Consider the following 261,673-nt stretch of genomic DNA (forward strand, 5'->3'; position numbering starts at 1 on the left):
CAGTGAGGAAAAAATGTGAGGAAGGTATGTGAGTATTTTTAAGTTTTAGAAAAGATATTTCCATTTAATAGGATTGAATATCGTGAGTGTAATTCGATCTTCACATATATTTTGAGAATCATACCAAAAGATTTGCATTGATGAAGCCAGTGAACAATAGGGTGAAATGGGTGAACCATCTCCTTGGAACACAGAGCCCAATTAAAAAAATTTTTTTAGATATTAAGTGGCTGGTCACTTTTTCAGGATTCTCATCCAAACTATGTTTGGACTGACTGTATAAGTCTTACTGCCTTTTCAGAAATCTGCTTTCCTTTTTGTGCTTTTTCTTGTACTGTATAGCACGGTTCATGCACCTCTTTTTAGATGGTGTACTTTAAAAACAAAAGTAATTTTAGAAAACGGTTTTAACACTGCATACCTAAAATTAGTAGTGTGCAACATTGACTGCCTTTGATTTGTAGTAGACAAGTAAAAATGAACACGTTCTTGTAGAACGCTGTCAGAGTCATTCAGGAATGAATACGGTTTCATTACCGTAATCATGAACCTTTTTACATGAATGCACTTCTCTAGAAGTGCTAAACGTGATGCATTTTCAAATTAAAAAAAAAAAAAATTCTTCAGACAATGTATTTGAAATGTCTAAAATAACGCTGTGCTTGAAATATTAGTGTAAAAGAAAAAAATGTGTGTCACTGTGATGTTGGTCCTCCCTGCGTGGACACAAGTAGAAAGTTAAAATCTTTGGTAAGTCACCTATATGTACAATTTGAGGCAGTGGTTATATATAACAAACTGATCTTTGTTATAACCTCCCCTCCCCCAAATTCATGGTGAAAAAATAACAAACATCAAAATATTGAAATCAGACCTTGTGATTTGTATGAATCACACTAGAACATGGGGGAGAGAGGTTGACATGCAGTGCTATTGAAAATTGGGCTTGTCACTAGATCAGATCAACCTCCATGTATGTGGTTAGAACAAATCAATTAATGGAATCCTAGTATTTCTGCAAATTCGGTGATTTTTTTTTCAAACTGGAATAGAAGCATTAATTCAGTGCTTAGTTCTAGTACTAGAAAACCCCTTTGATGTAATGCCTTGTATTAACCCTTTGAGCATTGTAAGATATACAATGGGGGACAAAAGCCTTTCAGATCGTTTATTTAGACTTAGACCGGTAAAATATACTCTATATCCAAATGTCTAATTATGCTGTTTTTTTAAAGGGGGGGTAGGAAGAGAAAGTGTTTCCATGCTGAACACTTGCATTTTATATACAACTCTTAATTTTCTTCAAGAGGGCTTGATATATTTATTCCCAAATATTCACTGCCATCTAAGTAAGTGTACTGTTTACAGAAAAAAAAAAAAAATCAACTTTTCTAGCATCACAGCATGACTCTAGAAAAGGAGGACAATACATAGGCCTGTAGACCTATGTCATAACCGATCTCTGCACATTGAAAGTACCTAGATTGCCTTTAAAAGGTATGATAAAGAAAGGGTTACATTTTTTTTTTCCCAAAACAAAACAAAACAAAACAAAAGATTTCATTTATTTAGCTTTAGAAAGTTCAATGTCAGTGAAGCCTTAGGAAGAAATGAGTTCAAGTGGATAAAGAAAAGCTGAACTCTTTGGGGGCAGGTAAGCTATTTGGAGTTAGATCTCATAACATATTGTTTGGGAATTTCATACAGGGCATAATTTTATCTATGCTCCAAACTTTAATACTTTGTCAAAGAATTATATCTAGATAGAATGGAAAGCAAAGCACTTGATTTTAAGCTCATCTGTCAGGAGATGCTATGACTACTGCTTCTGATATCTGTAAATGCCAGTATGCTTATACAATTTCTGACTTTATTCAAGGGACGCTCTGCGTGCACTGGACCCCTCTGTCCCCTGCGTGATAGAACATGAGAGCAGTGTCGTCTGCAGATGTGCTTGCGCTGCCCTAGCCAGGCGTAAATAAGAGTGTAACCTATTTCAATGTCTGGTGAAAGGACATTCATAAGCCTAGTGCAAGTTTGCCGTAAACATTGCTTTTTGGGCAGTTTAGGAAGTCAAACCATGCAAATTACTCATGTGTTAACATGCAATACTCAAAGGGTTTTAATTTAATTCTCTTCTTTTGAATTCTTCATGATGATTTACTGTAAATGCTTCTCAGTTTGCATGCTCTGATCATTGCTGCTAGTGATTTTATGTGCCAGTAGACCTGAGTTTAGTTTACCAATTTTACTTAAATAGTAAAAGCCACTTACAAAGTGACTGCCTAGGATTTTTTTCTTTTGTTTGAAGTAATTGGTAATAATGTCATTTTCAAAACTGTTTTGTCTCTTCTTTTATTGATTATGGTATTTGATTTTTTTCCCTCTTTCCTTTGTTTTTAAAATAAATTATGATGTTGGGATTGGAAGCCCTGAGTAATGAAATCTTTGGTAAGAATTGTTTATGTAGCTCAATAATGAGGACAATAAATCTTTGTTAGAAGAATTATGATTCTGGGGAGGAAAGAAAAAATAAAAACTCCCATTGACTGTTGAACAAGTAAATTCTTTAAAGAATTAATAGTTTTGAACAAATGATTGCCTTGTTTTAACCTGCTAACCATAATTTCAAATGACTCAATAAAGGAAGTATTGAATTTTATTCATTTAAAAAGCATCTTTTGTACCAAAGCAAATTTTTTTCTCTACTCATCTCCATCATCAATTGGGACCTATGGTGGTGACCAACGTGTTAGTTACAGAAACTTTAAGTGAGTGCCTTGAGAAAACTTGGAAATTTGTGCCTGGGGTGGTAAACTTTTAATTAGGTTAATTGTAGTGCTTACCAATCAGTAATTCTACTATCACTCAGGGCTTTCGTACCTTCTAGGTAAAACTTCTTTCATTGTGTTTTTTTAAAATACTGTATTTTTTTTTAAGTGCCATCATTTAAATTTCACTTAGTAAGTGGCAGATTACATTATTCAGTCCCACAAGCACAGAAACATAGTAACACTAGGAGATATTTGAACATTTATTTTACAATCGACTGAATATATTATGTAAATGAGGTAAGCAACTTTTGTAGAGATTGTATGTGTGAGATAATGTAATGTTCTTTTCCAGTTTTTGGACTACAGTTGAATAAACTTTTTAATTATTTAAAAACATCTTTACCGAATAACATGTGATGGTTTTTTGTATAATGTATTTGATTTTGTAAATACGTATTTCCTGATGTGATTTTTGTGAGAAATGCTAAATCTTTTAGTATATCATGTCCTCTCAAAATTGGCAGGAGCTAAATAATAGTTTGTGGGCAATTTGTATTGTGTACTGTACAATAACTGGGGAACTTTTATAATTATAAAATATATATTAACTTTTAGTGTGTTGTTTAAACAAATGACTGGAACATACTAAAGATAGTAGGATTTTTCTGAATATTTCAGACTTGAACTCAGGCTAGCTTTCTTGTGTTTTTCAAAACAAAATGGTGTCTTGTCTTTTAAAATCAATAAATTTGTTTCCTTGTTACAAATAAATTTGAAATGGCTTCATTATTTTCCCCTCAAATCAGTACCAGGAAGCTTGTATTGCATTACCTCATGTAGAAGGTAGTCTCTTTGTCGTTAACTAGCTTAGAAACAGAATTAAGTTGTTTTTCTTTTTTGTGTCAAATGAATTTGGCAATATTTACACATGAATAGCACAAAAAGAGAAAACAGAATTATAAGCCCAGCAGGATACAAATCTTACCCTCAAAGAAAATTAGTGATTGAGTGCTGTTTAATTTCAGAAGCTGTCAACATTTCCATTGTAAATCCAGATTTTTGGATGTTCATAGTGTGTGTGTTTTTTGTCACTTCACATTGATATTTGGCACTCAAGTTCCTTGCTTACTTAGGTTGAAATAGCTTATTAAAAATTGTTTTAATCCACTTAAAAAGATACCATGCCCAATTTTTTTCCTTCTTTGAATCATATAATTATATACAGGAAAATTCACCCTTTTGAGTGTATATTTCTGTGAGTTTTAACAAACACAATCATATGACGACTACCACAATCAAGCTTAAAACATTTTTTACCTTGCAGACTTTTTTTTTTCAAATTATAGTAGTTGTAAGGCCTCCTCCAAGAATATGGAATAACCAGTTCATTTGGGGTTTCTTTCTTTCTTTTTTTTTATTGACTATATTCCCTGTGCTGTACTCTATATTCCCATGAGTATTTTGTAGCTACTAATTTGTACTTCTTCATCCCTTCACCTTTTTCACTCAGCCCCTCAACTCTGTCCCCTCTGGCAATTTAAAGAGAAATTCAAGACAGAAAAATATCCTTTTGGTAGTCTCCAGCATGGTGCTTTTATATCATAGTATAGAGTTATTTCTGAAACAAAATTATTGACATCTTAGCCCACAGAAACACCAAATTCATTCTAGCTTATGTGAACATTTAATCCAGTAACATAGAAATGTACCAAATAATGTCATTTAATAAATAAAAGGAAGATATACAGAATTATAGCCAGTATTAGAGACAATTCCATAATAGAAAATGAATGACCAATTTATGTATTTTTATGTTGTAGCCATCACCACTTGTGAGATATTTGAAACTTTATACAAAAAAATAGAGTTCCTGGTTTCTATCCTTATTTTTGTACTTGGTTTCTCTTGGAACTCTGAGGTCTTTCAAATATATCTTATAATTAGTGTGTTTATTCTTTGGTTACAATGTTCTTCCCACCATGGGTTCTTAATATTAGTTTCTTCTCCCTTGGAATGTGGACATTTCAAAATTTGAACTTAGCCTGAGAAATGTAGCTGGTTTTCATTAACTGATTCATTTCAATCCACTAAATATTTTTCATTATGGTCTAAAAGTGATGCGTGTAGAAATTTGTCAGTTGGCTGAGACACAGATTGTGTGTGTGTGTGTGTGTGTGTGATCATAATAAGTAGAATGGCTGCCATATCGCTGAGGATAATGTACTTTAAAATTGAGAGAGTGAGCAGGAGGGGTCTCTAGTCTGACCTGTCTGCCCTCTAGCGTAATGTCTGGGCCAGGAGGAGGAGTCACTTATCCTTACAGGAGCTGGGTGGCAAGCAGCCTGGTAACTTTCCCATGCTGATGAGACCTGTTTTGCATCAGTTTATTGCTAGCTTTGAGATTGGCAAATACAGGCATGACTGGGACCTAGAAAGTTGTGTCTGAGTTGTCTCAACACAAATATACAAGTAATTTAAATATAAATGTATGTGTTAAGTTAGGTTTCTGCCTTTCACTCCAACACTTTAATATAAGCAAATGAGCAAAATCTGGGCGCAATCCACTGCTTCTGAGCTGAGCCCTGGGGCAGGTGAGTCAGCGTGGGAGACCTTTAAGGTCATTTTTGTTTTGTTATAGACTTGTAGGCCTGTTGGTTTTTAAATGTCTTATATGTTTTGGGGGCTTGTCTCTTCAGTGCAGGTCTTAAAACTTGGGGTGCCTGCTGTGACGTACAATCTGTTCCTCAGGGAGAAGCGCCAGGCCTTAAGTTCCCTCCTGATTGTGGGTTGCAGTGCCGGGGGTGAAGTTTTTGGTGAAACTGTATCCCAGCCTTTCCTAACCTCTTAGATGTTTTTTTTTTTCCTTTGCCTAACATGTTAGAGCTGCTCAGCCAGGCTTTAGGTTTTTCTCAGAGGAAACTGTTTCGTATGTAGCTGTAGATTCAGTGTGTCAGTGGGAAGAGGTGAGTTCAGGACCTACCTATATCACCATCTTGAACCAGAACCCCAGGGACCTCTCAATCTTGATCACTACAGAATATGCAGTGTGTAGCACAGTACCTGGTATATAATTTAATCAACAAATATTTGTTTATGAATAAAGGAACCAATTCTTTTGTGATTATACCTGAGTATACCATTTTAAGGTTGATTGTTCTGCTATTACTAATAATTCTTAATGACTCCTCTTAAACGTTTTATCTAGGCATTTATCTATTTTTCCCATACACATATATTCTCTGCACACATTTCTAGAAGCCAAATGTTGGGGCCAATACATTGCAAAAATTTTTTGAAACGTTGCTGAATTCTACCTTGAAATCTTGAACCAATTTACAATTTCTTCAATAGCTCAAATCAAATCACTAGAAGCATCTTATATTTATTTAATCTGGTACTGCCATTTTACAGGCAGAGAAATCAATATTTCAAAAAATCCTAAATAATCTGGCAAACTGATTTCTCAGCAAATAATATTTGATTATTTGGAAACATTTCCTCAGCATTTACCATATTAATTATAGATGCACTTTGAGCAAATAAATATTTTATACCTCAAGTGATCATCCTGAAGTTAACCTTGGAATATGGATTACAAATATAACACTAAGCACTTATGTTAACATATCGTTACATCTCTGTTATTTTAACTGTAACCCATAAACATACCTATTCTCAGAACACTTTATTATGTTTATTAAATAGGAAAACTTGTCTTTAAGTTATGAAAAAAATTTTAAGATCCTTCTGAGCTAAAAAATGCCACATAATCCCACCAAGCTGAAAAGAACCCATTTCTTTCAAATGTAGAATGGATAAAGAAATTACAGGCTATTCATATAATGAAATATCATATATTAGTGAATTAAACCAAGTGTAAAAGCAATATAATAAATCTCACAAATATTACATGGAAAAAAGCCAAACATGAAGGAATACATGTTACATTATTCCATTTATAAAGTTCAAAAACATGAAGTAGTATATTGTTTACCAAAATACTTGTAGTTAGAAAAGAGCTGGAGGTTTTGGGATGGTAGCAACATTCTATTTCTTGATCTCTGTAATGGTTATCTGTATATTTGCTTTGAGATAATTTATTGTGCTGATAAAGTTAAAAGTAGTCTGGTTCCAGAATTACCTTTCTAGCAGAGTTTAATGGCTTAAAACCCCAAATCCACTCAACAGATTTCTAAAGCCTGGGAAGCTTTTAACCTATGCATTTCTACTGAAAGGCGTCCCAAATACTGAGTTCCAGCTTTACTTTCAGCACATTAGTTAATGAGGTCTTGAACCAGAAGTAGCCATGAAATGTTTATGCTTCAATAATCAAATGAATGATGCCTACCTGATTTCTTACATCTTATTACAAAGAATATTCTTAGCATTTATTTGTTAAATCAGCTTGACCAAACATATGGTCAAGCTGATTTAACAAATATATGGTCAAGCTGATTTAACAAATAAATGCTAAGAATATTCTTTAAAAAAAATCTCTGGGTGCCTGATAAGAGTAAATGATACAATCTCTAACAGGACATTTTAGAAAGTCTCCCAAATTTACAAGCTGTCTCTCTATTCTGCGGAAGTATTCTGCTCAGTATTTTTCCACTTTGCCCAAATGGCTATTGAGATGATTCACATCAGCAGCTCTGTGGTTTAGAAGAGTCCCGTGATCTTCAGGATACAGAGGCCTCAGTACGACACCTGGCAGCAAACCAAGACCACAGAATGTGTCTAGGGTGAAAACTTAAGAAACAGCAGATACCACAGGCAGGCGATCACACTGTTTGTATTGCAGAAATAGGGCTGTTTATCTGCTTGATAGGTGTGCTATCACTGCAATATGCTCAATCATAGGCAATTAAACTTAGGATGCCATATGGCCATCCTGAATGATTTGCAGAATCCAAAATGCCACACAACTTAGGACCAGTGAAACAGCAAGTTGTGCTCTTGCATAAAAATGCTTTTGCTATGCAGTGTTATACAAATGTAGGAGCCAGAGAGTGGACACTCCCAGGGCTTGCTCACCCCACTTTTCTAGCCACCCTTGTCCTTGCTGGTCCTTAATTTTGAGCCAATGGAAATGTCCACACTCACTGTCCTCCCTCCTCTCTCACTCTATGGCAGCTTTTATTGAACTCTATTTTCTGATACTAGAACATTTCAATATCTTTTTAGAGGCCCAATTTCTTCACAATAGTCTGCAGATAGATGCCTGAGTCCTAACATCTGATTTTACAAGGTGGCTTCTGGGGGAGAACATATCTGTATTGCTATGTTCTGCTGGAAGAACCTAGAATATTCTGCAGTATCACCATCAAACAGCTTCTTTTCCATGAATAACAGTCTATCTGGATCTGGTCCAAAGAGGAATATCATTAGGAGTTAAAAAAACGGAACCCTTTTTCATAAAATAGTACAGTAAAATTGTACGGAAGTATATGTAGTAACAAAAAGTTCCTCCTCCCAATCCAATTCTGTTTCATAAAGGTAACAGCTATTCAGTTTTCTGCTAACCAGAATAATGGGAACTGGAAATAGAGATTAAATTAAAAAAAAAAAAAACTTTTGTAACAGAATTGAGTTTATGGGTTGTGAAATATCCACTAGACTAAATTTCCTGAGTCAGAGCAATGACCCAATGCTCCTGTAAGTGGCATACCATTTCTCCAAAAATTCAGCACATTTCAAAGTTTTTGGTTTTTGTTTATTTGGATGTCTGATTTATTAGGAAGACTGAATGTGTTCAATTTTGTCTGTGGCATCAAGACAAGTATGTGCTGAGGATGCTGGCCCTCTGGTCTTCTTGCTCAGGACTAAAGAGCCAGCAGAAGGTGCTGGTGGGGAAGTGGCCACCGTAACCCTGCCATCCCCATGACCCGATGAGGGGCTTCTCTCTGCTCACCAACAGCAACTACGTAGTCCTGGCTTTGTGAGAAGGCTGGTCTTTTAAATTTGACTTCACAATTTTTTTCTTCCGACCTAAGAATAAATTTGAATACAAAGGTTCAAGAAGACCACGATCTATTTAAAACTCCACAGCACATTCCACTAAGCAAAGATAAAAATAGGAAATGAATGTAATGCATACTCATGATTCCTTAGACTTGGTGTTACACAGCGGACTGATTCACCTAACGAAATCTGATAAAGTACTGAACCTGATACAGCTATAAGAGAGTGAAAGTAATGTGTCTAGATGGCAAATTTATTCCCATACGGAGATGGAAACTCGGCTCACGATGGTGAAAAGCTAAGAGCACTGGGGTAATGGGTATGCTTCATAATTGAATTGATCTGATCGACCTTCAATATTCCTTCAGAATCGATATTTCTTCTCTGAGAGGAACAAAAAATCTCAAAATATGTGTATTCTTTGTTCATGGATGCTCATCAGATTAGAATGTAGTTGCAGCTGGGCAGACACAGTATCCAGAAGAAGAAATGATTTGGCTGGCCATAATGGGAGGTTTAAAGGTGTTTTGTGGTGATGCCTTCTGATTGCTTGCTTCTTGGTGGGTGACATAAAGGTCATATATTAACTCAACTCATTTAGTTATCCCAACAACTCAGTGGGATTATTTCTATTCTTAATCCCTGTTTTATGGAGATAATATTTGTTAAGTGCTATTTTAAACACCGCCCGATGTTGCATGATGGCACAGACTTCATAATGTTGGCATTCTGTAAATAGCTATCCAAAGGTCAATCCTTGGCACCATATGCTTCTTTGAAGTAGTCAGCACTGGTTTACCTTTGCCAAGGAAGGGGAATGTTGTTGTGGGAAAGCAAATATTCCCGATTGACAGCACTGGGAGGCTAAGTGGTACCACTTATGATATAGTTATGGAGGAGAAGCAAAGGGTATGAGTTTTCCAGTCAGTTTGCCTATCTTCCATTTCCAGCCAGGCCATCTGCTAATTATACGGCCATGAAAATCACTTTTCTAAAGTTGAGTTTCATCATCTGTAAAATCAAGATAAGAATAGGACCCACGGCATAGAGGTCGTGTCACGATTAAATGAGTTTGACCAGAGACCCAAAGAGCTCTGTGGGAGGGCTGAATGCTTGTGGGAGGGTCTGCAGCCCCCACCCATGTTCCTCTGGGTGGTTTTAGAAGGGCTTGGTTAGTCATTGCTACAATTACACTAGAGGGGAATGATGGTTTTCTGGGATTCCAGTCTTTTTGACTGCTAATAAAGCTAATTAACCAACTCTTTTTGGAGTGCTTTTAAGTGCGGTCATAAGAACTGATATATTAACTTATGTCTTTCTTCTCTTCTGGATATATCTCTGATATACTTTCTTTTTTTAGTATTTTTTAATTTTTCGAGTTAGTGGACATATAATATTATATTAGTTTCAGGTGTACAGTGTAGTGGTTAGACATTTATATAACTTACGATGTAATCACCCTGATAAATCCTGTACTCATCTGACATGGTACATAGTTATTACAATATTACTGACTGTATTCTTCATGCTATACTTCACATCCCCGTGACTATTTTGCAACCACCAATCTGCACTTCCCATCTAGCAACAATCAAAATGTTTCCTGTATCTGAGTTTGTTTCTGTTGTGTTTGTTTGTCTAGTTTGTTCTTTATATTCCACATAGTATTGCTACCCCAGCTTTTTTTTGTTTGTTTCCCTTTTTATAAAATTTTTTTTTCATCCCTTTACTTTCAATCTGTGTGCGTCTTTTTGAACTGAAGTGTCTCTTATAGGCAGCATGTGTCTTGTTTTCTTATCCATTCAGCTACCCTCCATCTTTATATCGGAGCATAATCCATATACATTTAAAGTAATTGTTGATAGATATATAGTTATTGCCATTTCATTCTTTACATTTTTGATCTTTTGTTTTTCCTTCTTCTTAGAGAAGTCCCTTTAACATTTTTTGCAATACTTGTTTTGTGATGATGAACTCCATTAGCTTTTTCTTGACTGGGAAGCTCTTTATCTGTCCTTTGATTCCAAATGATAGCTTTGTTGGGTAGAGTAATTCTGGTTGTAGGTCTTTGATTTCCATCACTGAATATTTCGTGCCAGTCTCCTGGCCTGCAAAGTTTCTGTTGAGAAATCAGCTGAGAGTCTTATAGGCACTCCCATGTGGGTAACTAATTGCTTTTCTCTTGCAGCTTTTAAGATTCTCTCTTCGTCTTTAACTTTGGCATTTTAATTATAATGTGTCTTGGTGTGGATCTCTTTGGGTTCCTCTTGTTTGGGACTCTCTATGTTTCCTGGATTTGTATATCTATTTCCTTATCCAGTTAGGGAAGTTTTCTGTCATTATTTCTTCAAATAAGTTTTCAATTCCTTGCTCTCTCCCTTCCCCTTTCTGGTACCCCTATGATGCAAACATTGGTACACTTGATGTCCCAGAGGCCCCTTAAACTATCCTCATTTTTTTGGACTCTTTCTTCTTGTTGCTGTTCTGATTGGGTATTTTCTGCTACCTTATCTTCTAAATTGCTGTTTTGATCCTTCATCTATTGTTGATTCTCTCTAACGTATTCTTCATTTCTATTGTATTCTTCATTCCTACCAGTTCTTTTTTTTATGTTTTATAGCTCCATTTTTATGTTCCCTGTATCCTTGTTGAAGTTCTCACTGAGATCATTGAGCATCTTTATAACTAGTGTTTTGAACTCTGCATCTGGTAGATTGCTTATTCCCATTTTGTTTAGGTCTTTTTCTGGAGATTTGTTCTTTTCTTTCATTCTGGAGATTTGTTTCTTTGTCTCCCCGTTTTGGCCACCCCCACTCCCCGAGTTTGTTTCTGTGTGTTAGGTAGGGCTGTTATGTATCCTGGTCTTAGTAGAGTGGCCTTATATGTAGCAGGTATTCTGCAGAGCCCAGTGGTGCAGTCTCCCTGATCACCTGAGCTGGGTGCACCAGATGTGTCCCTTGTGTGGGTTGTGTATGCCCTCCTGTTGTAGTTGAGTCTTAGTTGCTCTTTGCACATCAGTGAGAGGGCTTGACCCTAGGGATGATTGGTTGTGAGGACTGGCCATGACTACAGTGAAGGAGCTATTGCACAGAGGCTGACCCTATGGAGCAAGATTCACTTTAGCAGAGTTCTAGTGCCTGCCCAGTTTGCCCTCTGACTGTGTTATCCTCAGAGGCAGCCAGGTGGTGCCCCGGCTCTGTCTAAAGCCAGCCACTGAGCTTTCCAGCCCCAGACCTCATGCAAGAAGCCCCGCCACAGGCCAAGTTCAGCCGCAGCCTGTGCCTTGCTCAGGTCCACATGGCATGAGCCACAAAGCAAGCCACAGATAGCCACCTCTTGCACTGGGCTTGCAAGTGCCTGGGAGAGTCCAAGTCGTGAACTGAGGCTGGCTGCTGCTAGTGCCAGCTTGGAGCTGCTCAGTAAGATGTACAGGGCACACCAAGGCCAGACGCTACTCGTTTGGGATTTGTGAACCTTTGAGAGATTTTAGGAAAGTCTGTAGCATCAGCCAAGACAGGCCATTTTATTGAAAAGCCACTGGAAGCAGCTTGGGTGGGCCTGCAAGTTGGATGGGGTGAGGTCTCAGGATCACCAGGGCTCAGTAACCAGTGTTAGCCAGGCTGATGGAGACTCAGTTATAGTGGCTGCCTTCATCTTCATGCTGGGAGCAAAGAAACAATGGATTCTGCCAGCACTTCTGTCTGTGAGAAAGCTGCCTTCCAGCCCTTGCTCTGAATCCAGAAAACTCATTTCCTCCCTATATGTTCCTGGCGTCTTGTGCACTGCCGCCCCAGTGATGGAGCTTAAAATGAGTGAGTCCTGATTCTGTCAGCGAGTAAGTCTATGAGCAGGCCCTTGAAGAGGAATGCCTGGAACTTTAGCCACAATCTGTCTCACTCAGCCAGTTTCTGCTGGTTTTCACAGACAGATTTGTTGTGGTGACTTCTCTTCCTGGCACTGGGACCCTGGGTTGGGGAGCCTGGTATGGGGCTGGGACCCTTTGCTCCCCCGGGGGAACCTCTATAGCCGAGATATCCTTCTTGATTTGTATCTGCTGCACACAAGTGTAGGACCAGCCAATTCTGCATCTCTACCTGTCTTGAGGTGGCTTCTTCTATACGTTCTCAGTTGTAGGACTTCTGTTAAGTTAGACTTCAGGTGACTGTCAATAATGGTTGTTCTGTAGTTTAGTTAGTTATAATGTTGATGTAGTCATGAGAGGAGGCAAGTACAGCATTTACCTCCTCCATCATCTTAACCAGAAATCCAATATGCTTTCTTTTAATAATGTTTCGCTACCATTCCTCCTATCTTGTTTATTCGTTGAATATTTATTTGATGGACTTCATCGGTGTAGCCACTTGGACCTAGAGTTTCCTTTTTGGGAAGATTTTAAATGACCGATTCAATTTCTTTGATGGTTATGTTATAACATAGGTTTTAAATTCCTTCATAAGTCAGTTTTATGAAATTATGTTGTTTTAGAAAAATTTCCATTTTTCTTATTCATTGAATCTAGCATCATTTTGATATGCGTTTGTAATCACTCTTTTCTAAACATTGTCTAATTTACATTTTCATTTCCTGTTTAACCCACGGACAACTTGAAAGTCTTTGTCTTACTTTCCCAACAGTGAGGATTTTCTAGTTATCTTGTTGTGATTGATTTGTCGCTTAATTACATTGCTGTCAGAGAGTAAATTCTGTATGATTTCAATCTTTTGAGACTTGTATAGGTTTATTTTATGACAGTATAGAATCGGTTTCCTTGAATATTATGTGTACCATAAAAGAACGTGTATTATTCAGTACTGCATGCAGATTTTAAGTACATTCATTTGCTCAAATTTGTAATTATGTTGTTTATATTTTCAGTATTCATATTGGCATATTTTGTCTATTCTATAATTTACTCAGAGAGGTGAGTTTTAAACTCTAATTCTGATTATAGGTTTGTTTACTTCTTTTTGTAATTCTATGGTTATTTATTTATTTATTATATCGTTAGGAGAACAGCAACTTAAAATTATTTCATATTCTTGGAACATTGAGTCTTATACCACCATGACCAACGACAAAAATTCACCATCATTGGGCACCCAACCACAGAAAATGGGTGTAATCAGATACTAAAAGATTGCTACTTACAGTAGTATGAAATGTTGACTAATGAAAAGTGGTAAACCAAATGTCTAGTATTTGCTGAAATCCATAAATGGAGAATGCTTTGCAATGATTAGGAACAAAATTATGAAATACATTTAATATTCATAATATATTATTGAATTCCAGTGCAGATTAAAAAACAATTTGAAATGTCTATCAATGTGTGGAGAAAAATAGCTGGAGGATTCTACATCAGAATGTTAGCTATAATTGTCCCTAGATGCAGAAATGATAACTTGCATTTGCTTCATTTTACTTGTATGTAGTTTCAACTTTTCACAGTGCACATGGAGTACCTGTGTAATTGTTGAAAGTTAAATAAAAATAAATCTACCTACTTAATCCACCCTGCCACAGCTAAGAGAACAAACATACAGTACAGTGGTGTGAATATTTTGTTCTCATAGCACCTTCAGCCATGTTCTTCTGCTGGTTTGTATCCCTTTCTCACTCCGCTTGCCACTCCTCCAAGTGCCAACTCAAGCAGCCCCAGAAATTTAGTCATTCTGACAGGATTCTGTTTCTGCTCTTTATTTTGTGTTAATGAGTTCTCTTCTCACTGTAGTAGTAATTGCAGTGGAGTTCTCTAGAGACTGCACCACTGGTTGTGTTTAGTTCTGAGCCTCTCAATTGCATGCAAGAGGCTGGAAAGATTTGAGAGAAGATTGCTGAAAGTACTTCAAGGGCCCTGGAGGCACTGATTTAGGAGGTGGTTGAAAGACATACATAGAATATGTCAACTCTGCACTGACTAAATAAGGAATGTGGATGAAACAGGCTTCTGGTTTATGAAGGCTGTAAACACCAGGAGCATTCCAAAGAGTAAGTGAGCGAGACTGCCTTGGGAGGTGTGGAGCAGGGAGTGGGCTGGGAAAGTGTATGATACAGAGCTCTCTGAGCAGCACAGTTCTGCCTCAGGAGGATCTCTAAGAAGGATGTTCACCCCAGGTGTGCCAAACTTTGAGAAAATATTCAACAAAGCGAATGGAGATGAATAAGAAGAGAGGAATTTTAGCTAATGGTGTTATGTGATAAGTTTTTAAAGACCATTTTACAGAGTGTGTTGGAGGTACTCTTATGCAAATCTGTCTGGAACATCGACCTGAAAAATCACATAAAATAGAGGAGCTTGGCAGGGTGGTGTGGAAAGAGAACGAAACTTGGAATCTAAGATTTCTGTATTTTGAATGCTGACTTTCTAATGAAAGGTTCTCTTCTACTTTCCCCACTGAAAGACTCCCAGTTCCTCTCTCTTAAGGTAAATACATTTTATCAGTTTCTTTTTTATCTTTCCAGAGCGTTCTGTTATAGATAAGAACTTGTTCCGCACCTAGCTTTTTTCACGCACCACTACCTCATGGAAATTGTTCTATATCAATACATCTAGCTTCCTTCCTCATAAAAAGTGTTATTGTATGCCATAGTATGGAGTTACCAAATTATTTAAATACCTCGTTTAAATTCTTTGCAACCTCTTTAGGCAGTGAATTTCCTTGACTGCTCATCTCCTGCACTGTGTGATTATGAAGTGGAGTTGTATCAAAAGACATTTGAGTGAGCTCGACTAGCGAGAATGAAGAAATTTCCCACAAATATCTGAAATGATGGATTTTTCTGTAGCCATGATAACAAGGAGCTACCAGAACTCCTTATAAACCAACAATGTGAACAGACTTTTCACAAGCCAATCAATCAATGTCAACTCTACCCTTCCGAAACCAACCAATCAGAAATGAGATTCACGTCAATGAATATGCCTTAATTCCAACCAATCAACAGTCTCACTCAAGTAACCAGTCTTCTGCAGATGATGCCAATCTACTTACACTTCTGAAAAGCCATAACCCTTCAATTTCATGCTCTAAAACAAAACAAACAAACAAAAAACAAATGAAAAATTATGTATGCTCATCAGTTTGCTCTCTGCAGAGACAGTATGCCTGGTCATAACTCCCTTTTATTATAATCATCAATAAACTCAGCTTTATCTTTTTATTTTAGATATTAAGTGATGGTCTCATTATCCTTTGTTGCTAGAAATACTGTTCAAGTTATATTTTGTATATGTGTCTTTATATATTTATATACTTATGTGTAGATTGCATTACAACTCTATAGGGTATGTTGTACTTTGAGGTGGATTGAAAGGATTTCAGGATGAATTTGTAATTTTTACTTAGATTTTGACCTTAAAATCTGTCCTCCTCATAAGCTTTGACTCCAGTCCATTTGCAGTCTATTTTTCGAAGCGGACTTCCTGAGTAATAAGAGATAGGTATTTTGAAATTTGATAGATACTATGGTCCAAGGAGATATACCTACTTTCATAGCCATCATCAAAGAGCCAGGATGCTTATTTCTCTGTCCCTTAACCAATACAATTAAAACTTTTTTTTGATTCTATGCAGTAAAAAAAGATTTTCTTCATATTTTTATTTCACATTTTTCAAATTGAATGAGCTTGAACATTTGATCTTACATATGAAAGAAAAATTGTATTTCTTTTTTTGTGTGTGTGGCGGTTCATAGCCTGTGGACTAAATGTTTTTGAAAATTATCCTCAAGGCTGATTATTTTTCTCAATTGTAATGATACACATAAAGAAACTAGAAAAGTCATAGTCATTCATTTTTGTGCATAGTTAGTTAGTCACTAAATGTTCTAGTTCACCAGTTCATTTCTAATTTCCAGAAAAACAATTCATTATTTGAAGACAAACAGTATTTTAAGATACAAAGCAGGAGAAAACTTTGAGTGGACTAAGGTTGAGGTAGTTCTTTGCCCCCACTTGTGTTAAGCCTACACAGGTTGACATGATTTTCTATTTTAAAGAGAGGGGTTGCTGCTGTTCTAGAGTGCAGCCCCTCTTAGCAGGTACCTGGGGAAGATAATTGGCAGGTACCACTGAAGGTCAGTGTGAAGTACTGAGTGCTGCCCACTCTGAAAGGCCTAAGGAGGCGTGGGCTCAGTAAAACTGCAGAGGCTCGGCTCACAAGGGACCATGTGAGGCTGTTTCTGTCAAAGGCCAGCAGCTATGTTCCTTTTTTTTACTTGAGAAGGTATGTAAAATAACATAATAAAATTCTTTGCATGGGTCTTAGCATCACTAAGCATTTTTGCATGTATTATTCCTATTACCATACTCTATAGAACTAGGCCTGTTTGGGGAATAGAAACAAATCTTAACTAACCCGAATAAGTAAAAATTAATAAGATAGCCCTGGTCATTACTCTGTGAGGTTAGCTTAATTATTATCCTCATCCTTATAAAAAAGGGGGGATACTTGAGGCACAGAGAGGTTAAGAAAGGGTACCAGCTTGTGAGAATGAGATAAAAGCACAGATCTACTTACTTGAAATCCCGTCTCTTTGCACCACAATAAACTGAAAACGATATACATAAATATCTAAAAATATTATCTCTTCAGCCTATGCATACTAGGAATCCTTTCCTTCATAGAGACATAAACTCCAAGTATAAAAATTAGTAGCAGAAGAGAGTAGACCCTCAATGCAAAACTACAGAATATTTTAACTTATTTTGAAAACTTTCCAAGCTAATGCTGCATTTCACTAAAGGCACAAGTACTGCATGTTTAGTTCTGATTTGAAAGCTAAGGAAAGCTGTCTAAAATGGCCTACTTTGCATTAATGTATATATAAAAACTGTTATAAGATTTATTTTTATTGTCTGCAATTAGTTTGTATATGTTGTCTCTTTATGCAACTTCTGCCTCAGGAAGTGAGCTGTTTGTTTCTCCTTCTTCCAAGAAAACACACATTGTCAGTGTACCTCAACTAAGAGCTCAACGATATAGTGTCTTTGTCCTATTAGGCAATTTCTATTTTTAACTCGTACAGTAAAACTGTCATACTAATAATGTCCTCATATCAAAAATTAATGTTGATCCTTGAAAAGTAAAAATGTACGTGCTCTGTGTGTATCTTGGCAATCTAATTGAGCATTTTTTCCCCCAGACCATCATTATAAACTTGACAAATTTAGCAGACCTATAGGAGCTATTGAGATGCAAATCTGCACTGTGCTTGTAAATTCTAAGATTCTTTGCTTATCACTGATAAATTTTCTATTAGGAGGGAGAACTCAGAAAGAACAAGCAATACATTTGAAGGAATCAGAGACATAGTAGATTCTTAAACAAAAAAGGGGACCCAAGAGATCAGTGGCTCAGCCTTCTTTTTATTCTAGTAGGTAATGACCCAACTCTTAAATGCAAGAGTTGTCAGTGTTTGCTTTGCAGTTGCAGCTAGAAACGTCAGCAGTTCCCTGCAAATGCTGTTAGCTTTGGAGCCAGTTCTAGTGAATCATTTTCATATTCTTAATTATTAAGAATGCCTTCCTTCTCTAAATTTTTCATTGTGATTGCACTTAATATTTTGTATCTATCCATTTTAAAATTGACATTTACTGAGTTTTTACCATGGGCCGAATACTGTCATTCATTCAATAAATATTTTCTGATTGCATGCTATGAACCAGGAATTGGGTTAAGTGGTGTGGTTTCAACAGTGAGAGGAAGGGAAGAGGTTGACCCAAATACTTTCGAGAATATGAGTGAGACATTTGAAGCATATTTTCCACTTAGGAACCATAAAGGCATAAAGAATAATGAGCTGTAGCCAGGTCAGGTGAAAGGACTATTCGAGCTATGCATATTCTGAATTTTTTAGTAGTGAAATTGAGTTCCTAGTCAGTCTCTTTGCACGCACACACATACACACATACATACCCCACCTATATAGTTAGTATCCAGGATGAGTGCTCTGAAAGAACACAATAAGGTGCCCTGAGAGAATGGGGAGTCAAGGACCATTTCCCTGGGTAGTGCTGTTGCTTTCATATGCATTATTCATTTAATCTTCACAGCAAGTCTTTGATATAGAAGTTACCACCCTCACTTTGAAGATGAGGACATGGAAACACAGGAGAGGTTAAAGTGCTCTTTGTATTATACCTCAGATGCTCCTGCAGCAATTAGATACGAATGAAAGAGAAATGCTGATTGGTAGATTTATAAGCATAAAGTTAGAGCTCTTTAAAACAATTCAACTCTCTTTCATTTGCCCCTTCTGAAAATTTTGTGTCAACATGTCCCTGAAAAGATAAACAAGCTATTATTATAGTTTCAAAATGATGTGGAAATAGTTCAAAATGTTTGTGGCAATACCAACTACTTACAAATACTACACACTTGTAGTTGAATGATATAGTTATCCTCCATTATCTGTGTGCAATTCATCAGCTTCCTGGATCGGCTGCTGCCTGTTTTACCACACAGCCTGACTTCCCATGCAGCTCCTCTCTAGGTTGGAACAGAGCTACATTAAGTGTGGGCCACAGGAGGCAGACCGGCAGCACTGACATCACCTAAAATCTTGTTAGAATTAAAAATAAAAGTTCTTGGGCACGAACTAGGCCTGCTAAATCAGAACCGCTAGGGGCGGGGCTCAGCAATCTACATTTCAACCACCTCCCATGATAATTCTTGTGCATGATAAAATTTGACCTGCATTACCCTTTGAAATGTGGACTAGTGCTAATACTAGCCTAAAGGTAAATCTACGATCATGTGAAATTTACAAATGAAGAGTGCATGTAGAACAATGAATAAATATCAGCTATTGCTCTACCTATGTAGGATATTAGAACTGGAAGGAAGCATTAGAATTAACTGGCAAAGCAACTTTCTTTTATGTGCGAAGAAGTTGAAAAGAATATGGGTGGATTAGTGAAATATATGCTAATGAATTTTTCGGTATCCATTTTATTCTTTCTATTATGTTCTCTAATAAATCTGATAATCAAATGTATTCTGTTTACGGTGAGTTGCTGAGAGAATAAGAAGTGGGTCGGTAAGTTTGTCAGTCTTGTAATTCCTGCTTGGAGATCAAGAACCTCATGAGAAATCACACATAGATCTCATACAAACACATCATTTCTCTGGGAAGAACTATAGGCAGATGCTCAGCAGCCATTTCTTTGTAACTGACTATTGCAGGGGGTCCAACTCTGGATCGAAACATGAATTGGCAGATTAATATTAACCCCGTTAGTTTTTAAAAATGCCCCTCCCACCTTCCAACCCTTCTTGCAGTTTTACAGCTTGTTTTCCCTAATCTATTTTTTATGTTTACTTTCACCTCCGTACAAATGAATTTGGAAATATAGCTGCTGCCTATTTATTTGGTAGTTTACAAAACATGCCAATGTGCCTGTGGGCATGAGTACAATATAAATCACAAGCCATAAATAAGTGACAGAACAGCAAAAACAAAAATAAGTAAAAGCTGATAAGTCTTTTTTCTCTTATCTGGGGAAAATAGTCAATTCTATATACATCTCTTATACCTGTATTCACACTATTTTTTTCTTTCAATAAAAAAAGCAGACTCGATCCCAAGATTAGCTGACTAATAGAAGAAAAATGGTAGAAGTAACTCTTCTAAAATAACTCTAATGGTTGCCGTCAGGTAAGGGAATATGGTTGATTTAAGCTTTTGTCTTTTTACTTTTCCATATTTTCTTCAGTGAGTAATAATACTGATGATAGCCATTATATATTTAGTGCTGGCTGTACAGTGTCATTTAATGTTCACCACAAGCTTATAGACTCATGTAGGTTTACTGTAAAAAATTTCATAAATTCAAAGCATCTGAGTAATTTACCTGGGTTACGCAGGTTATAAGGAGTGGGGCTGGGATCGGACCCCGAATCTGCCTCCTCCCAGGCCTCTTCGTATACTTTTCAGTATGGCTTGCTCCTTCCTTGCACTCTCAACCCTGTGGGGCTCCCTTTTCACTTCTTGCTAGTAACATCCTATATAAGTAAAAAAGCTGAAACAAGAAGGCAAGTGTTATGGCGCGAACGATTCTGAGACCCACGGAGCCAATTAAGATTAATTATGAGCCTTTACTAGCCGGCCGGCGACTGACTCTCTCTACCACGCAGGGCTAGAGGAGATCAGCCCCAAGCTTTCAGAGCAGGCAGCTGATAAAGCTCAAGACCATATCCTGGTGGTCCCCTGAACAAGCCAGCAGATTACAGAAGTGGAAGTTGGCTTTTAGCATATCTTTGCCCGGAACAACACCCTTAATTAACAAGTAAATGGATTACAGAAGCAGACATTGGCCATCTACATATTCTATACAATACACTTCCTAAACCACACACAAGCTAGTAGGACAACTTCTGATATCTAAAGATATTTCTTCCCTGTAGCTGACTTAGCTAGTTTGCTCACTTGAAAATTGTCCACCCTTAACACAAGGAGTCACCTTGCTCAATCTCAGCTGGGAATGTACACATCGAACAACTCAAACTTTTCACTACCCTGCAGATATCTGCAAATGATCACCGAAACATTGCTAATATTGATTTGAAGGTTACAAATAAATTTTAGTGAGTAGGTGGATTCACAAATGTGGAATCTGTAAATAATGAGTCTTGACTCCATTAAATGGGTTAGCTCACATGCAGATGATTACATTCTGTTTTGATTACTTGTGACATCAAAAGCTTCATGATGTGTAGAAATTCATCATGTGGCGAGGCACAGATCTTATTTTGTGGAACACCACAATAAGTAGTGCGTCCACCATATTTTTGAGGGAGGCAGAGGTCTGAGTGTCTCTGAAGCAACAGCTGGACCAGGAGGTGGGATCTGCCATCAGGTACAAGAAAGAGGTCCTCGAGTGTTGAAGAGCCTAGTCTAGACTTTAAACTATTGAGTTGCAGTCTAGTAACAGATTGGGCTGTTCCCTGCGGAAAGCAGAAGATAGACAAAGGTGCATATGCCCACTCAGGTATGCACCCAATTCTGAACCTCCTTTCTCTCAGCTTGGCACTGGTCTGATGATGTCCCTTTGGATGCCAAAGCTGAGCTGCGCTTGCTGCCACAGACCCCGGCAAATGATGCTGGCCAGGTCTTTTTCCATGTTGGAGAAAGAAGAGAGTAGAAGGAATCTCTTTAAAATTTGGACACAGATAACATGCATGAAAAAAGTCAATGTTTTTGATGCTATACTGACAACAGAGTCAATCAGGAGATGGAAATGGTGGGGTATCTGAAAGAAATCATGTACCAGGGGTCCTCCCCTCACTTTCGAGAGGACTTATTCTTCCTAGAGAATATGCAAGAAGAAGAGCATAGCTTGGTTTCCCTAGTTGGAGTCTCTGCCCTTCATTCAAGCTCTGCAAATAGCTGGTGAAACACAGCTTCCCTCTGGCACATGCTGAGGCTGGCAGACCAGAGACAGGAATTCAGCAGGTAAGTCTGCACTGGTGCTCTCCATCAACATTCCATCACAGGCTGAAGCTTCTCTTTCTTCTCAGTAACGATCTTGAATTGATAAAAAAAAAAAAAAAAAAAGTTTGGTTGTCCTGAAAAGAAAGTGATGGTAACTAAAAAATAAAGAGGTGGAAGAGAGTGACGGCTATTAGGAGATAGAAGTTTGAAAGTCCAATTCAGTGGTGGTTCAAACTAATGATGAAATGAATCTTATACTCAATTCAGAACTAAGAAGACATGATTCATGGAAATTTCTTCATCTAAGGCTCATACCAGGGCAAAAACTGCTCAAGTGCAAAACAACCACTGGAAGGTGAAACACTCAAGGGAAAGTCTAAGCAATTTTTAACCTTCTGTGTGAGAGTGGGAAGATGAGAGGAAAGAAAGTGGGAACCTTTTAAATATTTCTGTGCTCACAATTCTGGGGACTCATAATGGTCTTGAACCATATCCATTTGGAATAGTAAGAAATTAGTCTACTAGCTTCTAACTTTGAGAAGCGATAGTAAAAGCTATTCATAGACTCACTCTTGTGTCTGAATCGTTGTAGAGGACTTATGCCATATCTAAGCTGTGACTTGGGCAAGTTAGTTAATCTTTGTGCCTTAGTTGTCCTCATCAGTGAAAATGAGAGTAATAATAGTCTCTCTCACAGGGAGTGGGGAGGAGCAAATGAATTAACGTGTGTAATATGCTTAAAACAGTGCCAGGCATGTAGTTAGCACTCGGTGTTAGATGTCATGATTGTTACTTGCTTTGTTATCCCAGCTACCTCCTCCCTTTGGTAATCTGCTCATCCCACATTCAGAGGATGAGACCTTGGTAAGGCTTCGAGTCTCTCTGGTTCAAGTCACAAACTGGGTAGACTTGCTGTCAAGCCAGTCATTTTCAGATGACACAAGCTGCCTTGGAGTTAGAGGAGGGAAAGGCGTGCAGAAAGATTGTAAATAAGTGACTACTTCCAGCATGTAACTAAGGCCTCTCTGTAAGATGGAGTCAAGGCCATCTGGTCAACCTTAATTGAGTTCCTAAATCTAGTCATAACCAAAGCTTAGACTTCCTAACTTTGTAGTGAATCATATTTCGATTTTTTGCTCATTGGCTTAAGTTGGCTTTCTGTCCCCTGCATTAATGTGAAGGAAAGACCGCCACTCCTTTTTTTTTTTTTTTTTTTTTTTAAGTAACAGAATTCCAGGATTCTTGGGAATATGGTGGGAATTCTAAGGTCAAGATAGTGCCTTTTTAGAGGTGCATTATGAGTCATTTTTCATCCATCATTTACATTTTAGTATAAAGCAGTCTGACTTCCCAGATTTACTTTCCAAGTTAATAGCTGACAACATTCGAAGGATGAGCAAGCTTTCTTACAGGAGGATAAAGAGGTCCAAGAGCTACTTTGGACGGTCTTGGGTAGCATAAAAGTACTCAGCGCCATCAAGGCAGGACTGGAGAATGGGGAAGGTTGGAAAATGTTCTGAGGAGGCTGGAAGCAGGGGAGGCAGAATGCTGTGAAGGGTGGGATGGGACAGGATGCAGGTGTTCTGTGGTCCTCACACCAGAACTCTTTCCACGACTTCAACTTTCTAAAAGATATCTGCTTTCCAGGGGCTCCCAGGGCACAAATCAAAGTCAAGAGGCAGTAGGAAGTGATAATAATCTAAGGAGGAGGAGAAGATTACTTAGTTGGGAGAAGAAACAGGAGGGATGAGAAAGCCTTGGGAAGGAATAAGGGGAGGAGCCAGAGAGGCCACCGAAAGAACTAGGACGCGTGGAAGGTGGGATTGGAGGGAGGAGGTAAATGAGATTTTTCATAAAACCTGACTGGGTTTAGCAGCCCCAATTGGAACTCTGAAGTTACAGACCCCAAGGCCTCCAGGGAAGCTCGTTCTTGTAAAGTCAGCCTGCTTAGTTAAGGACATTGTCTTCATGGAATCCCAACGTATTTACAATCCTTGTTTCCTCTGTGCAATCCATTCTGTCAGGAGGTCACAGACGGAGGGCACACAGAAGTAGGTTCAGAATTTGAAAAAAGTTCCCTTTATGGCGCATGAGTCTATGACTGTGGGGGACTCTCGTCAAAAGGAGGACTGCTTCCTTTTCTTAACCCCGTGCGGCAGAATTTCTCTGCTCAGAAGGCTAACAACATGTGATTTGGTTCCCTAGGGTTTGCAATCTTCATCCTTTGACGCTGGAACCAACTGTCTACGGGAGGTAGCTGTTGGAGTCAAGTGTCAACTTGGGGACAACAGTTCCTGGCCTTTCCGACCCACATCTTGGGAAATGGATCACAATCCAGCAGCAAGTTTTCAATTCTGAGTTAAGAGTTAGGTGACGGGAGGCCAAAGTGATCTTTCGGGCCCAGCCAGTCGCACGAAGCCACGAGCTTCCCCCCTGTCTCGCTGCTGTCAGGATCCTGCCAACCAGGCGAGAGCTCGGTTGCTCCCACGTGGACGCCGGTAACTCCAGAACCGCGGGGAGACCGAGTACCCACCAAGCAGAGAGCAGAGGCCAAGGCCGGGTCCAAACCGAGCCCACGTCCGCAGAGCGGTCCGGGCGAACAGCAGGTGTCACCCTTCTGCTTCCAAACCCCAACTGCTTCCAGGTGCGTCGCACGTTCTCCAAACTTGAGTGTTCTCAGCTGCGGCCCCCGCTATGCGGTTGCGCCCACTTACGCGTCCGCTGCGCGGTCCCGCGAGGTGGGGGGTTCTGGGTGCCCGTGCGCCCGGGGGAGGGAGGGGTGCGGAGGGGCCGGCAGGTGTCCGAGAAGGCAGCGGGCGTCTCCGAGAGAGCGAAGACTGAACTTGCAGCGGAGGTGAGGAAAGTGGCTAGCGCTGCCAAGTTCCTCCCCTTTCCCCGGCGGTTTCTCCAGGCGTCCAGGGCGCGGAGAAGGCGCCGCCAGGGCTCCGGCCGAGGCGCTCGCACCATGGCCGCGGCCCCCGTTGCAGCGCGGGTCCCCGTGCGCCTGCACTACCGCGTGCAGCTGCGCTTCGTGACAGAGGAGCAGCTTTTCGCGGCTGGGCCGCTCTCGTCCCCCAACCCGAAATCTCTGTGGCTGGAGGTGCACCCGGCAGGGGAGGAGGCGGACGCGACGGTGACTGACGGTGAAGTACTGGCGCGACCCACGCGCGCGAGTCCCGCTTGGAAGTTGCGGCCCTTGTGCGCGCGGGTGGAGGGTGCGGTGGTGTGGAAAGGACGTGCGAGGGCAGTGTGGGCTAGGGGCGCGCGTACAGGGGGGCGGGCGCGCACTCTCCGGGGCCCCGCGCACGTGTGCACCCCGACAGCTAGCTGAAGGGAACTACGGAGCCACCTTCCCGTCCCGAAAAGGCCCAAATCCATCCCCTTGGGTTTTTATTGCTTTCGTTGAACTCGGAAGCCGAGGGCAGACAGGCCCAGAAAACTAGGTTTGGCTATAACTTAAAGATGTCCGAAGTGAGGTCAGGAGAAGAGAGGGAACCTTTTCAGGCTCAGAGCACGACAGAAACTTATGTCCCCTTACTTCCAGGCATGCGGGTTGCTCGTCCCCTCTCTATGGAAGTGGGCCGCCTTACAACCGCACCTGGAGCTTCCTGGGAGCGAAGTTGGGAGTGTGGGAAAGACTGAGTGGGGTGTGTACCGGCCCGAGCGGCTGTCTAGGCCAGTGTGGCGTCTACTAGGCATTACTTTTTGGTTCAGTGACTTTTACCAAGGATGTGCAAATGCAATCCCCTGGGTACCTCCAGCTGACGATATGTTAAGAGACTGTTTTAATCTTCGTGAGATCTGTATCTTTTGAAAATTCAAGGAAATCTATAGAACCTGCCTCCTTAAAATGCGCACACTTGCATGCCAGCTCTGCATATAAATATGAGGGGTTCACACCTCCTTGCAGCTCATATGAAAGACCCCTTTCTAGTAAGTGTAAGCAACAGAGCCAGAGGCAGCTGCAAGGCTCCAGACTCCAGGGGTTTCTTCCCACCCTAACTTCTAAGATTCTGAGTGGAATTTAGAGCCCTGAGCTGTGGCTTGGTTCCAATGGGAATTTCAGATAACTCACAAGTACTGCCTAATGCTCCTTAGCGATAAATAGGATACAAATTCTCCTCCAAGGCCTTAGAACAGACTCAGGCACATAGTAGGCACTCAGTGCTTATTGTGGAATGAAAGAAAGCCTATTGTAAAAGCATATGTCTTCTCCCTTTACACTAGGCGGGGATGGGGAAGTTTGCATCTTTAAAAAAGAATTATCGATACCATTTTACTAGTGTCTTAGGAAGCTTGAGGCTTGGCAAGGGATCAAAAGCCTTACTCAGCAACTCATTAGTTTCTCTTTTGGATGCAAGAGGGAAAAGAAGAGTAGCTTTCAGTGTTTCTCCAGGGAATTCTGAAACTCAGGGTGCCAGAAAGAGTTCAGTTTGCGTGTTTCGGTAATTTTGTTTAATCTGTAGCCATACAAAGGGAAACAAAGAGCAGATTTGAGATTTACACATTACCTGGTATCTTATGATTTTCTTTCCCACGAATGTGCATTAAGAAGTATCAGAGGTTCAAGGGGATCGAATTTGTAGACTCTGCAATGCTTTCCCCAATGGCTCGACTATAAAGATATAATTATCTTATGGAGAAGTACAAGCTTTCCCTCAATGCAGTAAATGGAGTCTAGAGATGACCTCTATGGTATGTATTAAACCAGACTAATGGAAATAGAAAGAATAATCAAAGCTAAGGCAGTCGGTCATTGCCACCAGATTTTAACTGAATTCCTCGGGAAAGATTTACTAACAAGGAAGCAGAGAACTCTCTTAACAGCTTGAGTCCTAAAATGCATTCTATATATGATTACAGTTATTAAAGCTTACTACTCTTCTATGGAGAGTTTTTTTTTTTTTTTTTTAAATAATAGCTCATTTTATTCTATGACCAACTAGACCCCTGTGGATGATGGCCAGGCAGAGCAAGCTTAAAAACAAATTCTAATAAACTATTAGAAGATTCTACTGTACTCAAATATCGTAGATTTCATAACAGAATTTTGAATGGATAGGATAGCTCCTGAAATGATTGGCCCTAATTCTTTGATGTTCTTTAAGAATGGGCCTAAGCGATGTACCTTTAGAAAACTAGTTCTTATCTAGAATTAGTTGATAAACAAGTATATACTGGAGTATCAGTGTCTGGATCGAAATCCTGGTGCTCTTTTTTATTAGCTTTGTTGCATTTAGCAAATTATTCACCATATTTAAGTTTCAGTTTTTTCATCTGTTAAATAAGCATGATAATACACATGTCATATTAGATAAAATAATGCATACACCATGCTTAGTACAGTACCTGGCGTATAAGAGCTTAATAAGTGTTCACGGTTGTTAATAATAATATATTTATGTTCTAGTCCCCAAAATCAGTGTCCTCAGGGTGTTTTGAGGAATAGGTGGGATTTATTTCTGTGAAGATGTTCCAAAAATGACTTAATTAAATCTGGTAAAAATTTCAAAAAATTGAACAATCTTTCAGATTCCTAATTACAATAGTTCGTGTGGAACAGAACAACACAAATCAGTTTATTCTGTTTTCAAGGCCTCCAATGCTGACAATGATTTTATGAAGGGAACATACCTGGTGATTCAGCAAGTAATGGGCTCCAGCCTATGAACTCTGGGGAGACATTCATTCATTCTTTTCTTAAATATTTCTTGAGTCTTTATCCTACCAGGCACCTACCTGAGAGCACGTTTAATTCATCCTTCTATCCCTAGAGCCTTCCACGATACCTAGTACATACAAGGCATTGATAAATCTTTCTTGAGTGAATCAGTGATTTAAATCAATAATTTAAAAATATTGCTAAGATAAAACTTAAAATACAGAATGTGAGTTGCCCCCGATGATTAAGACACTGACTTATAGTCTAGAAGGATGTTGTAAAATACAGCGTATCAATACAAATTTTGAGGTACGGTATGGTCCATACAGATCAGGAGATGATTTGCCATTGAAAAGTTAGTTTGTTCCCGAGTGGAGGGAGCACACCACACTGTGTGTGAGGGGCACATGGAGAAGCACCAGAGTTGGTCAGGAGGCAGTGGAGGAGAGGGGAACTGTGGACAGGAGCCTTCACTGTGCTTTCTATGAGAAGGAATGGGTAAGGCAGGGTAAGCAGGCTTAGATTAGGTAGCTTGAATAATTTCAGACATTGCCTGGGGTATAGGGGCTGTCTGCAGTTGTTTGGGACTGGGTCATGGGGCGATTAGGGCTATGGGTAGTGGCCCCAGAGTATGAGAGCCCAGTAAAGTTGGTAGTTGGGTGTGGGCTCTGGATTGGTTGGTATTTGAAAAGTGTCCTTGCAGGTGAGTTGTTTGCTATCTAGGAATCGGTTAACCTGGAAGGAGTGGCCTCTCCAGGGTCAGCAAGGTCCCAAATATCAAAGCATCAGAATGTAGAAAATAAAAGATGTGGTTTATACAAAGAAGAATCAGCTATAGGTAGGAAGGACTTGAGTTCAGGTGATGGGAAAATATATATATTGTTTTCATACCACAAGTATGAAAATGGAGGGGAAACAAAAATTTGGTGATGAATAGGCCTGCTTCTTCACCCCTTCTTTCAAGCTCCCTGAAAGCCCTGTGCTAGGGGGCTGGAGGAGAAAGAGATTAAGGAGCTGAGACTGTATCACACACAGGCTAAGGGTAGAGTGGGTCTCCAGGAGAGAAGAGGGAACATTTCTTCCTTTTCTCAGTTTAAACTGATCTTCTAATTAATCTGGAAGAGTTAGGAAAAGATATAAATAAGCCACATAGATAGCCAGGTACAAAAATGTAGTGGTTTTGTCTCTGAGGTATTGTAAAAAGATTCCAGGTTTTTCGTTACCTAGTTCATCTCATTAGAGGAGGAACAAAAGCAGAGGAAAAGTCAGAGAAAAACATCCTTTGTATCATATAGGAGTTTTAATCTTCCTTTATTAAATTCTGTGAAAACAGAGTAAGTTGAGGCCTATGGACAGAATCCTGAAGTCATACAACATAAGCATTCATAACTTTTTATTCAACAAATATTTAATGAACACATGCTCTGTGCTAATCACTGTGCTGGATAAAGACTCATCTTTATCAAGCTGATATTTTAATTGGAGGACAATAGCAAAAGACACAGTAAGATAATTTCAGGTTGAGATAAATGTTTTGAAGAAAATGAACAGAATGAAAAATGATTGAGACAGAGAGAGAGGGGGCCAGTTTAGAGAGTGTGGTCAGGGAAGGCCTCTCTGAGGAAGTAATAGTTGATTTAAGGCAGGAAGAATGGAAGGACCAGCTAAGCAAAGAGCTGGAGGAAAAATATTACTGGCAGAAAGAACGACAGGTAAAAAGGCTCAGAGGCTAGAAGGAGTTGCTGTGTTTGAGATGGCCAAGGTAGATGATGCTTGTTAAGAGGGATGGAGAGGAATGTGAGTTAAAGTTAGCATTCCAGTTATCTGAGTGTAAAAAGCTACCTCTAAACTCAACGACTTAAAATAATATTTTATAATGTTCTCAGACTCTGTGGGTTAGGAAACAGGCAGGGCTTGGCTGAAGGATTCTCTCGTGCCTTGTGGCATCAACTGAGGGCATTTGTCACCACCCAGCCAGTGGCCAGCTTGGTCTGGGAGAGCCAACAAGGCTTCACTCAGCTGGGCTGCCATCTGGACAGGTATGATGGCTGATTTTTTTGTGTCGGTTTGGGTGGACCATGTGCCCAGATATTTAGTTAAATATTATTCTGTATGTTTCTAAGGTGGTTTTAAATGAGATTAATATTTAAACTAATGACTTTGAGTAAAGTAGATTACCCTTCAAAATGTGGGTGGGCCTCATCTAATTAATTGAAGGCACTAATAGAACACAGACTGATCTTCCCTGAGCAAGAAAGAATTTTACCAGCAGATGGCCTCAGTACTTGAACTGCAACACTGGCTCTTCCTGAGCCTTCACTCTGCCAGCCTACCCCGCAGATTTTGAACTTGCCAGCCTCCATAATTGTGTGAGCCCAGTCCTCAAAATAAATCACTTTCTATATAGATACACATCCTGTGGGTTCTGTTTTTCTGGAGAGCCTTGACATACAGTGGAGATGACTCAAAGACTAGGACTGTCAATAGGGAGCCTACATGTGGCCTCTCCATGCGGCATGGCTTCCTCCTGCATGGTTTCCTCATACCATGGACTTCTTCCATGGAGACTCATGGTTCCAAGCAGGAATTCTCCAGCAGACAAAGCAGAAGCTGCACTACTTTTTATGACCCACACAGGGAAATCAATTGATATTGCCTGTGTCATACTCTGTTGGTCAAAGCAGTTACAAGTCTACCCAGGTTCAAGGGGAGAGGATGTAGACCCCACCTCATTATGGGAGGAGTGTCAAAGAATTTGGGAACAATGTTTTAAAACTGCCAGTTAGACCAACCAAGTCACATAGGATGTAATTCATTTTCTCTCTCTCTCCCTCTTTCTCTCCCCTTCCCCCTGGGAGTTTTGGAGGGGCTGTTATAACAGCCCCCTTCATCACAATTACTGGAGAAGCTCATTAGAGAGCATGGGTTTTGATGTGTACTACAATAAACTTTCTAATTCTTCCCTTCTTAATTGAACTTGCCCCTACCCCAAAAGAAAAAAACCATGCAGGCCTACCACTTTGGATGAGCAGCCCAGAAAACACCTGCTCAGCAGCCAGGCAGACCAGGAAGCAAGAGGGGAGATGGCTGGGTAGGTTCCTGTCCTTCTCCCAAAGGCATCGATCAGAGAATTCTAGGGGAGTGAGTGAGGTGGGGAGAGAGGCTAGAATTGTTACTGGGGCACAGTATTTCTCAATGGGGCGTGAATAGCATTTGTGCTGGGACATTCTTCATCATAAGAGACATTGCAGAGGAGCTAGTAGCCTGGTCCTTTTGCAATATATGCCAGCACCCTCCACTCTCATGCCCCAGTTACTGTGACAAGAACAACCTTTGTGCATTCTAGCAAAATTCCTTTCACATGGACACAGGAGGAAGGAAAAATGCAGAATCTCCTTCCTTGTCCCCTTTCCCCACTAATAATCACAAACTTGGATTATTCAAAGACTTCTCCATCCAAACTCTCTGAAAAACAAATGCATAGATCTTTGGCACAGTTGTTTTTCTCCCAAATAGTGGACTATTCCTTAGAACCACAGTGAAAACTCACCATGCTACCATTTAATCCCAGCAACTATTTAGATATTATTGTTTCACTGAAGAGTCATTAAAGCATGTGAAGTACAGTCAGAATCTTGCCCAGTAACTTCTTTTATTGTTATTTCACCAAGAGCAATGTTTTCATGATTTCATTATAGCTTTTCAAGAAAAGGTATCTAATGCAACTAAACTGAGGCTTTCAGCTAGACCTGATTTTGTGTTCCAGCATTATGGGACACATCAGTGAAGAGAAAGTGTTTCCTTCCTTTGTCAGGCAGTAATGGCACCTCGAATGGATGACAAACGGAAAACCATCCAAGGCCCTTGTATATCTGAGTCTAAAGACACCAGGAGTGAAAATAGATGAAAAGGCTTGTTTTCCTGGTCAAATAAAGACTCTTTAAGATCCCTTTCTTCCCCCGTTTTCAATAGTTGTACTAAGATGTGGTCTGTATTCAGCGCCGATGAATAAATCAGTTCAAAGACAAGGCAATCCACTGATTAATATTTACAGTCAGTGCCACTGAGAAGAGAAAAGAGGCATGGAGATCTTGTGAGGAAACTGTAGGTAGCATAGATGCCCTCTCATTTTAAGATTTAGTTCTCAAAACACGTATTGAGGCAAGAAAATGAAATATCACTGAGATCAATCATATTTGTGCTTTGTGTTGTGTACTGGCCACCAGATATTTGAAGTAATTGCTTTAAAGACAAGGCTTATGACAATGCACCATATTAGAACCATCCTTATGATGAAAATCTTTTTTTAACCCTTCCTCCCTCTCCTGAGGTCACGTGATGGGCACTTTTACTCTTGGCGGTTTGAAGCAGAAGTGTGGAGTGAGTACATTCTGTTATCAGTAAACCCTCCTTCCCAGGATTTTCCTCCCTTATAAGTGCCTGGTGCTTGGGGCCTTTTCCTACACCCCTCAATTCCCTCTCCTTCTAGCCAGGGTTTCATATAAAACGTTTTCCCAGTTAGCATTTTAATAGGAGACAAATCCTTCTCTTAGAGGAACGACTTTACATTCTTAAATAGGGTCTTTTTTTCAGGTCTGAGAGATTATTGGGTATCCCAGATCACTTTCTGATTATTATATTTACCTGCATTTAGCTAAGCTACTCCTGCGTGGCAGGTGCTAGACATGTTATCTCCAGCCTTACAGTAACCTGAAGGGTAGATAATTTTAAGGATATTTTATTTGTCTATTTTGTCTCACATATATTGTGCTCAAAACCTGACTACTTCCCCCTTTCCATGATACCATCTAGTGTTTAGTTATCCATGGTGAAGCTGGACTTCTAGCCACAAACCCAAAGTTGGATTTGCCTATAGAATAAGGAAACATTTGCTCAGTTTGGAGGGATCTGGATCCTTCAGTGAGCTTAGAAGCCTTAGTGAGAGGGTGGAGTGACTGACTGACAGTATCGCATTTGGCATATTTTAGACAGAATTGAGGTTTTTCTAAACTCCAGCCCAGCCATCTAGATAAAATTGTGTGTCCTTTTTTTTGTTATTTGCTTCTCACCATTTTAATCTCTGTTTTATGATTAGACTGGTGACGTGATTGAGTCAACCAGATCAGATTACCCCATTTACTAGCTTTTGTGACCTTGGGCAGGTTTACTGAATCTGCCTGAACCTTAGTTTGCTCTCCTGGAAGCTGACATAATTTTTACCTTATAAAGTTACAGAAAAAATAAACAATGATGAAACAAACAAACAAAAATTCAAAATGTCTTCTATTACTTTTCAAAGTAAATGCTGTCAAAACGTTCAAATACAAATAATACAGATATTTTACAAGCAGTTGTAAAGCAGAGCTGCCACTTTCATGGAGCGGACATTCTAGTGTCATTTAGAAAGCATCAAGATACTTTGTCTATGCTGGGCTTCGCACAGGACTGTGTGAGAAAAATATATTTTGTGATTTTAACAGATGCAATATGTACAGTTGTCTTTCCTGTTCTAGATATGTAATATCAACCTTCTTCTGAGGAACCTTTTCTCTAGGCCTTTTAATATGCTGTCCCTTGTGCTCGACATTCCATACCCACATCCCCATCTCAGTCCATTGTATATGTAGGTCCTTCTCATCCTTTAAACTTTGAAAGTCACATTTTCGGAAAGGACTTTTCCTCAGGCTAAGCACCCACAATTCCTACTGCATCTACTGCCATTTATCTCACCTTCCTTGCTTTCATAGCAATTATTACAACTTGTAATGAGAAATTAAAAACATTATTTACTCTTGGTTAAAATCCAAGGTGGAATCACAGACTACAAATTACAAGAGTGGTTAATGAGAAACCTTGAGAGGAAAGGAAGAGGTTGACCCAAGTGCTTTTGAGAATGAATGTGAAGGTTGAAGCATGTTTTCCAATTAGGAACCATAAAGGTATAAAGAATAGTGAGCTCTAGCCAGGTCAGGTGAAAGAACTATTTGACCTATGCATATTCTGAATTTTGTCATAGTAAAATTGAGTTCCTGGTCAGTCTCTTTGCTAAGAAAGATTAAAAAAGGTCTCTAGTAGTATTTTGTTTTTCACTACAGAAAGCTTATTATTATCTCTTGGGAAATTTAAGTCAACCTTGAGGCTATTATGATGACTGAAAAGCTTGTTTAACATGTTTGTTATTGGAAATTGTATTTACTTACTATATATTTATTTTAGAAAATTGCATTTGGTCGCATGTTTATTGTAGAAAATTGAGTTTATTCACCTCGTTGTGTCGTGTACAGCAGCAGTGTGATGAATAGCTTACTAAGTTTCTTTAGTAACACTCCCCATATCAGTGACAGGAATTAATTTCACTTATTGATTCATGCAATTCATATTTATTACACACCTACTATGAGCCAAGCACTGTTCAAGGCACAGGAGAAATAGCAGTGTATTTGTTATCTATTGCATAGTGTAACAACCACCAGCTTAGTGGCTTAAACAACACTCACTGATTATCTCACTGCTTCTATGGTCAAGAATCTGGGCATGATTGGGTAGGTCCTCTGCTCAGGGTCTCTCATAAGCTATTAGCAGGACTCTGGCTAGCGATAAGGTTTCATGTAAAGATTTGACTGGATAAAGAACCTCTTCAAAGCCCACTTGTATGGTTGGTTGGTGGCTCAATTCAATTCATCAAGAATTGTTCACTGAGGACTTCAGTTCCTGGCTGCCAGTTCACTGGAGGTCATGTTCAGTTTATTGGCATATAGGACTGCCCAACAAGGCAAATTGTTTTGTCAAAGCCAGCAAGAGAGAGAGTAATAGCAAAATGAAAGTCCCAATCTTACGTAGTCTAATCTTAGATGTAACATCCATGACTTTTGTTGTAGTCATTGGTCAGTAGGCCAGTCCATATTGAGGAGAGAGGATTACATCATGGCATGAATACTTGGAGACAGGGGTCATTGAGGGCCATATTAGAGTCTGCCCGCCACAAGGAGTGAACAAAATGAAGTCACTTTTACAGAGCATACATTCCAGTAGTATACACTCTAGTATCATTCAGAAATCATAAGGGTCTTTGTGCTGGACTTCCTCTAGGCCTGTTTGAGAAAAATATATTTGTGCTTCTAACACAAATTGCTAAATACCATGTGAAGAATCTTTTTCAAATTAGTTATTAGGTATAGTCCTGTCATGAAATCTCAGGGAGTTCGCATTTAAATTGCAGAACTAAAGCAGCTATATAAACATATATGACATCTCTTTACAGAGCAGCACTGGTCAATGAAATAGAAAATAAGCTCCAGTGTGCTCTTGACTTCTAGATTCTTTACTGTACTTTCGATAGCTGGATGGAAGAGGCCCTTATTTATGAAGACAAATCTCATTGTGGTAACTTCTGTTTAACTTTTAGGCAGCTTTACTTAATCGTGACTTTATTCCTTTGCCTGGAGTCATCATAATAGCCTCAAGGTTGACTTACATTTCCCAGGAGATAATAATAAGCTTTCTATAGTAAAAAACAAAACACTACTAGAGACCTTTTTAATTCTTCTTTGCAGGGAAGAGATGTATTAAAGATAAGTTTTGCCTTGTGTTTATGTTTAGACACCAAAGTACTTTTATTAAGTCACTCACAGGGGAGCCAGAGTCAGTTGTTGTTTCAAATACTAGAAATTAAAGTGATGCTTTGTAGAGTGAAACAAAGAAGATAGCACAAGATGGGAAAGGAAAAAGAAGAGGAAGGAAGAGAGGAGAGAGTGAGGGAGGAAGGAGGGAGGGAAAGGAAGGGAACGAAGGAGGTAAAGAAGAAAGGAAAGTGAAAGGAAAATAGACCCTTTACTATGGATTTGTTGCATCTTACAGGATGAACAACTGGTATACCCTATGGATATTGCTATTTTCTGTACTAGCCATGTTTTATGGCTTTAAGTCATTATCTAAAACATGTCTTAGAAACTTTGACATTTACACAGTCATGGGTTTAGAATTTATTTTTTTAAAAGGTTTAGAGATAGATTCTTGACAGGCTTGAGAGAATACCCATGCCTGGGATCTTGGTTATCAGAAAAATCAAAGATTAAAGAAAATCCATAGATTAGAAAAGGGGAAGAGGAAAATGAACCTGAATTGTGTGCATTGCTCTTAGCTTAACCAAGTCTGGCTAGTGACAGGCAGATCCTAAGGTATTTGTAAATATTGCAAATTAATGTGAGACACCCTGCAGCACGTGGAAAAAGACTGAGGCAGAGTTCAGGAACTGGCCTAAGACATTCAGAGGAAAGAGCAGAGCTGAGATGTAAACCCAGCAGTCAGAGGGCCAGAGTCTGAGCCTTCATAATGCTTCTCTGTTCTTGGAAAACGAAAGGTCTGTGTAATTGCTTCATGTGTTTCCTTTGAATAAAGCTTATTTTTTTCCTTACAGGGATACTCATTTCAGATTTTATAATTTTTCTTCGGAGAAAGAAGTTTTTTTATCCTGTTTTCACAGACGACAAATCCTTAAGGTTAGGAATTCTGTTTCCTTAGATTTTTAGGAATATCAGATCAGAAGAGCAGAGAACATGTCAGCTATAGGTGATGAATGTTAATTTTCTAATCTGTTTAATAAGAGCTTTAGAAGAGACTACAGTTCAGAGTGGTGTTATGAATCTACAGGCTCACCAGACTAGTACATAAGAGAGCCAGGGCAGAAGCTCGCCTCTCTATGCCCAGTTCAGCTCTTCTGCAGTCTCCATAGAGGCTATTTAGAATGCCTTCTCTTAGCTGACTTATATGAATTTTAGCTCTTGACTTCCAGGAATAGTTGTGATTTTTCTTTTTCATTTACAAGAAGGCTTTTTTGTTTGTTTCATAAAGCATTTGGTTCCTTGATGTTGTATTTAGAATGGAGGTACATTATCAGTCGTCCTATTTCTTTGCATTTCCCCAAATTCTGACATGGCCTTTCACTTTTAGCTTCGTGAGGTCAGGGTGTGTGTCTTACTCATTTCTGTGTTTCTAGAAAGTTGTTTGATACAGTCTGGCTCTAGTGGGTATAGTTATGCAGCTTCTGGACAGAAAGTGTAGTTTTTCCTTGGAATCTATGAACCTAGAATCCATATCAGCTTTACTCAGCCATTATTGCAGTGAGATTATTTTTCTTTATCCTTTCTTGTAAATTAATCACATTTCTCTTTGCTTTGAGCTAATTTGCCATGTCTGTTTCAAAAAAGCATTGTGTTTTGGATATCGTCTCCAAGTTTTCCCACTCTTTTTTCCATTTCTTTCTTAAATGTGTTGTTATGCTTTTAATTCAGTTCACGTGGGGCCAAGCATATTTGCAATCTGTGGATAGCACCCACCTTTTAAAAAGGTCCTGAAATTTCTAACAAATCAAGTTCCTTACAAGGGTAGAGAAGACACTTTTCTCCATGCACCTTAGATCCCAGGAAATAGGAATTTCATATCATTTGAAGCAGGATAGTAGCCTTTCAATAAACATTTTCCAAAGCAGTATATTCTGTCATTGGCAAGTACAAGATTATGAATTATTATGGTCATTTTCATTATTTCTGATAATTGTTCATTTATAGTTATTTATGGAGTATCTTTATGTGCTTGCACCGTTATACCACCTTACTAGTAATCAGAAATAACCAGTTATTTTGTATGATTCTTACTCTTCATGATTTGACCTAAGAGAAACAGAGATTGTCATCAGAAGTTGGTGGACTCAGTCTCTGAACTTCTGAAAAGGTGCATTTTTGCCTTTACTCTTCTTGACTTGGTCCTCCCAATTATCTCTATGGAGACCACCAGCTTTTAAATTTATAGAGTGAAATTTCTATTAAAGATATCAGTAACACAATAGTTACAGAATAAGAGACAAGAAACATAACAGAGGAACTGAGACATGAGAAATAGAGTAGTAAAGGCTAGAAAGAAGCATGAAGCCATGTCCATCTTTTTATAATTAGACTTCAGCAAACGTCTGTTCCTGGATGCCTATGTACCATGTAACTGCTTCCCAGCATTCGACTTTTCCTTTTTGTCTCACATTTTTCACCTGCAACTAGTTAACTACTGGGAGGTGGGGTGGGAGGGTCCATCATTTTGGACAGAACTTCAAATACATGTAAGTCCTCTGTGATTTTGAGATACCCAGTCTTCCTGTATCATTTCAGGTATAACAGTATACACCAACCATGTACTACAGAATTAGAGAATTAGTAAACCTGTTTTGGGGTAGGTATTATGACAAGGGTGGAAACCTAGGGCTCTCACAGCTGACAGTCATTAGAAATGTTTTATGTGGTAGCACAATATTATTAAATATTTAATTTGCTTGGTAGTTGAGTTAATAGTGATGATATAAATCTTACTCTCCCAACATATCCTCTCCCTCAAACAAAAAATAAAATGAACTAAAACTCATGGTCTCAGCATAACAAGAAGACCAATACTGTTTAAACTTTAAAATACCTGAACTACAGAAATAAACATGGAATCCCAGTGAGTTATCTCCATCCTCCTGCTGTACGTCTTTGTGGCTTACAAGGGCAGTCTCTGAAAAATTGCATAGAATAGAGAAGGAAGAACTAGCAGCAGGTATGATACCGATCTAAAACTATCACCATGAAGAGAAAGTCTACCATAAGAGTGAGTATACTGGAAAAAGAAAAAGGAAAAAAAAAAAGGTGACCCTGTAGATCAGAAAACTGACAACAGGAAAGAAACTTACATTTGCAAACCGTGTATCAAGACGCAGTTTTGGAAATGTAACACTTCAGGCGGGTAGTGAAGGCTAGAAAGTTTAAAATGGAGACAAGTTTAAAATGAAAAGGCACACTTTGACAACCACATGTTGAAGAGAAATAGAAAGCACATTTGTGACCATACAAGGCAAAAGAAAAAAGCAAAGAACAAACAGTCCCACCCTTATAGTTCTGATTCCACAAAAGGAGCCATCTAATAAATTGACCTCATTTCAACACCGGGATAGATGAGTATACTCTTGAACCAGCATCTCTTAAATCACTCCAAACCACCAGTCCTGTACAGAAATGCAGAGGCACAGTTTTCATTTATAAATAACCGCTATAAAAATATAGCAGGAAATGAGAATCAAATTAATTCAGCTGATGAAAATTCCACTCACTAAGTGAAAAGGAATGAAATATTCTCAAGTAAGCATTTGGGGATTTGAAAAGCAAACCACTTTGAAACAAATTTAAAAAACCAAGAACAGAAATGGACATAAAATAAAAAAGACTAAAATAAAGGTTGATTAAGTTCAGGAAAAACAGAAGAAATAGTCTACGTTATATAAGAAATGAAAACTAAGAATTTCCTAAGGAATAAGTATTTAAACAACTTAATGAGAGCATTGAAGAAAATCAGGGGAATACTAAGAGAATAAAAAATTAGATTAAAAAAGAAATAAGAGTAAAAGACAATATTTGAAACAAATAAGCAAAGATGATCCAGTTAGGTATAATTGGAGTTCCTGGAAAAAAAATGTATAAAACAATGGAGGAGAATTAATATTTAAAACTATGATTTTAACATAGCATTATTTTCTGTAAATAAAAGGTCAGAATCTACATATTGAAAAGGTTTATTAGTTACTGGGGAATATTGGCCAATAACAACTAACTCTGAGACCTATCTTAGTTGAAGCTATTAAACTTTATAAAAATAGTTTTAAATTATAAGAATTTAATTGTACATCTTACACTAAGTAAAAAATGGAGACGAGTATAGAAAAAATGTTACATGATATATGTTATGTTAAAATAGTGATTAGAGTAAAAGTTATAGCCTTAAACACTTTTATCAATGAAAATGAATGAAAATGAACAAATTCCAAACTCAAAAGTCTAGGAAATTGCCCCCCCCCCAAAAAAAGAAAAAGAGTGGAAATAAAAGTAAATATAATTAAAAAATCAAAACCATGTTTTTAAAAAATCTTAATAAAATATACAAACCATTAATCTGAAGAATAAAAGAGAAAAATATTCAAAATAGAAATTGAAAGTGGGAAATAATAATTGAAACAGAAGCATTAGAAAAAAATCATTAGACATTTCTTTGCCCATAATTGTGCAAAAAAATTTGAAAACCTATATGGAATGGACATTTTCTAAAGAAATTGGCTGTTAGAAAAGAAGTTTAAATGAAATAATTTCCATCATAGAAATAGAAAAAGTTATAAGAGAGTTGTTGCTCTACAAAGAAGCACTAAATCTACATGATTTCATGGGGAAATTCTACCAAACCTTCAAAGATCAAATAGACTTAGTGCTCCGTAACTTATTCCAGAGTATTAAATTCTTTTCAGGAAGTAATTAATCTAATGACAATATAATTAGAAAATTATTACCAATACAATTTATGAATATTGATGCAAAAGTACTTAATAAAACATTAGCAAACAGAAGCAATATCACAATAAAAAGTTGATAAAACTTGTTTAAGTGACATTTATTTCAGGAGTGCAAAAGCTTGGGTCACTATTAGGAAACCCAGGAAAATAATATACTATATTAACAGATCTAAAGAGCAAAAGAATGATATGAATATCCCCAGAGGTGCTAAAAAATCTTGGACAAAAATCAACTTAATAAAAACGATTAACTCATTCTTAAAGCAAGCATCTTAATGGGAAAACACTAGACGTACTTCCACTAAGAGTAAGAACAAGGAAAATATGCCTACTATTCACTACTATTCAGCCTTGACCGGGAAGTAATTGCCAAGAGAATTAGAGGGATAAGGATTGGAAAAAGAAAGAAAACAATTTCTGTTTACAGATAATATCATGTACCTAGAAAACCCTAGAGAAACAGCAGTAAAACTTTCTCAAATAATAAAAAGAATTCAACATAGTAGCAGAATGTAAACATAAGGAAATTGAAAATTGCTAGTCTTCAGATACAGAAACAACCAGTTCATGGATATAGTAGAGAAACCCCATTTAAATAGCAACAAAGGAGATTAGGCTCTTAAAGTTAATTTCGACACTAAATTTGCAAAAGCTAAATAAGGCAATCTTTAAAACACTCCTCAAAAACACAAAAGTGTATAAGTAAATTAAAGACTTCCCAATTTTTGTAAAGGATGACTCATCATAAAGATGTTACTCTCCCTAATTTATAAATTTAACACAATCCCAATAAAATATCAAAAGCCTTTTGTTCAAATGGGATTGGGTGATTTAATATAAGAATTTATATAGAACAATAAATAGCCAGGAAAACACTAAAGAAATACTATGCAGGAAGAGTAGCCTTACCACACAGTAAAAAACACCGCAAAGCCCCTATAATTAAAACATGAAGAGAAAGATCAATGGAATAGAATAAAAAGTCTAGAAATAGACCAAATAATATCTGGAACTATAACATATTATAAAGATGTCATCTCAAATCATCAGAGCAAAGATGGACTTTTTAATAAGTGATTCTGGGACAACTGGCTAGCCATTTTGAAAAACATAAAATTAGATCCATAACTCACATCATACACAAGAATAAACTCCAGATAGATCAGCAATTTAAATATAAAAAAAAAAAATGCCAGAAGAAAATGTACATGATTCTTTTTTTACTTGCTTGAAAAAATTGGTGATTGGGACTCAAAATACTGATACAATAAAATAAATGATTAATAAAATGTAATGAGGAAAAACAAACATTTGCAATTCAAAACATAACTGATAAAAATTTTACAATATACATTACGAAGTGTTAATATCCTTAATATATAAGGAAATTTTAAGAAATGAGGGAAATAGACTAAAATCCAATAGAAAAATGTGCAAAAGACACAGAGATAATTCACAGAAAAAGATACAAAATGGCCCTTTAACATATGAAAAATTATTCAGCCTCACTTTAATAAGGAAGAAGAAAAAAGTACTCCGGTATCATTTCCTATCAGATGGCAAAAATTAAAAAGTATCACACCACTGCATTGTTTTTGCTTCTGTGAGGAAACAGGCACTCTTACACACTGGGGGTTGAAATGCAAATTGGTATAGTCTTCTGGAGGGGAATTTGACACTTAAAAAAAAAAGCAAAACAGAAAGAGTACATATGTATTTGATTTTTGATCCAGCGATTCCATTTTTAAGAATTTACCCTGAAGGTAATGCAGGATTGGGCAAATTCCTCCCCCTACCCCAGGTGGGGACTCAGGCCCAACGCCTCGTCAAGAGTCCTTGACTGTGCAAGAAAGAATTCTAGAACAAGCCAGTTGGAGACAAAAGTTTCTTAGAGAAGGGAAAACTCTGCCTAGACAGAGTATAGTCTCCTCTCAGAGTCAGGGAGGTAGACCCTGAGTGTTTGAGGAATTGGGTTTATATCTGTTTCTTAGTTTCTATGAAAAATTACTGATGACAGGGAATAAAGAATGGAGGGGATGGTTGGGGTTATCTTTGTACAAGGTACAGCTTTTGTTTTCCTTTTATGGTATCGGTAAACGTTAATGGTATGGATAAATAGTTGTTAGTAATCTCTGCAGGAATCTTCATTTGTTCTATAGGTTCCCCTGCCTGGCTGTATGGGCCGATCAGCCAGGTTCCCAAGTCCAGCAGCACACAGCAGGCTCTGAATTCTACTTGGTTTAATATTTGATCAGTCTGTGTGATTCTCGTGCCTCTTCCCTATATCAAAGGTACCCCTTTAACAATATGTCAAGTACATATGTCAGGTTTTTTCATTGCAGTATAATCTATAATTACACAATATTGGAAATTACCTAAATGCTGAAACATTGGAGATTGAGTAAATAAACTGTTACATACCTGAGTGCAGACTTGTGCAGGTGTGAAACAAACAATGAGGAAGATCTCTATGAGGTACTGTGGAGTGATTTTCAGGATAAGTGAAAAAGGCAAAGTGGAAAAGAATATAAATTATTAACTTTTGCATGAGAAGGAAGAGGAAATAAGAAAATATGTGCATCTGAAATGTATACCAACAAGAAGGAAAGAAATGATAAATGAGCGACTAATTATATTGGTTACCTAAAGGGGTTGGATGAGAATGGGGTGGAAATGGTAGAAACGATTGGGGAAGGGGATTGACACTTCTTAAAATACGTGTTTTTGCATAGTTCTGAATTTTAGAACTATGCTAACGTTTTATATACTTAATAAAAATAAAATAAAACCAACATATGGGGGAAAACTTGAAATTCTAATACAGATATAGAAATAAACTGAACTGTATTCAAATGAATAACGTAACCATACTAAAGTTCTTTGAGAGAGACAAATGGAGAAAACAAAAATTCTATGATCGAGCACCGTAAGCTTGAAAAGTACTTAACTTACCCTAACTCTTGTTTTGGTCACCTTGTTGTTAGAAAGGAATTTGTGTTAAAGGAGAAAGCTACAGTGGTTTCAGGAGGAGAAAAAAGCCCTTATGTACTCCAAACCAAAAGTGTGGGGTCAGTGATAAAATGACAGGCAAGTGATGAAAATAGCATTCTAAAATTACTGTAAGGTCAGGCGAATTTGGCTGATTCAAACATTTTGATTTTGTGTAGACGATCAATTCAGTACCTTAGATTATCACTCTGTTATTTATTCTCTTTATTCTGTTTTAAAAACAGCAGTAAATAAGTAAAACAATAACCATAGTAGCACTGGATAAACATGTAGCTGTTAAGAGTTTTAAAGTTATAAATGATATAGCTTCATATATCATTTCTTTAGACTGGAGCAGAATATTTGCCAATAAAAATTCAGAGTGTGTGAAAGAGGAAATTATAAAAAATCATAAAACTGTTTTTTACTACTTTATGAAAAAAATTGAAGGAGTAAATACCATAATAATTTTTTAAATGTAGCTTACAAAATCGATCCTATTAGAAGCAGAAGCTCTAAACAGAAAAATTATCATAGAGGAAAATGGAAGAAGTATTTAAAGAGCTCCCCAATAAAAGCACAAGGCCAAGATAGCGTCACAGGAGATGTCTACCAAAATTTTTAAAGGTCAAAATAGTAAAAATACTTAAACTATTTCAAAGCAGAATGAGTAACATCTTTTAAATTTGTTTTACGAAACACATTTATCATTAATCTCCAAACTGATAAAGATTGCATAAAAATGTATTAGTTATAAAAAGTTATAACCGTTCAGTTATGACTATTGATGCAAAAATATTAAATAAAAGTTGGTAAATGGATTCCAACAGAATATTTTAAAAATAACCAATAAAGTTTCATTTTAAGAATATTAGAAAATACACTATTAATAGCGCTATGGAGGAAAATAATTGTATGATTTCCATAGATGTGGTGAAGACCTTTGACTTCTCTAGGTTGTCCTGCTCCACTCCCATACCTTGTAGTGCTCTCAGATTTCCTGCCCTGCTTTCAGTCTTCCTCATAAGTGCCTGATGGAGGCCCATAGAAAGGAGTTGGTGAGTGGGTAAGGACTCCACTCGTGCCTGGGACTCCCAGGGATTCTAAACTGTCATGCTAGTCCATCCTTAGTCTTTAAAAATGCATTCATCTCTCAGTTGATTTCCCTCCCTACTTGTAAGTTTGCCACCTCTTTCTCCCCTAGTCAGCCAAGAGTGGAACAATTTGTGAATCCCATCTCTCTTCAGAGGGGTTTGTCACCCTTTTGAATTCAGTTTGTCTGGTTGCTTTGTAACCTCAACTTTAGTCAGGGTTCTCTAGAGAAACTGTGTGTGTGTGTGTGTGTGTCTGTGTGTGTGTGTGTGTGTGTGTGTGTGTGTGTATGAGAGACACATACATATACACACCTATATATAGAAAGGAAGAATTTATTAAAAGGAATTGGCTCATGCAGTTATGGAGGCTGAGGAGTCCCATGATCTGCTACCTGCAAGCTGGAGATACAGGAATCCAGTGCGAAGGTCGGGAGAAGATCAATGTCCCAGCTCAAACAATCAGGTGGGAAGGGCTGAATTCTTCCTTCCTTTGCCTTTTTGTTTTATTTCGGATTTCAGAGGATTGGATGATGCTAACCCACTGTGGAGAGGACAAACTGCTTCACTGATCCTACTGACTCAAATGCTAATTTCATCCAGACACACCCAGAAATAATATTTGGCCAAATGTCTGGGCACTCTATGAGTCAGTCAATTTGGCACATAAATTAACCATTATATATATATATAAAATTTGAGTTAGAGTGATGTTCTTTTGTGGTTTTCTATATGCTAACCTCAGGAATTGTGGCTTATTTATCAATATAACCCAATCATTAAACACGTATAACTCTCCTATTAACAATTTCATCATTGGTTTAAACTAGACATGTTAAATGACATTAATTGGAATATTTTCTATTTTTTCCCCTTCTATCTATAAAGAATCGCAGTATTTACTTTTGTTAACTCCCTAATGGTAGTATTTTTAAAACAACTGACAGTATTTATTAGAAAATTATCCGACAGTATTTTAGGAATGAAAGAGAAGCTGTAACTAATAAGCCTGTATACAGAAGAACAGAAACAAATTCCTTTGGAGACCAATAAATATTGCTATATTAAAGAAAAATGAAGAAATAATCACCAAGCTTCTCTTAAACAGAATACATTTCTGAGAATAGTTACCAATCTCAGATTTTTCAGAGACTTTCGAAGGACAACCAAGGCTTTCTTTTATGTTGTCAGAGTTCCCACCTCAAATGAATATTGAGTTTAGGGAGAAGAACACAAACACAAACCAAATAGATGGAAAATTAAATGCCTAGCTGGGAGATTGAAAAGTTTAGTCCTTTAAATCTGCACATACCAGTAATACTGTTAAAATTAATGGGATTTTTTTTTTCCCTCCATCTCTCCTAGCCTCTGTTCTATAATTTGTTTCTCTTGGTTTCTGATTTTTGTCATTTATCCATCTTTTTATTAAAAAATCCCTCCGATTATGATTTTAGTTCCTGTCAGCCATTTTTCTCATGCCCGATTTTGACCTCAGCTTCACTACTTACCTCAGTTCTTGTTTCCCTGAGCGAGTCTAACAGTCAAGTGTGTCTCTAGGTAAACACCCCTGATGTGATCAAGCCCCAATCCATGGCCAATTTTTACAATTAGATTAGAATCTCTACATTTCTACCTTTTCTTCTGATATTTCACATCTCTTTTACATTTTTTTTTTTCTAATGCTTACCCAATAACAACTTTTTTGAGGTTAGTTTACCTTAATCCAGATCAATCTACATCTCATACTTCCTCATTCACTCAAACTGGTTTGTGTGTTAATGTGTCTAAATTATGTATATATATTTTAATATTTTCCTTGTGTCAGTGAAGTCTTAGTTGATTATTTATGGTATCTCTGTCCATTCTGTTTTCTCAGTAGGTTGTAAATTTGGCATAGGCAGGATCGAAACTTAGGCCATTGTTGCAAGAAATGACACCCGACGGAGGAAATTGGACACTCAGACAACTTTGTTAGAGGAAAGAGGATTTATTAGGTCGGCGGAGAACGTGAGGCTTAACAGCCCCAAAGCACGAGCTCCCTTTGGTTAGATTTCTTACAGCTTATATACCCTGGCAGTGTCCATGCAAGGGGCGCGTGATTCCTTTGAGGTTTCATGAGTGCTTCATGACTCAGGATAAAAGGAGGAGCTTCAGGTGGAGGGCCGCAAGAGGAGAGGAATTTCCAGACCACTGGTCTTATCTATTTACAGGTCATTAGCTTTGTAGAACCTGCGACCTTGGCCTTGTCAGCACTGTTGTAGGATTCTCAAATAGAGAGACGGAACGCTGAGGCTATAAGCGGGAAGTAGCACTATTGATGCTGGCACCGGCTCAGCGGATTCCTATCTAAAGGCTGAGCCCTGATATTAACATAACAGGCAGTTTTATACAGTCTTGTTATTCCTACACAGCTCCAGAGATAAGGAAGTATATTAGTTGAATAGCAAGCTATGAATCAACAGATGTGAGCTGGAGAGTCCTTGAGGTGGGGGAGGTAACTATGGGAAAACATGTTAGCTGGAGAGTCCTGGAGTGGGGGAGAGAGCAGTCAGGAATGGATTTTAACCAGCTGAGTTGGTCTGCAAGCCCTTTCTTTTGCATTTTTCAGATGACTCCTCTCCTATCATCACTTTACTTTAAAACAAAGCTCAATCTCATGCTTCTTCAGAGGATGCAATAAAGCCTTTTAGGAATCTGGTGCCCTCATTATAAGCTGTAATTAACATATACCCTTCAGTAGTTGTTTGGAAATGCTTGAGTCTGGACATGTGAGGGATGATAATGGGTTATATAAAAGGCGCTCTTACAGAGTTTTTGGAAAATAACGCATATAGCAAGCATCCATGTTAACTATTTTTATTATATTTTGTGCCATTTTCTTTTGGGTCTTAAAAAAAAGCATGTCTATAATTATTTAACTATGGAGGACTCTTTGATCACCCGCATTTATCAGACAATAAAGGTGACCGATTATTTTTAACTAGAACAAATTAGTTGTGATACTTGACAGACTTTCCAAAATACTACCTCCTCCCTTACTCTCAAATCTATTAGTTTAGGCAGATTGTCTTCTGTGTGGGTAATATCTAATAGAATATACATATTACCTCGATTTTACTTCTTTTTCTTTCTAAGCTAACTCTCCTCACTCCCTTTTTTTGAAAATTTTCTCTTTTTCTCAAATTTATTGAATGAGTGTCTTAGTCAGTTTGGATTGCTATAACAAAATACCTTAGAGGGGATGGCTTATAAACAATAGAAATTTATTCATCACAGTTTTAGAGGCTGGAAGTCAAGATCTGGGTGACAGCATGGTCAGGTTCTGTTGAGAGCCCACTTCCAGGTTGCAGATGGCCAACTTCTTGTATCCTCACTTGGTTGAAAGAGGAGAGAGAGAGCTCTGCTGAGGGCGGCGGGGGTGTTCTTAATTATAAGCCACCAGTTCTACTTATGAGAGCTCCACCCCCATTCCCTAAGCACCTCCCAAAAGCCCTACCTCCTAACTCCATCACTGGGGGGGTTAGGATTTCAACATATGGATTTGGGGGGGACACAAACATTCATAAATGGTGATGTTATATTTTGAAACAATTAGATCTTAGGTAAAATATTTGGCTATATTGAACATATGAGACTTCAAATATCTTTGAAGAAAAAATTGCTTTAAAATCAATTTTGGCCAGCTAACACCAGGTCCATTTTCGTAGCATAATCTTATTTTTTAATACCCTAGTGTTTTGTTTCTGTCAATCATGTCATACCAATTTATACCTTAAAAAGTTTTCTGTGTGAATTAAGAACAGTGTTATTTAGCAAAGGTAATTATTTGATTACCTCCCCAGTGCTAGTCACAGCCTGGCATTTAATCTGGCTGAGGCCTACAGACCGCAATTTGAACAATCAGGATAGTTTTCTGTAATTGCAATAAATCATATCATTAACCATGACAGACTTTTCCTCCCACAGATTTTTTTTCAGTAACGGTTAACTCCTGAACTCCTCATGTACGCCAGATTTTACTGTACTCAAGTGAATTTCATAGTCAGCTGGCAGAATATAAAGACAGAGTCTGTGTGGGAAAAACACTGATATCCCAAGAGTGAAGCCTAAAGAGGTCACTCTAACTTGAAGAGATGTAAGGCTCAAATGAATATGCCACACACAGAGGTCATCAGAAAGAATAATTGTAAAAGGATTATATGCCACAAGGCTGTTTAATTTTCTACCAGGGAAACAGATGGAGATCAAGATGTGAGGCATACTTACATTGTTGCATTTTGGTCATTTACATTTTGGTCATTTATATATCTGCCATTGTATTGAGGCTTCCTGAGATGTATAAGCTAAAAAGAAAATATTTTTAAGGGAACATTTATTGCCACCTATGTAAGCTCATTTTACATGTCTCTTTTATATAGGAATTTTAAAAGTTAAAAATGTTCGAGGCTTTACCATGTTTATCTTAACATTTGCTCTAATATCTGATATGTAGCCATGTTTAATAGTTTATGATTTCACATGACATACTTTTCTTATCCAGTTGGTGTTCATACTGTTGGCTCTCGATATAGAAGATATTAAATTTTCAGTATTTTTTTACTCTAAGCTTATTGATTTTGTTAAGCATATATTTTTTTCTCATTATTTTTGACCATTTATACTCTGTTCTATAACTCTAAGTCTCCTCTGCTTTGTTTCTAAGTTCAATAAAATAGCATAATATTATGATTATCTGTACTTATAAAACAGTACTAAACATTGATTAGGACTTATAAAGAAATTAATTCCATGTCATTAAACCCTTGCTAATAAAAGAAGAATGTCACAATGTAAAGGATTCATTGCTTCTCTTTAATTTCTTTTGAGATTTCTTTCTATTTCTGAGTTATTTTTGGCTGCCATTGTGTGCTGTATTGAGTGCATGAGAGGTAAATTATCTAAGTCTTGCATGCTTCAAACTGTTTTTATTTTGTCCTCAAATTAATTTCTATTTAATGGCTATACAATTCTAGCTTCAAGATTATTTTCCTTCAGATATTTGAAGGCATTTCCACAGACTTCTGGTATTCAGTATTGTGTTGAGAAGTCTGTTCTCAGTTCGATCTAGTTTTTTTTATAGTTAATCTATTTTTTTTCTCTGTAGTAGTGTTGTTTTTCTCTGTATACTTGGTGTTCTGAAACCTCACAATAATAAATTTGACTTTAAAAAAATTATTCTTTTAGAATTATCTTTCTAGCATTTGGTAACCTTTTACCTTTTTGGTTTTTAGACCTATTAATTCTGTTTATCACCTACTAATTCTGTTTATTTCAGAAATCTATCTTATTTTTCATTCCTCAATTATAGTAGCTTGTTTTTGTCTTTGTTTTAGCAATACAATTTCCTTTTGCCTGTTAACTTAAAAACAACAACAACAACAACAACAACAAAAAACCTTTAAAAACTTCTGAACCAAAGAAATACTGAAAAGGGTATAAAATGAATACCTAATACCCTCCAACTATATTCAACCATTGGTAACATTTGATGCAATAACCTTTAGAATCTCTGCGTGGATATCAAACCTAAAACATCCTCTTCTGTTTACTAAATTATTTCTATTTCTTCTGGTATCAGTTGTTCTGATAATTGCCCTTGGTTATTCTCTTTTGTACCATTGGTTTTCCTTATTTGTTTAAGTTTTATTTTAGTTGTGTACATTTTTTTAAAGACTAAATTGATTAGTGGATAGGATTGGCAGAAATTCCCTATGCAGTTGTATATTGATTATTCTTATGCTGGCATGGGTTTTCACTGGCATTGCGCTTGTGAATGTCTTTTTCCTTATTTCCCATTTTGCTCTTCAATGAGAAGCCTGACAGTAGGTGCTGCGTAAGAGGGCAGAGCGTGTTGGCTGGCAGCCTACATACCAAGGTGTGGATGTGGAGCAGGTAACCAGCGTGGAGACCTCTGCTCCAATTGCCAAAGGTACAAACGACTTCAGGACTTCAGTGTATTTGTTACTGGGCAGAGTGATCTTTCCTCTATTTCCTCCTACAGATCTGTTGTGTGAGTCCAGAGTTATCTTCAACTTTGTTTGCATGTGTGTATGTAGAAGTCCTCCCTCTGCACAAATAAAACAAAGACATTGTTAACAAGAGTGTGGCCTGGATTCAGCCCGTTAAAGCCCCTGCTGGGAACCCACGTGCACTGTTCAATCTGCACGCCTGTATACGGTGGCTTTATCTACAATGAAGACCTGAGAGTCTTCCCCAAAGTGTAGTTCACTCTTAAGAGCTCCATAATGGTGAAGGAAGATAGGTGGAAGACTGCAGTTGCCTTTCTAGTACCTACTGCAGTTCCCACACAAATATAATTTCTACATTGCTACCAGCGAGATTTTTCTAATATTCATAAGCATAATATTTTCACTTGTTCAGCAAAAGAAGAAGATGTGAGTCTGAGGTCATGGGAAGTCATGAGGGGGAGCTACTGGAAGGTTGGGACAAGGGAAGGCTGAAACAGAGATGAAATGCCCAGGTGTGCGGTAGGAGGTGTGAGGGTAAAACTCAGGAAAGGGGACAGGGTTAAAGATGGTATCCAGAAAATCACCTCAGTGGAGGTTATTGCTGAAGCCTCAGAGTGAAGGAATCCATGAGGGGCCAAATTCAAGGAGTGCAGAGAGCCTTGCCAAACACATTAAGGGTGGGAAAGGCAAGAAGAATTTGTGAGGTTAAGAAAGGAAAAAAACTGTTTTATTCTTGGAACCACAACCTATGCCATTTTATATCACGTTTGTCCTGCATTTGTAATATCTCCATTGGCCATAGGACAAAGTCAGAAGTATTGTGTGTGGCATACAGTTTCCTCCAGGATCTGCCCACTGCTTAGCCTCCACCTCTTCCAGTAACCCCCACCTTCACGCTGCACTCCTGTGTTTCCAGACCTTTTGTGGCACCTTGAACAATGTGCCTAGAACTTGGAACATAAGATTTTGTCTAATCGTTTTCCATCAAATTGAAACACCCATTTGCTTCCTCCCAACCTTAGTTAAAGATTACTTTGGCATTTAAACCATTCCTAACTGTGGCCCATGTTGAATTGATTCATTCCCCCATCCTCCTCCCTTTGTATGTTGCCCTTAAATTGTATTGCATTTGTTTAATTACTTGTAGCAGAATTACTTCCTTCCAGAACTGTCTTTATCGTGACATCCGCATTACTTGATATTTAACAGAGAGGTGATTAGTGATTGTCAGCCAAATGGATAAATGAGGTCCATGTCCCATCCCTCTCTAACCCTTCATTCTCTGACACATGCTCTCTCCTTTCCAGCCTCTTTTATACGTTAACAACTTTCATTCTTCAAAATCAGAAAATCCTGTCTGAAAGACTTATCTGCTCAGAGGATAGAATAGCAGTCTATTTATTCCTCTGTACATTCATTCAGTGCACACTATGTCCAGGGTACTGGCAGAAACAATGGAGAGAAATAGGAGCACACCCAATTTCTTCCATCTTGGAGCTGTTTAGTGGGAAAAACTGACAGTAATCACATGATTATACAGACAAGTGTAATCTTGTTCTCCAAAGGAGAAATGTATATATGGTGCTTGGGGAACCTCTAATGGGGCAGTAGGTAGTTAGGGAGATCGTGGAAGGCTGCTTCTGGGGAAGTGACTCATGAGCTGAGATTGAAAAGAAGGAGAGGGAAGAGTGATCCAGCAAGAGTGAACAGTGTGTGCAAAGACCCTGCCGCTGGCACAGGGAACAGTATGCACTAAAACAGAGGTCCCCAACCTCTGGGCCATGAACCAGTACCGGTCCACAGCCTATTAGGGCGAGCAAGTGAAGCTTCATCTGTATTTGCAGCCGCTCCCCAGCGCTAGCATCACTGACTCAGCTCCAACTCAGATCATCAGACATTAGATTCTCATAGGAACACTGGTCCCTGGTGCCAAAAAGGTTGGAGACCACTGGCGTAAAGGATTATTTTTTTTCCATTTCTTATCCCAACTTAAGAGCAGGAAGTTCCTGTAGGTAGCATTTTTCTGTAACCTAAGAAACAGCATGCTTCAAGCACCTAAATACATTGATTCAGCACCTCTTGACCCCTTAAGTCAAAGTAAACATGCAGTAGCAGAAATCTTGCTGATAAGAACTCTCTTTTTCAAATCACTAACTACTACTAAGACATACTTGCATAAAGGGTATAAAGGGGTTTCATTTCAAGCATCATTGAGTTGTGAAGGTAAGAATTATGCATAATTCGTTTCACTGGAAGTCTTATTTAAGAGGCCTTATTGATTTTCATTGGTTACCACATATAACTTGTAACATTTCTTTCAATTTTGATTGCAATTGTGTTAAAATAGCATTCAAAGCACAAATAGGAGAAAATGAGAGATTTCATTTAGAACTCCTTTTTTATCAAGTGCCTGCTTTGTGCTATTTGGAGAAAGTGGAGCCTGCTCTGTGTGTGTGTGTGTGTGTGTGTGTGTGTGTGTGTGTGTGTGTGTATGTTTTCCACAAGTATCACTAACAGTAGTGTCTCTTAGAAGATATTAGCTTCTGAATACATTTGGACCATGAAACAATATTTCTCTTTGTCTCCCTTTGTCGTTGTTAATTAGGAAAAATTGCCAGACTCCCTAGTGGTAGCATGTCTAATTTAATAACCTGAGAATCTGATGCTTGAAAATATAATAAAATGTACTAAGTATCATGGCCATTTTATAATTACTGATACAAAACATATTGTAACTAATTTTTACTGATTAGAAAAGACTTTTATAAAGCACAAAATACAGCTCTATCTGCATAATTTAATATAATTATCAGTTAGGAAATTGTTTTTGAGCATGGGCTGATGAGCCAAAATTTTTTTGAAGATGAAGCATATCAGTCAGCAAACTCCCTGCTAGATTATTTTCTTAATTCTGTAAAAAAAAGATACAGAAATAAATTTAGTGGAAGTCTTTCTTTTTTTTCTTTAGAAAAATTTCTACCATTTGGTTTTCATCAGCACCCTGAATAATCATCCTAACAGAACTGACAATTTTGCTTGATGTTTTGGTATCTTGTATATACTGCCTGAGCCAATATTTTTACATTCTTTAGAAAATCTAGTCTCTTCCAATATTTTCTTTATTTAAAAGTATCGTATAGGTGATATTGTGGAATATGAGGACTTATTTGCACCGAATCTCAGTTTGAGCCTTCCCTAGTCGTATGACCTCAGAGAAAGTTGAAATTTGGCAGGTGACTTGACCTCGGAATCTCAACTTCCTTATCTGAAAACACAGGTATGTTTATTATGGGGATTAAATAAGATTTCGTTATCAAGCACATCATCTGACACATCGTAGGTAATCAAAAATGTTCTCCTTTCTCTTCTCCCTTTTCGTCTTGGGAAAGCAGCCATGATATGGGAGCAGTGACACGTGAAGACTCAGCGTACCATGTGACTGAAACAAAGACACAATTTATTAGTTTATATTTGAGTGCCTTTAATTATGTGAGAGGAGTTTAATCCTGTATGCATGGGAGATGGTTGAGACGTGATTCAGAGCTTGGAGGTGAATGAATTCAAGCACGCATGAGCTTCAGTCTTGGCTGTGTTGCTTATGAGTTCTGTGACTCTGGGGAGATGATTTAATCTCTGGGAACTTTATTTTCCTGATTTGTAAAAATGGGAATAGTTATACTACCACTTCCTAAGAAATTAAATAGTAGAAGTTAAATAAATTGAAGCATACGGAAGTCTCCTACAATCAGGGTCCCATGGATGCTTTCCTGTGTCCTGGTATTTCAGGTATGTCTCATAATTCACACACCTTTTGCTTCACTATTATATGCCTTATTTCTGATGTTGGTATTACATAAGGTTCCCGTAAGGTAAAACATGGGTTTTTATTTCCCATTTAGCAACCAATTTGACTATTCAAATATTGCAAGGATAGTTTAACTAGTTTGAATGGATTTGCGATTGGTGATGGAATCATTTTTTTTCCCTATTAATAGTAAAGAGATTTGAAAGCAGGCAGAAGCTAGTAAAGCAGTTTAATCCAAAAAATAAAAATATCTTTGCATAGTCTTTGCAAATTTGGGGGTAGTTTCAGGGAGTTGAGAAGATAGAAACACCAGCATTTTGCATGTTTCAAAACATTCACATTTTTTCCTTAGCATAGAGCAAATTCTCCGCATATGGTATTTGTTTGTTTCATCCACTTTTTTCAGCGAACATTTATAGAGAACTTAATAAAGATACAAAGGTTAGGTGTGATGCCTGCCCTCAAGATATTCATGGATGGAGGTGTAGAGCAGTGGGATCATGCGCAAATGGATAATGCTATAATACACTGTATTAGGACAGTGCTAGAGAACTGCAAAGGTGTTATGGGAACAGAGAAAGGGGCACCTGACCTAGCCTGGGGAAAATCAGTAATGGTCAAATAGAGGAGGTGATGAATAAGTTTAGGTCTCAGTCAGAGATGATTCTATACTCTTAGTGGGTGTTTAGAATATATAGGGCCATTTTTAGTTGTCACAATGATTGGGGAGTGGCATTATTGGCCTTTAGTGAGTGAAGGCAGTAATGCTAAATGTCTTTCAACGTACAGGACAATCCCATCCTGTAAAAATTGTCCTTTCGCAGTGTCAGTGGTGTCCTGGTTGAGAAATATTGAGTGAAGAAGGAAAATAAAGATGGTGGTATTTATATTGTGTGTATACTGCTGTGGGGTGGGGAAAAAGATTTTGCTTTGAGCTTGTAGCATTCGTGAAAATAAAGGCAGTTAGAAAGTGAGAATAATTTTTTTTCTATTACTTCTGTTGGAATGTCTTAAACTGATTTTACAATTCCACAACTTCTCCAAAGCCTAATGGAATTATGCATGTTGGCTTGAATATGCCTACTGAAGAGACACCCGGGCTTCTCAAGCTCCTGGGCAATGAGTCCACCCAGATTTCTATCAGAGTGATAAAAACTCCGGGAAAGCATATTTTTAGGTTTTTTTTCCTTTTCAACAAACTTTCAAGTTAAGAAGGGGCCAACTATAAAACAGTAGTGACATTCTGAACCAGAAAATCTGTTTTCCTTTGCTTTGATACTTTTTAAAATAAAATAGATTTGCTCAGACATCCAGAGCAGTTAATAAAGTTGTCCATGGCTATGACCTAAAGGAGAGAAGACACAAGGAGAAATAATTAAGTTGCGTACATGTAGCAGTAGGAGGAAGGGAAGAGGAACGGGGACATGAGTGAGTCTCTGTCCCCAGAGTGGACCCTGTGATCACGGAGGATATAGCCTAATAGTGAAGGTGCAGACAAGGAGCCCCAGTATTTCAGTAAAACCAGAAGTCCTGTGATGAGTTATGAGGAGGTTCAGACTCTATTAAATCCCAGGGTTGTACAAAGCTGTTATGAAGGTCAGAGCTGGGGATAGGATAGAAGAGGTAAGACAAATGGGAAAAGTGGTAAGAGGCTGGGTCAGCCAGGTCCTCCCCTAGCCTTTGGCAGACATCCCTGTTTATTATGTATATTGGAGTTCCATGTAAGACTTCATTTTGAAATAATGAAAAAAATTCTTCAGAAACTATTTGAAAACCATGAATAGTGAAAAAAAAAATCAGTGTTCATTCTGTGTCAGCTGATTGTTTAGAAATTAATCTATGGGGCAACTTTGGTCAAGTGCCTGGGCCTCTTGGTGCTGCTTTATTTGTTCTCGTCTGGGTAAGGAAAGGTTCAGACTAGAATTTCTAAGTTTCTTTCAACTTTAATATTCTATGACTTTTCAAATGTATAAATCAATTTACTGCATTATTCTGAAAGAGAATGATTTGGTGGCCTAAGTGAGGACCACATAGACTTAGGAAAGTCTAGGTTTTTGATTTGAAAGTTATAAGAGGTGTGAAATGAAAATGAGGTTATTTATGGAAATTCACAGTTTCCTGTATTAACAGTTCCTAGTGGTTTCATTAAGGCCGAACATCTTGACACACAAAGAACAGGAAGCTCTAATTCATCAATTTACCCAGTGTTCTAATTCAGGTCTTTAACTGGGGCGATTAGTAGGCCAGCTTTCCACTAGGTAGATGTGTTGGTTTTTACGCAGTAACTATTTTTTTTAAAAACAATGGACAATCAGAAAAAGAGTTCTTTCAAGTCATGTTGATAAATTCTTTTTAGTGCATGAGTTACAAATTTACTTTTCTAAGAATCCTTTGCCTAAACAATACTTTATGGCTTAGCTTACAATGCAAGGATTTGAAAGTGTTAGGCAGCCTGTCTTTTCTGACAGTTCATTTCATACATTTGCTTCCCATTTTCCTATTAACATTTTAAGAATTGTGTTACTTATTTGATCTCCATTCATTTTAAGTGTATTATCCCAGCAGAAGGTTCAAGCTGCTTCTTAAAGAGCCGAACCTCTGGGTTCTGCTGTCCTCTCCTCTGTTTGCCTGGGTCCCTTGTCCATTGGCCAGTAATTTAAAATGGTTTTGCAGGATTGCTGGATATAGGCTCACTTTCTGCTTGTTTTGAAATGTACTGGCTAGCATTGTAGAAGTTTGTTCAGAATGATCTCGGCATTAAAGAGAGAAAATGCCCAAGGAGAAGAGCAGAGATTAGCACATCTTATGCAGTGATTACAAATCCACACATTGGTATTTTATTTAAGCCTCACAACAAAGCCATGAGACAGGTCTTCTTATTAATATTATCACCACCATCATTATTATCACATAATTATAGTTGAGGAAATTGAGGCTTAGAGAGGTGAAATAACTTACCCAAAGTCTCATATGCCAATTTCTATTGCTTAGTAAACTTTATTAGCTAACTTCTACTTGGTGGTGGTTTGTAGAAATTATAAAGAGATATGATAATATGTTCTTTTGTTACATATACACTTTTACAGTTTAATATCCCAGCTTTTTGTACTAATTTAAATTGCAATGAGAGCACATGGATTTTATTAGATAAATTCACACTCAGGTCCGATGGAATGTCATGGATACCAGGTAAAGTTTGACTTTTATTTTTAAGAGCTTTTGGTTTGGGCTTGTGTTTTCACGGCTTATTGCTAATGCACCCATCCTCATGGAGTGACAAAGCACAGCCTGGCCCATTGCCCCATAGCTACCAAATGCATGGCCACTGATATCTGTCAGTTATGTTTTGTAATTCTGTGGTAGAGAATTCTCCATCCAGTTCCTGTCCTTTGTTATATCTGAAAGTGGCTTAAAAAACCTGAAGTCTTTATTTCTTTTAGTGAGTGCTCACAGACCAACAGTGAGAGAAAAGTATTCATTAGACATTAATTTTCAGCTTTTCTATTAAGGGAATAAAGCAGATAGGTGGGTTCAAGTGATGTCAAGTATCAATGCTGGTTTGTTTTAATGGCCCAGTACAATTACTCCTTTCAGAATATTGTCAGTCTTTAACATTGCTTTGACTCAGAACTCTGCAGTTCTCAGAGTTGCTAGTATTCACAGGGACACAGTGAAATACACATCATTAAAAGCACTGTGGCTGGTACATGCCAAGTTTACCTGTACTTTCCAAGGAGGTTCGCCACAAGATTTTCCTCTTTTGACCTCATCAAATCTTATAAACAGCCTAAAATCATTATAAGTAGGTAAGGAATGAATAATTTCCACAAACTGTGTACTGTGTTCAGTACCTCCCTCTTGTTGCACGTCTGTGTTTCAATTTATGCTAATTTCTCGCACATTTTTTATGAGTTGCTCAGTCATTAATTTAATTTCACGTATGTGCAAATTGTCTCTTAAAGTTTTTGAGAGCACTGAATTATATACATTTTTCCCCATTAAGGTTGGTGGTGGTGGTGGTGTTTTTTTTTTCTGTATGGAAGTACTGCAAACTCATTGTGTAAAGAAAAAAGGAAACTATAAAAAAGGTAGAAAGCAAGCAAAACCAAAATGTCCTATAAGACAATCATCAGATACCTTGTGTTTCTGAGTCTCTTTATTCTAAATATGTGTGTGTGTGTGTGTGTGTGTGTGTGTGTGTGTGTGTGTAGATATTTTATATATTTGCTTTTACAGTATATGTAAAATTGGTGCCTTGGTCTTTCATTGATCATAACAGTAGTTTTCTATGCTAAAAAACAGAAACCTCTCTAAACATCATTCGAAGTAAATTTATGGTATTGTATTAAGAAATATCCAATATAATTTACTGCTGTTAAAGAATGGAAGGATTCAAAATGTTTTTAAAGTTATACATCTTCACCTAACAGCGTATTTCATAATGATAAGTTATGAGAAGTTTTAACCACTGGTAAACACAGTGCAGGTACCACCAGACAGATTGGCCAGGAGCCCTTGAGCTGGACCAGTCTTTTGAAGACCCTTCTGTATGAAGCATTACCCTTTCTGGGTGGGAGACTGGGAGTTTCCTGGGGGTGTCAAGACAGCTCCTTATCAGCCTGTAAGGCTCACCAATGGACTGGCTGAAAATTAGTTCTGCCTTCGCTTTTAGAGTCAGGACCAGCACATAGAAACCTGCTATAATATAACAATTATTATTCTGGAAAAGTATAACCAATTCAATGACAAGTATCCAAAAGAAAACAAGAAAGAAACATATAGATGATTTAATTGTCTATCTAGAAAAACTAAGGAGAATCAACAGAAAAAATAGAGTTGTCAGGAGTTAAAACGAATATACAAAAATAATATTACCACAGAGTAGCAAAAACATAATAGAACCTATAATGGAATAAATTCTGTTTAGGTAGTTGCCCTAAGTGTAAATCCCTAGGAATAGCGTTAGCAAATGTCTAGAGATCTACATAAAGAAACTTTAAATCTATACTGAGAGTCATGAAAAACTTGTATAAATGAGGAAACATACTGTGCTCCACATTGGAAAAATTCATTATTATTACTCTTGATATTAAAATTTACTCCAAACTACAACCAACAGATTGATCAAAGGGAGAGAACTGATATTCCAGAAATAGATCTAAGTATCTAATTTTACATAATATAGATATAACCATGGGATAGTGTGAGATATTATTTTGGGAGAGAGTATATGTAGAGGTTAAGATAATACACTGTGGCATTAGATATGTATTGAAATCCTGAATCTGCTAATTTCTGTGGTTTTCTTTTGTTTTCCCCATAGTTGTAATGTGGGGATAATTATTCCTATTATCTAAGGTTAAATGGTACACGGTATTAGTAAACGGTAGAGTTAATATGTCATCTTCAAATGTTTGGGAAATTAGGCATCCTGATTTTTTCCTCATATATTATCAAGATTTTAAAATGTATTCTTAAAAAATCTGTATTTAATTATTAAAGATAAAGAAAATATACATTTGACTCCTGAGAAGTATAAGGAAATTCATATAGTATCTTCCCTGTCTTCACAGTTCATTCCATCATTAATTATCATCATGAATTCTATCATTTATACCTGGGTTCTAGGAACATATTAGAAATAAGTCTTATATTTCTATAATTCAATTATATGCAATGTCAAGTCTATGATCTACTGTACTGTTATGTGTAAGTGATCCTTTGTTATAACAGTGAGATTATTATAGCAAGTTTTAAAAACATCAAAAGATATGATGAAGAAATTTATAATTACTCATAATTCCAACACTTGAAGGTAATCATCACTAATATTTTTGTGTCTTCTGGAATTTTTTTCCACTTAGATGTGCATTTGAATTTCAGAATTAATAAATACTTTTAATCCAATTTTGATAAAAATCTGAACTGACCTTGCTGGACGTTCAATTTAACTTAACAAAATGATTTCAAAATTTATATGGATGAATTAATAGTATAAACAATTTGAAAAAATATTTTGAAAAGAAAAATATTTAGGGAAGACTCTCAGATATGAAACTGTGTTATGAAGCTCCAAAAAATTAAAATTCTGTTGTGGTGATTCAAGATTGGACAGATTTGTGGTATCATAGATATCCCAGAAACAGAATCTAGTTTTTGGGAGAATTTAGTGTATTATAAGAATTGCTATTACTATCAGTGAGAGGAAATATATAGTCAGTTTCGCTGGAGTAATAAATTAGATCCTTATCTCCTGTGATAAAGCAAATAAATTTCAAACTACTTTAAGGTTAAATCCATTACAGTTTTTAAGTTAGGTACCATGTTTGTAATTTATTTTTTATTTTTTATATTTTTTGTTTTTCAATTGTGGCATAAATATTATATTAGTTTAAGGTGTACAACATAGTGATTAGACATTTACATAACATATGAGATGATCACCCCAATAAATCTAGTACCCATCTGACACTGTACATATAGGCTTTCTTTATTTTAGCCTATGTCCTTCAGGTAGTAGCCTGCTTTATTTTTAAAAGGCAGCTTCTTCTTTTATCTTATTAAAAACTTGAAGTATATAATTAAATTTTTTTCTTGCACTAAATCTGTTTTATAAAGGTGACTTTTACTTGAGAGCATTACTATTTATCATGACTTTTTTTTGTGTTTCAGAATAATTTTATAGGTCAGGATGATTTCTCTCTCTTTACTTATCCTTACAGAGCAGATATTATTTTGTTGTAGCAGAGTAAGTTTTTCATGCTTTGAAACTGTCTTCTAGGGTCTTTTAAGGAAAATTTAGAAGGCACTTTTCATAGCATATATTCAAATGCCCATTCTGACTTATGTCTGATTTAATATTGTTTCATTTTGTATATTGTAACATGCTCACTGAGTTCCTCTTCATGATTCAATCTATTATGGAGAAGATTCTACTAATTTGGATTTCTATGACTCCCCAAATTAGGATTTTGATTTGTATAACTCATATAATTGTTTCTTCAAATAACAATTGAAAATGCATGCAAAGTTCCTGACACCGTTAGCATTTTAATTTTGAAGGTAGAGGGATTATTCCAAGATACCCCAAAATTCTCTGGCTGAATAATTGGCTCCTCTGGAGTACCCCATCACTTTGACCATAAACTTGCCCAGGATAGGGTAGATCTGTCACGCACCTAGATATTCGTCTCATCACCTAACAATTCTTATTTTTAGTTTGTGATATACTGAGTATGTTCCATGATTTTAGCAGTATTAGACAATTCTAGAAACAATTCTCAAGGTTAAAATTAAGTGTGACTTACTATAAACAAGAATGTCATATGGCTTCCAGGAGAATGATAGAGGAAGTTGATGCAATTAGCATTAAAATAATAAATGAGTGCTCCAATAATAAACACTGATAGTGGAATCCAAAACACTGAAATTTCAAGCTTTTCCAATTATGTGAATGCATTTTTGGTTTTTGTACTCTCATTTCTTTAAAAAAAAAAATTATATATATAAAGCTTGCAATAAAGTTTTTGTTTACTTTTCCTTTTCCTGCAATTGCTTGGAGGTTTCAGTTGCTAGGGAAAATGCCTTTTCCTATTTTTAAACTGTTAGAGTACTTTGGAGAGATGAGTAATTTTTTTTCTCCTTCCAATAGTTTCATAATAATCTTTATTGATGTGCTGATCTTCTGTTTGTCTGATTTCAACTCGTTATAAAAATTGTCATGGTATAAGAATGTTCAACATTACACCATGGGCAAGAAGAGCTATACCATGTCCCTTAAGGCTTTCATAATTAACTATTTGTTGAGAAAATTTGGTGAGTATATTTAACTTAAAAGACTCGGTATATTATTTGAGCAATACTAAGTTTCAAATGAAGATTTTTTTAAGGGAATAAAATGCATCATAGGATTCTATCACCAACGTGCCCAACTGAGTTTTTTAAGATAAAAATTTTAGTCCTTTTGTTAACAAAGATCTGATTTCAGAGTACAATAATATTCCAGATATATTTAGCTCATAAAACCTATAGTAACTCATTCATATATTCTGAAATGGACAATAGGTCAAGGAAATTTTTGTCATACAATATCTAATAAAGAAGAATTAATTAAGGTGGCCATTAGTTTGTTAATCTGTAAGACTGTGAATTTTCATGTCTTTAATTCTAAATTGGGGTGGATGGAACTAGTACTTTTAATAAATATTCTCAAAGTGTGAAGGAACTTTTCAGTATGGCTCTCCAATTTCTGTAAGCTTGTCATGGATACTCAACATCTATAAATTTATATTTGAAAACCTGCCACCAGGCAAAGTTTTCTGAAGTGTTTGATTTTCTTGAAACAATATTGTTAGAATATCTGTGTAGTTTATTTCAAGTTCGTGCGAATTCCACAAGTAGAGAAAACACAAGTCATGTCCTTGTCCTATAGAGAGAAAACTAGTTTTATAGAGATTTGCCTTGCCCAGAGTTGCTCAGGCAAGTGACACAGCTAGGTGTAGGATCTGTTGTACGATTACATGATACAAGTCATGCTTTGTTTCTTCCTATCACTAGTTTCTGTCCCAGTGAGTTAGCTCATGTATGCAATCAATCTAATGTGGTTGAGCTGGATAAAAATTCAAGTGTAATAACCACTTGAATGTTCTGAGCTCTTCTGGTCAATGGACAAGATCTTACAAATAGCATATGGTACAAGTATCACATATTGTGTCAAATATAACCATTCCCATGCCAGTTTTAGCTGATGATTCATCCTATGCATAGAACCACCAATAACACTCCAAAGATAATGTGAGAAAATTTCGAATCGTAGGTTTTCCATGAAAAACAAATCAAAGTGACCCAAAGAGGGTGGGAACTCACAGAGCATTGTGTGATTGGAACTGACCTCAGCTGATTGGAGCTGGCCTCAGCTGATTAGAAAACCTAGGATTCAGAGAGCAAGGCCAGTGATTGGGCTTGCCTCCTGCATGGAACCCTTTTCAGAAAATCTCATTTTCTCTCATGTTTATATTGAATGTTTTTATATTCATGACTGATTTTATCCCCTATCTTGAGATACATAATCAACAAACATAACTGGTTATTTAAAATGACTAGTTGGAAGTGTTACATGATTGATACCTTGGTACTTGCGATGGTTAATTCAGTATGTCAGCTTGATTAGACTATAGGTATCAGGTTCTTTTGGTCAAACAACAGTCTAGATATTGCTATAAATGTGTTTTAGAAATATGATTAACATTTAAAATTAGTTGGTTTTAAGTAAAACAGATTACCTTCTGTGGTGTAGGTGAGCCTCATCCAATCAGTTGAAGGCCTTAAGAGCAAAGACTGAGGTCTCCTGAAAGAAGAATGAATTCTGCCTTCACACTGCCTTTGGACTCAAAACTACAACATCAAATTTCCCCTGGGTCTCCTGTCTGCTGTCCTGTCCTATAGATTTAGGACTTGCTAGCTCTTTCAATTATATGAACTAATTCCTTAACATTAATCAATCTCTCCCTCCTTCTTTCTCTCTCTCTCTATATATATCTATTTCTTTCTCTCTCTATATATACCTATCTATATCTAAATCTCTATATCATCCATCCATTTATCCGTCTGTCCGTCCGTCCGTCCGTCCGTCCGTCCATCCATCCATCCATCCATCCATCCATCCATCCATCTATCCATCCTATCATTGAGAGAGAGAGAGAGAGAGAGAGAATATGTATATATGTATATCTCCTATTGATTCTGTTTCTCTGGGGTAGCATTAATACAGTAATGTGATAACAAGATACATTTTAATTGTATATGCATTACATACTGGACACTATGCTAGAACTTTAGTTGCACAATAACCCTGTGAAGCAAGAGGTGGAGAAACCAAAGCTTAGAGAATCTAACCCACATGCCTAAAGTTTCACATACAGTTAGTTGCCAGCTTGGAAGCCCTTTTAAAATTTAAAATTCAATCCTCTTTGCACAGAGAAATGGCTCCCATTTGGCTGTTTGTCAGGTAATTGCTTAGACAACTCAAAGAGTAACCTCGCTTTTTCTTTCCCAGGTTAATTATGAACAATATGTCTAGTACTGAGGCAGTGTGTGTAATGGAATTCGGGAGCAGCTACATAGGCTGTTATTACATTTAAATCTTATTTCAAACTTCTTGTTCTAAGAGCCTCAAGTAGAACAGTCCTGAAGAAGAACCCAGGCCCAGCAGTGAGAAGCAGTAGTCAGTGTAAATATTGGTTCAGTTTCCTGTGGGATGGATCTCAGGTGTGGGGATTATGGGTGCCCACATTCCATCTGACCCCATGAGACATTAATTAACTTTATAAACCAAGGGTAACTGGTTTATAAAGTTTTTTAGAAGTTAGGCTCCTCTCCTCTTCAGGCACAACTAAAGTCTTCTCTGTGGATAATTAAATTAGCCCATAAAAATGTCCCACCTCCAAAACTCTTCAAATTCGGCTCCGATTTCTTATAATTTATCTGTTTAATTATGTAATTATATAAGTAAAGTGGCAACTAGTTGGGATGAAACCATTGTAGAGTCTGTTAATAATTTTTGCGGTAAAATATAAAATTCACCATTTTAACCATTTTAAATGTACAATTTAGTGGCATTATGTACAGTCACAATGTGTGTAACCATCACCACTATCCATCTTCAGAACTTTGTCATCATCCCAAAAAGAAACTACCCATTAAACAATAACTCCCCATTCTTCCCTCCCCCAGCCCTGGTAACCTCTATTCTACTTTCTGTCTCTATGAATTTGCCTATCCAAGGTATCTCATATAAGTGGAGTAATACAATATTTGTCATTTTGTATTCGGCTTATTTTACTTAATGTTTTCAGGTTTCAGCTATGTTGTAGTATATATCAGAATTTTCCCCCACCCTTAGTTCCACTCCTCTGGCCTCTCCTTTCTGTATGTATCAGAATTTGACTTCCTCCTTTAAACTTTTGGTATATGTCTACAAGAGAATTGCTGAGTCATTCTCTAATTCAATGTTTAACTTTTAGAGGAAGAATCACTAAACTGTTTTCCACAGTGATTGTACCATTTTACATTTTCATTATTTATTATTTTTTGAGGTCTATTATATGCCAGACCTGTACTAGACTCTGGGGACAAATATGAAAAAAGACAAACTCCCAAACTAATAACTATGCTTCTTAACTCACTATATTTCCTATAGACCATTTTTCTAATTTTATCATGCATTTCGAATTCAGTATCATTTATCTAGGTTATTATCTAGCCTATAAAAATCATTTCTGAAAATAACTGTTAGTCTTGTGTTTCAACTCATTGATAAAACTCATTACCAAATCACAGTGCTCTATTTTCAAGCATTGTTTGCAATGAATTCTGGTGAGTACAGTTGTGATATACAGCTGATGGTCATTGACATATCGCCGAGCATCCAGAAATATATCCGAACTTGTGATTTGAAATATATCCGAACTTTAGAACATTTTGTGAATCGGCCCTGCTGAGTCTTTAGATGACAACTAGTTGTCCATTAATTAAGTGGACTCTAACAGGAAACAATGCTTTAGCTGGCTGGTTATTATGTGTATATACACATCTAATGATTGCTAATGTCTGTGTGTAGCATGTGATGGAGAAGGGAAAATGAAAGAGCTTGCTAATGAGTACTGTGTCATCTGGAGTGTGTTTACTTGGCACACACATTTAAACCCATTTACTCCAAACTGGCTAACCTACATTTCTGCTGGCAAGTGTTGTTTTTTTTCTGTGAAAGTGTTGAGGGGTCTCTCTCTACCTTTTGGGAGAACTGCTTCTTAGGGCATGAACTTCCTGGTACTTCTGACCTACTCTGAGCATATTTCTGAGCCACAAGACTTCAGGTAAAGAGACACAGAAGCTCATGGTAAAATGTCATTGGCATGAATGGAAAGTATTTGCCAAGCTGCAGGTGATTGCTGGGTGTGTTAATAGGAGACTAACATGTAGTACAGAAAGTGTTTGATTTTGATACACAATACACACATATTAATAATACACACACACATTAATACTACACATTCAGTAGTGGTGTCCTTTCTGGAATATGTAAAGAACTACAAATCGATAAAAAAAGGACAGATATATCAATAGACAAATGGACACAATCTTAAATAGGTTTTTCACAAAGGAGGACATCCGAAGGACTAATAAACATGAGAAAAAGCCCTCAATTTCCCTACTTACTAGGGGAATGAAAAATAAAACCATAGTAATATATCATTATACAGACACCAGAATGGATAAAATTTAAAAAGCTGATGATACCAAGTATTGGCAAGAATTTAAAGGAATCGAATCGAACCTCTCCTATCTCCTGATGGCAGTATAAATTGTTAGAACCATTTTGGGAAACTTTTCGGGAGTAGTTACTAAAACATACTCATACTCTGTAATGCAGCAATTCTGTCTCCCAGGTATATTACAGAAATGTTTATAGATGTGTATGAAAGATGTACAGAATGTTTGTAGCAGCACTATTTGTAATGGGCCCAAATTGAAAGCAATCCAAATGTCCATTAGCAGACTAGATAACTTAATTATGAACTTCCCCTAAAATGGAATATTTTACAACAGTAAGATGGAGCTAAGCATTGTTACATATAATATGAAAGAATCTCATTATCTAGTTTAAGAAAAAAGACAGATATTCACAGTGTGATTTCATTTATGTGAAATTTTAAGCAGGCAATACTAATTTATGGTGACAACAGTCAAGATAGCAACAAAAGAGAAGTGATTGAGAATGGATATGAATGGGGCACTGGAATATGAATGGAGAACTGGAATGTACCATTTCTTTGTATTGGTGCTAAATACATTTTGAACTTATAAAAATTCTCTGAGCTGTACACTTAAGATTTCACATATTTTGGATTTACTTAGAACATAGTTATAAGATGAAAAAATACATTTTGGGAACTCTCCCTTGATAATGAAATAGTGAATTTTAAAAACGTTCTGGTTGTTGAAAAGTATTTTACTTATCCTTAGTAAACTTGCATGCCTTAATCCAGAAAAACGAAATAAATATATAAACAAGTGTGTAATGAAATTCTGATTAAATTTATTTCGTATTGTGATAACCAGTAATCTTTTAAGTGATTTGGACTTTCTTTTGATTTTAATAACTGGTTTCTTTAAAATTTCATAACTCAAACAGGCACTTAATTTGGTCCAACCAAAAAAAATGGATATGGCCCTCTGATCCCTCCTCTTTCTCTCCTCTTTTCTTTCTCTCTCTCCCTTTCCCTTTCTCACTCCTTCTCTCCCTCCCTCTTCCCCTAGCCTTCTCCCCTTCTCTTTCTTCCAGTCTCTTCCTTCCTTCCTCCCTCCTTTTTTTTTGTTCTTTCCCTCCCTCCCCCTTTTTCTCTCTCCCCCTCCCACCCTCCCACCCTCTCTTTCTTGTGATTGGGAGGCTTGTGATTTTTTAATTGAATAGTAAGGATTTATTGACATATTTTGCAATGAACTTGTTGAAGGAGAAATTTTATGAAAATACATCGGTTGGACTGTGGTTCTAAAGAGGTCATATTTATATATTCCTGGATGGAACAATGATCTTAATGGGTCCTAGACCATAGATAACATTTGTAGTTTTAAGTAACTCCCTTGAAGATGCTGACGTTGGTCTTCAGACACATGAGGGGAAAGGATATTTAGGCCTTAGGGTATATCCAAGGTGATCATATCACACTGAGGCCTGCAATGATATAAATCTTCTGTGAATAAGAATTCATCTTATATAATTAACTATAAAATATTCCCATAGGCATATTTCCTCACCTTTTCGAGCATGCCATTTTGAGTAACTTTAAAGGGACTAACATTGTTAATATATGCATCACTTATATAATGTGTACAATCTATAGAAATAGAAATTCAATTTACTTAAGAGCAAACCCTTATCCAATATATACACCTATCCATTTAAAACTGCATTGCCTTTGAAATGTGCATTGTTATCCTTTTTTTTTCATTTTTTTAAGTTTATTGGGGTAATATTGGTTAATACAATTATATAATTTTCAGGTGTGCATTATAATTTGACATCTATATGTTCTATTGTGTGATTACCACCCAGAGTCCAGTTTCCTTAGCTACCATATATTTGATCCCCTTTACCCACTTCACCTTCCCCCAATGCCCCTATATTTGACCCTCTTTTGTATCTGCCCACCTCCCCCTCCTCCCCACCCCTACCCTTTCTCTGGTAAATCTGGTGTTCAATGGGTTCATGTCCCTGAGTCTCTGTTTGTCCTGTTCATTTGTTGCTTTTAGGTTTATATCCCACATATAAGTGATATCATATGATTTTCAACTTTTTTAGTCTCGCTTATTTTGCTTAGAATGATTATCTTGAGGTCAATCCAGGTTGTCGCAAATGGAAGTATTTTATCTCTTCTTGTGGCTGAGTAATATTCCATTGTATAGATGTACCACATCTTCTTTAGCTAATCATCTATTGTAGGACACTTAGGTTGCTCGCATGTCCTGGCCACTGTGAATAATGCTGCTCTGAATATTGGTGCGCAACTATCTTTTTGGATATGGATTTTCAAGTCTTTGGGATAAATACCCAGTAGAGGGATTGGTGGATCATATGGTAGATCAATTCTTAGTTTTTTGAGGAACCTCCATACTGTTTTCCATAGTGGCTGTACCAATTTGCAGTCCCACCAGCAGTGTATGAGGGTTCCTTTTTCTCCGAATCCTCTCCAACATTTGTTATTACTAGTCCTGTTGATTATAGCTATTCTAACAGGTGTGAGATGATATCTCATTGTGGTTTTGATTTGCATTTCCCTAATAGCTAGCGATGTTGAGCATCTTTTCATATATTTGTTGGCCATTTGTATGTCCTCTGGGGAGAACATTGTTATCCATTCGATCTTAATAAATCTCAGCATATTTTTGTATTGCTTACTAAAACATAATGTGCTTTATGTTCCCCAAACCATTCATCATTAATCCCCTTTATTCTTTCATTGAATTCTTTCTTTTGCTACATTATTTATACCTAGCAGATTACTATCATTCATTCAGTGGCTCATTCATTTGTTCATAGCTAATCAAATATTTATTGAGAGCTTACTCGGTGCTAGTCATAGTACAGGCTTCTGGAGATAAAACTGTAATTATGTCACAGTCTTGGCCTTGCAGAGCTCCCCATCCACTGAGAGAGACTGATAGATAAATACATATTTGAAATGCAATGGGCTTACCGCTGTGTGGTATAGGATTCCACAAAGTGTGATGGTAAGAGAAAGAGTTGTTCAGTTTAGCTCCCCCAGGCCCAGGGAGGTCGGGTGTGGTGGAGGAATTATGATCGATCAATTGATCAGTCGATCTCCTTGCCCTGCCTACTTACCTACCTACCTACCTACGTACCTATCTACCTGCAAAATTTAGATACTTGGATTGAATCTGGCAAAAGAGTTCACCTGCTGGAATAGTGGGCAAAGGCTGAATAGAATGTTGTGGGAATTATTTAATTTAGAGGGAATTAAAACTAATTCTAAGTAGTTTGTTATGAATGGACAGATCACAGTTAATGGAGAAGGAAGACTAATAACAATAGCTAATATACTTTAAGCACTTACTAAATCGTGGAGAAACTGTTCTTAATGTTTTACATATAACAGCTCTTATCACCTTCCCAAGAACCTGTACTACGGTAGTTACTCTTCAACGCCTTTTCATAGATGAGGATCCTGAAGCCAGTGGGCTTAAACCAACTACCAGTATATGGTAACTGGTAAAGCCAGGGTTTGAACTCTTAAACTTTTGAACTCCTATGCCTCTTAAATAAGAAATAAGAGTTTGGAGAAAGAAATCTTGGAGACCCCATACAAATGAATTTGAAATTAGTTCCATATATTATGGAGATCCTTCGGGGGGGCGGGGGCAGTGGCATTATAAAGTGTATATTAGAAAATTCACTCAATATCCATGGGTAGAATAAATATTATCAAAGCAGTTTCAGAGGCAGAGATCTCAGCTATTTATCTATTCCATATTTCACTCCAAAATTAAACTTAGGAGACTTACAAATGTTTGAATAAGACACAGTAAGGAAACTAAATTACCAGTAGAAAAGAAAGAGGGGAAAAAAGGGTAAGGATATGAAATGGTGCCAGTATTAAAGCAAGGGCAGCAAACATCATGTGCTATGCTGTATACTTGCTAAGGGTATACCACAACTTCAGTTCTAAGTCACCATCGTGAAGGTAGAAATATAATCAATTCACGGTCTCCATAAAATATTTGGGGCAAATGGTGAGATGAAGGGGAGAGGTGTATAAGGAAGGATGGATATGTGATACACGTGTTTCCGATAATTTGGCGTAATAGAAGTAGACTTTAGAATGTCAAGGTTGGAAGATAATATTTTATAAATATTATTGTTAGCCCATATTATTTTGATAGATATTGGGTAGTAAAGAGTTCAAAATTGGATTTCTGAATAAGCTCTTTTTACCCAGCTTTTTTTGATGTAGCCAGTTGAATGAAGAGTCATATGCTTTCAGTATCAACTGAGGTGGGCACACGTTTGACATTCTCTTATAATGTTGCATGCCTGAATAGAACTAGTCTGTATGCCTTAACCCTGTTCCATTGCTCACCATGAACTCATGCACACATATTCTGCTTGTAAGTGAACCGCAGAGCAAGAATTGTGAGTAGTGACTCAAATTGTGAGCAGGATCAATATTATCATAAGAAAAAATTTTCCATCTGTGCTGACATAGTATGTGCAGACCAAAACCAAGAGTTCTACTCCATATAGCATGACCATGTAAAGTTTAGTCTGAAAAATTATTAAAGCAGGTGCAACCAAATATCCAATACAGTCACACCTCATTAAAACATCCATAAGTCTAGATTTGAGCAGTACAACCTCCTAGTGTGTCTTCTAAGTTTAATTATTTGTGAAATATAAACCAAAGTGACTAAATTAATGTGTCATATGGAATTATATGACATAAACTAATTAATAGTTTCTCTGAAGCTCTTCACGGCGGCACTGTTTAGACACTAGGATCAATTTCTTCTGAAGGATCACCTGGCTCATAGAAAAGAAACTGTAAAACAATATGTCCATCTGCTTGAAAAGTGGTATTCAATTATTAAAGAACAGGTTTAAAAGAGCATGATATAAGCTAATCAAAAACAAACTCGTAAATATAGTGAACAATTTGGTGACGGACAGAGGGGAGAGGTTTAGGGGTTTGGGAGAATGGGGCGAAGAGTTAAAGAAGTACAAATTAGTAGTTGATAGATGGTCGCGGGGATGGGGAGCACGGCATAGGGAATGCAGTTAGCATTAACAGATCGGCTAGATGGAAAACCAGAGGAGAGAAGGAACAATTAGAGGGATCATTTTGTAAACTATATAAATATCTAACCAATGTACTGTATACTTGAAACTAATTTAAATAAATTAATTAATTTTTTAAAAGCATGATATAACAATTTAAAAAGACATAGGGTAAAAGAAACATTTTTACTTATGGGAAAGTATTAACAGTTAATTCTTCAGAACTCTGATTCTTTCAGTTGCCGAATGATGGAAATTTGACTAACATCAGACACTAGGCGTCTACACTGATAGTAAGTAGCTTTTAATCCATAAACAATCCCTGCCGTAAGACTCAAAGGCCAAGCACAGGGAAACAGCAAAAATCACAGGTCTCTTGTATTTTAAACTTCTCTGGATGTGATAAAGAGTATAAAATAGTTTGAAGTAGAATGACAAAGCAATTACCTTCTCACCTTCCACCCTCTTCTCTGTTTTGGGATAAATTGGCCTGAGAAACCCTTGTCTGCAATTTTATCAAGCAAGAAGCCAACATATAGTTTGGAAAGCATTTCCAAGAGTTAAGAGAGGGTATAATTCTGGAGAATTTTTTTAATACCATTTTTTTCCCCCACTGGATTCAGTTAATCAGGACAACTTTACCAAATCCTTAAGAAACAGATATTTCCAATGTTATTAAAAATGATCCAGAATTAGAGTATTTTGGTCAATTTCCTAAGGCACTGTATTCTTTTGCATGACGTTTGCATGCCACTCATGACCAGATATGGTGAAAAGAGCAAAGCAACTATAGATTAATCTTCCATAGGAGTAAAGATGTAAGAATATTCTAAACTCTTAACAAATTAAGTATAGTAGCTTATTAGAACAATAAATAACAACATGCAACTCAGTTTATCAAAGAAATGCAGAGATAATTTACCATCAAATACATATGAGTAAAATTTTGCTCTTAACACTTTAATAGAATGAGAAGAAAACAAATAGTTGCTAAAAGTTAACTTAATTCAAGTTTCATTTGTGATAAAAATTAGTAAATTTAGTAATATTAGTAAAAATATTAGTAAATGTTAAAAATTCCCTCAATATAATTTGTATCATAAATCCATAATAAACATACTAAATAGTCAAACTATAGCTATATTAACATTAAAGGGTACTGGAAAGGAAATCACAAAATTATCATTGTTTTGAAATGTTAGATTATTTACCTAGAATCAACTGAAAACACTATTAGGTATAATAATAAACTTTGATAAAAGTGGAAAAATGCTCCAAATAAATATTTTAACTGAAAGCTTATACTAATACATAAATAATAAATAAAAATATCATATCATGTTGAAGTTATGTAGAGAATTAAACCAGGGTTAGGTGATAGAGAATCACTGAAAGACTAAGGGTGAATGGTGGAGGGATGTTATTAGGAGGTGCTTTTTGAGGAGGTGATATTTAAACTGATATTCGAATAAGAAAAAGGAGCCAATCATGAAGAAAGGGACTTCTCACATAAAGAACTGTGAGCTAATAAATTTGTGATGATTTAAACTGCTAAGGCTGTGGTAATTTGTTACCAGCAATAGATAACTAATATATAAGGGGTGTTAAAAAGAAAAATAGCCTTGAATCGAGAGGGCTGCAAGAAAAGTGGGGTCATTAAGGGTCTGCCAGTTTTCTGTCATAAAAGATGAGAAAGACTTCAGATACAAAATTAAGGTTATGGAGGGAAAAAACAGCTCCAGTAGAGAAGTTTGAGAGACCAAAGAATTATGGAGTACTAGGTCAGATAAATGAATGACCTCAGAGGCTTGAAATTCTAGTATTACATGAGGTTCATGTAAGTGTGAGGCCTGAGTGTGAGGAATAAGTCCTCAGTGTGAGGAAAGTGGGCAGGAAGGTCTGAGGTCACTGGGTCATTATTCTCTTCTGCAGTTCCTGGTGGTGGGGCAGCAGAGAGGAGGGTAAAGTTTTCTTGGAGAACCATTCTTTTGGTGCCTGGAACTATGAAAATATCTCCTTCTGGAGAGTTTGGTGTAAGGGGGTTGGGAGAGAAGTGATATCATTGGAAACAGGAGACTAGGAGTAGCCTCTTCTTGTAGAGAGTAGAGAGTATAGCAAGACATGGTATACTGTGAAAAATTTAACAGACACTAAATATGATAATGTAATTGGCCTTAGTTTATAAAGCAGAGAAAGTAAGTCTCCTAGATATTAATCTGCACCTCTGTTTCCATGTTGTAACTCTTCAATCTACTGCTTCAAATCCTTGGTGAACACAGCTACCATTTTACTTAATGGTGAAACACTGAAAACTTTGCCCCTTATGATCAAGAACAAGACAAGGTTGTCCATGCTTACCAGTTCTATTCAACATTGTACTGGGAGTTCTATCCAGGGAATTTAGATAAGAAAATCAAAGGCATCCAGATCAAAAAGGAAGAAGTAAAAATATTTGTCTGTATATAAAAAAATCCCAGGGAACCCACACACATTATAAAACTTAGAGTTAATTAGTAGTTCAGCAAGGTTACAGTGTATAAGATTAGCAAACAAAAATCAATTGCATATCTATATACTGAACAGTCTGAAGATAATGTTTAGAAATTTCAAATTTAGTAAAATACTTAGGAAAAAATTCAACAAAAACAAGTACAAAACTTGTGCACTGAAAACTATAAAACATTGTTCAAAGAAATTAAATAAGACTTAAATAAATGGAGTAATATCCTATGTTCATAGACTGGAAGGCTTAGTATTATTAAGATAATATTGGAACACTTGATATTAAGATGACAATATTGGCCACATTGATCTGCATTTTCAATGCAATCTCTGTCAAAAATTCAATGACCTCTTTTGCAAGAACAGACAAGCAGATCCTAAAATTCATATGGAAATGTAAGGGACCAGAATAAATAAAATAATTTTTCAAAAGAAGAACATAGTTTGAGGGCTCATGCTTCCCAATTTCAAAACTTAGTACAGAGCAGTAGTAATCAAGACTGTGTGGTACTGGCTTAAGAGCAGACATTTGGATCAATAGGCTAGAATTGAGCATTCAGAAATAAACCTGTACATCTATAGTCAATTAATTTCTCGACAAAGGTGTCAAGTCAATTAAATAGGGAAAGAAGTTTTTTTCAGCAAATAATGCTGGGGCAAACTGGTTATCTACATACAAAAGAAAAATAAAGAATTTGAATCCCTTCACCGTATACAAAAATTAACTCAAAATGAATAACAGCATATGATTTAAAAGTATAAAACTCTTAGAAGAAAACAGTGGCTTTAATCTTGTGACCTTAGATTAGGCAATGGTTTCTTAGATATAATACTTGAAGTATATGCCACTAAAGAAAAAACAGATAAATTGGACTTGATCAAAATTAAAAACTTCTTTGCATCAAAGGATACTCTCAAGAAAGTGAAACATATAGAGCGGGAGAAAATATGGGCAAAGGATTTACATGGACATTTCTCTAAAGAAGATATAAAATGGTCAATAAACACATGAAAAGATGTTAGCCATCATCAGTCATAAGGGAAAAATGCAAATCAAAATCACAATGAGATACCACTTTACACCCATTAGGATGGCAAAATAATAATAATAATATGATAAAATGGACAATAACGTGTTGGAGAAGATGTGGAGAAATTGGAAGCCTGATACATTGCTGATTGGAATGTAACATGGTGCAACTGTGGTGGTAAACAGTTTGACAGTTCTCAAAGAATTAAAGGTAAAGTTACTGCATGACCTAGCAATTCCACTCCTATGTATATACCTAAGAAAATTGAAAGCATATGTTAAAACAAAAACTTATACAAGAATGCTCATAGTGTTATAGCAAGAAAAAAGAAAACAACCCAGCTGATCAATAGATGAACTGATGACTGGATAAACAAATAGTGGTATATTTATACACTGGCATATTATTTAGACATAAAAAAGGACGAAATATTAATACATACTATAATAGATGAACATACTGTACTAAGTGAAAAAAGCCAGACACAAAGATTACATGCTACATGATTCCATTTATTTGAAATGTTCAGAATAGGCAAATACATAGAGATAGTAAATTAGTGGTTAGCAGGGGCTAGAAAGATGGAAGAATAGAGAGTGACTGCTAACAGGTATAGGGGTTCATTTTATGTTCTGGAATCATATAGTGATGATGGTTGTACAACCTTGTGAATTAAAAATAACACCAAATTGCACATTGTAAAAAGGCGAATTTTATGGTATGTGAATTACATCTTAAAAAAAAATCCCAGACTCATTATCATGGTGTGCCAAAGACAGTTTTGATGACTTGAATCCATTTCAGTTCTTATAGCAAGCTTTAATGAGTGCTAGAGACTGGAAAGTTCCCACTGAAGCACGTGGCCCCAGGAGCATTTTCAAAAGCCAGAAATGATGCAGAGGCTTACTTCTAATCATTCTATTGTGAACACATTTGGTTTTCAAATGTATTATGTTTTTTAGTGGCCGAGGCAGCAGATTTCCCAAGATCTGTTCCTTAGTTTCGTGGGTGTTGAGAGCCAGGATGGAAATACCCAATTTGCTGACTGACCTCAATTGTAGCTGAGGGTTTGTGGCACTGGAGCCAGCAGCTGCAGCAGTAGCTTCTAGATTCTCCAATTTCTGATCATGGCAGACATGATGGCTTCATTGGAGGATCATTTGGTAGGGGTTGCTGTGAGGATCACTCCTTAAAGATCAGCCTGGAAGCTTCTTACAAGGCCTTTTCAATGATTTTCTAAGCTCCTGTTTCTCTGAATCAAATGTCTTTTTGTTTAATTTAGCTCAGATGATTTCCGCCTCTTCAACTAAAGCCTGATGGATGAACATGGTTTGTGAGCCTCCTGCCAACTTCATTCTGCTGTCCTTCCTGGCTCCACACTTTGTGTTCCAGATCCATCAGACTAGTGTCATTTCTGCCACATAGCCAGTTTTTTCATGCCTCTGTGCCTTTGTACCTGCTGTTACTTCTGCTTGGATCATTGCATTCTTACTTCTCTGCCTAGTCATTTTTTAAGCCTCAATTATCATCTGGAAGTGTCATCCGCTGGAGGAATCATCTTCTAGAGGTCTCTTGGAACACTCTCCCTCCTCACCAACTCTGAGCAGGTGCTCTTCCTCTGTACACACTGCCACCATAACACCATGTTATACTGCAACACTACTTATAAGTTGAGACTATGAGTACCTTGAGGGCAGAACTTCTTGCCCTTCTCGGTTACCCTTTTACTTACGTAGCAGAACCTGAAATATTATACCATCTGTCAGTGCTCGCTTTTCAGAATTGAATTTATAATTTTGAACATTCCTACTTTGTGTGTGTGTGTGTTACATTATGTAAGGACTAAAGACTATCTTGAGAAAGTAAGTTAAAATACCAGAATTACATATAAGGGAAAAGATAATAAATTGGGCCTCTAGTTTTAGGTCCATGATGGAGTACAGTTATTTCTTAATTTAAGTTACCTCTCCAGGGTGATTTAAGGGCTCACCCTGTGAATATGGTAAAATTAGGGCATACCTTAATCTACTTATACAAATGGTAATATCTAATATATTAAGGAGACCTAAGTTAAAATATTTATGTGATTTGATGATTGAATGGTAAACACATTCCAAATTACCATTATTTTTTCTCTTTATTGTCAACTAATGCTTTAAACTCACAGATATATATTGTGTAATTTTATGAATATAAATATATGTATGTGTACATATATTTTAGGCAAAGTATTTCAAATGTTGCAGATCTACAGTCTGAAGATCGGTCCTCACCAATGTCACAATAAGGGAAACTTTAGATTAGATGTGGGACTGGAAAGAAAGGAGAGAGATTTTTGGCCTGTAGTATTTCAGAAGGTGGCCTTAGTCTGTGAGTGGCCAAACACTGAGAGTGTCTCATCTGTACACAGGTGTCAGGTTCTGGATTTATCAGAAAGAATTAAATAAAGATCGAGTTAAGAAAAACAGGCAGATGGTCAAGTTAGGAAAGCTCACTACTCAAAATATAGCATGGTATTTTAAAATAATACTGGGGAAGATATGCATAAATTTATGAAATTATTCTCATTTCACTGGAAACCTATGTGAAATTTGAGGGAAATATGGGAAGATAGGCACACTACTCATTCTTTGCGCTGTACTTACTGAGTTCATTGTCAAATGCATTGTAATAATTCCCTAGACTGCAGTTTCAGTGTAGTCTTATACATACATATGATTCATTTTCTGTGCTTTCAATTCAATAAAATACTAAGTGATTATTACTACTTCAAGGCATATGAGATATATGCTATGTTTCTTTTTTTTTTTTTGGTAAAAATAACTTTTACTGTTTTTTCTTATTAAAAGACTCTATGCATATAAATTACTGAGAAATCAAAAAAAAAAAAATGGAGACAAGCAAGAAGATAACCTGTACTACTACCTACCAGAAAAACAACAACAACAACAACAACAAAACTGTTAAAGCTTCAATGCCTATGTTTCCAGATACTTTTCTAAGTGTATAATTTTTTCTTATAAAATTAGAATCATACAAAACATTTTATTCTCTTAGAATACAAGAGGAATAGCTATCCATGTTAACATTACTTTTAGCAATTTCATGGTGTCCCTTGATGTGGATTACCATGATCTATTTAATTAATCCCCTATTGCTTGACATTTTAAATTTTCCAATTTTTCAAAAGTACAAGCAGCACTGTGATGAATAGAAATGTAATTAAATCTTTTCACACAATCTTTATTATATTCTAAGTATAAACTCACCAAACTGAAATTACTGGGTCAGAGGGCATGATTATTTTAAAAGCGTTTTATATATATTACCACATAGCTCTCCCCAAATAGTCTACCATTTATATTCTTATCATATGAGTGTTATTTCTCTACATTTTAACCTACATTCACTAAAAAATTGAAAAATAACTTCACAAATTTGATAGACAAAAAATTTGCTTGTCTCTTTGTGGCTCTTTGAAGATTATCCTTTTGTTATATATTGCAGCATATTTCTAGTTCATAATTTGTCTTAAGTTTGTGAGCTTTTAAAGAATAGATTGTCAAATGTATTTGGTTCTTCCTTCATGGCTCTCTGGTCCTTTTTATCATCCATGGGAAATATATACAAATATTCTGCGACCCAAGTTTATATAGCAGTATGCCTATATTTTCTACTTATGATTTAATTTTTCACCATTACATATTCAATCTATGAATCATTTTTTTGGAGGGGGAAGAGGTGAATATTTAACTATTTTTATTCCTCAAATGTTTATCCAATTCTCTCAACACAACTATTGAACAAACCATTCTGACTACACTTATTTGTGCTCTCTAAAGTTAAAAAGTAATTCAAAAATTATGGTTCGTATAGACAATGGAGTATTACTCAGCCATTAAAAAAAAAATGAAATCCTACCATTTGCAATGACATGGATGACATTCACTCTGTCTGAATGAAATAAGTCAGACAGAGAAAGATAAATACTATATGATTTCACTTATATGTGGAATCTAAGGAACAAAAAGAACAAACTAATCAAAAACAGACTCACAAATATAGTGACCAGTTTGGTGATGAACAGAGGGGAGGCGTAGGGGGCTGGGAGAATGGGGTGAAGGGTTAAGAAGTACAAATTAGTAGTTGATGGATGGTCACGGGAGGGGGGGGGGATGGGGAGCACGGCAGAGGGAATGCAGTTAGCATTAATATGATGGCTAGGTGGAGGGCCAGGGGAGGGAGGGAGCAATTGGGGGGATCGTTTTATGAACTATATAGCTGTCTAACCAATGTACTGTATATTTGAAACTAAGTAAAAAAGTAATTCAGTTATTTAAAACTTTGCATTGTATTCTATACAAACATGCTGATCTGAATATTTAAGAATCCTGTGACTACAGTAAAAATACAAGTGCTGTATTAAAGTCTGTTAAGGTCTTTTATAAAAGAATTCTTGATTTCTTTATAAAGTGAAGGTGTGGAGTAAAATTATCATTTGACTGCCAGTGAGAGCCTTCTTGGTCATCTTGTCATCCTTTCTTTAAACCTAATATTTCTTGGAAAATTCCAAGTCAGGATCTGCTGTATTAAATAGCATTGAAAAAATATTTCCTAGTTTCTTCCTAATTGTAAAAGAATATTTAAAATATTCTATATTTTAAAATTCTGGATGGTCTTCTATTTAGTAACAACTTTGAAAATTAGAACATAACTGCTTTTTTGCATTTAAAAGATTGATACCATTAAGGAAAACTAGAAATACCTCCTACAATCATTGATTATTATGAAAGCTGGTGTAACAGAGCTGAATTCACTCAATAACTAAATTGTTTTCTTGTTTTTACCTCTGCACAATTGTGATTTTAAGATATATGTAAGTGGTCATTCAGATGACCAAAATACATTTCTCATATATATTTGATCTTCATCCACAATTTCTGGCTCACAACTCCCCAAATTTAGAATTCCCTGAATGTTGAGAGTGATAAAGTGCCTTTTGTTGTGTTAACGAGGTGATTTTTGGAATGCATTGAAGAATGAGGGCTGGTTGTCAAAGGAGCCAATAAAGTGATTAGAGGGTTAGAACTTTCAGTCCCACCCCTTAACCTTGGGGGAGGAGCAAGGGGCCTGGAAATTAAATTAATCACCAGTAGTCGAGAATTTAATAAATCATACCTATGTAATGAAGCTCTCCATAAAATCCCAAAAGGATAGGGTTTCGTGATTTGGTGAGCACGTGGAGGTGCTGAGAGAGCAGTATGCTTGTAGAGGGCCTGGAAGCTCCTTGCCCTTTCCCCATACCTTGTCCCTGTGTATCTTCCAGCTGGCTGTTCCTGATATTCTTTTATAGAAAACTAATAATCTAGTAAGTGAAATGTTTCTCTGAGTTCTGTGAGCTGCTCCAACAAAATAATGGAAGCAAAGAGAGGGTTGTGGGAACCTCTGATCTATAGCCAGAAGTACAACCTGGACTTGCTACTGGCATCTGAAGTGGGGGCGGGGGGAATTCTCGTAGGACTGAGCCCTCAACCTGTGGATTCAGGTAGATAGTGTGAAAATTGAGTTGAATTCTTGGGCACGCTGCTGGTGTCTGGAGAATTGTTTGTTGGTGTGGGAACACCCCCTCTCGCCACCCCCACCGCCACTGCATTGGAATTGGTACTAGGAGCATAGTTTAACTTTTATGTACACAAAAGAGGAAATATGTTATCTATTTTTCCAAGGATAATTGAAACCATCATTAAATTAAGCTTAATTAATTTAGTGGTGTTAGAAATTAATTTTGAATGGGATAGAGATTTAGTCAAAAGTCACATGGTTCTGATAGTATTTTGAAGTCTTGTGTTTACTTCTAGGAATTTTATTTTTCAGATACCAAATGTGTTGAAAATATAGGCACATTGCTATAAAGAAATGACTGAATAGAAAGAAAAGGAAATATATAGTGTGACAAAAAATAGGACAGACAGCCATCACTTTGAGGTGGATAGAACAATTCTCGAACTCTCTCATTCAGATGAGTCATTCTGGGATCTTGATAAGATATGTACATACTCTGATTTGGAATCAGGATTAGGCCTGAGTCTACATTTCTAACAAGCTGCAGATGATGCTAAGCCTGCTGGTCCATGGAGCTCACTTTGAGCAGCAATAATTTAGAGGAAATTGAGTTCTTTCCAGCTCTACAATTCTAGGCTTCACTAACAGTAAGAGCGTGCTCATTTACTTGGTAAAGAGATACTCTGGGCTTAATTTTTCCAAGCATATTTCCATTTCAACATGTTAATCATCCACACTAACATCCAGAATCTTGACCTCAAATAAATTACTTAACACTTGAAGTATAATAAGGAAGGTGATAACATGTTCTCAGATTTCTCTAGGCAGAAATAGTAGAACTACAACTGCAACAGAACTTCAGTTGTGCTGAACAATGAAAATACTATTACTGCTCACGCAAGACAGACTTTTGCAGTCTCTTACACTGAATAGAAAAGACCAGTCACCATGGAGTGTCTCTGCAGTACGCTGTACTATACAAGAGCTGCTTCTGATGTGCCAAGAATATTTGATTTGCCTGACCATCCTTTGGTCTGTTCTCTAATGTACGGTAATTATTATTAGTGTGTGCAAGAAAGAGGTTGTGTATGTGTGAATATGTGTGTGTGAATTGGCAGATAATTTAAGGTTTTTTGATCAAGTATATTAAGGCACCTGTAACCACCTACAAAGAAAATTCCAACTTTGCAGATTTCTGCCTACAAGGAGGTTAATGGAAAATGTTCTAGTCCCAGATCTGCTGTTAACAAACTGTATGGTCTTGGATAAATCACTTTACAACCTGGGCTTCATATTCTCATTTATAAAGGAATAAATAGATGAAAGAGCTGGGTAGGATGACCTCTAGTGTCTTTCAAGTCAATAATTTCATAAAAAGAGCTTGGTATAAAACCTATACTTTGGCTTTGAGTCTTGTTTTCATGAAGAACTAATACATTTCACATGTTATGACCGGAGAGCAAGCTTTCTAAATAAAAAAATACTTTTTCTTGATTTCTGATTCTGAAAATCATTTGTAATAGGAGCAACCTCCTTTCTTTTGGCAATAGTCAGTGTAATTTCCATTCCTGCGTAGTTGACTTGTTTTATTCTGGCTGCTTCAGTGATATTCTATTTGATTTGGCATACTGAAGTTTCACCACAATATATCCAAATTTAGAATTTTTCTTTATTCTGGTGGTAACTCCTGCTTCTATTATATGATGATCCACACTTTTCCACAAGTTTTAGCATATTCTCATCCATTATATTTTCAAGTACTATTTCTCCCATGTTCTTTGTGTTTTCTTGCAGAGCCCTTGATAGATGTTTATTAGATCTTATGTTCTTAGTCTCAACTGATTTTATATTTTGTCTCTGTCTTTCCCTGGTGCACTCCGTAAGATTGCCTGAGATGTATTTTCTGTTCCTTAAATCTTCATTCAGCTGTATTTAATCAGTTTTTAAACTCATCTATTGGTTTAGTTTTTTTTTTTAATTTCTAAAAATTTTGTTTCAGTTTCAAATCCACCTATGTTTTCTTTATCTTTCTTGCTCTTTCCTTATTGTGTTTACTTTCTCATGTAACTCTTTCATCATGTAAAAGACGCTTTATCACACAACAACAAATTATCTGAAAAGGAAATAAAGGATCCCATTTAAAAAGTTTAATTCTTACAGTTTTTCTTTACATATTTGCCTTTGCTTGTACACTTAAGCCTTCTCCATTGTAATATTTCAGAAATACTCCTTTAATCTGGCTGATTTTGAAAAAGGTTATTCTTTATTTGAGTGTAAAATGTTAGGTAGGAATCTGTATTAATTAGAATTCTATTCAGGTGCATGTAACAGGAAACTCCAAAATAAGTATCTTAAAAAAGAAAATAGAAGTACACCTTTCTCTCAGATGAAAGAAATCCAGTTATTACCAGTCCAAGCTTAGCTCCGGGAAATCTTTAGGAACCTAGCTTCCTTTCAACTCAGTAGTCTGTCACTCAACACTACTGATATTACACAATAGCTACAAGAGCTCCAGTCATCACATCTGCTTTCCAGGCAGCAGAATAAAGGGAGAAAAGGGGTAAATTTCCTCTCATTTAAGAAAGCTTTCTCTCTGTCAATGACACTAAAGTTTTTAAAATGCTTCTCTGCATCATTTGTTTAAAAAGCAATTTTTTTACACATTGACTTGAAATGCCCCCTTTATCCAATACTGAATTCTTAGATAACTTTATTTGAGATCTTTCCCGTTACATCAATCCATTTGCTTACTGATGTATCAGTACTGTACAGCTTTCACTTTGAACTTTTAAATTATAATAATACTATATCTAGCCATTTTCTCACTACCACGAACCCCACTATTAAAAAAAAATAAATTCATGCCTTTTTTCATCCATTTACTTTCTTGAAAATAATTTAAAATCATGGGTCAATTTACACACACACACACACACACACACACATACATACACACACAGAGAAAATCTTGGAATTATAGGCTACTTCTAGATTTTCCATTTATTTGTTTTTTACACACCCCAACTTTTGTAGTCTGTTCATGTGATGTGATCCTTCATATTTCTTGCCAAGTTTATTTCTAATTGTATAATTTTGTGGCTATTTAAAATAGAATTATACTTTTCATAGTTTGGGAGGGGGGCAGATATATAGAACAATTATTCAGTAACTATATTTTGTAACCAATTTCCTTTCTCAACTCTATAATTAGTGGAAGTTTTAAGTTAATTCTCTTGAATATTTTAGATCTACAATGAAACCACCTCCTTTCTAGTATTTAAACTTCTTCTTTATTTTCATACTTCATTACATTGGCTAGAACTCTTAGAACAATGTCAATTAAGAGATTTGTGCAAACCCTTTGATTGTTCTTATTTGTGACCTTTAAATTAATTTCAAACTTAAGCCCAATATTGACTTTTGGTTCAAAATAAATATTTTTATTGTGATAAATATTTACCCCAGATTGCTAAAAGGTGTGATTTTGTGTGTGTAAAAGCTTTTTTTCCTTGCTCTTTATTTACATCAATTAACTATATTACATGTTTATCTTTAACATGTTAATCTGTTATTAACGTTAATGACTAGAAGAGTTGGTAATAGTATAGAATCTAGAGCCAGACTGCCTGGGTTCAGATCCTATCTCCACTGTATAAATGGTATGTAACTGTGGTACTTTTCTTCTTGCTGTCTCGATTACTCACTTGTAAAGTGAGGATTAGAGTAATACCTGCCTCAGGGTTATTGGGAAGATTAGGCGTTAATTCATATAAAGGTCTTAGAACAGTGCCAGGTAAATGGTAAATGTGAGCATTGTTATCATTATTTTTGTTGAACTTGAACTAACCCTATATTATCATATACTACTATTATGAATAAAAAGCATAGTTATAAAGTTTAAATAATATTCATAAGGAGATAAATCTAGTAATTGCTCTAACCAAGATTCAAACTTAGGTTATCCCCATCTTCCTTCCATATTCATAATGGAATTTAATATTTATTTTAGGAGTAAAGTCAAGTTTTATTATTGTATTATATTGACTTTGTAAGTGATTTAAGTAGTATTTCATCTTTTTCTCTGCTTTGGACCAGTTTAAGTAGCATAGAAACTAACTCTCAAATGTTTGATAAAATAGTGTTTATAGATGATCTGGGCTACATCATAATTCTTTTGGAGGAAATTCTACAGTCTTTAAAATTTTTCTCAGAGCCAGGTCAAAGAGTCTTAATCTACACTTAGGGAACCAATGTTTTGTAAATACGTATTTTGTGTAAATAATTGAGCTGGGTATTGCTGGATAAAAATATAGGAATAAAATACCAATCTGAAGGAGTTTACCAGTTAAGGGTTAAATGAGACTGGTTCAAAAAAGAACATATTAAGAAAGTATGGCAAGAAATTAAGGTAATGAAAGGAGACTATACTTAATTCCTGGGAAGGATGATCCCTGTGGGTTAGAGTGATCTCATACACCGTATGGAGGAGGTGGGGCTTGAAGTAGGCTTTTAAGAGTAGCTAAGATTAAATAGTAAGAGAAGGGGAAGGGGATATATCCACCTGATTTATCTGAAAGCAAGATTTCAGAGCTCATATATTGGGAAATTTTGAAATGCCTTGATCTGCCTTTTACCCTTTTTACTTGTCATAAGGAGCTACGTAGTGCAGAGCAGTGAGAATAGTCTTTGAAGCTACACTGAGGTGAGCTTAAGCAAATCCCTCAGTAACTCTGAACCTCAGGTTTCATATTTATAGAATAAGTATAAGGAACCTCACCTCATGCTGCAGCAGTGTGGGACAAATGGGATAAAAGATGTGAAAGTGCTTAACAAAGGTAGCTAGCATTCTAGTTGTCACATTTCTTTTTGTGTTACTATGGGCAGTGTTGTCAGTCAAAATGGCAATATTAGTTGTGGCAAATCAAAACTTTTTTAAATCCCTTCTGCAATCTCCCAATGTGCATTGACGTATTAACACTCATCACTCTACCTATAAACCATGTGGAACTACTTCTCATTTCCAGATCTGCCATATTCATTCATGATATGTTCATTCACTAACCTTTTACATAGGCTGTTCCCAATGCTTGGAATGACCTTTTCCCCTTCTCTTCTTTTTACTTGGAAAGCTCTTATCTTTATTCCAAGGCTCAAGTCCAGTGTAATGTCTCCTATGAGGGATCTCCTAGACAAAATTTGTGACCTGTTTCTCTGGGGTAAATATTTATCACATGGTATTTGGTTCAAATACCATAGCATTTGAACAGATCTTTTCTTACACTGAGAGGCCTTGGCTACAGCTTATTTAAACTTTGCATCTTCTGCTATTGTCAATTAACAGTACATGGCTTATAGCAGATGCTAATAATGTTAGCTGCATGTACACATATGAATGAATCCCCAAACCAAGGCTTGCAGATATCTGATTCCACCACATCCACTGCAGGGCAAAACCAAAAATGAATCTCTAGAACACCTTTTGACAGCAAAGTTGTTATTTTATACTCTTTCATTGGACACTCCCACTTTTTTGTTGTTATAGCTGGTAAAATCACGTTGAAGCATTTATCCGCTACTGAGTGTATTCAAGAGGATAGTTTATAATCTCTAGAAGCTACAAGGAGAAAGCTGGTGATCTGAGAAAACTCTACCCGGAAAGACTGTAGACACTACAATATTTAGTTACCCAAAAGAGACATTCACAATGAAATTTAAATCTGAGAGGAGTAGCTTATTCAGGGAAAGTAGGAAGACTATATTCTTATGGAGAAATGAGGACGTGAACTATTTTCAATTTCATAGCAACTGGAAAAACAGTTTATAAACCAAAAGATCCAAACCATTTGCCACAGCTGAAAATAAAATCAACTAAAAATAAGTATTTGATTGTCATTTCGATATCTTTAATGCCCTGAGATTTCAATCTCTTAATTTTTACGTAGTTTAGGAAGTGACCGAGATGTCTCTGACTGTATTAATTTCATTGTTTAATAAGTATTATCGGTCATCTATGTGCTGTGCATAGTGCTGGAAACAGTAGACATGTATTTGATAGAAGAGTCAAGATTAAAAAAAGAACAAGATCTACTTCTTCCCCTAAAATTCCTAGTAACCATGGGTTCTCTGGCCCCTAGTCAGTTCTCACCTTGAAAAATTCCTGGGAGAACTGAAGGATTATTCAGACAAGCGTTGCAAATAAATTTGAGGGAGCAGCAGGTTTCTAGAGAAGCTGTTAGAGAAGAGGCATACTCTTTCGTTAAAGGTAGAATGAAATGTTACTTCCTTCTGATTTGATAATATTGGTCACAGAGGTGTTTAAAATTTCATTATGATGTTGGTTTCTGTGTTTATTTTTTCTTCTTTCTGCTGTGATCATGTATGGAGAGAAGAATGAGGAAAAAAGAGAAAATGGTTAAAAAAATTTTAAGCTGATTCAGAGGCTAGAAAAATGAGCCAAGTTTGTCCTTTTACTTTATTTTTAACAATGGATATGGCAAATAGGCCATACGTGTCTGAACTAGAATGATGCTGATGGTGGTTCCAGTCAAATTAACTATTCATGGTCCCTCCTGTGTACCAGGTCCACCAGAGGAATCAAAGATGAGGATGACACAATTCTTGCCCATGGACAGTCTGACATCTTGCAAAATAAATAAGACTGGGATACAAATGGGAAAATCAACTAAGTACTGTAAGAAAGGTGCAAAGTGCTGTTGGGTTAGTAAGTAAGGGGGATAACATATGCCATTTGGGATGATGCAAGAAAGGTGCCATGGAGTTGGTGGCATTTTAAATGGACATTGATAAATTAGGTAATATTTTTGGTGGTAGAAGGGAGCTTTATCACTTCAGAAGTCCCACTCTTATTCCACATCTCTACTGCCACCATAATTATGAACCTTTTTTGGAGAGCAGCTAATAATTTGGCTGGAGTATAGTATATGTTTAGGCGGTTGGTGGTTAGCTGAGCAGAAGCAGGAAAGGTACCAGGGAGATTTATGGTTCCAGGCAGGACAATCTGCATTTTAATATTCAGTGGGAGACTCTTTGAAGTTCTGAGCAGAGTATTGCAATAAATGCACATGAGCTTCGTTGGTTGTAATCTGGCAGCTTAGAACTATGTGAACTCATTTTCAGTTGTAGAGGAGATAGCGGTGGACAGATTGTTGCAGTTGTTCAGTTATGATGTAATGAAACCATAGAATGAGCAAGGTCAAGGGATTCAGGTGAAGAGTTCTTAGACTCAACACCAAAAGATGATCCATGAAATGAAAAATTGATAAATTGGACCTCACTAAATTTTCAAACTTTTGCTCTGTGAAAGATCTGTTAAGAGGATGAAAAGACAAACTACAGAATGAGAGAAAATATTTGCAAACCACATATCTGATAAATGACCAGTATCTAGAATATATGAATAACTTTCAAAACTCAATAGTGAAAAACAAAAGCCATCTAATTTAAAAACATGTAAAAGACATAAACAGGAATTCCCTAAAGAGGATATACAGATGGTAAATAAGCACATTAAAATATGTTCAGCACAATTAGCCATCAAGGAAGTGCAAATTAAACCCACAATGAGATATCACTATACAACTATATCTACAGCAAAAATAATGACAACCCAAAATGTTATCAAGGATGTGGAGAAAACGATTCATCTGTCCATTGTTAATGGGAATATTAAATAGAACAGTCACTCTGGAAAAGAATTTGGTAGTTCCTTGTAAAACTATATGTGCAATTACCATCCTTCTAGAAGTTCAGGAAAATTCACATAAAGGTGAGCAATAGAAAAGTATCGAGGTCAAACCCCAGACAGAGTTACTATTAGAAAAAAGGTAGTAGTGGGCAGAATAACATCCCTACCAATAATGAAAGCATGCTAGAAAGACATGCTCCAAAAATATGTCTGTAAGATCAATTAGCAAAAGAAATTAAGAAAATTATATAGAACGTAAAAAAAATAACCTAAATCGGGATTAGAAAAATTTAGAAATGAAGTGATAGAATTCAAGAAATTAGAAACAAAATAGTTAAAATAATTTTAGAAATGAAGGCTAAACTAGAAGGAACAAGAACATACATCAAATGAAGGAGAAAAGATGGAAAGTTTTAAAAGGTAAAAGGAAGTATAAAAAAGATAAAAAAGATTCAAAAGAAAGTTACAAACATTAAAGATAAAGAAGATCCAACACACACATAATAGTCTCTGAAGGAGATATCGGAGCAAAGAAACAACAAATACTAAAATAATAATCGTGAAAATTTTGCTGAAATAAATTGAAAATACACATTGAAAATATAAACTTTATTCCTGAAAATAGTGACCTACAATGACCAGCATAAGATTTCTGGTAAAAATTATTGGCCTTTAAAGAAAGAGAAAAAAATCTTTTGGATATCTAGACAACAGTAGTTAGTATATTACTTGTAAGAGAAATAAAATTAGAATATTATTAGACTTTTTGACAGTAATGTATGTGCTAGAAGAGAATGGAGTAACATATTAAAGATCCCCGGGGGAGGGGGGAGGAAGATGAGCCAAGAATTTTATATACAGGAAAACTGACCTTCAGAAATAAAAAGACAAAGAGTTATTGGCATGGAAAAATTCGGAGAATATTGTTCCCATGGCCCTTCCTAAGGAATCTACTAAACAATTTGTTTCGATGTGCCCTTCTTAAGATTCTGCTAGAGAATGACTTTAGACAACTGAAATGAGTAGGGAGACATGTCCTCAGGACTGGTGGTGAGCACTAAATAGTTATTAAATGAGAGCCAAAAAGAGACAGTATAACTGTGTAACGACTGTGATTGGGCAGTGTAGACTTAGTATAATTGCAAAACAAAGTTTAGAGGAAGGGGATAGCATTCGAAAAAAAAAAACCCAACAAACTCAAAATCAAACCAAACCAAAACGATAAAATAAGCAGACAACTGTTATTCTAAGACTAATATCTTAAAAGCCCCGTTTCCATCTTTCTCTCACAATATGGCTTCTACCACAATTCTCAACACTAAAACTTCCTCTAATTCCCTTTTGTCCTTTTCCTGCTTATCTTCCCAGTTTCTTCATTTCTCTTGTGCTATTAAATCGGTCCCTTTCAAACTGAATCAATCCATTTTCAGTTTTTCTTCACTACCATTACTCCAGTAAGCAAAAGCCTAGAATCTAATCTTTCAAATAGAAAATTTTCACCAAGTAGAAGAGAGGAAGAAGCTCTGAATGTATCATATATTACTATTTTATCATATCTCATAGGAAATTATGTTATTATGATCAGTATTGATGCCTAATTTTAATATTAGATATCTTAGAGTTCCATAATCTTGTCCTTTTTTCTTCACACTCATTTTCTGTGGTTAAATGTGTCAAAAATAATAACTGTACAGTTGTCTGTATACTTCATTCCATCTATATATGTGCTGCCTAAACAATCATTTTAGTTATTTTTTCCTAGGAAACACATTTCTTTTTTTTTTCATTCTCCAAAAGTTTATTGAGCATCTACTATAAACCAGACAATGTGCTTGAAAGATGCTGTTAATAAGACGAAGTAGCTCCTTAACCCAAGGGACTTAGAAACAAGTGTTAAAGGAAAATATTAAATCAAATAATCCTATAAATAAATCATCACAGACTGTGATTCATGCTGTGAAAGAAAAGTTATGACAAGCTGTGAGAGGGGACTTGATATGTTCTCAGACAGTAGGTGAGCAAACATTTCTTAAGTAGACTAATTTTCTATTTCTAGATAGGAAAATATTAAAAGAGTCACTTAGCAAAGACTTGGCATAAATGCCATATTATTAGGTCATGAGTGCTCTTTTGTCCAGGAATTTGTTCTAGACCAGGCCTGATATATAACATTCTTGGTCAATTAGTGTAGCTTTCCTGTGGAGATTGAATTTCTTTATTTGCATAGGCTGAAAGGAGAGGAATATGTATGTGGAGAAGAAGAGAATTATTTGTTAATAAAGATGAGGACAATTCTCTTGACCTTACCTCGTGGCATTTTCCACGTTTTCTTGTCTGCACTTGTAAAATGGGTAGATTCTGGATTTTCTTTGTGCTTTTGGAAGTTTTGTCAGATGAGGCTGAGTTAGTGAATAGAGCAAGGTATCTGGATTTGACATCATTGTGATTTTACTTGAGAGTCCTCCGGGAGAACGAGTGGCTTTCCCTCAAGGAGGGAATAACAAGGCTCTGGGCTTTCCTAAAGCTGACTAAACTTTGTGCACATGAACTTATTCTGCTTATTTCCCTGCTGCCCTCAGCAGATCTGGCCTTGCTCTTTGAAGAAGTAGCAAGGAGTGTCACTGATGAGAGCCAAGTTCAAAAGCACAATGATAGTAAATACACAGAAGCAGCCAACCTTCTGTGCCACTGCAGAGATGAAATGTTTGGCAGGGGAGTCAGAATGTTCTGGAACTGTATCAAGTTATTATTTCTATAATAATTAGAATAAATAAAACTTTCTATCGTTATTATTACTAGTAATAATAGATAGATAAATGCCCTGCACCTTAGTACAGTGTACATTGGAAATGATCTCTATGCCACCCCTACTTTTCATCAATGTACTAGCATTTCCTGGTCTTGGATTTATATGTGTTCCTTAGCAATTTTTTAAAATCATATTTCTTCATTTTTCTAATATAAGTTCTTTAAATTTAAAAAGACACATTTCTAGGTTGACAATACACTCTCCCCTAAAATAGCGGCACTTTTATCTTGCTCATATTCATTAACAGAAATCATTTAAAGTGTTTTATGTACTAACATAGTCCAAGGACAGGACAGGTAATCACAAGAAGTTATTACATTAGCAAACAAAAGACATAAGAAAACATTCATTTCCATGAATGGTTTAAAATTTGAGAATTAATATAATGATAATATTGAAAGCAGCAATTCCTAAATGAATATTTTTGAATGAATGAAAAACCAATTAATATCTAATAAATGAAAAAACTTAAAGAATAGTAAAACCCACCAAGAATGAGAATGTGGCAAAATATGTAAGTGATGGTAGTATGCTTTTTGTTTGATTGCTTTTTAACCAAATGAATAGCTTTTTTGTTTTTCCTCGTTATAAGAATAAGTAGTCACACAGGAAATTCAAACAAGGCAGAACTTTATAAAGGAAAAAGTAAAAATGACCCCAAATCTCCCTATCCAGAGGAAACCACTGAGAACATTTTGGTGTATATCTTTTTAAACAGCTTTCTACAAAGATAAACATAATATCAAATAGCTACAATAACATACTGCTACTTGAACATGGAGGTATGGTATTTGATTTAACCAACCATATATAAAAGTGATAGACTCTTAGCTTTACATTTTTTTGCCTCTAGTAAACACCTCTAAGATGCATATCCGTGAATATACATCCATTCACACTTGATAAAACACATCCTGAAAGAAATTATTATGAGTAGAATGTCTAGCAAAGTGTACATAGACTTTACATTTTAAACCATATGAACAGAATACGTTCCAGGAATATACAAATTTACATTCCCAATGATAGCCGCTCACTGTTTATTCACATCCGTTCCAATAGTTGATATTGGCAACATATATTTAAAAATTTTTGATGAGAAAAATTTAGATCTCATTTTTATTATATTTTTTTATATTACTGAGATTCATTGTTTTTTCACATTTCTTTTGCTATTGACATTTTTCAAGTCACCAATGGCTTACTGATCTCTCTCTCTCTTTTTTTTTTTTTTTAAGATATAATGTGATACTTTGAATAAGTCCAGATAAAATTTTCATGATTGTCTCTCCATGGACCATATTTAATGATGTTGTCTTACTAACTTTTTAATAAAGATGCTTGTTTCTTTTTATTTTTTAGAGCTAATCGTATATTGGGGATATTGTCCTTGTTATGTATGTTAAAAACATTTTCCTAGCTTACCATTGCTTTTCAATTTTGTTAAAAGTGTTTAAAAATTTTTTTGCCGTAGGTAGATTTTAAACTTTGAAGTAGATACCGTACTGTCTGGATTTTATGACATGCTTAAAAAGACTTTCCTCACCCATGTTTAAACAGAGGATGGCAGGGTGATGAAGAAAAAAGGATGTATACCTGGGTAGGCGTTTTGCAGTTTATGAAAGTAGGAAAAACAGCAACTCAATTTGTACCCTAATTAAATCACACACACACACACACACACACACACACACGCGCGCGCGTGCGCACAAATATCTGAGTTTATCAGGTTAAGGAGAATTGAATCGTAAATTTTGAAGTTTTTTTATCTATTCTGGGATGGTATGCAGTTAGTACACAAATAAATGCCTTCACTGATTCAAAAAATATTAAGTATCAGGTACTGTGTTAAGTTTTAATTTAGAGAAAAAAAGATAATGATCCCCAAAATAAAGTAAAATTGTCCCTGCTCACAGAGAGCTCACAGGATATAATAGTTATGTATGCATAAGGAACCGAAGAAGGCTAGGATCCTTCTTCCTTCTTCATTCTATCTTATTTTGCTTCAAAACCATAAAAGAAACAATTGGTAAAAGCTAAAAATCCTGATTTCTTGAAAAAAAATTTCTTATGATTTTAAGAAAACATATTGTTTAAAAGAGCCCCAAACTTCCTCCTTTTGCATCTAAATTCATGGCTGCCTCCCTGCAAGGAGACATTGATGCCTCCGAGACACTGACTGGGCTGTAATAACTAAACCTGTAATCATGTTTGATGCCAGGAAAATGTTTTCAAAACATCTGCACTGTTTAACTAGCCAAAACATTTTGTGGAAAATATCTGTGAATGCTTCTATCAGAAGATACTCTACTCGTTCATTCGAAGTAAAGGTTGAAAATATTTGATCATCTTATCTCTTTGTGTGTGTTTTGAATGCGTGTGCATGAATGTGCATATGCCCATGTATAAGTGTAATTTTATATACAATTATGTTTTTAGTTTCAATTTAATACACTCACCGTATTTGATTTTGTAAGAGAGACTGGAGGACATTAAAGATAGGTCCTAAGATCTACTTTATAATGAGAGAAAAAATAATAGCCTCTTATTGTTTTAACAGGATTTTAGAAGTCATTTAAACTTTATTCAGTCTTAAAAAAAGCCTGTGCAATAAACATCAATATTTTCATTTTACACCGTGAAAACATGTGACTCTGTGTTGAATAGGTAATTGAAGTTCCTCTGTTAGTATCAAAGATGACAGCAAAACCTAAGTTCATTGCTTTCTCTACCACACTTCAGGTGCCCCAGTGGTAAAGGCCTGTCTATAACCTGTAAAAGGAGGATCAGTGAATTAGTACCCAGCTATGTGTGGATGAATCTAATGAGACCCTAGCCACTTACCATGGGCCCTGCTTATAGAAACGGCTCCCTTTTTAACACGCTTGTCCGCACAGTGTGGTAGGAGCAACTTGAGCTTTGAAGTCAAATTCAGTTCTGGGTTTGAATTCCAGTTCTGCATATTTGGACATATTTGGACCTAGACACTCTGCCTTGTCTTCATCTAGAAACATTGGCAGTGATAATACTTACAATGGAGATTTTTATGATATCTCTGTCACATAGTAGGTACTCAAGAATCACCCATAGGGACATTACCTGGACTCTCCTAGGATGGCATCAAGAATTACAAAATGATTTGGGGACTATAAGTGTTGTGGTCCCTAGACTTAAAGGCAAGAGCCAATAAGTGCCAGTTTTGAGCCTGTTAACCCACCTGCAAAGAACTGATATTTAGACATAGATTCATCTCTTTTTTATCTTTGATCCTCATATTCTCATATGTCCCAGGAGGCATTGTATTAAGAAAAAAGAAATGGGTAGCCTAGAGAACATGAAAAAAACGTAGGAATGGTTCTTTTTACAATGCTCAGAATGGATTTTTCTAATCCTTTTTTTTTTCACCCTTTATAGCTGATGGCGTCTGTATCTTTAAATGCTTACTTAACAGAGACACTGAATGTTGCCGTGTGGGGAAGGAGTCCATCTTGATTACTCTGGGGTACAACAGTGCTCTGCTGAAGTTCGAGTCTTACGCGGGTAAGTTTTGTGGTTGTCATGACTCTCTGTCTTTTCCAATGATGGATCTCCTGATTAGTGGACTTTTTACTGTTACTGATTGGTTGGCTTTCAGCAGCATGTTTCCTGATGTGAATTTCTGTCGATTAATAAAATGATTTAAAACTGGTTCTTGTGCTAGAGAACAATCAGCCTTTTCCTAGACTACGAGGGCATTTTAATTCTTAGCCCTTCGCTTCTCAGGAGAGGTCACCAAGGATTGTCCAGATCTCCACCACTGTTACTGATTCTCCTTGAAGATTAGGTTCTTGGCAGAAATGTGATTTTAGGTTTCAGTGTCAGTTAGAATGATTTCATTCTGTTTCTGTTTTTGAATCATTTGTCAAACATTTTTAGACTCTGGCAACAGATGTCAAGCAGTAGGGAGGTAAACTAACGTGTCAGTTAAAAGTATTTTAAGAAAGGACTAAAAAGCACGCAGGAAGATTTCCAGCCCGATAAAGAAAATTAGGGCTAACAGTATCCTGGGTCTTCCTTTGATGGTTGATCATCATTTCTTTAACTTCGATATAAATTGTTCTATCTTACTTATGGTATTAATCTAGACAATGCAAAGTATTAGCAATGGTACAGATTCTCTTCTGGGTAGCCAAAATGTCTAAAGTTGTTTTTTTATTGGTAACTTTTTGGGATAAAGAAGTTAACTTGATTTCTTGTTTCTAAACTTACTCGGAGTGAGGAAGTTGTTTTTATCATATACCTGTTCATCTATTCTTCCTTCTATTTATCTTTCAGTCCATCTTATTTTTATGATGCACTTCAGAGTAAATTATAATAACTAGCACATTTCACCCCTACATACTTCTGTCTGCATTTCATTAACTAAAACTCAAAATTTGTTTATGTTTCTCAGTTTTTCTTTTGTGGTTAAATTTACATACATTAAAATGCACAAGTCTTCAAGAATACCAGCATTCCTAAGAGTTACCTTTTGCCCTTCACAGTCACTCCTGTCTCCCATCCTTCCAGAAATAATCAGTTTTTATTTTTGCCCTATAGATTAGCTTTGTTTTTTCTAGGACTTTCTACAAATAAAATCATTCAGTATATAATCTCTTTAATAAGGTCACTCAGCATGTTTCAAGGTTCATCCATGTTGTTACAGGTATTAGAAGTTTGTTCTTTTTTATTACTAACTAATAGTCACAATTCGTTTATCCATTCTCATTTTGATGGACACGGAAACTATTTCCAGGTTTTGGCTATGGTCAAGAAGATGGCTATAAATATTCTCCTACCAGCTGTTTTGTATACATATATTGTTTTTGCTTTTTTGATGCATACCTAAGAGTAAAACTTGTGGGTCATAGAATAAGTGTATGCTTAGTTTTATAAGAAATAGCCAGATTTTTTTCCAAAGTCACTGTACCATTTTATATTCCCATCAATAATAGATGAGAGTTCTGGTTATACCACATCTTTGCCAACATTTGGTCTTTCAGTCTTTTCATTTTCTGCCATCTGGTGGTCTCATAGTGGTTTTAGTTTACATTTTATGATGACTAATGATGTTAAGCACTTTTTTATGTATTTATGAATTCAAACTGTTTGCCTGTAACTAATTGATTGTTTATCTATGGGGTCATTATTCTTTATGTAGGATTCCAGGCATGTATCAGATATGTAAGTTATGGATGTTATCACCTAGTTTGTAGCTTTTTTATTCATTCCATAATTATATCTTATGTTAAGCAAAAATTTTTAAATTTGATAAAATCTAGTTTATAATTTTTTTTCTTTTTCTGTTTATTGCATTCTGTGTCCTGCCCTCGAATAGCGAATAATTTATCCTGGATTTCCTTCTAGAAGTTTTATAGCTTATATTTTTGGTATACAGTCCATCTTAATTATTTTTATATAGTGTGAGGTATGAGGCCAAAGATTATATTTAGACCATATGGATAGACAGTTATTCTAACCCTGTTTGTTGAAAAGACTTTTGCAAGTCAAATGACTCTATATAGACTTGTTCTATTTTGGAGCTCTCTTTTCTGTTCGATTGATTATCCTTATGACAGTGTCTATTACATTGTCTGAATTACCTTTAAAGTAATGTTTAAGTCTGATAGTTTAAATCTTCCAACTTTGTTTTTTATCAAGATTGTTTTAGATGGTCTTCATGCTTTCCTTTTATAATTGTTAGTTTCTACAAAAGTACTTAGTCAAATTGTGATTGGGATTGACCAATTCAAGGAGAATTGCAATTTAACAATATTAAGTCTTTCAGTCATTGAAGATAGCTCATACTATATCACAAGGGACCATTATTAAAATTTCAGAAATTTGAAAGCTTGAAATTAGTGAAGATGGGAGAATTTACGCCCCAGAAATCGATGAACTCCACAGGCACCTCTTTAGTGGGGAATCAGCTGTTAAATATTTATGAACATGCCATTGCTTCCAGTCCAGGAATAGGGTATTTCTCTCCATTTATTTAGGCCTTTAATTTTCCCCAGAAATGTTTTATTATTTTTAATGTAGAGGTCCTATACAACTTTTGACAAATTTGTCTCTAATTTTGTTTTTCAATCTATTATAAATAAAAATTTGAAAACACAAATTCTTAATATTCATCTTGGATACTGTCACCTTTTAAATTCATATAATAGTTCTGGTAGTGTAATGTGTCATTTAAGGATGTTATTTCCTTATTGATTTTCTGTTTGGATGATCTGTCCATATCCGATAGTGGGGTATTTAGGTCCTCTACTACAATAGTGTTTTGGTCTGTTTCTCCCTTTAGTTCTGTTAGTAATTGCTTTACATATTTCAGGGCTCCCTGAATGGGAGCATAGATATTAATAAATGTTATGTCTTCCTGGTGCATGATTCCCTTTATCATTATGAAGTGTCCCTCAGTATCTTTCTTTACCTTTTTATTTTGAAGTCTATTTGTACCGCTACTCCTGCTTTTCTCAGAATGCCATTCGCTTGAAATATCATTTTCTCCCCTTTCAATTTGAGTCTATATTTGTATTTGGAGCTGAAATGTGTCTCCTGGAGGCAGCATGTGATTGGGTTTTGGTTTTTGATCCATTCTGCAACTCTGCGCCTTTTTATTGGTGAGTTCAGTCCATTTACATTTAGGGCGATTATTGAAATATGAGGTCTTCTTATAGCCATTTTATCTTTTACTTTCTGGTAGCTCTGTGTTTCCATTGCTTCCTTATCCTTGTGTTTCTGTTTTCTTTATTTTGGTTGGCTTTTTGTGAGTTTTTGCCTCTGATTCTTGTTTTATGTTACATACTTCAGTTCTGAATCTTCTGTGTGTGGTTACCATTATGAATATGTAAAGGATAGTTATATATATACAGTCATCCATTTTCTTCTGCACATGCCTTATCTCCATTCCCCTTTGCGAATTTAGATCTTTGAATCTCCCCTTTTCTGTCATTGTTATCTCAATTTGTCCCTATGTATGCTGAATGTTCATTACTATCTTGTTATAACAATCCTCTTATTATTTAAGCTTATAATGCTCTGTTCTTAGTAAGGGTTGCACTTCTCTGCTTCTATTTGCCTAATAATTACTTCACTCCTAATTATGTTTTTTTGTTTGTTTGTTTTGTTTTGTTTTGCTATTTTGTTTTAGGTGAGCTGATCCCTTTCAGTATTTCCTGTAGTGTAGACCTCATAGTGGAGAATTTCCTCAATTTTTGTATGTCTGGAGAGGTCTTAATTTCTTCTTCATATCTAAAGGAGAGTTTAGCAGGATACATTTTTCTAGGCTGGTAGTTCCTTTCACTTAATAGTTTAAATATTCAATTTCATTCCTTTCTGGCTTATAAGGTTTATGCTGAGAAGTCCGAGGATAATCTAATGGGTTTTCTTTTATAAGTTACCATTTTCTTCGCCCTGAGAATTCTATCTTTGTCATTGATTTTAAATAACTTTAATACAATGTGTCTTGGTGAAAGCCTTTTTGGGTTGAGATAATTGGGTGTTCTGTTGACTTCTTGAATTCCAAGCTCCAGCTCATTCCTTAGATTTGGGAAATTCTAATCAATTATTTGTCTGAAAATGCTTTCTAGTCCCTGCTCCTTTTCCTCACCTTCGATAATACCCATTATTCTTGTGTTTCCTCTCCTGGTGGTATCAGCTAGTTCTTGAATTTCTCTTTCATTATTTATCATTCTTCAGTTTCTCTCTTCTTCCTTCTGATTTATTTCTAGATTTCTGTCTTCAATATCACTGATCTTTTCCTCCATTTGGTTGACTCTATTTCCCAATCTTGTTATTTCATTTTTCAACTCTTGCAATGTGTGTGTGTTTTTTTTAATCTCCAGAAGACCTATTCTGTTCTTTTGAGGGTTGCAGCCTCCTTATTCTGCTCATCTAGTTGGTTTTTCAATTCCTGAAATTATTGATATGACTCATCTCAGAATTCACCGAGTTTTTTCAGAAGTACCAATTTGAATTCTCTGTCATTGAAATTGCATATTTCTATGGATGCAAACTTATTTTCTAGAGATTTTTCTCTTTCTTTCTGAGATGCCTTGTCACCTTGGCTGTTCGTTGTGTTTAATGGAATATTTCTCTGCCTGGGCGTTAATGGAAATGTATTCTGCTTTTTTTCCAGAAAGATTTATCATATAAAGTTCTCTCTTTAGCCTGTTTCAAAGAAAGCACTTTTCTTTTGGTTTCCAGTAGGTGGCGTTTAAGCCTCTTGGATCACTGCTTTATATAAAGCCTTAAAAATGCCTTTTTATTTTCTGATAGATATTTAATCATGCTCTCATACTCTCAGTTTCATACCCTCAGTTTTAGTCCCTGTCAGTGTAAGCAACAGTTTCAGTAGTGTTTGCTCAGATTCCCCTGGGGCTCCGTGATGATTGGTCTTGGAGGGTATGGGGAAGGGGCCCTCTGGGTTGGGGGTTAGGAGTTGCGGCTCAGCCTCGGTTTTGCAAGCACGGCCAGTAAAAATCAACTGTTGTTTTTCTGCTGACCTGCTTCTCTACCTTCTGCCCTGATGACTGGGCCCCGCTGCCAGCCGTGTGGAGCTCCCAGCACTCCCAGGCAAGGCTGCTCAGGGAAGTCACCTCACCTTCTCCCCTTCCCCTCCTCCTACAGGGAGCTCTGGCTGCGGGAGGCAGCTTCTTTATTTCTCCCAGTCCACCACTCGACACCCAGGGTTCTGACCTGTGGTAGCTCTTATGTGCAGATCCCACGATCAGAAGTGCTGGTGTGCAGTTTGGGTATTTTGTTGAGTTTTAGATGTTCAGCTTATTGTTGTTTCAATGGAAGAAATCTGGGGATATCTCTCACTCCGCCATGTTTCCAAAGCTAACTCATTTTTACCTTTTAGTATAGTCATTTAACCTGTTGCTCATCTAATATACCATCGGGAAAATTTAACTGGATCATCTTACTGATAAGGGAACTGAGATTCCAAGAAAATCAGTCACTTTCTCAAGGTATATAACTGATAATTAAATGACCAAGGATTCCAATCCAGAGCTGCTTGACTCCAAAGCTCACATACTCTTTCCAAACCACCACACAAACTCCCTGGTGACATGCATTTAGTTTTAAGAAAGAAAGAAGCCAGTGAAAGAACAAGGAAGTATTGTGCAGTTAGAAGATTGAATGGAAAACCTTTTTTCTAATGTGTTCACACTTAGTGCTCAAGGAAGCCATACTGGCTAACTCTGCATAGAGTGCATATTTCCACGATATCCATGTTTCAAGCTAGAGGATACTATTAAGAGTTGGTAACAAAAGCCTGAACAGACCTGGTAATTTTATGTTATATAGGGCTCTCAAATTGGGCCGCATTCATTTTGTGGGAAAAAACTTTTCTTTGAGTCTTTAAGTTGTAGTGAAATAGAAATTTTGAGATTCTAATTAGCAAAGACCAAAGATATTGGAATGCATTTCACTCCTTATCACATCCAGTGGCCAGACAGTTTTAATGTACTACCTGCACTGCTTCCAGCCTTCTACATGAAGGAGAGAATATTAAATTGCTTGGATAGTCTATTAAATCCAGAACCAACATGGCTCGGTGTTGGGGGCCAATGACAGGAGTCTATTGATCCTACACAAAGTAATATCGGTTGACTTATCTGACAAGGAGAGAGAGTGAACTGACCCTTTTTATTACATTCCTTGATACAGAGATTTTGGGCTCAGTAATCAAATCTGGAATCAATTCTAAATTGCCTAATTTAGAATACAAATGACTAATAGTCTCTTTCACTTATTTATACTAATCAAAAAAGCAAGAAGGCAAATTTCTAAATAGGAAGCCCAGAGGTGAGACTAATTCTGATTTCATGAATTCTTCATTGGTTCAGTGTATAACCTGTATTTCAGGAATGGGCAGAAAGACTTTGGCCCACCTCCCTTTAACATACTGGCTATAATTGATTAGTTTCATTTATTCTGTAAGAAGGAAAAATAATTGATACTAAGTGTTTCAGACTTTGCTTGAGAATTGTCTCAAGGATGCCTCTTAACACCTTCCCTTTTTGGAGTTTGTGTGGCTCTTGATTTCTGCTCAGAGTAAATCCCAGCACCAAACAATTTGCAAGATGTTTGCAAATCGATGGTCCTCCTTGGTTTAATTTAATAATAGCTTTCAAATATCAATGAATGTCCCTGGAGAGTCGGTTGCCTGTCTGGTTTTCCTGGCCCTGGAAGCTAAACAAGCCAAGAAGCTGATCTCTCATTCTGGAGCTGTCAGGCAGGTTGTGATGCGAAGGACCGGAGTCCACAGCTGCAGGAAGGTAGTGGCAAGTCAGTAACAAGCTGTCTGTGACTCGGTGGGTCCCAGATGACCCAGATCCCAGGTGGCAGTGGGATCTTGATTGTCATTTGGCAGCCTGAATGTTGGCAGAAAGCTGTCTACTGGTGTCACTGTCCATTAGATGAGATTGCTGAATTTTTGAGATGTGCTCTGCTTTTTTGGTGTAAGAGGATGTGGCATTTGAAATGTGAGGCTGCTATTTTAGATTTAGAAGTGAGTGAGTGAAAAGCTGCCAATTATCTGTAACTTAGTAAGAAAGAAAATCCAACTTTATCGGGAAGTTGACCTGTATTGATAATTAGGTGGCATCACTGGGAAAGAAATGATCAAATATCCAAATATATCTATGAGGAGTTTTTCTTTCTCCCTCCTTTCCTTCTTCAGAAATGTGACTCACTGATCTCCAAGCCTGATCTGATTGTATGTCAGATAATCTCCAGTGACCTATAAGATCTCCATTTAATTTCATTGTACTTAGAAACAGTGGGGATATTTAATAATGACAGATGTCAACAGAGGAAAAAAGTTTTATTTAAATGGACTTAAATGATGATATCTATGACATACTGACTATGTATGTTCTAGATAAATACAAAGTTTACTTCCTATTCATTCAACAGACCTTTATTGAGAGTCTATTATGTGCCAAGCACTTACTTAGATACAGTACTGAATAGATAGACGTCCTTACAATGTAGCTAACGTTTTAAGAGGACGCTGACAATAATAAGTAAATTAAGGTATATAGTGAGTTGTGTGTGATAAGTGCTGAAAAGAAAACAAGAGAAAGACAGAGAATGCCTGGGGATTAAGTGTGTGTACTTTTTGCAGGTAATTCTTGAGGGAAAGCCTCAATGATAAAGTGATACTTGACTATAGAACTGTGGTGGAGGAGGGAAGGAGCCGTGTGCGTGTCTGGGCTAAGGGTGGTCCCGACGGGGGAACAGAACTACCAAGTCCCTTAGGCAAGATGTGTTTGAAGAATGGCGTTAAGAACAGAGGGCCTAGATGAAATGAGGGAGAAAGGGAATGGTGAGATCAGAGAACTGGAGGCCAGCTGAGGTGAGACATTGGAGTCTGTGGTGAGAATCTTGATTTTATTCTGAAGGAGATTGAAAGTGTCTGAGGGCTTGAAGCAGAGGCCCAGCATTGTCTGAGCATTACTGATTTAATTTTATATACTTTTTAAAGGTATGTACTTATACTTTCTCTTGTAATTCTTACAGCAGCCCTGTCAGGTTGGTGTATTATTATTGTTTATTCCCATTTTTAAACAAAGACACTATGGCTCATAGATATGAAGGAAATTGCCCAAGTGACAAAAAGAAAATGCAAGGCCTATATACTTTCAATGGCTTCCAGACTTCCCCTTCACTCTCCAATGGTTGACATTTAATGTAGAAAACTCATATCTTTAATTGGGATAACACAGACAGGGGAAAGCCAATTTTTATCAATGTTTCATTAATGAAGAAAAATAAATATAGACACTGGTGGACCTTACTTTGAGTGTTTATGAATCAAGGGAAAGTTTCTTCATCTTTTTCTATTTTGAAAAAAATTCCAATTTACAGAGAAATTTCAAAAACATAACAGAGAAGTTGCGAATATCCTTTAACCATTTTCATTAATTTACAATATTTTGTTACATCTATCTATCTGTGTATGTGTGTACATATAGCAACACACACAATCATTTTATTTCTGAACCATGTAAGAGTAATTTCGATATGTCCTTTACTCTTTAGTACTTCACAAAGTATAGCTCATGAACAAGAATATTCTCTTACGTAACCACAATAGAGTTACCAAATTCAGGAATGTAACATCTATATAATATTCATATTTTTTCTATAGTTCATAATCCAGTCTGAATTGTCCCAATGATGTTCTTTATAGCATTTTTTTTTCTCTAGTATTACACTGATCTAGGATCACATATTGTGTTCAGCTGTCATGTCTCTTTAGACTCCTTTAATTTGAAACAGTTCCCCATCCCTTTTTTTTCTTTTGTGACATTGAGATATTCGGAGAATAAGGATCAGTTATTTTATAGAATATGCCGATTTGGGTTTTCTAATGTTTCCTCATGAAAAGATTCATGTTATGTATCCCCAGTCAGAAAATTACCTGACTGATACTATATCTTTCTCAGGATATTGCAATCAGGGAGCCCTGAGATGTACCTACTCCTTTTTGGCAATATGAATTTTGATCACCAGGTCAAGCTGTTTTCCCTTTTCTCCAATTTAAAGTTACTATGCTTTCCCTTTCGGTGTAACTAATAAGGAATCTGGGTAAAGGCACTTTGCTTTGATATTATGCCAATATCCTATTCCTAATGAAACAGCCCAAATTTAGTATACATTTATTATCCATTGCTTAGGAAATGCGGTTGGTATTTTTGGTATGTTAGCCTTATATCCTGCAGTCTTACTAAGTCACTTAGTTCTTGTAGGTTTCTTTTATAGATTCCTAGGATTTTCTACACAAATGATTAAATCATCTGTGATTAGAGGCAGTTTTACTTTTTCCTTTTCTATCTGTATGCTTTTTACTTCTTTTTTTCTTGCTTATTGAACAGCCAGACCCTCTAGTACAATGTTGCAGAAGAGAAATTAGAGTGATCATCCTTACTTGTTCATGATCTCAGAGAAAGCCTGCAGTTTTCACCATTAGTTGTAGGTTTTTTTATATTCCATTATATTCCTAATTCGCTAATAGCTTCTATCTTGAATTGTGTTTCAATTATATCTGAATCTATGAAGATGGTCGCATCATTTTTATTTTTTGCTCGTTAATATGGTGCATTAAATTTATTGATTTTTGAATGTTAAAACAACCTTTTTTCCCCGAGTTAAACCTCCTCATCATGATATATGATCCCTTTATGTAGTGCTTAATTAGATGGCTAGAATTTTTAAATTATTTTAGTTTCTTAGGTATTGCTTTGTAGTTTTCTTAGTGTCTTTGTCTGATTTGAGTATCAGAGTGATGCTGGTCTTATAAAATTGGAGCACGTTCCCTAATCTATTTTTGCATACTCTTCGTATAGAATTTGGCATCATTTCTTCATTATCAGAATTAACAACCAAATCCAAATGAACCTTGAGTTTTCTTTATGAGAGGATTTTAACCACAGTCAATTTATTTAATACATGTAGATCTAGTTAATGTATTTACTCTTTTTTTGAATGAACTTTAATTGTTTATGTCATGAAATTTGTCCATTTCATCCAGATCGTCAAATTAGTTACCATTTAGTTGTTCATAATATTCCTTTATATCAGCATGATATGTAATGATGTCCTATTTCTCATTTCTTATACTGATAATAGATCTTTTTTTTAAAATTAATCTAACTAGAGACTTATCAACTTTGTTGATACTTTCAATGAAATATCTTTTTGTTTTATTCATTTTTTCAATTTTGTCCATTTTCTATCTTATTTATTCTTGCTCTTTTATTATTTTCTTCCTTCTGATTACTTTGATTCTCTAACTCTTTTCCATTTAACTTCTCAAAGTAGATGCTTACTTAGATCATTAATTTGAATCTTTTTTTTTTCAATACATGCATCTATTGCTATACATTTCTTTCTGTACACTGTTCTATAAACTTTTGTCCCATAAATTTTGGTATGTTTTCCTTGCCATGCAATTCAAAATAATTTGTATTGTTATTTGTTTTTTGGCCAATGGATTTCCTTTTGATCCATGGACTATTTTAAAGTATACTGTTTAATTTCCAAACATTTGGAGATTTTCCAGATATCTTTCTGTATTCTGATTGAACTCTTTTGTGATATGAGAATGTCATTTGTATGTCAGTAGTTTCAAATTTTTTTGGAGTTTATTTAAAGCCCACAATATGGTACATCTTGTTGAATGTTCTATGTGCACTTGAAAAGAATATGTATTTTGTTATTGTTGGGTGGACTGTTTTCTAAATACCGGTTAGGTCAAGTTGATTGATCTTTATTGATTTTTAGTCTGCTCGTGTATCAGTTATTCAGGGAGGAGAGTCGAAATTATCCCCTATAACTGGATTTGTCTATGTTGTAGTCGTTTATGCCCTTTTGCTATATGAAAGTTGATATTCTATTGAGTATAAGTGAGGTTGTATTTCAGATAGTGACTCAAGAAAGCAAAAAGTAAAGATTTAAGTTTCTAGTAGCTGTTTTTCATTTTTTTTTCTTTTATGGAGAAAACTCATACTTCATTTAAATCCAGCTGGAACATGACTGCTCCATGCTTCCCTGACTCAGTATTTATTAGAGTAACCATTTTCTCTGGTCCCTGTTTCTTGCAGAACATGTGCACAAAATATCTGCATACTACCAAAATATTTATGAATGAAATGACATTATGTCTGGCATTTACTTTATAATGTCCAGTGAAAGAAACAAAAAATACTTGGCAGTAGAAATGACTGAAGATCGACAAAATCTTAGCAAGTTTTGAATCTTGAGGATAGAAATCTTTATATCAATCTATGTACTTCACATGGGACAATCTTCTTTATAATAAAAGTAAAAGAAAAGCATAGATGAAAAAGTTCATAAAAATATGTTTTGGGGGTATCAAATACTACAGACATTTCTCCAAGAAACAAATCTCATTTAAGTGTAAGTTAATCTACCTGCTGGTCATTTGAGGTGTATTGATCAAGAGTTTTAGATCTGCATTGAAATGCGTCTTACAATACAGTAGCCAATAGCAGGAAGCTGATGAGAATCTTTATAATTTGAGTTTTACTGCATTTGGCTAAAAACTCCTAAAAAGGCAGAACAAAGTTATTTAATAGGACAGTTTGTGCTCAGCATTACTATTTGCATTCTGTCCTATTCCTTCTATTCTTTTAAAAAGTGCTTAACAAATGCTTTGGCTCTCTTGGGAGTGTTAAAGAGATGTATGTCATATAGTAGGTTAACACAAAATAAAATATTTAAGTATTTTAAAATATTTAAAAATTTTTCATTAATAAAAATTGTTAATAGACTGTATTGGTAATGATGTGGGGAAATCGGCATTGTCATACATCCCTGTAGAGTATAAATTATAACTATCTACATAGAGGGCAATTTGGCAATATATTTCAAAAGTTAAATGCACCCGTCTTTTGATCTCACTTCTAGGAACATAACCTACAAGTATACTCAAACGGGAGAAATAAAATTTAAGAAAATATTAACATTAACTCATTGTTTGTAAGCAAAATACTGCAGACAACCAAAATGTCTATCATAAAGCTATTGATGGTTTGGAATACCATGCAGCTATTTAAAAAAAAATCTCTGCATATTTATTAAAAGAACTTCTAGAAATATTATTGTTAATTTACGAGTTTTTAAGTGAGAAGCATTATTTATACCATCTATCATTTAGTTAAAAAATATTTATTTGGTGTTCAGAACCCTCAGCCAGTCACTGTGCTAGGTGTTAGGAATATAATTTCTTTCGCTAGTTTTTTATTTTTTGAGCACTTGTTATCAGGCAATAGCTTCCCCCAATCTTCCCACTTTATCTTTAATAAGAGAAGACTCTCTACAGTTCTCAGGTAAGGTGGTGATGCCCCCTCCTCAAAAAAAATTTGGTTCATTTTACCTTAGGATATGTCAGTGTATTCTTATGGATTCATGGACCATATACGGAGAAGCAGTATGCTATATTAAACCCATCTCAGGGAAAGGAACTCTTTGTAAAGGAGTTTCTGCTTCTCCTATTTATACAACCTGTCTGATCCATGATTTGAGTGTGCCGCCTCTTTCTAGAGTAGACCATGAAGGAAAAGGCAAGGACTGATATATATTCTCATTGAGCATACTTCAGAGACATTAAAGACCGCATAACACTTTGTCCAAACTAGAAAAAAAATTCTTAAGACAGTTTTCTTTCATCTTCAAGGAAGTTATCATGATACTGATTCTGTTAGAAAATAAGACAGTTTGCTGCTATTTTCTAAAGAATTGTAATAAATAAGCTCATGATACTTTTGATAAATAATCTAGCCCCAGGGTTTTGCAATCCACATCTTGTGCAATCATACATGGCAGTCTTGCGTATTTAAATTATTAAGGTTTGTATTTCATAGGGAAACCTAGATTTAGGCTTTCCTGGGAATTTCATTAAATTATCTGAATTTAGAGCAGATCATTAAGAGAACAGGGCAGATCACAGAGTGACAGTAGGATCACCACTATTTTATATTCCTTGTATTTGAAGAAAAATACCTACTTTTTCAAACAGGGGTTACAACACAGACCTTTTCCTGGACCAGTCTTGGGGAGGGGAGGAGTAAAACTCAAGGAGAGGCGATTGACAGAGGAAGGTGGGGAGGGAACCAGGATGGTGTGGTGGAGAGAAGGAAATAAATGCAGAGGAGACTTCTAGGTGGTGGTGACATCAAGAAAGAAATGAGAGTTTCTGTGGCTGCCAGAACCATCTTGCCCACACAGAACTGGTCCTGGGAGGCTGTTCTTTCTAAGCCTGAAACTTTCTCCCGTTACTGACTGTTATGTAGCCAAGGTTTTTAAGAGAGAGGATCCCTTTGTTTTTATGTTCTCAGTCAACATTCATTTATTGATGTTTTTCTTTTCTTCATCTTTTAAAATTTATTTATTATGTTTTTGAGCACCTACTATGAGCTTGCACTATTATAAATCCCTCTTCTTATGGAAAGACCACCTTTTAAATGTAATGACTATGTAAGGTGCCAGATGAGTGCAAGATTTATTGTGGTGATCACTTCATAAGATTTATAAATGTTAAATCAAAATCGAAACTGATGTAATATTGTGTGTCAACTATAATTTAAAAAAAAAAAAAACATGTTCTGGTTTATGATGACTCCAGCAGTGTTTGAGTATATTATTTCGCTGAAACCTTAACAAAATTAGATGTTGTCGGTTTTACCGATTCAGTTTTAAAAAGTAGTATATCATTTTAATTTGCATTTTATTGCTTTCTATTGATGTGAAATTGAGGGAGATTTTGTTGAAGTCCCAGAATATGATTTTGGGATGTTGCGTGGCATCATATTTCTGCCATTATAATACCATCCACACTGGCAGTGACTGTCTTCAGAGCTGTTCATGGATGTTCACTCTGCTTTTTGATCTAGGCATATAATAGGATTCCACTTCCCTTATACCTTGGTGTTATGTATGGACATATGAGTTGCTCTGGGCAATGAATGTGAGTGAGAGGGATGTGTCATTTCTGCCTGTTTTCTTATAGCCACAATCCTGGGCACTTTCTAGCCATGGTCCTTTGGTGAGAAGAACATGAAGCAAAGGCCCTAGTCTGACCTGTAGTAGACATGGAGCATCAATGAGAAGTAAATGTTCTAAGCCACTGAGACTTGGAGACAGTGTGTTAAGAAGCATAATCTGCCTGTTCCATCTGATTCGGCTGGTGCGGCCGGTCCACCTGCCTGCAGTGCTGTGCCTTCACGCCAGTGTGCAGGGCCACTTCAGCACCACAAAACACACAACAGATCTCAGAGCCAGGTGCTTTTCCAAACAAGGAAAAAGTGTGGTGGTATTTATATATAATCCATTCAATTCCAAACAACAAAGTGGGTGACAGCACTATGCCATCTGCCAGCTCAAATTATTTTTGTCATCTCAGATTAAAAATTGTTCTAATATTCAGCAGGGAAATGACTTAATATGGGTTGGCTTCGGGCAACTTTTTAAAAATTGCTTTTCCTTCACGAGAGGCTCGTAAAACCTAATAAAAAAAAAACCTAACATTTATTGATCATTCATTATGCTTCGGGGACTGCGCCAACAGAATCTCCTTTATTTCTCCTTGCAACATGATGAGCTTGGTGCGATAATCATCCCTGGTTTACAGATAAAGAAACTGAGGCTCAGGGTGAGTGTCACTTGTCAAGGCCATTTGCTGGTTAATAGCAGTACTAGGATTTGAACCAAGTTCTGTGGGGCTGCACATCAGCCACCACATGACAGGGGGGCCACATTGGGTTCTTCCTGACTTTCTCAAGGCCCCCAATTGGGCTCATTTTGGTTCTGCCAGGCCCTTGTTCTTTACTGCTATCATCTTTCCCTCTCACATGCTTTTACAATATTGTGTTCAAGATTTTATCCCATGTATAATATTGTCCAACCAATATTTAGCAAACAGGCACCTTGCAGGCTTGAAACACAGAAATTAGTGAGACATAGTTGCTTCCCTCCAGGAGCTTTTACTCCAGAGGAGTGCCCACCAATAGAAATACAAAATATTATAATTTAAACATGAAACAAGTATAGGAACTATTAATGAGATATTTTACATTTTTTTTTTTTTTTTGGTACTATGTTTGAAAGATCTGAATTTGGACTAACCACAGATCAAGGATCCCATTGCCATATGTGGCAGGTGGCTATTATATTGCACAGTGCAGTCTGTAGGGAAACATAAAAGCTTAGATAGATTGTTTCAAGGTAACAAGCAGAATGATGGAATGGAATGTCCCTGGGGCACTGTGGGAGCACAGCATTGACACTAAGCTCAACCTGGAGTTCTGGGGAGGCTTCTAGGAGAAGGAGATACCTGGGCAAAGAAGAGCGAAAAAGATGAGATACAAGGCACGGAGGCAAGGAACTGCCAGAAGTTCACTATGGTGAGCACAAATTGCAAGGCAGTGGGAAGTGGGAGGAGATGTGGCTTATCAGGCACAATGCGGTCCAATCATGAAGGGCCTTGTATGGGAAGCCAAAAAGTGCGGATTTTATTTGCATGACTCTGCGGCTTTGCAATGTCCATTGAGTCATTTGGGAACAACACTGGCCCTTGAGGTAAGCATTTGTGGCCAAGACTGCTAATTGCCTCCTCATTCTAGTCTCTTCTTCCACACTATCAGAAATCCTATATTATTTGGCAATAAGTGTAGCTAAAATATGCATCTCCCAGCTAGCTTTGCAAATAAAGATAATAGCTGAAGTTGTTGGATAGGATTTCTGGGAAATCTCCTTAACGGGGACTGATTTGGATAAGAAGTATGCCACTAATTCATTGTCCCTTTTAGCTTCTTGCCGCCTGGACTGTAGATAGGATTGCTGGAGCTACAGCAGTCACTTTGTGACTATGAGGCACCCTGTGGATGGAATGTATGCTCTAAGCACATCAAAGGAGAGGAATACATGGTGCCCATGTCCATATGATTGTGTAACTGCCACGCCAATCCTGAACTGCCTAATAATTCTAGACTTGCTTTAGAGTGTGTGTGAGAGAAAAGTCATTCTCTTATTTAAGTTATTATTATTTGTGTTTTTGTTAAATGCAAACAAACCTAATCCTGACTCATACAGAATACATAACCCATAAATTAACTCCTTAAGTTCATTTTGCAAAGGAGTTTACTAAGGCTCTGAAAAACTAAGTGACCTGATAACAATCACACTGAGAAAAGCAGTGTCAAAGACCAAACTGAAGCCTGGGAATTCTGGCCTTAAGGCCTATGCTTTATTTATTGTACTACTTTGTTTTTCAAGAATGTGGTTTCTCCTTCCTCCTCCTTCCTGTCGCTGCATATTTTCAGGATAGCTGTCTTACAGAATAGTGACTATAGAATACCAGGTCACAGATAGTGACAACCTGTATGGAATATTTACTAAGAACTAATGTGGCGATCACTTTGCCCCAGTCTCTACTTGGGCACTGGTGTCTTGTGCCTTGACCGTCTGGAAGGAGGCCCATAAAACAGAGAAGCAAGCGGTGGCTGTCTCCCCGCTTCCCCGCCATTTAAACTCTCCCCCGCATCCCAGGGCTCACTTCTTGCCTTTAGGGCTCCCTATAGCTGCTTACACTGGGTTTTTCTGGCTGTTCAGAGAGAAGGCTTAACTAGGCCCTTTTCATCCTACACATACAGGATTGTACAGGCATCTGGCTTGGCCCTCTCCCTTCCTGCTGTGTGCCTCCTGGCTATGTCACTGTTCAATTAGCATCCCTAGCTGAGGTTGGTGATACTCAAATCTGTCAGTTCTGCAACTTGTTGGCATCTCTACAGAGAGCTCAGCGGGAAAGGAGGTTGCTGACTCAAGGCTAAATGTGATTTTCATATCATCCACAGAGCTCAGTCATCTGCAAGATTCTTATTACTTGCAACTTGGCCAAATCAATCAATGATTTATTGAGCATCCTCATTGACCTTCAGAACTACCATCAGCAATACCTCCTCTGCCAGCAAATGGGCCTGAGCCAAGCACTTTGTACCCGCCTCACTGGTTCCAGGTGTGGCCAGGTTGTAGCCAGGGCCTTCAGATGGAGGTGCTTTTGAGCCGACCTAATACTCATCACTCCATGATTTCTCTGACCTTGTGTGCCAATATGCCTACACAGCTGTGCAGAGAAGCGTGTCTGCTTCTCAGCTATGTATTTAGAAATGAGGTGAGTAAACTTTTTCCATAAAGGTCCAGCTAGTAAAAATCTTAGGTTTCATGAGCCATACGGCCTTTGTCACAACTGCTTCACTCTACCATTGTAGCATGGAAGCAACCATAGACGGTATGTAAAAGAATGAGTGTGGCTGTACGCCAATAAAATTTAATTTATGGGCACTGAAATTTGAATTTCATGTAACTTTCATTTGTCACAAAATATTATTCTTGCTTTGACTTTTTAATGTGAAATGTAATTTATTATGTGAAAATATGAAAAAACTAATCTTAGTTTGTGGGCTATACAAAACAGACTAGAGGCCAGGCTTGGCCTGTAGGTCCTAGTTTGCCAACCCCTGATCTAAAGGCAGGATAATGTGGTAGTTAAAAATATGAGGTTTTTTTTGTTTTGTTTTGTTTTGTTTTTTAAAAGCAAATCCTGGTGCTGTCACCAATCATCTGTGTAACTTAACAGTGGTTACTTTATCTTTCTAAGGTTTGGTTTCCTCATTGCGAAATGGGGATAATTCCAGTACATACTACAGGAGACTGCTGGATGATTAAATGAGATAATGGATGTAATGTTTGTGGCCCAGCACACTGTAAATGTCCACAGTGGGCCCGGTGCTGGGCTAGTCACAGCGGGAGGTCCACAAATGAACCAGATACAGCTGTACTCTCCAGGAGCTAGGAATTTAGCGAGGAGGTGGCCTTGTGCCCCAGTAATTGTCACATGGTAGAGTGATCATAGCTGAAAGAAAGGCACAGCAGGGATAGTTTGTCATCTCGATGTTTGCAGTGCTGCTTCTGGGATTTTGGAATGCTCAGGGTGTTTGCTCAAAGGAAGAGCAGCCCACCAGGGATGGCCTCAGCAAGGCTAATCCATGCACCTCTGTGAATTTCCTGCTGCCCACAGTGGTGCCACAGCATTGGAAGTCTAACTTCCCCATCACCCTTGCCAGCATCTCTGCTCTTTCCCCTGCTCACATCCTGCAGCAACCACGGAGGTAGAGCTTCCACTTTCTGTCTTTGTAATGCAGCCCTGTTGAGCTTATGGCTGATATCACCTGGTCATTGGTGAATTTCTATTGAATGGAAATCATTCTAATGTGCACAGTTTGTCAATAAGTCATTGGCAAGCAAGGCGAGAGATATGGTAATTGATGCTTGTATGTGTTTGCATTATATTAACTTTCACTTAAAAAACCAGTCTTACCTCTTTGTAAAACTACTTGTTCTGCCCAGTCTGGCCACCAATTAGAATCTTAAGTGAGCTTATCACGTGGGGACCTCCTAAAGGAATAGGAATAGACTATATTCCTATCCTTAGTTATGGAATTTCTTTAACTCAGCCCTTAAAGACAAAAGATAACAAAGTGACTCATCATGAATAACTGGAACCTCTATATGGTTCTGATAGCATGCAATTTTCTAAATTGTTTTCTTTTATATAATGTATAAATCACAGACACACATCTAAGACTATAATAATAAATAGCAATATTCAGCTGATCTCACCTCCAGAAAGAACTGGTAAATTCCTTAGCAACAGTCATGATCCTTTTCAGTTTGTTTCCTGAAGTCTTCCTGAATCTAAGTCATCCATAAACCCTGTTCTGTCCCGTGTTGTTCATATCCTGTGCTGTTCCATGCCAAGTTACCTATCATGCTTTTGAATCAGGTATTTTATACCAATTGCAGAGCTTTCTCTGTGTCTTTGCAATTACCTAAGTTCAAGCTTTTAAAGTAGTAATCTTCCCATTCTTCCTTTTTGCAAACTCTTTAGGTGGGTCCTTTTCTTCCAACACACTAAAAAATGCCTGCTGTAGCTTCCAGTTACTTTGGAAATGACTTCTCTCATTTTTGCACTGATCTAGTTTCATTCTGCTCTGTCCACTCTTTGATCTGCCTTCTGCCGTGACAGCAAGATGGGTTTTTGAAGTTATTCTAGAGTTGTGAAGTATGAAAGGAACTTCTGAGTTGGATATGACATGGAAAGCTTGACTGTGTAAGGTTACTTTGCAAAACAAACCTAGACAACACCGTTCTCTTCATCGTCTATGTGAATGTTTTGTGCGGTGAACAACCTGCAGTACTCAGCTACCCTGTCCCAACGGACAGGACTCACTGAGCTATGATGCATTCTCTGCATGATACTGCCTTATTTGTGTTGGCAGTGGTGGAGGAGGAGAAAATAGCAGATAGCAGTACTTTTGTAGAGCTTCTTTTGTGCTAAGCACTCTTCTAAGCACTTTACTTATGTTGATAATTAATTACTAAATAGGAGATTTTTACTTTTTCATTGTAGTAGTGATTTCCTTCTATTATGCTCCAGTCCCCGTCCCTGACAATGGTGAACAGGTCAAAAACAGGCTTCCTTCTCTCGTGCAGGTTGCAACATAATGAATTTTGATGGAACTGATCAGAAAGTCAACTATGATATACATGGCAGGACCGAAGCTCAATGAAAAGAAAATTGCTAAAATTGGCATCAGACCGTCCTCAAAAATCCACACAGACTACCTGTTGCGTGAGATGCCAAGTCCAACTTCACATTTAACATTACATAGCCAAGTGGCCTTTCTGTTCAACTTAAGTTTTCTCTGTAACTCCTTATCTCGGCCCCTCCACACTGGAAAACCAGGCCACTACCCCATCTACATAGAGACTCAAAAATCTCCCTGCTGGGAATTTTTTTTTACTTCAGGCCATTACCCTCCTCCTTCCTCTCTGCCTGTCCAAATTCCTCTTACTTTTGCCCCACCTTTCACTTCTTCTTAGCAGCCTTCCCTGATGGAATGAGTCCATACCATTCTGTCTCCTTGGATTTTGAACACATATTACCTTACATCATTTTGTGTATAATAATGCATTGCTCTGTGTGTGTGTGTGTGTGTGTGTGCGTATGTGTGTAATTACATATTCCTTGAGGATGAGAACCTTATTTCTAATGTTGGTTGTAGTCCCCTTCACTGCCTCCGTCCTGTGCCTAGAACACAACAGGTGATCAATAAGTGCTTTTTAATAAGGAGCTCACCGCCAGCACTCTGGCCCCCGTGGCTCAAGTTTTTCAGAGGCAGCCTTCCAAGAAAAGCTGGCTGTCTTGGCTTCCTTCTGTAGTGCTGGTGTGAATTTCAATGCTAGACCTTCAAAGAGAAAAAGGCCATCAGAAAGGGCCATCCTGCCCTTCAGTAATCGTGAAATAAACAGATCCCCAGTAGAAAGGAGCCTTAGGGACCACTTGAGTTAAATTCACACCTATATCTACTCATTTTCTTTTAACAAAATAAAATAATTTCCTACCAGAGCTAGCACTCAGAACTAGTGTAATATATATTCAACAACAGCCCTAGGGGATAGGTGTTATTATCATTTTCATTTTGCAAAGGACAAAATAGAGGCAGAGAATGGTAAAGTAACCCGTCCAAGGTCTACTAGCTAATAGTAGAGCCAGAATTGAATGCCACTTAGGCTAATTTGAGTCTGAGCTCTTGGCCTCTGCACTGTATGCCTCTACAGTATACCTCTTGGGATTCATTAGAGTCGTGTGTGTGTGTGCATGTGTACCAGTGTGTGTACAAGACCAGAAAAAAAATTATATATTTTTTGTGCAAGATTTTGTAAACTTGATGTTCTGTTTTTGTTTTTGTTTTATTTTATTTTATTTTCCTGGCTTTATCCAGATATAATTCACATATAACATTGTGTAAGTTTAAGATGTACAATGTGTTGATTTGATATGCTTATATATTATGAAATGATTACCTCAATAGGGTTAGTAATACCTCCATCATCTCACATAATTACCATATCTTTTTGCAGTGAGAATCTTTGAGATCTACTCTCTTAGCAATTTCAAGTAGACAATACGATACTGCTAACCATAATAACCATATCGTACTTTGGATCCTGAGCACTGATTCATCTTGTAGCTTTTACCAACATCTCCCCATTTCCACCATCCCCAGTCCCTGGAAACCACCATTCTACTTTCTGTTTCTATGAGTTTAGTTTTTTCAGATCTCACATATAAATGATAGCATGTAATATTTGTCTTTTTCTGTCTAACTTATTTCACTTGGCATTATGCCCTCTAGGTACACCCAGGATTTACTTCTTTGTTATGATTGCATAATATTTCTTGGTATAAATATACCACATATTCTTTATCCATCCATCAATAGATGAATATTTAGGTTGTTTTACATCTTGACTATTGTGAATAATGCTGCAATACACATGGAAATACAGATAACTCTTTGAGATAGTGGTTTTGTTTCCTTTGGCTATATGCCCAGAAGTGGATTGCTGGATCATATGGTAGTTATATTTTTAATATTTTGAAGAATTTTCATTCTATTTTCTATAGTGGCTCTACCGATTTACATTCCTACCAATAATGAATAAGAGTTCCCTTTTCTCCACATCTTCACCTATTATACCGTAGGTTTTTGATGATAGTCATTCTAACAGGTATGAGATGATATCTCATTGCGGTATTTATTTGCCTTTCTCTGATGATTAGTGGTGTTGAGTGTCTTTCCATGTACCTGTTGACCATCTGTATGCCTTCTTGAAAAAATGTCTAGGTCCTCTGCTTTTTTTTAAAATCAGATTGTTTGTAGTTTTTGTTTTGTTTTGTTTTTGTTTTTTGCTATTGTTATATGAGTTCTTTATGTGTTTTAGATATTAAGCCCTTATCAGGTATATGATTTACATGTATTTTCTTCCATTGCATAGGTTGCTTTTTATTTTGTTGATTTTTTTTTAGTGCAGAAGCTTTTTCATGTGGTTCTACTTATTTATTTTTGCTTTGTTGCCTTTGTTTTTGGTGTCAAATTAAAAAAATTATCACCAAGGTCAATGTCAGGAGTTTATTCCCTGTTAATGTTTGGGCGTTTTATGGCTTTGGGTTTTATATTTAAGTCTGTACTCCATTTTGAGTTAATTTTTGGAAGTAGTGTAAGATAGGGGTCCAATTACATTTTTCTGTATGTAGTTATTATTTTCCCAAGACTGTTTATTGAAGAGATTATGCTTTCCCATTGAGTGTTCTTGATTCCCTTGTCAAGTATTAGTTGACCATGTATGTGAGGGTTTAATTTGGGGCTCTTGATTCTATTCCATTGATCTATGTGACTGTTTTCATGCCAGTACCATACTGTTTTGGTTACTACAGCTTTGTAGTATATTTGAAATTAGGGTGTGTGGCGCCTCCAGCTTTGTTCTTCATTCTCAGGATTGTTTTAGCTATTTAGGTCTTTGAGGCTCCATACAAATTTTAGAATTATTCTATTTCTGTGAAATATGCCATTGGAATTTTTATAGAGATTGCATTGAAGCTGTAGATTTCGGATAGTTTCGACATTTTAATACTAATTCTTCTGAATCATTAACATGGATTATATTTCCATCTATTCGTGTTTTTCAATTTCTTTTATCTAAGTGTTATAGTTTTCATTGTATAGATCTTTCACCTCCTTGGTTAAATTTATTCCTAAGTATTGTTTCTGATGCTATTGTAAGTAAATTTGTTTTCTTTATTTCTTTTTCAGATGTTATATTGTTGCTGTATAGAAATGCAACTGCTTTCTGTATATTTTGTATCCTGCAACTTTTTTGAATTCCTTTATTCTAACAGTTTTTGGGTGGGGTCTTTAGGGTGTTCTATGTAATATAATGACATCTGCAAATAGAGACATTTTTGCTTCTTCCTTTTTTTGACTTTGATGCCTTTTATTTCTTTTTATTGCCAAATTGATCTGACTAAGACTTCCCATGCTTTGTTGAATAGAGGTGGCAAGAGTAGACATCCTTGTCTTGTTCCTGATTTTTAGAGAAAAAGTTTTCAGCTTTTCACTGCTGAGTATGATATTAGCTGTGGGCTTGTCATATATGGTCTTTATTATGTCGAGGTACATTTCTTCTATACCTAATTAGTTAAGAGTTTTCAGTATAAAAGGATGTTGTATTTTGTCAAAGATTTTTTTCTGCATCTGAGATGATCATATGATTTTTTATATTTTATTCTATAATGTGGTATATCACATTTATTTATTTGCATATGTTAAACTATCCTTGTGTTCCGGGAATAATCCTTATAATTTGCTATTGAATTCAGTTTGGTAATATTTTGTTGAGAATTTTTGCACCTATATTCATGAAGGATAATGGCCTGTAGTTTTCTTTTTATTCAGTGTCCTTATCTAGCTTTGGTAATGCTGGCCTTGTAAATTGAGTTTGAGAGTGTTTTCTCTTCTTCAATTTTTGTGAGAAGATTGACATTATTTCTTCTTTAAATGTTTGGTAGAATTTACCAGGGTAACCATTTGATCTTGGGCTTTTCTTCATTGGAAGGTTTTTGTTGTTGTTGTTTATTACTGATTCAATATCCTTACTCATAATCGTTCTGTTCATATTTTCTAATTCTTCATGATTCAGCCTTGGTAATTAGTATGTTTCTAGGAATTTATCTATTTCTTCTATTATCCAAATTGTTGGCATATAATTTTCATAATAGTCTCTTATAATCCTGCGTCTTCCTGTGGTATCAGTTGTAAAGTCTCCTCTTTTATTTCTGATGGTACTCATTTGAGTCTTCTTTTTGTTAAGATAGTATAGCTAAAAGTTTGTCAATTTTGTCTTTTGAAAAAATAGCTCTTAGTTTTTTTGATGTATCTATTGTTTTTCTGGGGTCTGTCTTGTGTATATCTGCTCTAACCTTTATTATTTCCTTCCTTCCTGTAATTTTGATTTAGTTTTTTTTCCCTTTTTTAATTCTTTGAGATGGAAAGTTAGGTTGTTTATAGGAGATCCTTTTTCTTTGTTTATATAGTTGTTTATCATTATGAACTTCCCTCTTAGAATTGCTTTTGCTGCATCTCATAGGTTTGGGTTTGTTATGTTTTAATTTTTCTTTGTCTCAATATATTATGTTATTTCTTCTTTGATCTACAGATGTTTCAGGAGTGTGTTGTTTAATTTCCACATATTTGTGAATTTTTCAACTTTCTTCCTATAACTAATTTTTAGTTTCATACATTTGTGGTCAGAAAAGATACTGGTATGATTTCAGTCTTAAATTTGTTAAGACTTTTTCGTGAACTATCATATTATCTATCCTGGAGAATGTTCTGTGTGCATTTAAGAAGAATGTGTATTCTGCTTTTGGATGAACTATTCTATATACATCAATTATGTTCATTTGATATAACATATAGTTCAAGTCCTACATTTTCTTGTCGATTGTCTATTGTTGATAGTGGAGTATTGAAGTGCCCTACTATTATTGTATTGTTTCCTATTTCTTCCTACATATTTGCTAGTATTTGCTTAACGTATTTAGGTGCTCCAATGTTGGGTGCATATATATTTATGATTATTATATTTTTGATTAATGAGCCCTTTATCATTATATAATGACTTTCTTTGTCTGTATTTTACAGTTTTCATTTAAAGTCTATTTTTTTTTTCTGATATAAGTATAGCTACTCCTGCTCTCTTTTGGTTTTCACTTTCATATCTGTCCCTTCACTTTGAGCCTATGTGTGTCCTTAAAGCTGAAGTAAGTCTCTTGTAAGCAGCATACAGTTGGGTCTTGTTTTTATATTTATCCAGCCACTCTATGCCTTTTGATTGGCAAATTTAGTCCATTTACATTTAGAGTAATTATTGATAATTAAGGACTTACTAATGCTATTTTTATTAATTGTTTTCTGGCCATTTTTATTAATTGTTTTGTAGTTATCTTATTTCTTTCTTCTCTTGATGTCCACTGATATTCTAATGAGGGTTCCCTTGCAAGTTGAAAGCTTCTTTTCTCTTCTTTTAAAAAAAATTCTTTGTCTTTGATTTTTGACAATATGTCTTGGCAACAATCTGTTTAAGTGTGATTGCTCAGGGACTTATGAACTTTATGAACTTTGATAGTCAAATCTGTCTCCACATTTGGGAAATTCTCAGCCATTATTCCATTAAGTCATCTTTCTCTCCCTCTCCCTTTTCCTTCTGTAACTCCAGTAATTTGCAAATTGTTTCTTTTTATGGTATTTCATAAATCGGATATGCTTTGTTTACTCTTCTTCATTCTTTTCTCTGTTTTCTTCTGACTGGATTATTTTAAAGTTCTTCTAACTCAGATTTTTTTTTCTTCTGCTGATTCATTCTGCTGTTGACATTCTCTATTGCATTTTCTCATTTCATTTATTGTATTCTTCAGCTCTAGAATTTCTGTTTGATTCTTTTTTATGGTTTCTACCTCTGTTAAACTTCTCATGTTGTACATATATTGTTTTCCTGATTTCACTGTATTATCTTTCTGTGTTTTCATGTAGCTCATCAAGTTTCCTTAAAACAGCTATTTTGAATTATATACTAGGTGATTCACAAATCTCTGTGTTTTTGTATTTGGTTGCTAGAAGATTGTTGTGATCCATTGGTGATGTTATGTTTCCTTGATTTTTCCTTGTTCCTGGACATTTTGCATTGCTATCTTCACATCTGAAGTAGCATTCCTTCCTCCAGTTTTTAGTAACTGGGAGAGAAGTACCTTCTGTCAGCCCTGCTAATGATTCTGAGGCTGTCTCAGAACTATGGATACAACAGCTCCACTTTTCTTGTTCACTCTTATGACAGAATTCTTAAGCTTAAATGCCTTCTCTTGATGCTTCAGTGCACCAGGCTGAGTGCTCACAGTCTCCCATCGTTTTTCCAATGGTGGTACTAAAGCTTTAGTTTGTGATTTCTCCCTGGCCTGCAGATTTGGCCAATTTTTTGTATATGCTCACTAGCTGTCTGCTTTCACTGCCACCTTTAGGAGCTTACATAGAGAGCTGGCCACAGGACGGAGGTGTATGTAAGAGATGTGCAGAGTGCTGGGGATGGGCCTTTTGGGGATATCTGCAGGCAAGGTATTCCCAGCAACTTGTGGGCAGACTTCTGATGGAGTCCATGATGCAGTTATTAAGATCTGTGTCCCTTTAATGCCCTCTAGGAGTCCTATCTGCCACTCTCCTAGTCTCTTCCCACCTGCCAGTCATGCTGCTCATGATTTAGTACTTGAGGTAGAGAAAAATGAGCCACTTCGGTAGTGCCCTGCACAGCTAGGGAAGCCCTGTGCTTACTTACCTGCTCTCACTTTTCCCCATGGTGGAAATCATGGGCTGAGAAGATCTCTCTTGTCCCTAAGCTGTATTGTCATGGGGGAGGGTTAATGCAAGTAAAGTCAAACTGTTCTTATTATCTTCTCTAATGCATCCAGATTTATATCTTTTTTGCTCCAGTGGTGTGCTGGAACTTCTGTGCTGGAAACCTAGACTTCTACAAAGGCTCTGTCATCCAAGGGTTATTTCTAAGACAGCATTTTCCAGGGATGCCCAGGCCATGACTAAGAGGGCCAGAAGCTGGTTCATGGGTCACTGCAGGGTCCTCAGCTGTGGCCAAGATCCGTATGTCTATTATCCTCCTGATTCTCTGGTGTGTGGTGCTAGATCCCACAGCCTTCATAAAAATCCTTTTGTCTGTAGATGGTTACCAAATTGTTATTGTTGGGGAAGGGGAGGATAAGAATGAAGGATGTCTTATTGGGCTGTGATGATGACGTCACTCTAAACTTGATGTTCTTGTTGCTTTACTGTGATAAATCATACATTGTATAGTTGACAGTTACCTGGCTTATACGGACATTGATAAATCAGCTAAAGTAATTTTTAAATAAATTTTTGGCTAAATTTTGCCAGTGTGGAATAATAGATAACTAGTTTTCAAAGAAACATCTCCAAGGAAAGACATTTTGTACTTACATACAGAGAACACTTTGCTGTAAAGATTTTGTAACACTTAAAATCTCTGTCTAGCCAATCTCTCTGGCTGCAGCTGAAGTCATTTCCCTATTAGTTATGTTACATCAATTGTGACTTTGCCCCTTTTTTTCCAAGCCACCCTCGATTAGTACGTAACAGCATCTTCCAATATAGAACGTTCCCCTTCAGGATTTTCCATGTTTTAGAATTTCTTACTTTCTAGAATGCAGAAACTAGTATTGGATGAACATCAGCCTTGCTAATTTGACTCTGAAAACACTGTGTCTGTATGTCTCCTTCATTTGTAAAATGGAGATCATCATACCTCTTGGCAATGGGGATTGAATTTAGTGACACCATAAATGTGAAAATATTATCAAATTGAGCAGTTTGCAAATGCGTGCTCACTTTTTAACCATGGCTGAGTCTGGTAGCAGAAAGTCTCTCTCTTCTCTGCTCCCGATTGCTCTTTTGTGTTTCTCTCTCTTCGTGCTCTTTCCCCCAGCATCCTCCTCTTTATTTTGGTTCCTGGGCAGCTGCTACTGTGAAGACAGTTCAGCTCCCATCTGCTTTCAGCATATGGGACCAACACTCTTGCTTCCAAAGTTCCTGTATTTGCCGTTCATAGCAGAGTGGAAAGTGAGGCAGAAAATTGCAGAAGGATTTAACCAGTCTTTGTTAAATCTTCATACAGTCATGATGGAATCAGTAGATCTATCATACATCCATCTCCTAAGATTTTCTACTGAGAAGTTGAGTTCCCACACACATTTATGTGAGTTCAAGGAAAATATAGAAAGTACAGAAGATAAGTCAAAAGGAAATTAAAATCTGCATATTATAGGACCCACAAATATTACTCCTGACTCATGGTTTTGGCTTTGAGTATCCTAGCAAAAGAGGAAACACTGTTGATTTACAGGATTCCCAATACCCACAAGGGACAGAGCAGAATATGGCAAGTAAGCAGAATATGTCAAACAAAGCTTCTCTTGGCATTGAGATTTGAAGAAAATGTTTAAAGTGGGTTTCTAGTAAGTTTGGGAGTATTCTTCATCCCAGAGTATCAGGGATCTAAACTCACTACTCAATTTAGAGCTGGATTATGGTTAAAGCTTCGGGTAAGCCATACACATAAAGAGAACTGCTGGTTGTAGTTAAGAAAACATTGAATGATAACCAATACCCCTGTATTTAATTCTTCTGACTTTGGGTCCATGTTATCCACCATTCCATATGAGGAAAGTACAGATTGATATCAACCAGGAAGCATTCATTCAACTATTGCTAAATTCACTGTTTGCTTATAATAGAAGTAGATGTTTGGGTCAGTTTGTTACAAGATGATGATAATGCAATGCAGTGCTATGGACATCCTTCCTGTGTGGCACTAGTCTTCAACTATAGATGTCAAACTTCTGAGTCTCCTAGATCAGGGGTCCCTAACCTCTGGGCTATGGTCCGGTACCGGTCCATGGCCTGTTAGGAAATGAGCCACACAGCAAGAGGTGAGCGGCAGGCAAGCAAGTGAAGCTTCATCTGTATTTGCAGCCACTCCCCAGCGCTAGCATCATCACCTCAGCTCCACCTCAAAACATCAGACATTAGATTCTCGTAGAGGCACTGGTCCCTGGTGACAGAAAGGTTGGGGAGCACTGCCCTAGATCATCTGTAATTATAGGGGACATAAGGGGGAGGTGGATGGTCTAATAAAAACTCACCTTCACAGCTGAAATCACACTGTAGGTCAGTCATCAGTTCCATATTCATGTGAAAATAAGTTGGGAATGATAGTGAATGATTCATAGGACTTTATCTAACAGCTCTAGACTTAGAGTTTGAACCTGCCTTCATAAGTGTCTATACAAAAATAGGCAAATGAAGGCATTGCCAAGAAACTCAAGTTATCATACAATCTTAAAATGAAACACATGATTGAAAAGATAGCATGATAAAGTGTGATTGACTCATTTTCCTTAGCTTTTATGATTTCATGGTGCTTACTAATAGAAGGGAAATAGTTGATATTTTAAGTTGCAGTCTTGCTCTCTACTAACTTTTATAATGGATCCTTGGAGATATGGGGGCACAGACTTAAATGCCTACAGGGCCCAGGTAGGTCATGCAAATGCATGAAGTGGACTGGTTGCAAGTAAGAGAGAATGGTGGCAACTCTGGTGTACTGGAAATCTCGTATTTATTCATAAGGTGTCGCCAGCTACTTCCCTCATGTTAATTGTTGCCACAGAGAAATTCAGACCCATGGATATAATACTGTACAATTTTAGCTGGATATTCACATTTCCTGTGAGATTTTTCTGATTTTTAAGACATATGATGGCCAAATTTTAAAATACCTTCCAATACAGAACGTTCCCCTTTGGGCTAGATTCAGCCTCTGGTCAGTCATTTTATACCCAATAAATCAGCTATGTAAATGTGAATGAGAAAACAAGAGCAAAGAGATTGAGATAAGAACATACATGCACATCCGTGCTTTTAATCAATTATAGATTCATGTCATTGAGAAAACTATGGTAGGTCCATTTTGCTTTCTTCAAAATAAAGACAGGATTAATTTCCTGTAAGGCAGCACAACTCTGTAGAATTGTTGTTAAATCCATGTTTGAATCAGAAGAGAGCTAGATCTCAAAGGCTTTATTGCAAAACCAAAAGATGTTACTTGTCATCTGAACTGATCTTTTTATGTGACTTGAAATCTTTTTGCCTTGCAACAGGTACAGAATTTCTCAACTGAGTTTATGGGTATTTTTGTCTTATTCATTTACAGATAATATATAAAGAGAAAGCCCAGAGAGCTTTTTATGTCTACTATTATGTTAAGTTTTTACTTGGCAAGATGAAGTGCCTTGAACATTATGTGCTGAAGGCACAGGCTGCTATTTCAATTAAAAAAATTTTTATGTTAGGTTAACAAAATGAAAATAGACTCATAGATACAGAGAACAAACTGGTGATTGCCAGATGGGAGGGGGAAGTTGGGGGTGGGACTGGGTGAAAAAGGTAAAGGGATTAAGAAGTACAAATTGGTCATTACAAAACAGTCACGAGGATATGAAGTACAGCCCAGGGAATATAGTCAATAATATTGTAATAACTAAGTACTGTGCCAGGTGAGTACTAGACTAATCAGGGGGATCACCTCATAAATTATATAAATGTCTAACCACTACGCTGTACACCTGAGACTAATATAAAATAATATTGAATGTCAACTTTAATTGTAAAATAAAAATTAAAAAAATGTTTTAAATTTATGTCGGGTTACATTAATGCTTACTCAAAGTTAGGGTATGTTTTGAGAATGTAGGGAGTATGGCATAGGCAGCCATAAAAATGTTAATTTAAGTAGTTATACATCATTTTAAAAACTATAAATCTAATCAGATTGGAAATGTGCCTTTATACCACCTGTTTGGGGTTCACCTGTGCTACTTTACTTGCTGGGAGGCATGCAGAGACTTTGGGAAGCCATGAGACCTAATTGAATAATGGCTCATGCTGCCACATAAATAAATTAATCCCTCTGTGAATATATGTTAAATGTTCTAGAAGGTGCATTCTGGCCTCAGTTAACTGAGGTTCCATTTGTATTTCTACAAGTCTAGTGACCTTCAAGTAACCAGGTGGTTTGTGGAATTCAATCTTAATCCTAGATAATGTGACTATGGGAGGGTCTTTGCTGTCATCGGCTAAACCACAATTGTATCAATGAGCCCAAATGCAAATTGACTGATTCATCTCTAGAGTAGAGAAAACCCAAACTGAAAAACTCAGTAAACTGGCAAAAACTCAGGAAAAAAAAAATGTTAAGTGGGGGAATTTCTGTTGTAGTCAAGGCCACCTCTACAAAGTAGCTCAAGTCAAAAAGAGGAAGTTACTATAAGGAAATGTTTCATGGAAGTCGAGGCAGAGGAGCAGAGTGTCCTGGAACCCTCATGTAGACATTGCTTGCATGATCTCCCTCATCTGCATCCTTCTGTCTGATCATCTCTCTTAGTTGCCTCTTCCTCCTGCATTTGACCCAGCATGGTCACCTCCCCCAAGACTACATTACCTTATGGCTAGGATGACTCAATTATTTATCATCCAAACAGGACTCTTTTTGAGTGTGAAAGAGAACACGATCAATCATTTCGCCAGGATAGAAGGCATAAATTGGGCAAAACGAGATGTAGACTCACAACCCCCCTATAGAGCTCAGAGCCAGTCTCTGTTTCTTACAGTGTCTGGGTCTCCTGGTTCAGGCTGAGATACCTTTGGTCAGCAGCTCATTCTTAACTAATCTGCTAGGTGAGATATGGGATCCAACAGTGTAAACAGAACATCAGGAGCCATGAGCAGGGCCAAATACTCTTAGAGAATGTGGACAGGAAAATAAAGCTGGTAATTGTGACAGTGTCCGGGATTCAAAATGTTATAGAACCAGAAATGTTAGATCATTTGCTTTGTAATGATCTTTCGCAATAACAGCCAGATGCTGGGAGCAAAACCTGAGTTTAGGCTAGCCAAAGCTCAAAGATTTTATAAGCCAAGAAGTTGAGTGTCTGTTTTCCATGGCTCACTGTTCTTCAGTTTGCCCCCTGAAGCACATAGATTTTCTCACTCATACTTCCCCTTTTTTAACTTAGTCTATAACGTTTCTACCTCTCTTTCAGTAGTGGTGAGCTGTGGTTAGGCTGCCTTTAATCTACTCACCTTTTCTTTGGGTAACAGAAGCTCAATTTTCCTGTGGGTTTGGATAGAGCTGACTCAAGTCTCGTCAATTGACACTGATCCCTGGGAATAGCAATTGATTCAGAGAGAGTCTTTAACTTGGTTCAATGAGACTCAATCTGGGGCTTTTATTGGAACATTTTGGAAGGACTGGGCTTGCTGATCTTGTAGTTCTGGAGATGCTTATCCTTGTCCTGTGATTCTTGTCTTGTCCTGTGAGGGGGAAGCTTCCCTGAGCATGAAGCTGAAACAGAAAAATAGGGAGCAAGAAAGAGACAGAGAAAGTTAGAGATAAAGATAGAGTGAGGGTGTGTGTGTGTGTGTGTGTGTGTGTGTATGTGTATGTGTGTGTGTGTGTGTGTGTGTGTGTGTGTAGAGGAGAGAGAGAGAGAGCGAGTGAGCCAGATCTAACACTATCATTTGAACTTCTGGATACAGCCGTTCTTGAAAATGAAATTTAATCCAGGGTTTTTCAGTTTTGTGAGCCATAAAGTTCCTATCTCAGTTAAACTTAGCTGAATTTCCACAGCTTACCAACAGGAGTTTTTGCTGATATCCTTTTCTTAGAATCTTGTTCCTGCTCTGGCTTAGTCAGTTATTCCTCTGTCCAGGGCTGACCCCTGATCCTTCTGCTTATTAAAGACCACACACAGTTCTTAGAACTTGGGCTTTCCTTGTCGATGGGTGGAATGTAAGAGCAAGTCCATTAGGATCCCACAGGGACCAGGGACCTGGTTAATATTCAAACAAATGAACAACCTGTTATTACTTTCACAAATGGTGAAGCTCACTATTTTATTAATGTTTAGGTCAATGCTGGTTACCTCAGTGTTTAATTCATTTTAAATATGCATAAAATTGCTTTTGAAATTTGATAAGATCTGTGGCCCAATTGTTTTGCATAGTATTCTTGACATTTAGAGATGTGACAAATACACCCCAATAGTCCTCCCCAGTGCTTTGTAGTATGTTTAGGTTGCACAAAAAGAGTGTTAGGTAAGTGTTAATATAGATTACAAATTATAGATTTGATTGCTAATTGTAAGGCTTTGAAAGAAGAGCAAAGCCGAATAATACATTCTTAGAGCTTATAAGTACCTTTGTTTTAAAAGAGGCTGATTGGGCCATTGCTTTCAAAGACTGTAGACAAATTCTTTTTTAAAAGGAGACAAAGCAATACAAGAGAAATTAGCTTGAAAATTGGAGAAACTGTCCATTTTTCTAGTTTTCTCATATATGCAATAGAAACCTAGTATCTTGTAGTAATGTTATCTATCTATGTTGGACACTCAGATAATCTACTTTATTTCTAAATCTTTTGCTACTTTACTAAGTAAACCTGCTTATATGAGGTTTTTCTTAAGGCCATCCTTTTGTTAAATTTTACTGAGCACCAGAGTCCCCTGCAAGGATTTATGTTTGGATTTTATTCATTTTTCTACCCTGCTTCAACTCTCACCACCTGAGACTGCTATGCCTTTCTCTTGAAATATATACGCGCGCGCACACACACACAGTATATCTGTACAGATAATGACCTAAAATTCAGTTTGCATTTATCTAACTTCAGGAGTTAGGATGAAGAAGATTTGGTAACTTTCTTATGCAAATATTATGCTCCTCTTCATTAAGAGAGAGAGAAGAGAAGAGAATGGTAATGTTGACATTTAGGAGTTCAGACAGTGAATAGATTTTGACTTAAAATTCATCACAGCCCAAAGATAACTTGGTTATAGCAGTGATACCTAACTAAAACAACTGTGTGATTGTTAAGTTCACCTCTGATTCAGGAATAAATGAGTTGGTGAGAAAATAAATTCTAGATTCAAAGGTAATCGCTTTGGGAGAACTGCACCAGTCAGGAGGTGAGAGTGGAAAGGGATACCAAAGGAAAACAAGAGGGAAGACAGAAAGTGGAAGACAGAAGACAGGAAGGGGGAACAAAGAGAACGTGTTCATCCACTCATTCATTCAGTGATATTTATTGGATACTTATTATGTGCCAGGTATAGTAAACACTAGGACTTAATGGTGAATAAATCTTTTTACCATCCTAGATTCTATATTTTATTGGATAAGACAAAGAAAAAATAAGCAACTAGACAAACAAAATAGTACTTATTTTGCCATAGGTAGTGCAGAGAACTAATAAGGGATTGATGGAGAGAAAACCATTACAGCTGTTGGCATTACATTCATTCTGCTTGAATGATGCCCTAAAACACAATCTTCCCTCTCCAGCTCTGACCAGATCATTGCAGTCTATCCTAAGCCATATCCATTCCAAGGGGAAAGTATCTAGACCATGAAACCATGAAACTGACTATAGAAAAATAGATAGTTTTTACTACCTTAGGTATTCAGTAAATAGAGCTTAATTTAGCGAACTTGAGCTGATAGATTAGAGAGAATTAAAATGGGCTGTTAAAATTATTCACGATAGCCCAGAAGCAGTTCTACAACAATGTCTAGAGTTTGATGTATCATTATTTTTAAAAAATCTACACTCTATATTGTCAGTTGTGGATTTTCTGGTATAATTTTGAGACATGTGGCCAGAACAGCTGAGGCATTCAGGCAGGTATTACCCTTTCTTGTCACAGAAAGATGCTAGTATCTAGGTAAATAAACTTTTTATGTAAGGCATCACAGGCAGTATCACTTGTAAATAGCAGCTCTTTAAGAGAAGCAAGCAAACAGAAACAGTTTCCTTCAATCTGTTCTTTTAGGAGTACAGAACAGAAGGGAAACGGTGCACCTCAGTAGTCATTATTGATCTACAAATGTAACTACATGCTAAAATTGCAAAGTAATGGTTTGTCAAGAAGAGACCTAAATCGAGACCGAGAATCAAAAGGAAAATAAGCTATGGCTATAGCATGGAACTACGGTGTCCTTAGTGAATGTCTATATGATACAGAAAATTATGTTTATGTACTTGAGACAAAAAATGACAAAACATGATGCTTTACAGGCATAGTGGTTACAACGGCAGTTCCACCAGGTCATCCCTTTGAGAAACAGTATGGATAAATGTGTTCTTTGAAAGGAGTTCCCATTTTACTCATAATTCCTGCTGTGTCAGACAGACTTGGCTTTTACTAGTAATTGATGTGGTTTACTAGTAATAAGGTGGTTTCCCATCCTTATAGACACTGCCTCAGTGATCAGACTTTTGGGAAATACTTTAGAGAAACCTCTTTATTCCAGAGCAGAGGTTCTGACCCACATCATCCCACCTTTTCTGCCCTTGGCAGCTGAAGAAGTCAGTATGCAAATGTGAACATCCATTTAGACTTGATTATGCTCTAAACAGCTGGCCTTTCTTTCTCTCCTCTGGGAGCCATCTTGGATATACAGAATTAATGGCATCTTACAAACAAATGGCGCCTGCAGACCAAAAGGCTCCTCCATCCCCCCAAAACTGTACTCCTTGCAGAAATGTTCTCCAAAAGCAAAATTACCTGCTGGATTTAAAGATCCCCTCATTTATCTTACCAAAAGTCCCTCCCCATAGTTTGGAGAATTAGAGAGAAGACAGATTATCATTGCTGCATCTCATTTTGCATTCTCCAGTGAACGTTGCCATAGATTGAATGTTTGTGCCCTCCTGCCCAAATTCATATGTTGAAACCTAATCCCCAATGTGATGATATTTAGAGGCCTCTGAAAATGATTAGATCATGAGTAGAGCCCTCATAAATGAGATTAATGTCCTTATAAAAGAGACCCCAGAGAGCTCCCTGCTCCTGTCCATCCCCATGTCAGAACACAGCCTGAAGTCGACAGTCTGCAACTTGGAAGAGAGTTCTTCCTGGACCCCAACCATGCTGGGACCCTTATCTCAGACTTCCAGCCACCAAACTGTGAGAAATAAGTTTCTGTTGTTGATAAGTCACCCCGTCTATTGTTCTTTGTTGTAGCAGCCCGAAAGGTGAAGACAATGCCTTTGTGGCTATTAGAGTCCAGGTCCATCCTGGAGGTGGAGGGGAGGGGAGAGATCAATAATTAAATTTCTTTCCTTTTTAAATTCCGGTGGTTTTATTTTTTATTTTTTGTATCTTTATGCATCATATGGAAACACAGACATTTCCTTTATTCACAGACATTTATTTAACCATTAGAGGTAAGGATGATGTGTGAAGAAAACATTCATTCTCCTGGCAGCCACTGTGACAGAATTCACCACAGGCAGGAGTTAGTGATGCTGATTCCTGGACTTGCCAGGATGCTTCTTATTGCCTAAATTCTATAAATTCATCTCAAACTTCTCAAGGTGGAGACCCTGATTTTTGTTATGTCAAACATGGTCCCTGTGCCAGGATTATAGAGTTATGACTATAGTGTCTATAAGTAATAATATATTTTTTTAAGTAGCAAACACAGTAGAGCTGATACATCCAAATTAGTATTTATTTTGGAAGGCTATTTATGTATTCCATGACTGCTGATTTAATGCAAAACTTCATTGAAGGTTCTCTTTTACATTTTCTTTTGGGGACACAAGGAGATTAGCTGTTACTTTACCTTTTTAACCAAAAGCAATAGTTTTCATCTTGCCACACATCCTAATCACTAAATTAGACAGCCATTATTTCTCACACACAAAAGCTCAAAGTTTCCCCAAAGGATGGAGACTTTCAACTGACTATTTGTTGAACAAATGAATTTACCGTAGACTTTGAAAACCCACATATCTGAGATGCCCAGGACGAAAATAACTCACAGATGGATGACACAAACCACTGCTGGCAATCTCTGAGAACTCAGGGGGAATTTGAGAGGTGCCAGGAGACTGGGGCTGAATAAATATTATCTAATATCTTTTTTATTTTTCAGTATGTCAGAATTTATTTTTTATTTTTTAATTTTTTTTTGGTGAGAATATTTAAATGCTCTCTTAGCAAATTTCAGTTACAATACACTTATCAGCAATTGTAACCAGGTTATATATTAGCACCTCATATCTTATTTATCTTATAGGTGAACATTTGTACCACATTAGCATTCTCTTCCTATTTCCCACAGACCCTTGCTCCTGGCAACTATTTTTCTACTCTCTATTTCTATGAGTTTGGCTTTTTCCTTCTTCAGATTACACATATAAGTAATATTATGCTGTATTTGTCTTTCTTTGTCTGACTTATTTCACTTAACATAATGCCCTCAAGGTTCATGTTGTCACAAAAGATAAGATTTCCTTCTTTCTCATGGCTGTATAATATTCCATTGGGAAAAAAGTGCACGCACACGTGTATGACCTTTATACATTCATCCATTGACAAACACTTAGGTTGTTTCCATGTCTTGGCTATTGTGAATAATGCTGCAATAAACAAGGGAGTGCAGATATCTCTTGGAGATAGTGATTTCATTTCCTTTGGATAAGTACCCAGAAGTGGGATTGCTGGATCATATGGTAGTTCTACTTTTAATTTTTTGAAGAGATTTCATATTGTTTTCCATAACAGTTGTACCAATTTACATTCCCACCAACAATGCACAGGGGTTCCCTTTTCTTCGCACCCTCACTAACACTTATTTATAGTCTTTTTGATGATGGCCATTCTAAGAGGTGTAAGGTGATATCTCATTGTGGTTTTGATTTGCCTTTCCCTGATGAATAGTGATCTTGAACATCTTTTCATGTACCTTTTGGCCATCTGTATGTGCTTTTTGGGAAAATGTCTACTTCGGTCTTCTGCTCATTTTTAAATTAGACTATTGTTTTATTTTTTTGGCTATTGAGTTGTGAGAATTATTTCTATATTTTGGATATTAACCCCTTATTAGATATATTATTTGCAAATATATTCTCTCACATAGTAGGTTGCCTTTTCATTTTGTTGATGGTTTCCTTCACTGTGCAGAAGCTTTTAGTTTGGTGTAGTCCTACTTGTTTATTTTTGCTTTGGCTGCCAAACCTAAAATATCATTGCCAAGATCAATGTTGAGGTTCTTCCTCCGATGTTTTCTTATAGGAATTTTACAGTTTCAGATCTTATGTTCAAATATTTAATCTATTCTGAGTTGACTTTTGTAAAATAGTCCAATTACATTCATTTGCATGTGGCTGTCCAATTTTCCCAACACCATTTATTGAAGAGACTACCTTTTCTTCATTACATAGTCTCTGCTCTTTTGTTGTAAATTGATTGACTATATATGATCAAGTTTATTTGTAGACTCTATTCTGTTTTATAGATCTATATGTTTTTTTTATGCTGATACTATACTGGTGTGATTACTACAGTTTGTAATATGATTTGAAATCAGGAAGTGTGATGCTTCCAGGTTTGTTCTTTCTCACGATTGCTTTGGCTATTCAGGGTCTTTTGTGGTTCCATACAAATTTTAGGATTATTTGTTCCATGTCAGTGAAAAATGCCATTGGAATTTTGATAGGAATTGCATTGATCTATAGCTTGCTTTGAATAGTATGAACATTTTGCCAATATTAATTATTTTAAACCATGGACACAGATATATTTCCATTTATTTATATTATCTTAAATTTTGTTATCAATGCCATAGTTTTCAGTATATATATCTTTTACCTACTTGGTTCAGCTTATTCCTAAGATTTTATTCTTCTTATGCAATTGTAAATGGCATTGTTTTTTAATTTCTCTTTGTGATAGTTCATTGTTGGTATTTAAAACACAACTGAATTTTGTATATTGATTTTGTATCATGCAATGTTACTGAATTTGTTGATTAATTCTGTTTTCGTGGAGTCTCTTTTGTTTTACGTATAATATCATGTCATCTGCAAATAGAGACAGTTTCATGTCTTCCTTTTTAATATGAATGCTTTTTATTTGTTTTACATGACTAATTGATCTGGCTAGGAATTCCAGTATTCTTTTGAATAAGAATGGCAAGAGTGGGCATTCTTGTTTCATTCCTGATCTTAAAGGAAAAGCTTTTTACCGTTGAATATGAGGTTAGCTGTGGGCTTGTCATATATGGTATTTATTATGTTACATAGCTTGTTAAGAGTTTTCATCCAACAAAGTTTTAAAACATTAAAGTTTTTAAATATTATACATTTAAAAACATTAAAGTTTTTTAAATATTTTACTCCTTTAAAAAAGGAGTAAAATTTCCTATACAAATATAGGAAATTCTAGTTTAACAGACTTGGTTGTTTTTGACACCCAGTAGAATTTGATAAGTAAATAACTAGGTCCAGATTTTGAAGGAACATGGTTAAAAACCTTGTTGAAATTAGTATCTACTGAGTCTCTGATGTTGCCCCTGAGAACAAATCGGAGAAACAAGAGCACACAGTAAAAGCTAATGATATATTGCTCAGTGAAAAGTAGGTTGTAAAACAATAGAGTACAATATTATTATTGTAAATATGTAAATAAAATATGTAAATATGTAAATAATTAAGAGATAAAGCAAAACATACAAAGAAAAATTACTGGGAGATTCCATTTCAATATATTAGTGGTTTTATCTGGAAATTATTTTTCCTTCCTGGCTTTCTTTTTTACGTTTCTAAATTTTATGATTAAGTTACATACTTTTTTAATTGCAAGAGAATACCAAAAAAAGTTATGAGAATAGAAATATTCATTAATCTATCGATTTCATGTGTGGGATAATATGAAGGAATGATGTCTCCTTTACTGTATTGTAGCATTCTTATAATATAGATGTTGCTATATTTATTACCTGGAGTTTTCAAAAATATTTTATCACCAGAATCACCAAAGACACAGTTAAAAATGGATACTTGGCCCCACCATTCTGATATAATAAACCTGGGTTGGGGCTGGTAATCCAACCTCAAGGAATTGGTTAAATTATGACATAGTCATGAATTTCCAAAACATATATCCTTTAATAATGAGGTTGAAGAGACTAATTGGGAAGTCATTTGTAATACTTAAATTAAAAAATATGGTTACAAAATAATGATACAATATTGTAAAGAAGAGGAATTTTTACATGCACACACACACACAACTCCTGAAAGAACATATACCAAAATGTTAACAATAATAACTTGTGTAACGGGATTATTATTTTTATTTTCTTCTTTTTGATTTATTGCCTTTTAAAAATTTTTAAAAACTTTTTACATGTTGGTTTTGTAATTATTTTAAAATCATTTGCATCCCTTTTTTTAAGTAAAAGTAGAATTGCAAAAGATGAAGAATTGATATGAAATTTAATAATGGAGATAAATTTTTAACCGAAGAACCATTCTGTTTTCATAAAAGAGAAATACACATGGTAAGATTAGCTAAGTGAGGGTTTATAAATTAGAACAAACATTTAGAAGATAGTGGATCATTAATGTTCAGGATACATTGTAAACCTAATCTTGATTTGTATTTCCAACAAGAATCCCTCCCTTTACCCAACTCCAAATTTCTTGACAGTAGATGACATTCCACTTGAGCAGAATGGGAACTCATTAGGTGTATTTACACATTTATTCCCCAACAAGATTTTTTTCTCAAACTATCTATCCCCACGTGGATTAGCCCTAGGGCTTCACAGCTCTGCCTCACCAATTGAAAATAGTTTCTTCAGTTCATTAGTCATTTCCCCAAATTTACATTTCAGATGTATTTATTGGGTGGCTACTGCATTAACACCATGTTTTGAAGAATAGAGATAAATAAGGCTCAAACCCCTAAACTATGCCCTAAAAGAGTTTGATATAGAGAGATGGGCATTTTAAAAAATTGACAAATTCAGTAAAATACAATGATAGGCTAAAATTGTGAGGTTAGAGTAAAGGTTCCCATCCCTAGCTATATATGAAAACAACTCTGGAGGCTTTTGAAAAAATAGAGATGCTTGTCTCCACTATAGTGTGGAATTACCAGGTGTAGAATGAGAGTCCAGCATCCAGATTTAAAAATTTCTTCCCAAGTGATTCTGATCTATAGCCAATCGTCGAGGCCTACCGTATTACAGTAAATAATTCTGCCTGTGGGTGTTCCAGAACACAGCAATGAGGAAATGTTGGTTGAACTGAATCTTGGAGAATGAATAGGAGTCTGATGTCAAAAGGTAATCTAAACAGAAGAGATGGGAGGTTTCAATGTCAGGAAGCCAGGCCAGGACCAGGATGATCTGGGAATCTGTAAGTGCTTCAACATGGCGGAGTGCCCAGGACATAGTGTAGGTCATGCGTGTGAAAGGATTAGCCCTGAAGGGTACCCAGGCAGGGGTGGAGAGCGTGAAGGGCTAGAGCTCTTGGTGAACAGAAAGTGCTGGGCATTAGGGATCCAACGTGGCCAGAAGGGAAAGACCTGGTCACATGCCAGTGGTGGAGAGGGAAGAGGTCACAGGCAATGAGGACCACTGGGCAAGATTTGAGAGAGATTTCTAAGGCAGAAGTCACCAAACTGGATAACTGTGCATGCTATGTTATCTATTAGTAATATCATTTCTGATATTTTTTGAACCTTTACTTTTGTATTTTTTTCCTCAAATAATAGAAAGCATTCCTTTGTATTTACATATCCCTAGCTATTTTACCTTTTCTCTGTATGTCTAGAGAATACTAACCGGAAAAAAACCTGTCACTATGATAATAGAACGAGACTTTAGATAGACAGACAGACAGACAGACAGACAGACAGATAGATAGATATAAATATATAGATAGAAGTAGATATAACTTTACATACACATATATTTCATATTCATATATATACACACACGCACACACATATACATATGTGTGTGTATATATAATTTTTATCATCAACAATCACCTTCCCTACAGCACATACTGAGAATAAGCCTGGAAGCTTTACGAGGACAGTGCTAAAAAAATTTGATAAGCCCACTTCCCGTCTGTGTTCCATTACGCTCTCTCCTTGATATTTGTGAATGTAAATATGTCTGACAAGTATAAATAAGGATGTCACACCTCAGAGTAGTACCCATTTCCACCTTACCATTTCTTATCATATGTGTGTTCAGAGATGAACGTGCTGTTTTAATCTTCCAATATTTTCTCAGTTTGAATTTTATACAGGACAGTGGTGAGTTCTGTAGTTTCCAAGGTGTAGAAACAGATTTGCTACTTCCTCTTCACAGAATTCAACGCGTTTTCAGATACCTTGAAAAGATGCCGGAATGAGAAAAAAGAATACTCGGTGTTCAGCCAACGGACAGAAGAGGCATCTGCTGCACAGTACTTCCAGGTCAGGGAAGTTGCCCCAAGTGGAATCGACTTGTTTCAAGGTGACACACCTGGGCAAGGTGGTGGGTAGAGAAGAAAATTGATATTGTGCTACAGTGTCTCCAAAAGTGTGGTCCCCTGACCAGCAGCAGCATCACCTAGATTGGAATCCTCACTCTGTCATTTATCAAGTTGTCAGGACTTGAGCAATTTTCTGTATCTTTCTAAGTCTCAGTTTCCTCAGCGGAGGAACATCATTCATCTGATCGTTGTGATGATTTAACTCGATTTGAGGATGTATGTGAAGCACTTAACATGGTGCCTGACACATAGAAAATGCTACCAAATGGTGACAGCTACATTTATGATATTTCTTACTGTCAATGCTCATAGATTTGTATACACTACATCACCTAACTGACTCGCCCCATCGGAATTATCACCATCACTATCTTCTGCCCCACCCCCACCTTTACCCAAGAATCCTGTCCAAGACTTATTTTTCTATCAAGACCACTGAAATTCATTAAGGCCATCCCTTTTGGCCTTGGTCTCTTTTTCTTATTTCTGTTATTCTTGATCTCTGGTCTGTCATAGCCTCTGCTTTAGGAAGGGCTTCTGGGCACTTACCTGCTCAAGATCAAGGCCTGAAACTATTGTAAGGAGCAGCCTAGTCGCTCTATCTCTCAAAGCCTTAGCTAACCTGCGTGTTAAGCTAAGCCTGCTTTGACCAGCGTGGCTCTAAGACCTAGAAGCTCATGAAGGTGCTGCCTCATGGGTTGTTTACTCTCCCTCTCCTTCTCTTTCCCTTACAGTTTTATGGCTGCATTTCCCAGCAGCAGAACATGATGCAAGATTTTGTGAGGACAGCCACTTACCACAGAGCCATCCTCCAGAACCACATTGATTTTAGAGATAAGGTAACACTGGCAGGTGGTTATTAATCTTAAACCAATTTAAAAAGACTGGTTAAAAACTAGAATAAAAATTAAGCTTCGATAGAATTACCATGTGACCCAGAAATTCTACTTCTAATTACATACCTCAAAAGAATTGAAAGCAGGTATTCAAACGACTATTTGTACATGGATGTTAAGTCACACTACTCACAGTATCCCCAAAGTGGAAACAATTCAAATGCTCATCAACTTATGAATAAACAAACTGTAGGATAGCTAATACAATGGACTATTATGAGTATTATTTATATTTCTGTTATCCATAAAAAGGAATGTAATGCTGATACACATTTCAACATGGATGAACCACAAAAACATGCTAAGTGAAAGAAGCCTGTTACAAAAACGCCTATGATTCCATTTATAGGAAACATCCAGAATGAGCAAATCCGTAGAGAGAAAGAAGACTGGTGGTTCTTAGGGCTGCGTGATGGGGAAATGGGGAAGTGGTTACTTAGTGGGTACCAGGTTGCCTTTTGAGGTGATGAAAATATGAAACTTGATAGAAGTGATGGGAATACCAGATAGTGTACCAAATACCACCGAATTGTACACTTTAAAATGATTAACAATTAATTTTATGTTATGGGAATTTACTTCAATAAAGAAATTAAACTTTGAGTGCCAGGAACTCAAGAGACTGAAGGCATAAGTTTTGGTGCAGAGAACAGCTTAGGAGCTTTATTGCTACATAATGAATACCTCTTATTCTGTCACTTCAGTTTTTTTTTCATAGACTCCACAAGTGCCTGCATTTATTTCCTTCACAAAATGTATCTGAATGATGAATGATTGCAAACACATTATACCTTTGTTGTTCTTTATTCTCCTATGAGTTAAACAGCCAACGTGTCAAAATACTATACAGTTCATCTCAGATATAAGAGCAGTGGTCAGTGGAATCAGAGATCATAAGATCTAGTTTCCCATTTTCTCCCTAACTAGCTGTGTGATCTGAAGCAAAACCATAAATTTCTCTGAGTCTCTACTGTCATAATAATTGTAAATTCATTGCCTTTCAGCAAAGTATTTATTCCCCAGGAAGGGTGTGGTAGGACATCGAAATAATGACCCTAATGACTCATGCTTCTCTGTGTTCACACATCTATTTGCAAAGTTGTGTAGCTGCTCCTTTCATCGAGAGATAGTCTTATTTTTTACTCCTTATCTCTATGCTTTCTTTGTGATGTATTTTGATCAGTAGAATGTGACAGAGGGATCATTGAATGAGTTTCAGAGCCTAGGCCTTAGTGAACCTTGCGGCTTCTGGTCTCACCTTCTCGGAACCCTGAGACCACCATACTTTGAGAAAGCCCAATCTTTCCTACTGGATGTTGAGAGGTCACATGGAGGAGAACTGACATACTCTAGTCAACAGCCAGCACCAGTTGTCAGACCTCTGAGAGAGCCTACCTTGGACCTCCCAGTCCAACACCCCTGCCCTCCAAATGCAGAAACATGAGTGAATCCAGGCAAGAACAGCAGAGAAACTGCCCAGCCCTCCCATAGAATTGGGAGAAGTAATAATTGTTTCCATTTTAAGACAGTAAAATTTGATGTGTTTTGTTATGTAGCAACAGTTAATTAAAGCAGAGAAAAGATGCGTGAAAAGTAGTGATAAACAGGCCTCCAGTTAAAAGTCATTTGGCCCATAGCTTTCCTTCCTCTGGCATCTCCATTCTGCTATTAAGCTCATGAGAGAATTTTTGTTTTGGTTATCGTATTTTTCTATTACAAATATCCATTTGGCTCCTCTTTATGTCATCTATTTCTTGACTGAGACTTTTTTTTCCCCCATCAGTTTCAGCACTGTTCAAGATTGCTGGTTGGAGCTTTTTTATAATAGCTACTTGAAAGTTCTTGTCAAATAATTCTAACATCTGTGTTACTGCTGCGTTAGCTTCACTTGATTGATTATCTTTTCCCAGGAAATTGAGATTTTCCTGATTCTTAACGTGCCCCACAATTTTGGATTGTATTTCATACATTCTGAATATTATGTTATGAGACTCTAGGTCTATTTTTTGGGTTGCCTTGCTAAGTTCCTTCCCCTCCATGATCTCTCTAGTACTTTTTGGTTCCCTGGTACCACTTTTCAGTCTCTGAGCCAAAAAAAGTTCACTCTGCTATGCACTTCCATGACTTTGCCTACATATTAGTGAAAGAAAGGACAAAGAGAATAACAGCAATGGGGGTTGACTCCCACCTTTAGGAATGATGGCCCCACTGAATGCAGAGGAAGGTGCCCCTCTCTCATAGTCTTGGCTCCTGTGATACTTATGTGATGCTGTGACTACCACAAGATTGCTGAGGGGTAGAACATAGAAAAGAGGAAAGGGAAGGAAAAGAAAGAAGGGAAGAGGGGTGTGGTGAGAAAGGGATAAGAGGGACTGGGAGCGGCAAAGAGGAAGGAAGAAACCGAATTTTCACACTCTCTCTGAGTATCAGGACTTCCCCTTCCCCACACTGGATCCAGAGCTGGAAGGCATCTCCAAGACCTCTCTTGTTTGCACATTGGGGCCCATTTTTGGTGTGTTGAGTTCAAGTCATGGGTTGAGGCTAAGGGGATGTGGTTTGAGAACATTTCACATTTTAGACTTCTTCCCCAATCTATCTGATACTATGTACTTTTCAAAGTCTTCAACTTCTTCAGGTTTTACAGCTGTACTCAGTGGGAGAGACAGGGTGAAGTGGGCTTTTTCTGACTTACTCAAGACAGGACATGTTCTAAAAGCCAAATCTAGGTATTCAGGCAGGGGTGACGGTGATGTCAGGAGACAAAAGTAAGACCAGAAATGGCTGTGTTTGGCTGAAGAGTCTCATATGTCTTGTCATTTGTCTTGAGGTGCCAGGACACTTGCTTTGCCAGTGAGGCATGCCTGGTTAACAATTATAAAGTAAACATTCCTAATGAGTATTACCTGGTTATGATAGGTAGGCAGAATGAAGATAGAAGAGAAAAAACTTGATTCTTTTGACAACTTATCTACTCTTCAATATTGTGGGTAAGCAGTCTTATTAGCCTAAGGTAGGTTTCTTGCCAATTAAAAAAAAGAAAAAAATCAACTCTCAGCTATTGATTGCTTCTCCATGGGTTGAAAATGTTTTCTGAAGGTAATACTTTTATTTAGGGAAATTTCTCTTCCTCTGAAGTTGATTAATTTGAATCTATAATCTATTTTCTATTATCTATAATGTATTTTCTATACTATCTATAATCTGATTTTAATTCTGGTTACAGATCTAAAGACCACTCCCAAAACAATGAATCATAGTAAGAATTTGAATTAGATGGCTCTTTCACAGAATTTCACATAAACTATGTCACTTGGCCATTTGTATATCTTTTCATCTATAAAAATAAAAATATTGACCAGATCGTCTTTAAGGTCAACCCCAGCTCTAACCTTTGATTCTACAAAATATTCTTTTCTTGCCAGCCTGAAATGGATCTACCAATGAAATAAAATAGGCATCCATCCATCTGTTGGGATTTATGAAGGTGATAATTAATCACATGGTTGATAATTGATTATATCCCTTTCCCCCTCTAAGTTCTGAACTGACATAGAAGTAGACACAGATGTCAGAAAAAAAATCACAATATCAGCTTTATTTTTGGAAATGTTGTTTGGTGAAAAGGGCTTGGACTTGTGTCCAAATGAAGCTTCTTAGTTTTTCTCCAAAACGGAAATTTTTTACCCACTTGTATGCTGAACAACTGGTCTCCCCAGACAAGTCCAGAGCCTGCCCAGCAAGCTTCTACATGGGGACTCAAGAGCACAAGCTTGGCTAGGAAGTGGGTAGGCTGGCCCCTTCCAAGAGCTGGGGCTATGCACGCTCAGTTCTATTTCCCAGTCAGATGGATCACTTCTGTTACGAGGAAAAAGAGAAAAGGTGAATGACCACATAAGGAAGAGGAAGCGAGCTCTGTCCTGTCTCTTCCTATAAGGCTCTAATCCCACTATGAGAGCTCCAACTTTGGTTATCTAATTACCTCCCAAAGGTGAGATAATCAAGTACCATCACACTAGGGACTGGAATTTCAACATATCAGTTTTGGAGGGCACAAACATTCAGTCTATAGCAGTTTTATTTGACTGCTTTAGGAGATTAATACTAATATTTTTACCATTAGGGAGATGAGAGAACTGAGGCCTGAGAATGTTGATCATTTACCTGATTTAGTACAACTAGTAAATGAAAAGGCCAGGATTTGAACCCAATTAGTCCTACTTTATAGCCCACACACATAACCTCTGAAATGTAATGATTCTGTGAAGGTTGGCTAAAATTGCCAAGGGAGACTTTAGTTTTTCTGGATTTAAGGATAGGGTAAAAACATTGTGGTTTCTTAAACATCCTTGCGAATGTTTGAGACGGTATTGAACAATGGTTATGTTCATGAGTTCTGGAGCCATACAGCTGAGTTTAAACACCAGCTTGGCTATTTACCATGCGCCTACCATAGACCTTTGCCCTGTTTGTCTTGAGATCTTGGGCAGGTTATCTACCATCTCTGGGCTTCAATCTCCTTATCTGTAAGAGCAGTAGCTACTTCCTAGAGTCCTTGCAAGGTCAAGATGATACAATGCGTATGAAGCACTCAGTATCTGGCTCATATATGAACTCAGAACATCGTAGCAAGTATTATTATTGACGGTCTTGGGGATGGCGCAGTAGTTTCCATCTCTGCTATAATTTTAAATCTTTCAAATTTTGATTTTTCGTTCTGCCTCCTTCATACTTGGCCAGAGCACTGCAGGCTGAGAGCTCTATTTGGAATCCATTCAGGAAACTGACCCTGCTGGAACCCTCCCCACTCCCCTCCTCAGAGTTTCTGTTAATTGCCATCTGGCTATTTTTAGTTTCTTCAAGTATGTGCTGGGTACAAGCAGAGAAAGTTCATCCTGCTGAGGGTGTGGGGCTGTGTGAGCTGTAGGGTTTTAATTTGGAAATGTTTTGACACTTTGTTTGTCAGGGCACCAGTTGCCGGAAACTTGTGAGAATAAGCAGGAGCCGAGAGCTTATTATTTTTTTTAATCAACGTTTTCAGAAGAGAGAATTCCTAGCCACAACAGCTGCTTACTACATCCAAATGTGAGGTTGGCTTAGACAGAAGGGATTCAGGGATTTGAAATCTTCAGAGAAAACATAAATAACAACAAACATGCAAAGCAACCTGTTCAGATTGTCAGCTGACATTCAGATTTGCACAGCCTAAGCTTCAGGCTCTCCTGATGTGAGTTTTCTTTGGTATGGGCTTATCAGTTCAGTCAGAGCTACTCGAGTTCATCTCAAATCCTGCTGTGAAATTCTCCTCCCACTTTAAAACACTGCACATCCTTGGTTAACCTGGCACATTCATGGGACCTGACCGTGATTGTTGGTGGGAATAAAGGCTACAGCACAGGCCTGCCAAATTGTCCTGTCTGCATGTGATGAAACAGTCTTGCTTCCTTACATTTTTTTTTAACATCTTTAATGAGATATGAATCACATATTAAAAGCTATACATATTTAATGCATACGACTTGTTGGGTTTGGAGATATGTATCTATCTGTGAAATCATCACCACAATCTATGCCATAAACATATCCATCACATCCAAAGATTCTCCTTTCTCTCTATTATTATTATTATTATTATTCCTCCTCCTCCTCTTCCTCCTCCTCCTTCTACTATTTTGTAATAAGAATACTTAACATAAAATCTAACCTCTTAGGAAACTTTTAAGTATGCAATATAGTTTTATTAGCTCTAGGTACTAAGCTTTGCAGTAGATCTCTAGGAATTAAGAATTGAATTATTCATCTTGCATAACTGAAACTTTGTACCTTTTGTCTAATACTTTCCTGTTTCCCTCTCTCCCTTGCCCCTGTCAGCCATCATTCTACTCTCTGCTTCTGTGAGTTTGACTATTTCAAATACTTTATTATAAATGAAATCATCCGGTATATGTCCTTCTATGTCTATCTTATTTTACTCGGCATAATGTTCTCCACGTTCATCCATGTTGTTGCATATGGCAGGATCTCTTTATTTAAGGCAGAATGATATTCTGTTGTATACATGTACCACATTTTCTTTATTCATTCCCCAAATCCTCCATTTCTTGCCCCCTAGGCATTATTATTAATGTGGTGACAGAATTCTTGTTCAGAACTGTGTAGGGAAGTGGGGAAAAAACATAACTTATGATTCCTGCTAGGTGCTTTGTATTTCCTATCTCGTGTAATCTTTGCATATTAGGATTCTTAGCTGCTAGCGTCAGAAACCAACTCTGCTAATTTAATTTAAAAAAAAAAATAGAGGAAAAAGAATTTCCTAAAAGGACATAGGAACATTGGAGAACTAGGCTTAGAAGCTACAAAACCAGAAATGATTTCCAAAACAATGCTGCAGAATTTGACCTTTGAAAGACAGCAGGGCAGCCAGACATGGGCACCGCAACATGCACAGCCTTCATACAGTGCTACCCTGAGTGCTGTCCTTAGAGCCTCTCTGTGATGCGCTAGCATCTGGAGGTAGATGTGACCTGACCTGAGTGGATTCTGTGCTGTCCTTGAGTCTTCCCACTCTGAGCTCCTCCTGCAAAGTGCATCTTACTGGCAGAGCCTCAGTCATGTCTGTGCTTTTGCTGTGAGGATGCTAGAAAAGAGCATCAGACAACTCAGCTTCTCTAGTCAGAAGCTGGTGCTGCCTCTCACAGGTGGGGCATTCCCCAAATAGAGGAAGGGGTCAGAAGCTGAGAGGTACAAAAAAATGGCAAATGCCCACTAATCATACAACAAACATAAATATTGTTAGCCTAATAGTATAGATAAAGGGACAAGAACTACATAAATTTAACTAAATTGCTTTAGGGTTCACAGCTACTAAGTGGTAGAGTTATATGCAAGCCCATACTTTAGGGTGATTTGGGGAGCAACAGAAAGCCATTCTTTCTATGATAATCAAACTGATATTTTATTTATCTGTGTGATTTTTGGAATGTGTATGGGGTGGGATGTGATAGTGAACACATTCTCACATATATACAGTTGACTCTTGAATAATACAAGTTTGAACTGCATAGTTCCTCTTATACACAGATTTTTTTAAATACATATACAGTCGATTCTTCATATCCAAAGGTTTTGCATCCATACATGAGAATCCTTGTATGCAAAAGGCCAACTGTATGCATTGTTCTACATCATTTTATAAAAGAGACTTGAGCATTTGAAGATTTTAGTATCTTCAGGGGGTCCTGGAACAAATCCCCCATGGAGACCAAGAGACAACTGTATATTTATTGAAAAAAATCATATACGTGTGGGTTTTCCCCCCATGGTTTTATTTTTCCTGTAGCTTGAGATTTGGACACTGCTTTAGTTCCCTAAGGCTGCTGTAACAAATTACCACAAACCAGGTAGTTTAGAGCAACAGAAATCTATTGTCTCACATTTCTGGAGGCCAGAAGTCTAAAATCAAGGGTCAGCATGGCCATGCTCCCTTGGAAGGGCCTGGAAAGGATCCTTTCTTGCTTCCTCTTACCTTCTCTGGTCGCTGTCAGTCCTTGGCATTCCTTGATTCGTAGACGTATCGCTCTAGTCTCTGCCTCTGTTGTCACATGGTACTCTCCCCATGTGTCTATGTCTGTGTGTGTAAATTTCTCTCTCCCTATAACACCGGTCACACTGGATATAGAGCCCACCATAATCCAGAATGATTTATCTTAACTCGATATATATGTAAAAGACCCTGTGTCCAAATGAGATCACATTCACAGGTACTGGGCAGACATGAATTTTGGGGGACGATTAAACCCAGTACAGGGGCCAAGGTTCACGTTAGGTCATATATCAGAAGAACCCATCCCTGGGATTGATTCTCTGTAATAGAGGTGAAGAGAGAGATGTATATAATGGACCACAGTTTTAACTGATCTCTTTGGCTTCTTAGCCCTAAGAGGCCTGTGCACGAATTTCCCGATTGTGAGGATGACCAGATGGCCTGTCTGTGCCATGACTTTTCTGAATTTGAATAGAATCTGCTCCTGAAAGGGTACAGGAGAAAGATGCCAGAGTCAGCAGAGGAAAATGCTTTCATTTGGTATGAAAGCAAAGTGCAGCTTTCAAGGAGAGCCAAGAAGACTGAATAAACAGTACTCACAGACTGCTTTTAGAGCATTTGAGAAAGAGGGAGCTGGGGGCTTTAATGCAATAGATGGATTTCTAGTCAAGATATCTGTACTTAAAGCCCATTTCTGCAGCTTTCAAGATGGTGGCATGGGACCTTAATCTTTTCGAGGTTAATTTTAAATTGGGATAAAAACACTTAACACATGGCGACTGGAAGAATTTAGTGAGCTACCATAGCAGTCTTAGCACAGCATCAGAATGTGGCGGACGTAAAACTGGGGAATCTCAATCGGAAATCATTAGTGCTTCAAGGATATGGCTTACTCAGGCTTGTTAGGGTAAACTAGGTTATGCTGCTGTAACAACACCCAAACCTCAGTGGCTTAAACCAACAGAGCTGTATTTCTCCCTCGTGTTCCATGTCCATTATGGGTTAGCAAAGGGCTGTGCTCTGTCTCGTTTTTGCTCCAGGACCCAGGCTGAAGGACTAGTGACACATGACTAGTTCCTGTTACAGAGAGAAGAAGAGAGAAGCAAATCACACCCCTACTTTTTAAATCTTCCTCCTTAAATGACCTGTGTCACTTCTGACCACATTACATGGGCCTAAGCAAGACATGTGTCACTTCCAATTTCAAAAGGGCAAGGGAGTGCAATTCTACCATGTGCCCATAAGGAGAACCAGAAATATTTGGTAAATGGCACTAATGACTATCATACCAGATGGCACTTTTGCAAAATCATTAAAGAAGGGACAGATTGCTAAGGTGATATTCTCAGCACATCATCTGTGCATGGGAGGGAACTAGGAAAAAAAGGGGGGTTTGAAGGATTAATATTTCACTGATATGGTTTCATTGGTTAACTTACTATTCAATTCTGCCTGGTTGATTGCCTACCCATTGAATGCAAGGCATTTTAGAAAGTTCCTAGGGCTGAATTTCTAAAACTTTCACATTCCCTCTAAGACAGTGTCATGGAGGGCCAGTTTGGAGCAACTATGGACTTTGCTAAAGGCTTGAATAGTAGACTATTCCTCCTTCATACTCTGACTGTACCCCTTATGAATTCTAACATTGCCACTGTCACACATTTTCGTACTTCTTTGGTACATGTCTCTTTCTCCTTGCAAGACAGTTATGCTTTATTCATCTTTGCATTACCAGTACCTATCAGTGCTTGGCACAATGGATAATAAGGTGACATTTAGTAGATGTTTGATGAATGATTGAATGCTTCAGGGTTAGAGCTGAGTGAACTAGTTTGAGTCTCATTGGCAGCATATGAAGGGGGTTTATTGAGGGGAGACCAGCTAAGAGTGATCGACATACTTTGTATCTTCCATAAAAATAGAGGAAAATAGTTGGAGAACTGGTGAAAGGTGGCTAAAGGGTTGGCGATGGGTTTATCTCCTGCCAGAAGACCAGACAGAATCAAACAGAGAGGCTCATAAGCATTAATTATGCGTGATTGAAATACAGGTGGCCCTTTGGTTGAAGGCAAGTTTCACTGCACAGCAGATGTAGAATTCTGTTTTATGAGGAGCTATCACTGCAGAATTCTTCTGCCATATTGAAAGTGATAATTACTGGAACATAATTTAAGTCTAAGCTGCAAAGTCCATAAAATGATGTCTTATGCAGCCATTGAGATGATTTAGAATTTTTCTTCTCCGATAAAAGCCAAAGGTAAGAGATATGATGGACAGCAAAGGGCTGTGCATTCTATGTTCATTCTGTTATTGCCTAGAAGTTGTTCAGTCAACATGTCAGTCAATAGTTTGGGCATTGGAAGAAATGAAGTCTGTGGAGGTAGGCAGCCCACAGCAGGAACAATGATGATAAAAGTGCAAGACATTGTGCAAAAGCATGGGGTATGTAATTTTGTGGTACAGCGGGAGTTTCTATCGGTGTGATAAAATAATGGCGAGCAGAAGCAGTGATGACAGTGAAAGTGTGCAGGTAGGTAGGACACAGAATTTAGAAGTATAGGGCATATAAAATGGCAACTGGGGTTTTGTGATTTAGACCAGCCATTGATCTGTTCAAGCAAGTAAAGAAAAAATGAATAAATAATAACTGGCACAACTTGAGGAATTGACTGTGGCATAATCAGGACTTCAGTATTGGAAGACAACTGTAAAAATGCTGGGGTAAAAAAGAAAGCTAAATCTGACCAATATTATTGTAGCCTGAACAGTAAAAGAATAATTTAGAATCAAAGATGAGGGGATTCGCTAAGAGCATCGGGTTTGAGTTAGACACGTTTGTTTTTTTAATCTCATCTCTGCCATTTATTAATTACATGACTGTAACTCCATCTTATTCTTAGCCTCTTTATCTACAACATGGAGGAAATAATAGTATTCGTATTATAGAGTTGTCATCACAAAAATGTAATGCCTACAAACAAAGTAGCACATAATAAGTATAAAACAAATGATACATATTTCCTTTATTTTTTACTCTATTATTCAGTAGTTTTGTTTCACACTTTCATATGGACCTTGATATTCCTCATTAATTTTAACCTAGTAAATCTAAATAAATAGCTTTGAATCCACTTGGAGCTTTTTTAGTCCTTCCAAACATTCTGCAGGATTTCTTCACCCAGGAAACCATAAGAACATGTAATTAAAATCATCTGTACAAATGAAATGATGATCTTATCTTTTTAATACTTATAAAACTTTACTTACAAATAAATTCATAAGACTTTTGACCTATTGAGCAATTGTTGACTTTTCCCTATTAATCCCGTCAGGAATTTCACACCATTTTCTGGTAATCCCCCGCCCCACCCCATGTATGCCCCAAATTAGCCAGGTCTACAGTTATTGCCTGTGTATCCAGGAGCAGAGGATGAATTCTCTCTGTAGGGGAACATTGTGCAGTAGAGTTAACTGGATTGTAATGTAATAATAAATGGCAATGTCAAAGGTAAGTCATCTTTTGAAGAATGTTTAAGATCTCTTGATTGGAGTTGATGTGTTATACTGGTAGAAGGTACTTTCTTGGGAAAGTTACAGATTTGCACCATATTTTCTAGACTGTCACTCTGTTCTCTATATGTGGTACCGAGATACATTATTACTTGTACAGTATTTTCAACAAAGATTTAGCGAATATCTCTACTATGTACCAGACCCCACATTATATCAGGGATTCAGTAGTGAGTGAGAAACAAATGGAGGTCTCTCCTTTAATGAAGCTTACAATCCAGGGGAGGGAGCAGATATTAATCAAATAGTCATTGAATGAAACATCACTGTGGTGAGTGTTATGAAGGAAGGATATGAGGAGGTGATGATAGAAAGCATCACTAGAGGACTTTACTTAGCCTAGGAGGGGAGCAAAGATGAGGAAAGTCTTTCTTGATGGAAAGCTTTTTGGGATTTGGTATATCAGCCAGGGTTACTGCAGGAGAGAGATGGCATGTCTGATGGTGTTTTAGGAGAGTTAAATAATAGGACTAGTTACAAATATGTGGGCAGAGTTAAGGAAACAAACATGGCATGGTTCTAGCAAGAATCCTGGCTCTAGCAAGAGTGGGGACCTGTTACCACCACTACTAACGGGGCAAGGGGTAGGGGTGGTTACTGGATACCTGAGAGAATGGTCATAGCTATAAGAGGCGGAAGTCCCACAAGCGCTGTGACTTTTGGGGGGACACAACCAATCTGTGTAGACTTAGGAAGGAGGAAGCGAGGAGAAAAAAATCATCTGACCTCACCGTCCTCACCCCCTTTGACCTTCTGCTGTCTTTTGTCTTGACTGATCCCAACTAGAGCCCAATGGCAAGGAGCTCATTGGTGCAGTCCATATAGATTAGACTCCTGGCAGAGAACAGGATGGGGAAGAGTGCAGAATAAATCTGGAGGTGCAAATAGAAAAGATCTAGCACAACAGGCATTAAGTAGGTAAAAAAGCATTACCATAGACTGATATCATCGAGTGCAGAGGGGAGCACCCCAGGCAAAAGGAGCAGCATGTACTAAGGCTCTGTGGCAAAAGAGAGCACAGAACATTCTAAGAAGGCCTGTGTCCGGGTTGAAGGTTGCCTCAGCTAGTCAGCAGATGACCCAAAGGACATGTTCAGATTATAGTCAAGGAGGAAAGGCAGAGATCATGAAGAGAGACAGAGTATAAAGTGTCAGATCTGTGAGGTGACTTGGAGACCAAGAAATAAGAAATAAGACCAAGAAATAGGCCAGGAAACAGAAGGCAGGTCAGGATATAAGTGTTGAATGAGGCAAGGGCATCCTGAGTACATCCCCTTTAGATGTGAGCTTTGCAATGCAAGAACACTCCCAGACTCTAAATGGCTGACAAAAGTCATAATCCTTTTCCAGAGATGTTTCAAGGTGACGTTGGAATTAGTAGACTGCCACATTGAGTCATCCCATTCAGTCATTTAGTTAAAAAATATTTATTACTGGTTTTTATGTTTTCCACTGTGCTAGGGGCTGAGAGATAAATGATTTGATTCTTGTCTTTGGGGAACTCATAGGCTAAGCAGGGAAGAAAAACATGTAAAAAATACTCGCAGTATCCTGTAGTAAGTGCTATTCGAGAGCTACGTACCAGGTGCCAGAGAGCCCAGCCTAGACTGGCTCACTGGGGAAGCCAGAGAAAGTGCCCTGGAGAGGTGATACCTGAACTCGGTCTTGAGTTTCCCAGGTAGAAAAATGAGATGAGGGGCTTCACCCAAGGCAAATGTATTGGTCAGTTTGTGCCAACCACTAAAACAATTAATTCCCAAAACTCAGTGTTTTAACATAATAAAATTTATTTCTTGCTCATGACCTTTCTATTGTGGTCTGAGTAGCTCTTCACAAAGCGGTGACCTAGGGATTCAGGCTCTTTTCACGTCTAACAGTTGGTTTCAAATACCACTGCATAAGGAGCAGAAAGTGTGGAGAACCATCTTGACCCAGGAGTGATATCAGTTCCCCTCACATTCCATTGGCCAGAACTAATCACACGGCCATATGTAAATGCAAGGAAGTGGTGACTTATGTAGATGCCAGCCCTAGTTGAGCAGCCGCTTCCCAACAACTCTCCTCTGAGAGAGCATTAACCTTTGGTGAGCTATCAGCTGCTTCTACCACAGGGGATTGTATATGAGGGAGTCTAGAATCAGGCAAAGGGACGCAGTTGAGCCTAGGGCATGTGGGGAAGAAGGAAGAAGAGAATTACAGAAAAAGAGGCTGGAAAAGTCAGTCATTTCTGGATTACTCAGGCCCAGGGATAAGACACCAAAGAGACCAGACCTCCTCTAACTGCATAGAACCATTGGAAATGTTTATTCAGGGTGTGATATGATCAGATTTACATCTCTTCACAGTCCACCCTTTCCTCTCATTTTTTTGCTAAAAAAAAAAAACACAAAAAACATAAGCCATGATGGTGCAGATTGCTGAGCACTGGATTCACATTCCAGCTCTGCCACTTACTAGCCATGTTACCTTGGGCTGGAAACAGTCTCTCCAAGCCTCAGTTTTCTTATCAATAAAATGGCAACAAACTATGTACTCTCCATCCCAGAGAGGCATGAATATCAAATAGATCGTGTCAGCGGAGAAGTCTTCTGTAAACTGGAAACAGCTTTACAGATACAAGGGGATTTTGTTACTCTCTTTTTGCCTCTGTCTGAGGGCAGTTATTTTTCCCTAGGACAAGAAAGTAAAACTTCATGTCTGCCAAGGTCCTCAGACTTACCTAGTCCCGTGATGGTCTACCAATGGTAGAATAAAAAAATGGGCTCAATATGATGTTCTATGAGGACAAGAACATACGATCAGAGGTAGCTCCAGGGCTTCCTGAGGTGCTATGTGAGAAGGTGTAACACAATTATCTGGGCTAATGTCCCTTCTTCTCCCAGTCTTGGAAACTTCAGCTGGAAAGGACTGAGGAAGTATATTTCCTTTAAAGCCTAAATATTTGCTTTGACCATTGGTTTTTCACCAGAGAATTTATTCTAAGCTCTTCCATCATTGCATGACTTATGTAGAGAAGGCGAAATGTCCCTCTCCTTCTTTACCCTCTCCCACTGGCTCCAGGCTGAAAATTCACTTGTCAACTTTTTAAATGTGCACACAAGTGGGAAGTAGATGGCATTATTTGGATAATATTAACAAATATCAGATTCTTTTTCAAGGCCTATGATTTGCTTTGAAATAGATAAATGAATACGATTATTTTGGCTTGAAATTAAGTTTCAACATATGGTATTTGGAAAATTGCCTCAGTTTGTAATTTTTCATCTCTTCTCTGGATACGGTCTGGGTCTATCAAAGCATCTTCTTACCAAAGGGACTAATTTGGCAAAAGTTGAATCACATCAGTCTCTCTCCATCTCTGTCCCTTTTCTCTTTCTCCCCATCCCATTTCTCTTTCTCTCTCCTAGTGGTAAACATTTCTTTAGTTTTCAGTCTGTAGGATCAAGAGAACTGAAAAACACTGCTCGAGGTTGTGCTTCATGACACCCTGATAAAAGACAAAGAGATCCATTCACCGACATCTAGGGCATCTGTCACCAGAGCAAGCAGATTCATTTTCTATTGTCTCTTAATTTTCTATCCGTTTAGTACTGAGTATGGATTCTAAGGTGTTATATTTTTTATTGAAGAAAGCCCGAAAAGGTTTTCTGGATGCAGTGCATTTTTTTGTGTGGGGCAGGGGTATGTCATGGATTTCACTCTCTAATTTAATGGCCTCCAACTCCCTAAATAACAGTCAATGGACCAGGGTCATGTGAAAATGATGTATTTCCTAGGGAGGAAGAAAAGTGAATATTAGTTATTTCTAAAAGTATAGCCAGCCTGACAGCAAATTCTGGAGACAGGGTGACATTTTAAGTTGGTAATGCTCCTAATTACCCAAACCCTAGGAAACCATATGGAATACAGCCACAGATCTAGAATTAATATAAGTGAGCACTGTGAACCCATTAATAACAGCATGTTCTCTTAGAATAATGGCACAGTGTCTGTGTCAGCACAGTGTGATGTTGCAGTTCCCCACACACACATACCACACACACACACACACACACACCTCTTGATATTTCCTGTTTTTTGGAAAAATTTTCCTGCTATCAATGTAAAAAAAAAAACTTGGCTAAGTTTTCCTACAAAAAGTATTTTCATCAAATATTGCCTATTGGTATTGCTATGTTAAAATGTCATATTCATAAAGATGAATTTAGGTAAGCAATGTATGATTTTATGAAGCATGAGCTTGGAAGGCAGAAATGTCCAGATTCAACACTTAGCTCTTGCACTTATACCAGGTGAACTTGAGCTGGTTGTTCCATGTCTCTGATTTTTAGTTTTGTCATCTATAAATATATGTATTCATATATTTATTGTAAAGATTTAGAGCCAAGCAAAATGATTTTCTCAAAGCTAGTTCTAAAAGATGCTAAGAATAAAAGTCACTAATGAGACAGAAATACAATAACCTGAAATTTCAATGATTAAACAAGTTCTCGGCTTCAGCGTTTGTAGAGAGCAGCCCAGTATGTACTATATACCTCTTGCCTATCAGCATGTAGGTCCAAGCGTTGGACCTTTTGTGCCAATGAATGGTGGTTTTCTTAAGTCCCAAGTCTGAACACAGAGAATAGAATAAAAGTTTCTGTAAATTCCATCTGTCTACTGCCTTAACACCCTCCTACCCTCCATGTAAGCTTCCCGAACTTTGTGGAGAGGGCCTGGTAAAAAAAGTATATAACTCACTTTTGGATTTTTAAAGACTTTATCTTCAGTTATTTCTCAACATTATGTATATATTTTTATATCTAACAATATGTATATGTCATATGTTATTATAATATGTATTATATATTATAATTATATATAATAATACATACAATTCTAAAAATTATTTGAGACAGTTTTCATTTCGTTCATGCTGACAGATTTGGTAAGCAAGCTTGTTCACGATACTCAACTTTTCTTGGCCCTAAACATCCTAAAAGCTATCTACGTTACAAAGAAACTATAATAAATATATAACATAATAAATAATAAATATTTATTTTTGAAAAAACACCAGTTATGTGCCAAGTACTTTATGTACACTTCATATTACTTAATGCCTACAGCAAAACTTAAAAAGTGGATGCTAATAACCTTTTTGACATAAGAGAAAAAGGAGTCTCATAGAGATTCATAACTTGGCCAAGGTACGATCACTTATAAATATCAAAGCTAGCTCTTAAATCTGATCTCAGTGCTCAAGGTTGGCGCGGTGCCAACAGCCAAGCGCCTGTTTGTATTTTCATCCATTTTTTTGTCTTCTCCTTTCCCACTAGGTCATTCTAGATGTTGGTTGTGGATCAGGAATACTGTCATTTTTTGCTGTACAGGCTGGAGCTAAAAGAGTTTATGCAGTTGAAGCCAGCTCAGTAGCACAATATGCTGAGGTAAGTGGTTATTTTTACAGCAGCTACAAACTACGTCTTCAGTAAGCTTCAGGAGACTTAGTGATGGACTATTCGAGGTAAGTAATTTAGAAAAAAAAATTTTTTTACCAGTTTGATTTTTTTTTTCTAATAGGGTTGGGATGTTACTGATGAAGGAGCCCAGCTTCACTGTAGTAGTTGATATGAAAACAATTATTTAAAAATCTTTATGATACTGAAATTATAACACAACTTTCTTCCTCCGATCCACTGGGTTACAGGTTGGCCCTTGGAGATGACTGTTTTCTTACTTTTAATGACCTGCCAAGGTGAAGAGTCAGACCTCCTGGAGCTAGGTTAATTTTTTTCTTAAGTGCTATACTGACAGTAGCTGCACCACTCGTTTTAAATTTTACATTTGGTTTAAGGGACTGTTGCTACATCGTTGAGCACAGACAGGTATCTTTCTTTCAAGAAGCTTTTTCAGATTTCAGCTTCTGGTTGGAGGATAGAGAGAGGCTTTGCTTTAAATATAGTGTTCTATTATCGTTATGAAATGTGTAGAAATATTAAAGTCAAGACTCAGGTAATAATAGCTTTCGATAATATTTGGATATAATAATAACACAGTCAAGCTGCAGCGATTGGGTGTGTGTGTGTGTGTGTGTACAGACGTGAACAGGATCATGGTGCTTGTCATTCACACTGGGAGGATGCCTGTATTTTAATCAGGGACACATGATAGAAGAAAGCTTGGCTGCTCCTTTTGATGAACATTATGAAACATTTTTCTAATCCTGGACCATTGGTAGCTCTGAGTGATGGTTGGTTTTGGATTGAGTGAGCAGAGAAGGACTGAGACAGTCATGCTTGGAAGGAAAGACTGCCATGGCCTCAGGGCTGGCATGTTGTTGCAATCTTTTTCTTCTTCCAACAAGTCTTGGATAGAAATTTTTTGGTCATTTGCTTCTTCAACAATTTTTAAAAGTCATTCTTATTAAATATTGGATGCGTACAAAAGAATATTTGTTAGATGCACACAGTGTAAAGAATAACAATATGATGAATATGTGCCCACTACCTCTTTTAAGAAATAGACTATTAGCATTTCCATTAAAGGTCCATGTGTCTTTTCCTGATCATTTCTCCTTTCTGCCCAAAGCAGACGTAACCACTATCTTGAACTTTTGCTTATTATTCTCTTGTTATTCTTTATAGTTTTATCCCATGTTTCTGTCTCTAAAAACAAATCTTTATGAACTTTCCGAAAATGGAATCTCAGTATGTGTGTTCTTCTTCAATTTGGTTTTTTTTTTTTTGACCCAACATTATGTTCCTAAGAGTGATTTTATTGATGCATATAGCTGTTCTTTATTCAGCTTCAGTGCCGGGTAGTATTATTTTGTATGAAATGCCTCAAGCTCTTAGTCCAGTGCACTGTTGGCAGACTTTGGTGGCTTCCATTATAAACGTGTTGTTATGAATATGAATATGCTTGTACACAGTCCCCACTGTATCTTTGCTAGAATTTCTCAGTATATACCCGACAGTAGAATTGTTGGCTTATAAGGCATGCATACCTTCAACTCTGTTCTATAATGCCAAATTGTTTTCCAAAGTGGTTATACCAATTTTTCCTCCTTTCAGAAGTAAATGAGAGTTTCATTGTTCTACAACTTTGTCAGCGCTTGATATTGTCAGGCTTTGGAATTTTTGCCAGTCTTCTCTTTATGACATGATATTTTTGGTTTTGATTTGTATTTCTTCTTGCTGATAACTTTGAGCATCTTTGCAAAGTGTTTTGGCCATTTGTGCTTTCTCTTCTGTGGAATACCTGTTGAAGTTTTCCACAATTTTTATTTCGAATTGTTTTTCTAATTTGAATTCCTTTGCAAAAATGGTTTCTATATTTTGATATTAATTATATTCCATTACTTGTGTGGAAAATATCTTCTCCCAGTTTGTACCTTACCTTTTTCTTTATGGTCATAGTAAACGTTATTTATGGAATTCTAAATAAGAGGAGAGGAGAATATAAACTTATAGAGAACCCCACAGATAAAAATGCCTCTGTTTAGATTTTAATAGATCTTAAAATGTATTCTTAAGGTGTAGGACTTAGAGGTGTAGGACTTTGTCTTAGGTGCTGCTCAGTCGTTTAATCATATCTATTAAATTGTATCCGTGATTCTGTTTGTTGGGGAATAAAGGAGAAACAGTAATGAAAAAAGTCCTTTTATTTAAACAGCTTCTATTTTATTAAAAATTGATCTGTTATCTCTTTTATCAGATACATCCATCCCCACCCTGCAAAAAAGAGTAGCATAAATAATTTAGGGATTTTTTCTGTTTCACATATGGTTTGTTTTCTCACATATTCTAAGGTGGTTTGAGACACCATAGATAGTTATTTTTAAAACCTTAAAAATAAAAATAGTTCAAGGGTTACCCAAATTCTCTTTACCCAGATTCATCTGTTGTTTATATTTCACCCCATTTGCTTTATCATTTACTCTTGCTTCTCTCTCGCCACACACATGCACACACAAACACAAATATATACACCCATGTGTATGTATATTTCCATATTTGTAGGTAGAGATAGACAAACTCTTTTCTGAGTCAGTTATATACATCACAACTGCTTATTCTTAAACATTTCAGTGTGTATTTCCTAAGATTGACGCTATTCTCTTATATAACCAGAGAAGAACCTATTTTAAGGTGAAAAAGAAACTATACAATTACGTGTACATTGAGTCTTTAGATGTTATCGATTAAAAGGTGGTAGAGAGGCCCCAGCATGAGCAGAGTGACTGTCACCACGGGTGCAGAGGTGAGGAGAGTCTATACTTATCTGCCTCTTGTGTAGTATTTCCAGAGGGACTTCATTTTTAAAGCCTTTAAACCTATATTCTAATGAATTCTAAAGCACCGTAGTGTTATTTTACCTTTGGTTTTAGCTTCTGTAGAAGACATTTGGATTGTTTAATCCTTCTTTTCTATATACAGATGGGGTGGGTTGGGGGCAGGGGTAGCTTTCCAAATGCTGTGGGGACTGTGAGGCGACCTTGAAATTATTGCAAGTCCCTTTTGCCCTGGAGGCCTTCCCTGGATGTAGCCCTAAGGACAGGTTAGTTAAAAATGCATTTGGAACCCAGGATGATTAGAATCTTCTCACAGTTTAAATTTAATGACAGCCTGGTCCCCTTTGATGAAAACTGTGTCCTCTATCCTGCCCCTTGCTGCTGCTGTGGGTGTCATGAGATGATCCCGTGGGCTAAGGCCCTTCCCACCCTTGTGCAGGACGATCTGTACCAGCTCTTGATTTCTGCTTCTTACACTGACACTCGTCTGTACAATTTGTGGGTGGCAAAATGCGGGTGTGAACAGCACACAAAAGATATTCACTCTAAGAATAAGCTTTTATAGCAGCTCAGCATACAGTGCATGGTGCTCCTTTCGACCTTTTCATTATTTGGTAATTGAACCATCAGACATTTAATTCTTTCCTCTGGAGTCTTCATTAAATTGCTCAGAAAAAATAAAATTGCAACAAGCAAGAAAAATGTACAAATTTAACTACCGTTGCCTGTCCCTGAATTCTTCTTCTCATGCCAGGCTTCTGGGCTTTAAGTAAACAGAATAGTTTCAAATTGCATTGAATTCAATTTCAGTTGCATTCAAAGGCTCAGCCTGATTTTGTAAGGGCCGATCCTTAGAGGGCAAGATGATGTGAATGGCTCCTTGTCCGGAGGGCATGCACATTCAGTCATTTTTTTGCAGGATGATCATGAAAAACTTGCCCAGGTGCAGCCATGTGCTCTCACCTTGGGCTCCATATGACATTTCTGAGTCAGCAATAAGAGATTATCCTTGTCCAAGGAATAGGACAGAGCTAAAGGTCTTCCATGTGTCCCCAAACTGTGAGCCTGCCCATGTCAAAATGGTTCTATTTCTTACTCTTTTTTTTTCCTTTCTTAAATGTGAAACACAAAGCTAAAGCCCCTAGATCATACAGACCAAATAGAAAAAAAAGTTATTAATCAAATTTATGCACATGTACAGTTAAAGTGGGGTTTTGCTTAATTTAAAATCATGCACCAATAGATGTCCTGTCTCTCCATTTAGATGACAAGCTCCTTGAAGGGCCAGGAGAATGAAAGAGTAAGAGGGTGAGCGATCATGAATAGATTCATATGTTGAAACTAACTTAAACTTATAGCAAAGCTCTCTGGCACTTAGATTTAATGGTGTTTATAATAATTTGGGGGCTACCTAATAAGAAGACTATATTCATACACGGTTCCTATATATGCCTCATTAAGATGACTTTTAAGGAGTCTGACCAAGTACTTCTGGGTTCTGATAGAAGTAAAGGCAGATGGAATTGGATCTATTGTGACACTGCCTTTCTGGACCTGCAGAATTCATAGTCTGGAGTTGCTCTGTCCAATATGATAGCCACTAAACACATGTGGTTATTTATATTTAAATATAAATTATTTTTTAAGTAATCTATTCCTTAGTCACATTAACCACATGTCAAGTTCTCAGTAGCCACAAGTGGCTAATGGCTGTTGTACTATACAGTGCAATTATAGAACATATCCATCATTGTAGAAAGTTTTAGGGGGCAGCACTGATGGAGAGGACACAGGTGGCCAAACTTCACTTTTCTAGTATGTGATGGCCAGGCTAATGGCTGTGTTCACTGCCAGGCACTGGCAGCCACAGCCAGATTGGACTGGCTTGATGTTAGGTGAGGTAGCACTCCTCATTCCCTCTCGCTGTGGTCATTGTTTATCTTTCCTTTATTAATGTGTAAGATCTGTCACAGAACAGGTTCCCTTGGAAACAGGCTCCAATGCAGAGATTTGCATGTAGGAAGTTTATTGCAGAGGGCTTTCAGGAAACTGACTTGTGGAGAAGTGAAGGAAGCAGGATAGGATTGGGCAAAGGAAGGAGTTAAGCTACAATATAGTTGAAATAAAGAACTCAGTCAATCCCACAGGGAGTTCTTGATCTGGGGGAATCCTTCTGAGTTCAACCACCTTCGGATAAAGGTCTTTATATTTCATATTGTTTAACGTATGCTCCCTCAGGAAGGGATATGACTTTGATAAGGTGGCCCTCTTGGGCTGAAGGAAGTTTCTAGAATAAGACTCAGCTGAGAGCCATCATCTGCCAACATTCCCAGCAGCTGGGAGAATGAGTACCTTGGTCCCGCGAAGGAAGGATCTGTATGGTTTGCCACAGCAAATTCTACAAGTTCAAGATTTAGGATCCTAACTTTGAGCTACACACAGGAAGCTGATGGAGAATAAAGATAATAATAGTAAATCAAGGAAGAAAGTTAAAATGTCGGAGCAAAAGGGACGATATTAAAAACTTAGGCAGGCCACAGGATGATTCATTGTGTGTGTTTAAGGTACGAGCAAAAGCTTGCTAGAAACTAGTACATCAGCTGATTTGATGTGCTCTATACTATTCTAAGCTCTGTGAGGATACAGAGCACATATAATATAAGACATGATCTCTTCCTTCAAGTAGTTTGTAATCCACATGGGGTTCAAACAAATGAAATTCTTGACAAGAGACAGTGATTGCCAAGTGCATGTGAATGGCAGGGATGAGAAGTGCCACTGTAGGGAACAGTTCCCTTCGGTTGGGCTGGTTAGGGCAGCTGGCAGAGGAGAGGTGTGGTTTGCATTAAATGCTGAAGGATGATGAGACGTGAAATGCTCCTCTTTTCATTTTTCACAATAAGATTTTTGAAAACCCTTAGGTGCTCATGGGATTCCTCACCTTAAATGTGTTGATAATCTCTACACAAATGCTTTGAAGGCAACTTTTAGAAAGGTACTTGTAATTTTTAATCTTGAACGCTAGAAAGAATATACCTTTGAAGTTTTCTAACATGAACTTAGTCTGTTTTCAACTCTTTGAGCTAGGGTTTTTCTCTAATTTCTTTAGTATCTCCAAAAGCTAACTTCTACTTGCTTCTTATTCTCCTACAGACACCAAAGGCCTGAGTCAGAAAATTCCATCCAGCTCATCAACACTTTTTATTTTTACACTGACAGTGAAGTTAAAAGGTGGCAGTAAGTCCTCTGTTAAGGAAACAATAATACGCATTTTGCATAGTATAGGATGTATTTCCATGTCTATAAACTTAAGAGATCTTTAGTAAGCGTCTATGAGGTGCTTGGAGTAGATAATAACATCTCCATATTACAGATAAGAAAGAACTTTGAAGAAATTAGGTCATGAAGAGAGGACACGGCATGTGAGACACAAGTCCTCACTGCCACCTCCTTCTGGAACATGCAATTAAGCAGAGGCTAGTGGTTCCTTTGGAGGTGAAGAGGTAAAAGTGTTTCACTAGAAGCTGGAGCACCTACTTCTGTAGTACTTCATCCAGGAGCCAGGAGAAACACCATCTTATTCTTCTTAAGAAACCTATTGAAAAGCATTTAAACAGATAGATAGGTCTGCATTATAAGAAGGAAATCTCCCTCCATTGGAAAAATCAGCTAGTAACACACTTAACGGAGGAGCAGTTTAAAGTAGTCCATGTGAAATGCTACAGAACCCCACCCAGGGTAAGAACCCTTCTTGTAGGTTGACTGATGATTGACAAGGCCAGAAGACAACTTGGGAGAGAATATCCACGCCTCCTCTTCTCACTCAACACTCATTTCCCTGTAGGGTAGGCCCTAAATATCTTTGCCAAGATAAGAATTGAGATGTAGGTTCAGACAATGTGGAGTTGTATTTTTGATTCACAGCCCAATGGCCATGTGACCTTGACAAGTGTATTAGTCTCCTATGGCTGCTATAACAAATTAACACAAATTTAGTGGCTTAACACAATTTACACAAACCTTACAGTCTGGAGGTAAGAAATCTAAAATTGGTGTTATGGAATTAAAAATTAAGATGTCACAGAACCGTATCTGTTTGGGAGGCATCATCACAACTCCTCCTCTTACTTTTACCCTCCTGCTTCCCTCTTATAAAGATCCTTGTGACTATATGTGGGCCCGCCAGAATAATCCAGGATAATCTCCCCATCCCAACAGTCTTAATTTAACCATGTCTGCAAAATCCTTTTACTGTGTAAAATAACATATTCATAATCTCCAGGGATTAGGACATGGACATCTTTTTTTTTGGTGGGAAGGGAGCCATCATTCTGTCTATAGTAACAAGTTTCGTGACCTTTCTCTATCTCATTTTCTTCATCTATGAAGTTGCAGATAATAGCCCCTCGTGAAGATATTCTGAGGATTAAATAAGAAAACCCATATAAAAATCGGCACACTGCCTGACATTCTTTAGCTATTGCTATTATTGTCACCGTGGTTATCACCAATATAATTATGGGGCCCCATTTTATCCATGTCTCTGTAGAAATCAACTGAACAGATATCATGAAAGTGGAGGTCATCAGGCAACAATGGGAAGCATGGGGACAGACAGAGCACATATTTCAAGAGCATGTTATTTAAATTACATTTTGAAATTTCCTTTATTACGTCTTTTTTTTTTTTTTAAAAAAAAAGAACATTATAACATTCAGAGACTCTGCATTGTTCTCAGCTCTTGTCAAAGGTTCTGCAGACTAAGCAAAGCAGTGTGTTGAGCAGCTCTCTGATACTCAGTTTGCAGAAATTCATAGCTGTTCTTAAGTCGTTTCCCCAGTATGTACTTCCCTTGCTGACCCAAACCTACTAACTTCTCAAATGGGCTTGGTAATGATGACTGTTCAGAGAGAACACAACTTCTTCAGCATCAGCGAATAACACAGTGGTTCTCAAACAAGGAGGCATCAGGATTCCCTGCAGGGCTTCAGTCACAGAGTTTCTGATTCAGTAGTTATGAGATGTGGACTGCGAATTTGCATTTCTAATAAGCTGTGGTGAGGCTGATGCTTTTGATTAGAGGTCCATATTTAGAGAACCACTGGAATTATATAACATCAGAGATGAGACATCCCTAAGAAGAATTTCCCACAATGTTTTCGGAGGATGCACCAAGGAAACCCCTCAGGGACTGAGTAAGAGAAGGGAGTTTGAACAACAACATTGGGCCTGCCTGCCCTAAAACGTATAAAGTGAGAGCAACACTTACCTTTATTTTAGCTTTATTGAGGTATAATTGATATTTAAAGTTGTAAACAGTTAATGTATACATCTTGAAGAGTTTGGATATATGCATATACTCACGATACCATCCATACAGCCAAGGTACTAAACATATCCATTACCTCCAAAAATTTCCTGGTCTTATGTTTTTATTTGTATGTTTTTTGATAGAATGCTTAGCATGAGATCTATACTCTGAATATATTTTGAAGTACACAATACCATACTGTTTACTATAGATGCTTTGTTGTACAGTTGATCTCTAGAACTTATTCATCTTGTATAATAGAAAATTTATATTCACTGAAAAAATTTTCGATTTCCCACTCTCCTAGCAGTCATCATTCTATTCCCTGCTCCTACGAGTTACTATTTTAGATGCTTCATATATGTGGAACCACACAGTATTTACCCTTCTGTGATTAGCTTATTTCATTTAGCATTAAGTCTTCTAGGTTCATTCATGTCACAAATGGCAGGGTTTCCTTTTTTAAGGTTGAATTATATTCTGTTGTATGTATACACCACATTTTCTTTATTCATCTGTTGATGGACATTTTTCCCCTTATATCTTGGCTAATTGTGAAAAATACTGCAATGAATATGGAAGTACAGATATTTCTTCAAGATCCCGATTTTACTTCTTTTAGATACTCAGAAGTGGGATGATACATGGTAGCTCTATTTTTAATTTTTGGGAACTCCCCACTATTTTCCGTACTGGATGCACCATTCTGTATTCTCACCAATGGTGTATAAGGGTCCCAATAGCTCCACATCTTCACCAACGTGTATCTTTTTAATATTTTTTGGCAACAGCCATCCTAACAGGTGTGAGGTGATATCTCATTCTGTTTTTCATCTGGTTTTCATTTTCCTGATGATTAGGAGAGCAACACCCCTTTTATCTATTTTATTTATTGGAACTCTGGAACAACTTCTATTTGAAGAAGGGTTTGGAGGCCAAAAAAAAAAAAATCCCTTTGAACTGATGTCCAATTTCCTCAGTTTACAGAGGATGTTTAGAGGCATTAAGGGGTTTGCCCAAATCTGAAGTTGTCTTTCTTCTGCTGTGGGAAGTTGTCCTTATTTCCAGCATTGAAGTTTCTGTCATCTGGATATTTAAACTGCAACTGCTTAGCTCACATTGCAGCTTCTGAAATCTACATTCCTTAAGCAAAAGTCCTAACTCATAGCCGCTCACCTTCTTGTTTCTCTTTTTACCCTAGTAGCCCCCATTGTACACAGCTGTTGTCTGTCCTCTCCTGTTTTCAGGGCCAGTTTGATTCTGGGCACTAGAAGACAGAAACAGCACGTTTGCAGAAAGTGCTTGTTGACCTAAAGCATTTTTCTGCCCTGGCAGCTACACGTTTTAGAGAAATTGTGATTAGGCTACACATTTTCTTGGCAAGCAGAGCAGGGAAGTTGAGACAGACTGTAATTTAAATTCGCCCAAATAAGAAAGGCATCATTTGAGCCCTACCAGGGAATGATATGAAAAAGCATTCAGATGGTTGATTACTAATCTTTGCTAAAAATGTGTTGATGTCTTAGAGCTCCCTACAACCCTAGCAGTGAATTTGCTTCACACTCCTCCTCTCCCTACTCCAACTTTACTTTTCCCAGGCAGTTCCAGGTAGCTCAAGAGTTTCAGTCGGTAGGAAGTTACACAAGAGAGAGAAAATAAAACAAGATCAGTGTTCGGCTGTATGAGACTCTTTGAGACCAGACCAACATCTGAAGAGCAAAAAATTCAGTCAAATCAACAGGTTGGCTTACCCATACAATGCTAAGTAATCTTTTTGACTCCTTATTTTCTACGGAGTTGGTGAATCCTCTTTTGCTCTGGGCTGATGTTTTGGCCATCATGGAGCCTCAGATTGGTGTCCAATCTTGCTCTTTTCATCTACTATAGCTAAGGAAATGATAACTGGTTTTGCCACCTGGGTTACTTTTTAATGATCTGAAAGACCACAAGGAGCCAGCATTTCTTTTGTGCAGTTCTTCATTCAGCAACCTAATAGCTATCTGAGAAGAGCTTTCTTGAAAAGCCTGCTCCTCTTAGGCAGAAGCAGTAATACCACACGATTCTCTGATTAAACTGTCACACTGTGCCTATTACTGGGCATCTGATCTGCTTGAAATGGACTTACTGCTGAGGTTTCTTGGTATTTGCACTGTTGCTTTTCTGCCAGCAAGCCGAGAAATGACAGATGAGTATCCGTACACTTTAGAGTTAATAGCAAATAAAGTGCCCAAGAAACTGCTGGGGCCTAGGCGCCTCCTGGGGCAATGCTGGAAGGGGAAATGTGTTTTTCTTCAGGGTCACCCTCTGTGCAAATGAACTTCAAATGAAACCAAAGCTAGCACCATGGGAAATACACTACTGGAGCGAAAACCTGTGGCATAGTCTCCCCTCTGCCTCAGTGGACAGGTAGCCTCCGCTAACAGGTGCCAAACTTAGAACTATAAGCAGAGAAATTGTTTTCTCTCTTCCCTGAATTCTTCTTAAAGTATAACATTTAAAACCTCAAACGTCCACGATGTAATATGTAAATAAGCAACTTCCTAGGCATTGGAGTGGCCAGCACTTAAGGCTGAGACCTGGTCATACTGTGTGTATGCATCTACGAGGTTCTGCTTGTATATTATGACTGATGAGCATTTTTAGCTATCCCATCAACATACATATTTTGATTTATTTTGAAAACTGTATATGTACTATTGTATTCACACATTATATACATTATAAACATACTCTAAAATGAAAATGACGAGATACCATTATGTACCCACAAATAGCTAAAACTTAGAAGACTGACAAGGGTGCCAGTGGGACCCCTGAACATTGTTGGTGGGAATTAAAATGCAAGAGGAACTTTCAAAAACAATTGGGTAGTTTCTCATAAAGTTAAACATGCACTCCCTCTCTGACCTCCCAGCAATTTCATTCCTTGGCATTTATCTAAGAGAAATGAGAATATCCGTTTACACTAAGATTTGTACATAAAAACCTGAGAGCAACCCAAATGCCCATCAATAGGTGAAAGGACAAGCCAGTTGTATTATACCGAAACGATGGAATACTATTAAACAATAGAAATGAATAAACCACTTACGCACATACCTGTGGCTGAATCTCAAAGACATTATGCTGAGTAAAAGAAGCCAGATACAAAAGAGCATATAAATTTTTCAATATGAAATTCTAAAACAGGCAAGACTAATCTATAGTGACAGAAAGCAAATCAAAGGTTGTCTGAGGCTGGGTGGTCAGCAGGGTACAGGGTTGTCAGGACTGACTGCAAAAGTCATGAAGGAAATTTAGGAGTGATGAATATTTTCTAAATCTTGATTGTGCTGGTAGTTACATGGATATATTATATATACATATATATTCATTAAAACACTTTAACCTATACACTTTAAATGAATGTGTTTCATTGTATGTAAAGTAGTCAACAAACATTCAATAAACATGCTTTTTAAAAAAAACAAAACAAAAGTAAACTTCTATTCACTTCTGTCCTGGAAGTCTTAGTCTGTGGAGTAATAAAAATACCAGAAGTAAAATGATTGAAAAGGCAGAAAAGGATAAGGATGAAAATCAACAATATTTTAAAGTATATATATTTCACTAATGGCCCACATAAACCTATAGAGTTATGTAATTTAAAATATTGATTTAATATTTGGTGATAATGTGATTTAAAGGTCCGGTTCTATGTTAAATTTATTTCTGTAATTGGTTATGAGGGCTGTTGCTGCTAGATTGAATACATACAAAAATATGTAAATTCAAATGGAAGAAAGGCAAAATGAGTTGAGCTAAATCACCATACTCATTTTTCAAACAATCTAACATTATACAACATATATGAAATTCAGTTAAAACATTTCCCTTTTTTCTGATGTCAATTAAGTCTTATAAACTAATCAGAAAGCACTGAATTTTGACATTTTTAAGAAATGGGTTTAAACTTACTAACATTTTTATTTTGGAAAGTTTTTGAAAAAATTAAAAAACTATGTTCTCAAGCTTTTAAAATTTTGCAGATATAAGGCTTTTAATGGCATGTTCAGAAACAAAATCATGTAACAATGAAATATCCCAAACAACCATTTTAAAACGTTCTTTCCATAGCATGAGTTTCTTTTGAAAAACAGTTTATTTCTCATTCATTACCAAAAGTCATCTTTACTTTGAAAGGAAAATTAAATTTATTTTTTCAAAACTACTCACTAGCGAGAGTAATTCTGACAGCTACTTGTCATCACAGAAAATTTTAGCAAATTACAGCTCTCGCTTTTAACAAGAAAATTTCATGATTCATCTGTAAGTAAGGCAACTCTTCTAAATACTTTGCTATGAAATAACCAATAAAGGCTTATTGCTGTAAAGATTTTCAAAGACATTCCCAAGTTATTACAAAGTTATAAATAGTCTACTATCACTTAAAGGCCTTTTTAAAAACATATACAGTCATCCACATTGATGACATCCCATAGCGTCGTAGCTTATTAGTGGTTGCACGTACAGGTTTCCCATGAAACCTTGATATTGTTAAAGATCGTGAATCTTCTCCAGAATATCCTTCCTTCAGTTGGCCCTCAGCAAAGCAGTTGTTCTAGGATCTGTTATTCAAACAGAATCTACAGTATAACATAACTTATGCGAGAAACATCTCCGTATAATACAAATATATGCACCAAACCTTCTGCATAGCATGTTTCTTCTGAATTGTTTCTTAAAATCATCAGTAATGTTTTCTCTGCTTTGTCAATAATATTTGCTAACAGACACATGCATTTTAGTGTTTTGCTGTATTGTTTCCATGTTTTATTTCAGTTATTTTTAAATAATTTTTCTTTTTCACTTAACAGTTGATATGCAATATTATATTAGTTTCAGGTGTACAGCATAATAATTAGACATTTATGTAGCTTACAAAATGATCACACTGATAAGTCTAGTACCCACCTGACATCATACATAGTTATTACAATATTATTGACTGTATTCCCTATGCTGTATTTTACATCCCTGCGACTGTTTTTATAATTGGCAATTTGCACATCTTAATCCTTTCTCCCTTTTCACCCCCCTCTTCAACCTCCCATCTGACAACCATCAAAATCTCTGTATCTATGGGCTTATTTCTGTTTCTTTATTTTGTTTTTTTAGATTCTACATAGAAGTGAAATAATATGGCATTTGTCTTTCTCAGTCTGACTTATTTCACTTAGCGTAATACCTTCTAGGTGCATCCATGTTGTCAAAAGGGCAAGATTCATTCTTTTTTATAGCTGAGTAATATTCCATTGTTTATATGTACCACACCTTTTTCCAGTTGTCTGTTGGTGGATACTTAGGTTCCTTCCATAATTTGGCTGTTATAAATAATACTGCAGTGAACATAAAGATGTATATGTCTTTTCAAATTGGTGATTTGGATTTCTTCAGATAAGTACCCAGAAGTGGAATTACTGGGTCATATGGTAGCTCCATTTTTTTTGAGGAACCTCCACAATGTTTTCCATAGTGGCTGCACCATTTTATGATCCCACCAACAGTGCACAAGGATTCCTTTTTCTCCACATCTTCGCCATTATTCGTTAAAATTTGATTTATTGATGATAGCCATTCTGACAGGTGTGAGGTGATATCTCTTATTTTAGTCATTTTTACCACAGCAAAAACAACAGGTATTTCTCATTGACAAGTGGCTTTCATCTTTTGTTATTATGCAAGGAACATCAAAAGTGGCTTAAAAAGGGAGAAATTTGGAGAAATTTTATGCAGAACTGGGTCGAGTAACACATACCTTTATATGGTGCTCAAAAATCTTTTTTTAAAGCTTGCCTTCATATCTCAGATGATAAGCTGTTTAAATGTCTAACAAATCTGGATGATTTTTGCTAGCACAGTATATAACCTTGAAGTATACTTTGTTGTTAATGATATTTGGTGTAAATACATATTTTAAAGTTTTTGTGGTAATTTCGAATTTTTAAAGCTGTCTTGTGAGAATTTAAAATCTGTGATTTTTGTATCCAAATGAAATTGACAAGAGCAGGTAAGTGAGAAGGGTCAGATCTGCCATATTCTTGTCTGCTTGTGTTTGTATAATGACTATATGGGCATGTCTTGGATGTCTTAGAACCTGGAAAAGGGTGACAGGATGTTATGTAGGATGAAAATGGGTGACTGGAGCCTCTCAGTTTGCTCCCCACCCCCACCTATGCTGCCAGGCCTGTGATTGGCAATGTAAAGTGGAGATTAGGAGTGCAGGCTCTGGAATCAGTGTCTGGGTGGAAGCCTGGCTCTACCATTTAGTAGCAATATTGTCTTGCACAGGCTACTTATACTGTCTGCTGTTTGGTTTCCTCATCTGTAAAATGTGTATATTAATAATAGTATATCCCATTATCGACTCCTTTTCCTCTTCTCCGTATTCAACACATCAAATCTAATCAGCTCTTCCTTCAAAATACATTTAGAATCCATCCACTTTTTTTCACTCTCCTCCAGACGAAACTGTCTCTTAACGTGGAATAGCAGAGCAGCCTCCTTAATTCATCTTCTTGCTTTTATCCTGTCCCTTTTATTCTGTTTTCCATGTAACAGCCAGAGTAATTATTTAAAAGTGTAAGTCAGAATCTGGTACTTCTCTGCTGAAACTTTCCAGCGGCTTCCTATGCAACTGAATAAAATCCAGAGTCCTTGCCGTGGCCAGCAAGACCATTCACACTGGCCTCCTGCTCCCTCCGTGACCACCTTCCCTGCCACGCTTCCCCTCACTCACTCCGCTCCAGCCTTTCTGGCCTTATCTCTCCTTAAAAACAGCAAGCACACTTCCACCTCATGGTCCTCGCTCTAACTGTTCCCTTTCATAGGAAAATTCTTCCCCCAGGCAGACACACATCCAGCACTCATCCCATTCAGTTCTCTTCAACGTTAACTTAGAATAGCGGTCTCCCCTGATCACTCAGTCTAAAGCAACACTCCCCTTTGGGTCATTTTCTATTCCTTTACCCAGCTTTCTGTTTACTAATGGCATTTTTATACCTAACATATTTCAAATCAATAGCCTCCTCATCTCTTTTGCTACCACTAGCCCAGGAGTTCTCAGTCTGATTTTGCCTCCCAGGGGACATTTGACAATGTCAAGATATTTATATTTGTCGCACTGGGAGGAAGGGGCAGAGATCAGAGATGCTGCTAAGCACCTAAAACATCTGGGAGAGATACCGTTCCCCACAACAAAAAAATTATCTGGCCCAGAATGTCAATGCATATTGCCCAGGTAAGAAACCCTGCTCTAGACTATAGGTGGTATGAACGTAGGGACCCTGTCTGTTACCCCACGGTCCCCAGTGTTTACAACCATGCCTGGCACAGATGAGATGCACAGCACATTTCTGTTTAGTAAGTGAATACAAATGAGAGTGTAGTAAAGCATAGCATCTGTAAAAAGCAACTATTCCATTTAACATTGTACATATACTTTACAGCGTACCAGGCACTATACTAACTTCTGAGGACATAACAGTGAGCAAGACATCCTAGGTCCTTGCTCCCATTAAGGTTACCTTTTCATGGACATTAATATTTGCTATTCTTATTATTGTCATTGTCATTGGTTTTATCAGTCATCCTGGCACTATCTACGGTTTGCCGTGAGACCATGATTTTTTGTTTTGTTTTGTTTTTTGATTATATGGTTTTTATTTTTGAGAGATGTTCTGGAAAACTTGAAGAGTTTAGATTTACTAGAAGTAGCCCGGTGTAGTGTAAATAAAAACTGTAGAATTTGAAATCAAACAGGCTAGATTGATATTTGAGCTGTAGCATTTAACATAGGTATATCTGTCAGGATAGGCAAAGATTTTAGCAAGGTTCTGCTACAGTAACGAAAGACTCCCAACAAGAAAAGTTTTATTTTTTTTTGCTCACATACATGTCCATGGCTATGGCTTATTTTATTGACTAAAACAAGTCATATGACAAAACCTGATGTGAATGGAACACAGAGAACACGTGTGGGCAGTAGGAAACCAGTTTGGTTTCTTCAGCTTCAAAAATCAGTCTAATTTTGTAAAATCCATTGTTCAGACTTTTGGTTGCAAATCGCAGAAGGATAACTCACATTGGCTTAAGAAAAAAGAGAATTTATTGGCTCACATAACCAGGCACTCCAAAGGAGGAGTGCCATTGGCTTTATACCTGCTCTGGACAGTCCATCCACACGTGGAAGGGAAGGCCACCAGCAGCTCCTACATAACATCTTTTCAGATCCTTGACGAAGAAAATAAGTAACCTTCTCCTCTAGCTCTACGTTGAAAAAATTCCGGGAAAGGATTTTGATTAATCTGTTCATCTTTCTGATCATTGTTGTCTAGGAATGGGAGTGCTGTGATTGCCTGGTGCTGGGTCACATGGCTGCGGTGGGGGAAAACTGGCTGTAATTAGTAGCCTCACCAGCATCACATGATCAGAATAGGGGAATAAGAGTTTCCCAGAATTACCCAGGAAGAGCTGGTCCTGCACAGGTGAAATCAACCCAGGGCTGGAACATATACCTGCCTTACTCTAAATAAGACAAAGCATGTGAAAGTCTTTTGTAAAATATAAAGCATTGTCCAAATGCTAATTGCTGTGATTATTCCTTTCAAGTCGAATGAAAAGCCCCATTATTTACTACGGCAAATTAATGCTGATGGCAGGCCAGTATTGTTCCACACACGTACTTAGGTGAAAATAAAGTTGCAATAAATAGGCAAAAGGTTTCCAACAAATTGAGTAAGTCAGTGACAAAAACCGTTTAGTATTAAACCTAGAAATGATGCTTGTTACTTTGGAATGAGGTCGCAAATGTAAGACAACTATAGGGTGATAATGTGAAGAGTTCTGCATTGTGCATTTTCTGAGTGCTACTATGTCCCTGGCTTGGTGCGAAGGGATGTTCTAGGAGAATAAGACACACCCCCTCTCTTGGAGAAAAGTTTCACTTTGGATCCCAATGGCTCAGAATATGCGGACTGTGTCAAGGAGAGATCAGGACAAATTGACTGAATTTTTCACTTTTCCTCCTGATGCCTTGACAGCCTGTTTCTCATAGTTACTGAATGATGTTTAATTTAATTCATGTGCTTGAGGCAGCACCTCTGCATTGCAGCTGTGCTCAGTTTGTTTGAAAGGGCTTTTGTAGCAAGGCCAAAGGCAGGAAGCACACTGCCGTGACACCTTGATGAATGCATCCCTTGGGAAGGAAGCGCCTTTCTAATGAAGTCACAAAAGAAATCGTCATACATACATTCTTGGAAGCCCAGAGGCGTGCATGTGTGTATGCAGCCAAAATATTTCCAAAATGACCCTGTTAAAGGTAAATAAGGTTGATACTAGGCAGAATTTTTAAAAGTCTGACTGTTATGTTTCTAGGCACCATTCCTATAGCCATCTCCTGGAACACACATGCGTATGCACGTACACACACACACACTGCATCCATCTCTGTTGTCAACCCTACTCCTGCTTTCAGCACCCAATGCCTCCTACCTTTCCAATCAAAACAGGAAAGAAGAAATAATTGTCACTTTCCATTGCTGATTGAGCAGCTGGGTTACTTTTGTGTTACTGAATTTTACCTTCTCAATAGACATTGCCTTTTAGACCTCGAACTCTAACTGTGGTAAATGACAACTTCTGAGGAAATGGTACCTCTTGGTGGGGAGGGCAGGGGAGATTGAGGTGTCTGGAATCACGCTTAACCTTATACTGACAACAGTCCTGATGAGAAATCTGATCTAGTCTTTCTAGCAAGGGTAGGGGACACTGATATGGAGTTCCTGTCTTCACGAGGCTCCCTCTTCCTAGAGTCCTAATTAGCTGGGTGATTTGTCCCATAACTGGCATCCAGAAAGCCTGGTCTTTTGATCTTGACTCCATTCCAGGAGCTAGAGCTGCATCAGAGATAGTGAGGATTCGCTGACAAATGTCTATCTTTGCTTTTTCCTTTATTATCCTTGTATTAGTTTACTAGGGCTACCATAACAAAGTACCACCCACTGGGTAGTTTAAACAACAGAAATTTATTTTCTCACAGTTCCGGAGTCTAGATATTTAAGGTCAAGTTGTCAGCTTGATTGGGTTCTTCTGCGGCCTCTCTCCTTGGCTTGTAGATGGCTGTCTTCTCCCTGTGTCTTCACAGGGTCTTTTCTCTGTATGTGTATGCATACCTCATTTTAACTTAATTACCTCTTTAAAGATATTATCTCCACATTCTGAGGTACTACGGGGTTAGGACTCCAACATATGAACTAGGAGGAGACACAATTAGCCTGTAACAACTCACCTCCTTCCCCTTATCCTGATAGATGGCTTGGCCTTTTCCCCTTCCTCAACTGTCTAATCTAGGAGGCCCGCCTGGCTGACTCAGATCACAAGTTGCCAGATGTGTGTAGCCAGAGAGAACTAAGTGGTTCCCCTCCCCCCGCCCCCGAAAATAAAGCCAGCGGCAAAGCCAAAAAGCCCTAGAAGCAGGACGTGAAAAGCTTGGCATGGTTGAGGTGGTCATCAGAAGCCGAAGTTTAGATCTAAGGAATCAAGCAGCTTGAGAGGACACACAAGAGGAACAATAAATCAAAATGGTGACAAGAGGCCATCTGAGCCAGCACCAGAGTTAGCAGGCTCTATGGCTGTTCTCTAGAAGTTTGTGGCATAAAAAACCTGAGATACAATGAGTGTTAATCCAGCCTTGCACAGTTTATTCAAAATCTGGGCTTTGTCTTCCTTGCCCTGGCATCTCTAAATTTATGATTCTGCAACATTCTACACATTGCTTTCTCTACTCAAAATCCCCTTCCACCACAGTATTAACTTGGTAGCTATTACATGACCTTCCAGATTTTACTAACATGTCACTTCTGATGAAAAACTTCCCTAACTCAGTACCTTTTAACTTAGCTGTTCAGAGATCCAACTAGATAATTAAGTTCCTCCAGAATAGAAACACATCTTGCACTAATATGTCTCTCATTCTGCCTTACACGTAGGGAAGTGTGCAGAGTGTTCAGTGCTTTCAGAAGTATAAGCAGTTTAGTGTAATGGTTAAGAATGCAAACTCTGGCACCGGGCTGCTTGAGTCTGAGTTCACAGTTCATTGGCTTGAGTGACTGTATTAATTTGCTAGGGCTACTGTAACACAGTACTATGAACTGGGGGACTTAAACACATTTGTTGTCTCAGTTCTGGAATCTAGAAGGCTGAGATCAAGGTGTCAGCAGCTTTGGTTCCTTCTGAGGGCTGTGTGGGAGGATCTGTTCCATGCTTCTCTCCTAGCTTCTACTGATTTGCTGGAATCTTTGGTGTTCTTCGGCTTCTGCTCCATCACTCCAGTCTCTGCCCACATCACATGGTGTTTGTTCTCTCTGTATGCATATCTGTGTCCAAATTTTCCCTTTTTTCAAGGAGACCACTCACATTGGATTAGGGGCCCACCCTATTCCAGTATGACTTCAGCCTAATTACATCTGCAACAATTATTTCCAAATAAGTCACATTCTGAGGTACTGGGGATTGGGACTTCAACCATATTGATTTTGGGGGAACACATTCAACCCATAACAGTGACCTTTGGCAAATTACCTAGTTTCGGTACCTACATTAGTAAAATAGAATAAAAATATAGCTGACTTTATATAAAGGGACATTGTGAGATTATATGGGTTAATATATGTAAAGCACTTAAAATAGTACATAACACAAATTAGCTCTTTATCAGCATTAGCCATTATTTTTGGCTGTGTGTATATCTGTCTCCTTTACTAACTTGTGGTGGGGACTCTACTTAGTCATATTTCTCAGGATATCACATCATATATATTGCAACATAGAATGGAGTACTTTGTGTCTGATATATAATCTTTGGACTGAATCGATTAACCCAAACAAAAGGCAGGATGATCTGGGCTAGAATTGAAGTTCCATCTGGATTTGTGAGATAATTCTTTTGGCAGATTACACTTCATCACGCCATTCACATAATTGGGTCCCAAAGTCTTTCCCTGAGAGGAATTTGAAACCCCTCCTCTTTCTTGGTCTTTTCCTGAGGTTTTCTGCTTTCTTAGATACGCTTAGGGAATTTGGTATTATATATACAAATGTTATTTTGTCTCCAGGTATAGAAAGAGCATTCCGCCTGAGTGTCAGTACCTAACTATTGGCATTACTCAATCCTGCAGCTCTGTGGTTCTCTACTCAGTTGTGATATTATCAGTGCAAGGCAGGAAAAAGAAGGGAAGAGCAATGTGATATTTCTTCCTCAGAGGCCTGGGTGGGCCATCTGGCAATCTTTAAATCTGGGTGCCAGATTGAATAACATGCTTTGGGTGACTTTTTAAATGTATTATTCAGGGAAGATGTTGTTTTAACCTCTGTGCTTCACACCATTTCCTAGCTGATGGAAATCTTTTCTCTCTTTTGCTTGAAAATTATGTGGAACACAGCCCCGTAGAGACTAACAAATCAGCATGAGAATTTCTCAGCTGGTCTGAATAGCAGCTAATGATGGAAAAGGTGGTTGAATTATTCTGCATAAAGCCAGGACAAGGTAACAATGTGCAATTGTTGTTCAACAAATATATGAAGCACAGTCTGGATTCTGACTGATGCAGCAACTCAGATCTTGCTCTTTCTTATTGGAACAGTGGCGGTCATCTCCATGTGGGAGTCCAAGTGCTGGAATGAGAAAACACTTGTGTGGGACACAGTGAATTCAGCTTCTCGCCTTCACTGGGTTACTTATTGGTTTCTTGAAATTGACAAATCACATCACTTTTCTGCATCTCAGTTTCCTCTTTTGAACCATGAATTTGTTGAACTATGACTACGATCTTTGAGGTTCCTTCTGTGCTTTCACTTTCTCCATCATTTTATAAACCAAAAGACCTGAGTATCCTGACTGCAGGCTAAATGGTTACAATCACTCCAGTTTCTGACAACCTGCCCTTTAATTACTCTTGTGGTGCTCAGTGCCAATATCTGAATATTCTAAATTACATTATCTCAAACCGAACTCAAGACTTGAATCAGAAGCTGAGCCTGTGTAAGTTAATGACAAGAAATAAGGAACACAGGAAGTCAGTTCTATTTCTTAATACTAATAAATTATCTGAATGACTCAGCAAAGAAGTGTCCCCACATGGAAGATTGAAGACTATTCATCATCATGTGCATGTGTGTTAAAGGAAAACTGTTCTCACAACATTTCTGACACAGAGGGTGTGGGCTTTTTTTGCCCATATCAACCAATTTTCCAACTCTCTGGACCCCAATTAGGCATCATATAATTGAATTCAATTCTGACACTAATTACCTAGAGTTAGTGCCAGAATCTACAGCTTTAAAAGCTCAGTTCCACAAAACTGCCCTCATTTCAGATACCAGTCACAAGTGATAGGTACCCAGGGTACCCATACTTCTATCCATCTTGGCTACTAAATCAGAGGTTCCCACAAACCCACTCAGTTTTAATAATTTGATAGAACAGCTCACAAAACTCAGGGACACATCTACTTACACTTATCGATTTATCATAAAGGATATTATGAAGGATATAGATGAACAGCCAAATGAAGAGATAGATAGAGAGAAGTCCAGATGGGTCCCATATGCAGGAGCTCTGTACCCATGGAGTTGGTGTGTGCTACCCTTCTGGCAGGTACATGCATTCACTAACCTAGAAGCTCTCTGAACCACGTTTAGGGATTTTCATGGATTTGTGGATTTTTATGATCAATTACTAACTCAATCTCCAACCCCTTTTCCCTCCTCGGAGAATGCAGGTGGGACTAAAAGTTCCAAGCTTCTAGTCATGGCTTGAACTTTCTGGTGACTAGCCCCTAACCTGAAGCTATCTAAGAGCCCATCAGGAGTCATCTCATTAGAACAAAAGATGCATCTATCACTCAGAAAATCCCAAGGGATTTAGGAGCAGTATATAAGATGCTCCTATCACCTCTATCACTCGGAAGATTACAAGGGTTTTAGGGGCTCTGTGTCAGAAAGCAGGGGCAAAGACCAAATATGTATATCTCTTATTACAGTGTCTTTGCGAAGTCTTGGATTAAAAACAGAAATCAGAGAGAAGGAAATGTAAAGAGTGAAAAGCATCCCTGGACCTCACCTTTAACTCAGTGCTTCTTAGCAGGAGGATGGAGGTCATATATGACTGACAGGAACAAATGAAGGAGCTGCCAGAAAAAGTCAGCAGGTGACTGGCTCAAAGAGCTTGCTGGAACACTCTGCAGGAGTAACAACTCAGTTAAGGCACCAACTGGCTGAGGATGAAATTTTCTTTGGCAAGCTTACCTTAGGCAATGTGTGGTTTGGGTTATCTTGGAAGAAAGATGCTTGTAAGGGTAGAGTGATCTGGGTCACTCTGCCCAAAATCGTGACTGGATATTTTTCTGAAGCATAGGAGAATGTGGATGTAGAAGAAGTTCTGAAAACTCCCATCTTCCTGAACAATCCCTGTAAGAAGAGAGGTGGGGTGGAGAAGGAGGAAGAGCACACATCAAGACACAGATTCTAAGAGTCTCTGATTTTTAAGAATAAAGTAAATGTGTTTTTATTCAGACCTAGTTTTTTACGAAAGCCCCCAGTGTATTTATTCTTTAAATCTCTAATTGCATTTACTTCGTAATGTAGGTCTGCATGAGCTCACACTTTCCTTTAGGTCTGTTTTGGTTGTCATAAATATTTCCATCCTTTCATAACACTGGCTTACTTGACCTTTCAGAAATGTGATTTTTTTTCTTGAGCAGCTTTCTTAGACTAGGTACTCTTCTTCTTAAAAAGGACCTGGAAAAAAGAAAATTCAGAAGGCCTTGGCTGCATTTGTGCAACATATGCATTTTATCAGCCCTCACTGCACAGGAGCGATTCCATTCACTCATCTGCCGTCTCTTCCAAGCTCTGCAGACCTGGCCGCGGATCAGGCCTCTCGATATTCCCAAGTCACTGGTTGCTCTCAAAGCCAAGGGTGGGCTAATTAGCTGAATTTCACATTTGAGGGAAAACGCTCTGAGAAGATAAAACATTTGAGGTTTTTATACTCACATAACATTTGGTAGAAAATAAAATCCAAATAATCCTAATTACCTTCATGTTTAAATGGTTAAAATGTTGCTTTGTCAGAATTATTTTGTAGACATGTGAAGTTTTTTTCAACAAAGATCCTCACTTTGCTTTGGCCTCTAACCAGTTTACTTGCATTATTTTTCTAACTTCAAAATCAGCAAAATCAAGTATGTAATTTGTCAGTCATTTGTAAAATGGAAAGCTCTAACTTCGAATAGTCCTTCGGTGTAAAATTTAAAATCATTTTTGCTATTAAAAAACCTCAGTGTGCACAAGAATATTTTTACTAACCAGTTGGTATAAAGAAACAGAGTAAATTGAGAGAATTATTTAATCATTTTTTAATCTCAGTTTTTATATCTACAAAGTAGAAATAATAATGCCTCTCTCACAGTGCTGCGGAGTAGATATGAGATAATAAATGGGACATACTTTTTGAGAGGTGAAGGTCTAATATTATTGATTTTACTAAAAGCAAAGACAAGGGGGAGGTAGATGGAGAAAAAAAGGAAAAAAAATAAATCATTTCTTCAATTAAAATAATTAATTAATTAAAAATAAGTAAATAAAAGCAAAGCCACCAAAATATAATCATATAGCTATATAATTATATAGCCTAACTATAACTATAGTTATATAATCCTATAAGTATGTACTATTGATAAATCTGCCCAGAGGAGGCAAATCAAAATCAAATTTGTTATTCGTATAGTAATATTTAGCATTCCTCTAGAGCTCATAATTACATTGGATGCTCACAGCCCTCTATACTAGAAGATAGCTCATGGACGGAAAAAATTCCGCCACAGGGAAATTTTCTCATTTGTGTAAAGGGAGGTGTAGATAGAAGAGGGGACTCTTCACCCTTCCACACAAGTCCTCTATTATTGCATGCTCCTTTGGAGCTCACAGTAACTCAACTATAAATAGCAAAAGGGTAGAAATTGATCAGAGTTCTCAAACTACATGGTTCTATTATGACTCCTATGGTTGACAGACCCCTTGGGCTGAACAAGACACCCAACATTTAGCTGTTAGTTCATCACCATGTAACAGAAAACCCAAATTAACACTGATTTAAACATACAAGAGCTTTTGTACTCTCATGTAAAAGAAATCTGATAGAACCTTATAGGCAGTGCAGCAGCTCCACAAAATTTATGGAGCCCCAAGCTTCCTGTATCTTCTTGCTCCATTATCTTGGTATATGGCCTGTCTCCTAAAAGTCACCCCAATATCCAAGATGGTTGCAAGAGCTTCAGCCAACAAATCCATGTTCTAGACAATAGGATGGAGATAGGGAGGACTCAAAAATATCTTTCTTTAGCTTTTTCTCCCCCTTTTAAGGGACCTTCTGGGAGGTCCCTTCCAAGAATTCATGCTTACATCTCGTATGCCAGAACATAGTCAGTTAGCCACACTTAGCTGCAAGAAAGGCTGGGAAGTATAGTATTTTAGTTTGTACTTTGTTGCCTCCAGTAATACAGGCATTTTATTAGTAAGGTAAAAGGCAAGAATGGATTTGGAGAGGCAGCTAGCAGATGCCATACAAAGTATAAACTTTTAGGGCTTTCTGGGGGAAAGAGTGGAAAGAAAAACCTATGGTCAAGGAGAATTGCTGCCTGGTGACCTGACCAACTCTCTACATCCACAGTCCTACTTCTTCTTAAAACTGATCACTAACAGCCTGGCTCTCCTACCATTGGGGCGTGGGAGGGGTGCGAGGGGAAGAAGAAATAATAGCTAGTATCCGTTATGCACTTGCCATTTTCCAAGCCATGTATAATCACATTGCATGCATTATCTCATTACGTCTCAGAGCAACCCAGAAAGAAGGTGCTAATATTATTCCAATTCTACATATATGGAAACTGAGGTTTAAAATTATTTAATTTGACCAAGATGACTAGAAAGCAAAGATTCGAGCTTAGATCCGTCATCTCAGAAGCAAGTACTCTTAACTTGTTATACCACATCACATCTACAAGAGAAGGAAAAAGGAGAAGGGAAAAAGTCATAAAGAGGTGACAGGATAAATTAAGTCCCAGAACTAAAGTGAAAATAGTATATTAAAATGCTAAAACATAATTTTTTAAAAGGTAAAGTCATGACGGTCATACAAATATTAGATGAACATGTACCAAATATTTTATTTAACTTATTAAATAAAATAAACTAATAAGACGTTAAACCCTTTTGAAGGAGAATTCAAAGAACCACACAAGATAGGCAATGAGGAATGCCGAAAGCATTTACGAGTAGATGCAAAACTAGTCTATCCACAGGGCAATAAACAACCACATTCTACCTGATATGATTTCCTTCCATTTCAAAAGACAAGAATTACTTGGAACATCATCAGTTTTTCTAACGGAGTTGTGAAATAGCTCTAAGACACTGAAAGGAAAAGATAACCTGAAAGGATATGCTAGACAGGATGCTTGGTAACTTTCTTGTCCATTTTAAAGTCCTGGTTATTTTCTCGACATACCTAAATTACTTTCTCATTGCCAGATGTGTCAGCATTTAGCAGGATATAAAGAATGTCACCTAAATTCCTTTCAATCACTTACCCTTCATTTACCTGCTACCAGAGGTCCAGCATAGAGATTGGAAGAGCAAAGAATGATCTTTTCTCTTTGAACTGTCCCTGTACGTTGGTAATAATTTTCCAAACTAAGATGGAAACTGAACTCTAACGGCTGCCGTATCACCTTTGGTGAGGTAATTAACAAATATCTATTGGATGCCTTTGATGTGCCAGGTACTCTGCTAGATGAGAAAGTAGACATGGCACCTGCTGTCAGATACTTACAGTCTAAAAGAGAAAACTTACCGTCCAATAGAAGGCAAATAAACTGGCTAATAGGATGTACAAAAGTGCAACCCCTCTGCCCCCGCCCCCAAAGCTGTGAATTGCTTCTATAGAAATTACGTATTTCTTAGTGCTTAATTTATAATTTGGTCAAAGTATCCTTTCCGAGCCTAGACAGCTTGTCTGTCTCCTTGATGCTCTTCTCCAGTTTTTGAGCATTCTGGAACATCTTTAGAAGGAAACAGCTATGTGTATTAAAGTTGCTAGTGTCCTTTTCTTTTTGGCTTGTGGCATAAAAGCTTCCCTCATAAAAGCTTCATGTGGCTTCCTTCTGTCACCTTTGAGATTCTGCAAGTGATAAAGGAATATATAATTACTCAATACAGAGAAGCTTCTGGACTCCTCCAACTCTGCCCTTAATTCACTCCAAAGAGAAACAGGAGACAAAATCCCTTTCTTTGCCTTGCCTTCCATTCTGTGTCTGTCTCCCTTATCTGTCATTCTCTGTCTTTCTCTCTGTATGTGTTGTCCTTATTGCTCTGCCAACTAGTTCTTGTTTGGAAAGGTTTCTGCGCTCACACCTCTGGCTGGTTCCTCCAGGGGCCCATTTACTCTTTCTCAGCAGCAGATTTCAGAAGGCCCTGTTTTCTACACACTGATAATTAAGCACCAGTGGCCCAAGAGGGGTCATATGCAGTGCGCAGTGCCATAATTACCTTGATTACAGGCAGGAAGCAGGTGCGCGCTGAGGGAAGGAAAGGAGAAAAAGAGAGACAGTAACCATACATATTTCCTCTTCAGTCCCATCTCAGAAAGTAGCCAAGCCATAATGCTACTGTCACCAAACATAGCTATGAACAAAACTTGTTGAAACACATTGATATATATAATCACTTTCGTCTAAATCTGCCACTGTTTTGTGGCATGTCCTTAGGTTGGACACTAACCTCCCTAGGACTCAATTTCTTTATAAAATGATGGGATCAGAACAGGTATTTAGCAAAGAACTTTAGCTTAAATATTTCATTTAAGTAAACTAAAGCCACCTTACTGTTAACCTTTTTAATAGTAAGGTTAATATTGCTTTTTTAAATGTTGAAGCAAATATTCAGAATTGCCTGTTAAAGAATAGGGCTGAAAGAGGATAAAAGAAAGATTGGTTAGGTGTCTTGCTGTTTGGGGGATGACTACTCACTGACTTTTTTTTTCTTTTAAATTAACTGTGCATGAGGAAGGGGAATCAAGCAATATAGGTAGGTCTAAAATAAAAAGTAATCATCTCCTACCCACCCACTCATGCCTGATCACATTTCCCACTGTGAACTACTCTAAATTTCTTTTTTTAAAGTTCTTTAGCTGATTGCTATCATAACTTTATATCATAATACTTATATTTCTGTTTTCCGAATTTTCTACTTTGGATATACTCTTGACTCCCAGTATAATAGAGGAGAAACTTTCCTCTTGGGGTACAATTCCTAATTTTCTTTGGTTAGATTATTTCTAGATTGTCAAGGTTTATAATACTTGACTAAATCTTTAATGCTTTGTCGCATCCGATGATTTAAACCCCCAGAAAAACATTTTAAGTATAAAGAGTATATAAATAGCTTTCCCTCTAAAATCAAATAGTTTCATTTGACCCACAGAAAAGGAAATGTTATGACTTCGAACTCTTGCTACTCCAAGAAAAATGTTCTATATATCAAAAATGGATAAACTTCGAATTTCTTTGCATATTTCTTCACTTCTCATTTATAGTCAGGTTGCCGCTGTTTCTTCTATGGTATCCTTTTTCTTCTATTTTTTCCTCTTGACTGATTCCTTATATATATATTTTCATTTGTGACACACAATTTAAAAGCCTTTGAGGCTTTCTATGTCTGAAAATGTTTTCTATTACCTTACCTTTTTTGGATTTGGGGCTAAAATTCTAGGCTCAAGAGTCATTTTCCCTTCGAACTTGCTAATATCCTATGTCGCTAATATCTTATGTTGCTCTTGAGAATTCTGTATCAGTATAATTTTTGTGCATTTGAAGTGAATGTGATTTTTATAACTTTTAAAGCTTTGGAGATTTTTCTCTTTATTCTTAGGTTTGTCAAATTTTGCCATGTATTTAGATGTGGACTAATTTTTTAAACAGTCCACTTTGCTTCATACTTAGTAGGTTCTTTCAATCTAAAGACTAATCTCTTTCTTGAGTTCTGGGAATATTTTTCTATTATTTATTTAACTATTATGTCTATATCAACTTGACTATTCTTTTATGGTTTCTATCTCTTTGAGTTTGCACTGTGTTCTCAGATTCCCTCAAATTTATCTTACAGATCACAATCTTGGTCTTAAGCTTTGGCACAACACTAACTGAATTTTTTTCCAGTATTCATATTTTTAATTTTACAGTAGCCTATTCTTGTTGTGTGGCTATAAAATCACTCTTATTCTCTACATTTAGTAATTTAAAAAATAATTATCCTTTATTTCCATTGCGGCTACTTGTTCTTCTTACTTGTTAATCTCCAACTTTTTCTTTTAAGTTATTTATTTTCCTCTAATGTCTGGAGATCCTCGTTTACTCTTTCTTAGCTAATGAATAAAGAACTAGATTGCTTAGAATAGTTAGTGGGTCTGTGTTCCCAACAGGTCACTCTTGCAAGAGGCAGAGCAGATCAAAGCCTTTGCTTAAGTGTGGAGGATGTGTTGACAGATAAGCTTTCTTGTAAAAGTATATGGGTGTATATCTCCCTGGTAGCCTAGAAACCTGCACTATTGCCAAAATAAGAGTTTTATCCTAGGAATGAAACTTTAGATGGCACTACCTCATAGTTCTCTTCCCTCAGAGTCTGAAATTGGAACCCAGTTACCCCAAGCTCTTCTCTGCTTCTCTTTCTGCCTTCAGTACCCACAGGAGAATCCCTGCTAAGACATATCACAAAAGCAGTGCTAAGAACTTTAGCTGGGGATAAAACCCAATGATGTCAGCCTAATAGCATCCATATACCTAAGGATGGAGTTGGAGTGGGGGGCGGGGGGGGGGAGTGGTACTAGCCCACAAGACAGTCCCATATGCTGCTTCTGCTCTTAGCATTTGCTGACTCAAAATTTGGATTTTTCTCCAAAACTTCCTTACAGGAAACCTTCCTTTGCTCTGATATTTAGGGGTTCAGAGCAATGTGTTCTTTTTCCTCCATCAATCCAGTCTAATCTACTTTCTGTCTTCTAAAATTTCCTCTAAGGTTTTCCTCCCTTGCTACTTCTTTTTAATGTGCATGCATATTAAGATTTCCTTCTGATTTATATCACTTCCTGTATTTCTGTGGACTCTCAGAAAAAAGAAGAGGCAGATATATTTCCTTAGATCCCTCCTTTTACTAATATTTTTCTTTAGAAAAATTACTGTGCTGTTTTTATAAAAATAGTACCTTGTAATAAAGAATTAAGCAATCCAAAAATTTAACAAAGGAGAAAATCACTATGATAAAAATCATCATTAATATTGGATGAACAGCATTCTGGACATTTTTAATGCAAATATACAAAGAGAAGAATGGCTAGAGAGAAATACTTTAAGGAAAATGAGATTATATGATCTGTAGTATTTTAAATAAAAAGTATTAAATCAAATTTTATTGAATTTAACAGAAAGAAAAGAAACTGAGATAAAGAAATTGCTTAACTTTAAATGAGAACTTCTTCATATATAAATTACTTTGTAAAAAATGCCTTTAAAGTTATAGAAAGAAGTAAGAATTAGAATCGTTCTTTTTTTTTAACCTCGTGATATTCATTCCTTCCTATGAAAGAAATGAAATCATCAACATTCTCATAGCTCCTCCTTTCTCTTTTCTCTTTTGTTAGTTATATATAGTTTTTATATTGTCAAGGTGTAATGTAATTCTCATTGAAATATAAACAAAATTCATTTAATTTTTTAGTATTCTATAATTAAATGGATTCATTTCTAACTGTTAATCTTTTTCTTATAGCTTTATTACCAAGTTTTAAATTTAATACATCTCTTAATTATGTGGATTCTTTTTTCTATTTGGCAAAGAATAGTTTGAAGATGGGCTTAGATATCTACCCCAAATTCTTTCATGTTGAAAATATGAATAACACATTTTCTCTAGATTTAATCTTTTCGTCACAATTTTTTTCCTTCTCAATTTTGTAGACATTGTTCCAGTGCCTTTTAAAATGAATTGTGACTATAGAGGAGTCTAATGCCAGTCTGATTTTCTTTCACTTTTAAGGTGATTTATTTTTCTGCCTGGGTGCCCAAGGAATTCATTCATTTTTTTTTTCTTTAAATCCAAAATCTTGAACAGAATGTATTTCCATGTTACTATTATTGCATACAGTTTCCGCTATGTATTTTTCCTATTAATGGATTCAGTTTTTTATTTCTGGAGAATTTTCTTTCAATAGACCTTTGAGTAATTTACCATTCCACTTTTCTGTACATCCGAGACATTAATTACCTTTATGCTGCTTCGTTTAATGTCTTCCCTTTCTATTAGCTTCTTTCTGATTGCAGAAATCAATTTGTCTTTTTAAATCTGCATTCATTGTGATGATCTTAAATGTTTCTATTAATAGCATAATTTTAAATTTCTTATTAGAAAAATTTTTGTACATACAAAAATCAAGGTGAGTGTAAATATAAGATATAAAAATACTAACCAAATAAACACATATGTACCTACAACCCAGTTTAAGAGCCAGAATAATATAACTATGTATGGAAATTCTGATATGCCTCTCCCAGATTCTAGCCCTCCCTTCACTCTCCAAAGTTACCAATACCTTGAGTTTTATGATTAGTGTAAAAGAGTTCTAAAAAATAATTTAGTGTATCTTAATCACTGCAGTTTACTTTTGAATGCATTTGACTTATTTTTATTAAAAGAATCATACTACGTATTATTCAGCCACCTATTTTTCTCCCTTAAAATCCTGCTTATGAAATTAACTTAAGACATATACCTCTAGTTCTTTTCCACTGTTGAATAATATTCATAGTATGACTCTACCACCATTTATTCATTTCCCTGTTAATAGTTACTTTACTTCATTTTAAAATTTTATTTTATAACTATCAGTATTATTGTAGAAATTTTAGTACAGGTTATCTTGTGTGCCTGTTCAAAAATTTATCTAGAATGTATATTTCTAAGGACTGATATTTTTAAGTTATAGACTAAGTACATCTTTAGCTTTATTGAATTATGCCAAATGATTTTTTAAATGGTTACATATAATTTAAATGTAACATTTTTTCTTGGATATTGGTCATATAGTATTCTGTAATTATGTTGACTTTCTTTTTGATCTGTTTTCTTGGGTCCAAAATCTCCCTTTTGATCTCAGTTTTATTGCTTTATCTTGTCTTTAAACTCTTCTTGTATTTAGTCTATATTCTCTATTCCTTTGTACTTTCACATTTGATTTGATCCTTGAAATAACATAAGGGAATAAGTACTATTAGTATTCTCTTTTTGTAGGTAAAGAAATGGACTTCCAAGAAATTATGTCTTGGCCACAGCCTTACACCTAGCAAGTGGAGGATCCACAACTAGCACCCAAGTATTTCGCCTCCAAAACTCTTACTCTTTCACTATTTCAAGATAGAATATAATTGAGTACTGTATTGTGTAGTACAGCTTCTAAGACTACTTACACTTCTAAACTGAACAGGTATAAATAAACAACACATATTTAACACATGTAACTCAGTGAAAAACCTTCCAAATGAGACAAGACAAGATACCAGGTGAAATTATCCATGATCGATCTATCTTGGAAGTAATCTTGTGATAGTAAGAGGATGAATTCTACTACTTCTGCTGCCACCTAAAGTGTGTGTGCATGCCTGTGTGCCTGTGGGTGTGCTTGTGTGTGTGTTTTTAAGCAACTGATACAAGTGACAGGACTATTGGCACAGGCTTTTGAAATGTAGCAATAAGGAAACAGGATCAAAACAAGGATATGATGTGGGTTTACTTATACCTTGATGGATCTTGGAAGAAGGGCCTTTATTTGGAATCTCTTTCTATCCTGAACTCTTAGAGAAAGACCAGATCATACAGGGAAAACCTGTGCAGCAATGAATATAGTAGCTAATGGAGCTTTCTTCCTTGTCAGGGGCCTTTTCCAGCACTTGGAAGGACATATTGATGTTTATTTTTTTCCTGGAAAAGATAGTTCTACTGAGTTTTGGAAGAATGGTATATAAAGTGACATAAAATTAGTTGTACTGAGAATGTTGTAAACCAGAGATGAAGGAAGGCAGCAAGACTGACTCAAAGAGTAGAATGTGTTTTATATCTGGAATTAGCTGCTCTTATGTCTTAGAGCTATTCTTGGTTGAGTTTTACGTCCTATTTTCAAATATCTTTGTTAAGGAATTTTTTCAAACCTAGGATTATCAAATAACCATTTTCATTGTTTTCTAAAGATTGATCCGTGGGTGATAAATAAATGTTCAGTGGGAAAAAAAATACTGCAAAGTATTCAAATAAGTTTGGATGTCTTTGATTTAACCAAGCCAAACAGTTTCATTTCTGTAGAATTTCCTCAAAGCCATTAATATGCTCATGGCTCTGAATTTGTAAGAAAGATATATATTATAAAGAAGTTCCAAAATTATTTGATCAAGAAGCCCTTATGTTTATAGGTTCCTGTAGTGTACTTTGGGGTAATTTCACTATCTTGTAATCATAAAATGTTAGAACTAGAAGGAGCCTTAGAATAACTCTAGTTTTAAACTCTAATTGTGAAAGGAGAGAACCTAAATTTTAGAGTTTAGGTTATTTTCCCAAGGTCACACAGCTCTTTGGTGCTAAAACCATGACTAGAATCCATATTTTCAGATTCCTGATTTAGTGTTCTTTAAATCTGGTCAAAAATAAATGAAGTCACAAGATAAAGTGACCCTTTGACCAGCCTATTTGCTCACTTCCATGTATATGGTTGTGTCCTTTGCCAGTGAGAATAATGAGACTCAGAATTTTTTCCAGTGAATCTAAAATTGCCCTTTTGACAGCTCAAAAAATCCTCTGTAGCCTTATTATATCTCTGATCTTCATGAGAGTTCAAGTGTCTAGGATTATTCTCTATAAATTCTCTATAAAGAGTATGTATCACGTTTCCTTGGATATTTTATCATATTATTTCCACCAGCAAAAAACAAAAACCAGAAAGGCTCCCCTTCCAACATCCTGTTCCAAGATGATGAGGCAGTTTTATGCACTGAGGTTGTGTGGATGGTCACACCCCACAAGCAGAATTTAGAAAGGGCTTGACATTTAGAAATGGAATCACCTTTCTGGCAGGCAATGGAGCCATGTGAATCAGAAACCCTTAAAAGTTCTGTACCCTTTAACTTTGAAGGAAGTAGTAGAAAGTATGTCTCCAGATTTAATTGTATTATTATTATTTCTCGATACACTATTGTAATAATGAAAACCTTGATATACCCTGAATATCTAACAACACAGTTTTGGTTAAATGAATCAAGGTACATTTATAAAACATTATACAGCTAATAAAAATTGTGTTGTAAACTAATTCATGGAAAGATATCTAAAACAGATATCTAAAACAGATACAGCAAGTATACTAGGCACTGAGTTTTGATGCTCTTTTCCTTCATGGGAGCTGGTCAGGGTCTAGTATGGCCTGAGCCCCCAGCTCAAATGTCTTGAAATGCAAGGAGCCTTTCCTATTCACCCTAGTGTGCCATAAAAATAATTGTTATTTTTTAAAGTGTGCCATGTTGTAAAAAATATTCAGAAAACTGATCTAAAACATATTACATGAATAAAAGATTATGAAATATTACTATAAAATATTATATATTTTTATAAATAGAAATATACTCAAATGTTTTGTTTTCTAGAAAATATACCCTGCCTACATCTGGATGATGGGAATACAAGTGATTTTTAGTTTCATGCTTTTGCTCATTTGCATTTCTCTTTTTTTACTATTTCTTTAATAAAAATAATATGAAAGCAATAATAATTTTAATACTTAGCCCTAAGGCCTTAATATGCTTTATCTTGTTTTGGCCCCAAGCAGGCCTATGAAGTAGGTACTGCTATTATTATTTTCATTATATAAATGCTATTTTTAAATTCCAGATTTGAAGCTATTAGAAACTGGACAAGTTGATACAGGCAGAAAGGGAAAAGTGGAAATGAAACATATCTGAAAGGTAGAAATAACAATAACAGAACTAATTGTCTGTGAGAAGCAACTATGTATGCCTCCAGGATACTGAGGATTATAATATTAGTGATCAAAACAGAATCAAGGAAATACAAGATTATATAAAGATTTTAAGGGAACTTAGAGGAATGTTTAGTTTTCAAGAAGCAGCAGAGGTTGGCTCTTTACTGGTTGACATTGAGGAGATGACAAAGCTCAGGCGAGAGAGTAAACCTACAGGTGTAGTTTGGACAGTCACCACAGTGGACCCATAGTTAGAGCTACGCATTTGAATGGACTCTCCTGAGAAGTGACTATACAGAGAAAAGCAGGGCACTAAAAGCTTTAACCTTGGAAACAGAATCCCATGAACTTGACTTCCATGTGTGGAATGCTGATAGAATGGAATTCTGAGTCTTTGTGCATGCATAAATAATGACAATGGATGACATGTTCTAATAGTTTTTTTCATTGTTTTCCCTTAGATCAAAGATTATTTGATTTCTTTTTTTTTTAAGTTTAAGTAGAAAAGACATTTAATAAACTTATAGGTCACATGTTGATTAACTGCACCTTAGAAGATAGGATTGAGGTGAAAGATACCCTAATCACGTGAAGAAATGGTCAAGAATTCAGAACCGAATCATGATAAATTCATGGTATACTGCATTCAAGATGATGAAAGGGATCAAGTTAACAAAAATACAAAATGGAAGATTTCTGACTATGTATAAATATAATGAGCAAAGATGTAAAAGTCTCAGGGTGTCAGAGAACCACAACTTGAAAAGGAATATGCTGTATATATTTATGCTAGTGTATGTATATTTTTATTAGGAAATATATTTTTTAGACAGTAAAAAGACATAAATGTAATAATACCACTGTTAAAATTGGCCAATTTCCTTAATGTGTCATATTTGGCATTAAGAAGACCTATATTAGAAATAAATATATTTCTCTTCAAGTTCCCTCTTTTAAATGAGTTCAAAGTTATTAAATAGAATACAGAGGACAACAAAGAAAAATGACTACATAACCGTAAAATGTATTTCTAAAGACAGGTTAATGAACAGAGTATTATTTTTGGAATCAAAAGATCAAGAGATAATTTAATAAGGATCAAGATCATTAATTTGTGCAAGATTATTGTATAGAGGCTTTTGGCATCTTTACTGCAGGCAGAACAATGAGAAATAAGCTGAAACTATTGATACAAAACAATCCTTCCAAAAGTGTATGTGCATATATATATATACACACACATAAACGCAGATCACACATACTCACTCATACGCACATATAAGTGTATGTTTGTAAAAAGAGACTGGAAAGGTATACATCAAACTGCTAATAGTTATTTGTATGTGGTACAGTTTTACATATTTTTATTTCATGTTTGTATCTTCTAATTTATCTATATTAAACATGAAATATTTGTGCAGTAAGAAAAATATTTTTAAAGTGTTTATAGAAACAAATATGTTGCTTCCTTCTTATCCCTGCCACACTGTCAAACCCATAACTATAACACTTATTTTTCATAAGATTCTGTATAACAATAATACTGGTACCCTATTTTATCTTTTTCAGATGTTAGTGAAAAATAACCACCTTTCAGACAAGATCATTGTTCTGCCAGGGAAAATTGAAGAAATCTCACTTCCTGAGGCTGTAGATGTGATCATTTCTGAACCAATGGGATACATGCTTTTCAATGAAAGGATGCTGGAGAGTTACCTTCATTCCAAAAAATGGCTTAAAGCAAATGGTGAGTTGGCCAGTCCTAGTTTAAAAATAGGCTAGCTTTTTCATAAAATTTGCCATCTTTTTTCCCCTGCATTTAATTCTTGACAGAAAGAAGGAGAGAGTATTTCTATTACAATGATTCTTTGATTTTCTCATCTTATTTTTCCATAACAAATGAGCTAGTCTTTAACCATGAAGACATTGATGGCAGTGTGCCACAGAGTATGCAATACGGTATAGAAAACTAGTTCAGAGTTATGAATTTTTGTCCCCGTTTTATCACTTTCTTCCTTAGAAACTTGGCCTAGGAACTTGACCTTTTCACTTTGATTTCCTTATCTGTATTATTAAAAATAACATCTAAAGCCCTTTCAAGCTGGCCTTCTATAATGTGATAAACTAGGGTCTATATTTTTTGACACATTCTTTTTCTATTGTATGTCTGTCTCTTTCCCTTTGATCACTGCATATAATCAAGGTGAAAATATAAAGTCCAATATATTTTTGCACTTAGCAAATGTCTGCGTATGCTAATGTGTTTAGTGTATAGGACAGCCCCCAAACATCACAGAGTTACCCAGCCCAAAATCTCAATAGTGCCAAGTTTGAGACCTGGCTTAGTGGGACACACTAGTATGATCCTCACTTTATGAAGAGAACACTGAAGAACACATGAGTGACAGCAGCTTAACAAGGACACACTTCTAATAAGTGACAGAGCAGAGATTTGACCCCAGATCTGTCTGACCCACACTCATAACTCTTGCACACATGCTGACTTTCCACTCTTCACCAGAGAGAGTGGACACGTTCCAAAACACAATTTTTCAATTAAGGGGTAGAAAGTATCTGGCCAATTTTAACAGTTGCATCTCCCATGAGAATTGTAGTTTCTTACCTTAATTTTGTTTACTTTAAATTACCAAATATTATGGCTCTCCACCTTGATATCCAATGAAAACAAAATAGCAAATAAAAGTGCAACTTGTACTCACCAGGTTACACATTATATACGTATAAAGATTGAGGCTCATCTGTAATTTCCTACATGTTTCTAAATTTAGGGGTTCAGAAATACTTTAAAAACTCATGTGCAAAAATTAATAAACTTTGGCAAAGTATACCGAATTTCAAGAACTTCATTAGCGTCCCCATTGTAAAACAACCCAGGATAACCTTGGAAGCCTTGTGTTCAAGCAATAAAATTGAACCGTAGGAGATGAAAGTAAAGGAGCTTAGGTTCCCTCCTTAGCACCTCCCCCACCCCCGCAGGAAGAATTTTTATCCCTTTTTTTCTGGTTCTTCAAATGGTGAGGTGCTTTTGTATGATAAGATTTCACACAGTTAATTAATGTGCATCTGATTGAGCCTTCCTAAGCTGAATATTTCCCCAGATATTTGAAATGGATATGAAATTTTACATTGGGCTATGTATCTTTAACTAGACAAGTAGAAATAAATACTGTTTTTATCAGCTTTCTACCCTGTGTGTTCCTGAGGGAAGGATGATTGATTTTTTCCTAATTATGTTTATTTTCCATCAAAATAAGACATAGTTTACAACATCAAATAATAATAAAAAGGTTTATAATGAAAAATAGTAACCCTCTGTCACAGCTCTTCCCATCCTGACACTTCTCCCCAAAGGCTCTCCTTTTCAACTCTATTCTCTGTTTCTTCTATTTATTTACCTACATATTTCTATGTAAAGTTGTCATATTGTTATTCTTGTCACACTGCGGTTGAGAAGTCAGCTCTCCTATGTAGCAGCTCTTTCCCTTCTTGATGTACCCTCCCTCCCCCAATCCTCTCAGTATATTTATACAGGTCCTCAATCTCTTATCCTAGCCCCAGGGGCCAAATACGTTTCAGAATTCAGAATCTGGAGGACTTTGGAAAGACAATACACTCAAATACCATATATTACTTAACACCTCCATTCAGATCTGAGGCAACACTCCATAATGAAATACATATTTCTGCAACAAAAGATGAATATAGATGCCAAGTGAAATAAATAAGGAATATAAATAGACTCACATCAGTTCAGGTCAAGTTTTGCCATCAAACAATGTTGCAAACTTACAAAAATCTGTTGCTTTGCAGAGCTTTTTGGATCTCAGAATTTAATATAAAGAAATATGGACCTAGATCATTATTTGGTTAAATCAGTAATCAGTGTTTACATTATTATGACAATGTAAATATTGTTCAGTGCTGAATCAGGTGATAGGGTAGGTGCATATGATTATGTGTTTTCACATGTAATCTTTTGCTTTTTCTGGAGTTAACTGCCTTGTTTCTTCATTAGCTTATTTTTCTATATACTCAGGACTAGTTTTTTCCATGCTTTAATGGGTCTGACAGATCCTTTCAGTATTTGTTCTGTGGAAGCCTTCCTCCTGTGATCTTCTGTCCTCTTCCATCACACATGAACTGGCTGCTTTTCAGGCAATCGCATCACTACCATACTTTGACTTTCTCTTATTCTTGTGTCTTACTCTTTCTTGGTTTACACTATCATTTCCACAAATATTCTCTAACAGGTTCTGAAGAAAAGGAGCTTAAGAAGTTACTTTGATTTGAGTCTGTGTATTATATTGCTGGGTAGAGAATTTAACATGAAAACAATCTTTACTCGGTATTTTTAAGGCATCTTTTTCTAGTTTCTGGTTTCCAACATTGCTATTATTGGAAAGTCCAACGTCATTCTGACTCCTTTAAAATGACAGTTTTTCCCTGTGGACACCTTTAGTATCTTTTTATTTCTAGTCTTCTTAGTGTGAAACTTTTTAAATTCTTGTGGTGGACATGTAGTAAATATGTTGAATCAGAAAACTAATTTTCTTCAACTCTTGGAACTTTCCTTATATTTTACCTTGGATGATTTCCTCTCCTCAATTTTATCTCATATCTTTGGAATTCCTATTAGACTTAGACTCAAAACATTTTCTTCTGAAGTTTCCTAACTTTATGGGGAAAATAAGATTGCTTAATATGTTTCTATCTTGAATTTGAAAAACCACCGAGTAATCGTTATTTTTTTGGCACCAACACCTGAGATTTAGATGGTGACATATGAATGATGTTACAATCATGCTTTTTCTCTGACTACCTCTAAAAATTCCCTAAATAAAACAATCTGTTCTATTTTAACAGACATTGAATTAAAGTATGGGGCCCTTGACTATCTGATGAGATTCCACTCCTGGATTTTGCCCTTCTACTTACTAGCTCTGAGATTGTAGTTAAGCCACTTAAATTTCCCTGTTCCTTAGTTTTCTCATTTATAAAATGGATGTAATAATTTGACCCACTTAATATTGTTATGAGGATTAAATGAATTAATACATGGAAAGCCCATAGAAGATTTGATGGCAGAGTTAACAAAATCAAGAAATTTGAGGTATTATTACTATTTTCGTGACAGCATCTCCAGTTTTTTTAGGCAATCCTCATTTCTGAAATAGGGGTATTCATCTTTCTTTCATGTTCAGTTTAATAAATGGCTCTGAAAAAGAGTCTCCCTAAAATGACAAGAATCATAATGCCGATCACTAAGTCTACGTGCTTCAGGCATGCTAATTTACATATTTGTTTGCCCACCAAAGAATCTGCTTTTCCCCTGGTGACTGTTAATGTCAGGAAAAAGAACACAAGTGTGGGCATCCAGCATGGAAGATGGTGAGCCTGCATGTAAGTACAGATTCTAACAGCACTTAAAAAATAGTCAATATGATTATACATGGACAGAGACTAAGAAAGAAAATAATGTGATAGAATAATGAAATGTCGATTATTTTCAAAGCTAAGTTGTTTTTATAATAACTAAGAGATAAATAAATAAATAAATAAATAAAGGGAATGCCCAGAATTCCAAACACAGAACATACAGAAAAGATAAAAGCCAACAGCTGAGAAGAAACAAATGCCGGGTTGAATGCCTCAGCTAGGACTCTACAAGCTTTTATCATTTAGCATTGGGACATGCTTTGGTATTTTTTTTTATATCCCCTCCGATTTTCTGCCTAATTTTCTTATCCTTTCTTTTAGACAAAATTGTATTTTAGCCTGTTGTGTAATAATGGAAATAGATAAAAGAATGGAATGGGTCAAGTGGTGAGTAAGTGAACCCTTCAATCAGAAGACAGTAAGAGTCAACTTTTGGGTCTGTTGTCTTTTGCTCACTAGGAATGATGTTCCCGACATTCAGTGACATCCACTTGGCCCCCTTTTCTGATGAGCAGCTCTACATGGAACACTACTCCAGAGCCAACTTTTGGTAATGTTGTCCTTTCCCTTCCTTTTCTTTCAGAGTAAAACAGGGTTTCTAAAATGATTGACATTTTGGTTCATATATTGGGGACAAGGGCTGTCCTCGGCACTATAGGATGTTTACCAGTATCCCTGGTATGTACCTACTAGATGCCAATGGTGCCTTCCCCCCGAGTTGTGACAACAAAATGTCTCCACACATTGCCAAATGTCCCCTTGGGGGCAAAATCACTCCTCATTGAAAACTCCTTGGGGGCAAAATCACTCCTCATTGAAAACGGAAATAGACAAATTGGCTAACTGCTTATGCAGTATCAAACACCCAAAATACTATCCCATGGTAAAGTTACATCAGCCCCGCCCCCCTGCCTGCTGTACGTCCCCTCCACTTTTCAGCATCCATTCCTTTGGTTCAGGGCTATGGCTTCTCTTAGAACATGCCTCTGTCAGAGAACATACCAAACAGTACAGCTCAGTGTAAATGAGTTGATCAAACTTTTTTGGAGTTTTCTTATTAATTGGCTGTTGGCTTTTCAGCAGTTCACTTCACCCTCTGAGACCTAATATCTTCATTTGTCAAATGAGAACTAACAGAAAATTCCTACCACCTGGCATTTTTTTCTGAGAACTGGTTTTTATAAAGAGAAGGAGGGAAGGAAAATGATGATATTGGACCCATTGATGGGAGAAACAGAATGGATATCATCCGTGTGGGAATGTTAGGTGTGTAGGAGAGAGCACAGGCATGTGCTGAAAGATGGATGCGTATGGATGCTAAAATTTAAGCTTTGATTTCTGGTTGAAGTATGCAGAACCCTCTAATAGAGGTATCCAAAGTTGATTTTCTGGGTTTTCTCTTTGTAATTCTATCCCTTGGTGAAGGGGCAGCAAATAGGAGGTGCTTTGGTTTCCTCGGCTACAAAATTCTATGAGGAGTGGGGTCAAAAGGCTAACATTTTTCTTTTTCTTCACTTTTTTTCTTGCAAAATAGGCCTTCCAACCAGAATCATAGCATGTCCTGGATTCTGCTAAATTTGTAATTCTGAAACTTCAAGCCACAGAACTTTCCAGTGGGGGAGAATGGCTTCTTGGTGTTTGGGGGGCAATGAGGTGAGGGAGACCGTAATTATGATTGTTGTTCTATAAGGTCATGCTGACCTAAATGTTTCTCTTTTAAATGTGACCTTCTGACTCAATGAAGAAGTTGGAGAGTTAAGAGTTTAGATAACAGAGTAGACCAGACTAGTGGGGGAGGTTGGTTGTCTAGGCATTCCTTATGTGACCTTCCAACTGCCATCTTACTACCTTGAGAATATTAATGATCATAGTGGACCGGCTAGGTTCCCCGTCAGCATATAAACATGCTGCTATTTATTCTATCTAAAGAGAAAAAAAATAAATTTTTTTATATCTCACTTCCCCAGTCAACCACCACTCATCTCTTAATTTCCTTTGCAACAAAATTCCTCAAAAATGTTGTCTGTACTCAACCATCTGTAAGTATCCCTTCAGTTTCTTTCAAGATATTCTGCCAAACCTCCCCTTATCAAGGTGACCAGTGCCCTGACTGTCACATTGCTAAATCAAGTGATCAATTCTCACTTCTCAACTTATTTAACCTACTGGCATTTGAGGAGCATTTGAGCAGAATGTGAAATACTTATTTGCCCCACATTTTTAAAATTTTCCTCCTGCCTCACTGGTGACTTTCTCAGTCCTCCTGCAGGTGTTACTTGTCTCCTTAACCTCTTGATGATGGAGTGCCCTAGGACACAGTCTGTGGACTTCTTCTCTGTCCACAGTTACTCTTTTGGTGAGCTTACCCATTCACAAAGTTCAAATACTATCTGTACACTAATGATTCCTAAGTGTATCTCTCTAGCTCAGACATGTCCTGTGAACTCCACGTTTTTCCATAGCCAGCTCCCTCCTGGACATCTCCCTTTGGAGAGACTTACCATCTTCAAAACTCCTCATCTCCCCGACTCCCATCCCAAACCCGCTCTACTCATAGTCTTTCCACCTCAATTGCTGACAGCTTTCTCCTCCCAATCATCAATCCCAAAACCTTGAAGGCCTCTTTTTGTACCCCATATGTAAACCATCAGGAAATTATGTTGGTTCTACTTTCGAAATATATCCAGAATCTTACCAATTCTCAGTATTCCCCCTTTATCCCAATACTATCATCTCATCTCGATTACTGCAATAGCTTCTTAACCTGTCTGTTCCCAACATTCCCAATACCTTCCAGTGGGTTCTACCCAGTTTGGCTCCTCATTTCCGACTACCATGTTCAATCACTTCCAGCCACTCAAGCTTACTTGCTGATCTTCAGACATATCAGACATGCTCCCATCTTATGGACTTTGCATTTGCTGATCTTTTTATCTAGAATACTTTTTCCTCAGTATTTACATGGCTATTTCCTTTACCTCCATAAAGTCTTTATTAAATGCCATCTTCTCAATACCACCTTCCTAGACCATCCTGTTTAAATTGACAGCCATACCCCTCCCCAATTCCATGTTTTTCTGCTGTTTTTTTTTTCTCTAGCTCTTATCACCTCCTAAAAGATATGTTATCCCTTTATTATTGTTTATTTTCTGTATCCTAATATAAAGTAAGCACTGCAAGGGCCAGAATTCTGTCACTTTTCACTAACGTCTTCCAAGCACCCAGAACAGTGCCTGCCACAGGTAGGCCCTCAGTAAATATTTCTGAATAAGTAAAAACACCGATAATCTCAAGCACATACAGAAATAATCACTATTGAGATTTTAGTTGATGTTTTTCCAAGTTTTCTGTTCTTTTACTTTACAAAATTAGAATCATACCATAAATCCCATCTTATAGCTTTTTTCCTTTTTTTTGTAATATGACAGTACCTTGTTCTCATATTTCTTAAATATTCTTTTGCTACAAAGTATTTATGTGGCTCTCTCATAATTTATTGACTTAAACACCAATATTGGATATTAAATTATTTTAATTACTGTTTGAATCCTATAAATTCTATAAGCAATAAGACTAAAATATTGTTTCTATATTCTATAAGAATGTAGAATTTTATAGATATCTATATTCTAAATTCTATAGGAATTAATACTAAAGTAAGTATCCTCTTACAGAAATCTTGGTGTGCATTCTGTTTGTTTCCTTACAATAAATTGCTAGAAGCAGAGTTACTGGACCAAAAGGTGTGAAGAAGAAACTTAAAAAAAAATTGTTCTTATATATTGCCAAATTGCCCTGTGGAAAAGTTTTACCAATTAACACTTCCACCAGTTGTATATGAGAATGTCTGCTGAGTCTTGCCCATACGGATGTGTGCTTTTTTTTTTTTTTTTAAATGCCAATTTGATTTCCAAAAAAAATGCTGGCCAGTTTATTTTTAATCTGTGTTTCTTCAATAGCTGGTACATTTGAATAGTTTTATGTTTAGTCAATAAACACAAAAAATATTTTAAAAATATATATAGTTATCAAAATTCACATACTTTGCTTTCCTTCTTATTCCCTTCTCTTTGTAAAGTGGTTTCTGTATTAGACTACTAGCAGGTGTGCTTTTTGTTGCATCAATCCCGAGAACATGTGGTGAAATCTTACATGATTTTTTGTTAAAAGAAGCGAAGAAGTGGAAATGGCTGAGAGGTGGGAGGGGTGTATTCTGAGGGAGTGTGCTGAGAGACTGAGGAACAACTAACAGGCTAAATAAATGAGAACATCAAATATAATCACTTGTCAGTCCTCATCTGCTCTCCTATCAGCAATACTTGACACCATGGGCTCTTCACTTCTGGAGCCTAAACCTGATTGTCTTACTTCCTATTGGCCCGAAATTCTCAGTCTCCTTTCCCGACTCCTTCTCTTGATCCAAATCTTTAATATTGGACTGACTCCAGGTTAGTTCTTCAATGTCTACTCTTTCTGGCTACCCTGATCTCAGTCTCCTAGCTATCAATACTGTCTTTAGGCCAATAGTTCCCATAGTCAGAACTCTAGCCCATACCTCTCCCTAGAACCATAGATTCTGGATGTCCATCTGGCTGTTAACAAGTCTATTTGGATATCTGTTGGGCATATTCAATGTAACATGTTCAAAAGCAAGCTGCTGATCTTCACTATCACCATCCCTCACCCACTCCTGCAAATCAAAAACAAAACAAGAAAAAACAAAAAACACTGCTTCTACAACAGTCTTGAAATAGTCTCTCAACTCACTTCCTCTTTTTAAACACCCGAAATGATCTCGATAATATATAATTCAGACCATTTTCTTCTGCATAGTAAAAGCCAAAGTTCTCACAATGGATGGTCAAACTATGGATCTAGTTTTACTTGCTGTACCTCTGATATCTCCTGCTACTTGCTCTCTTATTCTCTCTACTCTGGCCTGACTGTCTAGTCTCCTTGCTTCCTCTTGAACGTACCGAGCTTGCTCCCATCTCACAGCCATTCCTCGGCCTGAAACACACATGGCCCTGAGGCTTGCTCTCACCTCCTTCAGGTCTTAGCTTACATGTCGTCTTCCCAAGGAGACCTTCTATCAATTAAAAATTGTCATCTCTTCTCTCCTGGAAACATTTATCCTACCTACTTCTCCCTCATTTTCCTCTAGAGCCCTTATTGTCTATCGTCTTCCATATTTTATGGTATTATTTATTTTATTTAATGTCTGTCTCTTCCCATGAGACTACAAGTTCCATGAAAGTGGCTGTTTACTGCTCTGTCCCCATCATTAGCTATTAAGCTAGCTAATAGTAGTTATTCAACACATTTTTGTTAACTAGAAGATAAATACATTGATTTATAAGAATCTTTTATATATTAAGGGTATTAAGACTGTTGTATTTTCTTCAGAGTTTTCAATTTGCCTTGTAATCAATCTTCTTTGTGGTTGTTTTTACTACAATAGACAAAGTTTGTTTATGTAGCGAAATCTACCAATATTTTCTATTATAGTTTTTTTTCCTTCTTTTATTTGGGAAAGGGCTTCCTCACCCTGAATCTGGTATTAACTTCCTTCTGCTTCTTTCATGTTTCACTTTTTCCATTTCATATTTTAAAATGTAGTTAACTCTAAAATTCATTTTAGTTTAAGTATATGGTAAGCATATAGCTTTACCCTTTCTAATAACTAGTGATGGAGTTCTCTCTTAGTAGACAAAATTACTACATTGTGATGTTAGCAGCCATTTACAAAATTAATAATTTCCTTTTCTTGATTAAGATTTCATGGTCCTTATTAATTAAGATTCTGAAAAATATCTGCTGAGAGTAAGGCTCGGTCATGAAGACTCATCATTCTTAGCTGTAAAACTTTATGTGATGGCTACTACTGGTATTATTGAAAATAATTGGTTCAGGGGTTTTAAACCAAGGCCTTTAAATGCAATTTTAAATGGATTTTCATATAAGAGAATATATATCTATAAGATCAATTAAGAGGAATAACCAGATGCCCTCATGAAGTGTGAGATAGGACTAGTTTACCTTATTACATTTACTACGGTTGTAGAACATAAAAGCATAGGCAAACAGGCAGTACTGAAAAGTTGGATGAATCAGACTCTAGAGCCAGAATGAACTGTGTTTAATTCTTGGTTCTGTCAATTACTAACTGTAAAACCTTAGCCAAGTTAATTTAATCTCTCTGAGACACAATTTCTTATTTATAAATTAAAGATAACAATATTACCTATGTAGGGATAGGGGGGTTTCAGTTTCAGCGATGTTTCCTCTACTTGTACTTTGCTACCATAATAGCCTTTTCTTCACGGGGCAGAGTAAGAGTTCTGCCAAATGCTGAATATATCTATCCCAATCGTACATTCATGGACTGGGGAAATAACCACAGGGTGGGTAATGAACCCTTTGGACACCCCATGCGATGGACTTGATCCAAATCTTCATTTACTCCTTGTCCTCCATAAGCCCGCAATAACCAGAGGTGTTCTAAGTTCTCTAGTATCAATATCAGTTTAGTGCTCGCTTCAGCAGCACATAGTCTAAAATTGGAATGATCAATATCAGCTCAGCCTTCTAACATTCCTTTAAAAATTGGGATATTCTTTCTCCAATGTAGTTTCTTTGTCACAGAAATCCAGGTCCCTTTGGTGAAGGATTGAGGAATATTTACCAAAGGTGCTTGTGGTGGCACTACAGGGTCCTTCAGAGGACTGGGCCTCCACTTCAGTCATGGACCAGAGGTCTCTGGATCCATAATTAAGATCTGGAAATTAGATCTGGAAACTGGCCAAGGGATCCACTGTTTTCATTGTGACAGCTGATATCATTCTGCTCACCAGCTAGCAAATTTTTGTTGTTGTTGTTATACAAATTGAGCACTATCCTAATGACTGTACATCTATCTCACCTTTCTGGTAACACAAGGATCTGCTAGCAGCTATCACAGATCCCTGTGGGTCAAGGTACCTTCACTGCCACTCAAGCCTTGCTGTCCAACACAGTAATTATGTCATTCTTGCCTATGACAGTTAATTACTGCCTTCTTGCTTCTGACACTCTGAAATGTCATTCAAATTGTGCTCATTAGGAACACAACTTAATGGCAACACCACCTATTATAGATCTACTGAGGACAGCCACCCTAAGCATCTCAGAAATGCCACTGCTCTCTCACTGGTTCATTCTCTGTTACCTTTATGAAAGTAGGGTTTCCTGGGCTTTGCCTGAGAACTTAGCCTGGTGAGCTGTTCTTAGGTCTTCCATAATAAATCCTTCTAGCATTTTCACCTCTCTGAACCTTCTGACCCTTCCTCAATACTATGCTGCAAAAGTTCTGGAATCTCTACCTTGTTAACTATTGGACATCACGATGACTGAGCTTCAAAGTGACATCCCAGGGAGACTATTAGGACTAGAATCTTTCTAGAACATTGAACCCTGAGTGCCCTATATCAGTAAATTGTACCCTATCCTAACTTATATTCTACCCTCCCCAGTCCAAAACCCTTACAATTCACTCTAGTACATATTTATCTGGTTCTTAGCAGAAAATAATAACCAACTGCTTTCTGCAGTTTCTTAGGTATGTAAGTTATCTCCTCCGGGAATAGGAATTGTACTTACTGTGCTGGAGTCCATCAGCCTGACAGTAGTGAGGGACTGCTTAGAGGCAATGGGCAATAGTGCGGCAGATCTGGAGGGGAATGAAATTACCTTTCAAGGCACAGGCTTCAGGAGAAGTTGTGCAGTCTTCAGGCAAAGGGAAGCTGCTCTCCACTGAAAACATGGAAGAGAATTCTGCTTCTGCTGGCCTGAAGGATTCTGGGGAGTTGAGAAGGTGTTTTCAGGATTCTCTGCCACTCAACTATCTCAATTTCAGGTCTCAGAGCACTACTGTGATACATAAGTTCTGTCAAGGTTACACATCTAATCTCCTTTGCAGCTCTTCTATTACTGTTTTACTGTCTTGTCACTACATAGCTCAATGTTTTACCTTCTACATTTACTGCATCCTCATTAACCACTAGAGAGACCATTAGTAATTGTGATGAAACTACATACCAAGGGATATCATTCCCCACTAGCAATGAGAATTCTATTGTCATCAAACTAGTAATTTCATCTTGAGGGTCTACATTCTAGGGCCACACCTCATATTGATTGTCTTAGCTTGGATTACCTAGGAATTGTGGTCTTAGGCAAAACTTATAAGCTACAGCTTTATTAAAGAATGCAGTACCAATCAAACAAGAATGAGGAGACACAAGAGTGAGGCAGAGAAGGAAGAAGAGCTAATACAAAAGTATATTACTGAGCGGACCACCGCATGAAATGAAACACCACGAGATTGCTTTATCCCTCAGGACCGTCTTTAAGGAGTTGAATGAACTACATCTCAGGACAGTTTATTCAGAGAGTGAAAGAGAAAGTGTATTTATTCACTGGCTCTTATCTCCCCATTAGTCAACTGTTCAGCCCTCAACATTAACTAGCCTGCAGTTTTGGGTTGTACTGCATGGGCACCAAATGGGTCTCATGGCATCTCCTGCCCGAGTCAGCATGGATGCCCCCTGACAGAAGGGGAGAAACACCCAGTGCAGACCTGAAGTGAGGTATTGTTGGGTTGTGCTCATGTGGGGTCAGATGAACCCACACCTTGACATAGCGGAGGCAGAACACTTGGCTGAGGATTCCACAGATGGGTAAGACTGAGCTGATGAGACAAGTAAAAGGTGATATACCACCTAAGGAATCAAAAGTAAAAGAACCAATTTCCTTTTCATAGAATTGCGAGTGGGTGGCGTGCATTCATCATGCCTGAGAAGGGTAGAACCATTTGAGTGATATCGGGGATGCCAGTGGTGGATGGCCATTATTGTCAGTTGTTCTTTACAGAAATTAAAAGTCTGTGCTTGCAAAGGACAACAGAAGATGAATGTAAGTAGAATTCTGCCACAGGCAAGGAGAGCTTCCTCCTCTCACCTTTCTGCTGTGAGTCTACTAAATGCCTTGTTGACCCTGATACTGTTGAGAAACACATCCTTCTTAAGGAAATGTATTCAGCTGAATGGACAAGCTGCTAAATTCAACTAAGATAATGGATGGCTTATTCCTAGGCTAATTATGCCCCCAAACTGAAATTTCTACTAAAGGTGCTTTTGGCATAGGTAGAGTTTTAAGTATTTTGGTCTTTCTCAAAACTATATTTGGCCCTGATAGTCACTGGTTCATAAATATACCCTGTATATCAAATAAGAGCCACGTAATATAATTTGCCACGTAATATAACCAAATTTTTGTCAGAAGCTAAGTGTATGTGCAAAATATCACCGAGAAAGAAATTTTGCAGGAATACTACCATGGCCAATGCAATTATGTTTTGATTTTCATAGGCCACTTCCCTTGTTTCATTGTATTTCAATGATTCCTGGAACTGTAATATCCTTTCAACTATTCAGTATTTCTTATAGATATTTCCACTAGTTCTCTATATCTACAACTCTTGAACTCATCTGACTTTTGTTCATAGAATGAGCCTCAATTTCTACGTTCTTTTTATGTAACCTATGTCAAACCCATAGCTCTTCCATAATATTCTGCCACAGGGCCCGTACACACCCAGACTTGTGTAGTCAGGGATATAGTACTTCAGTTTCTAGATCTTCTGACAGCAGAGCTCTTATTTTATTAACTGTTTTCTTTTGGTTTTAAGTGACCCAATTTTTGGTTTTAAGTGACCCAAAACCTAATGAAAAATGGCTAAAGAAAAGAACACTTCTCAGTAGTGTATCTGAAGAGCCCAAGTATAGATTCAGCTTCTCAGGCACAAATGGATTCAGGGCACAGACACTCTCATTGGGCCCAGGTCTCTCTTTATGCCTCAGATTGGCTCCATTCTTGGATAGGCTTTTTACTTATGGCTGATGTGTAATTTCCGGCAAATCCACAGACTCATAGGTTCATGTCCACTTCTCCTTAGCAACAGTTTGACAAAAGTCTTAGACTTTCTTTGAGTCAGATATTTAACCCTGGGTCCATTGCTAAGGCCAGGGAGAGAAATGCTCTGATTGGCTGTGACTGAGCCACATGCCAAACTTCAGAGCTGAGGGCAGAGTCAGGACCATCCAAACTGCAAGAGCTGAGAGTGGGGAAGAGGTGCCTCCCAAAAAAAGGTCTGGTACTGTTACCAGAAGAAGAACAAGCAAAGATGTCCACCGTAATTGTTTTGATGGATATACGCTTCCTTCCAATACAGGCTTCCACAGATCCAATTCCTGTGCAAACCAGTAATGTCTAGATTTGCATTGGCTCACCTGTGAGTACTCCATGGATTCCTTTACAGAATCATAGGCTTTTTAAAATTTTTATGAAAGAAGCACAGTCTGAAGCTCGGTTTATTTTAAGGAGACCCATGCACCCATTTCCCCCTCTTTTCTTATACTAAAAAATATATTTTTACAAATACAAAATGTATATAAATATAGCTCATGTAAAACATAAGCCATATTACTTTTCTAAGGGTTAAGTCAGCAAAACCAGAGACATAAAGAGCTGAGCATCTTTATAAATACTACTTTATACAATGGTATGTCTGCATTCTGCTAATGCAGAAAATTGTGAGAAACAACCAAGCCTCAAGTCCTGCTTGGTTGTTTGTATAAGAAATGTATAAGGAATATATAAGACATCAAATAAAGATGCAGTTTGTTCCTCGATACTCATCCTTCTCCTACCGGGCACTCCCACGGGGCCTTTCCAACCACCCTCTTATGCTGCATGCGCAGCACCATGTGTAACTTAGGTGATGTTTTTAGATCCTTGCTTTTGGTTTCTGGTTCGTCGGGTTATATATGTCTCTCACCAGGTTGGCATACCCTTGATTGTTAATTTTGGTAGAGCATAGCACACTAAGATACCCAAAAGTTGATTAATTGTCAAACAGCCAAATAAGGTGTTCTCTCCCTCTTATCTCCTTCCTTTTCTTCCTTTTCTTTATTTTGTGATCTTTTTAAAGAAGGGGACTTTTATCGGAGCTGAGTGATTTTTGTTTGTTAGATTGAAGAAATAAAGATTTTTATTAAAATAAAATGTCTGAGTTGTGCTATGAGAGAGTGAGTTCATTAGCCAGAGAAAGGAGTGCTTGTGTTAGAGCAGCCCTCTGTTGAATCTGGAAGACCAGGGCTTACTTCTGCAAGAGAACCTAAGGTCATATCACTCTTCTTCCAAGACGGATCCGGAACACTGGCAGGGAAGAGATGTGTGGAGGGGAAGGAAGGACAAAAGGCCAAGGTGAACTAGAGGGCAGACAATAAGAACAAAAGAGACCAAAGAAGGGAGGTTCTCTTGTATTCTTCCCCAAGGTAGGCTCTGAACGGAGAGTGTGGAGAAGTTAGTGTGATGGTAAATGGGTTGCCTCTTTCTCTACACTCAGGGTACGTTTAGGCATAACTAATAGTAACATGATTTCCTTTTGGACTGTATTTGCAGGACTTTACAAATGCTGCATGTATTATGGTGGAGGAGGGCAGAGGGAACAGGAGGACACTTGGAATTTGGAAATCAAGACAAAAGATTTTTCATCAGTGTATTGGACTTAGCTACACATGTCGACTCTGCCTTATGCACTCATAAAGCCACCACAAGTTAACTTGGAAAATAAAACTCACATATGATAAAAACAATGGAAGTGATCCCCAGCTTCCAAGTCAACAGATTCATTTCCTGATCCATCCCCTCACAATGTATCTTAGGAGACCCAGAGAGATGCCAGCTCCCATCTGCTTTAATTATTTGATGATGCATTTCAGAAGGAGATATGAGATTTCTAAGAATTAAAAATATGGTCCAGCCAGAAAGTTTTCAAAATCCAGGCAGTAGGCTCTTTGCCCACAGCTCTCCATCTGCCCCAGGAATGGTGTCCATTTGCACCACACTGATGTGGCTGCTGGGTTTTACTTGGCACTGAACACACAAAGCAAACGGCACAGACTGGGCCCCTCTGAGAGCTGTGGTTGTGTGCAAAGAATAGAGAGCCGTTCTCAACCTCAGCCACTGCCAGGTGGAAGGCTGTCTTTGCTCTTGGGGTTTCTCTTTCACCTACTTGGCGAGGATTCTAGAGCAGCTAGCTTAGTAGTATTCAACTCTGATTGCAAATTAGAATCACCTGTCGAGCTTTGGCAACAAACAACCACTAGGGCTACGCCCCAGATTGAGGGGATGTAGTCCAGGCATCAGCACCTTTTCAAAGCTTTTCACAGGATACTAAAGGAAGAACAAGATTGAGTCCTTCTTGGATCCCTGGGAAATTCTGTCTGTCTTCCTTTCTGTTTCTGTTTGACCCTCCCCTCCTCACTCCTCTCTCCCTTCCCCTCTCTTTCCCCCTCACTATTTTTCTCCTTCTCTCTCCATCCCTTCCTTCTCTCCAATAAAAATTTTTGTGACAATGACTTATTTCTTTAAGAACACACTCACTTTCCTTCTAAATAATGAAAAGATTGTATAAATGTACAGCGTTCTGTTTCCAAGTATTTTCTAGGATTGTAGGAGACTTGTTTTCAATGTGTGTGTTTATAAATGATATATAGCACTATTTGACTTTACCTGTGGGCCAGCCTGGCTCTGTTCCATGGTGGAAGGAGAAGATTAGGAAACAAGTAATGAAGCTGAAGAAACTTGGGGGAATGATTTTCTGTTTCTCCATTATTCTTATTGGCACCTGTTCCTACACATAGGGCCATTTAGGACACCAAGGACTCAATTCATTCATTAAATAAATATAAATAGATAGATACATGGGTAGATATTTTCAGTCTTAACAATACGTGAGGCTTTGCGCTAAGTGCTATGCACTGATGAAAAAGAAAATACTTCTGCTTTTAAGTGAATAAAACGTAAAGATTTCATTATAACACAAAGTTTTACATTTTAAATGGAAACATCTGATACATAAAAATTGAGTAGGAATTAACAAGGCAAAAGAGAGAAAGGGACATTCTAGGAGAAGGGAAAACAAGCGAAGGCTCAGAGGTGAGAAATGGGACAAGCCCTTCAGGATGTGTAGGTCGCTCAGTGGGGCTTGTGTTTCCTTGGAGGTTGAGCACTGGCTGTTGACTTAATGTTATTAGGTGTCCTTGCCACCCGTGAGAGCATCTGAAGTTTTGCTTCCTGCTTTAGAGCCTCGCTTTGGCTGGCCTTTCCATCAAAGTCTAACTGCATCACAATTTTTTTAATGTTTATTCTGTGTTTGTTTTTCTCTGTCTCCCCTATAGGTTGACGGAAGCAGGGGTTAGAGGAGGATGGAGACTGATTAATTGAATTCCCATCTGATTCACAGGCTGTACAACACATACACACACACCCTTATTAGAGAACCTTCTTTTCCATCTCAGGATAAAGGCCTTCAATCTTGAATTATAAGGTCCCCAAACCTTTCTGGAGTTGGGCCTTGGCATTTGAGTTTTTAAAAAGATCTCCCAAGTAATCCCGTGGTAGCAGTCCCCTAGTCCCTAGTGCTCATCTAAAATTCAGAGGATGTTAGTCAACATTTGCATAGCAGTAACAAAATGCCAAGCACTGCTAAACTGCTTCACTTGTAGTAAGTCATTTAACTTTTACTATAACCCTACCAAATGAGCTTATGATCATTCCCATTATAGAAATAAGGAAACTGAGACAGAGTTCGGGTGACTTGCCCAAGTACACAGATAGTTGGTGGCAGAGTTTAAACAAAGCTGCTCTTAATCCACACCCTAGATCTCCATAAATAGCCAAGACCATTAGCCACACAGTACCTGCTGTGCTCCAGGTACCAGTAGTGTGCGGATGAATGCTTTACATCTGGCTCGTTGAAGGGAGAAAGCATGATTTGTAGCACTTGCCAATTTCTGTGGTCCAGATGTCACTGATCACAGAATTGGAAAGTAATGTGCACAATAGACTGATGAGCCAGCTTCAGTTCACCACCAGGCACAGCCATCACTCACTTATGACTCTGCCTGGTGTTGGCCACAACAGCAAATGTCATCATGAAAGTTCAGGCCAGTGGCTACAGAAATGTCCAGAGGCTTTGGAAATCCAAAGACATGCTCTGAGTTGGAATAATGAGAAGGCCCAGGAATAATATGTTGGGACCTGGACAGCATGTCAGATCAGGCAGCCACCTTGGGCACGAGGTCAAGGGTGGGAGCTCGGAGGCCTTTCTACCCCCAAATATCTTTCTCAGTGATCTCTTCACAAGTACTGTCCTTTGCCTCAACTACCTCTGCCCTTTTCTCTCCCCCAACCCCAGGTCAAGTACAAGTCTTCAGATTCTTAGAATTTTCTCCTCTGCCATTCACTATTGACCAGTTGCCCTTCACATGTTCTCATCCTTGCTCCAGGGCTAACTAGAGGATCTGTGAGGAGCTCCATGGCATATCGCAGCTGTGCTGGGCTTAGGGACTCAGATGAGAAACAAGAGGCACAGTGATTCTTTATGCTGCTGTTTCAGGTACCAGCAGTGCTTCTATGGGGTCAACCTGTCCAGTCTCCGGGGTGCTGCAGTGGATGAATACTTCAGACAGCCAATAGTAGTAAGTGTGTCCGCTTTATAGGCATTCTCCCCATGTGTTTATCTGTTGATTCATTCACTCACTCATTCATGAACCTGGGATATACTATGCTGCCAGACTCTGTGCTAAGCCGTCACAGAAGAGCACTGTGTTTTTTAAGTCTTCCAGCTCTGATCTCCCAGTCAATTTAAAAAATTCTCAGAGAACAATATCATTGAAAGCAAGGAGATTTGGGGACTGCCTTTCAATTAATAAGTTCTAATTCTCGAACTGCTGAAACCCACCCCATGCACGTACTCAGCCCTCATGTTTGTTCAATAATTCACATCCTCGCATTGATTCTAGTGGCCCAAGGCATATTGAAAAGGAAGCATTATAAATAGCTTAGAACAGGAGCTTCACTGTTCTAAACAGATTTGGGTTTCAACTGTGGCCCCATCTAGCTGTGTTACATTGGACAACTTTAAGTTTGCATTATCTGAAACTCTTATGGCTGTAGGTAGAAGGAAACCTAACCCAAACTGGCTTAGGCTAAAATGGAATTACTGACCCCCCAAAATTGCAAAGGCTGGAGATAGAGCTTGCTCTGTTGCAAGAATTCAGACAGTGCCACCAGAATCTGATTTTTCTATCCTCATCATTTATCTCCATTTCCTCTGATGTAATTCTGTTCCTAGACAGGACCTCCCCTCATGGTAGCAAGATGGCTGTGGAAGCTCCAGGCTCAGATTCTCACAACTCTAAGTCTCACAAGAAAGCCTGCCTTTTCCTAATGACTTGGGCATAAGCCCAAAATTAACTAGTTTAGGTAAAGCCTTTCATCCTACCTTGGGTCATGTGCCCATCTGTGAACCAATCACCTTCAGGGGAAAAGTAATGTTCTGATTGGCCAAATTGGAGTCACATGCCATACCTGGAGCTGAGGGTGAACTTAGCTCCTGTGGAACTTTTCGGAATGAGGAGAAGAGGTAAATTCTGGATGATTGAAAAATATCAAATGCCTGCTCTAGGGAAATTATGAAGATTAAGTGATATAACCCAATAAAGCACAAAATACTTGGCTTTTTAGTAAGCACTAAATAACTGTTAGCCTTTATTATTAATATTATTCTCATTAAGATTATGCCTTCTAAATTATATCTCCTATTGACTTAAAATTTTAGGAGGAAAGCTAGACTTCAATCTTGCTCAAATTTAGTTTATTCTGACAGAAAGATAACATCTTTGCATTTTTTTTCCCAAGGACACATTTGACATTAGGATTTTGATGGCTCGATCAGTCAAGTACACAGTAAACTTTATGGATGCAGAAGAGGCAGATCTCCACAGGTTTGTACCAATCCATGTTGCTCTGGATTTTAGAATCTTCTGTCCACCTCTTCCATCCCCAAAACTTCATTGCCGAGTTTTGCTGCTCGTACAGGAAAGAGATTTTAGGTATGAGTCACACATAGGCATGGTACAACAGTACTAGTTTCATTTATTGTAAAATAAGAATAATGATGCCTCCTTCATAGGTTGCTTTAGAAATTGAATGAGAAAAATTAAATAGTAATAGCTTGTGCTTATGTAGCCAGACACTATTCTGAGCCCTTTACACACAATGACTCACTTAATCCTCACAACAACCCTATGCAAATGGTACTATTGTTATCCCCATTTTACCAATGACAAATATGAGGCAGAGTAGAGCAATAAATTGCATAAGGTCACAGAATCAATAAATGTCTTAGAGCTAGGATTTGAATCGTTCAGAAGGCTCCAGAGTCTGGGCTTTTTAACCATTCACCCAGGCCAGTGCCCATAATAATGACAAGAAGAGCTACTACTTATGGAGTCTTACTTTATACTAGGTTCTGTGCTAAGTAGTTTACAGGCACTGGCTCATTTTCAAAGAGGGCACTCGATAAATGTTAGTTTTTGCCCTCCTTCCCTCCACCTGAAGAGACTCTGCAATGAAGACTCATTTTTCAGATGGTGATGTGAATCTTCTTTGGATGACCTTTAACTAGTATTTTGCCCTTTTCTCCCTGAGAAGACCAATATATTTTTTTTCTGGGTAAGAAATTTAAGACCCAGCCAGATTATAATTTGCTTGGACTACAGAGGAAACAAGGATCACACTTTAGACGATGCAGCTGAATAAATCAAACCATCATCTATCTTGATATTACAATGGACGGAGGGTGCTGTGTAAGTCAGGGTAGGCTAGAACATCATGCAATAACAAGAAAATTCGGTAGCTTATGATAATTCAGGTGTCTTTTTTCCCTAAACTATGTATCCACTGCTCACCAGCTTTAGCTCTGCACAGCATCACCCACCCCAGCAGTCAGGCTGGTGTGGCAGCCTCTGTCTGGAATGATGCTGATTACTGAGGAAAAGAAGGAGCATGGCAAACTGAGTACTAGCAAAAAAAGCTTGTGCCTGGGAATGACACAGTTCACTTCTGCTCACATTTAATTGGTCAAAGTAAATCACATGGCAGCGCCTGAGCTCAAGTGAGTAGATAAATGCAATCCTGCTGTTCAGAGCAAGAGAGCTGGCGTTTGGAAGCAACTCTAATAACTACCATGGGTTCAGATGAAATTAACCTTTAATTGGCTTCATTTGCTGCTCTGGGCTACCTCCTGGGTCCCAGGGAATTTTTTGAAAATCCAGTCTATGTTGGTTTTCCAGGGATATCATCTATTCATTTGTGCATTGATTCGACAACTGTCTATTGAGATCCTATGGTGCATGCACAGATACAAAAAAGTAATTTTTTAAAGTCTACTTTCAAGGAGCTCATAGTTTAGGGGAATGCCAAAAATGGGAAGAAATAATTACAACGCAATAACAACAAATTAAATATGACAAGTACAACTCTAGGAATGCTCTGACTGCTGAAGGGTGGAAGAATTTAGGCCTTTAGGGGCACCACAAATGCAAATAATATGCAACCTACTTCACAGATCTCTAGAGCACTCCCTAAAATAAGTCTCCTTGGAGTGATACAGTCCCAGCGATGGACTCATAATACTATCTTTTAATTGTGAAACACTTTAAACTTTGCAATACACTCTCATATACATTTTTTTTTCTCATTTGTCATTAACAAGAATCTTGTGAGGGAAGTAGGAGAGAGATTTTGTCACCCTTCAACAAATGAAAAAACTTAGGTTAAAGAATTTAAGTGACTTTCCTAGGTTCCACGTTTAAAGCAGGTCCAAGCATCTAGATTTTGTTATATCTTTTGCAGTATTCTTTCTATTCACACTTATTCTGCATTTGGCATAAACCATGGCCACTTCTGCATGAGTCTTACTGGAGCCTGGTGGGAAGTTAAATTGCCTCCCTGAAAAGTAAATGAACTGTGACAGTGGCCTCTGAGCTTGATGTTCCCCCTTGTGATCCACTTCATTTTTTAGAGGCCTGAACAGCCTTACCATTTGAACAGCTGCATAGGGGATCTGCCACAGCCCATGTTTTGGCTCCTTGAAGGATGATTGTCACCTGTGTCCTGGATTGTCTTTCTCTTCAGTAGTCAAACCCAGCTCCAGATGCTACACTCACCCAGTGGCATTCTGGGTCATTGCAGCACAGTGGTGTGGTTCTTGCAGAATTTTGTCAAGAAGCAACATTCTCAAATGTGCAGCATTACCGAGATAGTAATCACACTGAGAGAATCTTGCTGCCAAAGCAAAAGTGTTTAAGAGAAAAAGAAAATAGTCTGTGAATGTTCCCATGATCTCACAAGTATATCTAGTATGTCAACAACAAAAAAATAATTTAAAGTTTCCCTCTTTCTTTTTATGTTTCCTTGCAGAGTAGAAATTCCCTTTGTGTTTCAAATGGCACAGTCTGGCCTCATCCACGGCCTGGCATTCTGGTTTGATGTGGCCTTTGTTGGATCTCTGTATGTATCATCCCCCTGCTTCACCTACTCTATCCCGTACTGTCCTCTACAATTTGTAATCATAACTTTAATGCTTTTAAAAATTAATTTCAGCAACAATAATACTGGTTTCTATGTGTTTCAAAAAAAAATAAGCACTGATATTACTTTTAGATTTTAGGGAGAAGTAAAAATGAGCTGGTTTTCCATAGTGTCATATCAGCTCTAGCTAAAATACTGTAAAACCGCTGAAGCCAGTGGGTTGGGACTTGGAGGAGTGAGAGAGGGTCTGAGCTTTATTAACCCTCTTGTTCTTTTCCAGAATAAATGAGAGGCCCCCAAGCCCTGCCTTGGCTCCCATCACACCTGACTGTAGAACCTCTTATGTCTGGGTTAATACCTCAAGTCATATTTTCCCCCATTTCAAATCATAGCCTTCTGTTTCACAGTCTAGAATCCTTTTCTAATGAGCAGGCAGGCAGGTGTTACTAATGCTAATTGCAACATTAGATAAGTTTTCCATCCATGCACTCCTTTTTCCCTAATGCAAAGGTTTGAAAGTTGCAGGCCTTCAAAAGACAGGAAAGACCACCTACAAGCTGACGGTTCGGCTTTGGTGTTCCTTGTAAGGGCTGCATTACTTCCATGCCCCCAAATCCTCCTGACTTCCCTGCTCTCTGCCCAGGCTTCCTTGCGTATTCCAACCAGCAAAGAGATGTGATCTGAGTCACATGACCAGGCAAAAGGAAAACTTTTACAGTACACATGCCTCCACTCCTCATAAAAACATCCAGATTCATCTTTGCAGCTGCTGAGAAAAAATTGCCCATGGGTCTGTGATAAATCTCAGGGGGTTTGGAGGGCTCAAGGACGGAGGGGACCCCAGGAAGCCTTGTCTGTCCTGACAATCAGAGAGAAAGAAAATGATATGCAAGTCATTCCTACACCACATAACCATGTTTGTTCAAAGAATCCATACATTTTTTCCTCTGACTTTTCCTCAGTAATATCCCTCATAAATGAATTTGTCCCTGCAAAGGTAAGGGAGATAAGCTTAAAGTGGTCTGCTTCCAGGGGGCAATTGCTTTGAAGTTAAATGCTTTATCTTAAAAAGCTGTAGAAAATTTGCTGTCTACTCCATAATATAGCTGAGTATATTTTGATATAAAAGTGGTTTATATTACTTAGTAGTTAAATTATATATAATTCCCTTCCAAAATCTTTGAATCAAAATGTACCCTCTAGAGATTTACCCCACAGTTAATGTGCACCTATAAGCCCACAGCCACTGCCTAACTCCAGGGCCAGTGACCTCAGTGTTCGAAGCTCAGCAAGATGTTTATCATGTGAAATGAACCTCCATTTAAACACTCGCACACGCACAAACACTCGCAGGAAGGGCAGTAGAGGTCATGTGCTCCAGAGGTTTTTCTTGCTTCCAAAAGCCTCATCAGCTTCCCTGAGCAGGTTGGCATGACCCAACAAGAGGCCGGATTCCATACTTCTCACTCTGCCAGACTTTTCAAACAAATCAGTTCCCAATTTAACTCTTACTTATTGGGCTTCTCACGAACTTTGATTCAGAAATACAAATGGACAGAGTAGCCAAGTCCATGAGTTTGAAGCCTGGCTTTTCACCTGTCCTCTGTGTGACACCGGGCAGGTCCTTTAACTTCTCTGGGCTTAGTCCATAGGATTGTTGTTTAGAGTTAATGGGCTAACATACATAAAGCTCTTGTAGTACCCAGCATATGACAACTGCTTAATAAAACGAGCTATCATTATCTTAAATGAGTTCCATGAGTCAAAAACAATGAAAATTATTTATCAACCTAAATCCCCAGACCAATCCATTCATACAGGCCTAGAACATAATTGGCTTTAAACTCTTTTCTTGCCCTACAGGGTAACAGTGTGGCTGTCAACAGCCCCAACTGAGCCTTTGACCCACTGGTATCAGGTGCGGTGCCTTCTTCAGACTCCTCTCTTTGCCAAGGAAGGAGAGACCCTCTCAGGGAAAGTGCTGTTTGTAGCCAATAAACGGTAAGCAGGAAAGTACAGACACAATCCCACCTCTGCTTAGTGGGCACTGACTGGTGTGAGCTCGGAAGCTGACCAGACACTGAGACTCTAGCACCAAAAAATGGACAGGAAGCTTTACAAAGCCCTGGCTGAGTTTGCACAGGTATCCTCAGCTACAAAGCCTGCAGGACAAATGTCACCCTTGCACTGAGTGTAGCAAGGAAGAGGAGCTTTGGGTAACTCAAGGGCAGTGTTCTCCACTTGACCATGGAGGAAGGAAGGAAATTCATCAGCTCATGGGAGTGCTTGCCAAAGGCTTGAATTACTGAGTGCTTTAAATCCCACATCAGCTTCCTGGCCCTATTTACATCTGTCTAGCCACACACCCCCAAATTTAGTAAAATAAAATCGATCTACACTGCAGGGGTAGTGCATGGTGTATCAGACTGGCTATTTCCCTCTGGTAATGGATTTCAAGAGGTATCTACAGCAATTACTTTGATTTATCTCATTTTTTAAATGCTCTATTTTCTTTGACCTGGTTGGAGCTTCTCCTGGATGAATTAGAGGAAAGAGTGGCACAGTGGTTCAAGGACTTTCAGAGGTCTTTGAATGAGAATTCAACATTCTTCCCTCCCTACCTTCCACCTTTCTTGGGCCTGTGCTTGAACACTCCAGTGACAGAGAGCTCACCACCTCACAGGGCAACCCTTCAATTTGTAAAGTCTTTATTTCTTTAATTACCAAAACCTAGCATGCTCAAATATAAAATCAAAACTACAAAAGTATCTGGAGTCCAACTACACTCCTACCCTTCACCCTACTCCCCAGATATGATCCCTTGGTTTGTGTCCTTTTGTGTGATTTTCTGTGCATGCACCAAAAAAAAAAAAAACCACCCAAAAAACAAAGAAATAAAAACCATTGAGGGTTTGTTGTTGTTTTACAAGATTGCACTAGCAGTCTGCAACTTCAGTTTTCACTTAGTAATAAATCCTGAATCTGTATAGATAAATCTGCTTTGTTCTTTTAATAGATACATAATAGTTGAGAGCATGAATATATCTTAATGTCTTTTAAAATTCTCTGATTGATGATATTTCAGTTACTTCCAATATTTTTTTGCAGTTGTGAAAAAAAATCTGTACTAAATATGCTTGAATATATAGCTTGCACAGTGACATGAATATTTCTAAATGATAAGCCTAGAAATAGAAATGATGGATCAATGAGTATGTACACAGTACAGTTTGATAGATATTGCCTTTCTCAGTGGTTATGCTACCCACACCAGCAATCGATAATTTCTCCACATCTTTCTCTAACCTGGATGTTATCATTCTCTATGGTTTTTTGCCAATCTAATAGATCCAAAAATAATTTTTAAAAGTTGAATCTAATTGTTTTGGTTTGTATCTATTGATAATGTTAGATAATTTTTCATATGATCATTGGCTATTGATGTCTAATACTTTAGACAATGCTAATTATTAAAAAATTATTCTTGCTGTTTATCCTATATCTTACTTTCTATAAATTTTACTCATTGATCTTAGTTACATTTCTGAATTCAGAAGAAATAGGTCTATTCCAACCTCTAAATGGCAGTTGTTCAAATATTCGGAGAGTTCTATGAAATATCTTCAGGCTAACATCCTTGACTCCTCCCTTCTGTAAGAATGATTGTGAAATAGTCAGAAATTCTAAGTCCACCCCTCTGGAAATACGTAGGTAGTCAATGGCCCCTGTGAAATGTTTCTCAGAACAGCGTATGTGTACAGATAAGTGCTGGGTATAAAGTGACAGCGACTACTGCTGTTTTGAGTATATACTTATAATAATGTAATTAAAGTTTAAATTAAGTTTGGGGGGGCCATTTTACTTGAGTGTTTAGTCAATTAAAACCAAAAAAAAGTGCATTTTTATGTGATCTGGTTTAAGTCAGATTAGTGTACAGCTGATTTTTGTCAACTTTGGTTTCAAATTTTTGCATTTATTCCACTCATGCATTCATCATGCTATTTTTAGATCCTTACTAGAGCGAATGGATTATTTTATTTATTTTTAAAATTCTTTTGTATAGCATATTAGTGAGTCCTACTATTTTGTATCATTTGAAAATTTAAAAAGAAAATTTTTATTTAAAAATTATGAAGCAGAAAGAGGCCAGGGATGAACTCTTCCATCAAAATTTGCATAGCTTAATCTACACCCTTTGTGTTTGGTCATGGAATTAGCTCAAAATCCACCCACCTGAACTCATATGCAGCCCACATTCCTTCATCAAGCCAGAAGGAAATATGATACAACCCTTCTTGAATGAGTTCCCCAGATAAGCTTCATCTCTGGTTTTATCATCATAGCCCAGTCCAGTAACCCTACCAAAAAGGGAAATGAAGCTAATTGAACCTAGCTCTTATTAGTTTTTAGTGACAGCATAGTAGATTTCTAGTTATCAGAAGTTACTATCTCCTTAAAGGGTTAATTAATTTTTTAATAGATAATATAGTCACACCATTCAAAATAAAAATGTATAAAAAGGTTTACAATGAATAGTCTTCCTCCCAGTGCGAGACTGCATTCATGCCTCTCCTTCTCCTCCATCATATAACCGGTTGCTGTTTCTTACATATCCTCTTGGAGTGTCCTTCTGGATACAGTGTATTGGTAGAAAGAGGAATAGATGTATGTGTGTATACACATACACACACAATTTTCCCCTGCTTTTATATTTAAATGGTAACATTCTATATTTGTTTTCTATATCCTAATTTTCTCACCAAACAGTACATCTCAAAGATATTTTCATATCAGCACATTGAGCTCTTTCTCTTTCTTTTCCTTGAGTTATTGTAGTTCTGTATTATGGTCTTCCTTCATAAAAGTGATTGCTTCCTTCATAGAGGTGAAAGCTTCAATGTGGTTTTAAAAAATGTATTAGAAAATATTTGCTCACATTTTGTTTCTCTGCCATGGCATCATTTATCTAATGCGTGTTTTACATTTGTTAGTAAATTTTACTATTTTTTAACTTTTTTTCGAATAATATCTTTTTATTAATGTTTTGGTTGTTCATCATCCGATTAAAAGGATGCTTCTGGACAGCAGTTTGCAAGAAGCTTCTGTGGTGGTGAGAGATGTGATCGTCTTCATGCTGTTTCTCAACTCACACTCTCTCCTTCTGTGCTGTCACCGAGTCATACTGCTTCCTACAAATATGGCTCCTCTGTGAGTCTTTAGGTAGTTCCACATGTTCCAGTTCCAAGAACATTTCTGCCTCAAGAGCCTTATTCACCCCAATTCCTACACAAGATGTTACAAACTAGAAATATGCTTTTGCATTTCAGAAAATGCTCTTTGCTTTGAAGTAGTTCGTTTCTACAAGCATTTTCTGAGATGTGCTGCCCTTGGGCTCTCCTGCCTCCTTTGGTACTTTTGTACTGTTTACAACCCTTGCTACAGCCCTCCAGGCCGCTATTATTGCAGCATTGTTGTATTGCTGTTATTTGCCTACTTGTGAGCTTCCCAAAAGAGAGTCTGAGTCTTATTCTGTAGTGTATCCCTCCTTAATATAGTTCATAGACTCCACAATGTTGTGGAATGACTACCTGAATGAAGGAGTCATAAGCTGGTTACCCCTCTCTTATTAAGAATTTAGCCTGACACAAATGAAAAAAGATGCTAAAATGTCATGGGCATATGGTACTTTTCAGGAGGAAGTGATGGAGGGAGGAATAAAGTTCTTTACCTCACTTGTGTAGTAAATGGGGCCAGGTTTTGGAGTCTGATGTATCCTGGTTCTGTGTAGTCTCTTCTACGTACTGGTTAGTACTTGAGTGATCTTGGTCAAGTTAAAACCTCTCTGTAGCACCCCAGTTTCCTGACTTCATCATCTACATAGTAGAATTTATAATAATTGTCTCACTAGGCTTTTGTAAATATTAAAGGAGAGAAAATAGTATAGTAATTAACACATAGTAGGTCCACAATAAATTTTAGTTCCATTTCTCTTATTCTCTTTCTTACTCTCATAGTATCTCATAGGATTTTTTGTTTTAAAATTATTGTTTTCCTTGGTATTTTCTACAAACCCCTCAGCACTTCTTGAATGTCGATGTTTTCCCACTATGTTTTCAGCAAGATGCTACCTCTTTGTTCTGTCTGGATAAGATCTCCTCCTCCCTTACTGTCCAATAATCTTTTAAACTCTGACCTCTTGGGAGAACTCGCTATGCAACCACACAGGTGTGACAATGGCTGCCCTTTTCTTCTCCGCCAGGACCATTTACGATTGTACTGTTAGCATTTTATTTTTGACAGCCTCCCATCATTCTTTACCTGTCATTCATTTTATTGCTTTGGACAATAAAATAGAACTTATCTTTTTTGTGAACTTTATGAAATTTATATCCCTAAAGTTCACAGAAGTGGTCTCTAAACTTTCTTGATCATGTGCGCCTATGATAAAAACACTTTATATATGTTCTTCTCAAGTATACTAATATTTCTCTTTTAATTATGTGTATGTACTACAGTAATAATAATAGAAAGCATAAAACTAAGCTCTCTCTATAGGTATAGATATATATGTATATACATTATATATTATATATTATACATACACACATACACACATGCATAGACATGTCTCTGTATATACACATATAGAAACTCATATAATGTGTATATTATGAAACATACAAAAATAGAAATAAAAAAGATGAATAGAAAAAATAAATATAGGCTGATTGTTGGATCTAGCTCAGCCACTTACCCTGTGCCAAAATGTTTTAAAACATAAATTGTAATTTTTGGATCTCTTTGAAGGACTGCTATACCCAGGTTTGCCAGGGGATTTGGTTTGTAAAGAGTTTGATAAGATTTAGGGTTTATGGAACTAGAAAAAATGCTGATCAAAGAATTAAAGCTTTTGAAACCTTCAGGTGCCGCTCCTATGATAATCATTAAAGTGCTCCACCCTGGACTTCACCAAAGATGAAACCTCTCACTAGCTATATATTTGGAATCAGAAGGAATTATTGTGTACTCTTAGGCACAGCGAAGTAATAGTATGTACTGGCGCAGCTTTAAGTGACATTTCTTTGTTCTACAATACTACCAAGATTCTTCTAGCTCTGGCTCATGTTCCCATCACATGGTTGTTACTTACTTTGTAATGTTGTACCACATTATTCAAGATACAATCAGAATCTTACCTTTGTAAAATCCGAGAAGCTAGATGAACATATTGGATATCTTCATTCTTAACTGGTGATTAGAATCCCGTATCTAATGAATTCACTAGTGTTCAACATGTATTTGGTAAACAACTGTATTAGTTTCCTAGGGCTTTTGTAACAAATTACCACAAAACGGGTGGCTTAAAACAACAGAAATTAATCCTCACGGTTCTGGAGTCCAGAAGTCTAAAATCAAATTGTCAACAGGGCCACGTTCCTTTTGAAGGATCCAGGGAAGAAGCTTCCTGTGTCTTTCAGCCTCCGATGGTGCCTGGCAACCCTTGGTGTTCCCTGCAGCTCCATCCCTCTAGTCTCTGCCTCTGTCTTCACTTGGCCTTCTTCCCTACGTATGTCTCTATGTGTCTTCTCCTCTTTTTGTAGGAACACTGGTCATTGGATTTGGGGCCCACCCTAATCTTATAAGACCTCATTTAAACTTCATTACATTGCAAAAACCCTATTTCCAAATAAGACCCCCTTCACAGGTAGTAGGGTTTAGAACTTGAACATATATTTTTGGAAGGATACAATTCAATCCATTATAGCAACTAACTGAAAAAAATTTTTAAAAACTTTCGCGCCCTAGTATAATGTCTCACATCCTCTCTGGTGCATAGTCAAACCCCTTTGAAGAATTCTGGTCTACAGTCTGTGCCTGCTGGAGTTTTCATTCTTTCCTTTATTTATCAGTAAATCTACAGGTGATTTGGGCCATTTTTTCCCATGTTTTTCGTATGTTTTTCCCATGATTCCTGCCACTTCCATTTCCCCACCTCATTCTTCTTTGATGGTCAGCCCTAAACCTATCTTGCTATTGTACCTTCTGTTTTCTCTAATATTCTTTTGAATATTACAAAAGAAATATTGGTATTCAAAGCGACAATTTTGTATTCAAACATTGAACTAAGGTACTTCTCCATTTATGTCACTTGCTCCTCATCCATAAGATTTAAAATGATTAAGTCTGGCATAATACACATTGCTCAATAACTGGTTCAAAAGAATTAATAATTATTTAGGGTCATATATTTGTAGTCTTGGAAGATTATCCATTATTGATTATTTTATTATTGCACATAACTTTTGGGGTTTGCCGTGGACCTTCTGGGTATCTGGGCACTAGCATGACAGTGTTCCTGAGTGGTTTCTTTTCCTAAACTTTTAGATGAGGGCACATTCTCCCTTGGTTAGTGAATCACTCACTATCAAATCAATAATCCTAGGCAATCCTTTCATTATTAAGATTGTTTTGGTACGTTCATGGTGACCTATAAAGTATCTCTGTTGCTTAAAGCCATTTCATTGATGTTGGTAAAGCTTTCCTTGGTCAAAAAAAAATCACTTTGACCAACCAAGAGTGCCATTACCTTTATAATTTTTAGATGAAGAAATTATAGTTATCAAATTCTTCTAACAAATAAACAAGGCATTTCATTGCCTCATGCTAATATTAATAGCCTCCAAATAAACTCTCTTTGAAATATATAACAAATATGTACTCTTAAAACCTTCATGAGGTAGGTATGTGTCGAATATGCCCTAAACGTATGTGAATAGCTAACCAGCCTTGTGAGATATGTTTTTGCTTTTGTTCTTTTTCCATACAGTCAGAGCTATGACATTCAGATCACAGCACTGGTAAACCAGACAGGCTTCAGATCTGGGAATATCCTCGATTTAAAGAATCCTTTCTTTAGGTAAGAAATGTTCTCATTCATTTCACACCTGTGTACATAAAATCTCAATTCACTGTATGATCAGGTAAAGAAGTTCAGAATAATTTCATCTTTCCTAAGAGTAGAAAAGGCATCAACTCTTCTGCTCCAGAGAGACTTGGATCATGATATGAAGTTGAATATTTTTTGTTGTATTAAACAAAATTCAATATATAACAATCTGGTCGTGAAGCAAAGAGCCCTGGAGAGTCTACAAGGTGAATTCTGGTTCAACTGAGCTTTAATGAGCTGTGCGTCCTTAGGCAAAGTCACTTTTCTTCCGGCATTTGGTTTTCTCATCTGCAAAATGTGGAGTTTAAGGATGACTTCCTTTAACCTTCATTCACTAAAGGATGATTTTATATAGCAGTTATTCCAGTATGTACATCTAAAACATGAGTCCATTTAAAGTATATTTTTGAGACATTTTTGAGATCACGTAAGTCAGGACATACCTCTCTTTAGAAGCTATGTAGATTTTGTCTTGCCACTAATAACTTGCCACAATGAGATGAATACCACAAATGTTTCTGGAAAAACTCTCCACCTTTACACCTATTCAGTATAAGCTAATTAAAAATCCACACATGAACTCAACCACACAAATAAAACCACTGGACACTGTCACTCTTCACTTCCTTAATAAAAAGAGACTGTTCCCTCATATTGTGATGTCTTCCACCAGGCTTTTACTCAAAGTATTATGTCTCTGTAGCGCTGAAAAGCTTGAAAAGAAGAGGAAACTCAGGAAACCAAACCAAGAATTCTTTGGCAAAGATGGGAAAATGAAATTTTGACCTTAAAGTGGCGGGGATGGGAGCAGACAAAGCTGCAATTGTATATGTTGTGTACCAATTGTCACATATGATATGAATCTTCAAAATCTATTGCTAGTTAAGTATGTGGGTTTCATCTTTAATTCTGGGGAATAGAGGAGTCCTCACTCCCATCCCTTTTTTACACAATCCTGCCATATAAAGCAAAAGACACAAGTCTTTTGTGTCTTTTTGGAGAGAACAGCAGAATGACTACTCAGTACTGTTTAACCTGCCTAGCCTTCAGTTTTCTCATCTGTAAAATGGAATAACACCAACCGCACTGGGAGATTGCAAGGATTTTCATACTGTGTCCCAGTAGTTAACAGTTCACATAATTAGTGCTCAATAAATCTAGTTTCCTTTCTTCCTCTCTTTTCTTCCTGTCTCTGATCTCTAACTCTCTCAATAATGTAAATAAATAATGATTTATAGTTCATTCCAAACAGAATCATTTAGATTTTGGGAACAGAAGTGAATTTTTGGAGGGCTTTAGAAAACTCACCTTTTGAATGCAAGAACCATGTACACTAGTAACACTGGAGTCCCATTTCCATGTCATCTTATAAAAACAAGGTTTTTACCAAAAATCACCTAGAGAGGGCCTTGGTCTTGGCCTTGGTCTTGGCCTTGGCTTGGCCAGCCTTGCTTTGTATAAAGGCAAAATCACAATGGCCATAAGGGCAAAGTAAGAGCTTGTCAAAGGTCTAGTAATACCCAAGAGGGCCATGGCCCTGTCAAAACAGATGGACTGTTGAGAGAAAGGGAGATGCCTTTTCTCTTTTTCTCTCAGCAGCAAGTCTGACTGACATATTTAATTAAGCAGATGAGGGTACTTAAAAATGTGACTTCCCTGAAAAAGATTAACAGTAGTATCTACTTGATTTCAAGACTTACTTTAAAGCTATAGTAATCCAGGAAGTGTGGTACTAATGAAAGGATGACATGTAGATGAATGAAATAGAGGTCGCAACAGACCAAACATATATGTCAATTGATTTTCAACAAAACTGAAAAAGCAATTCAATAGAGAAGTGATAGTCTTTCAAAATTGGTGTTGAAATGATTGGATATCAGTATGCAGTGAACTTTCATCCATATTTCACCCCATCTAAAAAATTAGCTAGAAAGAGATTGTAGATTGAGATGTAAAACCTAAAAATATAAAACTTTTAGGAAGAGAATGTAGAAAAAAATCTTTGTGAACTTAGGTTAGACAAATATTTCTTAAATATGACACCACAAACACGATTCATGAAGAGAGACAAATGATAAATTGTATTTTTATAAAAATTAAAAACATGATTTTTGAAAGACACATCAGGAGAATGAAAAGCTAAGTCAAAAATTGGGTGAGAATATTTGGAAATCACATTTGGAAATCTGGAAAAAAACCCAACTAGTATCCAGAATATAAAAAGGATTAGTGATATATTTTCAACAAAGCCTAATAATACAAAAACAATTTTAAAAAATACAGGAGATTTGACCGCTTTATCAAAAAGATATAATACCAAATAAATACATGAGAAAATAGATGTTCAACATCATTAGTCATTAGGGAAACACAAGTTAAAACCATGATGACATACTACTACATACCCATTAGAATAGCTAAAATAAAAATTCTGACAATTTATGGCAAGTGCTGGTGAAGATGTGGAGCTGCTGGAACTCTTATTCATTGCTGATAGAAATACAAAATAGTACAGCCACTCAGGAAAGCATTTTGACAGTTCCAGCAATCTCGCTCCTAGGTATTTATGCAAGTAAAATAAAAACTATATTTGAATGTTTATTGCAACTTTATTTGTAATTACAAAAAAAATCTAGAAACAACTAGAATGACTTTGAACTGGAGAATGAATAAACAAACGGGTCCATCCATACAATGGAATAATTTTCAGTAATAAAAAGGAAAGAAGTACTGATACAATAGCAATACAGACAAGTCTCAAGTAAATTATGCTAAGTGAAAGAAGGCAAGCTCAAAAGGCTACAGTCTATATAATTCCATTTATTGGACATTCTGGAAAAGGCAGCACTATAGATAAATAAAACAGGTCAGAGCTGGGGTTGGGGGAAGGATTAAGTATAAAGGGGAATAGGAACATTTTTCAGGACAGTGGAACTTTTCTATATCTTGATTGTCATGGTAGCAGTATATGGCTGTATGCATTTGTCAAATATAGCAGACGTATACACTGAAAAGGTGAATTTTACTGCATGTAAAAACTTTTTCAATAACATAAAAACTTACCCATCCAAAAAAGAACCACATAAAGGAATAGCAGAACCAACAGTGTTATACTAGGCAGTGGAGAGGCCAGGGTTAGGACGTGGGTGTTATTTACACTGAGTGGTCTGGACGGCCTCTCCAAAAGGAGGTTAGCTGAGTGGAGACTTAAATGTTGGGAAGGAACCTGCACGGACTGATGTGCAAGCAGAGCCTTCTGGAAAGAACGGAGAGTGCAAGGTGAGCCTATTGAATAACAAGAAGAGAGAGAAGTCATTGCTTAGCCTTTGCTATAAACCTATAAAAAGAAAAAGTTTTTTCAGTGAACAAAAATCTAGATCATCATTTCAGATCTGAATTTAAGCTGTGCATAATCAAACTTACTAAATATAGTGGATAAATATAGATCTAAGGGGGCCCATAAAAACTCCAGGGAAAGGCGCCAGAGTAGGAAGAAGGAATGGGGAGGGTCTGGAGAGGGAAGGAGAGGATGTGAGAACAAAACTGGCTTGCCTATAGCTTTGGATCTTGGTAGAACTTAATCACTTATGGCATCATAGAATCACCTTCTCTGTTTTAGGTTTGCTTAGAAGATAGTCACAAGCCAATCAGTAAGTAAAATGAAGTCCTGAGAAGTCCCTCGACATCCAAGTACATATTTCATGTTCCAAACATGCATTCTAAATTGTATAGGATGTTTAGGTTTATTTAAATTCTTTTTTCTTCTAACTCTAAAATGTGCTCCTAATTTTGTTGACTATTTCTTGGTGCTACTTACGCTGGCTTTTTACAGCTTTCTGCATGTAGTTGAAGAACATTTTTAAAAATTTTTGGTTTCTCTTATCTCTATTATTATTTTAGTAAAGCCATCAACATTGCTTCAATTTCTGAAGTATTTAAAAAAGCAAGTTAACTGAACCCTACCTCATGTTTATATGTATGCATATGTGTGACATGACATAAGAGCATGTTAGGAGTGATCTTCTATTCAAAATTTTAATCTGACTGTTTTTGCAAATATTTTCAACAAATCAATAGCTAGTTCCTAGCTCAGCAGTGTGTTAAAGAATTTTTGCCATATTCATGTAATGCAATAATACGATGTCAGGAATGTTCTTCATTGGCAATATTTGATGATTTTGTACATAGTTAAAAAAATAAAGATGAAATCTTTGTCAATTCTCTTAGGTTCACAATAAAAATGTACAATGTGAGATACCAATGGGGCTCTCCTTTACTTTACAATATTTGTTATATGTCACATGTCAAACGGTGTTGAAAGATGATCTTTCCAAAGAGCAAGTTTTCCCCTGGCCCCAAAATCCTTATAAAAATGGATGTCACATCAGCATGACAATCTAATGAAGCCCAACAGGCAACCTGCTCAATCTGTCAAGGGGACTGGAATAAACAGCAACTACGTATTCTCATCAGTCAGTCAGTCACCCGCAGCTTTCAGCTTTCCACTCTGGTGCTTTTGCTCATTCTGACCACTCAGTTTGAAATAGTCTTCCCTTTTTATCTATTTCAACAATCTTACTCACATCAGTGCAGGCTTCGTTCCAATACACCCTCACCAGCATGCCTTGATGACCACCTGCCACACTCACCAAAAATACCCTTCCTCACCTTTGGTGTATCTCCTGTCCCTCCCCTTATCTAATCCTTTCTTGCAGCATTTTCTCACTTCATACCCTAAATAAACACGTATCTTTCTCTTCTATTGACTAAATCCATTGTGGGTTGGATCTGAATCCAATTAATTTTTTTAAAAATTTCCCACAGTAGCTAAGAGTACCTAAAGCATCAAAGGTACTCAATAAATGTACATTAAATAATTTTTTTTCCTAAAGTTAAGAGTAATTGGAATTATGAGATCAAGCCTGACAATGTTCTAACTGCCTTTCAAGCATGGTAGGTGAAACTGTATAAACTCTGGATTGCAGAAACACAATATAGCTGTCACCACTGTCTACACCCGTACCCAGGGCAGACATTCATAATCAATCCCCGCACTCTTTCCTGCTGAACCCTCACTTGGCCTCAAAGCCCTTCTAAGCCCAATGCTCTAGGAAATCATTACCAGTCTATAGCAGTGTGCACAAAAGCTGAAACCCATGACTTTTAAGGAGTCAAAAAACTGATATTTTTCAATCTTTGAGCAATCCCAAAGATCTGTAATATTTATGAATTTGTAATTTTCCCCATGACTTTATGGTGGTGGATGGATCAGGAAAAGAGCTTGGTCAAGCTCCAGAAGCAATTTTGAGCAATCCCCCCTTCTTGGAGGAAAGGAATTAGGGTGGGCTTCTTCAACTAGCTCTTCCAAGTCTTCCCCAAACTCACACAGTTAACGTCATTTTTAAATCCAAGGCCAGGAGAGAATTCAAAATGGAATTTTTTTTCATCACATGTCAAACTCCGGGGACAGAGTGAAGGAGTGACAGACCTAGGCCCTTCAGATTGTCCCTTGGGCGTTACTCCTTAGCCTACCACAGTGTGGTGCTGGGTAAAGGAGAGACCTGGGTTTTGACCTCTAAATAGGGGAAACCTCAGCCTCTTAACAAAGTCTTTTTAATTTTTTATTGATTAGCCAATTTAAACAAACAAGGAATAAGAACCAATCCTGATCTAACCAGCAAAGAAGAAACAAATGAAGCACAAATCTGATATTCTTATACACTACAGAGTGGGTGTAGGGGAGTGTCTTTTTGCCAATAACTCAGAGGCTGCACCTCTGTGTAATCAATATCTCCTGATATATTCCTTAAAAATTGTTTTTTATCCTCCTAACTTTATTTTTTGAACTTCAACTACATTCTTACTAAATGTTACTAAAAAATGATATAATGTAGGGTAGAGTTTATTTTATTGGAGGAATTTAGTAACTTATTCCAATCCTGTAATCTATAGAATTATTAAGAATCAAAGGAGATCGCTAATTAGGTATAAATCGACTGTGTTTCGTGGGAAAATCACATTACCATGATATTTTTAAAATCGAAAGTGACCTCAATGCAAGTCCGTCAAGAATATCAAGAGTAGATTCTGAACCTAGGGAGACCTTTGAAATCTCAGTCTTTCATGAAACCATCCTTCTGTAATTCAGGTAAGGCCAGCACCCCATAGAGTAGCAGCAAGTTAGTCAGGAGCTGATGTCAGGGGCTGCTCTGAGGTAGCCTCCGTCTCGAGATGTGCAGCCAGGACACCAGAGACTTAGGAGTCGCACTGGATGAGGAACTTCAGGATATACACCACAAAGTCTCTGTAGAAGTTAAAATTTGCCTTTGACTGCCAGCAACAGAAGACCTTGACTGAGAAAGAAATTTTTTATATCAAGTAACAAGAAGTCCAGAGGTAGAATGGACTCCAGGACTGATGACCAGTGGCTCAGTGATTTCATCAAAGACAAAAGTTCTTTTCTCCTTTTGCTCTGCCATCCTCCCTTATAACCCAGCCCCCGACATGGGCACAAAGCCAGTATGAAAGTTACAGGCATCTCATCCAGGCACATAGATGTCCAGAGTCATAAAAAGAGGCTAATACTACTTGTGTCTCCTCCATATATAGTATGATGATGGTAGTTAACACTTATATAACACTCTATCCCAAGCACTGTTGTAACTGCTTTACAAATGCAATAGATCCTCATTTAACATTGTCGATAGGTTCTTGGAACTGCAGCAAAATGACATATGAGGAAACTAGTTTTACCATAGGCTAATTGATATAAGCAAGAGTTAAGTTCCTGTGGTACCTCAACAATGTTAAAACAAAACATTAGACAAAAGGATGTTATTCGAAGACGTGTTATATGAACTAATTTTGATCCTTACAACAACTCTATTAGGTATGTGTTATTATTAACCCCATTTAACAGATGAAGAAATTGAGGCAGAAAGGTTAAGTAAATTTTTTAATGACACACAGCCAACAAGTGGTGGAGCCAGAATTATAAACCAGGCAGATCACTCCAGAGTCTGTGCCCTTAACCACGATCTCTCTCTACTGCAATAAAGTCTTTCCAAAAGCAACCCAAAGACTTGCCTTCATGCTTCATTGGCCAGAACTGTCACATATCCACCTCGAAACCAGTCACTGACAAGAAATATGCCATTAGCACAAAGAGGCTTAACTAAATAAGATTTATCACTGAGCGAAGGCAGACTCATCTTTGCCAAAAAATACAAAGTAGAATTCTATTCCCAAAGAAGACAAATGGACATAAGGCAAGAAACCAGCAATGCCTGCTTTGAGGGGCTGCCTAGAAGCCGTCTAGCTTTACTACTAGTTCCATTTCCTCTGCCTTCATAAAGTAAGATACCATATTATACCATAGTCAGCCATGCATGAATTTCTACCTCCTCCTTCTTGCTTGCAAACACTCTGAACATAGAACAAATCTCACAAATCTACATGTTCCCCACAGGGCCTGGCATAGGACCTTCACACAGAAAGTGTTCAAGAAGTGTTTGTTCATTGTAATTGAATTTTCATTCTCAAGTCTACATAATTGGAGAGGTCAACAGTTGGCCATGCTCAAGGCAGGCAGTTAAATGCATTTACACATTGATCTAGCAATCAAATGAAGACTTGCCATGCAAAATTGCATGAAATCACACATTAACATAGGTCAGTGCAAAAGCCTAAACTTATTAAGTTGTTAGGGTCTTGCACTCAGCACCCTTGGAGGTAACATTAATGTCACATTTTTATATGACTTGACATTTCCACTATATTTAAAGAAACATATCAGAGAGCCATAAGACAGAACAGGCTACTTAATTTATACCACCTTTTGCAAAAAGAACATGCAGACAATGTGTCCTGGATGGATAAGTCAATTTCACTTTTTGTGGACCTATTGCTCTAACTCATAGTGGACAGGTGACCCCCAAGAGATTATAACTTATCAGGACTAGGAGTGGCAAAGAGGGCCTCACAGAGTTGCCCACTAAAATTACCATGATACTATCAGACCCTAACAGGGACTGGCATTGCCTTACCTCACCCCAAGAAGCCGCAGGATGCATGCCTGACATTGATCCTACCTTCGCCTTGCCTTGGCTCCTGCTGGTGCAGAGTGTACTGGCAGAACTCAGACCCCTCTCACCTGGTTGTTGCAGTAATCAAAGAGGCAGGAGTAGAAAGGGGAGGCCACGCTGAGCCTGGGACTTGATGGGTGTATGAGAACTCATCCAGAGAGGCAATGGAAGGTAGAACCACCTGTGAGCCCAGGCTTCAAGCCCATCATATTTGTTCTCCATAGTTTCATCATATTTCACTTACAAAACACAAATTCAAAGACAAAAGTATTCAGGATTTCAAGCTGGTGACCACAGAGCATTAAACCCCAAACAGGTCTAAGCCCAGGACCCTCTATGACTGCACTTATCACAAGCTCTGGCCATAGAGGTAAGGTATAGTGTTTAAATCACATATCCATCTGCGGAGAAGATAGACACCATTTTAAGATGTGCTATTATACAAAAACTTATTGAATGAATGAGCTTACCTAATGGTATGGGGAAGAAACTGGACAATGAAGAGGGTAAATTGTTCACTGTACAAGTGTGCATCCCATATTCCATTCAGTGGCTCCTCCCTTAAATGTATGCCATGGCAACTTTGAACTTTATCCTGTAGATAGGTAATGAGGTGCCATTTCACATTTTTTTAATTGGAGGAGTGACACAATCAATGGATCTTTTTGGTAGCAATATGGAGGAAGAATTCAAGGAAGTATTGACTTTAGGCGGGAAATCAACTAAATTCTACATCAGCTATTACTGAAAGTGACATTATAGTATAGTTGTTAAGAGTATGGGCTCTTTAGTTAGAGATATCTGGGTACAAATCCTTGTTCTGTCAATTAATTAGATAATATAGACTTGGACCAGTCACATGTTTTCTCTAAGCTTCAGTTTCCTTATCTGCTAAAAAAAAAAAAAAAGTAATAACAATAGGGTTCTTGTGAGGGTCAAATGAAATGATAGCTATGAGGCACTTAACACAGTGCTTGAGTCATTAAATGTAGCTTTTGTTATTATATTATCATAGGAAAGGGATTCACAGTTTCTCCACCCAGCTCCATGTTTATATCCTTTTTAAAACTCCTGTGCTTCCAATTATGAGAGTAAGGGCACATGCCTGACCACTCCCATCTACCAGTCTCTCTTCTCTCTGCAGTTCATAATTCCTTGGGGTAGAAAGGGTAACTTTTCTTTCTCTTGCTTTGTAGTCTTATTCTCTACCTTGAGGTAGCAGCCTCAAGATCTGACTGTACAATACTGAGTAGCATGTTATCTACAGAAGGGATTCTTGGCTGGGCCCCTCATATAGAAAAGGAATTTAGAAAAATCCACTTTCTGTTCTTAGCCTAATTTTAAACATATTACTTTGCTAAAGAAGTCACCTCTTTCATTTACTCATTCCTTCACCCTCTCTTACCCCAGGTCAAAAAGCCTATGTAAAGGATAATCTAAAGGATGATCATTTAAGGAACTAAAATACGTTAACATTTGCAGTATATTATTTTCGTTTAAAACAGAATGTGTCATTATTATAATCATGTAATAAGTGGAGCAATTTATGGAAATCATGCTTATCTGAAACTCACCAAGATGCATGTAGTTGGGGGAACATAACAAAAACAGTTATACCTCTGAAGCACCAAAGGCTGTTGGCACTGTTTCCCAGGAATTAGGAAATGCCTAGACATTAAAGTGAAAGAATGTATTCATCAAAACAAAAACTCTAGGGTCATGTACTTTCGAAAGTGGAGGGGTTAACACCATGTTTTAGAGTTTTAGAATCAGGCACACTAGGTTTGCATGTGTGTAGATGTAAATGCTTGCCTTCTAGTATTTCTAGTTTTCTTGTCATTCCAGGAGGAAGGGTATCATAAGAGGATCAAATTTCCTAGATTCCTTGAAGTTAGACATGGCCTTGTACTTGCTTTAGCCTGTACAATGTGAGCAGATTTGATGGATGTCACCTTTACGTGGAAGCATTTAAGAGATGGTGTGAGATTTTCCATGGCTGCTCTTCCCCCTTCCTCAGTAATTGCAGAAGTCTTATTGAGATGATGTGTCATTACATGGTAAAGCCACCTTCAGCCCAAATCTCCAAATCAATTTATGAGTCCCTGAATATCTCAGAACTTTCCATGTCAACCTATGTTACACATGTAACAACAACAAAAAATCTTTGTTGTTCTTAATCACTGAGCTTTGGGAGTATTTCTGATTGCAGAATTATTAAGCCTATCCTAACCAATACATCATCATTCTAGAGACTGAGGTTACATAAGTAAATAAGATAGACAAAATTCTCCTTTTTATATTACAGCAGGAGGGATACATGCAGTAAACATCTATAAGCAAATAAATGTACAATATATTAGAATATGCAAAGTACTGTGAAGAATATAATACTGGAATTTCCCTGCTGTTGCTACTTAGGCACCAGTGCTCGTAAAAACCTCACCGAAGTTCTGAGTGTTGAGCTGATAAGAAAGGAGCCACAAAAGTTTGGGGGGAAAACTTGGGCAGACAACAGCAATTTAAAGGTTAGAAGTAGAGGGGTGATTTTATGGTTGGATTTATCCTGTGTACTGGTTCACTCTGGTTGTTTTGATAAGCAGACTGTATGTGGACGAGAATGGAAACAGGAAAATCCTGATATAATGGAGCAAATGACAGATGGGATGTTAGGGGTAGGCTTTAGTATCGAAGATGCTGTTAAGTATCCGGATTCAGATCTATTTTGGAGACAGTAGTAACAAAACTTGCTGATAGATTGGCTGTCAGTAGGAGAGGAAAAGAATCAAGGTCAGCTCCTAGGTTTTCGGCTTAAGCGACTTGGTGCTATTTATTAAGACAGAGAAGACACGGGGAAGAGCAAGTATGGGAGGGAACATCAAGAGTTCTGTCGTTAACATGCTGGGTTTGAGAGACTACGCGATGTCAAAGTGGAGCTGTCGAGCAGGCTGGCAGATGTGCGCATCTGGAATCTGGAGAGAGGGGTTAGTCGCAGAGCATGTAGATGGTAATTAAAGCACAGGACTGGATGAGGACCCTTAGAAGATAGTGTAGAAATGGGAAGAGAACCAAGAGCAGAGAACTCGAATGTTTAAAAGGCGAAGAGAGTAGAAAGAGTCAGCAAGAGAGACTGAGCAGTTTGCCCAGTAAAGTCAGAGGAATGTAGTGATGTGGAACAGAGGAGGAAATGGCTTCAACGAAGAGGGGTGAATAATGTGTGTCAAATGTGGCTATGAGGTCATATATGATGGAAACAGAGATTTAGCTACTGGAATAAGTAACATGAAAATTATCGACGGCCTGGATAAGAGCCACTGAAGGGGTGAAGAGAGAAGGGGATAATGACAAATGGACAAAGTATATCTCGACAGCTCTTCCCAGGAGTTTCAGTGTGGAGAACAGCAGAAACAGGGGGTATGAGCTGGGTCCCTGTATCTGAACATCTGCCTTGACCACATGCATAACACCTCATACCCCTCTAACTTTATTTTTATAGACTACATGTGGGCTGGAATCTTTTCCTGAATCTTAGCCTCACGTCTGGGAATGTACAACTGGCTGCCAGACTACCCTGAGGACAGATTTCTGCCTACCAGAATCTCCATTTCAAGTAAGAGTAAACCACATACCCAGGAGAGATATGGACAAAAAGGGAAAGAAAAATAAATATTTTCTTCACAAAACCAGAAAAGTTCTATGTGCTTGATTGCAGTCAGTGACAACACTGAACTCCCCAAAAATACGATCATCAAGGAGATATGTAGTGATGGTAACAAAGTCAGAGACTTCACATCATCAGTAATTATAGACAAGGCGACAGATGGTCACAATGCTGGGGTTGTTTCAATTTAATTTCTGAATTGTCAGTACATTCACATGGTTCAAAATTTAAAAAGTAAAAAAGAAGTACAATGAAGTCTCCATCTGACCCCTGTCTCCCAGCCTTCCAGTTCGTGTCCTCAAAGTAAACTAATGTTTCTTTTTTATTCTTCCATACACATTTGCAAATATGCATGCATTCTCTCTCTCCACCTTTTGGAGCAAGTGGTATTATACACTACATACTATTCTGCATCTGCAAAGCCCGGAATTGAGCAACATGGGGAGAAGTGGATTTTTGCCAGCTTCACCTTACAGCTACTGAATTCATGATAAATATTTTTTAGGAAAGCAGTTTTTATTAGGTAGTAGGCATGATAAATGGAGTCCAAATTGAGTTCTCATGTGTCTTGGGTGTCCATTGAATAGGGTGGGCCTGTGAGGAGGTAGAAGGTGTCTAGGAAAACAAAAGTAGGAAATATGACATGTAAGCATTTTTATACAAGTTCCCAGAAACTGTCATAGAATCTTGCCATCACTGATGTGTTTGCTCACCATCATCCCATCCCTTCCAGCAATTTTGGGAAGGCTCTGCCCGCTGCTAGCACACCCACAGGGGTTCTTGACTGGCTCTGTTTGAAGTCAGTCAGCTGCCAAGATCGCCACCTGTGCCCTGTCAAAACTGGCCTTGTATTGCAAATGCCTCCCTCTCAACTGACCATCTCTGCAATGGTGCCATCAGGATTTATTGTGTAACGAAGTCCCATGCTCCTGGTTTGATGTCCCACCACCAGCTGCATGTCTGAGCCCCTCTCCCAGCAGAGGGCACGTGTCTCTTGAATGCGAACCAATTCTAATATAAAAACAATAGGAGCCAGTTTTTAAAATTACCATCTGACTTGCCAAGTGAAGTGAAGCTCATTTTTAAATGATTCCCAGCTGTCATAATAGCATTGTGCCTGAATGGCTCAGTCATCACAGAAGCAAGGAGGGCAATTTTATTTCATTTTTGACCTGATAACAGGAATTGTAATTAGAAATCAACTTGAGATACTTAGAACAGCTACTTATAATCACATCAATTAACATTTGTACATTCCTTTACTGTTTTTAAAGCACTTTTTGTACACTGTCATAATAAGATACGGAGTGATGGTGGCTCCAAGGAGGGAACAAACTGAGTTATTTTACTGCCTAAGCTTAGAAACAGGAAGGAGACAGACAGGTTCTTACAAAAGGAAATATCAAAGAAAGACTCCAGTGTTAAGTACAAAAGAATAAGCACTAACAGTGCCAAACCTAGAGATGCTGAAATGAAAACATTGCAAATCCAAGATAGACACGTCATGGGAAGATGGTCAAGTCAAACTGAGGTCTTATAACAATGTGTTCCAGACAGAGGGCTGTTGAACCACTATTTGGGCAGAGCAGGTGGTTTTTCATTTATTACATAGGTTTTTCATTTAATACATAGCTCTTTATTAACATCTCACAACTGCAGATAAACCAAAAGAAGTGGCGTTGCTAGGCTTCTCTGTCTAGATTCTCTTATGGCCACATTCTTATGAGTTGCCTGACACTCGTCCCCACTGATACCCTCAATTTGCTGCTTCTTGCCCTGTTTTCGAGAGAAGTACTTTCTGGCCTCTTGTCCAACCTGCTCTCTCTTCCAGTAGTTTGGGAATAAACATTTCCTAGCTGTTGAGGACTTAATTGATGATAACTGCATTTTCTGAAGAATTGATACTTATAGTTACCTTTTGTCTCAGAGGCAGAAATGCACGATATATCCATATAAATTGTGAAAGAATTCAGCTCGATTAATGTCAAGGCAATGAGTGCCAAGCAAAATCATGATTCACCATATCTGGTGATTTTGATTTACCAATTTTGAATAAACATTTTCTTCATGGCGCTTTCTCCAAAGAGTGTTATGGAACTGGCTGGAACGCTTCTTTGTGTTTCCACTCCCTACCCTCACTCCATTTGCCTATTGGGTTCCCTTGCATATAGTAGGTACTCAGTACATGTTTACTGAACGTAAGTCTCTTGCATAGAGTGTGATGAAGCTCCACTATTGAATTGGTTCGCATGCACTCTTGTATGGAGCCATCGTCCCGATGAGAAAGTGAGAACTGAATTGTTGAAAAGACTGATCCTTCCCCTTGAGAATACAAGTATGGGACCCTGTAAGGGTTAGTGGCATGGCTAAACTGCGATGAGTCTGATTGTGTTTGTGTGTGTGCACAGGCATTATCGCTTTATTCCTGCACTATGGAAAAGCTCCCAGCATATGACCCTTCTCACCAGAAACTAGCACTTGGAATTTTTTTTTCTCTAACACTTCTCGAGACTCCCCTAATTCCAGAATTCTTCTTTATCTTGTTACAATTGTACCCAAATGCCTCAAGTGAAAATCGATCTAAATTCCTAGAGAAAACCAGACTTGGGCTATCCTGGGCAGGTCAAGGTGGAGGTGAGCTCTCCAGAATGAAGACCAGAGGAAGACAAGAGAATGGAACGAGAGTGGGAAAGTTGCCAGTGAGATTAATACTTGCCTAGCATTTCTGGAACACACTCAAGGGACTTTTTTCTTGTGGAGAGTTCAAATAGTGCTAAGCCTGCAGTTACCAAACCCTATCCTTGCCCAGAGATGAGGAAAGGAGCAGGGATGGGACACAGTGGGCAGGAGAGGTGAATGAGTGCAAAGAGAAGTTGAATTAGCAGAAGAAAAGAGAAAAATTGTTAATGGAATCAATGGAAATAGTAAGGATTTATCAATAGTGCTTTTCCCAGGTGGCTATTAAAGAGTACCCATCTGTCTGTCTGTCTGTCTATCTATCCACTCATCCATCCATTCTTTATCCAGCCACTCATCTATTTATCCATTTTCCCTTCCGAAAGGATTTAAATTCTTTTCCACGGATAAATTGTATATGTTGACATAGTATAAACTATAGTTAGGTAGAATAACAAAGAAATATGAGGAAGGGGACAAAATTGAGCCAAAATGGTGAGGCTGACCATACACTTGCTGATCTGGGTCACCGTGCCTCTCTAAGGGACTGCCTCTGACAGGGAGAGGCAGTGATATACATAACCAAAGTGAGCATCTTGCTAACTCTGAGGCTCTGGCCTGTGACATGTGTCTTCTTCAGATATGCCTCTCCGGTCATCTTGCTTGGATTCTGCACACCCAATTGGACTTTGTGGGGTGGCCGCTATGTGCGGTGGGTAGCAGGGGAAAAGCAGACCTAAATGTGTGTGTTGTGAGAATTGTATACATTAAAACCCCAAATGCAAAAATTACTTCACTTACATAAGGCAAATTAACAGAACCCGCCCAACTATAGAAAATATCTTGTCAGAAATTATAAAACAACATTAATTTTGAAGCGCTCAAAAAAATAGCGAATTTAAAAAAAATTTTTTTTGAATTAAGGAAAAAATAATAAGGATTTTAAAATATGTTGACAGGGCCTGCGAGGTTCTTTTCTTATCTGACATCTCCCTCTACTGACAGCACCTTCTCTCACTTTTCCCTTAGAACTCAGCAGGGAAGTCCTTTGAAAGTGACATGCCTGTGAAATGCCTTTGAATCCTTGCTTACAGATTGGAGGAGGACCAGAGGGAAGGTCATAGGTTCCTTTTGGGGCTTGGGGAATTGGAGCCGTCCAAGTTCAGTCAGCAATAGGATACACATGTCTGGAGCTCAGAAGAGAGACCTCAGACAAAGGGAGAAGTGGCAGAGTGGTCAGTGGGAGTGGATGAAAGAAAAGAAGAAGAGGAGGGGAATGCCCTACCCTTGAGTCTCTCAGACATAAAGGTCAGGCCGATGCGTAGGAGCACAACAACATAAATTCAGTCACTCATTCCTCGAGAAAGGCCTTTTGACAGCACTTCCTACTGGGGGCCATCCATCCTTGTCTTGTATAATCCCAATGTTGGGAAATTCCTTTAGAGTCATGAAGGAATGTTTAGCATTAGAAAGTTATTACTTATGATGAGCTAAATCTGCTTTCTACAGTTTTCGTCCTTTTTTTTTTAATCATTCTGTTCTGCGTCATAAAGACTCTGTTATCTCATATGTTTATTCCACAAATGCTTCCCCATGAGAATCCCATGAGACAAATATGGCTGAATGGGTGAACGACCCAGTTCAAGGTCTGTTCCCTCCCTGTCCCCCATTATAATCCCTTAAGGCAAAGACTATGTCTTATTCCCCTCCCTCCCCAGTCTCCAGCCTATTAAACATTTCCCGGAGGTTTTCTATGTAGTAAGTGCTTCAAGTGCATGATCTCTTTAGACATCACATCAACTGAATAACTAGGCACTATTATTATCTCTATTTATAGATGAGGAAACCGAGGCTCAGAGAGATATGTAACTTAAAGCCACATAGCAAGTGTGTGCTAGAGTGTGGCTTGGAATCCACATCTCTCTGATACCAAAGCTTAGGCACTTAAACCAACATGATTCTACCTGTTTTGTCTCTAGACAGCATCAGGCACAGAAAAAGCCCGCAGCGGTGTCCACTGGACTCAACCAAATTGTAATAATACCTACTAGAAAAATGATAATTTGGGGTCATGGGCCTTACAGAATAAACAAGAAAGACTGTCTCTGGACGCAAGTTTCTTCTAATCAACACTATTGACTCTTTTTTATCTCAGCATCAGCTTCCATAAAGCAGCTCTCCTTCCCAGCTTAGTTCCATCAGTTCAGCAGTTCCAGGAATGACTTCTGTTTTACTCCACCTGCAGCGCAAGCTCCCTCCAACCCTCTCCACGAAGTGCTCCAGCGGGAGGACCCCTATTGTCTTAAGGGTTTGGTCAGCTCCCATTACTCTGGATTTCTCTAGAGGGCAACAGATTCCTGCTGGCCATATTTTGGATGTCATTGGCTCCCACTAACCAGCTCTGTAACCTTCGGTAAGTTAACTTCTTTGAGCCTTGAGTTTTTTATCTTTAAAAAGGAAATGAGTACTTGATGGTATGTTGTGAGTTTAACTGAAAATGTAAGTTAAATATGAAACACAGTGCCTGCTCCACACCGTATCTACTCAGAAGTAGTAGCTATTATCCATCTAAGATGGCAAATTTTAAAATGTGTAATTATTGTTTCTACTTGAAGAAGATGAACAATTAGAGGAAACAGAGGCAGCAAATGGAGGGAGAAGTCACGGGGTTAAGAGAGCAAATAAAATGCAATATCATGGAAGCCTTATAGTGTTATCCTCAGTTCCTATTTCCTAATGGACATTCAAGAGTCTCTGTATTGAATTTGGCAAAAAGATACAGGGGAATTTCAAGACTTGTTTCTGCAGAGAAATGGGGATAGAGAGGGATGACAGAGAAACAGAGCAAGGAAATAAAGGCAGTTACTACTGACTATTTGTAAGGTTTGGCAGGAAAAGGAAGTAGAGGGGCAGCAGTTCAAGGGCAATGGATTTATGCCAAGGAGATGATTAATAAATAATCACTGAATCAATGGCTTAGGGAATGGTTGAGTGTGTGAATGAAGGTGCTTGGAGTTTGATTAAATGGTTTTGGTAATGCTGACATTTTGGGTCTGTTGCATCTTTTTTTCTTTTTTAGTGGGAGAAAAATTGGAACGATTATACAATATTGTCAGCCAAAATAAAACACCTCGCTTCTTTAAAGAGCATCAGGTAAAAATCATTTCACCTGCTGCCATTTGTGGCTCTCTAAATTGCCAAACTTTGAGTGCCTTCCAGTTGTATGAAATTTGTAATAAGGTGTCTGTCAGAAAAGACCCAGGAATACCAGCTGTGGTTGGAAGTTGATCATGAAGGATTTGGAGATGTATAAATGTGAGTCTGCAAATGTAAATCTGTTGAGGAACATCTCCTGGAATTCTTATGCTCAAATTGACTAAGGCTGGATGAAAATCAATTTATCTGTTCCTCTCAGCGCATTACCTGGATCCAGAGCCCCACCCTGTGAGTGCTATTGGTTAGTCAGAAATAGACTAAACTTTGCAGAGGTGTATATTGACCACCGGACTGGCCATTTACTGCAGAATAAGGCTTCTTACACTTTAATGTGTGTGTAAACCCCTGGGGAACTTGCCAAAATGCAGATTCTTCCTACATTAACCTGGGAGAGGCTTGAGATTCTCTTTCTGTAATAAGTCCCTAGGTGGCACTGAATCTTAGGCTGTTGGGCACCTGTATGATAGACCATACTTCAAGCAGTAAGACTATAGCATATCTGGCTCTGGTTTGCTCACACTTTTACTATTGGGGCATTTGGTGGACACCTGAGACACTCTTGGTGTCAGTTCAGTTCCAGGACTGGTTTCCTCCCCTTCCAAACCCCCCACCACTAACCCCTGCTGGGAAAATATAATAAATACAAATTCAATAACAATAGCTGCTCAGATTTTTTAATTCACAGCTTAAAGGTATTTTTTCTCTTTTTGCTTTGGGAGAAAAATGTTTTTTCTTCATTTTGGATCCCATAATTCTTGACTTTTTTTTTTTTTAATACCTTAATTGTTTGGCATAAACCCACTCTTGTTGATTTGGTATTTCTTCTGTGGATAAACTTTCTGGCTTTGGAAAAAGCCTCCTTTTTTTTGTGAGGCACTTTTAACCTGAGGGATTTCCATTTAGCTTAATTGACATATTTATTTATTGAGATGGGTGCCTATAGGGCTTGGGCCACAGCCTCTTTTGTATAATCGAAAAAAATGAAATGAGCTGTTCTCACAGTTGTGTGCCCTTCAGTCATGGAGTGCGGTAAAAGGCTCATCGTTTAGAGGCTGCAAAAGCTCAGGAAGATCAATAGGCATAATTCAATCCAGAGTCATTTAGAAAAGCAAAACTTGGGATTTTCAAAGCCCAATTATTTCAGGATCTTGGCCATTGCTAATTCCCTGTTAAACTCTTTCTGGGCCTTGATCCCTTCTCCATGTTAAAGAATGGCCTTCTCAACTCCTGATGAATCATCCTGCTAAGGTTAAGCCCAGGAGCTTTCTCCTGAGCGTCAGACGATTTGTAAACCCTGAGGCCCTGACTGAACACAGGCCCAGCTGCAGACTGTCACTTTCAGGTCACTTCTGAAGCCTAGCATGCTTTGAAGGCAAGTGTGGGAATTGATTCTTATTGGTTTAATATAGCTATGGTTAATGGCTTATAGATTTTTATATAGTCTGGCCCTGCTAGGCATGTCTGTTAAGTCCCTATTAAGGTTAACAAAGGAAACAGAAGGTCAAGGGGCCTGGGACAAATGCATGGCTTTCCTACAAGCCAGACCAAGAAATGTCTCCTTAACAAGAATTCTTATTATCTCCTCAAGACTTGAGAAAGAGGGACCTTTTGCTGTATAATGGAGGAATTTGACCTCTAAGCTCAAAAACACATGTTTCACAGGAGAGCCAGGTGATGTCAGAGTAGCACAAATGCCCTGCTGGGATGAGTCGATGAAAATAGATACAGGTGAACCAACTACCCCTGGAGAGTCTAGCTCCTGCCAGGATGGCCGTAGTGCGTTGAATGTTGGTCCTGCAAAAGATACGTCTATCCAGAAACTGTGAATGTGACCTTATTTGGAAAAAGGGTCTTTGCAGATGAAGCTGGGGATCTCTAGGTAAGATCTTCCTGGATTACTTGAGTGGGCCCTAAATCCAATGACAAGTATCCTTATAAGAAAGTGAGAGGACACACGCAGGGGAAAAGGCAGTGTGAACATGGGACAGAGATTGGAGTGGTGCAAGACCCGGACTGCAGGGACTTTCAGAGGTCACCTGGAAGCTGGGAGAGAGGCGTGGAGTGATTCTCCCTCAGAGCCTTCAGAAGGCACCAGTCCTGTAACAGGTTTATTTTGGACTTCTCTGTTCTACAACTGTGAGAGAATACATTTCTGTTGTTTTAAACCACCAAGTTTGTGATAATTTCTTAAGGCAGCCTTAGGAAACGGATATAATGACCAAGTACCCTCCTCCAAAATCAACCCTAGAGAAACTCTAGAACCATGAAGATACATGGATTCTAGACACTAGAGATAAAAAATGTGAGCCCCTAAAGTGATTGAAGGTTGTCTTGGCTGGTGGTAGGAGAGGTGAGTGGCTACAGCTGGAAGGGTGAGCTGAGGCAATGGTGGAAGAAAAGTTGGAGAAAGGATTGTTAAATTCTGCACTTGCCTCTCCTCCAGGTTACAGAGAATTCAGTGACCGATCCTTTAAATTTCCTCTGCCAGTATAATAGCGACACAGGCATCAAAGGCTTGCAGGGTAGGGAGCTGAATGAAAGGAGGCACAGGACCGAACTTCTCTTCTACTTCAATCCCAGAGCTATTGCTTGCAACCCAGGGAGGAGACTCCTTCCCTCAGTACCACTTCTCTCTAAATTTTTAAAGAAGCATTCCTGGCCAGAGGAGTTGTCTGGTAAGATGGCAGCAAACGGCAAAGATCATCTGTTGTTATCTGATGTCCGGGGTTCCACCATGGGTCTCATCCTTCTCCTCTCCTTTCCTCAGACTCATCTGAGCTCACACAGACAAGCCCTTCAGATTCCATCCAAAGCAGGATTACCGGAACAAGAATTCAAATGAATGTGAAAGAAGCCTGTGATAAAGGATGTTAGATATATGAAGTGAGAAATCAAAAAAGAACAAAAAAATCCCAGGTGAAAACTAGGATTTTTTAAATAGAGTATAACAGATGGAATAAATAATAGGGCAGATATAGATGAAGAACTAAGCAGTGAATTAGGAGATCAGTTTGTTATAAATATAGACAATGGGCTGATAACTATAAATTGAAAATGAAATTCCTTAATGCTCCAGTTTTTTAACATGCAAAGGATACGAGCAAAAATTCTCAATAAATATAGAAAAGTCCAAAAAATATGAAAAAAAAATCCAAGCTTACTAGTAATGAAATAAAATAAAGCAACGAAGTACTGTTTTAATCTTAAATTGAAAATGATGTAAAACTACAATAATCCATTTGATATGTCTTTGATAAGTGTGTAAATAGAAATATCATTGGGAGACTTATGGGCTTTATTTGTGATACAGATTTTAGTGTAATACCTGAAACTGGAGATTGATAGAAAACTTAGAAGAGAGAGCATGCATACACTGGGTGCCTAGAGAGATGAGGCCAAGCATGGTCAAGGAGGGGCAGGCGGTGAGGGAGGCATGCTCATAGATTGCTGGCTCATAGCTTCTCTGGAGAGCAATTTTGAAACATGAATCAAAATCCTTCTGACCTACGAGTAATCCAGCGATCTATACAGGAATATGGGCATCTATTAACTTGAAACCTCTGCTCTGTCAAGAGAAGTTTCCATCACCTTCTCCCCTCTCTTCTTGCCACTAATGGCAAAGCCTTGTCATCCTCCCATTCTGGGACTTACAGTAACTTGTTCACTTCATTCAGGCTTTGTTAAACCACAGGAAGAGAGGCTGCCTTTTGGAAGCTATCTTGGATGATAAAGTATCAGCCTTGAGGATACAAGCCATGACCCAGATGGTAAGGTGTAAAAAAGAAAGATACATGAATTCCTGGTGGCAGTAAGTTGCCATACAAGTCTTATATTGCCTACTTCTGGATCTTTTTTTTTTGTATATCAAAAATATACCCCTCATTGGTTTAGGCTACTCAGTCAGGGCTCTGATTACCAGCAATCAAGTGCAATTTAAAGCTAAAGGCTTTTCATAAAGGCTTTGAGCTTAGTTAGCTCTATTCACCAGCACACTTGCCATAAATTTATCCTTGGTTGCAAGCATTTGGTTGAGTCTGACATCCATTTCCTGAAAAACTATGAAACTTCTATTAATCACTGAGTAGTTTATTTTCTAGTTAAAATTTTCAAATCCAGTTGTTCTGTGGCAATTCTGGAGCAGGTGGTCGATGATGCATGGAGAGGTCTCGTTCAAGTAATTCACAAGAGTGAGCAGATGTTAAAGGGCTTTAACTGTTAAAATGGGAAGAACATCTGTAAAACATATTTTACAGATAGATGAGGCCAAACATTCCAAGGAGAAGAGGAAGGATTGGGAGAAGAGAAGGAAGTGACTGGGACCAGCAGAGAAGCTGACATAGGTACGATAAGGGTGAGGGCACGGTGGCACTCTGGCACTCTGGCACTCTGCTGTTTTATGTCATCTTGTTTAAAATCACATGAAGTGTAAAATTAGCATGAATGATCCATTGAGGTCATTGTAAATGAGATATTAAAATATTAAGGATAGTTCATCTCTAGTCTCTTCTCCACCCTATTAAATTTTGTAGAAAAAAAAATTACTGAGAAAATACAAGACAGTAATTCTTTTATAATTCAAGTCTGAGCCGAAAAGAAAGTAACAAGAATTAAATAAGCAGCATGTTGTTATAAAATAGATTTGGATGAAAAGACTTCCTAGAAGAAAACAGTGGGAAGAAGGAAGAGAGAAAGAAATGAAACTAAATAATCTTTGTTTCCATTACTGAAGATTCAGTGCAAAGCAAAGGGCAAAAAATAGCCAGGACACTCCTGAAGAAAGAGGGAAGGAGAGTATTGGGGAGAGGAGGAGGAGGGAGAAGTTTCTCTATTATCTATCAAGACTAATTATAGAGCTATAGATGTTAAGACAGTGAGTTGTTGGGGCAAGGATAGACAAGTCTACAATGGTACGAATAGAAAACCCAGATACAGATTCATACATAAATGATCACTTAATTTTTAACTAAAGAACCATTGCAAAATCATAGGGGAAGGACATCTTTTTAAATAAAGAGTGCTGTAACAATTGAATATCCTTAAGTGAAAAAGGAAGGAAGGATCTTGCTTCCTCCTTCAAAAATCAGCTCTATGGGATTGAAGATCTAAATGTGAAAGGCAAAACACTAAACTTCTTAGAAGATAATGTCATGAGATATCTTCATAATTTCAGAGAATGAAGATATTAAACAGAGTGCTGTTGAAGGAACATATTAATAAATTGGACTATATTAAAATTAAAACTTTTTTTTTTAATCAGAAGATACCACTAAAGGATGACAATGCAGACCATGGAGAGAAAAAAGATATTTGCAATACATAAAACTAACATATATCCAGAATATATGAAGAATTTCTACATAAAATAAGAGAACTCAGTGGAAAACTTGAGTGAAGGACCTAGGTACTTAACTAATGAGGGAATCAAAGTAAAAACGTGCTCACCTTCATTAATGTAGAACAGAATAAAAATCAAAGCCACAGTGAGATGTCACTGCACCTTCTCTAGATTGGCTAAATCTAAAAAGTCTAACAATGTCAAAAGTTGGTAAGAATGTAGAGCAATGAGATCTCACATGCATTGTTGGTAGGAATATAAATTTGTATATTAACGTCAGAAAATAGTTTGGTACTACTAGTAAAGCCTTAGATATGCATTCCTCTTGATCTAGCAAACTTACTCTTAGGTATATACCCTAGAAAGCATCTGCACAGGCATATCAGGAGACATGTAGAAGAATTTCCAGAGTATCATTATTCACAGTAGCAAAAGACCAGAAAAAATGACCATCAAAGTAAAATTGGTAAATTGTGAAATTTCTATACAATGGCATAGCACATAGCAACAAAATATATAGCTACAAACAATATGGATAAATCTTTTTTTTTTTAATGTTGAACAAAAGGAAGGTAGGCACAAAATGAGTACTGTCTTTCTCCATTCGGGCTGCTGTAACAAATTACCACAGACTGGGTGGCTTATAAATAACAGAAATTTATTTCTCGCAGTTCTGGAGGCTGGAAGTTCTAGGCTGCCAGTACAGCTGGGTTATATTGAGAGCCCTTTTCTGGGTTACTTCTCCTATCCTCACATGGCGAAGAGCAGAGCAGAAAGGAAGGAAGTTCTTTCTCATGACTTATAAGGGCACTAATTCCACTCAAGGGTTCCACACTTATGACCTCATCTAATCCTAATTACCTCCCAAAGGACCCACCTCCTTATATCATAATATGCAGAATAGGGTTTCAAGATACAAATTTTGAGGGGGACACATGTTCAGTCCACAACGATTTCCAGCAATTTCATTTTTATAGGTCAAAAGTGGCAAAAACTAAGATAAAGTGTTGAGGGCTGCACATGCGTACTTATGTGGTAGATGTGAAGAAAAACAAGGAAGCGATGACCATAAAAGTGGTGGGAACGGGAATTTGATCAGGAGGGACTATTAAGGTGCTGGAAATGTATTTCTTGACTCAAATGATAGTTACCCAGGTGGTCACTTTACACTTTACCCAGATGGTAGTTACCCAGGTGGTCACTAATTCATTAAGCTCCAAAGTATTTATGTTCCCTGTGTTTTTATATATATGTAAATTTTTTTTCCAAATGAAGTTTAAAAGAGAAAAAAATGAAGAGACTCAATTCAGGCAGATAATCTGAATGGTCGGGAATTGACAAGTTGATAAATGACCTCTTCATACAATATACATGATACTCTTGGATGTTTGTTTCCTGGCTTTATAAATACATTGTAAGTATTTTCATCATGAGTTCCTCCTGGGCAATAATGATTGAGTCAGTGATTGGGCACAGAAAAGATATTTGAATTTTACAAGTTGTATTTCATGTAAAATATTCAACTTACATCAGTTTTTCTTTGCATGAGGGGACATGAATAAGGATGTTCAGAGCAGCACTATTCAAAGTAGCAAAAAAACTGGAAAAGATGTCCATCAAAGTGAAATAGATAAAGTATGCTATATTCAGACACAAAAAGAAAGCTACCGACAACAGTCTGGATCAATCTTTTTTTAATGTTGAGCAAAACAGGACAAAGAAAAAAAGGACATATTTTCTATGATTTCATTTTTATTCCAAATCTATGCAAAATCCAAACTACAGTGGTTAGAGGTACACACTGATAGGATAAAAGAGTGAAAAACTAGGAAGTGATGAGTATAAAAGGGATAGGCCAGTCAAGGCAGGGCTTGACAAAAGCTAGCACTATTCTAGACTCATTGGGAGATAAATCAAGACTAAGAGAATCTCATTCCCTAAATAATTATGTTGAATAATTACTTTCCAGAATCGTAGCATCCCAGAATTGAAAGGAACCTTAAAGATCACTAAAATAAGTAGATCCTTGATTTTTTTATTTCGATTTTTATTATTATGTTTCAAGACAACTTAGAGATTTCAATAAAGGGTTGCCAAACTTCTTATTTTGGGTAGTAAGGTATGTTTGAAAATCTACTACTATCTATCATTATCATTAATTCGTAAAAGAAATGGCATTTCACCCTTACAATGTAAGAAGTAAAAAGATATCCGGATAAACAATAGTCCTTTATAGAATAAATTAAGATTTATGAACCGCGTTGCCCATATTTTTCTAGGGACTTAGTAAAAATCTTATAATGGACTATCACCAATCCCTAGACTTGCATGTGGTGAACTTTGACCTCATCCACTATCCACCCAATGCTTGTACCCTTTCCCCAAAATCTGTGAAAAGTGTTGCTATAGCCTATCTTCTGGTGAATGAGAACTCACCCTCTCCTAATGACACCTCTTTATCTTTGAACATCTGCAACTGTTTGGGCATTCTTCTGTTTGTTGAACCTAATTTCAGTTCTTTCCCTTTCACTTATTGGTCCTAGACCAGCAACTAAACATACTGTTCAGACTGTATAGTCCTCTGCTTGTCAGCATCAAAATTTCAGCAGCAAACCTAATGCCCCACCCCATAACCCCTGCTCATCATGTTTAAACATCCCCAGATCTTGTGTGTGTGTGTATGTGTGTGTGTATGTGTGTGTATATGTGTGTGTATGTGTATGTGTGTGTATATACATATACACACACAGAGTCCTCAGCATCCTTGTCACAGCTTATATGTTCCAATTTGAGTATATCCACTTAAAAAAATGTGCTATTCCAAACTGAGTACAACTTTCCAAGTGGTCTGCCTCACCCATCATTTCTCTTATTCTAAGCATCATACTTCTTCATTCAAGGCAGCTTAAAATTGCCCAGATCAACCCTCTGGTTCTTAACCCATTTGATAAAAACAAGTTCATATGCCAGTGTGAAACTAGAAATTGGTCGATCATAGAAAGATAGTGTAGTGTATCTTAAAATTTGATAAGATATGAGAACAGCCAATTATTTATTTTTCTAATACTCCAAATTAACCTAATTTGTGCTTAGCCCGCAACTCTCCTCATGTCAGAAAATATACTATTAGCAAGGTCCTAAAATGTCTTTCAGAGGAGTGACATGTGGTCTTGGTATGCTAGTCCAATGAAGAAAATGAAGTTATCGTGCTGTCATTTGCCCTTGGTGATTGCTTGCTGGTTCCAGCTACTGACATCAGGGTGTCTTACAGCTTGTCCAGTTCTCTGGAACTGAGACTCAGATCCCCAATATGCAGTTTGCAGAATTCCCCCCACCCACCTTCTTGGAAAATGTAACTGATGTGAATTTCCCACTTACAGTCTTCTGTCACCCATGTTGCCTGTGGGGTTAGGAAAGTCCCACCAGCAGCAGTTTAATGCCTCAGTAAATTACAGCCTGATTTGCATGGGCTGGGATGCACAAACAAAGATAAAATGACTAAGTATCCTTACTCATCTTGTGCATGACGAGAAAGTAAAACAATGTACAAAGAAATGAAATTATTAATAATAAAAGTACCAATTTTCATCTGTACTATTAAAAGATAATATGTGTGTATATACATAATTTATCCCAGCCTCTAGTATTTAGCAATATATTGCTAAATATATCCTTATTACATATAAGATATGTAATTGAATAATATGTATTCGATTTCATATTTAATAAAATTCACTCATGACCCATGACAAGCATTTTGCAAAGAAATAATATAAAATACAGGGTTTCTTTCTTCATAATTCAAAAAGAGAGAAGAAAAGCTTTCTTTTCATTAAATATCCTCTAGTCTATATAAAAAGGCAAAAGTGTATTTACATTACATAAAATTAAGATATTTATGCATATTGTTTGTAATCATCAAAGTAAAGCTTATTCTCTATTTTCCTTCTCCAGCTCTTAGGAAGTCACCACCTTCTCTACAGATGACCATTCCACTCCATTGAAATCACCCTGTGGAATTCACTGTTGGTGTTTTTGTACTTCTAGAATCAATCAAATACAATGGTTAAAAAAAAAATTTAAAAAGACTGAAATTTTGACATTCCAGAATTATTTGCACTCCCATTCCATTCTAATCTGGTTCATTCCTTTAACAAATATCACTGTGGAGCATCTACTACATACCCAGCCCTGTTCTGGGTGCTAGGGAGGTCGAAGTGAAAAAGACAAATCATCCTGCCCTCATGCATTTTATTGGGAAATAGACAATCGCAAAGTAAATACATAAAAAAAATCATTTCAGATAAGAACTATGAAGAAAATAAAGCAGGATAGGGGATAGAAGGTGGTGGCGGGGAGGAAGGGAAGGAGATGTTTTAGATCGAATGATGTAGGGATTCAAAAGCTACCCTATTTTCTGTTACTCTAACAATCGGACTTTGCAAGCTTTCATCCATTACCACATCTGCCCTTTTCCTCCTCCATCTTTGGGCAGAGAAGACAGAGAAGGAAGAGCAAAGGTCAGCTGACTGAACGGCATTTTGGGGACTGCATGATACTAATCTTGACTTTGGATAAAGTAGAGAGGAGCAACAAGGTGCCAGGTAATGGGTTTGGCGTCAGCTGCCAAAGAACAGAGAACAGACTCCAGGAAGAGAAGGTGGTGAAGGAATCTCAGTGCTTCAGGGCTGTGACAAGAAAGGACCAGGAGAGGAAGAACGGTGGGCCAGGGATAGAGTCATAGCAGGGAGGAGCGAGAAGGAAAAGGGAATGCGAGTTCTCTGTGATGAATTCATTCCTTCTTTAACATGAGCCTGGCTGGCTATAGCTTGAGTGAGATTTTGCTTCCTTCAATTGGTAAAATGTGTGACAGGCTCAAACAGCCATTGGACCAAAGATTATCAACCTGGGATCTTCCAATCTCCAGTTGGTTTTGGGACAGAATTAAGAGGTCCATGAATTGAAAGGGTAAAATAAAAGGGGAGCGGGTGAGGAGGGAGGGAGGTAGGAAGGATATCTATAAAATATAAGAAGCATAAAATCTTTATTTTTACTAACCTCTAATGAAAATTAAGCAGTTACATCAAATATGATTACAGGCCACAAACATCACCATACAGTTGTTGCAGATATCAGATGTCCTGAAATATCATTTTTGCTCATTACTCTGTAAAAACTACAACGAGTAGGAGGCCTGCCCCTGAATATCATTTACTGCATTAGTAAAGAAGCACATATATTACTATATCTCACATTTTCTTAAATATTCTGACTGCATTTCAGTATAATTGGCTTACTTTATAATCCTATGCTTTCTGTTCCATGCATTTAAAAATATGATGCTGAGAAGATGTTCAGAAGCCTCCACAGACTGCCAAAGGGGCTAAACACCCCTGTCTTAAACTGTCTGCCGAGAGTTTGGGAAGAACAGAATCCTTCAAGTCATACATGCCAAGGGAGCCTGCAGAATTGTCTAAGAACAGAGAGGATCACATTCAGCCCCCGCCTCTGGAGCTTCAGGCGCTCGACTTTAGGAGAGATTAATAATAATCATGACTCTCCTCTAGCTAGCTGAGTCCTGGAGAATATTTCATCCTGTGGGTTTGGGGGCTGGCAGACATTTCAGGGGAAATAGTGCCATCTGGTGGCAGATGTTCTTCCTCTGCCGCACACTTCCATTTGTCTTAACAGGAACTTTCACAGCAAAGCGCTTTGTTTGGCGTTTAGAATGGTCAGTGCATAGCTCGACCTCGTTTCTTTCCACTGCATGTGTCCAGTCTTACCAATTCTCCATCTCACAGATTCAGTACCTGATAATAGTCAAGCAAGGTTCTACAGAATCACACTTTATAGCTCCTTTGTAGAAATGTTCAGCAGGGGGCAGTGGTTAGCAGTGTTTGAATTCCAATTCTTGCAAGGTTCAATAATGACGAAGGTCTCTCTCCCTCAAAAAACCATTTTCTTCTGTGATCGTGCATGGAGTGTCTCAAATGCAAGGTGCACAAAAGAGATAGAATGGCTGTAAGGGAAGTCCACTTCCATCTGTCTAGAGGCTTCAGGTGGCATTGATGGTAGTAAACTTTCTGGGTTTCTGACATACCGATCCTGGATTTGCTGCCATATTTTGTTTAACTTGTTCTTGAGTTGTCAGTGTGATACTAGCTCCTGACTTGGCCTCTGTTACGTCTCCTCACCTCCCCAACCACTTCTTTCAAATTATAGTAACAGCCTTCTAACTGGTTTCCCTTTCTCCACCCTTGTCCTCCTGAGTTCATTCTCCACATGGCAGAGAGAGTAATCCTGTAATGATACAAGTCAAATCATAACACTCCTCTGCTCAAAATCCTTCTCACTCAGAGCAAAATAAAAGTCTTCACAATATCCTACAATGCTTTGTCATCAGGCCTGCAGATAACTCTCTGATTTCATCTACTGCCTAGATCCTCACCAATAATAGTAGCCTCTTTGCCGTTTCTCAAACAAACCGGGCACGTCTGCCTCAGAACATTCGTACTTGCTGTTCCCTCTGCCTAAAACACTGTTCCTCCAGGTACCAACAGGGTTCATGCTCTCACTTCTTTCATTAGACCAGCTACTTGTACCCCTTCCTTATTTTTCTCCATATTAATTATCACCATCAAAATTTTATGTATTGTACTTGTTAATTTTTTATTGTCTTCCTCCTCCTGCTAGAATATGATGTCAATGAAAATAGTGATTGTTATCTCTTTAGTTTATTATAGTAGTCCTAATGTCTAAAAAAATGCCACAGAGCAGAAAATCCAGTGTATAAAAGACTTATATTTCCTGCCATCAGGAGATCACACTCTACCTTGTGAATGTGCCTTCTTTCCCTGCCTGCAGTGAGATCTGTCCGCTACCCTACCCCAGATTCCCTTGACCCGTGAGGTCACTGGATTACTCTCATGCTCTGAACTTAGCAGGTTTCTCTGCTACTTATAGCATAAAAGCAAGACCCTGAAAAGCAGAGTGGCCCACATCTTTTCATGTCAAATTTGAATGAACCTCAGAACACAAGGATCACTAAAGTAGAAGTTTTGACTATGATTACTGTGGGTGAAGTAACAGTTTCCAAACTGACAGTGCTTATATAAGATGGCTGTGCTTTAGTTTCTCCTTGAGAGCTTTTAAAAAAGTACAAGTGCTTAGACCTCTCTGCTAAGGGCTTCGGACTTCGTTAGTCTGAGCCAGTCCAGGGGTAGCCCAGAGTTCAGGCATCAGAAGTTTTAAAAAGCTACCACGTGATTCTAATGTACAGCTAGGGTTGAGAAAGACTGATTCATTACTTTGTGACTGACACAGTACTACCATGCATTACATCATATAGTACATTCATGTGATATTTGAGATGGCCTGTGGTTTTCTCCCCATTTTACAGCGGATCCAAAAAGGTAACTTACTTGATAGCCAGGAAGTCTAAGAGCTAATATTCGAATCTAGTTCTGGCTCCAAATCCGGGGCCTTTTTCCACCACAGTATAGCAAAGTCATCCCTAAATGAGATTGTATATCCATGTATAACAACCTCTACTTCTCCTTAATAACGTATTAGTAATTGCATTTTATTATCTGTCTTCTCCATTAGACTGCAGAACTTGAGAACAAAAACCAGGCTGCCTTGTTCACCCAGAGCCTAGCACATTCTAGGCTCCCCACAACTTTGTGGAGTGAGTGAGTGAGTGAATGAATGAGTGAGTGAATGAATGAGTGAGTGAATGAATGAGTGAGTGAATGAATGAGTGAGTGAATGAATGAGTGAGTGAATGAATGAGCAAATGAAAACAGCCACTCCGTCACTGGCTAATTTACTCTGTTGTCCTCAGCAAATTCATTGTCAGTTTGGTTGTTCTTATCCTGCTTCAGTGAAAGTTACACCCACCTGCTGGTTTTATTCCAGGGACATCTGAGTTCACGTTCTTTTCTTTCCTTTTCCTCAGAACAATTCTGCAGCTGAAAGATTGACTGAGGCTTTGGCACGAAGAAATTAAATTTATGTCTGCTCAGAAATCCCAAACCAGCAAACGTCATAAGTAGGTCTCAGTGGAATAATTTTCTTTCCCAGAAAGTCAAAGAGAAGGGAAGAATGATCTTCATTAAGATGTTTTGCCAATCGGTTTCTTTCCAGATGCATCTAATGGCTCCCTACAAACTGGAAAAGACCTGTCACCTCCAGTCAGTGATGTCATAGTCACATTACAAGCCTGTGACTGGAGCCTGTGGACCAGTGTTTCTCAACCTCAGCACTATTGACTTTTGGGGCTGGATAATTCCTTGTTACAGAGGGCCATCCTGTGCATTGTAGGGCTGCGGCAGCACCCCTAGCCTCTACCCGCTGGATGCCAGTCACACACACACACACACACACAGCCCTTCCCACACCACGATGATTAATTTTGTGTCAACTTGTCTGGGCCACAGTGCACAGTTGTTGTCTAACATTATTCCAGATGTTTCCATAAGGGGTTTTTTTTTGTTGTTTTTGGGTTTTTTTTGGATGAGATTGACTTTTAAATTGGTAGACATTGAGTAAAGCACTTGGTTCCTTACAATGGGTCTCATCTAATTAGCTGAAATCCTAAATAAGACAAAAGACTGAAGCAAGGGACAATTCTGCTAGCACATAGCCTTCTGACTTGAACTTCAACATCAGCTCTTCCTTAGGTCTCCAGCCTGATGGCTTTTCAACTTGAACTGCAGATATTGGTCTCGCCAGCTTCTATAATCATGTGAGCCAATTCTTTAAAATCAAGGACTTACCCATTTCCCAAGCCCCATGACCTTCTGAGTCAGGTGCTTCTGCTCCCCCTATATTCCCTGACCCCCCAGGAGTCCCACCCTCTCTGACACTTCCTCCTCTCCACTTCCCGTCACCACCCCAATTCTGCCCTTCTAACAACATCTGCATTGTTTTCTCTCAGAGATTTCAGCTCCATTCTTCCAGGAGCTCAGCTCCCTCCTCCCTTCCTCCCTCCTTCCTTCCCTCCCTTCCTTTCTCCCTCCCTTCTTTCTTCCCTTCTTACTTTTAAGTCTGTCAATCTTGCTAAGAAGTCAGGGTATGAGGAAAGGGGAAATACCTCTCATTTTTTTAGTTCCAGCTGTCAGAATGACTAAAGTAATGCCTCAATAAGTTATTCTCTCCTGCTTCTATTTTTCTGATTTTCAGACTTTGATGACATTTCTCAAAAACTCCTTTATGAAATATTTGCACAAACTGTTAGGTTATACTCACCTTATTTTTGATCTCAGTTATTTCTAGGTATCATTTCTTGGTTTGCATTAGTTCTTCATTATTTTTTCTTTTGTTCCCATGAAAAAGACAGGAAGGTTAAAATGAGCAAGTCTAGAATTTGAATGTATGTTGTACTGCTCTTCCGTGAGTGAGTTTATAAGTTTTATCACACCTTTCCAAGATCCTTTCCTAATATGTATAGTTTACAGGTGTAGGTCTTTTAAAATATTAGTCTTATGAATACTTATTTCCCCTAATGTATTAAAAAGAATGTATGTGGGGCCAGGCCAACTTATTTCCAAGGTTAACTCCAAAGTCATTAAATGGCCAGAATCGCTTGACACCTTACAAGGCAAGTGTCTGTAAGACCAATCCTTACAATTATTACTATGTAAAACTCTTAAAATCTGTTCCTTCTTTTCACTGCCTACTGTCAGCACATTGGTCAGGACTCATGTGCCTCTGTTTAGGGGACTGAAATAATCCACTGTTATCCCTGCCTATAGCAGATCCTTCCAATAGCCTGTCCATATCTCCCACCTTTACTTCTTCACTGTCTAGCCCCTCTTACTTGCAGATGCATCTTAGAGGGTTTCTCCAATGCCACCAGATGCCTTCTTGATGCCCATGAGGTAGGCTGGAAGTTCTGGGGAACCACAACCTCCCCCTCCCAGGAGCAGCCCTCAACCCATGACTGGTAGGAATTCATGTACAAACACCCCAGTTTCTGGATTCCTTGGGTGGGATACCTCTGAGGTTTATATTCTACAATGGCTCCCAGATGCCCCTCCCAACAAGATTAATCTCCAGTTGCTCACAATGGTAAGTAGCTTGACAATGAACCCTTTGTTGGCTGTCTTATGTTCCCTGTCTCTTTCCCCCAGTCCTATACTGGTATTTCTTGGTGTCATCCTCCAAATAAGTTATCTTCACTTGAATCTTTGTTTTAGGGTTGACCTCTGGAAGAATTCACTCTAAGATACTGCCTCTCATGTTTACCCCCACAAAACCATTTAGGCACAGTCTTGTTATAGTGAACTTTCTTTAAAATTTCAAAGAGATTTTAAAAATGAAAAACTTTACAAATATCACCACTTCTACTCAGAAATCAATGACAACTTCCAGTGAGTAAATGGTCTTAGTTTATGGAGGATCTACAGGAGACGTGAGCGATGTGGTCAGCTCAAAGCCTCCAGCCCTCATACCTTCAGGACTCACCACAGTACTCAAACCAAGATCACAGTCTCCTGGCACTACTCTAAGCCAAAAACAGATGTGGCCAAGGTATAAAAGTTAGGCTTTCCTGCCCAAATCAGGACTCTTCTAATGGTGAGTATTTCTTTGAGGCTCTATACCAGTGTGCTCTAACTTTCTCAGAGCCTTTCCTTAGGTCTCTTCCTACATAATCCTTCCTTCCCGTGTTAAAAGGAGAGGTTCTCCCACTTACCTCGTTTCCTCTTTATCTTCCATAGGCTAGTCCCTACATAAATCTCTTTCATTTCTAACTGTGTTTGCTTTTGCTTCTCAGAAAACTTGAAATAACATAATTCATACCAGGAGTAGTTCCAGAAAACTGGCAATAAGATGGGATTTTGAGACTGGATCACTCACGATGGCTGGCAAGGAAAATCAACATCCAAGTGGTAGGTAGGGCTCGAGTAGTCCTTGGCACAAGATCATGGCTCAACTACTAAAAAAATCACCACTGATGACTGAGGGCATCCAGTGGAGAGGAATGTTCTCTCACCAATGCAATGGTTCAGGCATTTGGAAATTTTGGGGGGTAAATTGTACATAAGTTTAGTGGAGTTAGAGGGTATTCTACAGAGTGATAATGAGAACTGGAGAAGCAATTAGTTAAAGGCTCATGAGAGAGCCAGGTGTCTTTGGAAGCCTAGAGGACAATATGAAGAGCAAGCAGAGGATTTCAAAGAGTCATGAATCTCATGAAACTTAAGTGCTCAGCCATGGTGGGCTGTTACACTGAAGCCAGCGACCTGACTGGGAAAACTTGAGACCCTGAAATACGGGATGGGGACATGGGTGGATACCCCCAAAGATTTTGGCTCCACTAACTGCCCTGAACATGCAGAGCTTGCACACATGGCCCACACCTCCTTATTAAGAGCTAGACTTCCCTTGTGCAAGAAGACACTGCAGAGGCCTCTCCCTGCAGGATAGCTCCTGCTCCCCCAACTCCCTGCCTTCGGGAGCTGCCCCTACTGCCTCTCCTGGTGACCAGGACAATAACTAGGGTTAAATCCAGCATAACCCAGGTAAGGACATGCTAGGCCTGCTGAGTGAGAAGAGAGATTACCCTACCTGTAAGGACCTGTAAGAAATGGCCAGCATGTACTGTCAAGAGCAGAGGAGTACACAAGGGCTGAATTAGGAGGATGTTTGATCAAAGGGCTGGAAAGCAAAAGTGAACAAGCAGAAAAATATTGACTTGGGGTCACCTGGGGGTTTTTAACACCATGGTAAGGATCCCTGAAGATGGGGCAAATATATTGCCATTTGGCTTTACAAAGCCTGGAGAGCAAAGGTGAGATGCTGAAGTTGTCATAGCAGATGGTAAAATAGAATTAAAAAAAAAAAGACGGAAAATAGGATGAGAAACAGTTTACATTCCTTGGGATGAACAACACTATTCATTTACAGTTTTGCGCCAGGGCTATGTTAGCTCGCCTACCTTCTGTCTTAATATAGTCCAAAGAGATCTGGACCATCTGGACATCCCACAGAACATCACATTGATCAATTACATCAATAAAATAAAGACATGGCTAGTATGCTAGAGACCTTGGTAAGAAATATGTGTTTGAGAAGATGGGAGACAAACTCTACAGAGATTCAGGGACAGGCCACTTCAGTAAAGCTTTCAGGAAACCCAAAAGCTAGGACTAAGAAAACGAGGTGCACATTTTTTAGGGTCGGGGCACATCCCCTCTGAAGTAAAGACACACTGCCACATCTTGCATTCCCTATTACAAAGAAGAAAGTACAATGCCTGGTAGGTTTTGGAGGCCACATATTCCATACCTGGGAATCCTGCTCCGGTCCATACACCAAAAAGCATTGAAGGCCACCAGCTTTAAGTGGGGCTGGGACCAGGAAGGAGCTATATAGCAGGTCCAGGCTGTAATGAAAGCAGGCTGCATACTTAGACCAGAACATCTGGCAGACCCTGTCAGGTGTGGGGTGGCAGTGGTGGGAAAAGATGCAGTTAAGCCCAAGTAGGAGGATCAAGGTCTTTGAGTTCTGGAGTAGGGTCATGCCATGTGTAATGAAGAATTATATGCATCTCAAGAAACAGCTCCTGGTGTGTTGCTGAACCCTGATAGAAAATGCTTGACTATAGAGTACCAAGGACCATCTATCTAGAACTATCCATTACGAGCTGAGTTATGTCCCACTGTCAATTCATAAAGCCAGATGGACCTAGCCATAGGCCATTGTGAAATGGAAATAGGGTATCAGGGATCGAGTCCAGCTAATTCACAATATTTGATCCTGGACTAATTCACGATTAAGGATTGTGAATTAGCTGCATGAAAAGGGAGCCCTGACCTCCATATCACTCATATAATTGCACCAGCCCCCCTCCTCAGCTCTCGCCTAGGCCATACAGCAGTATGCCATACAAACCACTGAAGAAAGAAGAAAAGCCCAAGCGTAGTTTACAGATGTGTTGTTTCAGTTTCTGATTACAAACTGAAACCAGACAGCAGCAGCATTACAGCCTCATGCAGGCCGAAAGACAGTGGAGAGGGAATATCTCCTTAACGGGCAAGCAGTGTGCATGGTCAGCCACTTCATGTGTAAGGAGAAGTGGCCCGAGGTGAGAATGCAGATTCCTAATCAGTGACCAGTGGCCCAAACAGCTGGTCAGGGGCCTGGAAGGAAAAGGGCAATGGGAGATAAGAAGGTCCAAGGTAAAGGCATGTGGATAGACTTATGGGAGTGGTCACAAAATATGAACATTTTCACATGCTAGTAACCTTCAAAAGGCATTTGCCATGAATACTGAACAACCAAGTAAACAAAATGACTCAGCCAGTTGACATTAGTTAGCTTTCAGCATTGAGCACTCTAAAACTGGCATGATGGGTACATGAATGAGTGGCCACAGTGGCAGACAGGAGTCTACACATGGGCCCAAGAGCCTAAATTTCCACTTACCAAGGTTGATGTAACTACTGCTTCCTCTTTCGTAGAAACTTCCAGCAACAGAAACCCCGATATGGCGCTATTTCCCAAAGAGACCACAGACCACCTGCCGGTAAGTTGATGACATTGGGCTCCTTTCATTCTGGAAAGGCCAGCAGTTTCTCCTCATAGGAATGGAGTCCTAGTCCAAGGATGGGCTTGCCTTTCCTGCCCACAGAGCCACAGCCAGCATCACTACCCAGAAGCTAATGAAATATCTGATGCATAGGCATGGAATCCTACATAGCAAAGCATCTGAAGAGGGGACACACTTCACAGCTTAGGAGGTCACATGATCTACAAGTCATAGCATATACTGCACCATCCAGAGGCAGGCACTCTGAGAGAACATTGCAGTGGCCTGTTGAAGGACAGGCTTAGCACAGGCTTAGGGGCCATAATCTGCAAAATAGAGTGCTAACCTCTAGACTGCAAAATAAATATAAATTAAAGATCTGTATATAATGCTATAAGAACATAGGTCTTGGAACTAAGGGGTAGAAGCAGAAATGGTTCCACTTACTATCATTCGGTGACCCTCCAGTGGAATTTGTGTTTCCTGTCCCTACAACTCTGGGGTCTGCAAAATTAGAGGTCCTTGTTCCAAAGATGACATACCCTTGCCAGGGGATAGAACAAGAGTTTCATGGGTGCTACCTAAACATTTTGGACTCATTGTGTCCAGGACCAACAGTGAGAAGAGGTGTCACCATCTTGGCAGGGGCGATTAACTCTGATTACTAGGAGGTAGGCTGCTTTTATACATTAGGAACCTGGAAGGGTAAATATAGAGCCCAGGTGATCCACTTAGGTGCCTCTCAGTACTCTTTAGCCTCCACTGTAACTATAAATGGACTTGCATAGCAACCCTTGCCTTAGAAGGATATTACCAGGGTCTCAGAACCCGCAGGAGTGAGGATTTAAGTCATCAAGCCAAAGGGAAGACACCAAGACTTGCCAAATTAATAGCTGAGAATGAGGTGAAAATAGAATGGACAGTGTGGGAAGGAGATAATGAATATCTGTTGCAGCCCTAAGGAGATTATAGTTCATCTCACTAATCTCCCTCTTCCAACTCTCCCTTGAGGAGAAGAAAGTCACAGGAATGATGGAAGAACTGCTCTCCTAACGTGGATAGAGAGTAGATCTGTTCTGTGCAAGGGGCAGACCCTGGTGGCCGTGGGAGTGAACTCCTCTGATCTCCATTCAAGACAGAATCTGTGGCAAGAGGTGTAGTTAGCTACTGACAGCCTCTGTGGCCACAACTTTGTGCTTCCCCACAGGATTTATGCTGAGGTCATGCTCCCTCTGGGTTGCTCCCAGCCAGTGAATGAGCACAGAAGGATACTAGAACCAGTCCATTCCTACCCAATTTAGGCCTCTTTTAATGGGCAATCTTTGCTCTGGAGCTCCATGTTGGCCTAGGCAAGATTTTCTCAGAGCTCTACAATAACTTTCTACCACAGTCTCCTCTCTTCCATCTCTCCCTTCACGGGTGTCAGATCAGTATTATGGTGTGAGGTCCTTCCCACTTATTCTTGTTCCCTCTCTCCTCGTCTCGTATAGGCTTTTTTCCCTGGTAAATTTCTTAGACTCCTAATTCTATCCTGGCATCTGCTTTCTGGAGAAATCAACCTGACATAATGGGTTTAGGATGGTAGGTTAATCTTAAGAGGAGGAAGAAAGTTGAGTAGGCAGGTACAGCTAGAACAATGTTAAGTCCTGACTTAAATATTCTGTAAATTTTAAAAGAAATAATTAGAAAAGAATTAATGATTAATATGATTGTTTATCAAGTCTTTATTGCTTATAAATCAAGGGAATGAAAAAAGCTGAAATCAGTCACTATTCTCCAAAGGAAATAAGGTTGATCCTTGAACGACAGAGAGGTCAGGAGCACCATCTTGTGCACAGTTGAAAATATGCAAAAACTTTTGACTCCCTCAAAACTTAACTACAATCATCCTTCAGTGTTTGAGGGGATTTGGTTCCAGGACTCCCTGTGGATACAGAAATCAATGGATGCTCAAGTCCCTTATATAAAATGGCATAAAATAATGCATATATACCTCTGATCAAGCCTAAAAACAAAATTTAAACAAAAACTTAATCCAAGAACATGTTCATTCTCATTTTAGCTAAAACCTAGAGTATGGTACATGTTGCTTGAGTTTTATTTTTACAAAATCATAGTGCAATTGAAGTTCTCTTTGTATGCATGTAATTCGTAGGCTTTAAGTGATATTGACTAATCTTTATTTTCACTTCTCCATCACATGCTGACATGATTTTTCCTTAAAGGTGGTACTTTATACTACAATCAGATAAACTTTCATTTTCATATGATTTTCTGCTGCTCCTAAGCATGTCATCAAAGAAAGTAAATTAGAACAAAGTCAAATTTGTGTTTATTAGACAGCAACCAGAGCATCATGAATATGTAGTTAATGTTTAGACTATATTACTAAACTTTTTAAGCAAATTTATGGTATTGAAAAACATAATCCTCCCTACTCAGAAACAGTTCTTTTTAATTAAAGGAAAAATGTGTTGGCAACTGCTCCGTTTCCATGGATTTATGATTCTAATAGGTCCTGAAAATAAAACCCAATCTTTGCCAAAATCTCACTTATGCTTTATATCAATAACATGCCCTTTATCCTTGCTTATGCATTTGGGAAACAGAAAAACAGCACCAATTAGTTAAAAATCCATTAATTAGAACTCTAAAGAACTGATTTGAGGGAAGGGAGATGTGTGGGAGCTGACATCTAACATACTTTATTTTTATGAAAAAGGAAAATTACACAAAATCATGAGGAATTGAAAAAAAAAGCACACATTTTCAGAATACATTTGAAAGTGCAAAGTTCAAATTTAAACCATTTTCAGTATCTAATGATATTAAATCACTACAGGAGACCTCAAGCAACAAGAAAGGTTACAGTTATGTCCAAGACATTTTACTTACAGAAGCAAGTGTATTATACATTTAATTCTTTAAATCTGGTTACTGCAAAAGAGAGATAAGAAGGTCACAGGGCTTAATCCTCAGTTAACTAGAAAATCAAATCAACAACTTGAACTCCATTCCTTAAACAATTGGCTCTTAATTTTAACTGCATATTAGCATGATCTGGGGAACTTTCCAAATTCTCAATGCTCAGGTCCCACTCAAACTAATTAAATCAGAATTACTGGTTTTGTTTTTTGTTTTTTAAACTCCCCAGGTGATTCTCATGTGTGGTCAAAATTGAGATTTCTGCCATGTATACTATAATTACTTTTAAGTTTTAGCTTACTGCTGTTAGTTTTTAAGCTTTAAATGTGATTAGTTTAAATTGCAAATTAAATCTCTACTGCTGAATAGAAGCATATTTGCCAAGTGAACTGTAATTTTACTAGATAGAGTACCAGAAAAAGAGTGAAATCCAAATGCCTGGTCAACATTATATCTGATGGTCTTCCAATCCTGGGGGTGGCCATGTGATTCAGTTGTAGGCACTAAAATAGAGGAGAATCTTATTGGGTCTTTTTGTTCTGTGATAAAAGAACAGAAACCTGGAGAAAAAAGTGAATTTCATCCCTTTCTCCATTATCCTAGCCCCGAACTCTGATATAATTCCTGAACCTGAGAAGTACATCTTGCAATCAGAAAACAACTATGAAATAAGTCGGACAAAGACATATGCTGTACAATCTCATGTGGAATCTAAAAAAACCAAAACTCATAGAAATAGAGAACAGATTGGCGGTTGCCAGAGGTGGTAGGGGAGGGAATGAGAGGAGGGAATGAGAGGAGGGAAAGCGGTCAAAGGGTACAAATGGGGGGAAAAAATGAAAGCAGCAAGTGTGAGAATGAAGTCAACATACCCAGTGTGGTGGAGCATAGAAACTGAAAAAAAAAGTCTTAGATGACACTGTTGAGTCATGGAGCTAGAGCAACCGGTTACCTTCAGAATTTTGGCTGAAGAAAATTACTGCTTAAGCCACTATTAGCTGAACTTTCCCATTACGTGAAGCCAAAAGCATTTCTAATGGATACAACTTTGTTCTCTCCCCCTC

General features: G+C 37.5%; 2 protein-coding genes across 4 annotated transcripts in view; both read left to right on the plus strand.

The window, feature by feature from the left end:
* The window catches only part of RFX3 (regulatory factor X3), a 252,018-nt gene extending 248,473 nt beyond the window's left edge, over positions 1 to 3,545 (plus strand). For all 3 annotated transcript variants that reach the window (XM_039885934.1, XM_039886267.1, XM_039886360.1), the window contains one exon: positions 1 to 3,545. This exon is cut by the window's left edge and continues 3,431 nt beyond it. The gene's annotated coding sequence lies outside the window, so the exon portion shown is untranslated.
* Positions 3,546 to 24,811: 21,266 nt separating this feature from the next.
* Positions 24,812 to 221,155, plus strand: LOC120621278 (histone-arginine methyltransferase CARM1-like). The gene is made up of 12 exons (XM_039886560.1): positions 24,812 to 25,312; positions 94,455 to 94,580; positions 136,370 to 136,476; positions 137,270 to 137,374; positions 153,860 to 153,970; positions 189,864 to 190,041; positions 194,211 to 194,301; positions 208,255 to 208,336; positions 209,559 to 209,644; positions 212,124 to 212,213; positions 214,098 to 214,235; positions 221,062 to 221,155. Exons 1-12 carry the CDS (start codon positions 25,135 to 25,137, stop codon positions 221,153 to 221,155), a joined length of 1,386 nt encoding a protein of 461 aa, XP_039742494.1. The 5' UTR covers positions 24,812 to 25,134.
* Positions 221,156 to 261,673: the final 40,518 nt, after the last annotated feature.

This window comes from Pteropus medius, unplaced genomic scaffold (genome assembly GCF_902729225.1).
Source record: "Pteropus medius unplaced genomic scaffold, Ma_sr-lr_union100, whole genome shotgun sequence".
Lineage (NCBI taxonomy): Eukaryota > Metazoa > Chordata > Mammalia > Chiroptera > Pteropodidae > Pteropus > Pteropus medius.

What these genes read in the sequence shown, in the direction of transcription:
- LOC120621278 (XM_039886560.1), top strand. Translation starts at nt 25,135, where the DNA reads ATGGCCGCGGCCCCCGTTGCAGCGCGGGTCCCCGTGCGCCTGCACTAC. An exon ending in CTGCTGCACAGTACTTCCAG is followed by an intron (nt 136,477 to 137,269) that starts GTCAGGGAAGTT and finishes TTTCCCTTACAG; the next exon opens with TTTTATGGCTGCATTTCCCA. An exon ending in ACATTGATTTTAGAGATAAG is followed by an intron (nt 137,375 to 153,859) that starts GTAACACTGGCA and finishes CTTTCCCACTAG; the next exon opens with GTCATTCTAGATGTTGGTTG.